Below are 288,358 nucleotides of genomic sequence, written 5' to 3'. Positions count from 1 at the left end.
CCATTCCAATCCTGCTACCCTTCCTATAGCATGAGATTTGATATCTCAATGCTTCTAATACCAAACCTGAGATCCTTCCGATAGCATGAGATGTGATATCTGAATGCTTCTAATACCAAACCTGAGATCATTCCTATAACACGAGATGTAATATCCAAATCCTTCCCCTTCCAAACCTGAGACCCACCCTTTAGCATGAGATGTGATATCCAACTACTTCCCATTCCAATCCTGAGACCCTTCCTATAGCATGAGATGTGATGTCTCAATGCTTCTAATACCAAACCTGAGATCCTTCCTATAACATGAGATGTGATATCCAACTCCTTCCCATTCCAATCCTGAGACACTTCCTATAGCATGAGAAGTGATATCTCCATGCCTATACCAAACCTGAGACCATTCCTATAGCATGAGATGTGATATCCAAATCCTTCCCATTCCAATCCTGAGACCCTTCCTATAGCATGAGATGTGATATCTCAATGCTTATACCAAACCTGAGAGCCTACCTATAGCATGAGATGTGATATCCAACTCCTTCCCGTTCCAAACCTGAGACCCTTCCTATAGCATATGTGATATCCAACTCCTTCCCATTCCAAACATGAGACCCTTCCTATAGCAAGAATGTAATATCCAACTCCTACCCATTCCAATCCTGAGACCATTCCTATAGCATGAGATGTGATATCTCAATGCTTCTAATACCAAACCTGAGATACTTCCTATGACATGAGATGTGATATCCAATTCCTTCCCATTCCAAACCTGAGATCCTTCCTACAGCATGCAATGTGATATCTCAATGCTTCTAATACCAAACCTGAGACCCGTCCTATAACATGAGATGGGATATCCAACTCCTTCCCGTTCCAAACCTGATACCCTTCCTATAGCATGAGATGTGATATCCAACTCCTTCCCATCCCAATCCTGAGACACCTCCAATAGCAGAGATGTGATATCTCAATGCTTATACCAAACCTGAGACTCTTCCTATAACATGAGATATGATATCCAACTCCTTCCCGTTCCAAACCTGAGACCCTTCCTATAGCATGAGATGTGATATCCAACTCCTTCCCATTCCAATCCTGAGACCCTTCTGATAGCATGAGATGTGATATCTCAATGCTTCTAATATCAAACTTGAGACCCTCCCTATAGCATGAGATGTGATATCCAAGTCCTTCCCATTCCAATCCTGAGACACTTCCTATAGCATGATATGTGATATCCAATGCTTCTAATACCAAACCTGAGACTCTTCCTATAACATGAGATGGGATATCCAACTCCTTCCCATTCCAATCCTGAGACCCTTCCGATAGCAGAGATGTGATATCTCAATGCTTATACGAAACCTGAGACCCTTCCTACGGCATGAGATGTCATATACAACTCCTTCCCATTCCAATCCTGAGACCCTTCCTATAGCATGAGATGTGATATCTCAATGCTTATACCAAACCTGAGACCCTTCCTATAACATGAGATGTGATATCCAACTCCTTCCATTCCAATCCTGAGACCCTTCCTATAGCATGAGATGTTATATCTCAATACTTATACCAATCCTGTAGACCCTTCCTATAGCGTGAGATGTGATACCCAACTCCTTCCCATTCCAATCCTGAGACGCTTCCTATAGCATGAGATGTGATATCTCAATGCCTCTAATACCAAACCTGAGATCCTTCCTCTAACATGAAATGTGATAACCAACTCCTTCCCTTTCCAAATCTGAGAGCCTATCTATAGCATGAGATGTGATATCCAAGTCCTTCCCATTCCAATCCTTAGACCCTTCCTGCAGCGTGCAATATGATATCTCAATGATTCTAATAACAAACCTGAGACCCGTCCTATAACATGAGATGGGATATCCAACTCCTTCCCATTCCAATCCTGAGACACTTCTGATAGCAGAGATGTGATATCTCAATGCTTACACCAAACCTGAGACCCTTCCTATAACATGAGATCGGATATCCAACTCCTTCCCGTTCCAAACCTGAGACCCTTCCTATAGCATATGTGATATCCAACTCCTTCCCATTCCAAACATGAGACCCTTCCTATAGCAAGAATGTAATATCCAACTCCTTCCCATTCCAACCCGGAGACCATTCCTATAGCATGAGATGTGATATCTCAATGCTTCTAATACCAAACCTGAGATCCTTCCTATGACATGAGATGTGATATCCAATTCCTCCCCATTCCAAACCTGAGATCCTTCCTACAGCATGCAATGTGATATCTCAATGCTTCTAATACCAAACCTGAGACCAGTCCTATAACATGAGATTGGATATCCAACTCCTTCCCCTTCCAAACCTGAGACCCTTCCTATAGCATGAGATGTGATATCCAACTTCTTCCCATTCCAACCCTGAGACCCTTCCTATAACATGAGATGTGATGTCTCAATGCTTCTAATACCAAACCTGAGATCTTTCCTATAACATGAGATGTGATATCCAACTCCTTCCCATTCCAATCCTGAGACCCTTCCTATAGCATGAGATGTGATGTCTCAATGCTTCCAATACCAAACCTGAGATCCTTCCTATAACATGAGATTTGATATCCAACTCCTTCCCATTCCAATCCTGAGACCCTTATGATAGCATGAGATGTGATATCTCAATGCCTCTTATACCAAACCTGAGATCCTTCCGATAGCATGAGATGTGATATCTCAATGCTTCTAATACCAAACCTGAGATCCTTCCTATAATATGAGATGTGATTTCCAAATCCTTCCCCTTCCAAACCTGAGACCCTCCCTTTAGCATGAGATGTGATATCCAACTCCTTCCCATTCCAATCCTGAGACCCTTCTGATAGCATGAGATGTGATATCTCAATGCCTCTAATACCAAACCTGAGATCCTACCTCTAACATGAAATGTGATATCCATCTCCTTCAATTTCCAAACCTGAGACCCTGCCTATAGCATGATATGTGATATCCAAGTCCTTCCCATTCCAATCCTGAGACCCTTCCTATAGCATGTGATGTGATATCTTAATGCTTATACCAAACCTGAGACCCTTCCTATGGCATGAGATGGCATATACAACTCCTTCCCATTCCAATCCTGAGACCCTTCCTATAGCATGAGATGTGATATCTCAATGCTTATACCAAACCTGAGACCCTTCCTATAGCATGAGATGTGATATCCAACTTCTTCCCATTCCAATCCTGAGACCCTTCCTATAGCATGAGATGTGATATCTCAATGCTTATACCAAACCTGAGACCCTTCCTATAGCTTGAGATGTGATATCCAACTCCTTCCCATTCCAATCCTGAGACCCTTTCTATAGCATGAGATGTGATATCTCAAGGCCTCTACTACCAAACCTGAGATCCTTCCTCTAACATGAAATGTGATATCCAACTCCTTCCCCTTCCAAACCTGAGAGCCTTCCTATAGCATGAGATATGATATCCAAGTCCTTCCCATTCCAATCCTGAGACCCTTCCTATAACATGAAATGTGATATCCAACTCCTTCCCATTCCAACCTGAGACCCTTCCTATAGCATGAGATGGGATATCCAACTCCTTCCAAATCCAATACTGATACCCTCCGATAGCATGAGATGTGATATCCCAATGCTTCTACCAAACCTGAGACCCATACTATGGCATGAGATGTGATATCAAACTCCTTCCCATTCCAATCCTGAGACCCTTCTTATACCATGAGACTTGATATCTCAATGCTTCTAATACCAAACCTGAGACCCGTCCTATAACATGAGATGTGATATCCAAATCCTTCCCCTTCCAAACCTTAGACCCTTCCTTTATCATGAGATGTGTAATCCAACTCCTTCCCATTCCAATCCTGAGACCCTTCCGATATCATGAGATGTGATATCTCAATGCTTATACCAAATCGGAGACCCTTCCTATGGCCTGAGATGTCATATACAACTCCTTCCTATTCCAATCCTGAGACCCTTCCTATAGCATGATATGTGATATCTCAATGCTTATACCAAATCTGAGACCCTTCCTATAGCATGAGATGTGATATCCAACTCCTTCCCATTCCAATCCTGAGACCCTTCCTATAGCATGAGAAGTGATATCTCCATGCTTATACCAAACCTGAGACCCTTCCTATAGCATAAAATGTGATATCCAAATCCTTCCCATTCCAATCCTGAGACCCTTCCTATAGCATGAGATGTGATATCTCAATGCTTATACCAAACCTGAGACCCTTCCTATAGCATGAGATGTGATATCCAACTCCTTCCCATTCCAATCCTGAGACCCTTCCTATAGCAAGAGATGTGATGTCTCAATGCTTCTAATACCAAACCTGAGATCCTTCCTATAACATGAGATGTGATATCCAACTCCTTCCCATTCCAATCCTGAGACCCTTATGATAGCATGAGATGTGATATCTCAATGCCTCTTATACCAAACCTGAGATCCTTCCGATAGCATGAGATGTGATATCTCAATGCTTCTAATACCAAACCTGAGATCCTTCCTATAATATGAGATGTGATTTCCAAATCCTTCCCCTTCCAAACCTGAGACCCTCCCTTTAGCATGAAATGTGATATCCAACTGTTAAGACGGATTTCTGAACTCTGTCCTGGTGGCGCAGAAGTTCAGAAGGCCAACCTAATTACTTGGAACAGGGTAACCTCTGGACAAGCCAGACCAATCAAGGTAGCGATCGCGGCGGTCAAGACTAGGTCTCAAGAGGGGTGAGGGTGACTGAAAGCCCGCAATGAGCACACAAAGCAAGAGCGCTTACAAACTACTCCAAACAGTTGTTATATCAAAAATAGATACACATTTATTTTAAGGCCTTTAAAATAATGACCGTAGCGAGAAAATCACAATATCACAATACTAAACCAACACATACCATATCAACACAATATATATACAAATGCGACAGTCTTAAGCATTAGAGGCACGAAATGTGTAGTCCACCTGCCAGGGAAGGAAAACAGGCAGTGCGATAACGCTTTAGTCTCAGTTCGCCTTCAGAGGCACCTAACTAGATGGAAGTCCGAGCCCTGCGAAGAGTGGAGCCTTGTGCTCAAAGTACCTGCCACGCCGGTGCCAACAGGCAAAAGGAGAAGCTCTTCGGAGGAAGTCAGGCAGTTCGGGTTAGTGCACAGCAGAAGGAGAACAGGTTCCGCAACTCAAGCGCAGCCTCCACAGCGAGCAGAAGCAGAGCGCGAGTACGGCAAAAGGGTGCTGTTTTTACACAGCAGGGAAAAGCAATGGGATACTGCAGGAGGGCGACCAGATCCTAGCTATACTACTCACCGGTCCCCGAAGCAAGCAGACCCAGGCTTCTCCACGTTAGTTTCAGCAGCTGGCAGGCTCAGAAGAGCAGGGAACGCCTCGTAGTCGTGTAGAGCAAAAAGACGTCCCAATCGACGAAACCGGCACAGTTTGTTGCCGCAGCAGGACAACGGAGCGGCCGTGTGTATTCGAGCCAAATGTACACTCCTCCCTTCAGACTTGGGAACGCCAAGTGTACGAAGCGTGGGAGAGTGACAAGGACTCGAAATACAACACAACCTGGCGGCGGTTACAGAGCAGGACTCCCTTGTAAACTGGTCAGTCAACTGGATGGCCCAGAGACACTTCCGAAGGCTTACTTGGCAGGAGATGATGAAGTCGCCGGGAATAGCTGTTCCTGCTATTCCAAAGGTCGAAGCACCAGTACAGGCCTTCTGGTTCGATCAAAGGAGGAAAGGGTTTCACAGGACGACAGCAGTGCAAAGGAGGATTCCTTCAGCGGGTCACCAGCGATTCCTCGGTCCAGCCTCTTGGTTGCAGGATACTTGGCTCCTGTATTCCTTCGTTCGTGAGAACTCAGGAGATCGACATGGTAGTGGTGTTTCCAACCCCCTCTTATCCACGGTTCCCTTCGCGCCAAAACGGAGGGGAGCCAATGGGAGATCCGCTCATCAACACACATACCATACGTGGACCAATCACGGACCACAGTGGTCCCAGGCATTTACACCACCCTAGACTCTCTGGCACCCAGGATGTGTATTGGGACCAGACATCCCAGCCCACACCCTGGAGGCACACAAAAGACATGTAGAAGCCCGCGAAAGCAACCACGTTTCGCGGGAAAGTACATGCCCAAATAAGGAAGGCCCCGGGTCGCTCGACCTGGGGAAGGTGAAGGGAGCAAGACGGTCATTGGACAGGACAAAAGAGCATCGTGGTCTGGCCATTTTGGGAGCCAGGCCACCATTTTGGGTTCAGTGCGAAAAATGCGCTCAGAACGCCAAAAGGAGCTCAAAATAAACAAAACGATCGCTGCCACCATTCCAGTCCCTGAATGACTTGCACCGATCAAAATACCATCCTAAAAGAGTATCTAGGGCCTGTAGAAGGCTAGAGACCCAAGAGAGCTGTAACTTAGCTTACAGTGCCCTCTTGTGTCATGTTGCACTAAAGCTGCAACATGATAAAAGAAACTACGGGAAACAGCGTTCCCCGGTACTGACTGTCTTAAGGGCATGTCAGTTTCCCCGCAAGAAAGGAGCGAAAGCCCAGAGGAGTGCGGCAGAAGGCTGCACTTCTCTGGCAAAGTCAAGAACAAGGTGAAAAACAACAGCAAAAAGTTTAGGGGTTGCCACATGGAAGGAAAATTACCTAGTATTACGAAATCTTTCCTAACACCAACTCCTTCCCATTCCAATCCTGAGACCCTTCTGATAGCATGAGATGTGATATCTCAATGCCTCTAATACCAAACCTGAGATCCTACCTCTAACATGAAATGTGATATCCATCTCCTTCCCTTTCCAAACCTGAGACCCTGCCTATAGCATGAGATGTGATATCCAAGTCCTTCCCATTCCAATCCTGAGACCCTTCCTACAGCATGTGATGTGATATCTCAATGCTTATACCAAACCTGAGACCCTTCCTATGGCATGAGATGTCATATACAACTCCTTCCCATTCCAACCCTGAGACCCTTCCTATAGCATGAGATGTGATATCTCAATGCTTATACCAAACCTGAGACCCTTCCTATAGCATGAGATGTGATATCCAACTTCTTCCCATTCCAATCCTGAGACCCTTCCTATAGCATGAGATGTGATATCTCAATGCTTATACCAAACCTGAGACCCTTCCTATAGCATAAGATGTGATATCCAAATCCTTCCCATTCCAATCCTGAGACCCTTCCTATAGCATGAGATGTGATATCTCAATGCTTATAGCAAACCTGAGACCCTTCCTATAGCATGAGATGTGATATCCAACTCCTTCCCATTCCAATCCTGAGACCCTTCCTATAGCATGAGATGTGATGTCTCAATGCTTCTAATACCAAACCTGAGATCCTTCATATAACATGAGATGTGATATCCAACTCCTTCCCATTCCAATCCTGAGACCCTTATGATAGCTTGAGATGTGATATCTCAATGCCTCTTATACCAAACCTGAGATCCTTCCGATAGCATGAGATGTGATATCTCAATGCTTCTAATACCAAACCTGAGATCCTTCCTATAATATGAGATGTGATTTCCAAATCCTTCCCCTTCCAAACCTGAGACCCTCCCTTTAGCATGAAATGTGATATCCAACTCCTTCCCATTCCAATCCTGAGACCCTTCTGATAGCATGAGATGTGATATCTCAATGCCTCTAATACCAAACCTGAGATCCTACCTCTAACATGAAATGTGATATCCATCTCCTTCCCTTTCCAAACCTGAGACCCTGCCTATAGCATGAGATGTGATATCCAAGTCCTTCCCATTCCAATCCTGAGACCCTTCCTATAGCATGTGATGTGATATCTCAATGCTTATACCAAACCTGAGACCCTTCCTATGGCATGAGATGTCATATACAACTCCTTCCCAATCCAACCCTGAGACCCTTCCTATAGCATGAGATGTGATATCTCAATGCTTATACCAAACCTGAGACCCTTCCTATAGCATGAGATGTGATATCCAACTTCTTCCCATTCCAATCCTGAGACCCTTCCTATAGCATGAGATGTGATATCTCAATGCTTATACCAAACCTGAGACCCTTCCTATAGCTTGAGATGTGATATCCAACTCCTTCCCATTCCAATCCTGAGACCCTTCCTATAGCATGAGATGTGATATCTCAAGGCCTCTAATACCAAACCTGAGATCCTTCCTCTAACATGAAATGTGATATCCAACTCCTTCCCCTTCCAAACCTGAGAGCCTTCCTATAGCATGAGATATGATATCCAAGTCCTTCCCATTCCAATCCTGAGACCCTTCCTATAACATGAAATGTGATATCCAACTCCTTCCCATTCTAACCTGAGACCCTTCCTATAGCATGAGATGGGATATCCAACTCCTTCCAAATCCAATACTGATACCCTTCCGATAGCATGAGATGTGATATCCCAATGCTTCTACCAAACCTGAGACCCATATATGGCATGAGATGTGATATCAAACTCCTTCCCATTCCAATCCTGAGACGCTTCCTATAGCTTGAGATGTGATATCCAACTCCTTCCCATTCCAATTCTGAGACCCTTCTTATACCATGACACTTGATATCTCAATGCTTCTAATACCAAACCTGAGACCCGTCCTATAACATGAGATGTGATATCCAAATCCTTCCCCTTCCAAACCTTAGACCCTTCCTTTATAATGAGATGTGATATCCAACTCCTTTCCATTCCAATCCTGAGACCTTTCCGATATCATGAGATTTGTTATCTCAATGCTTCTAATATCAAACTTGAGACCCTCCCTATAGCATGAGATGTGACATCCAAGTCCTTCCCATTCCAATCCTGAGACCCTTCCTATAGCATGAGATGTGATATCTCAATGCTTCTAATACCAAACCTGAGACCCTTCCTATAACATGAGATGGGATATCCAACTCCTTCCCATTCCAATCCTGAGACCCTTCCGATAGCAGAGATGTGATATCTCAATGCTTATACCAAACCTGAGACCCTTCTTAAGGCTTGAGATGTCATATACATCTCCTTCCCATTGCAATCCTGAGACCCTTCCTATAGCATGAGATGTGATATCTCAATGCTTATACCAAATCTGAGACCCTTCCTATAGCATGAGATGTGATATCCAACACCTTCCCATTCCAATCCTGAGACCCTTCCTATAGCATGAGAAGTGATATCTCCATGCTTATACCAAACCTGAGACCCTTCCTATAGCATGAGATGTGATATCCAAATCCTTCCCATTCCAATCATGAGACCCTTCCTATAGCATGAGATGTGATATCTCAATGCTTATACCAAACCTGAGAGCCTACCTATAGCATGAGATGTGATATCCAAGTCCATCCCATTCCAATCCTTAGACCCTTCCTACAGCATGCGATTGTTAAGACGGATTTCTGAACTCTGTCCTGGTGGCGCAGAAGTTCAGAAGGCCAACCTTATTACTTGGAACAGGGTAACCTCTGGACAAGCCAGACCAATCAAGGTAGCGATCGCGGCGGTCAAGACTAGGTCTCAAGAGGGGTGAGGGTGACTGAAAGCCCGCAATGAGCACACAAAGCAAGAGCGCTTACAAACTACTCCAAACAGTTGTTATATCAAAAATAGATACACATTTATTTTAAGGCCTTTAAAATAATGACCGTAGCGAGAAAATCATAATATCACAATATTAAACCAACACATACCATATCAACACAATATATATACAAATACACAGTCGCAAGCGTTTAAATCACGAAATATGTAGTCCACCTGCCAGGGAAGGAAAACAGGCAGTGCGATACCGCTTTAGACTCAGTTCGCCTTCAGAGGCACCTACTAGATGGAAGTCCGAGCCCTGCGAAGAGTGGAGCCTTGTGCTCAAAGTACCTGCCACGCCGGTGCCAACGGGCAAAAGGGGAAGCTCTTCGGAGGAAGTCAGGCAGTTCACGTTAGTGCACAGCAGAAGGAGAACAGGTTCCGTAACTCAAGCGCAGCCTCCACAGCGGGCAGAAGCAGAGCGCGAGTACGGCCAAAAGGGTGCTGTTTTTACACAGCAGGGAAAAGCAATGGGATACTGCAGGAGGGCGACCAGATCCTAGCTAAACTACTCACCGGTCCCCGAAGCAAGCAGACCCAGGCTTCTCCACGTTCGTTTCAGCAGCTGGCAGGTTCAGAAGAGCAGGGAACGCCTCGTAGTCGTGTAGAGCAAAAAGACGTCCCAATCGACGAAACCAGCACAGTTTGTTGCCGCAGCAGGACAACGGAGCGGCCGTGTGTATTCGAGCCAAATGTACACTCCTCCCTTCAGACTTGGGAACGCCAAGTGTACGAAGCGTGGGAGAGTGACAAGGACTCGGAATACAACGCAACCTGGCGGCGGTTACAGAGCAGGACTCCCTTGTAAGCTGGTCAGTCAACTGGATGGCCCAGAGACACTTCCGAAGGCTTACTTGGCAGGAGAGGATGAAGTCGCCGGGAATAGCTGTTCCTGCTATTCCAAAGGTCGAAGCACCAGTACAGGCCTTCTGGTTCGATCCAAGGAGGAAAGGGTTTCACAGGACGACAGCAGTGCAAAGGAGGATTCCTTCAGCGGATCACCAGCGATTCCTCGGTCCAGCCTCTTGGTTGCAGGATGCTTGGCTCCTGTATTCCTTCGTTCGTGAGAACTCAGGAGATCGACCTGGTAGTGGTGTTTCCAGCTCCCTCTTATCCACGGTTCCCTTCGCGCCAAAACGGAGGGGAGCCAATGGGAGATCCGCTCATCAACACACATACCATACGCGGACCAATCACGGACCACGGTGGTCCCAGGCATTCACACCACCCTAGACTCTCTGGCACCCAGGATGTGTATTGGGACCAGACATCCCAGCCCCCACCCTGGAGGCACACAAACGACATGTAGAAGCCCGCGAAAGCAACCACGTTTCGCGGGAAAGTACATGCCCAAATAAGGAAGGCCCCGGGTCGCCCGACCTGGGGAAGGTGAAGGGAGCAAGACGGTCAGTGGACAGGACAAAGGAGCCTCGTGGTCTGGCCATTTTGGGAGCCAGGCCACCATTTTGGGTTCAGTGCGAAAAACGTGCTCAGAACGCCAAAAGGAGCTCAAAATAAACAAAACAATCGCTGCCACCATTCCAGTCCCTGAATGACTTGCACCGATCAAATACCATCCTAAAAGAGTATCTAGGGCCTGTAGAAGGCTAGAGACCCAAGAGAGCTGTAACTTAGCTTACAGTGCCCTCTTGTGTCATGTTGCACTAAAGCCGCAACATGATAAAAGAAACTACGGGAAACAGCGTTCCCCGGTACTGACTGTCTTAAGGGCATGTCAGTTTCCCCGTAAGAAAGGAGCGAAAGCCCAGAGAAGTGCGGCAGAAGGCTGTACTTCTCTGGCAAAGTCAAGAACAAGGTTAAAAACAATAGCAAAAAGTTTAGGGGTTGCCACATGGAAGGAAAATTCCCTACAATTACGAAATCTTTTCTAACAGCGATGTGATATCTCAATGATTCTAATACCAAACCAGAGACCCGTCCGTTAACATGAGATGGGATATCCAACTCCTTCCCATTCCAATCCTGAGCCACTCCTGATAGCAGAGATGTGATATCTCAATGCTTATACCAAACCTGAAACCCTTCCTATAACATGTGATGTGATATCCAACTCCTTCCCGTTCCAAACCTAAGACACTTCCTATAGCATATGTGATATCCAACTCCTTCCCATTCCAAACATGAGACCCTTCCTATAGCAAGAATGTAATATCCAACTCCTACCCATTCCAATCCTGAGACCATTCCTATAGCATGAGATGTGATGTCTCAATGCTTCCAATACCAAACCTGAGATCCTTCCTATAACATGAGATGTGATATCCAACTCCTTCCCATTCCAATCCTGAGACCCTTATGATAGCATGAGATGTGATATCTCAATGCCTATTATACCAAACCTGAGATCCTTCCGATAGCATGAGATGTGATATCTCAATGCTTCTAATACCAAACCTGAGATCCTTCCTATAATATGAGATGTGATTTCCAAATCCTTCCCCTTCCAAACCTGAGACCCTCCCTTTAGCATGAGATGTGATATCCAACTCCTTCCCATTCCAATCCTGAGACCCTTCTGATAGCATGATATGTGATTTCTCAATGCCTCTAATACCAAACCTGAGATCCTACCTCTAACATGAAATGTGATATCCATCTCCTTCCCTTTCCAAACCTGAGACCCTGCCTATAGCATGATATGTGATATCCAAGTCCTTCCCATTCCAATCCTGAGACCCTTCCTATAGCATGTGATGTGATATCTCAATGCTTATACCAAACCTGAGACCCTTCCTATGGCATGAGATGGCATATACAACTCCTTCCCATTCCAATCCTGAGACCCTTCCTATAGCATGAGATGTGATATCTCAATGCTTATACCAAACCTGAGACCCTTCCTATAGCATGAGATGTGATATCCAACTTCTTCCCATTCCAATCCTGAGACCCTTCCTATAGCATGAGATGTGATATCTCAATGCTTATACCAAACCTGAGACCCTTCCTATAGCTTGAGATGTGATATCCAACTCCTTCCCATTCCAATCCTGAGATCCTTCCTACAGCATGAGATGTGATATCTCAAGGCCTCTAATACCAAACCTGAGATCCTTCCTCTAACATGAAATGTGAGATCCAACTCCTTCCCCTTCCAAACCTGAGAGCCTTCCTATAGCATGAGATATGATATCCAAGTCCTTCCCATTCCAATCCTGAGACCCTTCCTATAACATGAAATGTGATATCCAACTCCTTCCAATTCCAACCTGAGACCCTTCCTATAGCATGAGATGGGATATCCAACTCCTTCCAAATCCAATACTGATACCCTTCCGATAGCATGAGATGTGATATCCCAATGCTTCTACCAAACCTGAGACCCATACTATGGCATGAGATGTGATATCAAACTCCTTCCCATTCCAATCCTGAGACCCTTCTTATACCATGAGACTTGATATCTCAATGCTTCTAATACCAAACCTGAGACCCGTCCTATAACATGAGATGTGATATCCAAATCCTTCCCCTTCCAAACCTTAGACCCTTCCTTTATCATGAAATGTGATATCCAACTCCTTCCCATTCCAATCCTGAGACCCTTCCGATATCATGAGATGTGATATCTCAATGCTTATACCAAATCTGAGACCCTTCCTATGGCCTGAGATGTCATATACAACTCCTTCCCATTCCAATCCTGAGACCCTTCCTATAGCATGAGATGTGATATCTTAATGCTTATACCAAATCTGAGACCCTTCCTATAGCATGAGATGTGATATCCAACTCCTTCCCATTCCCATCCTGAGACCCTTCCTATAGCATGAGAAGTGATATCTCCATGCTTATACCAAACCTGAGACCCTTCCTATAGCATAAGATGTGATATCCAAATCCTTCCCATTCCAATCCTGAGACCCTTCCTATAGCATGAGATGTGATATCTCAATGCTTATACCAAACCTGAGACCCTTCCTATAGCATGAGATGTGATATCCAACTCCTTCCCATTCCAATCCTGAGACCCTTCCTATAGCATGAGATGTGATGTCTCAATGCTTCTAATACCAAACCTGAGATCCTTCCTATAACATGAGATGTGATATCCAACTCCTTCCCATTCCAATCCTGAGACCGTTATGATAGCATGAGATGTGATATCTCAATGCCTCTTATACCAAACCTGAGATCCTTCCGATAGCATGAGATGTGATATCTCAATGCTTCTAATACCAAACCTGAGATCCTTCCTATAATATGAGATGTGATTTCCAAATCCTTCCCCTTCCAAACCTGAGACCCTCCCTTTAGCATGAAATGTGATATCCAACTCCTTCCCATTCCAATCCTGAGACCCTTCTGATAGCATGAGATGTGATATCTCAATGCCTCTAATACCAAACCTGAGATCCTACCTCTAACATGAAATGTGATATCCATCTCCTTCCCTTTCCAAACCTGAGACCCTGCCTATAGCATGAGAAGTGATATCCAAGTCCTTCGCATTCCAATCCTGAGACCCTTCCTATAGCATGTGATGTGATATCTCAATGCTTATACCAAACCTGAGACCCTTCCTATGGCATGAGATGTCATATACAACTCCTTCCCATTCCAACCCTAAGACCCTTCCTATAGCATGAGATGTGATATCTCAATGCTTACACAAACCTGAGACCCTTCCTATAGCATGAGATGTGATATCCAACTTCTTCCCATTCCAATCCTGAGACCCTTCCTATAGCATGAGATGTGATATCTCAATGCTTATACCAAACCTGAGACCCTTCCTATAGCATAAGATGTGATATCCAAATCCTTCCCATTCCAATCCTGAGACCCTTCCTATAGCATGAGATGTGATATCTCAATGCTTATACCAAACGTGAGACCCTTCCTATAGCATGAGATGTGATATCCAACTCCTTCCCATTCCAATCCTGAGACCCTTCCTATAGCATGAGATGTGATGTCTCAATGCTTCTAATACCAAACCTGAGATCCTTCCTATAACATGAGATGTGATATCCAACTCCTTCCCATTCCAATCCTGAGACCCTTATGATAGCATGAGATGTGATATCTCAATGCCTCTTATACCAAACCTGAGATCCTTCCGATAGCATGAGATGTGATATCTCAATGCTTCTAATACCAAACCTGAGATCCTTCCTATAATATGAGATGTGATTTCCAAATCCTTCCCCTTCCAAACCTGAGACCCTCCCTTTAGCATGAGATGTGATATACAACTCCATCCCATTCCAATCCTGAGACCCTTCTGATAGCATGAGATGTGATATCTCAATGCCTCTAATACCAAACCTGAGATCCTACCTCTAACATGAAATGTGATATCCATCTCCTTCCCTTTCCAAACCTGAGACCCTGCCTATAGCATGAGATGTGATATCCAAGTCCTTCCCATTCCAATCCTGAGACCCTTCCTATAGCATGTGATGTGATATCCAAGTCCTTCCCATTCCAATCCTGAGACCCTTCCTATAGCATGTAATGTGAAATCTCAATGCTTATACCAAACCTGAGACCCTTCCTATGGCATGAGATGTCATATACAACTCCTTCCCATTCCAACCCTGAGACCCTTCCTATAGCATGAGATGTGATATCTCAATGCTTATACCAAACCTGAGACCCTTCCTATAGCTTGAGATGTGATATCCAACTTCTTCCCATTCCAATCCTGAGACCCTTCCTATAGCATGAGATGTGATATCCCAATGCTTCTACCAAACCTGAGACCCATACTATGGCATAAGATGTGATATCAAACTCCTTCCCATTCCAATCCTGAGACGCTTCCTATAGCTTGAGATGTGATATCCATCTCCTTCCCATTCCAATTCTGAGACCCTTCTTATACCATGAGACTTGATATCTCAATGCTTCTAATACCAAACCTGAGACCCCTCCTATAACATGAGATGTGATATCCAAATCCTTCCCCTTCCAAACCTTAGACCCTTCCTTTATAATGAGATGTGATATCCAACTCCTTCCCATTCCAATCCTGAGACCCTTCCGATATCATGAGATTTGTTATCTCAATGCTTCTAATATCAAATTTGAGACCCTCCCTATAGCATGAGATGTGACATCCAAGTCCTTCCCATTCCAATCCTGAGACCCTTCCTATAGCATGAGATGTGATATCTCAATGCTTCTAATACCAAACCTGAGACCCTTCCTATAACATGAGATGTGATATCCAAGTCCTTCCCATTCCAATCCTGAGACCCTTCCTATAACATGAGATGTGATATCCAACTCCTTCTATTCCAACCTGAGACCCTTCCTATAGCATGAGATGGGATATCCAACTCCTTCCAAATCCAATCCTGATACCCTTCCGATAGCATGAGATGTGATATACCAATGCTTCTACAAAACCTGAGACCCATACCATGGCATGAGATGTGATATCAAACTCCCGTCCTATACCATGAGACTTGATATCTCAATGCTTCTAATACCAAACCTGAGACCGGTCCAATAACATGAGATGTGATATCCAAATCCTTACCCTTCCAAACCTTAGACCCTTCCTTTATCATGAGATGTGATATCCAAGTCCTTCCCATTCCATTCCTGAGACCCTTCCTATAGCATGAGATGTGATATCTCAATGCTTCTAATACCAAACCTGAGACCCTTCCTATAACATGAGATGTGATATCCAAGTCCTTCCCATTCCAATCCTGAGACCCTTCCTATAGCATGAGATGTGATATCTCAATGCTTCTAATACCAAACCTGAGACCCTTCCTATAACATGAATTATGATATCCAAATCCTTCCCATTCCAATCCTGAGACCCTTCCGATAGCAGAGATGTGATATCTCAATGCTTATACCAAACCTAAGACCCTTCCGATAGCATGAGATGTGATATCTCAATGCTTCTAATACCAAACCTGAGATCCTTCCAATAACATGAGATGTGATATCCAACTCCTTCCCATTCCAATCCCGAGACCCTTCCTATAGCATGAGATGTGATATCTCAATGCTTCTAACACCAAACCTAAGGTCCTTCCTATAACATGAGATGTGATATCCAAATCCTTCCCATTCCAAACCTGAGACCCTCCCTTTAGCATGAGATGTGATATCCAACTCCTTCACTTCCAAACCTGAGACCCTTCCTTTAGCATGAGATGTGATATCCAGCTCCTCCCATTCCAATCCTGAGACCCTTCCGATAGCAGAGATGTGATATTTCAATGCTTATACCAAACCTGAGACCCTTCCCATAGCATGAGATGTGATATCCAGCTCCTCCCATTCCAATCCTGAGACCCTTCCGATAGCAGAGATGTGATATTTCAATGCTTATACCAAACCTGAGACCCTTCCCATAGCATGAGATGTGATATCCAACTCCTTCCCATTCCAATCCTGAGACCCTTCCTATAGCATGAGATGTGATATCTCAATGCTTCTAATACCAAACCTGAGATCCTTCCTATAACATGAGATGTGATATCCAACTCCTTCCCATTCCAATCCCGAGACCCTTCCTATAGCATGAGATGTGATATCTCAATGCTTCTAATACCAAACCTAGGTCCTTCCTATAACATGAGATGTGATATCCAAATCCTTCCCATTCCAAACCTGAGACCCTCCCTTTAGCATGAGATGTGATATCCAACTCCTTCCCATTCCAATCCTGATACCCTTCTGATAGCATGAGATGTGATATCTCAATGCCTCTAATACCAAACCTGAGATCCTACCTCTAACATGAAATGTGATATCCAACTCCTTCCTTTTCCAAACCTGAGACCCTTCCTACAGCATGAGATGTGATATCCAAGTCCTTCCCATTCCAATCCTGAGACCCTTCCTATAACATGAGATGTGATATCCAACTCCTTCTATTCCAACCTGAGACCCTTCCTATAGCATGAGATGGGATATCCAACTCCTTCCAAATCCAATCCTGATACCCTTCCGATAGCATGAGATGTGATATCCCAATGCTTCTACAAAACCTGAGACCCATACCATGGCATGAGATGTGATATCAAACTCCCGTCCTATACCATGAGACTTGATATCTCAATGCTTCTAATACCAAACCTGAGACCGGTCCAATAACATGAGATGTGATATCCAAATCCTTCCCCTTCCAAACCTTAGACCCTTCCTTTATCATGAGATGTGATATCCAAGCCCTTCCCATTCCATTCCTGAGACCCTTCCTATAGCATGAGATGTGATATCTCAATGCTTCTAATACCAAACCTGAGACCCTTCCTATAACATGAGATGTGATATCCAAGTCCTTCCCATTCCAATCCTGAGACCCTTCCTATAGCATGAGATGTGATATCTCAATGCATCTAATACCAAACCTGAGACCCTTCCTATAACATGAATTGTGATATCCAAATCCTTCCCATTCCAATCCTGAGACCCTTCCGATAGCAGAGATGTGATATCTCAATGCTTATACCAAACCTAAGACCCTTCCGATAGCATGAGATGTGATATCTCAATGCTTCTAATACCAAACCTGAGATCCTTCCAATAACATGAGATATGATGTCCAAATCCCTCCCCTTCCAAACCTTAGACCATCCCTTTAGCATGAGATTTGATATCCAACTCCTTCCCATTCCAATCCTGAGACCCTTCTGATGGCATGAGATGTGATATCTCAATGCCTCTAAAACCAAACCTGAGATCCTACCTCTAACATGAAATGTGATATCCAACTCCTTCCCCTTCCAACCCTGAGAGCCTTCCTATAGAATGAGATGTGATATCCAAGTCCTTCCCATTCCAATCCTGAGACCCTTCCTATAACATGAGATGTGATATCCAACTCCTTCCCATTCCAATCCTGAGACCCTTCCTATAGCTTGAGATGTGATATCCAACTCCTTCTCATTCCAATTCTGAGACCCGTCCTATACCATGAGACTTGATATCTCAATGCTTCAAATACCAAACCTGAGACCGGTCCTATAACATGAGATGTGATACCCAAATCCGTCCCCTTCCAAACCTTAGACCCTTCCTATAGCATGAGATGTGATATCTCATTGCTTCTAATACCAAACCTGAGACCCTTCCTATAACGAGATGGGATATCCAACTCCTTCCCATTCCAATCCTGAGTCCCTTCAGATAGCAGAGATGTGATATCCAACTCCTTCCCATTCCAAACCTGAGACCCTTCCTATAGCATGAGATGTTATAATTTAATGCTTCTAAAACCAAACCTGAGAACCATCCTATAACATGTGAAATCCAAATCCTTCCCTTTCCAAACCTGAGACCCTTCCGATAGCATGAGATGTGATATCTCAATGCTTCTAAAACCAAACATGAGAACCATCCTATAACATGAGATGTGAAATCCAAATCCTTCCCTTTCCAAACCTGAGACCCTTCCTATAGCTTGAGATGAAATATCAAACTCCTTCCCATTCCAATCCTGAGATAGCTTGAGATGTGATATCCAACTCCATCCCATTCCAATCCTGAGACCCTTCCGATAGCATGAGATGTGATAGCTCAATGCTTCTAATATCAAAACTGAGACCCTCCCTATAGTATGAGATGTGAATTCTAAGTCCTTACCATTCCTATCCTGAGACCCTTCCGATAGCAGAGATGTGATATCTCAATGCTTATACCAAACCTGATGACCCTTCCTATGGCATTAGATGTGATATCCAACTCCTTCCCATTCCAATCCTGAGTTCCTTCCTATAGCATGAGATGTGGTATCTCAATGCTTCTATCAAACCTGATACCCTTCCTTTAGCATGAGAGGTGATATTCAACTCCTGCCCATTCCAATCCTGAGACCCTTCCTATATCATGAGACGTGATATCCAACTCCTTCCCATTCCAATCCTGAGACTCCTCCTATAGCATGAGATGTGATATTTCAATGCTTCTAATACCAGACCTGGGGCCGGTCCTATAACATGAGATATGATATCCAAATCCTTCCCCTTCCAAACCTGAGACCCTTCCTATAGCAAGAGATGTGATATCCAATTCCTTCCCATTCCAATCCTGAGACCCTTCCTATAACGAGATGTGATATCCAACTCCTTCCCATTCCAACCTGAGACCCTTCCTGTAGCATGAGAAGGGAGATCCAACTCCTTCCCATTCCAATCCTGAGACCCTTCCTATACCATGAGATGTGATATCTCAATGCTTCTAATACCAAACCTGGGACCCGTCCTATAACATGAGATATGTCCTATAACATGAGATATGATATCCAAATCCTTCCCCTTCCAAACCTGAGACCCTTCCTTTAGCATGAGATGTGATATCCAAATCCTTCCCATTCCAATACTGAAACCCTTCCTATAGCATGAGATGTCATATCTCAATGTTTCTAATAGAAAACCTGAGACCCTTCCTATAGCAAGAGATGTGATATCCAAATCCTTCCCATTTCAATCTTGAGACCCTTCCTATAACATGAGATGTGATATCCAACTCCTACCCATTCCAACCTGAGACCCTTCCTATAGCATGAGAAGGGATATCCAATTCCTTCCCAATCCAATCCTTAGACCCTTCTGATAGCAGAGATGTGATATCTCAATGCTTATACCAAACCTGAGACCCTTCCTTTAGCATGAGATGTGATATCCAAATGCTTCACATTCCAATCCTGAGACCCTTCCTATAGCATGAGATGTGATATCTCAATGATTCTAATACAAAACCTGAGATCCTTCCTATAACATGAGATGTGATATCCAAGTCCTTCCCATTCCAATCCTGAGACCCTTCCTATAACATGAGATGTGATATCCAACTCCTTCTACTCCAACCTGAGACCCTTCCTATAGCATGAGATGGGATATCCAACTCCTTCCAAATCCAATCCTGATACCCTTCCAATAGCATGAGATGTGATATCCCAATGCTTCTACAAAACCTGAGACCCATACCATGGCATGAGATGTGATATCAAACTCCCGTCCTATACCATGAGACTTGATATCTCAATGCTTCTAATACCAAACCTGAGACCGGTCCAATAACATGAGATGTGATATCCAAATCCTTCCCCTTCCAAACCTTAGACCCTTCCTTTATCATGAGATGTGATATCCAAGTCATTCCCATTCCATTCCTGAGACCCTTAATATAGCAAGAGATGTGATATCTCAATGCTTCTAATACCAAACCTGAGACCCTTCCTATAACATGAGATGTGATATCCAAATCCTTCCCATTCCAATCCTGAGACCCTTCCGATAGCAGAGATGTGATATCTCAATGCTTATACCAAACCTGAGACCCTTCCGATAGCATGAGATGTGATATCTCAATGCTTCTAATACCAAACCTCAGATCCTTCCAATAACATGAGATGTGATGTCCAAATCCTTCCCCTTCCAAACCTTAGACCCTCCCTTTAGCATGAGATGTGATATCCAACTCCTTCCCATTCCAATCCTGAGACCCTTCTGATGGCATGAGATGTCATATCTCAATGCCTCTAATACCAAACCTGAGATCCTACCTCTAACATGAGATGTGATATCAAACTCCTTCCCATTCCAAACCTGAGACCCTTCAGATAGCATGAGATGTGATATTTCAATGCTTCTAAAACCAAACATGAGAACCATCCTATAACATGAGATGTGAAATCCAAATCATTCCCATTCCAAACATGAGGCCCTTCCTATAGCTTGAGATGTGATATCAAACTCCTTCCGATTCAATGTGATATCCAACTCCTTCCCATTCCAATCCTGGGACCCTTCCTATACCATGAGATGTGATAGTTCAATGCTTCTAATACCAAACCTGAGACCCGTCCTAAAACATGAGATGTGAGATCCAAATCCTTCCCCTTCCAGACCTGAGACCTTTTCTTTAGCATGAGATGTGATAACCAACTCCTTCCCATTCCAAACCTGAGACCCTTCCCATAGCATGAGATGTGATATCTCAATGCTTCTAAAACCAAACATGAGAACCATCCTATAACATGAGATGTGAAATCCAAATCCTTCCCTTTCCAAACCTGAGACCCTTCCTATAGCTTGAGATGAAATATCAAACTCCTTCCCATTCCAATCCTGAGATAGCTTGAGATGTGAGATCCAAATCCTTCCCCTTCCAAACCTGAGACCCTTCCTATAGCTTGATATGTGATATCAAACTCCTTCCCATTACAATCCTGAGATAGCTTGAGATGTGATATCCAACTCCATCCCATTCCAATCCTGAGACCCTTCCGATAGCATGAGATGTGATAGCTCAATGCTTCTAATATCAAAACTGAGACCCTCCCTATAGTATGAGATGTGAAATCTACGTCCTTCCCATTACTATCCTGAGACCCTTCCGATAGCAGAGATGTGATATCTCAATGCTTATACCGAACCTGATGACCCTTCCTTTAGCATGAGATGTAATATTCAACTCCTTCCCATTCCAAACCTGAGACCTTTCCTTTAGCATGTGTGATATCCAACTCCTTCCAATTCCAATACTGAGACCCTTCCAATAGCATATGTGATATCTCAATGCTTCTAATATCAAAACTGAGACCCTCCCTATAACATGAGATGTGATATCCAACTCCTTCCCATTCCAATACTGAGACCCTTCCAATAGCATATGTGATATCTCAATGCTTCTAATATGAAAACTGAGACCCTCCCTATAACATGAATTGTGATATCCAAATCCTTCCCATTCCAATCCTGAGACCCTTCCGATAGCAGAGATGTGATATCTCAATGCTTATACCAAACCTAAGACCCTTCCGATAGCATGAGATGTGATATCTCAATGCTTCTAATACCAAACCTGAGATCCTTCCAATAACATGAGATATGATGTCTAAATCCCTCCCCTTCCAAACCTTAGACCATCCCTTTAGCATGAGATTTGATATCCAACTCCTTCCCATTCCAATCCTGAGACCCTTCTGATAGCATGAGATGTGAGATCTCAATGCCTCTAATACCAAACCTGAGATCCTACCTCTAACATGAAATGTGATATCCATCTCCTTCCCTTTCCAAACCTGAGACCCTGCCTATAGCATGAGATGTGATATCCAAGTCCTTCCCATTCCAATCCTGAGACCCTTCCTATAGCATGTGATGTGATATCTCAATGCTTATACCAAACCTGAGACCCTTCCTATGGCATGAGATGTCATATACAACTCCTTCCCATTCCAACCCTGAGACCCTTCCTATAGCATGAGATGTGATATCTCAATGCTTATACCAAACCTGAGACCCTTCCTATAGCATGAGATGTGATATCCAACTTCTTCCCATTCCAATCCTGAGACCCTTCCTATAGCATGAGATGTGATATCTCAATGCTTATACCAAACCTGAGACCCTTCCTATAGCTTGAGATGTGATATCCAACTCCTTCCCATTCCAATCCTGAGACCCTTCCTATAGCATGAGATGTGATATCTCAAGGCCTCTAATACCAAACCTGAGATCCTTCCTCTAACATGAAATGTGATATCCAACTCCTTCCCCTTCCAAACCTGAGAGCCTTCCTATAGCATGAGATATGATATCCAAGTCCTTCCCATTCCAATCCTGAGACCCTTCCTATAACATGAAATGTGATATCCAACTCCTTACCATTCTAACCTGAGACCCTTCCTATAGCATGAGATGGGATATCCAACTCCTTCCAAATCCAATACTGATACCCTTCCGATAGCATGAGATGTGATATCCCAATGCTTCTACCAAACCTGAGACCCATACTATGGCATGAGATGTGATATCAAACTCCTTCCCATTCCAATCCTGAGACGCTTCCTATAGCTTGAGATGTGATATCCAACTCCTTCCCATTCCAATTCTGAGACCCTTCTTATACCATGACACTTGATATCTCAATGCTTCTAATACCAAACCTGAGACCCGTCCTATAACATGAGATGTGATATCCAAATCCATCCCCTTCCAAACCTTAGACCCTTCCTTTATAATGAGATGTGATATCCAACTCCTTCCCATTCCAATCCTGAGACCCTTCCGATATCATGAGATTTGTTATCTCAATGCTTCAAATATCAAACTTGAGACCCTCCCTATAGCATGAGATGTGACATCCAAGTCCTTCCCATTCCAATCCTGAGACCCTTCCTATAGCATGAGATGTGATATCTCAATGCTTCTAATACCAAACCTGAGACCCTTCCTATAACATGAGATGGGATATCCAACTCCTTCCCATTCCAATCCTGAGACCCTTCCGATAGCAGAGATGTGATATCTCAATGCTTATACCAAACCTGAGACCCTTCCTAAGGCCTGAGATGTCATATACAACTCCTTCCCATTGCAATCCTGAGACCCTTCCTAGAGCATGAGATGTGATATCTCAATGCTTATACCAAATCTGAGACCCTTCCTATAGCATGAGATGTGATATCCAACACCTTCCCATTCCAATCCTGAGACCCTTCCTATAGCATGAGAAGTGATATCTCCATGCTTATACCAAACCTGAGACCCTTCCTATAGCATGAGATGTGATATCCAAATCCTTCCCATTCCAATCCTGAGACCCTTCCTATAGCATGAGATGTGATATCTCAATGCTTATACCAAACCTGAGTGCCTACCTATAGCATGAGATGTGATGTCCAAGTCCATCCCATTCCAATCCTTAGACCCTTCCTACAGCATGCGATGTGATATCTCAATGATTCTAATACCAAACCAGAGACCCGTCCTTTAACATGAGATGGGATATCCAACTCCTTCCCATTCCAATCCTGAGCCACTCCTGATAGCAGAGATGTGATATCTCAATGCTTATACCAAACCTGAGACCCTTCCTATAACATGAGATGTGATATCCAACTCCTTCCCGTTCCAAACCAAAGACACTTCCTATAGCATATGTGATATCCAACTCCTACCCATTCTAATCCTGAGACCATTCCTATAGCATGAGATGTGATGTCTCAATGCTTCCAATACCAAACCTGAGATCCTTCCTATAACATGAGATGTGATATCCAACTCATTCCCATTCCAATCCTGAGACCCTTATGATAGCATGAGATGTGATATCTCAATGCCTCTTATACCAAACCTGAGATCCTTCCGATAGCATGAGATGTGATATCTCAATGCTTCTAATACCAAACCTGAGATCCTTCCTATAATATGAGATGTGATTTCCAAATCCTTCCCCTTCCAAACCTGAGACCCTCCCTTTAGCATGAGATGTGATATCCAACTCCTTCCCATTCCAATCCTGAGACCCTTCTGATAGCATGAGATGTGATTTCTCAATGCCTCTAATACCAAACCTGAGATCCTACCTCTAACATGAAATGTGATATCCATCTCCTTCCCTTTCCAAACCTGAGACCCTGCCTATAGCATGATATGTGATATCCAAGTCCTTCCCATTCCAATCCTGAGACCCTTCCTATAGCATGTGATGTGATATCTCAATGCTTATACCAAACCTGAGACCCTTCCTATGGCATGAGATGGCATATACAACTCCTTCCCATTCCAATCCTGAGACCCTTCCTATAGCATGAGATGTGATATCTCAATGCTTATACCAAACCTGAGACCCTTCCTATAGCATGAGATGTGATATCCAACTTCTTCCCATTCCAATCAGGAGACCCTTCATATAGCATGAGATGTGATATCTCAATGTTTATACCAAACCTGAGACCCTTCCTATAGCTTGAGATGTGATATCCAACTCCTTCCCATTCCAATCCTGAGAGCCTTCCTATAGCATGAGATGTGATATCTCAAGGCCTCTAATACCAAACCTGAGATCCTTCCTCTAACATGAAATGTGATATCCAACTCCTTCCCCTTCCAAACCTGAGAGCCTTCCTATAGCATGAGATATGATATCCAAGTCCTTCCCATTCCAATCCTGAGACCCTTCCTATAACATGAAATGTGATATCCAACTCCTTCCCATTCCAACCTGAGACCCTTCCTATAGCATGAGATGGGATATCCAACTCCTTCCAAATCCAATACTGATACCCTTCCGATAGCATGAGATGTGATATCCCAATGCTTCTACCAAACCTGAGACCCATACTATGGCATAAGATGTGATATCAAACTCCTTCCCATTCCAATCCTGAGACCCTTCTTATACCATGAGACTTGATATCTCAATGCTTCTAATACCAAACCTGAGACCCGTCCTATAACATGAGATGTGATATCCAAATCCTTCCCCTTCCAAACCTTAGACCCTTCCTTTATCATGAAATGTGATATCCAACTCCTTCCCATTCCAATCCTGAGACCCTTCCGATATCATGAGATGTGATATCTCAATGCTTATACCAAATCTGAGACCCTTCCTATGGCCTGAGATGTCATATACAACTCCTTCCCATTCCAATCCTGAGACCCTTCCTATAGCATGAGATGTGATATCTCAATGCTTATACCAAATCTGAGACCCTTCCTATAGCATGAGATGTGATATCCAACTCCTTCCCATTCCAATCCTGAGACCCTTCCTATAGCATGAGAAGTGATATCTCCATGCTTATACCAAACCTGAGACCCTTCCTATAGCATAAGATGTGATATCCAAATCCTTCCCTTTCCAATCCTGAGACCCTTCCTATAGCATGAGATGTGATATCTCAATGCTTATACCAAACCTGAGACCCTTCCTATAGCATGAGATGTGATATTCAACTCCTTCCCATTCCAATCCTGAGACCCTTCCTATAGCATGAGATGTGATGTCTCAATGCTTCTAATACCAAACCTGAGATCCTTCCTATAACATGAGATGTGATATCCAACTCCTTCCCATTCCAATCCTGAGACCCTTATGATAGCATGAGATGTGATATCTCAATGCCTCTTATACCAAACCTGAGATCCTTCCGATAGCATGAGATGTGATATCTCAATGCTTCTAATACCAAACCTGAGATCCTTCCTATAATATGAGATGTGATTTCCAAATCCTTCCCCTTCCAAACCTGAGACCCTCCCTTTAGCATGAAATGTGATATCCAACTCCTTCCCATTCCAATCCTGAGACCCTTCTGATAGCATGAGATGTAATATCTCAATGCCTCTAATACCAAACCTGAGATCCTACCTCTAACATGAAATGTGATATCCATCTCCTTCCCTTTCCAAACCTGAGACCCTGCCTATAGCATGAGATGTGATATCCAAGTCCTTCCCATTCCAATCGTGAGACCCTTCCTATAGCATGTGATGTGATATCTCAATGCTTATACCAAACCTGAGACCCTTCCTATGGCATGAGATGTCATATACAACTCCTTCCAATTCCAACCCTGAGACCCTTCCTATAGCATGAGATGTGATATCTCAATGCTTATACCAAACCTGAGACCCTTCCGATAGCATGAGATGTGATATCCAACTTCTTCCCATTCCAATCCTGAGACCCTTCCTATAGCATGAGATGTGATATCTCAGTGCTTATACCAAACCTGAGACCCTTCCTATAGCATAAGATGTGATATCCAAATCCTTCCCATTCCAATCCTGAGACCCTTCCTATAGCATGAGATGTGATATCTCAATGCTTATACCAAACCTGAGACCCTTCCTATAGCATGAGATGTGATATCCAACTCCTTCCCATTCCAATCCTGAGACCCTTCCTATAGCATGATATGTGATGTCTCAATGCTTCTAATACCAAACCTGAGATCTTTCCTATAACATGAGATGTGATATCCAACTCCTTCCCATTCCAATCCTGAGACCCTTATGATAGCATGAGATGTGATATCTCAATGCCTCTTATACCAAACCTGAGATCCTTCCGATAGCATGAGATGTGATATCTCAATGCTTCTAATACCAAACCTGAGATCCTTCCTATAATATGAGATGTGATTTCCAAATCCTTCCCCTTCCAAACCTGAGACCCTCCCTTTAGCATGAAATGTGATATCCAACTCCTTCCCATTCCAATCCTGAGACCCTTCTGATAGCATGAGATGTGATATCTCATTGCCTCTAATACCAAACCTGAGATCCTACCTCTAACATGAAATGTGATATCCATCTCCTTCCCTTTCCAAACCTGAGACCCTGCCTATAGCATGAGATGTGATATCCAAGTCCTTCCCATTCCAATCCTGAGACCCTTCTTATAGCATGTGATGTGATATCCAAGTCCTTCCCATTCCAATCCTGAGACCCTTCCTATAGCATGTGATGTGATATCTCAATGCTTATACCAAACCTGAGACCCTTCCTATGGCATGAGATGTCATATACAACTCCTTCCCATTCCAACCCTGAGACCCTTCCTATAGCATGAGATGTGATATCTCAATGCTTATACCAAACCTGAGACCCTTCCTATAGCTTGAGATGTGATATCCAACTTCTTCCCATTCCAATCCTGAGACCCTTCCTATAGCATGAGATGCGATATCCCAATGCTTCTACCAAACCTGAGACCCATACTATGGCATGAGATGTGATATCAAACTCCTTCCCATTCCAATCCTGAGACGCTTCCTATAGCTTGAGATGTGATATCCAACTCCTTCCCATTCCAATTCTGAGACCCTTCTTATACCATGAGACTTGATATCTCAATGCTTCTAATACCAAACCTGAGACCCGTCCTATAACATGAGATGTGATATCCAAATCCTTCCCCTTCCAAACCTTAGACCCTTCCTTTATAATGAGATGTGATATCCAACTCCTTCCCATTCCAATCCTGAGACCCTTCCGATATCATGAGATTTGTTATCTCAATGCTTCTAATATCAAACTTGAGACCCTCCCTATAGCATGAGATGTGACATCCAAGTCCTTCCCATTCCAATCCTGAGACCCTTCCTATAGCATGAGATGTGATATCTCAATGCTTCTAATACCAAACCTGAGACCCTTCCTATAACATGAGATGGGATATCCAACTCCTTCCCATTCCAATCCTGAGACCCTTCCGATAGCAGAGATGTGATATCTCAATGCTTATACCAAACCTTTGACCCTTCCTAAGGCTTGAGATGTCATATACAACTCCTTCCCATTCCAATCCCGAGACCCTTCCTATAGCATGAGATGTGATATCTCAATGCTTATACCAAATCTGAGACCCTTCCTATAGCATGAGATGTGATATCCAAATCCTTCCCATTCCAATCCTGAGACCCTTCCTATAGCATGAGATGTGATATCTCAATGCTTATACCAAACCTGAGAGCCTACCTATAGCATGAGATGTGATATCCAAGTCCATCCCATTCCAATCCTTAGACCCTTCCTACAGCATGCGATGTGATATCTCAATGATTCTAATACCAAACCAGAGACCCGTCCTTTAACATGAGATGGGATATCCAACTCCTTCCCATTCCAATCCTGAGCCACTCCTGATAGCAGAGATGTGATATCTCAATGCTTATACCAAACCTGAGACCCTTCCTATAACATGAGATGTGATATCCAACTCCTTCCCGTTCCAAACCTGAGACACTTCCTATAGCATATGTGATATCCAACTCCTTCCCATTCCAAACATGAGACCCTTACTATAGCAAGAATGTAATATCCAACTCCTACACATTCCAATCCTGAGACCATTCCTGTAGCATGAGATGTGATATATCAATGCTTCTAATACCAAACCTGAGATCCTTCCTATGACATGAGATGTGATATCCAAATCCTTCCCATTCCAATCCTGAGACCCTTCCTATAGCAAGAGATGTGATATCCAAATCCTTCCCATTCCAATCCTGAGACCCTTCCTATAACATGAGATGTGATATTCAACTCCTTCCCATTCCAACCTGAGACACTTCCTATAGCATGGGAAGGGATATCCAACTCCTTCCCAATCCAATCCTGAGAACCTTCCGATAGCAGAGATGTGATATCTCAATGCTTATACCAAACCTGAGACGCTTCCTATGGCATGAGATGTGATATCCAACTCCTTGCCATTCAAATCCTGAGACCCTTCCTATAGCATGAGATGTGATATCTCAATGCTTCTACCAAACCTGAGACCCTTCCTTTAGCATGAGATGTGATATCCAAATCCTTCACATTCCAATCCTGAGACCCTTCCTATAGCATGAGATGTGATATCTCAATGCTTCTAATACCAAACCTGAGATCCTTCCTATAACATGAGATGTGATATCCAATTCCTTCCCATTCCAAACCTGAGACCCTTCCTATTGGATGAGATGTGATATCCAACTCCTTCCCATTCCAACCCTGAGACCCTTCCTATACCATGAGATGTGATATCTCAATGCTTCTAATACCAAACCTGGGAACCGTCCTATAACATGAGATGCGATATCTCAATGTTTCTAATAAAAAACCTGGGACCCTTCCTATAACATGAGATGTGATATCCAATTCCTTCCCATTCCAAACCTGAGACCCTTCCTATTGGATGAGATGTGATATCCAAATCCTTCCCCTTCCAAACCTGAGACCCTTCCTTTAGCATGAGATGTGATATCCAAATACTTCCCATTCCAATCCTAAAACCCTTCCTATAGCATGAGATGTGATATCTCAATGTTTCTAATAAAAAACCTGAGACCCTTCCTATAGCAAGAGATGTGATATCCAAATCCTTCCCATTCCAATCCTGAGACCCTTCCTGTATATAACATGAGATGTGATATCCAACTCCTTCCCATTCCAACCTGAGAGCCTTCCTATAGCATTAGATGTGATATCCAACTCCTTACCATTCAAATCCTGAGACCCATCCCTATAACAAGAGATGTCATATCCAACTCCTTCCCATTCCAAACCTGAGTCCCTTCCTATAACATGAGATCTGATATCCAACTCCTTCCCATTCCAATCCTGAGACCCTTCCTATAGCATGAGATGTGATATCTCAATGCTTATACCAAACCTGAGACCCTTCCTATAGCTTGAGATGTGATATCCAACTCCTTCCCATTCCAATCCTGAGACCCTTTCTATAGCATGAGATGTGATATCTCAAGGCCTCTACTACCAAACCTGAGATCCTTCCTCTAACATGAAATGTGATATCCAACTCCTTCCCCTTCCAAACCTGAGAGCCTTCCTATAGCATGAGATATGATATCCAAGTCCTTCCCATTCCAATCCTGAGACCCTTCCTATAACATGAAATGTGATATCCAACTCCTTCCCATTCCAACCTGAGACCCTTCCTATAGCATGAGATGGGATATCCAACTCCTTCCAAATCCAATACTGATACCCTCCGATAGCATGAGATGTGATATCCCAATGCTTCTACCAAACCTGAGACCCATACTATGGCATGAGATGTGATATCAAACTCCTTCCCATTCCAATCCTGAGACCCTTCTTATACCATGAGACTTGATATCTCAATGCTTCTAATACCAAACCTGAGACCCGTCCTATAACATGAGATGTGATATCCAAATCCTTCCCCTTCCAAACCTTAGACCCTTCCTTTATCATGAGATGTGTAATCCAACTCCTTCCCATTCCAATCCTGAGACCCTTCCGATATCATGAGATGTGATATCTCAATGCTTATACCAAATCGGAGACCCTTCCTATGGCCTGAGATGTCATATACAACTCCTTCCTATTCCAATCCTGAGACCCTTCCTATAGCATGATATGTGATATCTCAATGCTTATACCAAATCTGAGACCCTTCCTATAGCATGAGATGTGATATCCAACTCCTTCCTATTCCAATCCTGAGACCCTTCCTATAGCATGAGAAGTGATATCTCCATGCTTATACCAAACCTGAGACCCTTCCTATAGCATAAAATGTGATATCCAAATCCTTCCCATTCCAATCCTGAGACCCTTCCTATAGCATGAGATGTGATATCTCAATGCTTATACCAAACCTGAGACCCTTCCTATAGCATGAGATGTGATATCCAACTCCTTCCCATTCCAATCCTGAGACCCTTCCTATAGCAAGAGATGTGATGTCTCAATGCTTCTAATACCAAACCTGAGATCCTTCCTATAACATGAGATGTGATATCCAACTCCTTCCCATTCCAATCCTGAGACCCTTATGATAGCATGAGATGTGATATCTCAATGCCTCTTATACCAAACCTGAGATCCTTCCGATAGCATGAGATGTGATATCTCAATGCTTCTAATACCAAACCTGAGATCCTTCCTATAATATGAGATGTGATTTCCAAATCCTTCCCCTTCCAAACCTGAGACCCTCCCTTTAGCATGAAATGTGATATCCAACTGTTAAGACGGATTTCTGAACTCTGTCCTGGTGGCGCAGAAGTTCAGAAGGCCAACCTAATTACTTGGAACAGGGTAACCTCTGGACAAGCCAGACCAATCAAGGTAGCGATCGCGGCGGTCAAGACTAGGTCTCAAGAGGGGTGAGGGTGACTGAAAGCCCGCAATGAGCACACAAAGCAAGAGCGCTTACAAACTACTCCAAACAGTTGTTATATCAAAAATAGATACACATTTATTTTAAGGCCTTTAAAATAATGACCGTAGCGAGAAAATCACAATATCACAATACTAAACCAACACATACCATATCAACACAATATATATACAAATGCGACAGTCTTAAGCATTAGAGGCACGAAATGTGTAGTCCACCTGCCAGGGAAGGAAAACAGGCAGTGCGATAACGCTTTAGTCTCAGTTCGCCTTCAGAGGCACCTAACTAGATGGAAGTCCGAGCCCTGCGAAGAGTGGAGCCTTGTGCTCAAAGTACCTGCCACGCCGGTGCCAACAGGCAAAAGGAGAAGCTCTTCGGAGGAAGTCAGGCAGTTCGGGTTAGTGCACAGCAGAAGGAGAACAGGTTCCGCAACTCAAGCGCAGCCTCCACAGCGAGCAGAAGCAGAGCGCGAGTACGGCAAAAGGGTGCTGTTTTTACACAGCAGGGAAAAGCAATGGGATACTGCAGGAGGGCGACCAGATCCTAGCTATACTACTCACCGGTCCCCGAAGCAAGCAGACCCAGGCTTCTCCACGTTAGTTTCAGCAGCTGGCAGGCTCAGAAGAGCAGGGAACGCCTCGTAGTCGTGTAGAGCAAAAAGACGTCCCAATCGACGAAACCGGCACAGTTTGTTGCCGCAGCAGGACAACGGAGCGGCCGTGTGTATTCGAGCCAAATGTACACTCCTCCCTTCAGACTTGGGAACGCCAAGTGTACGAAGCGTGGGAGAGTGACAAGGACTCGAAATACAACACAACCTGGCGGCGGTTACAGAGCAGGACTCCCTTGTAAACTGGTCAGTCAACTGGATGGCCCAGAGACACTTCCGAAGGCTTACTTGGCAGGAGATGATGAAGTCGCCGGGAATAGCTGTTCCTGCTATTCCAAAGGTCGAAGCACCAGTACAGGCCTTCTGGTTCGATCAAAGGAGGAAAGGGTTTCACAGGACGACAGCAGTGCAAAGGAGGATTCCTTCAGCGGGTCACCAGCGATTCCTCGGTCCAGCCTCTTGGTTGCAGGATACTTGGCTCCTGTATTCCTTCGTTCGTGAGAACTCAGGAGATCGACATGGTAGTGGTGTTTCCAACCCCCTCTTATCCACGGTTCCCTTCGCGCCAAAACGGAGGGGAGCCAATGGGAGATCCGCTCATCAACACACATACCATACGTGGACCAATCACGGACCACAGTGGTCCCAGGCATTTACACCACCCTAGACTCTCTGGCACCCAGGATGTGTATTGGGACCAGACATCCCAGCCCACACCCTGGAGGCACACAAAAGACATGTAGAAGCCCGCGAAAGCAACCACGTTTCGCGGGAAAGTACATGCCCAAATAAGGAAGGCCCCGGGTCGCTCGACCTGGGGAAGGTGAAGGGAGCAAGACGGTCATTGGACAGGACAAAAGAGCATCGTGGTCTGGCCATTTTGGGAGCCAGGCCACCATTTTGGGTTCAGTGCGAAAAACGCGCTCAGAACGCCAAAAGGAGCTCAAAATAAACAAAACGATCGCTGCCACCATTCCAGTCCCTGAATGACTTGCACCGATCAAAATACCATCCTAAAAGAGTATCTAGGGCCTGTAGAAGGCTAGAGACCCAAGAGAGCTGTAACTTAGCTTACAGTGCCCTCTTGTGTCATGTTGCACTAAAGCTGCAACATGATAAAAGAAACTACGGGAAACAGCGTTCCCCGGTACTGACTGTCTTAAGGGCATGTCAGTTTCCCCGCAAGAAAGGAGCGAAAGCCCAGAGGAGTGCGGCAGAAGGCTGCACTTCTCTGGCAAAGTCAAGAACAAGGTGAAAAACAACAGCAAAAAGTTTAGGGGTTGCCACATGGAAGGAAAATTACCTAGTATTACGAAATCTTTCCTAACACCAACTCCTTCCCATTCCAATCCTGAGACCCTTCTGATAGCATGAGATGTGATATCTCAATGCCTCTAATACCAAACCTGAGATCCTACCTCTAACATGAAATGTGATATCCATCTCCTTCCCTTTCCAAACCTGAGACCCTGCCTATAGCATGAGATGTGATATCCAAGTCCTTCCCATTCCAATCCTGAGACCCTTCCTATAGCATGTGATGTGATATCTCAATGCTTATACCAAACCTGAGACCCTTCCTATGGCATGAGATGTCATATACAACTCCTTCCCATTCCAACCCTGAGACCCTTCCTATAGCATGAGATGTGATATCTCAATGCTTATACCAAACCTGAGACCCTTCCTATAGCATGAGATGTGATATCCAACTTCTTCCCATTCCAATCCTGAGTCCCTTCCTATAGCATGAGATGTGATATCTCAATGCTTATACCAAACCTGAGACCCTTCCTATAGCATAAGATGTGATATCCAAATCCTTCCCATTCCAATCCTGAGACCCTTCCTATAGCATGAGATGTGATATCTCAATGCTTATAGCAAACCTGAGACCCTTCCTATAGCATGAGATGTGATATCCAACTTCTTCCCATTCCAATCCTGAGACCCTTCCTATAGCATGAGATGTGATGTCTCAATGCTTCTAATACCAAACCTGAGATCCTTCATATAACATGAGATGTGATATCCAACTCCTTCCCATTCCAATCCTGAGACCCTTATGATAGCTTGAGATGTGATATCTCAATGCCTCTTATACCAAACCTGAGATCCTTCCGATAGCATGAGATGTGATATCTCAATGCTTCTAATACCAAACCTGAGATCCTTCCTATAATATGAGATGTGATTTCCAAATCCTTCCCCTTCCAAACCTGAGACCCTCCCTTTAGCATGAAATGTGATATCCAACTCCTTCCCATTCCAATCCTGAGACCCTTCTGATAGCATGAGATGTGATATCTCAATGCCTCTAATACCAAACCTGAGATCCTACCTCTAACATGAAATGTGATATCCATCTCCTTCCCTTTCCAAACCTGAGACCCTGCCTATAGCATGAGATGTGATATCCAAGTCCTTCCCATTCCAATCCTGAGACCCTTCCTATAGCATGTGATGTGATATCTCAATGCTTATACCAAACCTGAGACCCTTCCTATGGCATGAGATGTCATATACAACTCCTTCCCAATCCAACCCTGAGACCCTTCCTATAGCATGAGATGTGATATCTCAATGCTTATACCAAACCTGAGACCCTTCCTATAGCATGAGATGTGATATCCAACTTCTTCCCATTCCAATCCTGAGACCCTTCCTATAGCATGAGATGTGATATCTCAATGCTTATACCAAACCTGAGACCCTTCCTATAGCTTGAGATGTGATATCCAACTCCTTCCCATTCCAATCCTGAGACCCTTCCTATAGCATGAGATGTGATATCTCAAGGCCTCTAATACCAAACCTGAGATCCTTCCTCTAACATGAAATGTGATATCCAACTCCTTCCCCTTCCAAACCTGAGAGCCTTCCTATAGCATGAGATATGATATCCAAGTCCTTCCCATTCCAATCCTGAGACCCTTCCTATAACATGAAATGTGATATCCAACTCCTTCCCATTCTAACCTGAGACCCTTCCTATAGCATGAGATGGGATATCCAACTCCTTCCAAATCCAATACTGATACCCTTCCGATAGCATGAGATGTGATATCCCAATGCTTCTACCAAACCTGAGACCCATATATGGCATGAGATGTGATATCAAACTCCTTCCCATTCCAATCCTGAGACGCTTCCTATAGCTTGAGATGTGATATCCAACTCCTTCCCATTCCAATTCTGAGACCCTTCTTATACCATGACACTTGATATCTCAATGCTTCTAATACCAAACCTGAGACCCGTCCTATAACATGAGATGTGATATCCAAATCCTTCCCCTTCCAAACCTTAGACCCTTCCTTTATAATGAGATGTGATATCCAACTCCTTTCCATTCCAATCCTGAGACCTTTCCGACATCATGAGATTTGTTATCTCAATGCTTCTAATATCAAACTTGAGACCCTCCCTATAGCATGAGATGTGACATCCAAGTCCTTCCCATTCCAATCCTGAGACCCTTCCTATAGCATGAGATGTGATATCTCAATGCTTCTAATACCAAACCTGAGACCCTTCCTATAACATGAGATGGGATATCCAACTCCTTCCCATTCCAATCCTGAGACCCTTCCGATAGCAGAGATGTGATATCTCAATGCTTATACCAAACCTGAGACCCTTCTTAAGGCTTGAGATGTCATATACATCTCCTTCCCATTGCAATCCTGAGACCCTTCCTATAGCATGAGATGTGATATCTCAATGCTTATACCAAATCTGAGACCCTTCCTATAGCATGAGATGTGATATCCAACACCTTCCCATTCCAATCCTGAGACCCTTCCTATAGCATGAGAAGTGATATCTCCATGCTTATACCAAACCTGAGACCCTTCCTATAGCATGAGATGTGATATCCAAATCCTTCCCATTCCAATCATGAGACCCTTCCTATAGCATGAGATGTGATATCTCAATGCTTATACCAAACCTGAGAGCCTACCTATAGCATGAGATGTGATATCCAAGTCCATCCCATTCCAATCCTTAGACCCTTCCTACAGCATGCGATTGTTAAGACGGATTTCTGAACTCTGTCCTGGTGGCGCAGAAGTTCAGAAGGCCAACCTTATTACTTGGAACAGGGTAACCTCTGGACAAGCCAGACCAATCAAGGTAGCGATCGCGGCGGTCAAGACTAGGTCTCAAGAGGGGTGAGGGTGACTGAAAGCCCGCAATGAGCACACAAAGCAAGAGCGCTTACAAACTACTCCAAACAGTTGTTATATCAAAAATAGATACACATTTATTTTAAGGCCTTTAAAATAATGACCGTAGCGAGAAAATCATAATATCACAATATTAAACCAACACATACCATATCAACACAATATATATACAAATACACAGTCGCAAGCGTTTAAATCACGAAATATGTAGTCCACCTGCCAGGGAAGGAAAACAGGCAGTGCGATACCGCTTTAGACTCAGTTCGCCTTCAGAGGCACCTACTAGATGGAAGTCCGAGCCCTGCGAAGAGTGGAGCCTTGTGCTCAAAGTACCTGCCACGCCGGTGCCAACGGGCAAAAGGGGAAGCTCTTCGGAGGAAGTCAGGCAGTTCACGTTAGTGCACAGCAGAAGGAGAACAGGTTCCGTAACTCAAGCGCAGCCTCCACAGCGGGCAGAAGCAGAGCGCGAGTACGGCCAAAAGGGTGCTGTTTTTACACAGCAGGGAAAAGCAATGGGATACTGCAGGAGGGCGACCAGATCCTAGCTAAACTACTCACCGGTCCCCGAAGCAAGCAGACCCAGGCTTCTCCACGTTCGTTTCAGCAGCTGGCAGGTTCAGAAGAGCAGGGAACGCCTCGTAGTCGTGTAGAGCAAAAAGACGTCCCAATCGACGAAACCAGCACAGTTTGTTGCCGCAGCAGGACAACGGAGCGGCCGTGTGTATTCGAGCCAAATGTACACTCCTCCCTTCAGACTTGGGAACGCCAAGTGTACGAAGCGTGGGAGAGTGACAAGGACTCGGAATACAACGCAACCTGGCGGCGGTTACAGAGCAGGACTCCCTTGTAAGCTGGTCAGTCAACTGGATGGCCCAGAGACACTTCCGAAGGCTTACTTGGCAGGAGAGGATGAAGTCGCCGGGAATAGCTGTTCCTGCTATTCCAAAGGTCGAAGCACCAGTACAGGCCTTCTGGTTCGATCCAAGGAGGAAAGGGTTTCACAGGACGACAGCAGTGCAAAGGAGGATTCCTTCAGCGGATCACCAGCGATTCCTCGGTCCAGCCTCTTGGTTGCAGGATGCTTGGCTCCTGTATTCCTTCGTTCGTGAGAACTCAGGAGATCGACCTGGTAGTGGTGTTTCCAGCTCCCTCTTATCCACGGTTCCCTTCGCGCCAAAACGGAGGGGAGCCAATGGGAGATCCGCTCATCAACACACATACCATACGTGGACCAATCACGGACCACGGTGGTCCCAGGCATTCACACCACCCTAGACTCTCTGGCACCCAGGATGTGTATTGGGACCAGACATCCCAGCCCCCACCCTGGAGGCACACAAACGACATGTAGAAGCCCGCGAAAGCAACCACGTTTCGCGGGAAAGTACATGCCCAAATAAGGAAGGCCCCGGGTCGCCCGACCTGGGGAAGGTGAAGGGAGCAAGACGGTCAGTGGACAGGACAAAGGAGCCTCGTGGTCTGGCCATTTTGGGAGCCAGGCCACCATTTTGGGTTCAGTGCGAAAAACGTGCTCAGAACGCCAAAAGGAGCTCAAAATAAACAAAACAATCGCTGCCACCATTCCAGTCCCTGAATGACTTGCACCGATCAAATACCATCCTAAAAGAGTATCTAGGGCCTGTAGAAGGCTAGAGACCCAAGAGAGCTGTAACTTAGCTTACAGTGCCCTCTTGTGTCATGTTGCACTAAAGCCGCAACATGATAAAAGAAACTACGGGAAACAGCGTTCCCCGGTACTGACTGTCTTAAGGGCATGTCAGTTTCCCCGTAAGAAAGGAGCGAAAGCCCAGAGAAGTGCGGCAGAAGGCTGTACTTCTCTGGCAAAGTCAAGAACAAGGTTAAAAACAATAGCAAAAAGTTTAGGGGTTGCCACATGGAAGGAAAATTCCCTACAATTACGAAATCTTTTCTAACAGCGATGTGATATCTCAATGATTCTAATACCAAACCAGAGACCCGTCCGTTAACATGAGATGGGATATCCAACTCCTTCCCATTCCAATCCTGAGCCACTCCTGATAGCAGAGATGTGATATCTCAATGCTTATACCAAACCTGAAACCCTTCCTATAACATGTGATGTGATATCCAACTCCTTCCCGTTCCAAACCTAAGACACTTCCTATAGCATATGTGATATCCAACTCCTTCCCATTCCAAACATGAGACCCTTCCTATAGCAAGAATGTAATATCCAACTCCTACCCATTCCAATCCTGAGACCATTCCTATAGCATGAGATGTGATGTCTCAATGCTTCCAATACCAAACCTGAGATCCTTCCTATAACATGAGATGTGATATCCAACTCCTTCCCATTCCAATCCTGAGACCCTTATGATAGCATGAGATGTGATATCTCAATGCCTATTATACCAAACCTGAGATCCTTCCGATAGCATGAGATGTGATATCTCAATGCTTCTAATACCAAACCTGAGATCCTTCCTATAATATGAGATGTGATTTCCAAATCCTTCCCCTTCCAAACCTGAGACCCTCCCTTTAGCATGAGATGTGATATCCAACTCCTTCCCATTCCAATCCTGAGACCCTTCTGATAGCATGATATGTGATTTCTCAATGCCTCTAATACCAAACCTGAGATCCTACCTCTAACATGAAATGTGATATCCATCTCCTTCCCTTTCCAAACCTGAGACCCTGCCTATAGCATGATATGTGATATCCAAGTCCTTCCCATTCCAATCCTGAGACCCTTCCTATAGCATGTGATGTGATATCTCAATGCTTATACCAAACCTGAGACCCTTCCTATGGCATGAGATGGCATATACAACTCCTTCCCATTCCAATCCTGAGACCCTTCCTATAGCATGAGATGTGATATCTCAATGCTTATACCAAACCTGAGACCCTTCCTATAGCATGAGATGTGATATCCAACTTCTTCCCATTCCAATCCTGAGACCCTTCCTATAGCATGAGATGTGATATCTCAATGCTTATACCAAACCTGAGACCCTTCCTATAGCTTGAGATGTGATATCCAACTCCTTCCCATTCCAATCCTGAGATCCTTCCTACAGCATGAGATGTGATATCTCAAGGCCTCTAATACCAAACCTGAGATCCTTCCTCTAACATGAAATGTGAGATCCAACTCCTTCCCCTTCCAAACCTGAGAGCCTTCCTATAGCATGAGATATGATATCCAAGTCCTTCCCATTCCAATCCTGAGACCCTTCCTATAACATGAAATGTGATATCCAACTCCTTCCAATTCCAACCTGAGACCCTTCCTATAGCATGAGATGGGATATCCAACTCCTTCCAAATCCAATACTGATACCCTTCCGATAGCATGAGATGTGATATCCCAATGCTTCTACCAAACCTGAGACCCATACTATGGCATGAGATGTGATATCAAACTCCTTCCCATTCCAATCCTGAGACCCTTCTTATACCATGAGACTTGATATCTCAATGCTTCTAATACCAAACCTGAGACCCGTCCTATAACATGAGATGTGATATCCAAATCCTTCCCCTTCCAAACCTTAGACCCTTCCTTTATCATGAAATGTGATATCCAACTCCTTCCCATTCCAATCCTGAGACCCTTCCGATATCATGAGATGCGATATCTCAATGCTTATACCAAATCTGAGACCCTTCCTATGGCCTGAGATGTCATATACAACTCCTTCCCATTCCAATCCTGAGACCCTTCCTATAGCATGAGATGTGATATCTTAATGCTTATACCAAATCTGAGACCCTTCCTATAGCATGAGATGTGATATCCAACTCCTTCCCATTCCCATCCTGAGACCCTTCCTATAGCATGAGAAGTGATATCTCCATGCTTATACCAAACCTGAGACCCTTCCTATAGCATAAGATGTGATATCCAAATCCTTCCCATTCCAATCCTGAGACCCTTCCTATAGCATGAGATGTGATATCTCAATGCTTATACCAAACCTGAGACCCTTCCTATAGCATGAGATGTGATATCCAACTCCTTCCCATTCCAATCCTGAGACCCTTCCTATAGCATGAGATGTGATGTCTCAATGCTTCTAATACCAAACCTGAGATCCTTCCTATAACATGAGATGTGATATCCAACTCCTTCCCATTCCAATCCTGAGACCCTTATGATAGCATGAGATGTGATATCTCAATGCCTCTTATACCAAACCTGAGATCCTTCCGATAGCATGAGATGTGATATCTCAATGCTTCTAATACCAAACCTGAGATCCTTCCTATAATATGAGATGTGATTTCCAAATCCTTCCCCTTCCAAACCTGAGACCCTCCCTTTAGCATGAAATGTGATATCCAACTCCTTCCCATTCCAATCCTGAGACCCTTCTGATAGCATGAGATGTGATATCTCAATGCCTCTAATACCAAACCTGAGATCCTACCTCTAACATGAAATGTGATATCCATCTCCTTCCCTTTCCAAACCTGAGACCCTGCCTATAGCATGAGAAGTGATATCCAAGTCCTTCGCATTCCAATCCTGAGACCCTTCCTATAGCATGTGATGTGATATCTCAATGCTTATACCAAACCTGAGACCCTTCCTATGGCATGAGATGTCATATACAACTCCTTCCCATTCCAACCCTGAGACCCTTCCTATAGCATGAGATGTGATATCTCAATGCTTATACCAAACCTGAGACCCTTCCTATAGCTTGAGATGTGATATCCAACTTCTTCCCATTCCAATCCTGAGACCCTTCCTATAGCATGAGATGTGATATCCCAATGCTTCTACCAAACCTGAGACCCATACTATGGCATAAGATGTGATATCAAACTCCTTCCCATTCCAATCCTGAGACGCTTCCTATAGCTTGAGATGTGATATCCATCTCCTTCCCATTCCAATTCTGAGACCCTTCTTATACCATGAGACTTGATATCTCAATGCTTCTAATACCAAACCTGAGACCCCTCCTATAACATGAGATGTGATATCCAAATCCTTCCCCTTCCAAACCTTAGACCCTTCCTTTATAATGAGATGTGATATCCAACTCCTTCCCATTCCAATCCTGAGACCCTTCCGATATCATGAGATTTGTTATCTCAATGCTTCTAATATCAAATTTGAGACCCTCCCTATAGCATGAGATGTGACATCCAAGTCCTTCCCATTCCAATCCTGAGACCCTTCCTATAGCATGAGATGTGATATCTCAATGCTTCTAATACCAAACCTGAGACCCTTCCTATAACATGAGATGTGATATCCAAGTCCTTCCCATTCCAATCCTGAGACCCTTCCTATAACATGAGATGTGATATCCAACTCCTTCTATTCCAACCTGAGACCCTTCCTATAGCATGAGATGGGATATCCAACTCCTTCCAAATCCAATCCTGATACCCTTCCGATAGCATGAGATGTGATATACCAATGCTTCTACAAAACCTGAGACCCATACCATGGCATGAGATGTGATATCAAACTCCCGTCCTATACCATGAGACTTGATATCTCAATGCTTCTAATACCAAACCTGAGACCGGTCCAATAACATGAGATGTGATATCCAAATCCTTCCCCTTCCAAACCTTAGACCCTTCCTTTATCATGAGATGTGATATCCAAGTCCTTCCCATTCCATTCCTGAGACCCTTCCTATAGCATGAGATGTGATATCTCAATGCTTCTAATACCAAACCTGAGACCCTTCCTATAACATGAGATGTGATATCCAAGTCCTTCCCATTCCAATCCTGAGACCCTTCCTATAGCATGAGATGTGATATCTCAATGCTTCTAATACCAAACCTGAGACCCTTCCTATAACATGAATTATGATATCCAAATCCTTCCCATTCCAATCCTGAGACCCTTCCGATAGCAGAGATGTGATATCTCAATGCTTATACCAAACCTAAGACCCTTCCGATAGCATGAGATGTGATATCTCAATGCTTCTAATACCAAACCTGAGATCCTTCCAATAACATGAGATGTGATATCCAACTCCTTCCCATTCCAATCCCGAGACCCTTCCTATAGCATGAGATGTGATATCTCAATGCTTCTAACACCAAACCTAAGGTCCTTCCTATAACATGAGATGTGATATCCAAATCCTTCCCATTCCAAACCTGAGACCCTCCCTTTAGCATGAGATGTGATATCCAACTCCTTCACTTCCAAACCTGAGACCCTTCCTTTAGCATGAGATGTGATATCCAGCTCCTCCCATTCCAATCCTGAGACCCTTCCGATAGCAGAGATGTGATATTTCAATGCTTATACCAAACCTGAGACCCTTCCCATAGCATGAGATGTGATATCCAGCTCCTCCCATTCCAATCCTGAGACCCTTCCGATAGCAGAGATGTGATATTTCAATGCTTATACCAAACCTGAGACCCTTCCCATAGCATGAGATGTGATATCCAACTCCTTCCCATTCCAATCCTGAGACCCTTCCTATAGCATGAGATGTGATATCTCAATGCTTCTAATACCAAACCTGAGATCCTTCCTATAACATGAGATGTGATATCCAACTCCTTCCCATTCCAATCCCGAGACCCTTCCTATAGCATGAGATGTGATATCTCAATGCTTCTAATACCAAACCTAGGTCCTTCCTATAACATGAGATGTGATATCCAAATCCTTCCCATTCCAAACCTGAGACCCTCCCTTTAGCATGAGATGTGATATCCAACTCCTTCCCATTCCAATCCTGATACCCTTCTGATAGCATGAGATGTGATATCTCAATGCCTCTAATACCAAACCTGAGATCCTACCTCTAACATGAAATGTGATATCCAACTCCTTCCTTTTCCAAACCTGAGACCCTTCCTACAGCATGAGATGTGATATCCAAGTCCTTCCCATTCCAATCCTGAGACCCTTCCTATAACATGAGATGTGATATCCAACTCCTTCTATTCCAACCTGAGACCCTTCCTATAGCATGAGATGGGATATCCAACTCCTTCCAAATCCAATCCTGATACCCTTCCGATAGCATGAGATGTGATATCCCAATGCTTCTACAAAACCTGAGACCCATACCATGGCATGAGATGTGATATCAAACTCCCGTCCTATACCATGAGACTTGATATCTCAATGCTTCTAATACCAAACCTGAGACCGGTCCAATAACATGAGATGTGATATCCAAATCCTTCCCCTTCCAAACCTTAGACCCTTCCTTTATCATGAGATGTGATATCCAAGCCCTTCCCATTCCATTCCTGAGACCCTTCCTATAGCATGAGATGTGATATCTCAATGCTTCTAATACCAAACCTGAGACCCTTCCTATAACATGAGATGTGATATCCAAGTCCTTCCCATTCCAATCCTGAGACCCTTCCTATAGCATGAGATGTGATATCTCAATGCATCTAATACCAAACCTGAGACCCTTCCTATAACATGAATTGTGATATCCAAATCCTTCCCATTCCAATCCTGAGACCCTTCCGATAGCAGAGATGTGATATCTCAATGCTTATACCAAACCTAAGACCCTTCCGATAGCATGAGATGTGATATCTCAATGCTTCTAATACCAAACCTGAGATCCTTCCAATAACATGAGATATGATGTCCAAATCCCTCCCCTTCCAAACCTTAGACCATCCCTTTAGCATGAGATTTGATATCCAACTCCTTCCCATTCCAATCCTGAGACCCTTCTGATGGCATGAGATGTGATATCTCAATGCCTCTAAAACCAAACCTGAGATCCTACCTCTAACATGAAATGTGATATCCAACTCCTTCCCCTTCCAACCCTGAGAGCCTTCCTATAGAATGAGATGTGATATCCAAGTCCTTCCCATTCCAATCCTGAGACCCTTCCTATAACATGAGATGTGATATCCAACTCCTTCCCATTCCAATCCTGAGACCCTTCCTATAGCTTGAGATGTGATATCCAACTCCTTCTCATTCCAATTCTGAGACCCGTCCTATACCATGAGACTTGATATCTCAATGCTTCAAATACCAAACCTGAGACCGGTCCTATAACATGAGATGTGATACCCAAATCCGTCCCCTTCCAAACCTTAGACCCTTCCTATAGCATGAGATGTGATATCTCATTGCTTCTAATACCAAACCTGAGACCCTTCCTATAACGAGATGGGATATCCAACTCCTTCCCATTCCAATCCTGAGTCCCTTCAGATAGCAGAGATGTGATATCCAACTCCTTCCCATTCCAAACCTGAGACCCTTCCTATAGCATGAGATGTTATAATTTAATGCTTCTAAAACCAAACCTGAGAACCATCCTATAACATGTGAAATCCAAATCCTTCCCTTTCCAAACCTGAGACCCTTCCGATAGCATGAGATGTGATATCTCAATGCTTCTAAAACCAAACATGAGAACCATCCTATAACATGAGATGTGAAATCCAAATCCTTCCCTTTCCAAACCTGAGACCCTTCCTATAGCTTGAGATGAAATATCAAACTCCTTCCCATTCCAATCCTGAGATAGCTTGAGATGTGATATCCAACTCCATCCCATTCCAATCCTGAGACCCTTCCGATAGCATGAGATGTGATAGCTCAATGCTTCTAATATCAAAACTGAGACCCTCCCTATAGTATGAGATGTGAATTCTAAGTCCTTACCATTCCTATCCTGAGACCCTTCCGATAGCAGAGATGTGATATCTCAATGCTTATACCAAACCTGATGACCCTTCCTATGGCATTAGATGTGATATCCAACTCCTTCCCATTCCAATCCTGAGTTCCTTCCTATAGCATGAGATGTGGTATCTCAATGCTTCTATCAAACCTGATACCCTTCCTTTAGCATGAGAGGTGATATTCAACTCCTGCCCATTCCAATCCTGAGACCCTTCCTATATCATGAGACGTGATATCCAACTCCTTCCCATTCCAATCCTGAGACTCCTCCTATAGCATGAGATGTGATATTTCAATGCTTCTAATACCAGACCTGGGGCCGGTCCTATAACATGAGATATGATATCCAAATCCTTCCCCTTCCAAACCTGAGACCCTTCCTATAGCAAGAGATGTGATATCCAATTCCTTCCCATTCCAATCCTGAGACCCTTCCTATAACGAGATGTGATATCCAACTCCTTCCCATTCCAACCTGAGACCCTTCCTGTAGCATGAGAAGGGAGATCCAACTCCTTCCCATTCCAATCCTGAGACCCTTCCTATACCATGAGATGTGATATCTCAATGCTTCTAATACCAAACCTGGGACCCGTCCTATAACATGAGATATGTCCTATAACATGAGATATGATATCCAAATCCTTCCCCTTCCAAACCTGAGACCCTTCCTTTAGCATGAGATGTGATATCCAAATCCTTCCCATTCCAATACTGAAACCCTTCCTATAGCATGAGATGTCATATCTCAATGTTTCTAATAGAAAACCTGAGACCCTTCCTATAGCAAGAGATGTGATATCCAAATCCTTCCCATTTCAATCTTGAGACCCTTCCTATAACATGAGATGTGATATCCAACTCCTACCCATTCCAACCTGAGACCCTTCCTATAGCATGAGAAGGGATATCCAATTCCTTCCCAATCCAATCCTTAGACCCTTCTGATAGCAGAGATGTGATATCTCAATGCTTATACCAAACCTGAGACCCTTCCTTTAGCATGAGATGTGATATCCAAATGCTTCACATTCCAATCCTGAGACCCTTCCTATAGCATGAGATGTGATATCTCAATGATTCTAATACAAAACCTGAGATCCTTCCTATAACATGAGATGTGATATCCAAGTCCTTCCCATTCCAATCCTGAGACCCTTCCTATAACATGAGATGTGATATCCAACTCCTTCTACTCCAACCTGAGACCCTTCCTATAGCATGAGATGGGATATCCAACTCCTTCCAAATCCAATCCTGATACCCTTGCAATAGCATGAGATGTGATATCCCAATGCTTCTACAAAACCTGAGACCCATACCATGGCATGAGATGTGATATCAAACTCCCGTCCTATACCATGAGACTTGATATCTCAATGCTTCTAATACCAAACCTGAGACCGGTCCAATAACATGAGATGTGATATCCAAATCCTTCCCCTTCCAAACCTTAGACCCTTCCTTTATCATGAGATGTGATATCCAAGTCATTCCCATTCCATTCCTGAGACCCTTAATATAGCAAGAGATGTGATATCTCAATGCTTCTAATACCAAACCTGAGACCCTTCCTATAACATGAGATGTGATATCCAAATCCTTCCCATTCCAATCCTGAGACCCTTCCGATAGCAGAGATGTGATATCTCAATGCTTATACCAAACCTGAGACCCTTCCGATAGCATGAGATGTGATATCTCAATGCTTCTAATACCAAACCTCAGATCCTTCCAATAACATGAGATGTGATGTCCAAATCCTTCCCCTTCCAAACCTTAGACCCTCCCTTTAGCATGAGATGTGATATCCAACTCCTTCCCATTCCAATCCTGAGACCCTTCTGATGGCATGAGATGTCATATCTCAATGCCTCTAATACCAAACCTGAGATCCTACCTCTAACATGAGATGTGATATCAAACTCCTTCCCATTCCAAACCTGAGACCCTTCAGATAGCATGAGATGTGATATTTCAATGCTTCTAAAACCAAACATGAGAACCATCCTATAACATGAGATGTGAAATCCAAATCATTCCCATTCCAAACATGAGGCCCTTCCTATAGCTTGAGATGTGATATCAAACTCCTTCCGATTCAATGTGATATCCAACTCCTTCCCATTCCAATCCTGGGACCCTTCCTATACCATGAGATGTGATAGTTCAATGCTTCTAATACCAAACCTGAGACCCGTCCTAAAACATGAGATGTGAGATCCAAATCCTTCCCCTTCCAGACCTGAGACCTTTCCTTTAGCATGAGATGTGATAACCAACTCCTTCCCATTCCAAACCTGAGACCCTTCCCATAGCATGAGATGTGATATCTCAATGCTTCTAAAACCAAACATGAGAACCATCCTATAACATGAGATGTGAAATCCAAATCCTTCCCTTTCCAAACCTGAGACCCTTCCTATAGCTTGAGATGAAATATCAAACTCCTTCCCATTCCAATCCTGAGATAGCTTGAGATGTGAGATCCAAATCCTTCCCCTTCCAAACCTGAGACCCTTCCTATAGCTTGATATGTGATATCAAACTCCTTCCCATTACAATCCTGAGATAGCTTGAGATGTGATATCCAACTCCATCCCATTCCAATCCTGAGACCCTTCCGATAGCATGAGATGTGATAGCTCAATGCTTCTAATATCAAAACTGAGACCCTCCCTATAGTATGAGATGTGAAATCTACGTCCTTCCCATTACTATCCTGAGACCCTTCCGATAGCAGAGATGTGATATCTCAATGCTTATACCGAACCTGATGACCCTTCCTTTAGCATGAGATGTAATATTCAACTCCTTCCCATTCCAAACCTGAGACCTTTCCTTTAGCATGTGTGATATCCAACTCCTTCCAATTCCAATACTGAGACCCTTCCAATAGCATATGTGATATCTCAATGCTTCTAATATCAAAACTGAGACCCTCCCTATAACATGAGATGTGATATCCAACTCCTTCCCATTCCAATACTGAGACCCTTCCAATAGCATATGTGATATCTCAATGCTTCTAATATGAAAACTGAGACCCTCCCTATAACATGAATTGTGATATCCAAATCCTTCCCATTCCAATCCTGAGACCCTTCCGATAGCAGAGATGTGATATCTCAATGCTTATACCAAACCTAAGACCCTTCCGATAGCATGAGATGTGATATCTCAATGCTTCTAATACCAAACCTGAGATCCTTCCAATAACATGAGATATGATGTCCAAATCCCTCCCCTTCCAAACCTTAGACCATCCCTTTAGCATGAGATTTGATATCCAACTCCTTCCCATTCCAATCCTGAGACCCTTCTGATAGCATGAGATGTGAGATCTCAATGCCTCTAATACCAAACCTGAGATCCTACCTCTAACATGAAATGTGATATCCATCTCCTTCCCTTTCCAAACCTGAGACCCTGCCTATAGCATGAGATGTGATATCCAAGTCCTTCCCATTCCAATCCTGAGACCCTTCCTATAGCATGTGATGTGATATCTCAATGCTTATACCAAACCTGAGACCCTTCCTATGGCATGAGATGTCATATACAACTCCTTCCCATTCCAACCCTGAGACCCTTCCTATAGCATGAGATGTGATATCTCAATGCTTATACCAAACCTGAGACCCTTCCTATAGCATGAGATGTGATATCCAACTTCTTCCCATTCCAATCCTGAGACCCTTCCTATAGCATGAGATGTGATATCTCAATGCTTATACCAAACCTGAGACCCTTCCTATAGCTTGAGATGTGATATCCAACTCCTTCCCATTCCAATCCTGAGACCCTTCCTATAGCATGAGATGTGATATCTCAAGGCCTCTAATACCAAACCTGAGATCCTTCCTCTAACATGAAATGTGATATCCAACTCCTTCCCCTTCCAAACCTGAGAGCCTTCCTATAGCATGAGATATGATATCCAAGTCCTTCCCATTCCAATCCTGAGACCCTTCCTATAACATGAAATGTGATATCCAACTCCTTACCATTCTAACCTGAGACCCTTCCTATAGCATGAGATGGGATATCCAACTCCTTCCAAATCCAATACTGATACCCTTCCGATAGCATGAGATGTGATATCCCAATGCTTCTACCAAACCTGAGACCCATACTATGGCATGAGATGTGATATCAAACTCCTTCCCATTCCAATCCTGAGACGCTTCCTATAGCTTGAGATGTGATATCCAACTCCTTCCCATTCCAATTCTGAGACCCTTCTTATACCATGACACTTGATATCTCAATGCTTCTAATACCAAACCTGAGACCCGTCCTATAACATGAGATGTGATATCCAAATCCATCCCCTTCCAAACCTTAGACCCTTCCTTTATAATGAGATGTGATATCCAACTCCTTCCCATTCCAATCCTGAGACCCTTCCGATATCATGAGATTTGTTATCTCAATGCTTCAAATATCAAACTTGAGACCCTCCCTATAGCATGAGATGTGACATCCAAGTCCTTCCCATTCCAATCCTGAGACCCTTCCTATAGCATGAGATGTGATATCTCAATGCTTCTAATACCAAACCTGAGACCCTTCCTATAACATGAGATGGGATATCCAACTCCTTCCCATTCCAATCCTGAGACCCTTCCGATAGCAGAGATGTGATATCTCAATGCTTATACCAAACCTGAGACCCTTCCTAAGGCCTGAGATGTCATATACAACTCCTTCCCATTGCAATCCTGAGACCCTTCCTAGAGCATGAGATGTGATATCTCAATGCTTATACCAAATCTGAGACCCTTCCTATAGCATGAGATGTGATATCCAACACCTTCCCATTCCAATCCTGAGACCCTTCCTATAGCATGAGAAGTGATATCTCCATGCTTATACCAAACCTGAGACCCTTCCTATAGCATGAGATGTGATATCCAAATCCTTCCCATTCCAATCCTGAGACCCTTCCTATAGCATGAGATGTGATATCTCAATGCTTATACCAAACCTGAGTGCCTACCTATAGCATGAGATGTGATGTCCAAGTCCATCCCATTCCAATCCTTAGACCCTTCCTACAGCATGCGATGTGATATCTCAATGATTCTAATACCAAACCAGAGACCCGTCCTTTAACATGAGATGGGATATCCAACTCCTTCCCATTCCAATCCTGAGCCACTCCTGATAGCAGAGATGTGATATCTCAATGCTTATACCAAACCTGAGACCCTTCCTATAACATGAGATGTGATATCCAACTCCTTCCCGTTCCAAACCAAAGACACTTCCTATAGCATATGTGATATCCAACTCCTACCCATTCTAATCCTGAGACCATTCCTATAGCATGAGATGTGATGTCTCAATGCTTCCAATACCAAACCTGAGATCCTTCCTATAACATGAGATGTGATATCCAACTCCTTCCCATTCCAATCCTGAGACCCTTATGATAGCATGAGATGTGATATCTCAATGCCTCTTATACCAAACCTGAGATCCTTCCGATAGCATGAGATGTGATATCTCAATGCTTCTAATACCAAACCTGAGATCCTTCCTATAATATGAGATGTGATTTCCAAATCCTTCCCCTTCCAAACCTGAGACCCTCCCTTTAGCATGAGATGTGATATCCAACTCCTTCCCATTCCAATCCTGAGACCCTTCTGATAGCATGAGATGTGATTTCTCAATGCCTCTAATACCAAACCTGAGATCCTACCTCTAACATGAAATGTGATATCCATCTCCTTCCCTTTCCAAACCTGAGACCCTGCCTATAGCATGATATGTGATATCCAAGTCCTTCCCATTCCAATCCTGAGACCCTTCCTATAGCATGTGATGTGATATCTCAATGCTTATACCAAACCTGAGACCCTTCCTATGGCATGAGATGGCATATACAACTCCTTCCCATTCCAATCCTGAGACCCTTCCTATAGCATGAGATGTGATATCTCAATGCTTATACCAAACCTGAGACCCTTCCTATAGCATGAGATGTGATATCCAACTTCTTCCCATTCCAATCAGGAGACCCTTCATATAGCATGAGATGTGATATCTCAATGTTTATACCAAACCTGAGACCCTTCCTATAGCTTGAGATGTGATATCCAACTCCTTCCCATTCCAATCCTGAGACCCTTCCTATAGCATGAGATGTGATATCTCAAGGCCTCTAATACCAAACCTGAGATCCTTCCTCTAACATGAAATGTGATATCCAACTCCTTCCCCTTCCAAACCTGAGAGCCTTCCTATAGCATGAGATATGATATCCAAGTCCTTCCCATTCCAATCCTGAGACCCTTCCTATAACATGAAATGTGATATCCAACTCCTTCCCATTCCAACCTGAGACCCTTCCTATAGCATGAGATGGGATATCCAACTCCTTCCAAATCCAATACTGATACCCTTCCGATAGCATGAGATGTGATATCCCAATGCTTCTACCAAACCTGAGACCCATACTATGGCATAAGATGTGATATCAAACTCCTTCCCATTCCAATCCTGAGACCCTTCTTATACCATGAGACTTGATATCTCAATGCTTCTAATACCAAACCTGAGACCCGTCCTATAACATGAGATGTGATATCCAAATCCTTCCCCTTCCAAACCTTAGACCCTTCCTTTATCATGAAATGTGATATCCAACTCCTTCCCATTCCAATCCTGAGACCCTTCCGATATCATGAGATGTGATATCTCAATGCTTATACCAAATCTGAGACCCTTCCTATGGCCTGAGATGTCATATACAACTCCTTCCCATTCCAATCCTGAGACCCTTCCTATAGCATGAGATGTGATATCTCAATGCTTATACCAAATCTGAGACCCTTCCTATAGCATGAGATGTGATATCCAACTCCTTCCCATTCCAATCCTGAGACCCTTCCTATAGCATGAGAAGTGATATCTCCATGCTTATACCAAACCTGAGACCCTTCCTATAGCATAAGATGTGATATCCAAATCCTTCCCTTTCCAATCCTGAGACCCTTCCTATAGCATGAGATGTGATATCTCAATGCTTATACCAAACCTGAGACCCTTCCTATAGCATGAGATGTGATATTCAACTCCTTCCCATTCCAATCCTGAGACCCTTCCTATAGCATGAGATGTGATGTCTCAATGCTTCTAATACCAAACCTGAGATCCTTCCTATAACATGAGATGTGATATCCAACTCCTTCCCATTCCAATCCTGAGACCCTTATGATAGCATGAGATGTGATATCTCAATGCCTCTTATACCAAACCTGAGATCCTTCCGATAGCATGAGATGTGATATCTCAATGCTTCTAATACCAAACCTGAGATCCTTCCTATAATATGAGATGTGATTTCCAAATCCTTCCCCTTCCAAACCTGAGACCCTCCCTTTAGCATGAAATGTGATATCCAACTCCTTCCCATTCCAATCCTGAGACCCTTCTGATAGCATGAGATGTAATATCTCAATGCCTCTAATACCAAACCTGAGATCCTACCTCTAACATGAAATGTGATATCCATCTCCTTCCCTTTCCAAACCTGAGACCCTGCCTATAGCATGAGATGTGATATCCAAGTCCTTCCCATTCCAATCGTGAGACCCTTCCTATAGCATGTGATGTGATATCTCAATGCTTATACCAAACCTGAGACCCTTCCTATGGCATGAGATGTCATATACAACTCCTTCCAATTCCAACCCTGAGACCCTTCCTATAGCATGAGATGTGATATCTCAATGCTTATACCAAACCTGAGACCCTTCCGATAGCATGAGATGTGATATCCAACTTCTTCCCATTCCAATCCTGAGACCCTTCCTATAGCATGAGATGTGATATCTCAGTGCTTATACCAAACCTGAGACCCTTCCTATAGCATAAGATGTGATATCCAAATCCTTCCCATTCCAATCCTGAGACCCTTCCTATAGCATGAGATGTGATATCTCAATGCTTATACCAAACCTGAGACCCTTCCTATAGCATGAGATGTGATATCCAACTCCTTCCCATTCCAATCCTGAGACCCTTCCTATAGCATGATATGTGATGTCTCAATGCTTCTAATACCAAACCTGAGATCTTTCCTATAACATGAGATGTGATATCCAACTCCTTCCCATTCCAATCCTGAGACCCTTATGATAGCATGAGATGTGATATCTCAATGCCTCTTATACCAAACCTGAGATCCTTCCGATAGCATGAGATGTGATATCTCAATGCTTCTAATACCAAACCTGAGATCCTTCCTATAATATGAGATGTGATTTCCAAATCCTTCCCCTTCCAAACCTGAGACCCTCCCTTTAGCATGAAATGTGATATCCAACTCCTTCCCATTCCAATCCTGAGACCCTTCTGATAGCATGAGATGTGATATCTCATTGCCTCTAATACCAAACCTGAGATCCTACCTCTAACATGAAATGTGATATCCATCTCCTTCCCTTTCCAAACCTGAGACCCTGCCTATAGCATGAGATGTGATATCCAAGTCCTTCCCATTCCAATCCTGAGACCCTTCTTATAGCATGTGATGTGATATCCAAGTCCTTCCCATTCCAATCCTGAGACCCTTCCTATAGCATGTGATGTGATATCTCAATGCTTATACCAAACCTGAGACCCTTCCTATGGCATGAGATGTCATATACAACTCCTTCCCATTCCAACCCTGAGACCCTTCCTATAGCATGAGATGTGATATCTCAATGCTTATACCAAACCTGAGACCCTTCCTATAGCTTGAGATGTGATATCCAACTTCTTCCCATTCCAATCCTGAGACCCTTCCTATAGCATGAGATGCGATATCCCAATGCTTCTACCAAACCTGAGACCCATACTATGGCATGAGATGTGATATCAAACTCCTTCCCATTCCAATCCTGAGACGCTTCCTATAGCTTGAGATGTGATATCCAACTCCTTCCCATTCCAATTCTGAGACCCTTCTTATACCATGAGACTTGATATCTCAATGCTTCTAATACCAAACCTGAGACCCGTCCTATAACATGAGATGTGATATCCAAATCCTTCCCCTTCCAAACCTTAGACCCTTCCTTTATAATGAGATGTGATATCCAACTCCTTCCCATTCCAATCCTGAGACCCTTCCGATATCATGAGATTTGTTATCTCAATGCTTCTAATATCAAACTTGAGACCCTCCCTATAGCATGAGATGTGACATCCAAGTCCTTCCCATTCCAATCCTGAGACCCTTCCTATAGCATGAGATGTGATATCTCAATGCTTCTAATACCAAACCTGAGACCCTTCCTATAACATGAGATGGGATATCCAACTCCTTCCCATTCCAATCCTGAGACCCTTCCGATAGCAGAGATGTGATATCTCAATGCTTATACCAAACCTTTGACCCTTCCTAAGGCTTGAGATGTCATATACAACTCCTTCCCATTCCAATCCCGAGACCCTTCCTATAGCATGAGATGTGATATCTCAATGCTTATACCAAATCTGAGACCCTTCCTATAGCATGAGATGTGATATCCAAATCCTTCCCATTCCAATCCTGAGACCCTTCCTATAGCATGAGATGTGATATCTCAATGCTTATACCAAACCTGAGAGCCTACCTATAGCATGAGATGTGATATCCAAGTCCATCCCATTCCAATCCTTAGACCCTTCCTACAGCATGCGATGTGATATCTCAATGATTCTAATACCAAACCAGAGACCCGTCCTTTAACATGAGATGGGATATCCAACTCCTTCCCATTCCAATCCTGAGCCACTCCTGATAGCAGAGATGTGATATCTCAATGCTTATACCAAACCTGAGACCCTTCCTATAACATGAGATGTGATATCCAACTCCTTCCCGTTCCAAACCTGAGACACTTCCTATAGCATATGTGATATCCAACTCCTTCCCATTCCAAACATGAGACCCTTACTATAGCAAGAATGTAATATCCAACTCCTACACATTCCAATCCTGAGACCATTCCTGTAGCATGAGATGTGATATATCAATGCTTCTAATACCAAACCTGAGATCCTTCCTATGACATGAGATGTGATATCCAAATCCTTCCCATTCCAATCCTGAGACCCTTCCTATAGCAAGAGATGTGATATCCAAATCCTTCCCATTCCAATCCTGAGACCCTTCCTATAACATGAGATGTGATATTCAACTCCTTCCCATTCCAACCTGAGACACTTCCTATAGCATGGGAAGGGATATCCAACTCCTTCCCAATCCAATCCTGAGAACCTTCCGATAGCAGAGATGTGATATCTCAATGCTTATACCAAACCTGAGACGCTTCCTATGGCATGAGATGTGATATCCAACTCCTTGCCATTCAAATCCTGAGACCCTTCCTATAGCATGAGATGTGATATCTCAATGCTTCTACCAAACCTGAGACCCTTCCTTTAGCATGAGATGTGATATCCAAATCCTTCACATTCCAATCCTGAGACCCTTCCTATAGCATGAGATGTGATATCTCAATGCTTCTAATACCAAACCTGAGATCCTTCCTATAACATGAGATGTGATATCCAATTCCTTCCCATTCCAAACCTGAGACCCTTCCTATTGGATGAGATGTGATATCCAACTCCTTCCCATTCCAACCCTGAGACCCTTCCTATACCATGAGATGTGATATCTCAATGCTTCTAATACCAAACCTGGGAACCGTCCTATAACATGAGATGCGATATCTCAATGTTTCTAATAAAAAACCTGAGACCCTTCCTATAACATGAGATGTGATATCCAATTCCTTCCCATTCCAAACCTGAGACCCTTCCTATTGGATGAGATGTGATATCCAAATCCTTCCCCTTCCAAACCTGAGACCCTTCCTTTAGCATGAGATGTGATATCCAAATACTTCCCATTCCAATCCTAAAACCCTTCCTATAGCATGAGATGTGATATCTCAATGTTTCTAATAAAAAACCTGAGACCCTTCCTATAGCAAGAGATGTGATATCCAAATCCTTCCCATTCCAATCCTGAGACCCTTCCTGTATATAACATGAGATGTGATATCCAACTCCTTCCCATTCCAACCTGAGAGCCTTCCTATAGCATTAGATGTGATATCCAACTCCTTACCATTCAAATCCTGAGACCCATCCCTATAACAAGAGATGTCATATCCAACTCCTTCCCATTCCAAACCTGAGTCCCTTCCTATAACATGAGATCTGATATCCAACTCCTTCCCATTCCAAACCTGAGACCCTTCCGATAGCATGAGATGTGATATCTCAATGCTTCAAAAACCAAACATGAGAACCATCCTATAACATGAGATGTGAAATCCAAATCCTTCCCTTCCCAAACCTGAGACTCTTCCTATAGCATGAGATGTGATATCTCAATGCTTCTACCAAACCTGAAACCCTTCCTATAGCATGAGATGTGATATCCAACTCCTTCCCATTCCAATCCTGAGACACATCCTATAGCATGAGATGTGATATCACAATGCTTCTAATACCAAACCTGAGACCCGTCCTATAACATGAGATGTGATATCCAAATCCTTCCCCTTTCAAACCTGAGACCCTTCCTTTAGCATGAGATGTGATATATAGCTCCTCCCATTCCAATCCTGAGACCCTTCCGATAGCAGAGATGTGATATTTCAATGCTTATACCAAACCTGAGACCCTTCCCATAGCATGAGATGTGATATCCAACTCCTTCCCATTCCAATCCTGAGACCCTTCCTATAGCAGGAGATGTGATATCTCAATGCTTCTAATACCAAACCTGAGATCCTTCCTATAACATGAGATGTGATATCCAACTCCTTCCCATTCCAATCCCGAGACCCTTCCTATAGCATGAGATGTGATATCTCAATGCTTCTAATACCAAACCTAAGGTCCTTCCTATAACATGAGATGTGATATCCAAATCCTTCCCATTCCAAACCTGAGACCCTCCCTTTAGCATGAGATGTGATATCCAACTCCTTCCCATTCCAATCCTGATACCCTTCTGATAGCATGAGATCTGATATCTCAATGCCTCTAATACCAAACCTGAGATCCTACCTCTAACATGAAATGTGATATCCAACTCCTTCCTTTTCCAAACCTGAGACCCTTCCTACAGCATGAGATGTGATATCCAAGTCCTTCCCATTCCAATCCTGAGACCCTTCCTATAACATGAGATGTGATATCCAACTCCTTCTATTCCAACCTGAGACCCTTCCTATAGCATGAGATGGGATATCCAACTCCTTCCAAATCCAATCCTGATACCCTTCCGATAGCATGAGATGTGATATACCAATGCTTCTACAAAACCTGAGACCCATACCATGGCATGAGATGTGATATCAAACTCACGTCCTATACCATGAGACTTGATATCTCAATGCTTCTAATACCAAACCTGAGACCGGTCCAATAACATGAGATGTGATATCCAAATCCTTCCCCTTCCAAACCTTAGACCCTTCCTTTATCATGAGATGTGATATCCAAGTCCTTCCCATTCCATTCCTGAGACCCTTCCTATAGCATGAGATGTGATATCTCAATGCTTCTAATACCAAACCTGAGACCCTTCCTATAACATGAGATGTGATATCCAAGTCCTTCCCATTCCAATCCTGAGACCCTTCCTGTAGCATGAGATTTGATTTCTCAATGCTTCAAATACAAAACCTGAGACCCTTCCTATAACATGAATTATGATATCCAAATCCTTCCCATTCCAATCCTGAGACCCTTCCGATAGCAGAGATGTGATATCTCAATGCTTATACCAAACCTAAGACCCTTCCGATAGCATGAGATGTGATATCTCAATGCTTCTAATACCAAACCTGAGATCCTTCCAATAACATGAGATGTGATATCCAACTCCTTCCCATTCCAATCCCGAGACCCTTCCTATAGCATGAGATGTGATATCTCAATGCTTCTAATACCAAACCTAAGGTCCTTCCTATAACATGAGATGTGATATCCAAATCCTTCCCATTCCAAACCTGAGACCCTCCCTTTAGCATGAGATGTGATATCCAACTCCTTCCCCTTCCAAACCTGAGACCCTTCCTTTAGCATGAGATGTGATATCCAGCTCCTCCCATTCCAATCCTGAGACCCTTCCGATAGCAGAGATGTGATATTTCAATGCTTATACCAAACCTGAGACCCTTCCCATAGCATGAGATGTGATATTCAGCTCCTCCCATTCCAATCCTGAGACCCTTCCGATAGCAGAGATGTGATATTTCAATGCTTATACCAAACCTGGGACCCTTCCCATAGCATGAGATGTGATATCCAACTCCTTCCCATTCCAATCCTGAGACCCTTCCTATAGCATGAGATGTGATATCTCAATGCTTCTAATACCAAACCTGAGATCCTTCCTATAACATGAGATGTGATATCCAACTCCTTCCCATTCCAATCCCGAGACCCTTCCTATAGCATGAGATGTGATATCTCAATGCTTCTAATACCAAACCTAAGGTCCTTCCTATAACATGAGATGTGATATCCAAATCCTTCCCATTCCAAACCTGAGACCCTCCCTTTAGCATGAGATGTGATATCCAACTCCTTCCCATTCCAATCCTGATACCCTTCTGATAGCATGAGATGTGATATCTCAATGCCTCTAATACTAAACCTGAGATCCTACCTCTAACATGAAATGTGATATCCAACTCCTTCCTTTTCCAAACCTGAGACCCTTCCTACAGCATGAGATGTGATATCCAAGTCCTTCCCATTCCAATCCTGAGACCCTTCCTATAACATGAGATGTGATATCCAACTCCTTCTATTCCAACCTGAGACCCTTCCTATAGCATGAGATGGGATATCCAACTCCTTCCAAATCCAATCCTGATACCCTTCCGATAGCATGAGATGTGATATCCAAATGCTTCTACAAAACCTGAGACCCATACCATGGCATGAGATGTGATATCAAACTCCCGTCCTATACCATGAGACTTGATATCTCAATGCTTCTAATACCAAACCTGAGACCGGTCCAATTACATGAGATGTGATATCCAAATCCTTCCCCTTCCAAACCTTAGACCCTTCCTTTATCATGAGATGTGATATCCAAGTCCTTCCCATTCCATTCCTGAGACCCTTCCTATAGCATGAGATGTGATATCTCAATGCTTCTAATACCAAACCTGAGACCCTTCCTATAACATGAGATGTGATATCCAAGTCCTTCCCATTCCAATCCTGAGACCCTTCCTATAGCATGAGATGTGATATCTCAATGCTTCTAATACCAAACCTGAGACCCTTCCTATAACATGAATTGTGATATCCAAATCCTTCCCATTCCAATCCTGAGACCCTTCCGATAGCAGAGATGTGATATCTCAATGCTTATACCAAACCTAAGACCCTTCCGATAGCATGAGATGTGATATCTCAATGCTTCTAATACCAAACCTGAGATCCTTCCAATAACATGAGATATGATGTCCAAATCCCTCCCCTTCCAAACCTTAGACCATCCCTTTAGCATGAGATTTGATATCCAACTCCTTCCCATTCCAATCCTGAGACCCTTCTGATGGCATGAGATGTGATATCTCAATGCCTCTAAAACCAAACCTGAGATCCTACCTCTAACATGAAATGTGATATCCAACTCCTTCCCCTTCCAACCCTGAGAGCCTTCCTATAGAATGAGATGTGATATCCAAGTCCTTCCCATTCCAATCCTGAGACCCTTCCTATAACATGAGATGTGATATCCAACTCCTTCCCATTCCAATCATGAGACCCTTCCTATAGCTTGAGATGTGATATCCAACTCCTTCTCATTCCAATTCTGAGACCCGTCCTATACCATGAGACTTGATATCTCAATGCTTCAAATACCAAACCTGAGACCGGTCCTATAACATGAGATGTGATACCCAAATCCGTCCCCTTCCAAACCTTAGACCCTTCCTATAGCATGAGATTTGATATCTCAATGCTTCTAAAACCAAACATGAGAACCATCCTATAACATGAGATGTGAAATCCAAATCCTTCCCTTTCCAAACCTGAGACCCTTCCTATAGCTTGAGATGAAATATCAAACTCCTTCCCATTCCAATCCTGAGATAGCTTGAGATGTGATATCCAACTCCATCCCATTCCAATCCTGAGACCCTTCCGATAGCATGAGATGTGATAGCTCAATGCTTCTAATATCAAAACTGAGACCCTCCCTATAGTATGAGATGTGAATTCTAAGTCCTTCCCATTCCTATCCTGAGACCCTTCCGATAGCAGAGATGTGATATCTCAATGCTTATACCGAACCTGATGACCCTTCCTTTAGCATGAGATGTGATATTCAACTCCTTCCCATTCCAAACCTGAGACCCTTCCTATAACATGAGACGTGATATCCAACTCCTTCCCATTCCAAACCTGAGACCTTTCCTTTAGCATATGTGATATCCAACTCCTTCCAATTCCAATACTGAGACCCTTCCAATAGCATATGTGATATCTCAATGCTTCTAATATCAAAACTGAGACCCTCCCTCTAACATGAGATGTGATATCCAACTCCTTCCCATTCCAATACTGAGACCCTTCCAATAGCATATGTGATATCTCAATGCTTCTAATATCAAAACTGAGACCCTCCCTATAACATGAGATGTGATATCCAACTCCTTCCCATTCCAATCGAGACCCTTCCTATAACATGAGATGTGATATCTCTATGCTTCTAATACCAAACCTGAGGCCCTTCCCGTAGTATATGTGAAATCCAACTCCTTCCCATTCCAAACTTGTGACCCTTCCTGTAGCATGAAATGTGATTTTTCACCCCTTCCAATACCATACCCTAGCCTAGACCATTCCCACAGCCTGAGATTTGAAATCTCATTTCTTCCAATACCAAACCCGAGACCCTTCCGATAGGATGTGATTTGATATCTCAGTGCTTCTAATACCAAACCTGAGATCCTCCCTATAACAAGAGATATCATATCCAACTCCTTCCCATTCCAATCCTGAGACTCTTCCTATAGCATGACATGTGATATCGAACTTCCCATTCAAATCCTGAGACTCAGACCTCCCCGTCTAACCTCACCACTCCTAGCTCCCGGATTGATAATGCACTCCTGCTGTGTCTTCTCTCCCTTCTTCTGCTTCCTTTCCTCTCTCCTTCCTCATGTGCCCTAGGTCAGGCTCCTTCTACACCTCCGCAAGGATTACTGATTTGTATCCCTCCCCACTCTCAACTCTCACTCAGTTAACACTCATCTGACATCTGCCATTTCTTGGAAGAACCCGACCTTGATGTCCTTGGTCTAACCGAGACATGGATGACGGCCAGCGCTGTCTCGAGCTCTGACACTTTCCTCCCTGATGACAAGTTCCTCTCCATGCCCAGATCCAACCATTCTTGAGGGGGAGTATCCTTGATTCCTGTAGTAAATTGCTTTCCTTTGCAGGCCGACTCCTCTCACGAATGCCTTGTCTGCATGCATTCTCTCTTTCCTGGCCATTCTCTCACCGTGGCTATTTGCCTACCCCCTTCCTCTCTCAGTGGATGGACTTCTCCATCCTAGCCTCCTACCACTCAACTCCGCCTACTTGGAGAATTCAAAATGAACCTGTATGCTTCCTGACCTGGACTTTTACGAGATCTGCAACTCTTCCTGTCTCTGGCCCTACACACTGCAGGGAATACTCAGGATTTTCTGATCTCAGACATCCCCCTATGTAACCCTCTCAACAATCCTCTCCCGTGGTGATCAAGTTCTCATCTCCAAAGAAGGCTAACTACCAGCTGTTCCTCCTCAGTGGAGTTCTCCCTTTCTCCCTTTCTGTCCCTGCTCTCTGCACCGTTTCGCGTTGCAAACACTCGCTTCCCTGCTCTCTGGTTTAGACGCTTTTCCTTCTTCCTTTCTGTGCTTGTTCTCTGCATCGTTTCGCGTTGCAGAGAACAACTCGCTTCCCAGCTCTCTGGTTTAGACGGGTGTTCCCGGCCTTCTCTCTTCCCGCTGCCTTCAAATCAACAAATGAGCTTCAAAAGATACACAGTGCTCAGAATGCTTTATAACACCCATTATTCAAGATATAGCTGTAACCCGCTAGACGTATTGAAAAGTGCAAAAAACTAGCAAAAATAGCTAGAAAATGTTCTTTCCTCGCGTTTTGGTAAATACGAATTCTGGTGGATTCCCATTTTGTACTCTGTTCGTGCATTTGTTCAGTCGAATCCTGATGTTTTTAACCACTCGTCACCCATGCAAGGGGGGGATCAAAATCTACTGTTCACAGGCTGAATGTATACTGCTGAAATCGTCAATGCATTATCGGGTAAACCGACTGTTTTGGAAAGTGTATTTGCCATCTGTTATTCCAGTCAGCATGTTTTCATCGTCCCTTCTTGTTTCAAGGCTGCACTCCCGTGGTGATCACATTCTCCTCTCCAGAGCAGGCTAACTACCAGCTGCTCCTCCTCAGAGGCGTTCCACCTTTCTCCCTTTCTGTCCCTGCTCTCTGCACCGTTTCGCGTTGCATGTACTCGCTTCCCAGCTCTCTGGTTTAGAAGCGTGTTCCCTGCCTTCTCTCCTCTTGCTACAGCCTTCCAATTTGCTCCACAAGATAGTGTTCAGAATGCTTTATAACCCCATTATTCAACATATAGCTGTAACCCGCTAGACGTATTGAAACGTGCTAAAAACTAGCAAAAACAGCTAGAAAATGTACTTCCCTCGCGTTTTGGTAAATGCAGGGTACACGCGTCTAAACCAGAGAGCAGGCAAGCGAGCATTTCAGCAGTATAAATTCAGCCTGTGAACAACACATTTTGACCCTCCCTTGTATGGGAGAAGAGTGGTTCAAAAGACCAGGATTCGACTGAACAAACGCACGAACAGAGTACAAAATGGGAATCCACCAGAATTCGCATTTACCAAAACGCGAGGAAAGTACATTTTCTAGCTGTTTCTGCTCGTTTTTAGCACGTTTCAATACGTCTAGCGGGTTACAGCTATATGTTGAATAATGGGTGTTATAAAGCATTCTGAACACTGTATCTTGTGGAGCTCATTGGAAGGCTGTAGGAAGAGGAGAGAAGGCCGGGAACACGCATCTAAACCAGAGAGCTGGGAAGCGAGTACATGCAACGCGAAACGGTGCAGGGAGCAGGGACAGAAAGGATGAACGCCTATGAGGAGGAGCAGCTGGTAGTCAGCCTGCTCTGGAGAGGAGAATGTGATCACCAGGGGAGTGCAGCCTGTAAAGTAGAAGGGACGATGAACACAGGACGGCTGCATTAACAGATGGCAAATACATGTTCCAAAACAGTCAGGAAAGCTGATAATGCCTTGAAGATTTCAACCGTATACATTCAGCCTGTGAACAGCAGTAGACGTTGACCCCCCCCTTGTATGGGAGAACAGTGGTTAAAAACTTCAGGATTCGACAACAAACGCACGGACAGTACATACATGGGAACCCATCAGAATTAGCATTTACAAAAAAGCGAGGAAAGTACATTTTCTAGCTGTTTTTGCTAGTTTACAGCACGTTTCAATACGTCTAGCGGGTTACGGCTATATGTTGAATAATGGGTGTTATAGAGCATTCTGAGCACTGTGTATCTTTTGGAGCTCATTTTTTGATTTGAAGGCAGCGGGAAGAGGAGAGAAGGCAGGGAACACGCGTCTAAACCAGAGAGCTGGGAAGCGAGTACTTGCAACGCGAAAAGGGCAGAAAGGAAGAAGGCCTCTGAGAAGGAAAAGCGTCTAAACCAGAGAGCAGGGAAGCGAGTGTTTGCAACGCGCAGGGAGCAGGGACAGAAAGGGAGAACTCCTCTGAGGAGGAACAGCTGGCAGTTAGCCTTCTTTGGAGATGAGAACTTGATCACCACGGGAGAGGATTGTTGAGAGGGTTACAGAGGGGGAGGTCTGAGATCAGAAAATCCAGAGTATTCCCTGCAGTGTGTAGGGCCAGCGACATGAAGAGTTGCAGATCTCGTAAAAGTCCAGGTCAGGAAGCATACAGGTTCATGTTGAATACTCCAAGTAGGCGGAGTTGAGTGGTAGGAGGCTAGGATGGAGAAGTCCATCCACTGAGAGAGGAAGGGGGTAGGCAAATAGCCACGGTGAGAGAATGGCCAGGAGAGAATGCATGCAGACAAGGCATTCGTGAGAGGAGTCGGCCTGCAAAGGAAAGCAATTTACTACAGGAATCAAGGATAAGCATTGAGATATCACATCTCATGCTATAGGAAGGGTCTCAGGATTGGAATGGGAAGGACTTAGATATCACATATGCTATAGGGAGGGTCTCAGTTTTGATATTAGTAGCATTGAGATATCACATCTCATGCTATCGGAAGTGTCTCAGGATTGGAATGGGAAGGAGCTGCATATCACATCTCATGCTAAAGGAAGGGTCTCAGGTTTGGAACGGGAAGGAGTTGGATATCACATCTCATGCTATAGGAAGGGTCTCAGGATTGGAATGGGAAGGACTTAGATATCACATATGCTATAGGGAGGGTCTCAGTTTTGATATTAGAAGCATTGAGATATCACATCTCATGCTATCGGAAGTGTCTCAGGATTGGAATGGGAAGGAGCTGGATATCACATCTCATGCTAAAGGAAGGGTCTCAGGTTTGGAACGGGAAGGAGTTGGATATCACATCTCATGTTATAGGAAGGGTCTCAGGTTTCGTATAAACATTGAGGTATCACATCTCTGCTATCGGAAGTGTCTCAGGATTGGAATGGGAAGGAGTTGGATATCCCATCTCATGTTATAGGACGGGTCTCAGGTTTGTTATTAAAATCATTGAGATATTATATTGCATGCTGTAGGAAGGGTCTAAGGATTGGAATGGGAAGGACTTGGATATCACATCTCATGCTATAGATAGGCTCTCAGGTTTGGAAAGTGAAGGAGTTGGATATCACATTTCATGTTAGAGGAAGGATCTCAGGTTTGGTATTAGAGGCATTCAGATATCACATCTCAGGCTATAGGAAGGGTCTCAGGATTGGAATGGGAAGGAGTTGGATATCACATCTCATGCTATAGGAAGGGTCTTGAGATATCACATCTCATGCTATAGGAAGGGTCTCAGGATTGGAATGGAAGGAGTTGGATATCACATCTCATGTTATAGGAAGGATCTCAGGTTTGGTATTAGAAGCATTGAGACATCACATCTCATGCTATAGGAAGGGTCTCAGGATTGGAATGGGAAGGAGTTGGATATCACATCTCATGCTATAGGAAGGGTCTCAGGATTGGAATGGGAAGGAGTTGTATATGACATCTCATGCCGTAGGGAGGGTCTCAGGTTTGGTATAAACATTGAGATATCACATCTCTGCTATCGAAAGGGTCTCAGGATTGGAATGGAAAGGAGTTGGATATCCCATCTCATGTTATAGGAAGAGTCTCAGGTTTGGTATTAGAAGCATTGAGATATCACATCTCATGCTATAGGAAGTGTCTCAGGATTGGAATGGGAAGGACTTGGGTATCACATCTCATGCTATAGGGAGGGTCTCAAGTTTGATATTAGAAGCATTGAGATATCACATCTCATGCTATAGGAAGGGTCTCAGGATTGGAATGGGAAGGAGTTGATTATCACATCTCATGCTATAGGAAGGGTCTCAGGTTTGGTATAAGCAGTGAGATATCACATCTCATGCTATAGGAAGTGTCTCAGGATTGGAATGGGAAGGATTTGGATATCACATCTCATGTTATAGGACGGGTCTCAGGTTTGGTATTAGAAGCATTGCGATATCAAGTCTCATGGTATAGGAAGGGTCTCAGAATTGGAATGGGGAGGAGTTGGATATCACATCTCAAGCTATAGGAAGGGTCTCAGGATTAGAATGGGAAGGAGTTTGATATCACATCTCATGCCATAGTATGGGTCTCAGGTTTGGTAGAAGCATTAGGATATCAGATCTCATGCTATCGGAAGGGTATCGGGATTGGATTTGGAAGGAGTTGGATATCCCATCTCATGCTATAGGAAGGGTCTCAGGTTGGAATGGGAAGGAGTTGGATATCACATCTCATGTTATACGAAGGGTCTCAGGATTGGAATGGGAAGGACTTGGATATCACATCTCATGCTATAGGAAGGCTCTCAGGTTTGCAAGGGGAAAGAGTTGGATATCACATTTCATGTTAGAGGTAGGATCTCAGGTTTGGTATTAGAAGTATTGAGATATCACATCTCATGCTATCAGAAGGATCTCAGGTTTGGTATAGAAGCATTGAGATATCATATCTTATGCTATCAGAAGAGTCTCAGGATTGGAATGGGAAGGAGTTGGATATCACATCCATGCTAAAGGGAGGGTCTCAGGTTTGGAAGATAAGGATTTGGATATCACATCTCATGTTATAGGAAGGATCTCAGGTTTGGTATTAGAAGTATTGAGATATCACATCTCATGCTATCGGAAGGATCTCAGGTTTGGTATAGAAGCATTGAGATATCATATCTTATGCTATCAGAAGGGTCTCAGGATTGGAATGGGAAGGATTTGGATATCACATCTCATGCTAAAGGGAGGGTCTCAGGTTTGGAAGGGGAAGGAGTTGGATATCACATCTCATGTTATAGGAAGGGTCTCAGGTTTCGTATAAACATTGAGATATCACATCTCTGCTATCGGAAGTGTCTCAGGATTGGAATGGGAAGGAGTTGGATATCCCATCTCATGTTCTAGGACGGGTCTCAGGTTTTTTATTAAAATCATTGAGATATTATATTGCATGCTGTAGGAAGCGTCTAAGGATTGGAATGGGAAGGACTTGGATATCACATCTCATGCTATAGATAGGCTCTCAGGTTTGGAAAGTGAAGGAGTTGGATATCACATTTCATGTTAGAGGAAGGATCTCAGGTTTGGTATTAGAGGCATTCAGATATCACATCTCAGGCTATAGGAAGGGTCTCAGGATTGGAATGGGAAGGAGTTGGATATCACATCTCATGCTATAGGAAGGATCTCAGGTTTGGTTTTAGAAGCATTGAGACATCACATCTCAAGCTATAGGAAGGGTCTCAGGATTGGAATGGGAAGGAGTTGGATATCACATCTCATGCTATAGGAAGGGTCTCAGGATTGGAATGGGAAGGAGTTGTATATGACATCTCATGCCGTAGGGAGGGTCTCAGGTTTGGTATAAACATTGAGATATCACATCTCTGCTATCGAAAGGGTCTCAGGATTGGAATGGAAAGGAGTTGGATATCCCATCTCATGTTATAGGAAGAGTCTCAGGTTTGGTATTAGAAGCATTGAGATATCACATCTCATGCTATAGGAAGTGTCTCAGGATTGGAATGGGAAGGACTTGGGTATCACATCTCATGCTATAGGGAGGGTCTCAAGTTTGATATTAGAAGCATTGAGATATCACATCTCATGCTATAGGAAGGGTCTCAGGATTGGAATGGGAAGGAGTTGGATATCACATCTCATGCTATAGGAAGGGTCTCAGGTTTGGTATAAGCAGTGAGATATCACATCTCATGCTATAGGAAGTGTCTCAGGATTGGAATGGGAAGGAGTTGGATATCACATCTCATGTTATAGGAAGGATCTCAGGTTTGGTATAAGCATTGAGATATCACATCTCTGCTATCGGAAGGGTCTAAGGTTTGGAAGGGGAAGGATTTGGATATCACATCTCATGTTATAGGACGGGTCTCAGGTTTGGTATTAGAAGCATTCAGATATCAAGTCTCATGGTATAGGAAGGGTCTCAGAATTGGAATGGGAAGGAGTTGGATATCACATCTCAAGCTATAGGAAGGGTCTCAGGATTAGAATGGGAAGGAGTTTGATATCACATCTCATGCCATAGTATGGGTCTCAGGTTTGGTAGAAGCATTGGGATATCAGATCTCATGCTATCGGAAGGGTATCGGGATTGGATTTGGAAGGAGTTGGATATCCCATCTCATGCTATAGGAAGGGTCTCAGGTTGGAATGGGAAGGAGTTGGATATCACATCTCATGTTATAGGAAGGGTCTCAGGATTGGAATGGGAAGGACTTGGATATCACATCTCATGCTATAGGAAGGCTCTCAGGTTTGCAAGGGGAAAGAGTTGGATATCACATTTCATGTTAGAGGTAGGATCTCAGGTTTGGTATTAGAAGTATTGAGATATCACATCTCAGGCTATCAGAAGGATCTCAGGTTTGGTATAGAAGCATTGAGATATCATATCTTATGCTATCAGAAGAGTCTCAGGATTGGAATGGGAAGGAGTTGGATATCACATCTCATGCTAAAGGGAGGGTCTCAGGTTTGGAAGGGGAAGGATTTGGATATCACATCTCATGTTATAGGATGGATCTCAGGTTTGGTATTAGAAGTATTGAGATATCACATCTCATGCTATCGGAAGGATCTCAGGTTTGGTATAGAAGCATTGAGATATCATATCTTATGCTATCAGAAGGGTCTCAGGATTGGAATGGGAAGGATTTGGATATCACATCTCATGCTAAAGGGAGGGTCTCAGGTTTGGAAGGGGAAGGATTTGGATATCACATCTCATGTTATAGGATGGATCTCAGGTTTGGTATTAGAAGTATTGAGATATCACATCTCATGTTATCGGAAGGATCTCAGGTTTGGTATTAGAAGTATTGAGATATCACCTCTCATGCTATAGGAAGGGTCTCAGGATTGGAATGGGAAGGAGTTGGATATCACATCTCATGCTAAAGGAAGGGTCTCAGGTTTGGTAGAAGCATTGAGATATCACATCTCATGCTATAGGAAGGGTCTCAGGATTGGAATGGGAAGGACTTAGATATCACATATCATGCTATAGGGAGGGTCTCAGTTTTGATATTAGAAGCATTGAGATATCACATCTCATGCTATCGGAAGTGTCTCAGGATTGGAATGGGAAGGAGCTGGATATCACATCTCATGCTAAAGGAAGGGTCTCAGGTTTGGAACGGGAAGGAGTTGGATATCACATCTCATGTTATAGGAAGGGTCTCAGGTTTTTTATTAGAATCATTGAGATATCATATTGCATGCTGTAGGAAGGGTCTAAGGATTGGAATGGGAAGGAGTTGGATATCACATCTCAAGCTATAGGAAGGGTCTCAGGATTAGAATGGGAAGGAGTTTGATATCACATCTCATGCCATAGTATGGGTCTCAGGTTTGGTAGAAGCATTGGGATATCAGATCTCATGCTATCGGAAGGGTATCGGGATTGGATTTGGAAGGAGTTGGATATCCCATCTCATGCTATAGGAAGGGTCTCAGGTTGGAATGGGAAGGAGTTGGATATCACATCTCATGTTATAGGAAGGGTCTCAGGATTGGAATGGGAAGGACTTGGATATCACATCTCATGCTATAGGAAGGCTCTCAGGTTTGCAAGGGGAAAGAGTTGGATATCACATTTCATGTTAGAGGTAGGATCTCAGGTTTGGTATTAGAAGTATTGAGATATCACATCTCATGCTATCAGAAGGATCTCAGGTTTGGTATAGAAGCATTGAGATATCATATCTTATGCTATCAGAAGAGTCTCAGGATTGGAATGGGAAGGAGTTGGATATCACATCTCATGCTAAAGGGAGGGTCTCAGGTTTGGAAGATAAGGATTTGGATATCACATCTCATGTTATAGGAAGGATCTCAGGTTTGGTATTAGAAGTATTGAGATATCACATCTCATGCTATCGGAAGGATCTCAGGTTTGGTATAGAAGCATTGAGATATCATATCTTATGCTATCAGAAGGGTCTCAGGATTGGAATGGGAAGGATTTGGATATCACATCTCATGCTAAAGGGAGGGTCTCAGGTTTGGAAGGGGAAGGATTTGGATATCACATCTCATGTTATAGGATGGATCTCAGGTTTGGTATTAGAAGTATTGAGATATCACATCTCATGTTATCGGAAGGATCTCAGGTTTGGTATTAGAAGTATTGAGATATCACCTCTCATGCTATAGGAAGGGTCTCAGGATTGGAATGGGAAGGAGTTGGATATCACATCTCATGCTAAAGGAAGGGTCTCAGGTTTGGTAGAAGCATTGAGATATCACATCTCATGCTATAGGAAGGGTCTCAGGATTGGAATGGGAAGGACTTAGATATCACATATCATGCTATAGGGAGGGTCTCAGTTTTGATATTAGAAGCATTGAGATATCACATCTCATGCTATCGGAAGTGTCTCAGGATTGGAATGGGAAGGAGCTGGATATCACATCTCATGCTAAAGGAAGGGTCTCAGGTTTGGAACGGGAAGGAGTTGGATATCACATCTCATGTTATAGGAAGGGTCTCAGGTTTGGTATAAACATTGAGATATCACATCTCTGCTATCGGAAGTGTCTCAGGATTGGAATGGGAAGGAGTTGGATATCCCATCTCATGTTATAGGACGGGTCTCAGGTTTTTTATTAGAATCATTGAGATATCATATTGCATGCTGTAGGAAGGGTCTAAGGATTGGAATGGGAGGGACTTGGATATCACATCTCATGCTATAGATAGGCTCTCAGGTTTGGAAAGTGAAGGAGTTGGATATCACATTTCATGTTAGAGGAAGGATCTCAGGTTTGGTATTAGAGGCATTCAGATATCACATCTCAGGCTATAGGAAGGGTCTCAGGATTGGAATGGGAAGGAGTTGGATATCACATCTCATGCTATAGGAAGGGTCTCAGGTTTGGTATAAGCATTGAGATATCACATCTCATGCTATAGGAAGGGTCCAGGATTGGAATGGAAGGAGTTGGATATCACATCTCATGTTATAGGAAGGATCTCAGGTTTGGTATTAGAAGCATTGAGACATCACATCTCATGCTATAGGAAGGGTCTCAGGATTGGAATGGGAAGGAGTTGGATATCACATCTCATGCTATAGGAAGGGTCTCAGGATTGGAATGGGAAGGAGTTGAATATGACATCTCATGCCGTAGGAAGGGTCTCAGGTTTAGTATAAACATTGAGATATCACATCTCTGCTATCAAAAGGGTCTCAGGATTGGAATGGGAAGGAGTTGGATATCCCATCTCATGTTATAGGAAGAGTCTCAGGTTTGGTATTAGAAGCATTGAGATATCACATCTCATGCTATAGGAAGTGTCTCAGGATTGGAATGGGAAGGACTTGGATATCACATCTCATGCTATAGGTAGGGTCTCAAGTTTGATAATAGAAGCATTGAGATATCACATCTCATGCTATAGGAAGAGTCTGAGGATTGGAATGGGAAGGAGTTGGATATCACATCTCATGCTATGGGAAGGGTCTCAGGTTTGGTATAAGCAGTGAGATATCACATCTCATGCTATAGGAAGTGTCTCAGGATTGGAATGGGAAGGAGTTGGATATCACATCTCATGTAATAGGAAGGATCTCAGGTTTGGTATAAGTATTAAGATATCATATCTCTGCTATCGGAAGGGTCTCAGGATTGGAATGGGAAGGAGTTGGATATTCCCATCTCATGTTATAAGAAGGGTCTCAGGTTTGGTATTAGAAGCATTGAGATATCACATCTCATGCTATAGGAAGGGTCTCAGGATTGGAATGGGAAGGACTTGGATATCACATCTCATGCTATAGGGAGGGTCTCAAGTTTGATATTAGAAGCTTTGAGATATCACATCTCATGATATCGGAAGGGTCTCAGGATTGGAATGGGAAGGAGTTGTATATCACATCTCATGATAAAGGAAGGGTCTAAGGTTTGGAAGGGGAAGGATTTGGATATCACATCTCATGTTATATTACGGGTCTCAGGTTTGGTATTAGAAGCATTGAGATATCAAGTCTCATAGTATAGGAAGGGTCTCAGAATTGGAATGGGAAGGAGTTGGATATCACATCTCAAGCTATAGGAAGGGTCTCAGGATTGGAATGGGAAGGACTTGGATATCACATCTCATGCTATAGGAAGGCTCTCAGGTTTGGAAGGGGAAAGAGTTGGATATCACATTTCATGTTAGAGGTAGGATCTCAGGTTTGGTATTAGAGGCATTGAGATATCACATCTCATGCTATCAGAAGGGTCTCAGGAATGGAATGGGAAGGAGTTGGATATCACATCTCATGCTAAAGGGAGGGTCTCAGGTTTGGAAGGGGAAGGATTTGGATATCACATCTCATGTTATAGGAAGGATCTCAGGTTTGGTATTAGAAGCATTGAGATATCACATCTCATGCTATCGGAAGGATCTCAGGTTTGGTATTAGAAGCATTGAGATATCACATCTCATGCTATCAGAAGAGTCTCAGGATTGGAATAGGAAGGAGTTGGATATCACATCTCATGCTAAAGGGAGGGTCTCAGGTTTGGAAGGGGAAGGATTTGGATATCACATCTCATGTTATCGGAAGGATCTCACGTTTGGTATTAGAAGTATTGAGATATCATATCTCATGCTATAGGAAGGGTCTCAGGATTGGAATGGGAAGGAGTTGGATATCACATCTCATGCTATAGGGAGGGTCTCAGGATTGGAATGGGAAGGACTTAGATATCACATATCATGCTATAGGGAGGGTCTCAGTTTTGATATTAGAAGCATTGAGATATCACATCTCATGCTATTGGAAGTGTCTCAGGATTGGAATGGGAAGGAGCTGGATATCACATCTCATGCTAAAGGAAGGGTCTCAGGTTTGGAACGGGAAGGATTTGGATATCACATCTCATGTTATAGGAAGGGTCTCAGGTTTGGTATAAGCATTGAGATATCACATCTCTGCTATCGGAAGAGTCTCAGGATTGGAATGGGAAGGAGTTGAATATCCCATCTCATGTTATAGGACGGGTCTCAGGTTTGTTATTAGAATCATTGAGATATCATATTGCATTCTGTAGGAAGGGTCTAAGGGTTGGAATGTGAAGGACTTGGATATCACATTTCATGCTATAGATAGGCTCTTAGGTTTGGAAAGGGAAGGAGTTGGATATCACATTTCATGTTAGAGGGAGGATCTCAGGTTTGGTATTAGAAGCATAGAGATATCACATCTCATGCTATAGGTAGGGTCTCAGGATTGGAATGGGAAGCAGTTGGATATCACATCTCATGCTATAGGAAGTGTCTCAGGATTGGAATGGGAAGGACTTGGGTATCACATCTCATGCTATAGGAAGGGTCTCAGGTTTGGTATAAGCAGTGAGATATCACATCTCATGCTATAGGAAGTGTCTCAGGATTGGAATGGGAAGGAGTTGGATATCACATCTCATGTTATAGGAAGGATCTCAGGTTTGGTATAAGCATTGAGATATCACATCTCTGCTATCGGAAGGGTCTCAGGATTGGAATGGGAAGGAGTTGGATATTCCCATCTCATGTTATAGGGAGGGTCTCAAGTTTGATATTAGAAGCATTGAGATATCACATTTCATGATATCGGAAGGGTCTCAAGATTGGAATGGGAAGGAGTTGGCTATCACATCTCATGATAAAGGAAGGGTCTAAGGTTTGGAAGGGGAAGGATTTGGATATCACATCTCATGTTATAGGACGGGTCTCAGGTTTGGTATTAGAAGCATTGAGATATCAAGTCTCATGGTATAGGAAGGGTCTCAGAATTGGAATGGGAAGGAGTTGGATATCACATCTCAAGCTATAGGAAGGGTCTCAGGATTAGAATGGGAAGGAGTTTGATATCACATCTCATGCCATAGTATGGGTCTCAGGTTTGGTAGAAGCATTGGGATATCAGATCTCATGCTATCGGAAGGGTATCGGGATTGGATTTGGAAGGAGTTGGATATCCCATCTCATGCTATAGGAAGGGTCTCAGGTTGGAATGGGAAGGAGTTGGATATCACATCTCATGTTATAGGAAGGGTCTCAGGATTGGAATGGGAAGGACTTGGATATCACATCTCATGCTATAGGAAGGCTCTCAGGTTTGCAAGGGGAAATAGTTGGATATCACATTTCATGTTAGAGGTAGGATCTCAGGTTTGGTATTAGAAGTATTGAGATATCACATCTCATGCTATCAGAAGGATCTCAGGTTTGGTATCGAAGCATTGAGATATCATATCTTATGCTATCAGAAGAGTCTCAGGATTGGAATGGGAAGGAGTTGGATATCACATCTCATGCTAAAGGGAGGGTCTCAGGTTTGGAAGATAAGGATTTGGATATCACATCTCATGTTATAGGAAGGATCTCAGGTTTGGTATTAGAAGTATTGAGATATCACATCTCATGCTATCGGAAGGATCATAGGTTTGGTATAGAAGCATTGAGATATCATATCTTATGCTATCAGAAGGGTCTCAGGATTGGAATGGGAAGGAGTTGGATATCACATCTCATGCTAAAGGGAGGGTCTCAGGTTTGGAAGGGGAAGGATTTGGATATCACATCTCATGTTATAGGATGGATCTCAGGCTTGGTATTAGAAGTATTGAGATATCACATCTCATGTTATCGGAAGGATCTCAGGTTTGGTATTAGAAGTATTGAGATATCACCTCTCATGCTATAGGAAGGGTCTCAGGATTGGAATGGGAAGGAGTTGGATATCACATCTCATGCTAAAGGAAGGGTCTCAGGTTTGGTAGAAGCATTGAGATATCACATCTCATGCTATAGGAAGGGTCTCAGGATTGGAATGGGAAGGACTTAGATATCACATATCATGCTATAGGGAGGGTCTCAGTTTTGATATTAGAAGCATTGAGATATCACATCTCATGCTATCGGAAGTGTCTCAGGATTGGAATGGGAAGGAGCTGGATATCACATCTCATGCTAAAGGAAGGGTCTCAGGTTTGGTACGGGAAGGAGTTGGATATCACATCTCATGTTATAGGAAGGGTCTCAGGTTTGGTATAAACATTGAGATATCACATCTCTGCTATCGGAAGTGTCTCAGAATTGGAATGGGAAGGAGTTGGATATCCCATCTCATGTTATAGGACGGGTCTCAGGTTTTTTATTAGAATCATTGAGATATCATATTGCATGCTGTAGGAAGGGTCTAAGGATTGGAATGGGAAGGACTTGGATATCACATCTCATGCTATAGATAGGCTCTCAGGTTTGGAAAGTGAAGGAGTTGGATATCACATTTCATGTTAGAGGAAATATCTCAGGTTTGGTATTAGAGGCATTGAGATATCACATCTCAGGCTATAGGAAGGGTCTCAGGATTGGAATGGGAAGGAGTTGGATATCACATCTCATGCTATAGGAAGGGTCTCAGGTTTGGTATAAGCATTGAGATATCACATCTCATGGTGTAGGAAGGGTCCAGGATTGGAATGGAAGGAGTTGGATATCACATCTCATGTTATAGGAAGGATCTCAGGTTTGGTATTAGAAGCATTGAGACATCACATCTCATGCTATAGGAAGGGTCTCAGGATTGGAATGGGAAGGAGTTGGATATCACATCTCATGCTATAGGAAGGGTCTCAGGATTGGAATGGGAAGGAGTTGAATATGACATCTCATGCCGTAGGAAGGGTCTCAGGTTTGGTATAAACATTGAGATATCACATCTCTGCTATCGAAAGGGTCTCAGGATTGGAATGGAAAGGAGTTGGATATCCCATCTCATGTTATAGGAAGAGTCTCAGGTTTGGTATTAGAAGCATTGAAATATCACATCTCATGCTATAGGAAGTGTCTCAGGATTGGAATGGGAAGGACTTGGGTATCACATCTCATGCTATAGGGAGGGTCTCAAGTTTGATATTAGAAGCATTGAGATATCACATCTCATGCTATAGGAAGGGTCTCAGGATTGGAATGGGAAGGAGTTGGATATCACATCTCATGCTATAGGAAGGGTCTCAGGTTTGGTATAAGCAGTGAGATATCACATCTCATGCTATAGGAAGTGTCTCAGGATTGGAATGGGAAGGAGTTGGATATCACATCTCATGTTATAGGAAGGATCTCAGGTTTGGTATAAGCATTGAGATATCACATCTCTGCTATCGGAAGGGTCTAAGGTTTGGAAGGGGAAGGATTTGGATATCACATCTCATGTTATAGGACGGGTCTCAGGTTTGGTATTAGAAGCATTGAGATATCAAGTCTCATGGTATAGGAAGGGTCTCAGAATTGGAATGGGAAGGAGTTGGATATCACATCTCAAGCTATAGGAAGGGTCTCAGGATTAGAATGGGAAGGAGTTTGATATCACATCTCATGCCATAGTATGGGTCTCAGGTTTGGTAGAAGCATTGGGATATCAGATCTCATGCTATCGGAAGGGTATCGGGATTGGATTTGGAAGGAGTTGGATATCCCATCTCATGCTATAGGAAGGGTCTCAGGTTGGAATGGGAAGGAGTTGGATATCACATCTCATGTTATAGGAAGGGTCTCAGGATTGGAATGGGAAGGACTTGGATATCACATCTCATGCTATAGGAAGGCTCTCAGGTTTGCAAGGGGAAGAGTTTGGATATCACATTTCATGATAGAGGTAGGATCTCAGGTTTGGTATTAGAAGTATTGAGATATCACATCTCATGCTATCAGAAGGATCTCAGGTTTGGTATAGAAGCATTGAGATATCATATCTTATGCTATCAGAAGAGTCTCAGGATTGGAATAGGAAGGAGTTGGATATCACATCTCATGCTAAAGGGAGGGTCTCAGGTTTGGAAGATAAGGATTTGGATATCACATCTCATGTTATAGGAAGGATCTCAGGTTTGGTATTAGAAGTATTGAGATATCACATCTCATGCTATCGGAAGGATCTCAGGTTTGGTATAGAAGCATTGAGATATCATATCTTATGCTATCAGAAGGGTCTCAGGATTGGAATGGGAAGGATTTGGATATCACATCTCATGCTAAAGGGAGGGTCTCAGGTTTGGAAGGGGAAGGATTTGGATATCACATCTCATGTTATAGGATGGATCTCAGGTTTGGTATTAGAAGTATTGAGATATCACATCTCATGTTATCTGAAGGATCTCAGGTTTGGTATTAGAAGTATTGAGATATCACCTCTCATGCTATAGGAAGGGTCTCAGGATTGGAATGGGAAGGAGTTGGATATCACATCTCATGCTAAAGGAAGGGTCTCAGGTTTGGTAGAAGCATTGAGATATCACATCTCATGCTATAGGAAGGGTCTCAGGATTGGAATGGGAAGGACTTAGATATCACATATCATGCTATAGGGAGGGTCTCAGTTTTGATATTAGAAGCATTGAGATATCACATCTCATGCTATCGGAAGTGTCTCAGGATTGGAATGGGAAGGAGCTGGATATCACATCTCATGCTAAAGGAAGGGTCTCAGGTTTGGAACGGGAAGGAGTTGGATATCACATCTCATGTTATAGGAAGGGTCTCAGGTTTGGTATAAACATTGAGATATCACATCTCTGCTATCGGAAGTGTCTCAGAATTGGAATGGGAAGGAGTTGGATATCCCATCTCATGTTATAGGACGGGTCTCAGGTTTTTTATTAGAATCATTGAGATATCATATTGCATGCTGTAGGAAGGGTCTAAGGATTGGAATGGGAAGGACTTGGATATCACATCTCATGCTATAGATAGGCTCTCAGGTTTGGAAAGTGAAGGAGTTGGATATCACATTTCATGTTAGAGGAAATATCTCAGGTTTGGTATTAGAGGCATTGAGATATCACATCTCAGGCTATAGGAAGGGTCTCAGGATTGGAATGGGAAGGAGTTGGATATCACATCTCATGCTATAGGAAGGGTCTCAGGTTTGGTATAAGCATTGAGATATCACATCTCATGCTATAGGAAGGGTCCAGGATTGGAATGGAAGGAGTTGGATATCACATCTCATGTTATAGGAAGGATCTCAGGTTTGGTATTAGAAGCAATGAGACATCACATCTCATGCTATAGGAAGGGTCTCAGGATTGGATTGGGAAGGAGTTGGATATCACATCTCATGCTATAGGAAGGGTCTCAGGATTGGAATGGGAAGGAGTTGAATATGACATCTCATGCCGTAGGAAGGGTCTCAGGTTTGGTATAAACATTGAGATATCACATCTCTGCTATCGAAAGGGTCTCAGGATTGGAATGGAAAGGAGTTGGATATCCCATCTCATGTTATAGGAAGAGTCTCAGGTTTGGTATTAGAAGCATTGAGATATCACATGTCATGCTATAGGAAGTGTCTCAGGATTGGAATGGGAAGGACTTGGGTATCACATCTCATGCTATAGGGAGGGTCTCAAGTTTGATATTAGAAGCATTGAGATATCACATCTCATGCTATAGGAAGGGTCTCAGGATTGGAATGGGAAGGAGTTGGATATCACATCTCATGCTATAGGAAGGGTCTCAAGTTTGATATTAGAAGCATTGAGATATCACATCTCATGCTATAGGAAGGGTCTCAGGATTGGAATGGGAAGGAGTTGGATATCACATCTCATGCTATAGGAAGGGTCTCAGGTTTGGTATAAGCAGTGAGATATCACATCTCATGCTATAGGAAGTGTCTCAGGATTGGAATGGGAAGGAGTTGGATATCACATCTCATGTTATAGGAAGGATCTCAGGTTTGGTATAAGCATTGAGATATCACATCTCTGCTATCGGAAGGGTCTAAGGTTTGGAAGGGGAAGGATTTGGATATCACATCTCATGTTATAGGACGGGTCTCAGGTTTGGTATTAGAAGCATTGAGATATCAAGTCTCATGGTATAGGAAGGGTCTCAGAATTGGAATGGGAAGGAGTTGGATATCACATCTCAAGCTATAGGAAGGGTCTCAGGATTGGAATGGGAAGGAGTTGGATATCACATCTCATGCTATAGGAAGGGTCTCAGGTTTGGTATAAGCATTGAGATATCACATCTCATGCTATAGGAAGGGTCCAGGATTGGAATGGAAGGAGTTGGATATCACATCTCATGTTATAGGAAGGATCTCAGGTTTGGTATTAGAAGCAATGAGACATCACATCTCATGCTATAGGAAGGGTCTCAGGATTGGATTGGGAAGGAGTTGGATATCACATCTCATGCTATAGGAAGGGTCTCAGGATTGGAATGGGAAGGAGTTGAATATGACATCTCATGCCGTAGGAAGGGTCTCAGGTTTGGTATAAACATTGAGATATCACATCTCTGCTATCGAAAGGGTCTCAGGATTGGAATGGAAAGGAGTTGGATATCCCATCTCATGTTATAGGAAGAGTCTCAGGTTTGGTATTAGAAGCATTGAGATATCACATGTCATGCTATAGGAAGTGTCTCAGGATTGGAATGGGAAGGACTTGGGTATCACATCTCATGCTATAGGGAGGGTCTCAAGTTTGATATTAGAAGCATTGAGATATCACATCTCATGCTATAGGAAGGGTCTCAGGATTGGAATGGGAAGGAGTTGGATATCACATCTCATGCTATAGGAAGGGTCTCAGGTTTGGTATAAGCAGTGAGATATCACATCTCATGCTATAGGAAGTGTCTCAGGATTGGAATGGGAAGGAGTTGGATATCACATCTCATGTTATAGGAAGGATCTCAGGTTTGGTATAAGCATTGAGATATCACATCTCTGCTATCGGAAGGGTCTAAGGTTTGGAAGGGGAAGGATTTGGATATCACATCTCATGTTATAGGACGAGTCTCAGGTTTGGTATTAGAAGCATTGAGATATCAAGTCTCATGGTATAGGAAGGGTCTCAGAATTGGAATGGGAAGGAGTTGGATATCACATCTCAAGCTATAGGAAGGGTCTCAGGATTAGAATGGGAAGGAGTTTGATATCACATCTCATGCCATAGTATGGGTCTCAGGTTTGGTAGAAGCATTGGGTTATCAGATCTCATGCTATCGGAAGGGTATCGGGATTGGATTTGGAAGGAGTTGGATATCCCATCTCATGCTATAGGAAGGGTCTCAGGTTGGAATGGGAAGGAGTTGGATATCACATCTCATGTTATAGGAAGGGTCTCAGGATTGGAATGGGAAGGACTTGGATATCACATCTCATGCTATAGGAAGGCTCTCAGGTTTGCAAGGGGAAGAGTTGGATATCACATTTCATGTTAGAGGTAGGATCTCAGGTTTGGTATTAGAAGTATTGAGATATCACATCTCATGCTATCAGAAGGATCTCAGGTTTGGTATAGAAGCATTGAGATATCATATCTTATGCTATCAGAAGAGTCTCAGGATTGGAATGGGAAGGAGTTGGATATCACATCTCATGCTAAAGGGAGGGTCTCAGGTTTGGAAGATAAGGATTTGGATATCACATCTCATGTTATAGGAAGGATCTCAGGTTTGGTATTAGAAGTATTGAGATATCACATCTCATGCTATCGGAAGGATCTCAGGTTTGGTATAGAAGCATTGAGATATCATATCTTATGCTATCAGAAGGGTCTCAGGATTGGAATGGGAAGGATTTGGATATCACATCTCATGCTAAAGGGAGGGTCTCAGGTTTGGAACGGGAAGGATTTGGATATCACATCTCATGTTATAGGATGGGTCTCAGGTTTGGTATTAGAAGTATTGAGATATCACATCTCATGTTATCGGAAGGATCTCAGGTTTGGTATTAGAAGTATTGAGATATCACCTCTCATGCTATAGGAAGGGTCTCAGGATTGGAATGGGAAGGAGTTGGATATCACATCTCATGCTAAAGGAAGGGTCTCAGGTTTGGTAGAAGCATTGAGATATCACATCTCATGCTATAGGAAGGGTCTCAGGATTGGAATGGGAAGGACTTAGATATCACATATCATGCTATAGGGAGGGTCTCAGTTTTGATATTAGAAGCATTGAGATATCACATCTCATGCTATCGGAAGTTTCTCAGGATTGGAATGGGAAGGAGCTGGATATCACATCTCATGCTAAAGGAAGGGTCTCAGGTTTGGTATTAGAAGCATTGAGATATCACATCTCATGCTATCGGAAGGATCTCAGGTTTGGTATTAGAAGCATTGAGATATCACATCTCATGCTATAGGAAGGCTCTCAGGTTTGGAAGGGGAAAGAGTTGGATATCACATTTCATGTTAGAGGTAGGATCTCAGGTTTGGTACTAGAGGCATTGAGATATCACATCTCATGCTATCAGAAGGGTCTCAGGAATGGAATGGGAAGGAGTTGGATATCACATCTCATGCTAAAGGGAGGGTCTCAGGTTTGGAAGGGGAAGGATTTGGATATCACATCTCATGTTATAGGAAGGATCTCAGGTTTGGTATTAGAAGCATTGAGATATCACATCTCATGCTATCGGAAGGATCTCAGGTTTGGTATTAGAAGCATTGAGATATCACATCTCATGCTATCAGAAGAGTCTCAGGATTGGAATAGGAAGGAGTTGGATATCACATCTCATGCTAAAGGGAGGGTCTCAGGTTTGGAAGGGGAAGGATTTGGATATCACATCTCATGTTATCGGAAGGATCTCACGTTTGGTATTAGAAGTATTGAGATATCATATCTCATGCTATAGGAAGGGTCTCAGGATTGGAATGGGAAGGAGTTGGATATCACATCTCATGCTATAGGGAGGGTCTCAGGATTGGAATGGGAAGGACTTAGATATCACATATCATGCTATAGGGAGGGTCTCAGTTTTGATATTAGAAGCATTGAGATATCACATCTCATGCTATTGGAAGTGTCTCAGGATTGGAATGGGAAGGAGCTGGATATCACATCTCATGCTAAAGGAAGGGTCTCGGGTTTGGAACGGGAAGGATTTGGATATCACATCTCATGTTATAGGACGGGTCTCAGGTTTGGTATTAGAAGCATTGAGATATCAAGTCTCATGGTATAGGAAGGGTCTCAGAATTGGAATGGGAAGGAGTTGGATATCACATCTCAAGCTATAGGAAGGGTCTCAGGATTAGAATGGGAAGGAGTTTGATATCACATCTCATGCCATAGTATGGGTCTCAGGTTTGGTAGAAGCATTGGGATATCAGATCTCATGCTATCAGAAGGGTATCGGGATTGGATTTGGAAGGAGTTGGATATCCCATCTCATGCTATAGGAAGGGTCTCAGGTTGGAATGGGAAGGAGTTGGATATCACATCTCATGTTATAGGAAGGGTCTCAGGATTGGAATGGGAAGGACTTGGATATCACATCTCATGCTATAGGAAGGCTCTCAGGTTTGCAAGGGGAAGAGTTTGGATATCACATTTCATGATAGAGGTAGGATCTCAGGTTTGGTATTAGAAGTATTGAGATATCACATCTCATGCTATCAGAAGGATCTCAGGTTTGGTATAGAAGCATTGAGATATCATATCTTATGCTATCAGAAGAGTCTCAGGATTGGAATAGGAAGGAGTTGGATATCACATCTCATGCTAAAGGGAGGGTCTCAGGTTTGGAAGATAAGGATTTGGATATCACATCTCATGTTATAGGAAGGATCTCAGGTTTGGTATTAGAAGTATTGAGATATCACATCTCATGCTATCGGAAGGATCTCAGGTTTGGTATAGAAGCATTGAGATATCATATCTTATGCTATCAGAAGGGTCTCAGGATTGGAATGGGAAGGATTTGGATATCACATCTCATGCTAAAGGGAGGGTCTCAGGTTTGGAAGGGGAAGGATTTGGATATCACATCTCATGTTATAGGATGGATCTCAGGTTTGGTATTAGAAGTATTGAGATATCACATCTCATGTTATCTGAAGGATCTCAGGTTTGGTATTAGAAGTATTGAGATATCACCTCTCATGCTATAGGAAGGGTCTCAGGATTGGAATGGGAAGGAGTTGGATATCACATCTCATGCTAAAGGAAGGGTCTCAGGTTTGGTAGAAGCATTGAGATATCACATCTCATGCTATCGGAAGTGTCTCAGGATTGGAATGGGAAGGAGCTGGATATCACATCTCATGCTAAAGGAAGGGTCTCAGGTTTGGAACGGGAAGGAGTTGGATATCACATCTCATGTTATAGGAAGGGTCTCAGGTTTGGTATAAACATTGAGATATCACATCTCTGCTATCGGAAGTGTCTCAGAATTGGAATGGGAAGGAGTTGGATATCCCATCTCATGTTATAGGATGGGTCTCAGGTTTTTTATTAGAATCATTGAGATATCATATTGCATGCTGTAGGAAGGGTCTAAGGATTGGAATGGGAAGGACTTGGATATCACATCTCATGCTATATATAGGCTCTCAGGTTTGGAAAGTGAAGGAGTTGGATATCACATTTCATGTTAGAGGAAATATCTCAGGTTTGGTATTAGAGGCATTGAGATATCACATCTCAGGCTATAGGAAGGGTCTCAGGATTGGAATGGGAAGGAGTTGGATATCACATCTCATGCTATAGGAAGGGTCTCAGGTTTGGTATAAGCATTGAGATATCACATCTCATGCTATAGGAAGGGTCCAGGATTGGAATGGAAGGAGTTGGATATCACATCTCATGTTATAGGAAGGATCTCAGGTTTGGTATTAGAAGCAATGAGACATCACATCTCATGCTATAGGAAGGGTCTCAGGATTGGATTGGGAAGGAGTTGGATATCACATCTCATGCTATAGGAAGGGTCTCAGGATTGGAATGGGAAGGAGTTGAATACGACATCTCATGCCGTAGGAAGGGTCTCAGGTTTGGTATAAACATTGAGATATCACATCTCTGCTATCGAAAGGGTCTCAGGATTGGAATGGAAAGGAGTTGGATATCCCATCTCATGTTATAGGAAGAGTCTCAGGTTTGGTATTAGAAGCATTGAGATATCACATGTCATGCTATAGGAAGTGTCTCAGGATTGGAATGGGAAGGACTTGGGTATCACATCTCATGCTATAGGGAGGGTCTCAAGTTTGATATTAGAAGCATTGAGATATCACATCTCATGCTATAGGAAGGGTCTCAGGATTGGAATGGGAAGGAGTTGGATATCACATCTCATGCTATAGGAAGGGTCTCAGGTTTGGTATAAGCAGTGAGATATCACATCTCATGCTATAGGAAGTGTCTCAGGATTGGAATGGGAAGGAGTTGGATATCACATCTCATGTTATAGGAAGGATCTCAGGTTTGGTATAAGCATTGAGATATCACATCTCTGCTATCGGAAGGGTCTAAGGTTTGGAAGGGGAAGGATTTGGATATCACATCTCATGTTATAGGACGGGTCTCAGGTTTGGTATTAGAAGCATTGAGATATCAAGTCTCATGGTATAGGAAGGGTCTCAGAATTGGAATGGGAAGGAGTTGGATATCACATCTCAAGCTATAGGAAGGGTCTCAGGATTAGAATGGGAAGGAGTTTGATATCACATCTCATGCCATAGTATGGGTCTCAGGTTTGGTAGAAGCATTGGGTTATCAGATCTCATGCTATCGGAAGGGTATCGGGATTGGATTTGGAAGGAGTTGGATATCCCATCTCATGCTATAGGAAGGGTCTCAGGTTGGAATGGGAAGGAGTTGGATATCACATCTCATGTTATAGGAAGGGTCTCAGGATTGGAATGGGAAGGACTTGGATATCACATCTCATGCTATAGGAAGGCTCTCAGGTTTGCAAGGGGAAGAGTTGGATATCACATTTCATGTTAGAGGTAGGATCTCAGGTTTGGTATTAGAAGTATTGAGATATCACATCTCATGCTATCAGAAGGATCTCAGGTTTGGTATAGAAGCATTGAGATATCATATCTTATGCTATCAGAAGAGTCTCAGGATTGGAATGGGAAGGAGTTGGATATCACATCTCATGCTAAAGGGAGGGTCTCAGGTTTGGAAGATAAGGATTTGGATATCACATCTCATGTTATAGGAAGGATCTCAGGTTTGGTATTAGAAGTATTGAGATATCACATCTCATGCTATCGGAAGGATCTCAGGTTTGGTATAGAAGCATTGAGATATCATATCTTATGCTATCAGAAGGGTCTCAGGATTGGAATGGGAAGGATTTGGATATCACATCTCATGCTAAAGGGAGGGTCTCAGGTTTGGAACGGGAAGGATTTGGATATCACATCTCATGTTATAGGATGGGTCTCAGGTTTGGTATTAGAAGTATTGAGATATCACATCTCATGTTATCGGAAGGATCTCAGGTTTGGTATTAGAAGTATTGAGATATCACCTCTCATGCTATAGGAAGGGTCTCAGGATTGGAATGGGAAGGAGTTGGATATCACATCTCATGCTAAAGGAAGGGTCTCAGGTTTGGTAGAAGCATTGAGATATCACATCTCATGCTATAGGAAGGGTCTCAGGATTGGAATGGGAAGGACTTAGATATCACATATCATGCTATAGGGAGGGTCTCAGTTTTGATATTAGAAGCATTGAGATATCACATCTCATGCTATCGGAAGTTTCTCAGGATTGGAATGGGAAGGAGCTGGATATCACATCTCATGCTAAAGGAAGGGTCTCAGGTTTGGTATTAGAAGCATTGAGATATCACATCTCATGCTATCGGAAGGATCTCAGGTTTGGTATTAGAAGCATTGAGATATCACATCTCATGCTATAGGAAGGCTCTCAGGTTTGGAAGGGGAAAGAGTTGGATATCACATTTCATGTTAGAGGTAGGATCTCAGGTTTGGTATTAGAGGCATTGAGATATCACATCTCATGCTATCAGAAGGGTCTCAGGAATGGAATGGGAAGGAGTTGGATATCACATCTCATGCTAAAGGGAGGGTCTCAGGTTTGGAAGGGGAAGGATTTGGATATCACATCTCATGTTATAGGAAGGATCTCAGGTTTGGTATTAGAAGCATTGAGATATCACATCTCATGCTATCGGAAGGATCTCAGGTTTGGTATTAGAAGCATTGAGATATCACATCTCATGCTATCAGAAGAGTCTCAGGATTGGAATAGGAAGGAGTTGGATATCACATCTCATGCTAAAGGGAGGGTCTCAGGTTTGGAAGGGGAAGGATTTGGATATCACATCTCATGTTATCGGAAGGATCTCACGTTTGGTATTAGAAGTATTGAGATATCATATCTCATGCTATAGGAAGGGTCTCAGGATTGGAATGGGAAGGAGTTGGATATCACATCTCATGCTATAGGGAGGGTCTCAGGATTGGAATGGGAAGGACTTAGATATCACATATCATGCTATAGGGAGGGTCTCAGTTTTGATATTAGAAGCATTGAGATATCACATCTCATGCTATTGGAAGTGTCTCAGGATTGGAATGGGAAGGAGCTGGATATCACATCTCATGCTAAAGGAAGGGTCTCAGGTTTGGAACGGGAAGGATTTGGATATCACATCTCATGTTATAGGACGGGTCTCAGGTTTGGTATTAGAAGCATTGAGATATCAAGTCTCATGGTATAGGAAGGGTCTCAGAATTGGAATGGGAAGGAGTTGGATATCACATCTCAAGCTATAGGAAGGGTCTCAGGATTAGAATGGGAAGGAGTTTGATATCACATCTCATGCCATAGTATGGGTCTCAGGTTTGGTAGAAGCATTGGGATATCAGATCTCATGCTATCGGAAGGGTATCGGGATTGGATTTGGAAGGAGTTGGATATCCCATCTCATGCTATAGGAAGGGTCTCAGGTTGGAATGGGAAGGAGTTGGATATCACATCTCATGTTATAGGAAGGGTCTCAGGATTGGAATGGGAAGGACTTGGATATCACATCTCATGCTATAGGAAGGCTCTCAGGTTTGCAAGGGGAAGAGTTTGGATATCACATTTCATGATAGAGGTAGGATCTCAGGTTTGGTATTAGAAGTATTGAGATATCACATCTCATGCTATCAGAAGGATCTCAGGTTTGGTATAGAAGCATTGAGATATCATATCTTATGCTATCAGAAGAGTCTCAGGATTGGAATAGGAAGGAGTTGGATATCACATCTCATGCTAAAGGGAGGGTCTCAGGTTTGGAAGATAAGGATTTGGATATCACATCTCATGTTATAGGAAGGATCTCAGGTTTGGTATTAGAAGTATTGAGATATCACATCTCATGCTATCGGAAGGATCTCAGGTTTGGTATAGAAGCATTGAGATATCATATCTTATGCTATCAGAAGGGTCTCAGGATTGGAATGGGAAGGATTTGGATATCACATCTCATGCTAAAGGGAGGGTCTCAGGTTTGGAAGGGGAAGGATTTGGATATCACATCTCATGTTATAGGATGGATCTCAGGTTTGGTATTAGAAGTATTGAGATATCACATCTCATGTTATCTGAAGGATCTCAGGTTTGGTATTAGAGGTATTGAGATATCACCTCTCATGCTATAGGAAGGGTCTCAGGATTGGAATGGGAAGGAGTTGGATATCACATCTCATGCTAAAGGAAGGGTCTCAGGTTTGGTAGAAGCATTGAGATATCACATCTCATGCTATCGGAAGTGTCTCAGGATTGGAATGGGAAGGAGCTGGATATCACATCTCATGCTAAAGGAAGGGTCTCAGGTTTGGAACGGGAAGGAGTTGGATATCACATCTCATGTTATAGGAAGGGTCTCAGGTTTGGTATAAACATTGAGATATCACATCTCTGCTATCGGAAGTGTCTCAGAATTGGAATGGGAAGGAGTTGGATATCCCATCTCATGTTATAGGATGGGTCTCAGGTTTTTTATTAGAATCATTGAGATATCATATTGCATGCTGTAGGAAGGGTCTAAGGATTGGAATGGGAAGGACTTGGATATCACATCTCATGCTATATATAGGCTCTCAGGTTTGGAAAGTGAAGGAGTTGGATATCACATTTCATGTTAGAGGAAATATCTCAGGTTTGGTATTAGAGGCATTGAGATATCACATCTCAGGCTATAGGAAGGGTCTCAGGATTGGAATGGGAAGGAGTTGGATATCACATCTCATGCTATAGGAAGGGTCTCAGGTTTGGTATAAGCATTGAGATATCACATCTCATGCTATAGGAAGGGTCCAGGATTGGAATGGAAGGAGTTGGATATCACATCTCATGTTATAGGAAGGATCTCAGGTTTGGTATTAGAAGCAATGAGACATCACATCTCATGCTATAGGAAGGGTCTCAGGATTGGATTGGGAAGGAGTTGGATATCACATCTCATGCTATAGGAAGGGTCTCAGGATTGGAATGGGAAGGAGTTGAATATGACATCTCATGCCGTAGGAAGGGTCTCAGGTTTGGTATAAACATTGAGATATCACATCTCTGCTATCGAAAGGGTCTCAGGATTGGAATGGAAAGGAGTTGGATATCCCATCTCATGTTATAGGAAGAGTCTCAGGTTTGGTATTAGAAGCATTGAGATATCACATGTCATGCTATAGGAAGTGTCTCAGGATTGGAATGGGAAGGACTTGGGTATCACATCTCATGCTATAGGGAGGGTCTCAAGTTTGATATTAGAAGCATTGAGATATCACATCTCATGCTATAGGAAGGGTCTCAGGATTGGAATGGGAAGGAGTTGGATATCACATCTCATGCTATAGGAAGGGTCTCAGGTTTGGTATAAGCAGTGAGATATCACATCTCATGCTATAGGAAGTGTCTCAGGATTGGAATGGGAAGGAGTTGGATATCACATCTCATGTTATAGGAAGGATCTCAGGTTTGGTATAAGCATTGAGATATCACATCTCTGCTATCGGAAGGGTCTAAGGTTTGGAAGGGGAAGGATTTGGATATCACATCTCATGTTATAGGACGGGTCTCAGGTTTGGTATTAGAAGCATTGAGATATCAAGTCTCATGGTATAGGAAGGGTCTCAGAATTGGAATGGGAAGGAGTTGGATATCACATCTCAAGCTATAGGAAGGGTCTCAGGATTAGAATGGGAAGGAGTTTGATATCACATCTCATGCCATAGTATGGGTCTCAGGTTTGGTAGAAGCATTGGGATATCAGATCTCATGCTATCGGAAGGGTATCGGGATTGGATTTGGAAGGAGTTGGATATCCCATCTCATGCTATAGGAAGGGTCTCAGGTTGGAATGGGAAGGAGTTGGATATCACATCTCATGTTATAGGAAGGGTCTCAGGATTGGAATGGGAAGGACTTGGATATCACATCTCATGCTATAGGAAGGCTCTCAGGTTTGCAAGGGGAAGAGTTGGATATCACATTTCATGTTAGAGGTAGGATCTCAGGTTTGGTATTAGAAGTATTGAGATATCACATCTCATGCTATCAGAAGGATCTCAGGTTTGGTATAGAAGCATTGAGATATCATATCTTATGCTATCAGAAGAGTCTCAGGATTGGAATGGGAAGGAGTTGGATATCACATCTCATGCTAAAGGGAGGGTCTCAGGTTTGGAAGATAAGGATTTGGATATCACATCTCATGTTATAGGAAGGATCTCAGGTTTGGTATTAGAAGTATTGAGATATCACATCTCATGCTATCGGAAGGATCTCAGGTTTGGTATAGAAGCATTGAGATATCATATCTTATGCTATCAGAAGGGTCTCAGGATTGGAATGGGAAGGATTTGGATATCACATCTCATGCTAAAGGGAGGGTCTCAGGTTTGGAACGGGAAGGATTTGGATATCACATCTCATGTTATAGGATGGGTCTCAGGTTTGGTATTAGAAGTATTGAGATATCACATCTCATGTTATCGGAAGGATCTCAGGTTTGGTATTAGAAGTATTGAGATATCACCTCTCATGCTATAGGAAGGGTCTCAGGATTGGAATGGGAAGGAGTTGGATATCACATCTCATGCTAAAGGAAGGGTCTCAGGTTTGGTAGAAGCATTGAGATATCACATCTCATGCTATAGGAAGGGTCTCAGGATTGGAATGGGAAGGACTTAGATATCACATATCATGCTATAGGGAGGGTCTCAGTTTTGATATTAGAAGCATTGAGATATCACATCTCATGCTATCGGAAGTTTCTCAGGATTGGAATGGGAAGGAGCTGGATATCACATCTCATGCTAAAGGAAGGGTCTCAGGTTTGGTATTAGAAGCATTGAGATATCACATCTCATGCTATCGGAAGGATCTCAGGTTTGGTATTAGAAGCATTGAGATATCACATCTCATGCTATAGGAAGGCTCTCAGGTTTGGAAGGGGAAAGAGTTGGATATCACATTTCATGTTAGAGGTAGGATCTCAGGTTTGGTATTAGAGGCATTGAGATATCACATCTCATGCTATCAGAAGGGTCTCAGGAATGGAATGGGAAGGAGTTGGATATCACATCTCATGCTAAAGGGAGGGTCTCAGGTTTGGAAGGGGAAGGATTTGGATATCACATCTCATGTTATAGGAAGGATCTCAGGTTTGGTATTAGAAGCATTGAGATATCACATCTCATGCTATCGGAAGGATCTCAGGTTTGGTATTAGAAGCATTGAGATATCACATCTCATGCTATCAGAAGAGTCTCAGGATTGGAATAGGAAGGAGTTGGATATCACATCTCATGCTAAAGGGAGGGTCTCAGGTTTGGAAGGGGAAGGATTTGGATATCACATCTCATGTTATCGGAAGGATCTCACGTTTGGTATTAGAAGTATTGAGATATCATATCTCATGCTATAGGAAGGGTCTCAGGATTGGAATGGGAAGGAGTTGGATATCACATCTCATGCTATAGGGAGGGTCTCAGGATTGGAATGGGAAGGACTTAGATATCACATATCATGCTATAGGGAGGGTCTCAGTTTTGATATTAGAAGCATTGAGATATCACATCTCATGCTATTGGAAGTGTCTCAGGATTGGAATGGGAAGGAGCTGGATATCACATCTCATGCTAAAGGAAGGGTCTCAGGTTTGGAACGGGAAGGATTTGGATATCACATCTCATGTTATAGGAAGGGTCTCAGGTTTGGTATAAGCATTGAGATATCACATCTCTGCTATCGGAAGAGTCTCAGGATTGGAATGGAAAGGAGTTGAATATCCCATCTCATGTTATAGGACGGGTCTCAGGTTTGTTATTAGAATCATTGAGATATCATATTGCATGCTGTAGGAAGGGTCTAAGGGTTGGTATGTGAAGGACTTGGATATCACATCTCATGCTATAGATAGGCTCTTAGGTTTGGAAAGGGAAGGAGTGGATATCACATTTCATGTTAGAGGAAGGATCTCAGGTTTGGTATTAGAAGCATAGAGATATCACATCTCATGCTATAGGAAGGGTCTCAGGATTGGAATGGGAAGCAGTTGGATATCACATCTCATGCTATAGGAAGTGTCTCAGGATTGGAATGGGAAGGACTTGGGTATCACATCTCATGCTATAGGGAGGGTCTCAAGTTTGATATTAGAAGCATTGAGATATCACATCTCATGCTATAGGAAGGGTCTCAGGATTGGAATGGGAAGGAGTTGGATATCACATCTCATGCTATAGGAAGGGTATCAGGTTTGGTATAAGCAGTGAGATATCACATCTCATGCTATAGTAAGTGTCTCAGGATTGGAATGGGAAGGAGTTGGATATCACATCTCATGTTATAGGAAGGATCTCAGGTTTGGTATAAGCATTGAGATATCACATCTCTGCTATCGGAAGGGTCTCAGGATTGGAATGGGAAGGAGTTCGATATTCCCATCTCATGTTATAGGGAGGGTCTCAAGTTTGATATTAGAAGCATTGAGATATCACATTTCATGATATCGGAAGGGTCTCAAGATTGGAATGGGAAGGAGTTGGCTATCACATCTCATGATAAAGGAAGGGTCTAAGGTTTGGAAGGGGAAGGATTTGGATATCACATCTCATGTTATAGGACGGGTCTCAGGTTTGGTATTAGAAGCATTGAGATATCAAGTCTCATGGTATAGGAAGGGTCTCAGAATTGGAATGGGAAGGAGTTGGATATCACATCTCAAGCTATAGGAAGGGTCTCAGGATTAGAATGGGAAGGAGTTTGATATCACATCTCATGCCATAGTATGGGTCTCAGGTTTGGTAGAAGCATTGGGATATCAGATCTCATGCTATCGGAAGGGTATCGGGATTGGATTTGGAAGGAGTTGGATATCCCATCTCATGCTATAGGAAGGGTCTCAGGTTGGAATGGGAAGGAGTTGGATATCACATCTCATGTTATAGGAAGGGTCTCAGGATTGGAATGGGAAGGACTTGGATATCACATCTCATGCTATAGGAAGGCTCTCAGGTTTGCAAGGGGAAAGAGTTGGATATCACATTTCATGTTAGAGGTAGGATCTCAGGTTTGGTATTAGAAGTATTGAGATATCACATCTCATGCTATCAGAAGGATCTCAGGTTTGGTATAGAAGCATTGAGATATCATATCTTATGCTATCAGAAGAGTCTCAGGATTGGAATGGGAAGGAGTTGGATATCACATCTCATGCTAAAGGGAGGGTCTCAGGTTTGGAAGATAAGGATTTGGATATCACATCTCATGTTATAGGAAGGATCTCAGGTTTGGTATTAGAAGTATTGAGATATCACATCTCATGCTATCAGAAGGATCTCAGGTTTGGTATAGAAGCATTGAGATATCATATCTTATGCTATCAGAAGGGTCTCAGGATTGGAATGGGAAGGAGTTGGATATCACATCTCATGCTAAAGGGAGGGTCTCAGGTTTGGAAGGGGAAGGATTTGGATATCACATCTCATGTTATAGGATGGATCTCAGGTTTGGTATTAGAAGTATTGAGATATCACATCTCATGTTATCGGAAGGATCTCAGGTTTGGTATTAGAAGTATTGAGATATCACCTCTCATGCTATAGGAAGGGTCTCAGGATTGGAATGGGAAGGAGTTGGATATCACATCTCATGCTAAAGGAAGGGTCTCAGGTTTGGTAGAAGCATTGAGATATCACATCTCATGCTATAGGAAGGGTCTCAGGATTGGAATGGGAAGGACTTAGATATCACATATCATGCTATAGGGAGGGTCTCAGTTTTGATATTAGAAGCATTGAGATATCACATCTCATGCTATCGGAAGTGTCTCAGGATTGGAATGGGAAGGAGCTGGATATCACATCTCATGCTAAAGGAAGGGTCTCAGGTTTGGAACGGGAAGGAGTTGGATATCACATCTCATGTTATAGGAAGGGTCTCAGGTTTGGTATAAACATTGAGATATCACATCTCTGCTATCGGAAGTGTCTCAGAATTGGAATGGGAAGGAGTTGGATATCCCATCTCATGTTATAGGACGGGTCTCAGGTTTTTTATTAGAATCATTGAGATATCATATTGCATGCTGTAGGAAGGGTCTAAGGATTGGAATGGGAAGGACTTGGATATCACATCTCATGCTATAGATAGGCTCTCAGGTTTGGAAAGTGAAGGAGTTGGATATCACATTTCATGTTAGAGGAAATATCTCAGGTTTGGTATTAGAGGCATTGAGATATCACATCTCAGGCTATAGGAAGGGTCTCAGGATTGGAATGGGAAGGAGTTGGATATCACATCTCATGCTATAGGAAGGGTCTCAGGTTTGGTATAAGCATTGAGATATCACATCTCATGCTATAGGAAGGGTCCAGGATTGGAATGGAAGGAGTTGGATATCACATCTCATGTTATAGGAAGGATCTCAAGTTTGGTATTAGAAGCATTGAGACATCACATCTCATGCTATAGGAAGGGTCTCAGGATTGGAATGGGAAGGAGTTGGATATCACATCTCATGCTATAGGAAGGGTCTCAGGATTGGAATGGGAAGGAATTGAATATGACATCTCATGCCGTAGGAAGGGTCTCAGGTTTGGTATAAACATTGAGATATCACATCTCTGCTATCGAAAGGGTCTCAGGATTGGAATGGAAAGGAGTTGGATATCCCATCTCATGTTATAGGAAGAGTCTCAGGTTTGGTATTAGAAGCATTGAGATATCACATCTCATGCTATAGGAAGTGTCTCAGGATTGGAATGGGAAGGACTTGGGTATCACATCTCATGCTATAGGGAGGGTCTCAAGTTTGATATTAGAAGCATTGAGATATCACATCTCATGCTATAGGAAGGGTCTCAGGATTGGAATGGGAAGGAGTTGGATATCACATCTCATGCTATAGGAAGGGTCTCAGGTTTGGTATAAGCAGTGAGATATCACATCTCATGCTATAGGAAGTGTCTCAGGATTGGAATGGGAAGGAGTTGGATATCACATCTCATGTTATAGGAAGGATCTCAGGTTTGGTATAAGCATTGAGATATCACATCTCTGCTATCGGAAGGGTCTAAGGTTTGGAAGGGGAAGGATTTGGATATCACATCTCATGTTATAGGACGGGTCTCAGGTTTGGTATTAGAAGCATTGAGATATCAAGTCTCATGGTATAGGAAGGGTCTCAGAATTGGAATGGGAAGGAGTTGGATATCACATCTCAAGCTATAGGAAGTGTCTCAGGATTAGAATGGGAAGGAGTTTGATATCACATCTCATGCCATAGTATGGGTCTCAGGTTTGGTGGAAGCATTGGGATATCAGATCTCATGCTATCGGAGGGGTATCGGGATTGGATTTGGAAGGAGTTGGATATCCCATCTCATGCTATAGGAAGGGTCTCAGGTTGGAATGGGAAGGAGTTGGATATCCCATCTCATGCTATAGGAAGGGTCTCAGGTTGGAATGGGAAGGAGTTGGATATCACATCTCATGCTATAGGAAGGCTCTCAGGTTTGCAAGGGGAAGAGTTGTATATCACATTTCATGTTAGAGGTAGGATCTCAGGTTTGGTATTAGACGTATTGAGATATCACATCTCATGCTATCAGAAGGATCTCAGGTTTGGTATAGAAGCATTGAGATATCATATCTTATGCTATCAGAAGAGTCTCAGGATTGGAATGGGAAGGAGTTGGATATCACATCTCATGCTAAAGGGAGGGTCTCAGGTTTGGAAGATAAGGATTTGGATATCACATCTCATGTTATAGGAAGGATCTCAGGTTTGGTATTAGAAGTATTGAGATTTCACATCTCATGCTATCGGAAGGATCTCAGGTTTGGTATAGAAGCATTGAGATATCATATCTTATGCTATCAGAAGGGTCTCAGGATTGGAATGGGAAGGATTTGGATATCACATCTCATGCTAAAGGGAGGGTCTCAGGTTTGGAAGGGGAAGGATTTGGATATCACATCTCATGTTATAGGATGGATCTCAGGTTTGGTATTAGAAGTATTGAGATATCACATCTCATGTTATCGGAAGGATCTCAGGTTTGGTATTAGAAGTATTGAGATATCACCTCTCATGCTATAGGAAGGGTCTCAGGATTGGAATGGGAAGGAGTTGGATATCACATCTCATGCTAAAGGAAGGGTCTCAGGTTTGGTAGAAGCATTGAGATATCACATCTCATGCTATAGGAAGGGTCTCAGGATTGGAATGGGAAGGACTTAGATATCACATATCATGCTATAGGGAGGGTCTCAGTTTTGATATTAGAAGCATTGAGATATCACATCTCATGCTATCGGAAGTTTCTCAGGATTGGAATGGGAAGGAGCTGGATATCACATCTCATGCTAAAGGAAGGGTCTCAGGTTTGGAACGGGAAGGAGTTGGATATCACATCTCATGTTATAGGAAGGGTCTCAGGTTTGGTATAAACATTGAGATATCACATCTCTGCTATCGGAAGTGTCTCAGGATTGGAATGGGAAGGAGTTGGATATCCCATCTCATGTTATAGGACGGGTCTCAGGTTTTTTATTAGAATCATTGAGATATCATATTGCATGCTGTAGGAAGGGTCTAAGGATTGGAATGGGAAGGACTTGGATATCACATCTCATGCTATAGATAGGCTCTCAGGTTTGGAAAGTGAAGGAGTTGGATATCACATTTCATGTTAGAGGAAGGATCTCAGGTTTGGTATTAGAAGCATAGAGATATCACATCTCATGCTATAGGAAGGGTCTCAGGATTGGAATGGGAAGCAGTTGGATATCACATCTCATGCTATAGGAAGTGTCTCAGGATTGGAATGGGAAGGACTTGGGTATCACATCTCATGCTATAGGGAGGGTCTCAAGTTTGATATTAGAAGCATTGAGATATCACATCTCATGCTATAGGAAGGGTCTCAGGATTGGAATGGGAAGGAGTTGGATATCACATCTCATGCTATAGGAAGGGTCTCAGGTTTGGTATAAGCAGTGAGATATCACATCTCATGCTATAGGAAGTGTCTCAGGATTGGAATGGGAAGGAGTTGGATATCACATCTCATGTTATAGGAAGGATCTCAGGTTTGGTATAAGCATTGAGATATCACATCTCTGCTATCGGAAGGGTCTCAGGATTGGAATGGGAAGGAGTTGGATATTCCCATCTCATGTTATAGGGAGGGTCTCAAGTTTGATATTAGAAGCATTGAGATATCACATTTCATGATATCGGAAGGGTCTCAAGATTGGAATGGGAAGGAGTTGGCTATCACATCTCATGATAAAGGAAGGGTCTAAGGTTTGGAAGGGGAAGGAGTTGGATATCACATCTCATGTTATAGGACGGGTCTCAGGTTTGGTATTAGAAGCATTGAGATATCAAGTCTCATGGTATAGGAAGGGTCTCAGAATTGGAATGGGAAGGAGTTGGATATCACATCTCAAGCTATAGGAAGGGTCTCAGGATTAGAATGGGAAGGAGTTTGATATCACATCTCATGCCATAGTATGGGTCTCAGGTTTGGTAGAAGCATTGGGATATCAGATCTCATGCTATCAGAAGGGTATCGGGATTGGATTTGGAAGGAGTTGGATATCCCATCTCATGCTATAGGAAGGGTCTCAGGTTGGAATGGGAAGGAGTTGGATATCACATCTCATGTTATAGGAAGGGTCTCAGGATTGGAATGGGAAGGACTTGGATATCACATCTCATGCTATAGGAAGGCTCTCAGGTTTGCAAGGGGAAAGAGTTGGATATCACATTTCATGTTAGAGGTAGGATCTCAGGTTTGGTATTAGAAGTATTGAGATATCACATCTCATGCTATAGGAAGGCTCTCAGGTTTGCAAGGGGAAGAGTTGGATATCACATTTCATGTTAGAGGTAGGATCTCAGGTTTGGTATTAGACGTATTGAGATATCACATCTCATGCTATCAGAAGGATCTCAGGTTTGGTATAGAAGCATTGAGATATCATATCTTATGCTATCAGAAGAGTCTCAGGATTGGAATGGGAAGGAGTTGGATATCACATCTCATGCTAAAGGGAGGGTCTCAGGTTTGGAAGATAAGGATTTGGATATCACATCTCATGTTATAGGAAGGATCTCAGGTTTGGTATTAGAAGTATTGAGATTTCACATCTCATGCTATCGGAAGGATCTCAGGTTTGGTATAGAAGCATTGAGATATCATATCTTATGCTATCAGAAGGGTCTCAGGATTGGAATGGGAAGGATTTGGATATCACATCTCATGCTAAAGGGAGGGTCTCAGGTTTGGAAGGGGAAGGATTTGGATATCACATCTCATGTTATAGGATGGATCTCAGGTTTGGTATTAGAAGTATTGAGATATCACATCTCATGTTATCGGAAGGATCTCAGGTTTGGTATTAGAAGTATTGAGATATCACCTCTCATGCTATAGGAAGGGTCTCAGGATTGGAATGGGAAGGAGTTGGATATCACATCTCATGCTAAAGGAAGGGTCTCAGGTTTGGTAGAAGCATTGAGATATCACATCTCATGCTATAGGAAGGGTCTCAGGATTGGAATGGGAAGGACTTAGATATCACATATCATGCTATAGGGAGGGTCTCAGTTTTGATATTAGAAGCATTGAGATATCACATCTCATGCTATCGGAAGTTTCTCAGGATTGGAATGGGAAGGAGCTGGATATCACATCTCATGCTAAAGGAAGGGTCTCAGGTTTGGAACGGGAAGGAGTTGGATATCACATCTCATGTTATAGGAAGGGTCTCAGGTTTGGTATAAACATTGAGATATCACATCTCTGCTATCGGAAGTGTCTCAGGATTGGAATGGGAAGGAGTTGGATATCCCATCTCATGTTATAGGACGGGTCTCAGGTTTTTTATTAGAATCATTGAGATATCATATTGCATGCTGTAGGAAGGGTCTAAGGATTGGAATGGGAAGGACTTGGATATCACATCTCATGCTATAGATAGGCTCTCAGGTTTGGAAAGTGAAGGAGTTGGATATCACATTTCATGTTAGAGGAAGGATCTCAGGTTTGGTATTAGAAGCATAGAGATATCACATCTCATGCTATAGGAAGGGTCTCAGGATTGGAATGGGAAGCAGTTGGATATCACATCTCATGCTATAGGAAGTGTCTCAGGATTGGAATGGGAAGGACTTGGGTATCACATCTCATGCTATAGGGAGGGTCTCAAGTTTGATATTAGAAGCATTGAGATATCACATCTCATGCTATAGGAAGGGTCTCAGGATTGGAATGGGAAGGAGTTGGATATCACATCTCATGCTATAGGAAGGGTCTCAGGTTTGGTATAAGCAGTGAGATATCACATCTCATGCTATAGGAAGTGTCTCAGGATTGGAATGGGAAGGAGTTGGATATCACATCTCATGTTATAGGAAGGATCTCAGGTTTGGTATAAGCATTGAGATATCACATCTCTGCTATCGGAAGGGTCTCAGGATTGGAATGGGAAGGAGTTGGATATTCCCATCTCATGTTATAGGGAGGGTCTCAAGTTTGATATTAGAAGCATTGAGATATCACATTTCATGATATCGGAAGGGTCTCAAGATTGGAATGGGAAGGAGTTGGCTATCACATCTCATGATAAAGGAAGGGTCTAAGGTTTGGAAGGGGAAGGAGTTGGATATCACATCTCATGTTATAGGACGGGTCTCAGGTTTGGTATTAGAAGCATTGAGATATCAAGTCTCATGGTATAGGAAGGGTCTCAGAATTGGAATGGGAAGGAGTTGGATATCACATCTCAAGCTATAGGAAGGGTCTCAGGATTAGAATGGGAAGGAGTTTGATATCACATCTCATGCCATAGTATGGGTCTCAGGTTTGGTAGAAGCATTGGGATATCAGATCTCATGCTATCGGAAGGGTATCGGGATTGGATTTGGAAGGAGTTGGATATCCCATCTCATGCTATAGGAAGGGTCTCAGGTTGGAATGGGAAGGAGTTGGATATCACATCTCATGTTATAGGAAGGGTCTCAGGATTGGAATGGGAAGGACTTGGATATCACATCTCATGCTATAGGAAGGCTCTCAGGTTTGCAAGGGGAAAGAGTTGGATATCACATTTCATGTTAGAGGTAGGATCTCAGGTTTGGTATTAGAAGTATTGAGATATCACATCTCATGCTATAGGAAGGCTCTCAGGTTTGCAAGGGGAAGAGTTGGATATCACATTTCATGTTAGAGGTAGGATCTCAGGTTTGGTATTAGACGTATTGAGATATCACATCTCATGCTATCAGAAGGATCTCAGGTTTGGTATAGAAGCATTGAGATATCATATCTTATGCTATCAGAAGAGTCTCAGGATTGGAATGGGAAGGAGTTGGATATCACATCTCATGCTAAAGGGAGGGTCTCAGGTTTGGAAGATAAGGATTTGGATATCACATCTCATGTTATAGGAAGGATCTCAGGTTTGGTATTAGAAGTATTGAGATATCACATCTCATGCTATCGGAAGGATCTCAGGTTTGGTATAGAAGCATTGAGATATCATATCTTCTGCTATCAGAAGGGTCTCAGGATTGGAATGGGAAGGATTTGGATATCACATCTCATGCTAAAGGGAGGGTCTCAGGTTTGGAAGGGGAAGGATTTGGATATCACATCTCATGTTATAGGATGGATCTCAGGTTTGGTATTAGAAGTATTGAGATATCACATCTCATGTTATCGGAAGGATCTCAGGTTTGGTATTAGAAGTATTGAGATATCACCTCTCATGCTATAGGAAGGGTCTCAGGATTGGAATGGGAAGGAGTTGGATATCACATCTCATGCTAAAGGAAGGGTCTCAGGTTTGGTAGAAGCATTGAGATATCACATCTCATGCTATAGGAAGGGTCTCAGGATTGGAATGGGAAGGACTTAGATATCACATATCATGCTATAGGGAGGGTCTCAGTTTTGATATTAGAAGCATTGAGATATCACATCTCATGCTATCGGAAGTTTCTCAGGATTGGAATGGGAAGGAGCTGGATATCACATCTCATGCTAAAGGAAGGGTCTCAGGTTTGGAACGGGAAGGAGTTGGATATCACATCTCATGTTATAGGAAGGGTCTCAGGTTTTTTATTAGAATCATTGAGATATCATATTGCATGCTGTAGGAAGGGTCTAAGGATTGGAATGGGAAGGATTTGGATATCACATCTCATGCTATAGATAGGCTCTCAGGTTTGGAAAGTGAAGGAGTTGGATATCACATTTCATGTTAGAGGAAGGATCTCAGGTTTGGTATTAGAAGCATAGAGATATCACATCTCATGCTATAGGAAGGGTCTCAGGATTGGAATGGGAAGCAGTTGGATATCACATCTCATGCTATAGGAAGTGTCTCAGGATTGGAATGGGAAGGACTTGGGTATCACATCTCATGCTATAGGGAGGGTCTCAAGTTTGATATTAGAAGCATTGAGATATCACATCTCATGCTATAGGAAGGGTCTCAGGATTGGAATGGGAAGGAGTTGGATATCACATCTCATGCTATAGGAAGGGTCTCAGGTTTGGTATAAGCAGTGAGATATCACATCTCATGCTATATGAAGTGTCTCAGGATTGGAATGGGAAGGAGTTGGATATCACATCTCATGTTATAGGAAGGATCTCAGGTTTGGTATAAGCATTGAGATATCACATCTCTGCTATCGGAAGGGTCTCAGGATTGGAATGGGAAGGAGTTGGATATTCCCATCTCATGTTATAGGGAGGGTCTCAAGTTTGATATTAGAAGCATTGAGATATCACATTTCATGATATCGGAAGGGTCTCAAGATTGGAATGGGAAGGAGTTGGCTATCACATCTCATGATAAAGGAAGGGTCTAAGGTTTGGAAGGGGAAGGATTTGGATATCACATCTCATGTTATAGGACGGGTCTCAGGTTTGGTATTAGAAGCATTGAGATATCAAGTCTCATGGTATAGGAAGGGTCTCAGAATTGGAATGGGAAGGAGTTGGATATCACATCTCAAGCTATAGGAAGGGTCTCAGGATTAGAATGGGAAGGAGTTTGATATCACATCTCATGCCATAGTATGGGTCTCAGGTTTGGTAGAAGCATTGGGATATCAGATCTCATGCTATCGGAAGGGTATCGGGATTGGATTTGGAAGGAGTTGGATATCCCATCTCATGCTATAGGAAGGGTCTCAGGTTGGAATGGGAAGGAGTTGGATATCACATCTCATGTTATAGGAAGGGTCTCAGGATTGGAATGGGAAGGACTTGGATATCACATCTCATGCTATAGGAAGGCTCTCAGGTTTGCAAGGGGAAAGAGTTGGATATCACATTTCATGTTAGAGGTAGGATCTCAGGTTTGGTATTAGAAGTATTGAGATATCACATCTCATGCTATAGGAAGGCTCTCAGGTTTGCAAGGGGAAGAGTTGGATATCACATTTCATGTTAGAGGTAGGATCTCAGGTTTGGTATTAGACGTATTGAGATATCACATCTCATGCAATCAGAAGGATCTCAGGTTTGGTATAGAAGCATTGAGATATCATATCTTATGCTATCAGAAGAGTCTCAGGATTGGAATGGGAAGGAGTTGGATATCACATCTCATGCTAAAGGGAGGGTCTCAGGTTTGGAAGATAAGGATTTGGATATCACATCTCATGTTATAGGAAGGATCTCAGGTTTGGTATTAGAAGTATTGAGATATCACATCTCATGCTATCGGAAGGATCTCAGGTTTGGTATAGAAGCATTGAGATATCATATCTTATGCTATCAGAAGGGTCTCAGGATTGGAATGGGAAGGATTTGGATATCATATCTCATGCTAAAGGGAGGGTCTCAGGTTTGGAAGGGGAAGGATTTGGATATCACATCTCATGTTATAGGATGGATCTCAGGTTTGGTATTAGAAGTATTGAGATATCACATCTCATGTTATCGGAAGGATCTCAGGTTTGGTATTAGAAGTATTGAGATATCACCTCTCATGCTATAGGAACGGTCTCAGGATTGGAATGGGAAGGAGTTGGATATCACATCTCATGCTAAAGGAAGGGTCTCAGGTTTGGTAGAAGCATTGAGATATCACATCTCATGCTATAGGAAGGGTCTCAGGATTGGAATGGGAAGGACTTAGATATCACATATCATGCTATAGGGAGGGTCTCAGTTTTGATATTAGAAGCATTGAGATATCACATCTCATGCTATCGGAAGTTTCTCAGGATTGGAATGGGAAGGAGCTGGATATCACATCTCATGCTAAAGGAAGGGTCTCAGGTTTGGAACGGGAAGGAGTTGGATATCACATCTCATGTTATAGGAAGGGTCTCAGGTTTGGTATAAACATTGAGATATCACATCTCTGCTATCGGAAGTGTCTCAGGATTGGAATGGGAAGGAGTTGGATATCCCATCTCATGTTATAGGACGGGTCTCAGGTTTTTTATTAGAATCATTGAGATATCATATTGCATGCTGTAGGAAGGGTCTAAGGATTGGAATGGGAAGGACTTGGATTTCACATCTCATGCTATAGATAGGCTCTCAGGTTTGGAAAGTGAAGGAGTTGGATATCACATTTCATGTTAGAGGAAGGATCTCAGGTTTGGTATTAGAAGCATAGAGATATCACATCTCATGCTATAGGAAGGGTCTCAGGATTGGAATGGGAAGCAGTTGGATATCACATCTCATGCTATAGGAAGTGTCTCAGGATTGGAATGGGAAGGACTTGGGTATCACATCTCATGCTATAGGGAGGGTCTCAAGTTTGATATTAGAAGCATTGAGATATCACATCTCATGCTATAGGAAGGGTCTCAGGATTGGAATGGGAAGGAGTTGGATATCACATCTCATGCTATAGGAAGGGTCTCAGGTTTGGTATAAGCAGTGAGATATCACATCTCATGCTATAGGAAGTGTCTCAGGATTGGAATGGGAAGGAGTTGGATATCACATCTCATGTTATAGGAAGGATCTCAGGTTTGGTATAAGCATTGAGATATCACATCTCTGCTATCGGAAGGGTCTCAGGATTGGAATGGGAAGGAGTTGGATATTCCCATCTCATGTTATAGGGAGGGTCTCAAGTTTGATATTAGAAGCATTGAGATATCACATTTCATGATATCGGAAGGGTCTCAAGATTGGAATGGGAAGGAGTTGGCTATCACATCTCATGATAAAGGAAGGGTCTAAGGTTTGGAAGGGGAAGGATTTGGATATCACATCTCATGTTATAGGACGGGTCTCAGGTTTGGTATTAGAAGCATTGAGATATCAAGTCTCATGGTATAGGAAGGGTCTCAGAATTGGAATGGGAAGGAGTTGGATATCACATCTCAAGCTATAGGAAGGGTCTCAGGATTAGAATGGGAAGGAGTTTGATATCACATCTCATGCCATAGTATGGGTCTCAGGTTTGGTAGAAGCATTGGGATATCAGATCTCATGCTATCGGAAGGGTATCGGGATTGGATTTGGAAGGAGTTGGATATCCCATCTCATGCTATAGGAAGGGTCTCAGGTTGGAATGGGAAGGAGTTGGATATCACATCTCATGTTATAGGAAGGGTCTCAGGATTGGAATGGGAAGGACTTGGATATCACATCTCATGCTATAGGAAGGCTCTCAGGTATGCAAGGGGAAAGAGTTGGATATCACATTTCATGTTAGAGGTAGGATCTCAGGTTTGGTATTAGAAGTATTGAGATATCACATCTCATGCTATCAGAAGGATCTCAGGTTTGGTATAGAAGCATTGAGATATCATATCTTATGCTATCAGAAGAGTCTCAGGATTGGAATGAGAAGGAGTTGGATATCACATCTCATGCTAAAGGGAGGGTCTCAGGTTTGGAAGATAAGGATTTGGAAATCACATCTCATGTTATAGGAAGGATCTCAGGTTTGGTATTAGAAGTATTGAGATATCACATCTCATGCTATCAGAAGGATCTCAGGTTTGGTATAGAAGCATTGAGATATCATATCTTATGCTATCAGAAGGGTCTCAGGATTGGAATGGGAAGGAGTTGGATATCACATCTCATGCTAAAGGGAGGGTCTCAGGTTTGGAAGGGGAAGGATTTGGATATCACATCTCATGTTATAGGATGGATCTCAGGTTTGGTATTAGAAGTATTGAGATATCACATCTCATGTTATCGGAAGGATCTCAGGTTTGGTATTAGAAGTATTGAGATATCACCTCTCATGCTATAGGAAGGGTCTCAGGATTGGAATGGGAAGGAGTTGGATATCACATCTCATGCTAAAGGAAGGGTCTCAGGTTTGGTAGAAGCATTGAGATATCACATCTCATGCTATAGGAAGGGTCTCAGGATTGGAATGGGAAGGACTTAGATATCACATATCATGCTATAGGGAGGGTCTCAGTTTTGATATTAGAAGCATTGAGATATCACATCTCATGCTATCGGAAGTGTCTCAGGATTGGAATGGGAAGGAGCTGGATATCACATCTCATGCTAAAGGAAGGGTCTCAGGTTTGGAACTGGAAGGAGTTGGATATCACATCTCATGTTATAGGAAGGGTCTCAGGTTTGGTATAAACATTGAGATATCACATCTCTGCTATCGGAAGTGTCTCAGAATTGGAACTGGAAGGAGTTGGATATCCCATCTCATGTTATAGGAAGGGTCTCAGGTTTGGTATAAACATTGAGATATCACATCTCTGCTATCGGAAGTGTCTCAGAATTGGAATGGGAAGGAGTTGGATATCACATCTCATGTTATGCGATGGATCTCAGGTTTGGTATTAGAAGTATTGAGATATCACATCTCATGTTATCGGAAGGATCTCAGGTTTGGTATTAGAAGTATTGAGATATCACCTCTCATGCTATAGGAAGGGTCTCAGGATTGGAAGGGGAAGGAGTTGGATATCACATCTCATGCTAAAGGAAGGGTCTCAGGTTTGGTAGAAGCATTGAGATATCACATCTCATGCTATAGGAAGGGTCTCAGGATTGGAATGGGAAGGACTTAGATATCACATATCATGCTATAGGGAGGGTCTCAGTTTTGATATTAGAAGCATTGAGATATCACATCTCATGCTATCGGAAGTGTCTCAGGATTGGAATGGGAAGGAGCTGGATATCACATCTCATGCTAAAGGAAGGGTCTCAGGTTTGGAACTGGAAGGAGTTGGATATCACATCTCATGTTGTAGGAAGGGTCTCAGGTTTGGTATAAACATTGAGATATCACATCTCTGCTATCGGAAGTGTCTCAGAATTGGAATGGGAAGGAGTTGGATATCCCATCTCATGTTATAGGACGGGTCTCAGGTTTTTTATTAGAATCATTGAGATATCATATTGCATGCTGTAGGAAGGGTCTAAGGATTGGAATGGGAAGGACTTGGATATCACATCTCATGCTATAGATAGGCTCTCAGGTTTGGAAAGTGAAGGAGTTGGATATCACATTTCATGTTAGATGAAATATCTCAGGTTTGGTATTAGAGGCATTGAGATATCACATCTCAGGCTATAGGAAGGGTCTCAGGATTGGAATGGGAAGGAGTTGGATATCACATCTCATGCTATAGGAAGGGTCTCAGGTTTGGTATAAGCATTGAGATATCACATCTCATGCTATAGGAAGGGTCCAGGATTGGAATGGAAGGAGTTGGATATCACATCTCATGTTATAGGAAGGATCTCAGGTTTGGTATTAGAAGCATTGAGACATCACATCTCATGCTATAGATAGGGTCTCAGGATTGGAATGGGAAGGAGTTGGATATCACATCTCATGCTATAGGAAGGGTCTCAGGATTGGAATGGGAAGGAATTGAATATGACATCTCATGCCGTAGGAAGGGTCTCAGGTTTGGTATAAACATTGAGATATCACATCTCTGCTATCGAAAGGGTCTCAGGATTGGAATGGAAAGGAGTTGGATATCCCATCTCATGTTATAGGAAGAGTCTCAGGTTTGGTATTAGAAGCATTGAGATATCACATCTCATGCTATAGGAAGTGTCTCAGGATTGGAATGGGAAGGACTTGGGTATCACATCTCATGCTATAGGGAGGGTCTCAAGTTTGATATTAGAAGCATTGAGATATCACATCTCATGCTATAGGAAGGGTCTCAGGATTGGAATGGGAAGGAGTTGGATATCACATCTCATGCTATAGGAAGGGTCTCAGGTTTGGTATAAGCAGTGAGATATCACATCTCATGCTATAGGAAGTGTCTCAGGATTGGAATGGGAAGGAGTTGGATATCACATCTCATGTTATAGGAAGGATCTCAGGTTTGGTATAAGCATTGAGATATCACATCTCTGCTATCGGAAGGGTCTAAGGTTTGGAAGGGGAAGGATTTGGATATCACATCTCATGTTATAGGACGGGTCTCAGGTTTGGTATTAGAAGCATTGAGATATCAAGTCTCATGGTATAGGAAGGGTCTCAGAATTGGAATGGGAAGGAGTTGGATATCACATCTCAAGCTATAGGAAGGGTCTCAGGATTAGAATGGGAAGGAGTTTGATATCACATCTCATGCCATAGTATGGGTCTCAGGTTTGGTAGAAGCATTGGGATATCAGATCTCATGCTATCGGAAGAGTATCGGGATTGGATTTGGAAGGAGTTGGATATCCCATCTCATGCTATAGGAAGGGTCTCAGGTTGGAATGGGAAGGAGTTGGATATCACATCTCATGCTATAGGAAGGGTCTCAGGATTGGAATGGGAAGGACTTGGATATCACATCTCATGCTATAGGAAGGCTCTCAGGTTTGCAAGGGGAAGAGTTGGATATCACATTTCATGTTAGAGGTAGGATCTCAGGTTTGGTATTAGACGTATTGAGATATCACATCTCATGCTATCAGAAGGATCTCAGGTTTGGTATAGAAGCATTGAGATATCATATCTTATGCTATCAGAAGAGTCTCAGGATTGGAATGGGAAGGAGTTGGATATCACATCTCATGCTAAAGGGAGGGTCTCAGGTTTGGAAGATAAGGATTTGGATATCACATCTCATGTTATAGGAAGGATCTCAGGTTTGGTATTAGAAGTATTGAGATATCACATCTCATGCTATCGGAAGGATCTCAGGTTTGGTATAGAAGCATTGAGATATCATATCTTATGCTATCAGAAGGGTCTCAGGATTGGAATGGGAAGGATTTGGATATCACATCTCATGCTAAAGGGAGGGTCTCAGGTTTGGAAGGGGAAGGATTTGGATATCACATCTCATGTTATAGGATGGATCTCAGGTTTGGTATTAGAAGTATTGAGATATCACATCTCATGTTATCGGAAGGATCTCAGGTTTGGTATTAGAAGTATTGAGATATCACCTCTCATGCTATAGGAAGGGTCTCAGGATTGGAATGGGAAGGAGTTGGATATCACATCTCATGCTAAAGGAAGGGTCTCAGGTTTGGTAGAAGCATTGAGATATCACATCTCATGCTATAGGAAGGGTCTCAGGATTGGAATGGGAAGGACTTAGATATCACATATCATGCTATAGGGAGGGTCTCAGTTTTGATATTAGAAGCATTGAGATATCACATCTCATGCTATCGGAAGTTTCTCAGGATTGGAATGGGAAGGAGCTGGATATCACATCTCATGCTAAAGGAAGGGTCTCAGGTTTGGAACGGGAAGGAGTTGGATATCACATCTCATGTTATAGGAAGGGTCTCAGGTTTGGTATAAACATTGAGATATCACATCTCTGCTATCAGAAGTGTCTCAGGATTGGAATGGGAAGGAGTTGGATATCCCATCTCATGTTATAGGACGGGTCTCAGGTTTTTTATTAGAATCATTGAGATATCATATTGCATGCTGTAGGAAGGGTCTAAGGATTGGAATGGGAAGGACTTGGATATCACATCTCATGCTATGGATAGGCTCTCAGGTTTGGAAAGTGAAGGAGTTGGATATCACATTTCATGTTAGAGGAAGGATCTCAGGTTTGGTATTAGAAGCATAGAGATATCACATCTCATGCTATAGGAAGGGTCTCAGGATTGGAATGAGAAGCAGTTGGATATCACATCTCATGCTATAGGAAGTGTCTCAGGATTGGAATGGGAAGGACTTGGGTATCACATCTCATGCTATAGGGAGGGTCTCAAGTTTGATATTAGAAGCATTGAGATATCACATCTCATGCTATAGGAAGGGTCTCAGGATTGGAATGGGAAGGAGTTGGATATCACATCTCATGCTATAGGAAGGGTCTCAGGTTTGGTATAAGCAGTGAGATATCACATCTCATGCTATAGGAAGTGTCTCAGGATTGGAATGGGAAGGAGTTGGATATCACATCTCATGTTATAGGAAGGATCTCAGGTTTGGTATAAGCATTGAGATATCACATCTCTGCTATCGGAAGGGTCTCAGGATTGGAATGGGAAGGAGTTGGATATTCCCATCTCATGTTATAGGGAGGGTCTCAAGTTTGATATTAGAAGCATTGAGATATCACATTTCATGATATCGGAAGGGTCTCAAGATTGGAATGGGAAGGAGTTGGCTATCACATCTCATGATAAAGGAAGGGTCTAAGGTTTGGAAGGGGAAGGATTTGGATATCACATCTCATGTTATAGGACGGGTCTCAGGTTTGGTATTAGAAGCATTGAGATATCAAGTCTCATGGTATAGGAAGGGTCTCAGAATTGGAATGGGAAGGAGTTGGATATCACATCTCAAGCTATAGGAAGGGTCTCAGGATTAGAATGGGAAGGAGTTTGATATCACATCTCATGCCATAGTATGGGTCTCAGGTTTGGTAGAAGCATTGGGATATCAGATCTCATGCTATCGGAAGGGTATCGGGATTGGATTTGGAAGGAGTTGGATATCCCATCTCATGCTATAGGAAGGGTCTCAGGTTGGAATGGGAAGGAGTTGGATATCACATCTCATGTTATAGGAAGGGTCTCAGGATTGGAATGGGAAGGACTTGGATATCACATCTCATGCTATAGGAAGGCTCTCAGGTTTGCAAGGGGAAAGAGTTGGATATCACATTTCATGTTAGAGGTAGGATCTCAGGTTTGGTATTAGAAGTATTGAGATATCACATCTCATGCTATAGGAAGGCTCTCAGGTTTGCAAGGGGAAGAGTTGGATATCACATTTCATGTTAGAGGTAGGATCTCAGGTTTGGTATTAGACGTATTGAGATATCACATCTCATGCTATCAGAAGGATCTCAGGTTTGGTATAGAAGCATTGAGATATCATATCTTATGCTATCAGAAGAGTCTCAGGATTGGAATGGGAAGGAGTTGGATATCACATCTCATGTTATAGGAAGGATCTCAGGTTTGGTATTAGAAGTATTGAGATATCACATCTCATGCTATCGGAAGGATCTCAGGTTTGGTATAGAAGCATTGAGATATCATATCTTATGCTATCAGAAGGGTCTCAGGATTGGAATGGGAAGGATTTGGATATCACATCTCATGCTAAAGGGAGGGTCTCAGGTTTGGAAGGGGAAGGATTTGGATATCACATCTCATGTTATAGGATGGATCTCAGGTTTGGTATTAGAAGTATTGAGATATCACATCTCATGTTATCGGAAGGATCTCAGGTTTGGTATTAGAAGTATTGAGATATCACCTCTCATGCTATAGGAAGGGTCTCAGGATTGGAATGGGAAGGAGTTGGATATCACATCTCATGCTAAAGGAAGGGTCTCAGGTTTGGTAGAAGCATTGAGATATCACATCTCATGCTATAGGAAGGGTCTCAGGATTGGAATGGGAAGGACTTAGATATCACATATCATGCTATAGGGAGGGTCTCAGTTTTGATATTAGAAGCATTGAGATATCACATCTCATGCTATCGGAAGTTTCTCAGGATTGGAATGGGAAGGAGCTGGATATCACATCTCATGCTAAAGGAAGGGTCTCAGGTTTGGAACGGGAAGGAGTTGGATATCACATCTCATGTTATAGGAAGGGTCTCAGGTTTGGTATAAACATTGAGATATCACATCTCCGCTATCGGAAGTGTCTCAGGATTGGAATGGGAAGGAGTTGGATATCCCATCTCATGTTATAGGACGGGTCTCAGGTTTTTTATTAGAATCATTGAGATATCATATTGCATGCTGTAGGAAGGGTCTAAGGATTGGAATGGGAAGGACTTGGATATCACATCTCATGCTATAGATAGGCTCTCAGGTTTGGAAAGTGAAGGAGTTGGATATCACATTTCATGTTAGAGGAAGGATCTCAGGTTTGGTATTAGAAGCATAGAGATATCACATCTCATGCTATAGGAAGGGTCTCAGGATTGGAATGGGAAGCAGTTGGATATCACATCTCATGCTATAGGAAGTGTCTCAGGATTGGAATGGGAAGGACTTGGGTATCACATCTCATGCTATAGGGAGGGTCTCAAGTTTGATATTAGAAGCATTGAGATATCACATCTCATGCTATAGGAAGGGTCCTAGGATTGGAATGGGAAGGAGTTGGATATCACATCTCATGCTATAGGAAGGGTCTCAGGTTTGGTATAAGCAGTGAGATATCACATCTCATGCTATATGAAGTGTCTCAGGATTGGAATGGGAAGGAGTTGGATATCACATCTCATGTTATAGGAAGGATCTCAGGTTTGGTATAAGCATTGAGATATCACATCTCTGCTATCGGAAGGGTCTCAGGATTGGAATGGGAAGGAGTTGGATATTCCCATCTCATGTTATAGGGAGGGTCTCAAGTTTGATATTAGAAGCATTGAGATATCACATTTCATGATATCGGAAGGGTCTCAAGATTGGAATGGGAAGGAGTTGGCTATCACATCTCATGATAAAGGAAGGGTCTAAGGTTTGGAAGGGGAAGGAGTTGGATATCCCATCTCATGCTATAGGAAGGGTCTCAGGTTGGAATGGGAAGGAGTTGGATATCACATCTCATGTTATAGGAAGGGTCTCAGGATTGGAATGGGAAGGACTTGGATATCACATCTCATGCTATAGGAAGGCTCTCAGGTTTGCAAGGGGAAAGAGTTGGATATCACATTTCATGTTAGAGGTAGGATCTCAGGTTTGGTATTAGAAGTATTGAGATATCACATCTCATGCTATAGGAAGGCTCTCAGGTTTGCAAGGGGAAGAGTTGGATATCACATTTCATGTTAGAGGTAGGATCTCAGGTTTGGTATTAGACGTATTGAGATATCACATCTCATGCTATCAGAAGGATCTCAGGTTTGGTATAGAAGCATTGAGATATCATATCTTATGCTATCAGAAGAGTCTCAGGATTGGAATGGGAAGGAGTTGGATATCACATCTCATGCTAAAGGGAGGGTCTCAGGTTTGGAAGATAAGGATTTGGATATCACATCTCATGTTATAGGAAGGATCTCAGGTTTGGTATTAGAAGTATTGAGATATCACATCTCATGCTATCGGAAGGATCTCAGGTTTGGTATAGAAGCATTGAGATATCATATCTTATGCTATCAGAAGGGTCTCAGGATTGGAATGGGGAGGATTTGGATATCACATCTCATGCTAAAGGGAGGGTCTCAGGTTTGGAAGGGGAAGGATTTGGATATCACATCTCATGTTATAGGATGGATCTCAGGTTTGGTATTAGAAGTATTGAGATATCACATCTCATGTTATCGGAAGGATCTCAGGTTTGGTATTAGAAGTATTGAGATATCACCTCTCATGCTATAGGAAGGGTCTCAGGATTGGAATGGGAAGGAGTTGGATATCACATCTCATGCTAAAGGAAGGGTCTCAGGTTTGGTAGAAGCATTGAGATATCACATCTCATGCTATAGGAAGGGTCTCAGGATTGGAATGGGAAGGACTTAGATATCACATATCATGCTATAGGGAGGGTCTCAGTTTTGATATTAGAAGCATTGAGATATCACATCTCATGCTATCGGAAGTTTCTCCGGATTGGAATGGGAAGGAGCTGGATATCACATCTCATGCTAAAGGAAGGGTCTCAGGTTTGGAACGGGAAGGAGTTGGATATCACATCTCATGTTATAGGAAGGGTCTCAGGTTTGGTATAAACATTGAGATATCACATCTCTGCTATCGGAAGTGTCTCAGGATTGGAATGGGAAGGAGTTGGATATTCCATCTCATGTTATAGGACGGGTCTCAGGTTTTTTATTAGAATCATTGAGATATCATATTGCATGCTGTAGGAAGGGTCTAAGGATTGGAATGGGAAGGACTTGGATATCACATCTCATGCTATAGATAGGCTCTCAGGTTTGGAAAGTGAAGGAGTTGGATATCACATTTCATGTTAGAGGAAGGATCTCAGGTTTGGTATTAGAAGCATAGAGATATCACATCTCATGCTATAGGAAGGGTCTCAGGATTGGAATGGGAAGCAGTTGGATATCACATCTCATGCTATAGGAAGTGTCTCAGGATTGGAATGGGAAGGACTTGGGTATCACATCTCATGCTATAGGGAGGGTCTCAAGTTTGATATTAGAAGCATTGAGATATCACATCTCATGCTATAGGAAGGGTCTCAGGATTGGAATGGGAAGGAGTTGGATATCACATCTCATGCTATAGGAAGGGTCTCAGGTTTGGTATAAGCAGTGAGATATCACATCTCATGCTATAGGAAGTGTCTCAGGATTGGAATGGGAAGGAGTTGGATATCACATCTCATGTTATAGGAAGGATCTCAGGTTTGGTATAAGCATTGAGATATCACATCTCTGCTATCGGAAGGGTCTCAGGATTGGAATGGGAAGGAGTTGGATATTCCCATCTCATGTTATAGGGAGGGTCTCAAGTTTGATATTAGAAGCATTGAGATATCACATTTCATGATATCGGAAGGGTCTCAAGATTGGAATGGGAAGGAGTTGGCTATCACATCTCATGATAAAGGAAGGGTCTAAGGTTTGGAAGGGGAAGGATTTGGATATCACATCTCATGTTATAGGACGGGTCTCAGGTTTGGTATTAGAAGCATTGAGATATCAAGTCTCATGGTATAGGAAGGGTCTCAGAATTGGAATGGGAAGGAGTTGGATATCACATCTCAAGCTATAGGAAGGGTCTCAGGATTAGAATGGGAAGGAGTTTGATATCACATCTCATGCCATAGTATGGGTCTCAGGTTTGGTAGAAGCATTGGGATATCAGATCTCATGCTATCGGAAGGGTATCGGGATTGGATTTGGAAGGAGTTGGATATCCCATCTCATGCTATAGGAAGGGTCTCAGGTTGGAATGGGAAGGAGTTGGATATCACATCTCATGTTATAGGAAGGGTCTCAGGATTGGAATGGGAAGGACTTGGATATCACATCTCATGCTATAGGAAGGCTCTCAGGTTTGCAAGGGGAAAGAGTTGGATATCACATTTCATGTTAGAGGTAGGATCTCAGGTTTGGTATTAGAAGTATTGAGATATCACATCTCATGCTATCAGAAGGATCTCAGGTTTGGTATAGAAGCATTGAGATATCATATCTTATGCTATCAGAAGAGTCTCAGGATTGGAATGGGAAGGAGTTGGATATCACATCTCATGCTAAAGGGAGGGTCTCAGGTTTGGAAGATAAGGATTTGGATATCACATCTCATGTTATAGGAAGGATCTCAGGTTTGGTATTAGAAGTATTGAGATATCACATCTCATGCTATCAGAAGGATCTCAGGTTTGGTATAGAAGCATTGAGATATCATATCTTATGCTATCAGAAGGGTCTCAGGATTGGAATGGGAAGGAGTTGGATATCACATCTCATGCTAAAGGGAGGGTCTCAGGTTTGGAAGGGGAAGGATTTGGATATCACATCTCATGTTATAGGATGGATCTCAGGTTTGGTATTAGAAGTATTGAGATATCACATCTCATGTTATCGGAAGGATCTCAGGTTTGGTATTAGAAGTATTGAGATATCACCTCTCATGCTATAGGAAGGGTCTCAGGATTGGAATGGGAAGGAGTTGGATATCACATCTCATGCTAAAGGAAGGGTCTCAGGTTTGGTAGAAGCATTGAGATATCACATCTCATGCTATAGGAAGGGTCTCAGGATTGGAATGGGAAGGACTTAGATATCACATATCATGCTATAGGGAGGGTCTCAGTTTTGATATTAGAAGCATTGAGATATCACATCTCATGCTATCGGAAGTGTCTCAGGATTGGAATGGGAAGGAGCTGGATATCACATCTCATGCTAAAGGAAGGGTCTCAGGTTTGGAACGGGAAGGAGTTGGATATCACATCTCATGTTATAGGAAGGGTCTCAGGTTTGGTATAAACATTGAGATATCACATCTCTGCTATCGGAAGTGTCTCAGAATTGGAATGGGAAGGAGTTGGATATCCCATTTCATGTTATAGGACGGGTCTCAGGTTTTTTATTAGAATCATTGAGATATCATATTGCATGCTGTAGGAAGGGTCTAAGGATTGGAATGGGAAGGACTTGGATATCACATCTCATGCTATAGATAGGCTCTCAGGTTTGGAAAGTGAAGGAGTTGGATATCACATTTCATGTTAGAGGAAATATCTCAGGTTTGGTATTAGAGGCATTGAGATATCACATCTCAGGCTATAGGAAGGGTCTCAGGATTGGAATGGGAAGGAGTTGGATATCACATCTCATGCTATAGGAAGGGTCTCAGGTTTGGTATAAGCATTGAGATATCACATCTCATGCTATAGGAAGGGTCCAGGATTGGAATGGAAGGAGTTGGATATCACATCTCATGTTATAGGAAGGATCTCAGGTTTGGTATTAGAAGCATTGAGACATCACATCTCATGCTATAGGAAGGGTCTCAGGATTGGAATGGGAAGGAGTTGGATATCACATCTCATGCTATAGGAAGGGTCTCAGGATTGGAATGGGAAGGAGTTGGATATCACATCTCATGTTATAGGAAGGGTCTCAGGTTTGGTATAAACATTGAGATATCACATCTCTGCTATCGGAAGTGTCTCAGGATTGGAATGGGAAGGAGTTGTATATCCCATCTCATGTTATAGGACGGGTCTCAGGTTTTTTATTAAAATCATTGAGATATTATATTGCATGCTGTAGGAAGGGTCTAAGGATTGGAATGGGAAGGACTTGGATATCACATCTCATGCTATAGATAGGCTCTCAGGTTTGGAAAGTGAAGGAGTTGGATATCACATTTCATGTTAGAGGAAGGATCTCAGGTTTGGTATTAGAGGCATTCAGATATCACATCTCAGGCTATAGGAAGGGTCTCAGGATTGGAATGGGAAGGAGTTGGATATCACATCTCATGCTATAGGAAGGGTCTTGAGATATCACATCTCATGCTATAGGAAGGGTCTCAGGATTGGAATGGAAGGAGTTGGATATCACATCTCATGTTATAGGAAGGATCTCAGGTTTGGTATTAGAAGCATTGAGACATCACATCTCAAGCTATAGGAAGGGTCTCAGGATTGGAATGGGAAGGAGTTGGATATCACATCTCATGCTATAGGAAGGGTCTCAGGATTGGAATGGGAAGGAGTTGTATATGACATCTCATGCCGTAGGGAGGGTCTCAGGTTTGGTATAAACATTGATATATCACATCTCTGCTATCGAAAGGGTCTCAGGATTGGAATGGAAAGGAGTTGGATATCCCATCTCATGTTATAGGAAGAGTCTCAGGTTTGGTATTAGAAGCATTGAGATATCACATCTCATGCTATAGGAAGTGTCTCAGGATTGGAATGGGAAGGACTTGGGTATCACATCTCATGCTATAGGGAGGGTCTCAAGTTTGATATTAGAAGCATTGAGATATCACATCTCATGCTATAGGAAGGGTCTCAGGATTGGAATGGGAAGGAGTTGGATATCACATCTCATGCTATAGGAAGGGTCTCAGGTTTGGTATAAGCAGTGAGATATCACATCTCATGCTATAGGAAGTGTCTCAGGATTGGAATGGGAAGGAGTTGGATATCACATCTCATGTTATAGGAAGGATCTCAGGTTTGGTATAAGCATTGAGATATCACATCTCTGCTATCGGAAGGGTCTAAGGTTTGGAAGGGGAAGGATTTGGATATCACATCTCATGTTATAGGACGGGTCTCAGGTTTGGTATTAGAAGCATTCAGATATCAAGTCTCATGGTATAGGAAGGGTCTCAGAATTGGAATGGGAAGGAGTTGGATATCACATCTCAAGCTATAGGAAGGGTCTCAGGATTAGAATGGGAAGGAGTTTGATATCACATCTCATGCCATAGTATGGGTCTCAGGTTTGGTAGAAGCATTGGGATATCAGATCTCATGCTATCGGAAGGGTATCGGGATTGGATTTGGAAGGAGTTGGATATCCCATCTCATGCTATAGGAAGGGTCTCAGGTTGGAATGGGAAGGAGTTGGATATCACATCTCATGTTATAGGAAGGGTCTCAGGATTGGAATGGGAAGGACTTGGATATCACATCTCATGCTATAGGAAGGCTCTCAGGTTTGCAAGGGGAAAGAGTTGGATATCACATTTCATGTTAGAGGTAGGATCTCAGGTTTGGTATTAGAAGTATTGAGATATCACATCTCATGCTATCAGAAGGATCTCAGGTTTGGTATAGAAGCATTGAGATATCATATCTTATGCTATCAGAAGAGTCTCAGGATTGGAATGGGAAGGAGTTGGATATCACATCTCATGCTAAAGGGAGAGTCTCAGGTTTGGAAGATAAGGATTTGGATATCACATCTCATGTTATAGGAAGGATCTCAGGTTTGGTATTAGAAGTATTGAGATATCACATCTCATGCTATCGGAAGGATCTCAGGTTTGGTATAGAAGCATTGAGATATCATATCTTATGCTATCAGAAGGGTCTCAGGATTGGAATGGGAAGGATTTGGATATCACATCTCATGCTAAAGGGAGGGTCTCAGGTTTGGAAGGGGAAGGATTTGGATATCACATCTCATGTTATAGGATGGATCTCAGGTTTGGTATTAGAAGTATTGAGATATCACATCTCATGTTATCGGAAGGATCTCAGGTTTGGTATTAGAAGTATTGCGATATCACCTCTCATGCTATAGGAAGGGTCTCAGGATTGGAATGGGAAGGATTTGGATATCACATCTCATGCTAAAGGGAGGGTCTCAGGTTTGGAAGGGGAAGGATTTGGATATCACATCTCATGTTATAGGATGGATCTCAGGTTTGGTATTAGAAGTATTGAGATATCACATCTCATGTTATCGGAAGGATCTCAGGTTTGGTATTAGAAGTATTGAGATATCACCTCTCATGCTATAGGAAGGGTCTCAGGATTGGAATGGGAAGGAGTTGGATATCCCATCTCATGCTAAAGGAAGGGTCTCAGGTTTGGTAGAAGCATTGAGATATCACATCTCATGCTATAGGAAGGGTCTCAGGATTGGAATGGGAAGGACTTAGATATCACATATCATGCTATAGGGAGGGTCTCAGTTTTGATATTAGAAGCATTGAGATATCACATCTCATGCTATCGGAAGTGTCTCAGGATTGGAATGGGAAGGAGCTGGATATCACATCTCATGCTAAAGGAAGGGTCTCAGGTTTGGAACGGGAAGGAGTTGGATATCACATCTCATGTTATAGGAAGGGTCTCAGGTTTGGTATAAACATTGAGATATCACACCTCTGCTATCGGAAGTGTCTCAGGATTGGAATGGGAAGGAGTTGGATATCCCATCTCATGTTATAGGACGGGTCTCAGGTTTTTTATTAGAATCATTGAGATATCATATTGCATGCTGTAGGAAGGGTCTAAGGATTGGAATGGGAAGGAGTTGGATATCACATCTCAAGCTATAGGAAGGGTCTCAGGATTAGAATGGGAAGGAGTTTGATATCACATCTCATGCCATAGTATGGGTCTCAGGTTTGGTAGAAGCATTGGGATATCAGATCTCATGCTATCGGAAGGGTATCGGGATTGGATTTGGAAGGAGTTGGATATCCCATCTCATGCTATAGGAAGGGTCTCAGGTTGGAATGGGAAGGAGTTGGATATCACATCTCATGTTATAGGAAGGGTCTCAGGATTGGAATGGGAAGGACTTGGATATCACATCTCATGCTATAGGAAGGCTCTCAGGTTTGCAAGGGGAATGAGTTGGATATCACATTTCATGTTAGAGGTAGGATCTCAGGTTTGGTATTAGAAGTATTGAGATATCACATCTCATGCTATCAGAAGGATCTCAGGTTTGGTATAGAAGCATTGAGATATCATATCTTATGCTATCAGAAGAGTCTCAGGATTGGAATGGGAAGGAGTTGGATATCACATCTCATGCTAAAGGGAGGGTCTCAGGTTTGGAAGATAAGGATTTGGATATCACATCTCATGTTATAGGAAGGATCTCAGGTTTGGTATTATAAGTATTGAGATATCACATCTCATGCTATCGGAAGGATCTCAGGTTTGGTATAGAAGCATTGAGATATCATATCTTATGCTATCAGAAGGGTCTCAGGATTGGAATGGGAAGGATTTGGATATCACATCTCATGCTAAAGGGAGGGTCTCAGGTTTGGAAGGGGAAGGATTTGGATATCACATCTCATGTTATAGGATGGATCTCAGGTTTGGTATTAGAAGTATTGAGATATCACATCTCATGTTATCGGAAGGATCTCAGGTTTGGTATTAGAAGTATTGAGATATCACCTCTCATGCTATAGGAAGGGTCTCAGGATTGGAATGGGAAGGAGTTGGATATCACATCTCATGCTAAAGGAAGGGTCTCAGGTTTGGTAGAAGCATTGAGATATCACATCTCATGCTATAGGAAGGGTCTCAGGATTGGAATGGGAAGGACTTAGATATCACATATCATACTATAGGGAGGGTCTCAGTTTTGATATTAGAAGCATTGAGATATCACATCTCATGCTATCGGAAGTGTCTCAGGATTGGAATGGGAAGGAGCTGGATATCACATCTCATGCTAAAGGAAGGGTCTCAGGTTTGGAACGGGAAGGAGTTGGATATCACATCTCATGTTATAGGAAGGGTCTCAGGTTTGGTATAAACATTGAGATATCACACCTCTGCTATCGGAAGTGTCTCAGGATTGGAATGGGAAGGAGTTGGATATCCCATCTCATGTTATAGGACGGGTCTCAGGTTTTTTATTAGAATCATTGAGATATCATATTGCATGCTGTAGGAAGGGTCTAAGGATTGGTATGGGAAGGAGTTGGATATCACATCTCAAGCTATAGGAAGGGTCTCAGGATTAGAATGGGAAGGAGTTTGATATCACATCTCATGCCATAGTATGGGTCTCAGGTTTGGTAGAAGCATTGGGATATCAGATCTCATGCTATCGGAAGGGTATCGGGATTGGATTTGGAAGGAGTTGGATATCCCATCTCATGCTATAGGAAGGGTCTCAGGTTGGAATGGGAAGGAGTTGGATATCACATCTCATGTTATAGGAAGGGTCTCAGGATTGGAATGGGAAGGACTTGGATATCACATCTCATGCTATAGGAAGGCTCTCAGGTTTGCAAGGGGAAAGAGTTGGATATCACATTTCATGTTAGAGGTAGGATCTCAGGTTTGGTATTAGAAGTATTGAGATATCACATCTCATGCTATCAGAAGGATCTCAGGTTTGGTATAGAAGCATTGAGATATCATATCTTATGCTATCAGAAGAGTCTCAGGATTGGAATGGGAAGGAGTTGGATATCACATCTCATGCTAAAGGGAGGGTCTCAGGTTTGGAAGATAAGGATTTGGATATCACATCTCATGTTATAGGAAGGATCTCAGGTTTGGTATTAGAAGTATTGAGATATCACATCTCATGCTATCGGAAGGATCTCAGGTTTGGTATAGAAGCATTGAGATATCATATCTTATGCTATCAGAAGGGTCTCAGGATTGGAATGGGAAGGATTTGGATATCACATCTCATGCTAAAGGGAGGGTCTCAGGTTTGGAAGGGGAAGGATTTGGATATCACATCTCATGTTATAGGATGGATCTCAGGTTTGGTATTAGAAGTATTGAGATATCACATCTCATGTTATCGGAAGGATCTCAGGTTTGGTATTAGAAGTATTGAGATATCACCTCTCATGCTATAGGAAGGGTCTCAGGATTGGAATGGGAAGGAGTTGGATATCACATCTCATGCTAAAGGAAGGGTCTCAGGTTTGGTAGAAGCATTTAGATATCACATCTCATGCTATAGGAAGGGTCTCAGGATTGGAATGGGAAGGACTTAGATATCACATATCATGCTATAGGGAGGGTCTCAGTTTTGATATTAGAAGCATTGAGATATCACATCTCATGCTATCGGAAGTGTCTCAGGATTGGAATGGGAAGGAGCTGGATATCACATCTCATGCTAAAGGAAGGGTCTCAGGTTTGGAACGGGAAGGAGTTGGATATCACATCTCATGTTATAGGAAGGGTCTCAGGTTTGGTATAAACATTGAGATATCACATCTCTGCTATCGGAAGTGTCTCAGGATTGGAATGGGAAGGAGTTGGATATCCCATCTCATGTTATAGGACGGGTCTCAGGTTTTTTATTAGAATCATTGAGATATCATATTGCATGCTGTAGGAAGGGTCTAAGGATTGGAATGGGAAGGACTTGGATATCACATCTCATGCTATAGATAGGCTCTCAGGTTTGGAAAGTGAAGGAGTTGGATATCACATTTCATGTTAGAGGAAGGATCTCAGGTTTGGCATTAGAGGCATTCAGATATCACATCTCAGGCTATAGGAAGGGTCTCAGGATTGGAATGGGAAGGAGTTGGATATCACATCTCATGCTATAGGAAGGGTCTCAGGTTTGGTATAAGCATTGAGATATCACATCTCATGCTATAGGAAGGGTCCAGGATTGGAATGGAAGGAGTTGGATATCACATCTCATGTTATAGGAAGGATCTCAGGTTTGGTATTAGAAGCATTGAGACATCACATCTCATGCTATAGGAAGGGTCTCAGGATTGGAATGGGAAGGAGTTGGATATCACATCTCATGCTATAGGAAGGGTCTCAGGATTGGAATGGGAAGGAGTTGAATATGACATCTCATGCCGTAGGAAGGGTCTCAGGTTTAGTATAAACATTGAGATATCACATCTCTGCTATCAAAAGGGTCTCAGGATTGGAATGGGAAGGAGTTGGATATCCCATCTCATGTTATAGGAAGAGTCTCAGGTTTGGTATTAGAAGCATTGAGATATCACATCTCATGCTATAGGAAGTGTCTCAGGATTGGAATGGGAAGGAGTTGGATATCACATCTCATGCTATAGGTAGGGTCTCAAGTTTGATATTAGAAGCATTGAGATATCACATCTCATGCTATAGGAAGGGTCTGAGGATTGGAATGGGAAGGAGTTGGATATCACATCTCATGCTATGGGAAGGGTCTCAGGTTTGGTATAAGCAGTGAGATATCACATCTCATGCTATAGGAAGTGTCTCAGGATTGGAATGGGAAGGAGTTGGATATCACATCTCATGTTATAGGAAGGATCTCAGGTTTGGTATAAGTATTGAGATATCACATCTCTGCTATCGGAAGGGTCTCAGGATTGGAATGGGAAGGAGTTGGATATTCCCATCTCATGTTATAAGAAGGGTCTCAGGTTTGGTATTAGAAGCATTGAGATATCACATCTCATGCTATAGGAAGGGTCTCAGGATTGGAATGGGAAGGACTTGGATATCACATCTCATGCTATAGGGAGGGTCTCAAGTTTGATATTAGAAGCTTTGAGATATCACATCTCATGATATCGGAAGGGTCTCAGGATTGGAATGGGAAGGAGTTGGATATCACATCTCATGATAAAGGAAGGGTCTAAGGTTTGGAAGGGGAAGGATTTGGATATCACATCTCATGTTATATTACGGGTCTCAGGTTTGGTATTAGAAGCATTGAGATATCAAGTCTCATAGTATAGGAAGGGTCTCAGAATTGGAATGGGAAGGAGTTGGATATCACATCTCAAGCTATAGGAAGGGTCTCAGGATTGGAATGGGAAGGACTTGGATATCACATCTCATGCTATAGGAAGGCTCTCAGGTTTGGAAGGGGAAAGAGTTGGATATCACATTTCATGTTAGAGGTAGGATCTCAGGTTTGGTATTAGAGGCATTGAGATATCACATCTCATGCTATCAGAAGGGTCTCAGGAATGGAATGGGAAGGAGTTGGATATCACATCTCATGCTAAAGGGAGGGTCTCAGGTTTGGAAGGGGAAGGATTTGGATATCACATCTCATGTTATAGGAAGGATCTCAGGTTTGGTATTAGAAGCATTGAGATATCACATCTCATGCTATCGGAAGGATCTCAGGTTTGGTATTAGAAGCATTGAGATATCACATCTCATGCTATCAGAAGAGTCTCAGGATTGGAATAGGAAGGAGTTGGATATCACATCTCATGCTAAAGGGAGGGTCTCAGGTTTGGAAGGGGAAGGATTTGGATATCACATCTCATGTTATCGGAAGGATCTCACGTTTGGTATTAGAAGTATTGAGATATCATATCTCATGCTATAGGAAGGGTCTCAGGATTGGAATGGGAAGGAGTTGGATATCACATCTCATGCTATAAGGAGGGTCTCAGGATTGGAATGGGAAGGACTTAGATATCACATATCATGCTATAGGGAGGGTCTCAGTTTTGATATTAGAAGCATTGAGATATCACATTTCATGCTATTGGAAGTGTCTCAGGATTGGAATGGGAAGGAGCTGGATATCACATCTCATGCTAAAGGAAGGGTCTCAGGTTTGGAACGGGAAGGATTTGGATATCACATCTCATGTTATAGGAAGGGTCTCAGGTTTGGTATAAGCATTGAGATATCACATCTCTGCTATCGGAAGAGTCTCAGGATTGGAATGGGAAGGAGTTGAATATCCCATCTCATGTTATAGGACGGGTCTCAGGTTTGTTATTAGAATCATTGAGATATCATATTGCATGCTGTAGGAAGGGTCTAAGGGTTGGAATGTGAAGGACTTGGATATCACATCTCATGCTATAGATAGGCTCTTAGGTTTGGAAAGGGAAGGAGTTGGATATCACATTTCATGTTAGAGGAAGGATCTCAGGTTTGGTATTAGAAGCATAGAGATATCACATCTCATGCTATAGGTAGGGTCTCAGGATTGGAATGGGAAGCAGTTGGATATCACATCTCATGCTATAGGAAGTGTCTCAGGATTGGAATGGGAAGGACTTGGGTATCACATCTCATGCTATAGGAAGGGTCTCAGGTTTGGTATAAGCAGTGAGATATCACATCTCATGCTATAGGAAGTGTCTCAGGATTGGAATGGGAAGGAGTTGGATATCACATCTCATGTTAAAGGAAGGATCTCAGGTTTGGTATAAGCATTGAGATATCACATCTCTGCTATCGGAAGGGTCTCAGGATTGGAATGGGAAGGAGTTGGATATTCCCATCTCATGTTATAGGGAGGGTCTCAAGTTTGATATTAGAAGCATTGAGATATCACATTTCATGATATCGGAAGGGTCTCAAGATTGGAATGGGAAGGAGTTGGCTATCACATCTCATGATAAAGGAAGGGTCTAAGGTTTGGAAGGGGAAGGATTTGGATATCACATCTCATGTTATAGGACGGGTCTCAGGTTTGGTATTAGAAGCATTGAGATATCAAGTCTCATGGTATAGGAAGGGTCTCAGAATTGGAATGGGAAGGAGTTGGATATCACATCTCAAGCTATAGGAAGGGTCTCAGGATTAGAATGGGAAGGAGTTTGATATCACATCTCATGCTATAGGAAGGGTCTCAGGTTTGGTATAAGCAGTGAGATATCACATCTCATGCTATAGGAAGTGTCTCAGGATTGGAATGGGAAGGAGTTGGATATCACATCTCATGTTATAGGAAGGATCTCAGGTTTGGTATAAACATTGAGATATCACACCTCTGCTATCGGAAGTGTCTCAGGATTGGAATGGGAAGGAGTTGGATATCCCATCTCATGTTATAGGACGGGTCTCAGGTTTTTTATTAGAATCATTGAGATATCATATTGCATGCTGTAGGAAGGGTCTAAGGATTGGAATGGGAAGGAGTTGGATATCACATCTCAAGCTATAGGAAGGGTCTCAGGATTAGAATGGGAAGGAGTTTGATATCACATCTCATGCCATAGTATGGGTCTCAGGTTTGGTAGAAGCATTGGGATATCAGATCTCATGCTATCGGAAGGGTATCGGGATTGGATTTGGAAGGAGTTGGATATCCCATCTCATGCTATAGGAAGGGTCTCAGGTTGGAATGGGAAGGAGTTGGATATCACATCTCATGTTATAGGAAGGGTCTCAGGATTGGAATGGGAAGGACTTGGATATCACATCTCATGCTATAGGAAGGCTCTCAGGTTTGCAAGGGGAATGAGTTGGATATCACATTTCATGTTAGAGGTAGGATCTCAGGTTTGGTATTAGAAGTATTGAGATATCACATCTCATGCTATCAGAAGGATCTCAGGTTTGGTATAGAAGCATTGAGATATCATATCTTATGCTATCAGAAGAGTCTCAGGATTGGAATGGGAAGGAGTTGGATATCACATCTCATGCTAAAGGGAGGGTCTCAGGTTTGGAAGATAAGGATTTGGATATCACATCTCATGTTATAGGAAGGATCTCAGGTTTGGTATTATAAGTATTGAGATATCACATCTCATGCTATCGGAAGGATCTCAGGTTTGGTATAGAAGCATTGAGATATCATATCTTATGCTATCAGAAGGGTCTCAGGATTGGAATGGGAAGGATTTGGATATCACATCTCATGCTAAAGGGAGGGTCTCAGGTTTGGAAGGGGAAGGATTTGGATATCACATCTCATGTTATAGGATGGATCTCAGGTTTGGTATTAGAAGTATTGAGATATCACATCTCATGTTATCGGAAGGATCTCAGGTTTGGTATTAGAAGTATTGAGATATCACCTCTCATGCTATAGGAAGGGTCTCAGGATTGGAATGGGAAGGAGTTGGATATCACATCTCATGCTAAAGGAAGGGTCTCAGGTTTGGTAGAAGCATTGAGATATCACATCTCATGCTATAGGAAGGGTCTCAGGATTGGAATGGGAAGGACTTAGATATCACATATCATACTATAGGGAGGGTCTCAGTTTTGATATTAGAAGCATTGAGATATCACATCTCATGCTATCGGAAGTGTCTCAGGATTGGAATGGGAAGGAGCTGGATATCACATCTCATGCTAAAGGAAGGGTCTCAGGTTTGGAACGGGAAGGAGTTGGATATCACATCTCATGTTATAGGAAGGGTCTCAGGTTTGGTATAAACATTGAGATATCACACCTCTGCTATCGGAAGTGTCTCAGGATTGGAATGGGAAGGAGTTGGATATCCCATCTCATGTTATAGGACGGGTCTCAGGTTTTTTATTAGAATCATTGAGATATCATATTGCATGCTGTAGGAAGGGTCTAAGGATTGGTATGGGAAGGAGTTGGATATCACATCTCAAGCTATAGGAAGGGTCTCAGGATTAGAATGGGAAGGAGTTTGATATCACATCTCATGCCATAGTATGGGTCTCAGGTTTGGTAGAAGCATTGGGATATCAGATCTCATGCTATCGGAAGGGTATCGGGATTGGATTTGGAAGGAGTTGGATATCCCATCTCATGCTATAGGAAGGGTCTCAGGTTGGAATGGGAAGGAGTTGGATATCACATCTCATGTTATAGGAAGGGTCTCAGGATTGGAATGGGAAGGACTTGGATATCACATCTCATGCTATAGGAAGGCTCTCAGGTTTGCAAGGGGAAAGAGTTGGATATCACATTTCATGTTAGAGGTAGGATCTCAGGTTTGGTATTAGAAGTATTGAGATATCACATCTCATGCTATCAGAAGGATCTCAGGTTTGGTATAGAAGCATTGAGATATCATATCTTATGCTATCAGAAGAGTCTCAGGATTGGAATGGGAAGGAGTTGGATATCACATCTCATGCTAAAGGGAGGGTCTCAGGTTTGGAAGATAAGGATTTGGATATCACATCTCATGTTATAGGAAGGATCTCAGGTTTGGTATTAGAAGTATTGAGATATCACATCTCATGCTATCGGAAGGATCTCAGGTTTGGTATAGAAGCATTGAGATATCATATCTTATGCTATCAGAAGGGTCTCAGGATTGGAATGGGAAGGATTTGGATATCACATCTCATGCTAAAGGGAGGGTCTCAGGTTTGGAAGGGGAAGGATTTGGATATCACATCTCATGTTATAGGATGGATCTCAGGTTTGGTATTAGAAGTATTGAGATATCACATCTCATGTTATCGGAAGGATCTCAGGTTTGGTATTAGAAGTATTGAGATATCACCTCTCATGCTATAGGAAGGGTCTCAGGATTGGAATGGGAAGGAGTTGGATATCACATCTCATGCTAAAGGAAGGGTCTCAGGTTTGGTAGAAGCATTTAGATATCACATCTCATGCTATAGGAAGGGTCTCAGGATTGGAATGGGAAGGACTTAGATATCACATATCATGCTATAGGGAGGGTCTCAGTTTTGATATTAGAAGCATTGAGATATCACATCTCATGCTATCGGAAGTGTCTCAGGATTGGAATGGGAAGGAGCTGGATATCACATCTCATGCTAAAGGAAGGGTCTCAGGTTTGGAACGGGAAGGAGTTGGATATCACATCTCATGTTATAGGAAGGGTCTCAGGTTTGGTATAAACATTGAGATATCACATCTCTGCTATCGGAAGTGTCTCAGGATTGGAATGGGAAGGAGTTGGATATCCCATCTCATGTTATAGGACGGGTCTCAGGTTTTTTATTAGAATCATTGAGATATCATATTGCATGCTGTAGGAAGGGTCTAAGGATTGGAATGGGAAGGACTTGGATATCACATCTCATGCTATAGATAGGCTCTCAGGTTTGGAAAGTGAAGGAGTTGGATATCACATTTCATGTTAGAGGAAGGATCTCAGGTTTGGCATTAGAGGCATTCAGATATCACATCTCAGGCTATAGGAAGGGTCTCAGGATTGGAATGGGAAGGAGTTGGATATCACATCTCATGCTATAGGAAGGGTCTCAGGTTTGGTATAAGCATTGAGATATCACATCTCATGCTATAGGAAGGGTCCAGGATTGGAATGGAAGGAGTTGGATATCACATCTCATGTTATAGGAAGGATCTCAGGTTTGGTATTAGAAGCATTGAGACATCACATCTCATGCTATAGGAAGGGTCTCAGGATTGGAATGGGAAGGAGTTGGATATCACATCTCATGCTATAGGAAGGGTCTCAGGATTGGAATGGGAAGGAGTTGAATATGACATCTCATGCCGTAGGAAGGGTCTCAGGTTTAGTATAAACATTGAGATATCACATCTCTGCTATCAAAAGGGTCTCAGGATTGGAATGGGAAGGAGTTGGATATCCCATCTCATGTTATAGGAAGAGTCTCAGGTTTGGTATTAGAAGCATTGAGATATCACATCTCATGCTATAGGAAGTGTCTCAGGATTGGAATGGGAAGGAGTTGGATATCACATCTCATGCTATAGGTAGGGTCTCAAGTTTGATATTAGAAGCATTGAGATATCACATCTCATGCTATAGGAAGGGTCTGAGGATTGGAATGGGAAGGAGTTGGATATCACATCTCATGCTATGGGAAGGGTCTCAGGTTTGGTATAAGCAGTGAGATATCACATCTCATGCTATAGGAAGTGTCTCAGGATTGGAATGGGAAGGAGTTGGATATCACATCTCATGTTATAGGAAGGATCTCAGGTTTGGTATAAGTATTGAGATATCACATCTCTGCTATCGGAAGGGTCTCAGGATTGGAATGGGAAGGAGTTGGATATTCCCATCTCATGTTATAAGAAGGGTCTCAGGTTTGGTATTAGAAGCATTGAGATATCACATCTCATGCTATAGGAAGGGTCTCAGGATTGGAATGGGAAGGACTTGGATATCACATCTCATGCTATAGGGAGGGTCTCAAGTTTGATATTAGAAGCTTTGAGATATCACATCTCATGATATCGGAAGGGTCTCAGGATTGGAATGGGAAGGAGTTGGATATCACATCTCATGATAAAGGAAGGGTCTAAGGTTTGGAAGGGGAAGGATTTGGATATCACATCTCATGTTATATTACGGGTCTCAGGTTTGGTATTAGAAGCATTGAGATATCAAGTCTCATAGTATAGGAAGGGTCTCAGAATTGGAATGGGAAGGAGTTGGATATCACATCTCAAGCTATAGGAAGGGTCTCAGGATTGGAATGGGAAGGACTTGGATATCACATCTCATGCTATAGGAAGGCTCTCAGGTTTGGAAGGGGAAAGAGTTGGATATCACATTTCATGTTAGAGGTAGGATCTCAGGTTTGGTATTAGAGGCATTGAGATATCACATCTCATGCTATCAGAAGGGTCTCAGGAATGGAATGGGAAGGAGTTGGATATCACATCTCATGCTAAAGGGAGGGTCTCAGGTTTGGAAGGGGAAGGATTTGGATATCACATCTCATGTTATAGGAAGGATCTCAGGTTTGGTATTAGAAGCATTGAGATATCACATCTCATGCTATCGGAAGGATCTCAGGTTTGGTATTAGAAGCATTGAGATATCACATCTCATGCTATCAGAAGAGTCTCAGGATTGGAATAGGAAGGAGTTGGATATCACATCTCATGCTAAAGGGAGGGTCTCAGGTTTGGAAGGGGAAGGATTTGGATATCACATCTCATGTTATCGGAAGGATCTCACGTTTGGTATTAGAAGTATTGAGATATCATATCTCATGCTATAGGAAGGGTCTCAGGATTGGAATGGGAAGGAGTTGGATATCACATCTCATGCTATAAGGAGGGTCTCAGGATTGGAATGGGAAGGACTTAGATATCACATATCATGCTATAGGGAGGGTCTCAGTTTTGATATTAGAAGCATTGAGATATCACATTTCATGCTATTGGAAGTGTCTCAGGATTGGAATGGGAAGGAGCTGGATATCACATCTCATGCTAAAGGAAGGGTCTCAGGTTTGGAACGGGAAGGATTTGGATATCACATCTCATGTTATAGGAAGGGTCTCAGGTTTGGTATAAGCATTGAGATATCACATCTCTGCTATCGGAAGAGTCTCAGGATTGGAATGGGAAGGAGTTGAATATCCCATCTCATGTTATAGGACGGGTCTCAGGTTTGTTATTAGAATCATTGAGATATCATATTGCATGCTGTAGGAAGGGTCTAAGGGTTGGAATGTGAAGGACTTGGATATCACATCTCATGCTATAGATAGGCTCTTAGGTTTGGAAAGGGAAGGAGTTGGATATCACATTTCATGTTAGAGGAAGGATCTCAGGTTTGGTATTAGAAGCATAGAGATATCACATCTCATGCTATAGGTAGGGTCTCAGGATTGGAATGGGAAGCAGTTGGATATCACATCTCATGCTATAGGAAGTGTCTCAGGATTGGAATGGGAAGGACTTGGGTATCACATCTCATGCTATAGGAAGGGTCTCAGGTTTGGTATAAGCAGTGAGATATCACATCTCATGCTATAGGAAGTGTCTCAGGATTGGAATGGGAAGGAGTTGGATATCACATCTCATGTTAAAGGAAGGATCTCAGGTTTGGTATAAGCATTGAGATATCACATCTCTGCTATCGGAAGGGTCTCAGGATTGGAATGGGAAGGAGTTGGATATTCCCATCTCATGTTATAGGGAGGGTCTCAAGTTTGATATTAGAAGCATTGAGATATCACATTTCATGATATCGGAAGGGTCTCAAGATTGGAATGGGAAGGAGTTGGCTATCACATCTCATGATAAAGGAAGGGTCTAAGGTTTGGAAGGGGAAGGATTTGGATATCACATCTCATGTTATAGGACGGGTCTCAGGTTTGGTATTAGAAGCATTGAGATATCAAGTCTCATGGTATAGGAAGGGTCTCAGAATTGGAATGGGAAGGAGTTGGATATCACATCTCAAGCTATAGGAAGGGTCTCAGGATTAGAATGGGAAGGAGTTTGATATCACATCTCATGCCATAGTATGGGTCTCAGGTTTGGTAGAAGCATTGGGATATCAGATCTCATGCTATCGGAAGGGTATCGGGATTGGATTTGGAAGGAGTTGGATATCCCATCTCATGCTATAGGAAGGGTCTCAGGTTGGAATGGGAAGGAGTTGGATATCACATCTCATGTTATAGGAAGAGTCTCAGGATTGGAATGGGAAGGACTTGGATATCACATCTCATGCTATAGGAAGGCTCTCAGGTTTGCAAGGGGAAAGAGTTGGATATCACATTTCATGTTAGAGGTAGGATCTCAGGTTTGGTATTAGAAGTATTGAGATATCACATCTCATGCTATCAGAAGGATCTCAGGTTTGGTATAGAAGCATTGAGATATCATATCTTATGCTATCAGAAGAGTCTCAGGATTGGAATGGGAAGGAGTTGGATATCACATCTCATGCTAAAGGGAGGGTCTCAGGTTTGGAAGATAAGGATTTGGATATCACATCTCATGTTATAGGAAGGATCTCAGGTTTGGTATTAGAAGTATTGAGATATCACATCTCATGCTATCGGAAGGATCTCAGGTTTGGTATAGAAGCATTGAGATATCATATCTTATGCTATCAGAAGGGTCTCAGGATTGGAATGGGAAGGAGTTGGATATCACATCTCATGCTAAAGGGAGGGTCTCAGGTTTGGAAGGGGAAGGATTTGGATATCACATCTCATGTTATAGGATGGATCTCAGGTTTGGTATTAGAAGTATTGAGATATCACATCTCATGTTATCGGAAGGATCTCAGGTTTGGTATTAGAAGTATTGAGATATCACCTCTCATGCTATAGGAAGGGTCTCAGGATTGGAATGGGAAGGAGTTGGATATCACATCTCATGCTAAAGGAAGGGTCTCAGGTTTGGTAGAAGCATTGAGATATCACATCTCATGCTATAGGAAGGGTCTCAGGATTGGAATGGGAAGGACTTAGATATCACATATCATGCTATAGGGAGGGTCTCAGTTTTGATATTAGAAGCATTGAGATATCACATCTCATGCTATCGGAAGTGTCTCAGGATTGGAATGGGAAGGAGCTGGATATCACATCTCATGCTAAAGGAAGGGTCTCAGGTTTGGTACGGGAAGGAGTTGGATATCACATCTCATGTTATAGGAAGGGTCTCAGGTTTGGTATAAACATTGAGATATCACATCTCTGCTATCGGAAGTGTCTCAGAATTGGAATGGGAAGGAGTTGGATATCCCATCTCATGTTATAGGACGGGTCTCAGGTTTTTTATTAGAATCATTGAGATATCATATTGCATGCTGTAGGAAGGGTCTAAGGATTGGAATGGGAAGGACTTGGATATCACATCTCATGCTATAGATAGGCTCTCAGGTTTGGAAAGTGAAGGAGTTGGATATCACATTTCATGTTAGAGGAAATATCTCAGGTTTGGTATTAGAGGCATTGAGATATCACATCTCAGGCTATAGGAAGGGTCTCAGGATTGGAATGGGAAGGAGTTGGATATCACATCTCATGGAAGGGACTCAGGTTTGGTATAAGCATTGAGATATCACATCTCATGCTATAGGAAGGGTCCAGGATTGGAATGGAAGGAGTTGGATATCACATCTCATGTTATAGGAAGGATCTCAGGTTTGGTATTAGAAGCATTGAGACATCACATCTCATGCTATAGGAAGGGTCTCAGGATTGGAATGGGAAGGAGTTGGATATCACATCTCATGCTATAGGAAGGGTCTCAGGATTGGAATGGGAAGGAGTTGAATATGACATCTCATGCCGTAGGAAGGGTCTCAGGTTTGGTATAAACATTGAGATATCACATCTCTGCTATCGAAAGGGTCTCAGGATTGGAATGGAAAGGAGTTGGATATCCCATCTCATGTTATAGGAAGAGTCTCAGGTTTGGTATTAGAAGCATTGAAATATCACATCTCATGCTATAGGAAGTGTCTCAGGATTGGAATGGGAAGGACTTGGGTATCACATCTCATGCTATAGGGAGGGTCTCAAGTTTGATATTAGAAGCATTGAGATATCACATCTCATGCTATAGGAAGGGTCTCAGGATTGGAATGGGAAGGAGTTGGATATCACATCTCATGCTATAGGAAGGGTCTCAGGTTTGGTATAAGCAGTGAGATATCACATCTCATGCTATAGGAAGTGTCTCAGGATTGGAATGGGAAGGAGTTGGATATCACATCTCATGTTATAGGAAGGATCTCAGGTTTGGTATAAGCATTGAGATATCACATCTCTGCTATCGGAAGGGTCTAAGGTTTGGAAGGGGAAGGATTTGGATATCACATCTCATGTTATAGGACGGGTCTCAGGTTTGGTATTAGAAGCATTGAGATATCAAGTCTCATGGTATAGGAAGGGTCTCAGAATTGGAATGGGAAGGACTTGGATATCACATCTCAAGCTATAGGAAGGGTCTCAGGATTAGAATGGGAAGGAGTTTGATATCACATCTCATGCCATAGTATGGGTCTCAGGTTTGGTAGAAGCATTGGGATATCAGATCTCATGCTATCGGAAGGGTATCGGGATTGGATTTGGAAGGAGTTGGATATCCCATCTCATGCTATAGGAAGGGTCTCAGGTTGGAATGGGAAGGAGTTGGATATCACATCTCATGTTATAGGAAGGGTCTCAGGATTGGAATGGGAAGGACTTGGATATCACATCTCATGCTATAGGAAGGCTCTCAGGTTTGCAAGGGGAAGAGTTGGATATCACATTTCATGATAGAGGTAGGATCTCAGGTTTGGTATTAGAAGTATTGAGATATCACATCTCATGCTATCAGAAGGATCTCAGGTTTGGTATAGAAGCATTGAGATATCATATCTTATGCTATCAGAAGAGTCTCAGGATTGGAATAGGAAGGAGTTGGATATCACATCTCATGCTAAAGGGAGGGTCTCAGGTTTGGAAGATAAGGATTTGGATATCACATCTCATGTTATAGGAAGGATCTCAGGTTTGGTATTAGAAGTATTGAGATATCACATCTCATGCTATCGGAAGGATCTCAGGTTTGGTATAGAAGCATTGAGATATCATATCTTATGCTATCAGAAGGGTCTCAGGATTGGAATGGGAAGGATTTGGATATCACATCTCATGCTAAAGGGAGGGTCTCAGGTTTGGAAGGGGAAGGATTTGGATATCACATCTCATGTTATAGGATGGATCTCAGGTTTGGTATTAGAAGTATTGAGATATCACATCTCATGTTATCTGAAGGATCTCAGGTTTGGTATTAGAAGTATTGAGATATCACCTCTCATGCTATAGGAAGGGTCTCAGGATTGGAATGGGAAGGAGTTGGATATCACATCTCATGCTAAAGGAAGGGTCTCAGGTTTGGTAGAAGCATTGAGATATCACATCTCATGCTATAGGAAGGGTCTCAGGATTGGAATGGGAAGGACTTAGATATCACATATCATGCTATAGGGAGGGTCTCAGTTTTGATATTAGAAGCATTGAGATATCACATCTCATGCTATCGGAAGTGTCTCAGGATTGGAATGGGAAGGAGCTGGATATCACATCTCATGCTAAAGGAAGGGTCTCAGGTTTGGAACGGGAAGGAGTTGGATATCACATCTCATGTTATAGGAAGGGTCTCAGGTTTGGTATAAACATTGAGATATCACATCTCTGCTATCAGAAGTGTCTCAGAATTGGAATGGGAAGGAGTTGGATATCCCATCTCATGTTATAGGACGGGTCTCAGGTTTTTTATTAGAATCATTGAGATATCATATTGCATGCTGTAGGAAGGGTCTAAGTATTGGAATGGGAAGGACTTGGATATCACATCTCATGCTATAGATAGGCTCTCAGGTTTGGAAAGTGAAGGAGTTGGATATCACATTTCATGTTAGAGGAAATATCTCAGGTTTGGTATTAGAGGCATTGAGATATCACATCTCAGGCTATAGGAAGGGTCTCAGGATTGGAATGGGAAGGAGTTGGATATCACATCTCATGCTATAGGAAGGGTCTCAGGTTTGGTATAAGCATTGAGATATCACATCTCATGCTATAGGAAGGGTCCAGGATTGGAATGGAAGGAGTTGGATATCACATCTCATGTTATAGGAAGGATCTCAGGTTTGGTATTAGAAGCAATGAGACATCACATCTCATGCTATAGGAAGGGTCTCAGGATTGGAATGGGAAGGAGTTGGATATCACATCTCATGCTATAGGAAAGGTCTCAGGATTGGAATGGGAAGGAGTTGAATATGACATCTCATGCCGTAGGAAGGGTCTCAGGTTTGGTATAAACATTGAGATATCACATCTCTGCTATCGAAAGGGTCTCAGGATTGGAATGGAAAGGAGTTGGATATCCCATCTCATGTTATAGGAAGAGTCTCAGGTTTGGTATTAGAAGCATTGAGATATCACATCTCATGCTATAGGAAGTGTCTCAGGATTGGAATGGGAAGGACTTGGGTATCACATCTCATGCTATAGGGAGGGTCTCAAGTTTGATATTAGAAGCATTGAGATATCACATCTCATGCTATAGGAAGGGTCTCAGGATTGGAATGGGAAGGAGTTGGATATCACATCTCATGCTATAGGAAGGGTCTCAGGTTTGGTATAAGCAGTGAGATATCACATCTCATGCTATAGGAAGTGTCTCAGGATTGGAATGGGAAGGAGTTGGATATCACATCTCATGTTATAGGAAGGATCTCAGGTTTGGTATAAGCATTGAGATATCACATCTCTGCTATCGGAAGGGTCTAAGGTTTGGAAGGGGAAGGATTTGGATATCACATCTCATGTTATAGGACGGGTCTCAGGTTTGGTATTAGAAGCATTGAGATATCAAGTCTCATGGTATAGGAAGGGTCTCAGAATTGGAATGGGAAGGAGTTGGATATCACATCTCAAGCTATAGGAAGGGTCTCAGGATTAGAATGGGAAGGAGTTTGATATCACATCTCATGCCATAGTATGGGTCTCAGGTTTGGTAGAAGCATTGGGATATCAGATCTCATGCTATCGGAAGGGTATCGGGATTGGATTTGGAAGGAGTTGGATATACCATCTCATGCTATAGGAAGGGTCTCAGGTTGGAATGGGAAGGAGTTGGATATCACATCTCATGTTATAGGAAGGGTCTCAGGATTGGAATGGGAAGGACTTGGATATCACATCTCATGCTATAGGAAGGCTCTCAGGTTTGCAAGGGGAAGAGTTGGATATCACATTTCATGTTAGAGGTAGGATCTCAGGTTTGGTATTAGAAGTATTGAGATATCACATCTCATGCTATCAGAAGGATCTCAGGTTTGGTATAGAAGCATTGAGATATCATATCTTATGCTATCAGAAGAGTCTCAGGATTGGAATGGGAAGGAGTTGGATATCACATCTCATGCTAAAGGGAGGGTCTCAGGTTTGGAAGATAAGGATTTGGACATCACATCTCATGTTATAGGAAGGATCTCAGGTTTGGTATTAGAAGTATTGAGATATCACATCTCATGCTATCGGAAGGATCTCAGGTTTGGTATAGAAGCATTGAGATATCATATCTTATGCTATCAGAAGGGTCTCAGGATTGGAATGGGAAGGATTTGGATATCACATCTCATGCTAAAGGGAGGGTCTCAGGTTTGGAAGGGGAAGGATTTGGATATCACATCTCATGTTATAGGATGGGTCTCAGGTTTGGTATTAGAAGTATTGAGATATCACATCTCATGTTATCGGAAGGATCTCAGGTTTGGTATTAGAAGTATTGAGATATCACCTCTCATGCTATAGGAAGGGTCTCAGGATTGGAATGGGAAGGAGTTGGATATCACATCTCATGCTAAAGGAAGGGTCTCAGGTTTGGTAGAAGCATTGAGATATCACATCTCATGCTATAGGAAGGGTCTCAGGATTGGAATGGGAAGGACTTAGATATCACATATCATGCTATAGGGAGGGTCTCAGTTTTGATATTAGAAGCATTGAGATATCACATCTCATGCTATCGGAAGTTTCTCAGGATTGGAATGGGAAGGAGCTGGATATCACATCTCATGCTAAAGGAAGGGTCTCAGGTTTGGTATTAGAAGCATTGAGATATCACATCTCATGCTATCGGAAGGATCTCAGGTTTGGTATTAGAAGCATTGAGATATCACATCTCATGCTATAGGAAGGCTCTCAGGTTTGGAAGGGGAAAGAGTTGGATATCACATTTCATGTTAGAGGTAGGATCTCAGGTTTGGTATTAGAGGCATTGAGATATCACATCTCATGCTATCAGAAGGGTCTCAGGAATGGAATGGGAAGGAGTTGGATATCACATCTCATGCTAAAGGGAGGGTCTCAGGTTTGGAAGGGGAAGGATTTGGATATCACATCTCATGTTATAGGAAGGATCTCAGGTTTGGTATTAGAAGCATTGAGATATCACATCTCATGCTATCGGAAGGATCTCAGGTTTGGTATTAGAAGCATTGAGATATCACATCTCATGCGATCAGAAGAGTCTCAGGATTGGAATAGGAAGGAGTTGGATATCACATCTCATGCTAAAGGGAAGGTCTCAGGTTTGGAAGGGGAAGGATTTGGATATCACATCTCATGTTATCGGAAGGATCTCACGTTTGGTATTAGAAGTATTGAGATATCATATCTCATGCTATAGGAAGGGTCTCAGGATTGGAATGGGAAGGAGTTGGATATCACATCTCATGCTATAGGGAGGGTCTCAGGATTGGAATGGGAAGGACTTAGATATCACATATCATGCTATAGGGAGGGTCTCAGTTTTGATATTAGAAGCATTGAGATATCACATCTCATGCTATTGGAAGTGTCTCAGGATTGGAATGGGAAGGAGCTGGATATCACATCTCATGCTAAAGGAAGGGTCTCAGGTTTGGAACGGGAAGGATTTGGATATCACATCTCATGTTATAGGAAGGGTCTCAGGTTTGGTATAAGCATTGAGATATCACATCTCTGCTATCGGAAGAGTCTCAGGATTGGAATGGGAAGGAGTTGAATATCCCATCTCATGTTATAGGACGGGTCTCAGGTTTGTTATTAGAATCATTGAGATATCATATTGCATGCTGTAGGAAGGGTCTAAGGGTTGGTATGTGAAGGACTTGGATATCACATCTCATGCTATAGATAGGCTCTTAGGTTTGGAAAGGGAAGGAGTGGATATCACATTTCATGTTAGAGGAAGGATCTCAGGTTTGGTATTAGAAGCATAGAGATATCACATCTCATGCTATAGGAAGGGTCTCAGGATTGGAATGGGAAGGAGTTGGATATCACATCTCATGCTATAGGAAGGGTCTCAGGTTTGGTATAAGCAGTGAGATATCACATCTCATGCTATAGGAAGTGTCTCAGGATTGGAATGGGAAGGAGTTGGATATCACATCTCATGTTATAGGAAGGATCTCAGGTTTGGTATAAGCATTGAGATATCACATCTCTGCTATCGGAAGGGTCTCAGGATTGGAATGGGAAGGAGTTGGATATTCCCATCTCATGTTATAGGGAGGGTCTCAAGTTTGATATTAGAAGCATTGAGATATCACATTTCATGATATCGGAAGGGTCTCAAGATTGGAATGGGAAGGAGTTGGCTATCACATCTCATGATAAAGGAAGGGTCTAAGGTTTGGAAGGGGAAGGATTTGGATATCACATCTCATGTTATAGGACGGGTCTCAGGTTTGGTATTAGAAGCATTGAGATATCAAGTCTCATGGTATAGGAAGGGTCTCAGAATTGGAATGGGAAGGAGTTGGATATCACATCTCAAGCTATAGGAAGGGTCTCAGGATTAGAATGGGAAGGAGTTTGATATCACATCTCATGCCATAGTATGGGTCTCAGGTTTGGTAGAAGCATTGGGATATCAGATCTCATGCTATCGGAAGGGTATCGGGATTGGATTTGGAAGGAGTTGGATATCCCATCTCATGCTATAGGAAGGGTCTCAGGTTGGAATGGGAAGGAGTTGGATATCACATCTCATGTTATAGGAAGGGTCTCAGGATTGGAATGGGAAGGACTTGGATATCACATCTCATGCTATAGGAAGGCTCTCAGGTTTGCAAGGGGAAAGAGTTGGATATCACATTTCATGTTAGAGGTAGGATCTCAGGTTTGGTATTAGAAGTATTGAGATATCACATCTCATGCTATCAGAAGGATCTCAGGTTTGGTATAGAAGCATTGAGATATCATATCTTATGCTATCAGAAGAGTCTCAGGATTGGAATGGGAAGGAGTTGGATATCACATCTCATGCTAAAGGGAGGGTCTCAGGTTTGGAAGATAAGGATTTGGATATCACATCTCATGTTATAGGAAGGATCTCAGGTTTGGTATTAGAAGTATTGAGATATCACATCTCATGCTATCAGAAGGATCTCAGGTTTGGTATAGAAGCATTGAGATATCATATCTTATGCTATCAGAAGGGTCTCAGGATTGGAATGGGAAGGAGTTGGATATCACATCTCATGCTAAAGGGAGGGTCTCAGGTTTGGAAGGGGAAGGATTTGGATATCACATCTCATGTTATAGGATGGATCTCAGGTTTGGTATTAGAAGTATTGAGATATCACATCTCATGTTATCGGAAGGATCTCAGGTTTGGTATTAGAAGTATTGAGATATCACCTCTCATGCTATAGGAAGGGTCTCAGGATTGGAATGGGAAGGAGTTGGATATCACATCTCATGCTAAAGGAAGGGTCTCAGGTTTGGTAGAAGCATTGAGATATCACATCTCATGCTATAGGAAGGGTCTCAGGATTGGAATGGGAAGGACTTAGATATCACATATCATGCTATAGGGAGGGTCTCAGTTTTGATATTAGAAGCATTGAGATATCACATCTCATGCTATCGGAAGTGTCTCAGGATTGGAATGGGAAGGAGCTGGATATCACATATCATGCTAAAGGAAGGGTCTCAGGTTTGGAACGGGAAGGAGTTGGATATCACATCTCATGTTATAGGAAGGGTCTCAGGTTTGGTATAAACATTGAGATATCACATCTCTGCTATCGGAAGTGTCTCAGAATTGGAATGGGAAGGAGTTGGATATCCCATCTCATGTTATAGGACGGGTCTCAGGTTTTTTATTAGAATCATTGAGATATCATATTGCATGCTGTAGGAAGGGTCTAAGGATTGGAATGGGAAGGACTTGGATATCACATCTCATGCTATAGATAGGCTCTCAGGTTTGGAAAGTGAAGGAGTTGGATATCACATTTCATGTTAGAGGAAATATCTCAGGTTTGGTATTAGAGGCATTGAGATATCACATCTCAGGCTATAGGAAGGGTCTCAGGATTGGAATGGGAAGGAGTTGGATATCACATCTCATGCTATAGGAAGGGTCTCAGGTTTGGTATAAGCATTGAGATATCACATCTCATGCTATAGGAAGGGTCCAGGATTGGAATGGAAGGAGTTGGATATCACATCTCATGTTATAGGAAGGATCTCAAGTTTGGTATTAGAAGCATTGAGACATCACATCTCGTGCTATAGGAAGGGTCTCAGGATTGGAATGGGAAGGAGTTGGATATCACATCTCATGCTATAGGAAGGGTCTCAGGATTGGAATGGGAAGGAATTGAATATGACATCTCATGCCGTAGGAAGGGTCTCAGGTTTGGTATAAACATTGAGATATCACATCTCTGCTATCGAAAGGGTCTCAGGATTGGAATGGAAAGGAGTTGGATATCCCATCTCATGTTATAGGAAGAGTCTCAGGTTTGGTATTAGAAGCATTGAGATATCACATCTCATGCTATAGGAAGTGTCTCAGGATTGGAATGGGAAGGACTTGGGTATCACATCTCATGCTATAGGGAGGGTCTCAAGTTTGATATTAGAAGCATTGAGATATCACATCTCATGCTATAGGAAGGGTCTCAGGATTGGAATGGGAAGGAGTTGGATATCACATCTCATGCTATAGGAAGGGTCTCAGGTTTGGTATAAGCAGTGAGATATCACATCTCATGCTATAGGAAGTGTCTCAGGATTGGAATGGGAAGGAGTTGGATATCACATCTCATGTTATAGGAAGGATCTCAGGTTTGGTATAAGCATTGAGATATCACATCTCTGCTATCGGAAGGGTCTAAGGTTTGGAAGGGAAAGGATTTGGATATCACATCTCATGTTATAGGACGGGTCTCAGGTTTGGTATTAGAAGCATTGAGATATCAAGTCTCATGGTATAGGAAGGGTCTCAGAATTGGAATGGGAAGGAGTTCGATATCACATCTCAAGCTATAGGAAGTGTCTCAGGATTAGAATGGGAAGGAGTTTGATATCACATCTCATGCCATAGTATGGGTCTCAGGTTTGGTAGAAGCATTGGGATATCAGATCTCATGCTATCGGAGGGGTATCGGGATTGGATTTGGAAGGAGTTGGATATCCCATCTCATGCTATAGGAAGGGTCTCAGGTTGGAATGGGAAGGAGTTGGATATCCCATCTCATGCTATAGGAAGGGTCTCAGGTTGGAATGGGAAGGAGTTGGATATCACATCTCATGCTATAGGAAGGCTCTCAGGTTTGCAAGGGGAAGAGTTGGATATCACATTTCATGTTAGAGGTAGGATCTCAGGTTTGGTATTAGACGTATTGAGATATCACATCTCATGCTATCAGAAGGATCTCAGGTTTGGTATAGAAGCATTGAGATATCATATCTTATGCTATCAGAAGAGTCTCAGGATTGGAATGGGAAGGAGTTGGATATCACATCTCATGCTAAAGGGAGGGTCTCAGGTTTGGAAGATAAGGATTTGGATATCACATCTCATGTTATAGGAAGGATCTCAGGTTTGGTATTAGAAGTATTGAGATATCACATCTCATGCTATCGGAAGGATCTCAGGTTTGGTATAGAAGCATTGAGATATCATATCTTATGCTATCAGAAGGGTCTCAGGATTGGAATGGGAAGGATTTGGATATCACATCTCATGCTAAAGGGAGGGTCTCAGGTTTGGAAGGGGAACGATTTGGATATCACAATTCATGTTATAGGATGGATCTCAGGTTTGGTATTAGAAGTATTGAGATATCACATCTCATGTTATCGGAAGGATCTCAGGTTTGGTTTTAGAAGTATTGAGATATCACCTCTCATGCTATAGGAAGGGTCTCAGGATTGGAATGGGAAGGAGTTGGATATCACATCTCATGCTAAAGGAAGGGTCTCAGGTTTGGTAGAAGCATTGAGATATCACATCTCATGCTATAGGAAGGGTCTCAGGATTGGAATGGGAAGGACTTAGATATCACATATCATGCTATAGGGAGGGTCTCAGTTTTGATATTAGAAGCATTGAGATATCACATCTCATGCTATCGGAAGTTTCTCAGGATTGGAATGGGAAGGAGCTGGATATCACATCTCATGCTAAAGGAAGGGTCTCAGGTTTGGAACGGGAAGGAGTTGGATATCACATCTCATGTTATAGGAAGGGTCTCAGGTTTGGTATAAACATTGAGATATCACATCTCTGCTATCGGAAGTGTCTCAGGATTGGAATGGGAAGGAGTTGGATATCCCATCTCATGTTATAGGACGGGTCTCAGGTTTTTTATTAGAATCATTGAGATATCATATTGCATGCTGTAGGAAGGGTCTAAGGATTGGAATGGGAAGGACTTGGATATCACATCTCATGCTATAGATAGGCTCTCAGGTTTGGAAAGCGAAGGAGTTGGATATCACATTTCATGTTAGAGGAAGGATCTCAGGTTTGGTATTAGAAGCATAGAGATATCACATCTCATGCTATAGGAAGGGTCTCAGGATTGGAATGGGAAGCAGTTGGATATCACAACTCATGCTATAGGAAGTGTCTCAGGATTGGAATGGGAAGGACTTGGGTATCACATCGCATGCTATAGGGAGGGTCTCAAGTTTGATATTAGAAGCATTGAGATATCACATCTCATGCTATAGGAAGGGTCTCAGGATTGAAATGGGAAGGAGTTGGATATCACATCTCATGCTATAGGAAGGGTCTCAGGTTTGGTATAAGCAGTGAGATATCACATCTCATGCTATATGAAGTGTCTCAGGATTGGAATGGGAAGGAGTTGGATATCACATCTCATGTTATAGGAAGGATCTCAGGTTTGGTATAAGCATTGAGATATCACATCTCTGCTATCGGAAGGGTCTCAGGATTGGAATGGGAAGGAGTTGGATATTCCCATCTCATGTTATAGGGAGGGTCTCAAGTTTGATATTAGAAGCATTGAGATATCACATTTCATGATATCGGAAGGGTCTCAAGATTGGAATGGGAAGGAGTTGGCTATCACATCTCATGATAAAGGAAGGGTCTAAGGTTTGGAAGGGGAAGGATTTGGATATCACATCTCATGTTATAGGACGGGTCTCAGGTTTGGTATTAGAAGCATTGAGATATCAAGTCTCATGGTATAGGAAGGGTCTCAGAATTGGAATGGGAAGGAGTTGGATATCACATCTCAAGCTATAGGAAGGGTCTCAGGATTAGAATGGGAAGGAGTTTGATATCACATCTCATGCCATAGTATGGGTCTCAGGTTTGGTAGAAGCATTGGGATATCAGATCTCATGCTATCGGAAGGGTATCGGGATTGGATTTGGAAGGAGTTGGATATCCCATCTCATGCTATAGGAAGGGTCTCAGGTTGGAATGGGAAGGAGTTGGATATCACATCTCATGTTATAGGAAGGGTCTCAGGATTGGAATGGGAAGGACTTGGATATCACATCTCATGCTATAGGAAGGCTCTCAGGTTTGCAAGGGGAAAGAGTTGGATATCACATTTCATGTTAGAGGTAGGATCTCAGGTTTGGTATTAGAAGTATTGAGATATCACATCTCATGCTATAGGAAGGCTCTCAGGTTTGCAAGGGGAAGAGTTGGATATCACATTTCATGTTAGAGGTAGGATCTCAGGTTTGGTATTAGACGTATTGAGATATCACATCTCATGCTATCGGAAGGATCTCAGGTTTGGTATAGAAGCATTGAGATATCATATCTTATGCTATCAGAAGGGTCTCAGGATTGGAATGGGAAGGATTTGGATATCACATCTCATGCTAAAGGGAGGGTCTCAGGTTTGGAAGGGGAAGGATTTGGATATCACATCTCATGTTATAGGATGGATCTCAGGTTTGGTATTAGAAGTATTGAGATATCACATCTCATGTTATCGGAAGGATCTCAGGTTTGGTATTAGAAGTATTGAGATATCACCTCTCATGCTATAGGAAGGGTCTCAGGATTGGAATGGGAAGGAGTTGGATATCACATCTCATGCTAAAGGAAGGGTCTCAGGTTTGGTAGAAGCATTGAGATATCACATCTCATGCTATCGGAAGTTTCTCAGGATTGGAATGGGAAGGAGCTGGATATCACATCTCATGCTAAAGGAAGGGTCTCAGGTTTGGAACGGGAAGGAGTTGGATATCACATCTCATGTTATAGGAAGGGTCTCAGGTTTGGTATAAACATTGAGATATCACATCTCTGCTATCGGAAGTGTCTCAGGATTGGAATGGGAAGGAGTTGGATATCCCATCTCATGTTATAGGACGGGTCTCAGGTTTTTTATTAGAATCATTGAGATATCATATTGCATGCTGTAGGAAGGGTCTAAGGATTGGAATGGGAAGGACTTGGATATCACATCTCATGCTATAGATAGGCTCTCAGGTTTGGAAAGTGAAGGAGTTGGATATCACATTTCATGTTAGAGGAAGGATCTCAGGTTTGGTATTAGAAGCATAGAGATATCACATCTCATGCTATAGGAAGGGTCTCAGGATTGGAATGGGAAGCAGTTGGATATCACATCTCATGCTATAGGAAGTGTCTCAGGATTGGAATGGGAAGGACTTGGGTATCACATCTCATGCTATAGGGAGGGTCTCAAGTTTGATATTAGAAGCATTGAGATATCACATCTCATGCTATAGGAAGGGTCTCAGGATTGGAATGGGAAGGAGTTGGATATCACATCTCATGCTATAGGAAGGGACTCAGGTTTGGTATAAGCAGTGAGATATCACATCTCATGCTATAGGAAGTGTCTCAGGATTGGAATGGGAAGGAGTTGGATATCACATCTCATGTTATAGGAAGGATCTCAGGATTGGTATAAGCATTGAGATATCACATCTCTGCTATCGGAAGGGTCTCAGGATTGGAATGGGAAGGAGTTGGATATTCCCATCTCATGTTATAGGGAGGGTCTCAAGTTTGATATTAGAAGCATTGAGATATCACATTTCATGATATCGGAAGGGTCTCAAGATTGGAATGGGAAGGAGTTGGCTATCACATCTCATGATAAAGGAAGGGTCTAAGGTTTGGAAGGGGAAGGATTTGGATATCACATCTCATGTTATAGGACGGGTCTCAGGTTTGGTATTAGAAGCATTGAGATATCAAGTCTCATGGTATAGGAAGGGTCTCAGAATTGGAATGGGAAGGAGTTGGATATCACATCTCAAGCTATAGGAAGGGTCTCAGGATTAGAATGGGAAGGAGTTTGATATCACATCTCATGCCATAGTATGGGTCTCAGGTTTGGTAGAAGCATTGGGATATCAGATCTCATGCTATCGGAAGGGTATCGGGATTGGATTTGGAAGGAGTTGGATATCCCATCTCATGCTATAGGAAGGGTCTCAGGTTGGAATGGGAAGGAGTTGGATATCACATCTCATGTTATAGGAAGGGTCTCAGGATTGGAATGGGAAGGACTTGGATATCACATCTCATGCTATAGGAAGGCTCTCAGGTTTGCAAGGGGAATGAGTTGGATATCACATTTCATGTTAGAGGTAGGATCTCAGGTTTGGTATTAGAAGTATTGAGATATCACATCTCATGCTATCAGAAGGATCTCAGGTTTGGTATAGAAGCATTGAGATATCATATCTTATGCTATCAGAAGGGTCTCAGGATTGGAATGGGAAGGAGTTGGATATCACATCTCATGCTAAAGGGAGGGTCTCAGGTTTGGAAGGGGAAGGATTTGGATATCACATCTCATGTTATAGGATGGATCTCAGGTTTGGTATTAGAAGTATTGAGATATCACATCTCATGTTATCGGAAGGATCTCAGGTTTGGTATTAGAAGTATTGAGATATCACCTCTCATGCTATAGGAAGGGTCTCAGGATTGGAATGGGAAGGAGTTGGATATCACATCTCATGCTAAAGGAAGGGTCTCAGGTTTGGTAGAAGCATTGAGATATCACATCTCATGCTATAGGAAGGGTCTCAGGATTGGAATGGGAAGGACTTAGATATCACATATCATGCTATAGGGAGGGTCTCAGTTTTGATATTAGAAGCATTGAGATATCACATCTCATGCTATCGGAAGTGTCTCAGGATTGGAATGGGAAGGAGCTGGATATCACATCTCATGCTAAAGGAAGGGTCTCAGGTTTGGAACTGGAAGGAGTTGGATATCACATCTCATGTTATAGGAAGGGTCTCAGGTTTGGTATAAACATTGAGATATCACATCTCTGCTATCGGAAGTGTCTCAGAATTGGAATGGGAAGGAGTTGGATATCCCATCTCATGTTATAGGACGGGTCTCAGGTTTTTTATTAGAATCATTGAGATATCATATTGCATGCTGTAGGAAGGGTCTAAGGATTGGAATGGGAAGGACTTGGATATCACATCTCATGCTATAGATAGGCTCTCAGGTTTGGAAAGTGAAGGAGTTGGATATCACATTTCATGTTAGAGGAAATATCTCAGGTTTGGTATTAGAGGCATTGAGATATCACATCTCAGGCTATAGGAAGGGTCTCAGGATTGGAATGGGAAGGAGTTGGATATCACATCTCATGCTATAGGAAGGGTCTCATGTTTGGTATAAGCATTGAGATATCACATCTCATGCTATAGGAAGGGTCCAGGATTGGAATGGAAGGAGTTGGATATCACATCTCATGTTATAGGAAGGATCTCAGGTTTGGTATTAGAAGCATTGAGACATCACATCTCATGCTATAGGAAGGGTCTCAGGATTGGAATGGGAAGGAGTTGGATATCACATCTCATGCTATAGGAAGGGTCTCAGGATTGGAATGGGAAGGAATTGAATATGACATCTCATGCCGTAGGAAGGGTCTCAGGTTTGGTATAAACATTGAGATATCACATCTCTGCTATCGAAAGGGTCTCAGGATTGGAATGGAAAGGAGTTGGATATCCCATCTCATGTTATAGGAAGAGTCTCAGGTTTGGTATTAGAAGCATTGAGATATCACATCTCATGCTATAGGAAGTGTCTCAGGATTGGAATGGGAAGGACTTGGGTATCACATCTCATGCTATAGGGAGGGTCTCAAGTTTGATATTAGAAGCATTGAGATATCACATCTCATGCTATAGGAAGGGTCTCAGGATTGGAATGGGAAGGAGTTGGATATCACATCTCATGCTATAGGAACGGTCTCAGGTTTGGTATAAGCAGTGAGATATCACATCTCATGCTATAGGAAGTGTCTCAGGATTGGAATGGGAAGGAGTTGGATATCACATCTCATGTTATAGGAAGGATCTCAGGTTTGGTATAAGCATTGAGATATCACATCTCTGCTATCGGAAGGGTCTAAGGTTTGGAAGGGGAAGGATTTGGATATCACATCTCATGTTATAGGACGGGTCTCAGGTTTGGTATTAGAAGCATTGAGATATCAAGTCTCATGGTATAGGAAGGGTCTCAGAATTGGAATGGGAAGGAGTTGGATATCACATCTCAAGCTATAGGAAGGGTCTCAGGATTAGAATGGGAAGGAGTTTGATATCACATCTCATGCCATAGTATGGGTCTCAGGTTTGGTAGAAGCATTGGGATATCAGATCTCATGCTATCGGAAGGGTATCGGGATTGGATTTGGAAGGAGTTGGATATCCCATCTCATGCTATAGGAAGGGTCTCAGGTTGGAATGGGAAGGAATTGGATATCACATCTCATGCTATAGGAAGGGTCTCAGGATTGGAATGGGAAGGACTTGGATATCACATCTCATGCTATAGGAAGGCTCTCAGGTTTGCAAGGGGAAGAGTTGGATATCACATTTCATGTTAGAGGTAGGATCTCAGGTTTGGTATTAGACGTATTGAGATATCACATCTCATGCTATCAGAAGGATCTCAGGTTTGGTATAGAAGCATTGAGATATCATATCTTATGCTATCAGAAGAGTCTCAGGATTGGAATGGGAAGGAGTTGGATATCACATCTCATGCTAAAGGGAGGGTCTCAGGTTTGGAAGATAAGGATTTGGATATCACATCTCATGTTATAGGAAGGATCTCAGGTTTGGTATTAGAAGTATTGAGATATCACATCTCATGCTATCGGAAGGATCTCAGGTTTGGTATAGAAGCATTGAGATATCATATCTTATGCTATCAGAAGGGTCTCAGGATTGGAATGGGAAGGATTTGGATATCACATCTCATGCTAAAGGGAGGGTCTCAGGTTTGGAAGGGGAAGGATTTGGATATCACATCTCATGTTATAGGATGGATCTCAGGTTTGGTATTAGAAGTATTGAGATATCACATCTCATGTTATCGGAAGGATCTCAGGTTTGGTATTAGAAGTATTGAGATATCACCTCTCATGCTATAGGAAGGGTCTCAGGATTGGAATGGGAAGGAGTTGGATATCACATCTCATGCTAAAGGAAGGGTCTCAGGTTTGGTAGAAGCATTGAGATATCACATCTCATGCTATAGGAAGGGTCTCAGGATTGGAATGGGAAGGACTTAGATATCACATATCATGCTATAGGGAGGGTCTCAGTTTTGATATTAGAAGCATTGAGATATCACATCTCATGCTATCGGAAGTTTCTCAGGATTGGAATGGGAAGGAGCTGGATATCACATCTCATGCTAAAGGAAGGGTCTCAGGTTTGGAACGGGAAGGAGTTGGATATCACATCTCATGTTATAGGAAGGGTCTCAGGTTTGGTATAAACATTGAGATATCACATCTCTGCTATCGGAAGTGTCTCAGGATTGGAATGGGAAGGAGTTGGATATCCCATCTCATGTTATAGGACGGGTCTCTGTTTTTTTATTAGAATCATTGAGCTATCATATTGCATGCTGTAGGAAGGGTCTAAGGATTGGAATGGGAAGGACTTGGATATCACATCTCATGCTATAGATAGGCTCTCAGGTTTGGAAAGTGAAGGAGTTGGATATCACATTTCATGTTAGAGGAAGGATCTCAGGTTTGATATTAGAAGCATAGAGATATCACATCTCATGCTATAGGAAGGGTCTCAGGATTGGAATGGGAAGCAGTTGGATATCACATCTCATGCTATAGGAAGTGTCTCAGGATTGGAATGGGAAGGACTTGGGTATCACATCTCATGCTATAGGGAGGGTCTCAAGTTTGATATTAGAAGCATTGAGATATCACATCTCATGCTATAGGAAGGGTCTCAGGATTGGAATGGGAAGGAGTTGGATATCACATCTCATGCTATAGGAAGGGTCTCAGGTTTGGTATATGCAGTGAGATATCACATCTCATGCTATAGGAAGTGTCTCAGGATTGGAATGGGAAGGAGTTGGATATCACATCTCATGTTATAGGAAGGATCTCAGGTTTGGTATAAGCATTGAGATATCACATCTCTGCTATCGGAAGGGTCTCAGGATTGGAATGGGAAGGAGTTGGATATTCCCATCTCATGTTATAGGGAGGGTCTCAAGTTTGATATATTTGGATATCCCATCTCATGTTATAGGACGGGTCTCAGGTTTTTTATTAGAATCATTGAGATATCATATTGCATGCTGTAGGAAGGGTCTAAGGATTGGAATGGGAAGGACTTGGATATCACATCTCATGCTATAGATAGGCTCTCAGGTTTGGAAAGTGAAGGAGTTGGATATCACATTTCATGTTAGAGGAAGGATCTCAGGTTTGGTATTAGAGGCATTCAGATATCACATCTCAGGCTATAGGAAGGGTCTCAGGATTGGAATGGGAAGGAGTTGGATATCACATCTCATGCTATAGGAAGGGTCTCAGGTTTGGTATAAGCATTGAGATATCACATCTCATGCCATAGGAAGGGTCCAGGATTGGAATGGAAGGAGTTGGATATCACATCTCATGTTATAGGAAGGATCTCAGGTTTGGTATTAGAAGCATTGAGACATCACATCTCATGCTATAGGAAGGGTCTCAGAATTGGAATGGGAAGGAGTTGGATATCACATCTCATGCTATAGGAAGGGTCTCAGGATTGGAATGGGAAGGAGTTGAATATGACATCTCATGCCGTAGGAAGGGTCTCAGGTTTGGTATAAACATTGAGATATCACATCTCTGCTATCAAAAGGGTCTCAGGATTGGAATGGGAAGGAGTTGGATATCCCATCTCATGTTATAGGAAGAGTCTCAGGATTGGAATGGGAAGGACTTGGATATCACATCTCATGCTATAGGTAGGGTCTCAAGTTTGATATTAGAAGCATTGAGATATCACATCTCATGCTATAGGCAAGTGTCTCAGGATTGGAATGGGAAGGACTTGGATATCACATCTCATGCTATAGGTAGGGTCTCAAGTTTGATATTAGAAGCATTGAGATATCACATCTCATGCTATAGGAAGGGTCTGAGGATTGGAATGGGAAGGAGTTGGATATCACATCTCATGCTATGGGAAGGGTCTCAGGTTTGGTATAAGCAGTGAGATATCACATCTCATGCTATAGGAAGTGTCTCAGGATTGGAATGGGAAGGAGTTGGATATCACATCTCATGTTATAGGAAGGATCTCAGGTTTGGTATAAGCATTGAGATATCACATCTCTGCTATCGGAAGGGTCTCAGGATTGGAATGGGAAGGAGTTGGATATTCCCATCTCATGTTATAAGAAGGGTCTCAGGTTTGGTATTAGAAGCATTGAGATATCACATCTCATGCTATAGGAAGGGTCTCAGGATTGGAATGGGAAGGACTTGGATATCACATCTCATGCTATAGGGAGGGTCTCAAGTTTGATATTAGAAGCTTTGAGATATCACATCTCATGATATCGGAAGGGTCTCAGGATTGGAATGGGAAGGAGTTGGATATCACATCTCATGATAAAGGAAGGGTCTAAGGTTTGGAAGGGGAAGGATTTGGATATCACATCTCATGTTATATTACGGGTCTCAGGTTTGGTATTAGAAGCATTGAGATATCAAGTCTCATAGTATAGGAAGGGTCTCAGAATTGGAATGGGAAGGAGTTGGATATCACATCTCAAGCTATAGGAAGGGTCTCAGGATTGGAATGGGAAGGACTTGGATATCACATCTCATGCTATAGGAAGGCTCTCAGGTTTGGAAGGGGAAAGAGTTGGATATCACATTTCATGTTAGAGGTAGGATCTCAGGTTTGGTATTAGAGGCATTGAGATATCACATCTCATGCTATCAGAAGGGTCTCAGGAATGGAATGGGAAGGAGTTGGATATCACATCTCATGCTAAAGGGAGGGTCTCAGGTTTGGAAGGGGAAGGATTTGTATATCACATCTCATGTTATAGGAAGGATCTCAGGTTTGGTATTAGAAGCATTGAGATATCACATCTCATGCTATCGGAAGGATCTCAGGTTTGGTATTAGAAGCATTGAGATATCACATCTCATGCTATCAGAAGAGTCTCAGGATTGGAATAGGAAGGAGTTGGATATCACATCTCATGCTAAAGGGAGGGTCTCAGGTTTGGAAGGGGAAGGATTTGGATATCACATCTCATGTTATCGGAAGGATCTCACGTTTGGTATTAGAAGTATTGAGATATCATATCTCATGCTATAGGAAGGGTCTCAGGATTGGAATGGGAAGGAGTTGGATATCACATCTCATGCTATAGGGAGGGTCTCAGGATTGGAATGGGAAGGACTTAGATATCACATATCATGCTATAGGGAGGGTCTCAGTTTTGATATTAGAAGCATTGAGATATCACATCTCTGCTATCGGAAGAGTCTCAGGATTGGAATGGGAAGGAGTTGAATATCCCATCTCATGTTATAGGACGGGTCTCAGGTTTGTTATTAGAATCATTGAGATATCATATTGCATGCTGTAGGAAGGGTCTAAGGGTTGGAATGTGAAGGACTTGGATATCACATCTCATGCTATAGATAGGCTCTTAGGTTTGGAAAGGGAAGGAGTTGGATATCACATTTCATGTTAGAGGAAGGATCTCAGGTTTGGTATTAGAAGCATAGAGATATCACATCTCATGCTATAGGAAGGGTCTCAGGATTGGAATGGGAAGCAGTTGGATATCACATCTCATGCTATAGGAAGGGTCTCAGGATTGGAATGGGAAGGACTTGGGTATCACATCTCATGCTATAGGGAGGGTCTCAAGTTTGATATTAGAAGCATTGAGATATCACATCTCATGCTATAGGAAGGGTCTCAGGATTGGAATGGGAAGGAGTTGGATATCACATCTCATGCTATAGGAAGGGTCTCAGGTTTGGTATAAGCAGTGAGATATCACATCTCATGCTATAGGAAGTGTCTCAGGATTGGAATGGGAAGGAGTTGGATATCACATCTCATGTTATAGGAAGGATCTCAGGTTTGGTATAAGCATTGAGATATCACATCTCTGCTATCGGAAGGGTCTCAGGATTGGAATGGGAAGGAGTTGGATATTCCCATCTCATGTTATAGGGAGGGTCTCAAGTTTGATATTAGAAGCATTGAGATATCACATTTCATGATATCGGAAGGGTCTCAAGATTGGAATGGGAAGGAGTTGGCTATCACATCTCATGATAAAGGAAGGGTCTAAGGTTTGGAAGGGGAAGGATTTGGATATCACATCTCATGTTATAGGACAGGTCTCAGGTTTGGTATTAGAAGCATTGAGATATCAAGTCTCATGGTATAGGAAGGGTCTCAGAATTGGAATGGGAAGGAGTTGGATATCACATCTCAAGCTATAGGAAGGGTCTCAGGATTAGAATGGGAAGGAGTTTGATATCACATCTCATGCCATAGTATGGGTCTCAGGTTTGGTAGAAGCATTGGGATATCAGATCTCATGCTATCGGAAGGGTATCGGGATTGGATTTGGAAGGAGTTGGATATCCCATCTCATGCTATAGGAAGGGTCTCAGGTTGGAATGGGAAGGAGTTGGATATCACATCTCATGTTATAGGAAGGGTCTCAGGATTGGAATGGGAAGGACTTGGATATCACATCTCATGCTATAGGAAGGCTCTCTGGTTTGCAAGTGTAAAGAGTTGGATATCACATTTCATGTTAGAGGTAGGATCTCAGGTTTGGTATTAGAAGTATTGAGATATCACATCTAATGCTATCAGAAGGATCTCAGGTTTGGTATAGAAGCATTGAGATATCATATCTTATGCTATCAGAAGAGTCTCAGGATTGGAATGGGAAGGAGTTGGATATCACATCTCATGCTAAAGGGAGGGTCTCAGGTTTGGAAGATAAGGATTTGGATATCACATCTCATGTTATAGGAAGGATCTCAGGTTTGGTATTAGAAGTATTGAGATATCACATCTCATGCTATCGGAAGGATCTCAGGTTTGGTATAGAAGCATTGAGATATCATATCTTATGCTATCAGAAGGGTCTCAGGATTGGAATGGGAAGGAGTTGGATATCACATCTCATGCTAAAGGAAGGGTCTCAGGTTTGGTAGAAGCATTGAGATATCACATCTCATGCTATAGGAAGGGTCTCAGGATTGGAATGTGAAGGACTTAGATATCACATATCATGCTATAGGGAGGGTCTCAGTTTTGATATTAGAAGCATTGAGATATCACATCTCATGCTATCGGAAGTGTCTCAGGATTGGAATGGGAAGGAGCTGGATATCACATCTCATGCTAAAGGAAGGGTCTCAGGTTTGGAACGGGAAGGAGTTGGATATCACATCTCATGTTATAGGAAGGGTCTCAGGTTTGGTGTAAACATTGAGATATCACATCTCTGCTATCGGAAGTGTCTCAGGATTGGAATGGGAAGGAGTTGGATATCCCATCTCATGTTATAGGACGGGTCTCAGGTTTTTTATTAGAATCATTGAGATATCATATTGCATGCTGTAGGAAGGGTCTAAGGATTGGAATGGGAAGGACTTGGATATCACATCTCATGCTATAGATAGGCTCTCAGGTTTGGAAAGTGAAGGAGTTGGATATCACATTTCATGTTAGAGGAAGGATCTCAGGTTTGGTATTAGAGGCATTGAGATATCACATCTCAGGCTATAGGAAGGGTCTCAGGATTGGAATGGGAAGGAGTTGGATATCACATCTCATGCTATAGGAAGGGTCTCAGGTTTGGTATAAGCATTGAGATATCACATCTCATGCTATAGGAAGGGTCCAGGATTGGAATGGAAGGAGTTGGATATCACATCTCATGTTATAGGAAGGATCTCAGGTTTGGTATTAGAAGCATTGCGACATCACACCTCATGCTATAGGAAGGGTCTCAGGATTGGAATGGGAAGGAGTTGGATATCACATCTCATGCTATAGGAAGGGTCTAAGGATTGGAATGGGAAGGAGTTGAATATGACATCTCATGCCGTAGGAAGGGTCTCAGGTTTGGTATAAACATTGAGATATCACATCTCTGCTATCAAAAGGGTCTCAGGATTGGAATGGGAAGGAGTTGGATATCCCATCTCATGTTATAGGAAGAGTCTCAGGTTTGGTATTAGAAGCATTGAGATATCACATCTCTGCTATCGGAAGGGTCTCAGGATTGGAATGGGAAGGAGTTGGATATCACATCTCATGCTATGGGAAGGGTCTCAGGTTTGGTATAAGCAGTGAGATATCACATCTCTGCTATAGGAAGGGTCTCAGGATTGGAATGGGAAGGACTTGGATATCACATCTCATGCTATAGGGAGGGTCTCAAGTTTGATATTAGAAGCTTTGAGATATCACATCTCATGATATCGGAAGGGTCTCAGGATTGGAATGGGAAGGAGTTGGATATCACATCTCATGATAAAGGAAGGGTCTAAGGTTTGGAAGGGGAAGGATTTGGATATCACATCTCATGTTATATTACGGGTCTCAGGTTTGGTATTAGAAGCATTGAGATATCAAGTCTCATAGTATAGGAAGGGTCTCAGAATTGGAATGGGAAGGAGTTGGATATCACATCTCAAGCTATAGGAAGGGTCTCAGGATTGGAATGGGAAGGACTTGGATATCACATCTCATGCTATAGGAAGGCTCTCAGGTTTGGAAGGGGAAAGAGTTGGATATCACATTTCATGTTAGAGGTAGGATCTCAGGTTTGGTATTAGAGTCATTGAGATATCACATCTCATGCTATCAGAAGGGTCTCAGGAATGGAATGGGAAGGAGTTGGATATCACATCTCATGCTAAAGGGAGGGTCTCAGGTTTGGAAGGGGAAGGATTTGGATATCACATCTCATGTTATAGGAAGGATCTCAGGTTTGGTATTAGAAGCATTGAGATATCACATCTCATGCTATCGGAAGGATCTCAGGTTTGGTATTAGAAGCATTGAGATATCACATCTCATGCTATCAGAAGAGTCTCAGGATTGGAATAGGAAGGAGTTGGATATCACATCTCATGCTAAAGGGAGGGTCTTAGGTTTGGAAGGGGAAGGATTTGGATATCACATCTCATGTTATCGGAAGGATCTCACGTTTGGTATTAGAAGTATTGAGATATCATATCTCATGCTATAGGAAGGGTCTCAGGATTGGAATGGGAAGGAGTTGGATATCACATCTCATGCTATAGGGAGGGTCTCAGGATTGGAATGGGAAGGACTCAGATATCACATATCATGCTATAGGGAGGGTCTCAGTTTTGATATTAGAAGCATTGAGATATCACATCTCATGCTATCGGAAGTGTCTCAGGATTGGAATGGGAAGGAGCTGGATATCACATCTCATGCTAAAGGAAGGGTCTCAGGTTTGGAACGGGAAGGATTTGGATATCACATCTCATGTTATAGGAAGGGTCTCAGGTTTGGTATAAGCATTGAGATATCACATCTCTGCTATCGGAAGAGTCTCAGGATTGGAATGGGAAGGAGTTGGATATCCCATCTCATGTTATAGGACGGGTCTCAGGTTTGTTATTAGAATCATTGAGATATCATATTGCATGCTGTAGGAAGGGTCTAAGGGTTGGAATGTGAAGGACTTGGATATCACATCTCATGCTATAGATAGGCTCTTAGGTTTGGAAAGGGAAGGAGTTGGATATCACATTTCATGTTAGAGGAAGGATCTCAGGTTTGGTATTAGAAGCATAGAGATATCACATCTCATGCTATAGGAAGGGTCTCAGGATTGGAATGGGAAGCAGTTGGATATCACATCTCATGCTATAGGAAGGGTCTCAGGTTTGGTATAAGCATTGAGATATCACATCTCATGCTATAGGAAGGGTCTCAGGATTGGAATGGGAAGGACTTGGATATCACATCTCATGCTATAGGGAGGGTCTCAAGTTTGATATTAGAAGCTTTGAGATATCACATCTCATGATATCGGAAGGGTCTCAGGATTGGAATGGGAAGGAGTTGGATATCACATCTCATGATAAAGGAAGGGTCTAAGGTTTGGAAGGGGAAGGATTTGGATATCACATCTCATGTTATATTACGGGTCTCAGGTTTGGTATTAGAAGCATTGAGATATCAAGTCTCATAGTATAGGAAGGGTCTCAGAATTGGAATGGAAAGGAGTTGGATATCACATCTCAAGCTATAGGAAGGGTCTCAGGATTGGAATGGGAAGGACTTGGATATCACATCTCATGCTATAGGAAGGCTCTCAGGTTTGGAAGGGGAAAGAGTTGGATATCACATTTCATGTTAGAGGTAGGATCTCAGGTTTGGTATTAGAGGCATTGAGATATCACATCTCATGCTATCAGAAGGGTCTCAGGAATGGAATGTGAAGGAGTTGGATATCACATCTCATGCTAAAGGGAGGGTCTCAGGTTTGGAAGGGGAAGGATTTGGATATCACATCTCATGTTATAGGAAGGATCTCAGGTTTGGTATTAGAAGCATTGAGATATCACATCTCATGCTATCGGAAGGATCTCAGGTTTGGTATTAGAAGCATTGAGATATCACATCTCATGCTATCAGAAGAGTCTCAGGATTGGAATAGGAAGGAGTTGGATATCACATCTCATGCTAAAGGGAGGGTCTCAGGTTTGGAAGGGGAAGGATTTGGATATCACATCTCATGTTATCGGAAGGATCTCACGTTTGGTATTAGAAGTATTGAGATATCATATCTCATGCTATAGGAAGGGTCTCAGGATTGGAATGGGAAGGAGTTGGATATCACATCTCATGCTATAGGGAGGGTCTCAGGATTGGAATGGGAAGGACTTAGATACCACATATCATGCTATAGGGAGGGTCTCAGTTTTGATATTAGAAGCATTGAGATATCACATCTCATGCTATCGGAAGTGTCTCAGGATTGGAATGGGAAGGAGCTGGATATCACATCTCATGCTAAAGGAAGGGTCTCAGGTTTGGAACGGGAAGGATTTGGATATCACATCTCATGTTATAGGAATGGTCTCAGGTTTGGTATAAGCATTGAGATATCACATCTCTGCTATCGGAAGAGTCTCAGGATTGGAATGGGAAGGAGTTGAATATCCCATCTCATGTTATAGGACGGGTCTCAGGTTTGTTATTAGAATCATTGAGATATCATATTGCATGCTGTAGGAAGGGTCTAAGGGTTGGAATGTGAAGGACTTGGATATCACATCTCATGCTATAGATAGGCTCTTAGGTTTGGTATAAGCAGTGAGATATCACATCTCAGGCTATAGGAAGGGTCTCAGGATTGTAATGGGAAGGAGTAGGATATCACATCTCATGCTATAGGAAGGGTCTCAGGTTTGGTGTAAGCATTGAGATATCACATCTCATGCTATAGGAAGGGTCCAGGATTGGAATGGAAGGAGTTGGATATCACATCTCATGTTATAGGAAGGATCTCAGGTTTGGTATTAGAAGCATTGAGACATCACATCTCATGCTATAGGAAGGGTCTCAGGATTGGAATGGGAAGGAGTTGGATATCACATCTCATGCTATAGGAAGGGTCTCAGGATTGGAATGGGAAGGAGTTGAATATGACATCTCATGCCGTAGGAAGGGTCTCAGGTTTGGTATAAACATTGAGATATCACATCTCTGCTATCAAAAGGGTCTCAGGATTGGAATGGGAAGGAGTTGGATATCCCATCTCATGTTATAGGAAGAGTCTCAGGTTTGGTATTAGAAGCATTGAGATATCACATCTCTGCTATCGGAAGGGTCTCAGGATTGGAATGGGAAGGAGTTGGATATCACATCTCATGCTATGGGAAGGGTCTCAGGTTTGGTATAAGCAGTGAGATATCACATCTCATGCTATAGGAAGTGTCTCAGGATTGGAATGGGAAGGAGTTGGATATCACATCTCATGTTATAGGAAGGATCTCAGGTTTGGTATAAGCATTGAGATATCACATCTCTGCTATCGGAAGGGTCTCAGGATTGGAATGGGAAGGAGTTGGATATTCCCATCTCATGTTATAGGAAGGGTCTCAGGTTTGGTATTAGAAGCATTGAGATATCACATCTCATGCTATAGGAAGGGTCTCAGGATTGGAATGGGAAGGACTTGGATATCACATCTCATGCTATAGGGAGGGTCTCAAGTTTGATATTAGAAGCTTTGAGATATCACATCTCATGATATCGGAAGGGTCTCAGGATTGGAATGGGAAGGAGTTGGATATCACATCTCATGATAAAGGAAGGGTCTAAGGTTTGGAAGGGGAAGGATTTGGATATCACATCTCATGTTATATTACGGGTCTCAGGTTTGGTATTAGAAGCATTGAGATATCAAGTCTCATAGTATAGGAAGGGTCTCAGAATTGGAATGGGAAGGAGTTGGATATCACATCTCAAGCTATAGGAAGGGTCTCAGGATTGGAATGGGAAGGACTTGGATATCACATCTCATGCTATAGGAAGGCTCTCAGGTTTGGAAGGGGAAAGAGTTGGATATCACATTTCATGTTAGAGGTAGGATCTCAGGTTTGGTATTAGAGGCATTGAGATATCACATCTCATGCTATCAGAAGGGTCTCAGGAATGGAATGGGAAGGAGTTGGATATCACATCTCATGCTAAAGGGAGGGTCTCAGGTTTGGAAGGGGAAGGATTTGGATATCACATCTCATGTTATAGGAAGGATCTCAGGTTTGGTATTAGAAGCATTGAGATATCACATCTCATGCTATCGGAAGGATCTCAGGTTTGGTATTAGAAGCATTGAGATATCACATCTCATGCTATCAGAAGAGTCTCAGGATTGGAATAGGAAGGAGTTGGATATCACATCTCATGCTAAAGGGAGGGTCTTAGGTTTGGAAGGGGAAGGATTTGGATATCACATCTCATGTTATCGGAAGGATCTCACGTTTGGTATTAGAAGTATTGAGATATCATATCTCATGCTATAGGAAGGGTCTCAGGATTGGAATGGGAAGGAGTTGGATATCACATCTCATGCTATAGGGAGGGTCTCAGGATTGGAATGGGAAGGACTTAGATATCACATATCATGCTATAGGGAGGGTCTCAGTTTTGATATTAGAAGCATTGAGATATCACATCTCATGCTATCGGAAGTGTCTCAGCATTGGAATGGGAAGGAGCTGGATATCACATCTCATGCTAAAGGAAGGGTCTCAGTTTTGGAACGGGAAGGATTTGGATATCACATCTCATGTTATAGGAAGGGTCTCAGGTTTGGTATAAGCATTGAGATATCACATCTCTGCTATCGGAAGAGTCTCAGGATTGGAATGGGAAGGAGTTGGATATCCCATCTCATGTTATAGGACGGGTCTCAGGTTTGTTATTAGAATCATTGAGATATCATATTGCATGCTGTAGGAGGGGTCTAAGGGTTGGAATGTGAAGGACTTGGATATCACATCTCATGCTATAGATAGGCTCTTAGGTTTGGAAAGGGAAGGAGTTGGATATCACATTTCATGTTAGAGGAAGGATCTCAGGTTTGGTATTAGAAGCATAGAGATATTACATCTCATGCTATAGGAAGGGTCTCAGGATTGGAATGGGAAGCAGTTGGATATCACATCTCATGCTATAGGAAGGGTCTCAGGTTTGGTATAAGCATTGAGATATCACATCTCATGCTATAGGAAGGGTCTCAGGATTGGAATGGGAAGGACTTGGATATCACATCTCATGCTATAGGGAGGGTCTCAAGTTTGATATTAGAAGCTTTGAGATATCACATCTCATGATATCGGAAGGGTCTCAGGATTGGAATGGGAAGGAGTTGGATATCACATCTCATGATAAAGGAAGGGTCTAAGGTTTGGAAGGGGAAGGATTTGGATATCACATCTCATGTTATATTACGGGTCTCAGGTTTGGTATTAGAAGCATTGAGATATCAAGTCTCATAGTATAGGAAGGGTCTCAGAATTGGAATGGAAAGGAGTTGGATATCACATCTCAAGCTATAGGAAGGGTCTCAGGATTGGAATGGGAAGGACTTGGATATCACATCTCATGCTATAGGAAGGCTCTCAGGTTTGGAAGGGGAAAGAGTTGGATATCACATTTCATGTTAGAGGTAGGATCTCAGGTTTGGTATTAGAGGCATTGAGATATCACATCTCATGCTATCAGAAGGGTCTCAGGAATGGAATGTGAAGGAGTTGGATATCACATCTCATGCTAAAGGGAGGGTCTCAGGTTTGGAAGGGGAAGGATTTGGATATCACATCTCATGTTATAGGAAGGATCTCAGGTTTGGTATTAGAAGCATTGAGATATCACATCTCATGCTATCGGAAGGATCTCAGGTTTGGTATTAGAAGCATTGAGATATCACATCTCATGCTATCAGAAGAGTCTCAGGATTGGAATAGGAAGGAGTTGGATATCACATCTCATGCTAAAGGGAGGGTCTCAGGTTTGGAAGGGGAAGGATTTGGATATCACATCTCATGTTATCGGAAGGATCTCACGTTTGGTATTAGAAGTATTGAGATGTCATATCTCATGCTATAGGAAGGGTCTCAGGATTGGAATGGGAAGGAGTTGGATATCACATCTCATGCTATAGGGAGGGTCTCAGGATTGGAATGGGAAGGACTTAGATACCACATATCATGCTATAGGGAGGGTCTCAGTTTTGATATTAGAAGCATTGAGATATCACATCTCATGCTATCGGAAGTGTCTCAGGATTGGAATGGGAAGGAGCTGGATATCACATCTCATGCTAAAGGAAGGGTCTCAGGTTTGGAACGGGAAGGATTTGGATATCACATCTCATGTTATAGGAATGGTCTCAGGTTTGGTATAAGCATTGAGATATCACATCTCTGCTATCGGAAGAGTCTCAGGATTGGAATGGGAAGGAGTTGAATATCCTATCTCATGTTATAGGACGGGTCTCAGGTTTGTTATTAGAATCATTGAGATATTATATTGCATGCTGTAGGAAGGGTCTAAGGGTTGGAATGTGAAGGACTTGGATATCACATCCCATGCTATAGATAGGCTCTTAGGTTTGGAAAGGGAAGGAGTTGGATATCACATTTCATGTTAGAGGAAGGATCTCAGGTTTGGTATTAGAAGCATAGAGATATCGAATGGGAAGCAGTTGGATATCACATCTCATGCTATAGGAAGTGTCTCAGGATTGGAATGGGAAGGATTTGGGTATCACATCTCATGCTATAGGGAGGGTCTCAAGTTTGATATTAGAAGCATTGAGATATCACATCTCATGCTATAGGAAGGGTCTCAGGATTGGAATGGGAAGGAGTTGGATATCACATCTCATGCTATAGGAAGGGTCTCAGGTTTGGTATAAGCAGTGAGATATCACATCTCATGCTATAGGAAGTGTCTCAGGATTGGAATGGGAAGGAGTTGGATATCACATCTCATGTTATAGGAAGGATCTCAGGTTTGGTATAAGCATTGAGATATCACAACTCTGCTATCGGAAGGGTCTCAGGATTGGAATGGGAAGGAGTTGGATATTCCCATCTCATGTTATAGGGAGGGTCTCAAGTTTGATATTAGAAGCATTGAGATATCACATTTCATGATATCGGAAGGGTCTCAAGATTGGAATGGGAAGGAGTTGGCTATCACATCTCATGATAAAGGAAGGGTCTAAGGTTTGGAAGGGGAAGCATTTGGATATCACATCTCATGTTATAGGACGGGTCTCAGGTTTGGTATTAGAAGCATTGAGATATCAAGTCTCATGGTATAGGAAGGGTCTCAGAATTGGAATGGGAAGGAGTTGGGTATCACATCTCAAGCTATAGGAAGGGTCTCAGGATTAGAATGGGAAGGAGTTTGATATCACATCTCATGCCATAGTATGGGTCTCAGGTTTGGTAGAAGCATTGGGATATCAGATCTCATGCTATCGGAAGGGTATCGGGATTGGATTTGGAAGGAGTTGGATATCCCATCTCATGCTATAGGAAGGGTCTCAGGTTGGAATGGGAAGGATTTGGGTATCACATCTCATGTTATAGGAAGGCTCTCAGGATTGGAATGGGAAGGACTTGGATATCACATCTCATGCTATAGGAAGGCTCTCAGGTTTGCAAGGGGAAAGAGTTGGATATCACATTTCATGTTAGAGGTAGGATCTCAGGTTTGGTATTAGAATTATTGAGATATCACATCTCATGCTATCAGAAGGATCTCAGGTTTGGTATAGAAGCATTGAGATATCATATCTTATGCTATCAGAAGAGTCTCAGGATTGGAATGGGAAGGAGTTGGATATCACATCTCATGCTAAAGGGAGGGTCTCAGGTTTGGAAGATAAGGATTTGGATATCACATCTCATGTTATAGGAAGGATCTCAGGTTTGGTATTAGAAGTATTGAGATATCACATCTCATGCTATCGGAAGGATCTCAGGTTTGGTATAGAAGCATTGAGATATCATATCTTATGCTATCAGAAGGGTCTCAGGATTGGAATGGGAAGGAGTTGGATATCACATCTCATGCTAAAGGAAGGGTCTCAGGTTTGGTAGAAGCATTGAGATATCACATCTCATGCTATAGGAAGGGTCTCAGGATTGGAATGGGAAGGACTTAGATATCACATATCATGCTATAGGGAGGGTCTCAGTTTTGATATTAGAAGCATTGAGATATCACATCTCATGCTATCGGAAGTGTCTCAGGATTGGAATGGGAAGGAGCTGGATATCACATCTCATGCTAAAGGAAGGGTCTCAGGTTTGGAACGGGAAGGAGTTGGATATCACATCTCATGTTATAGGAAGGGTCTCAGGTTTGGTATAAACATTGAGATATCACATCTCTGCTATCGGAAGTGTCTCAGGATTGGAATGGGAAGGAGTTGGATATCCCATCTCATGTTATAGGACGGGTCTCAGGTTTTTTATTAGAATCATTGAGATATCATATTGCATGCTGTAGGAAGGGTCTAAGGATTGGAATGGGAAGGACTTGGATATCACATCTCATGCTATAGATAGGCTCTCAGGTTTGGAAAGTGAAGGAGTTGGATATCACATTTCATGTTAGAGGAAGGATCTCAGGTTTGGTATTAGAGGCATTGAGATATCACATCTCAGGCTATAGGAAGGGTCTCAGGATTGGAATGGGAAGGAGTTGGATATCACATCTCATGCTATAGGAAGGGTCTCAGGTTTGGTATAAGCATTGAGATATCACATCTCATGCTATAGGAAGGGTCCAGGATTGGAATGGAAGGAGTTGGATATCACATCTCATGTTATAGGAAGGATCTCAGGTTTGGTATTAGAAGCATTGAGACATCACATCTCATGCTATAGGAAGGGTCTCAGGATTGGAATGGGAAGGAGTTGGATATCACATCTCATGCTATAGGAAGGGTCTCAGGTTTGGTATAAGCAGTGAGATATCACATCTCATGCTATAGGAAGTGTCTCAGGATTGGAATGGGAAGGAGTTGGATATCACATCTCATGTTATAGGAAGGATCTCAGGTTTGGTATAAGCATTGAGATATCACAACTCTGCTATCGGAAGGGTCTCAGGATTGGAATGGGAAGGATTTGGGTATCACATCTCATGCTATAGGGAGGGTCTCAAGTTTGATATTAGAAGCATTGAGATATCACATCTCATGCTATAGGAAGGGTCTCAGGATTGGAATGGGAAGGAGTTGGATATCACATCTCATGCTATAGGAAGGGTCTCAGGTTTGGTATAAGCAGTGAGATATCACATCTCATGCTATAGGAAGTGTCTCAGGATTGGAATGGGAAGGAGTTGGATATCACATCTCATGTTATAGGAAGGATCTCAGGTTTGGTATAAGCATTGAGATATCACAACTCTGCTATCGGAAGGGTCTCAGGATTGGAATGGGAAGGAGTTGGATATTCCCATCTCATGTTATAGGGAGGGTCTCAAGTTTGATATTAGAAGCATTGAGATATCACATTTCATGATATCGGAAGGGTCTCAAGATTGGAATGGGAAGGAGTTGGCTATCACATCTCATGATAAAGGAAGGGTCTAAGGTTTGGAAGGGGAAGCATTTGGATATCACATCTCATGTTATAGGACGGGTCTCAGGTTTGGTATTAGAAGCATTGAGATATCAAGTCTCATGGTATAGGAAGGGTCTCAGAATTGGAATGGGAAGGAGTTGGATATCACATCTCAAGCTATAGGAAGGGTCTCAGGATTAGAATGGGAAGGAGTTTGATATCACATCTCATGCCATAGTATGGGTCTCAGGTTTGGTAGAAGCATTGGGATATCAGATCTCATGCTATCGGAAGGGTATCGGGATTGGATTTGGAAGGAGTTGGATATCCCATCTCATGCTATAGGAAGGGTCTCAGGTTGGAATGGGAAGGATTTGGGTATCACATCTCATGTTATAGGAAGGGTCTCAGGATTGGAATGGGAAGGACTTGGATATCACATCTCATGCTATAGGAAGGCTCTCAGGTTTGCAAGGGGAAAGAGTTGGATATCACATTTCATGTTAGAGGTAGGATCTCAGGTTTGGTATTAGAATTATTGAGATATCACATCTCATGCTATCAGAAGGATCTCAGGTTTGGTATAGAAGCATTGAGATATCATATCTTATGCTATCAGAAGAGTCTCAGGATTGGAATGGGAAGGAGTTGGATATCACATCTCATGCTAAAGGGAGGGTCTCAGGTTTGGAAGATAAGGATTTGGATATCACATCTCATGTTATAGGAAGGATCTCAGGTTTGGTATTAGAAGTATTGAGATATCACATCTCATGCTATCGGAAGGATCTCAGGTTTGGTATAGAAGCATTGAGATATCATATCTTATGCTATCAGAAGGGTCTCAGGATTGGAATGGGAAGGAGTTGGATATCACATCTCATGCTAAAGGAAGGGTCTCAGGTTTGGTAGAAGCATTGAGATATCACATCTCATGCTATAGGAAGGGTCTCAGGATTGGAATGGGAAGGACTTAGATATCACATATCATGCTATAGGGAGGGTCTCAGTTTTGATATTAGAAGCATTGAGATATCACATCTCATGCTATCGGAAGTGTCTCAGGATTGGAATGGGAAGGAGCTGGATATCACATCTCATGCTAAAGGAAGGGTCTCAGGTTTGGAACGGGAAGGAGTTGGATATCACATCTCATGTTATAGGAAGGGTCTCAGGTTTGGTATAAACATTGAGATATCACATCTCTGCTATCGGAAGTGTCTCAGGATTGGAATGGGAAGGAGTTGGATATCCCATCTCATGTTATAGGACGGGTCTCAGGTTTTTTATTAGAATCATTGAGATATCATATTGCATGCTGTAGGAAGGGTCTAAGGATTGGAATGGGAAGGACTTGGATATCACATCTCATGCTATAGATAGGCTCTCAGGTTTGGAAAGTGAAGGAGTTGGATATCACATTTCATGTTAGAGGAAGGATCTCAGGTTTGGTATTAGAGGCATTGAGATATCACATCTCAGGCTATAGGAAGGGTCTCAGGATTGGAATGGGAAGGAGTTGGATATCACATCTCATGCTATAGGAAGGGTCTCAGGTTTGGTATAAGCATTGAGATATCACATCTCATGCTATAGGAAGGGTCCAGGATTGGAATGGAAGGAGTTGGATATCACATCTCATGTTATAGGAAGGATCTCAGGTTTGGTATTAGAAGCATTGAGACATCACATCTCATGCTATAGGAAGGGTCTCAGGATTGGAATGGGAAGGAGTTGGATATCACATCTCATGCTATAGGAAGGGTCTCAGGATTGGAATGGGAAGGAGTTGAATATGACATCTCATGCCGTAGGAAGGGTCTCAGGTTTGGTATAAACATTGAGATATCACATCTCTGCTATCAAAAGGGTCTCAGGATTGGAATGGGAAGGAGTTGGATATCCCATCTCATGTTATAGGAAGAGTCTCAGGTTTGGTATTAGAAGCATTGAGATATCACATCTCATGCTATAGGAAGTGTCTAAGGATTGAAATGGGAAGGAGTTGGATATCACATCTCATGCTATGGGAAGGGTCTCAGGTTTGGTATAAGCAGTGAGATATCACATCTCATGCTATAGGAAGTGTCTCAGGATTGGAATGGGAAGGAGTTGGATATCACATCTCATGTTATAGGAAGGATCTCAGGTTTGGTATAAGCATTGAGATATCACATCTCTGCTATCGGAAGGGTCTCAGGATTGGAATGGGAAGGAGTTGGATATTCCCATCTCATGTTATGGGAAGGGTCTCAGGTTTGGTATTAGAAGCATTGAGATATCACATCTCATGCTATAGGAAGGGTCTCAGGATTGGAATGGGAAGGACTTGGATATCACATCTCATGCTATAGGGAGGGTCTCAAGTTTGATATTAGAAGCTTTGAGATATCACATCTCATGATATCGGAAGGGTCTCAGGATTGGAATGGGAAGGAGTTGGATATCACATCTCATGATAAAGGAAGGGTCTAAGGTTTGGAAGGGGAAGGATTTGGATATCACATCTCATGTTATATTACGGGTCTCAGGTTTGGTATTAGAAGCATTGAGATGTCAAGTCTCATAGTATAGGAAGGGTCTCAGAATTGGAATGGGAAGAAGTTGGATATCACATCTCAAGCTATAGGAAGGGTCTCAGGATTGGAATGGGAAGGACTTGGATATCACATCTCATGCTATAGGAAGGCTCTCAGGTTTGGAAGGGGAAAGAGTTGGATATCACATTTCATGTTAGAGGTAGGATCTCAGGTTTGGTATTAGAGGCATTGAGATATCACATCTCATGCTATCAGAAGGGTCTCAGGAATGGAATGGGAAGGAGTTGGATATCACATCTCATGCTAAAGGGAGGGTCTCAGGTTTGGAAGGGGAAGGATTTGGATATCACATCTCATGTTATAGGAAGGATCTCAGGTTTGGTATTAGAAGCATTGAGATATCACATCTCATGCTATCGGAAGGATCTCAAGTTTGGTATTAGAAGCATTGAGATATCACATCTCATGCTATCAGAAGAGTCTCAGGATTGGAATAGGAAGGAGTTGGATATCACATCTCATGCTAAAGGGAGGGTCTCAGGTTTGGAAGGGGAAGGATTTGGATATCACATCTCATGTTATCGGAAGGATCTCACGTTTGGTATTAGAAGTATTGAGATATCATATCTCATGCTATAGGAAGGGTCTCAGGATTGGAATGGGAAGGAGTTGGATATCACATCTCATGCTATAGGGAGGGTCTCAGGATTGGAATGGGAAGGACTTAGATATCACATATCATGCTATAGGGAGGGTCTCAGTTTTGATATTAGAAGCATTGAGATATCACATCTCATGCTATCGGAAGTGTCTCAGGATTGGAATGGGAAGGAGCTGGATATCACATCTCATGCTAAAGGAAGGGTCTCAGGTTTGGAACGGGAAGGATTTGGATATCACATCTCATGTTATAGGAAGGGTCTCAGGTTTGGTATAAGCATTGAGATATCACATCTCTGCTATCGGAAGAGTCTCAGGATTGGAATGGGAAGGAGTTGGATATCCCATCTCATGTTATAGGACGGGTCTCAGGTTTGTTATTAGAATCATTGAGATATCATAATGCATGCTGTAGGAAGGGTCTAAGGGTTGGAATGTGAAGGACTTGGATATCACATCTCATGCTATAGATAGGCTCTTAGGTTTGGAAAGGGAAGGAGTTGGATATCACATTTCATGTTAGAGGAAGGATCTCAGGTTTGGTATTAGAAGCATAGAGATATCACATCTCATGCTATAGGAAGGGTCTCAGGATTGGAATGGGAAGTAGTTGGATATCACATCTCATGCTATAGGAAGGGTCTCAGGTTTGGTATAAGCATTGAGATATCACATCTCATGCTATAGGAAGGGTCTCAGGATTGGAATGGGAAGGACTTGGATATCACATCTCATGCTATAGGGAGGGTCTCAAGTTTGATATTAGAAGCTTTGAGATATCACATCTCATGATATCGGAAGGGTCTCAGGATTGGAATGGGAAGGAGTTGGATATCACATCTCATGATAAAGGAAGGGTCTAAGGTTTGGAAGGGGAAGGATTTGGATATCACATCTCATGTTATATTACGGGTCTCAGGTTTGGTATTAGAAGCATTGAGATATCAAGTCTCATAGTATAGGAAGGGTCTCAGAATTGGAATGGAAAGGAGTTGGATATCACATCTCAAGCTATAGGAAGGGTCTCAGGATTGGAATGGGAAGGACTTGGATATCACATCTCATGCTATAGGAAGGCTCTCAGGTTTGGAAGGGGAAAGAGTTGGATATCACATTTCATGTTAGAGGTAGGATCTCAGGTTTGGTATTAGAGGCATTGAGATATCACATCTCATGCTATCAGAAGGGTCTCAGGAATGGAATGTGAAGGAGTTGGATGTCACATCTCATGCTAAAGGGAGGGTCTCAGGTTTGGAAGGGGAAGGATTTGGATATCACATCTCATGTTATAGGAAGGATCTCAGGTTTGGTATTAGAAGCATTGAGATATCACATCTCATGCTATCGGAAGGATCTCAGGTTTGGTATTAGAAGCATTGAGATATCACATCTCATGCTATCAGAAGAGTCTCAGGATTGGAATAGGAAGGAGTTGGATATCACATCTCATGCTAAAGGGAGGGTCTCAGGTTTGGAAGGGGAAGGATTTGGATATCACATCTCATGTTATCGGAAGGATCTCACGTTTGGTATTAGAAGTATTGAGATATCATATCTCATGCTATAGGAAGGGTCTCAGGATTGGAATGGGAAGGAGTTGGATATCACATCTCATGCTATAGGGAGGGTCTCAGGATTGGAATGGGAAGGACTTAGATATCACATATCATGCTATAGGGAGGGTCTCAGTTTTGATATTAGAAGCATTGAGATATCACATCTCATGCTATCGGAAGTGTCTCAGGATTGGAATGGGAAGGAGCTGGATATCACATCTCATGCTAAAGGAAGGGTCTCAGGTTTGGAACGGGAAGGATTTGGATATCACATCTCATGTTATAGGAAGGGTCTCAGGTTTGGTATAAGCATTGAGATATCACATCTCTGCTATCGGAAGAGTCTCAGGATTGGAATGGGAAGGAGTTGAATATCCCATCTCATGTTATAGGACGGGTCTCAGGTTTGTTATTAGAATCATTGAGATATCATATTGCATGCTGTAGGAAGGGTCTAAGGGTTGGAATGTGAAGGACTTGGATATCACATCTCATGCTATAGATAGGCTCTTAGGTTTGGAAAGGGAAGGAGTTGGATATTACATTTCATGTTAGAGGAAGGATCTCAGGTTTGGTATTAGAAGCATAGAGATATCACATCTCATGCTATAGGAATGGTCTCAGGATTGGAATGGGAAGCAGTTGGATATCACATCTCATGCTATAGGAAGTGTCTCAGGATTGGAATGGGAAGGACTTGGGTATCACATCTCATGCTATAGGGAGGGTCTCAAGTTTGATATTAGAAGCATTGAGATATCACATCTCATGCTATAGGAAGGGTCTCAGGATTGGAATGGGAAGGAGTTGGATATCACATCTCATGTTATAGGAAGGATCTCAGGTTTGGTATAAGCATTGAGATATCACATCTCTGCTATCGGAAGGGTCTCAGGATTGGAATGGGAAGGAGTTGGGAGGGTCTCAAGTTTGATATTAGAAGCATTGAGATATCACATTTCATGATATCGGAAGGGTCTCAAGATTGGAATGGGAAGGAGTTGGCTATCACATCTCATGATAAAGGAAGGGTCTTAGGTTTGGAAGGGGAAGCATTTGGATATCACATCTCATGTTATAGGACGGGTCTCAGGTTTGGTATTAGAAGCATTGAGATATCAAGTCTCATGGTATAGGAAGGGTCTCAGAATTGGAATGGGAAGGAGTTGGATATCACATCTCAAGCTATAGGAAGGGTCTCAGGATTAGAATGGGAAGGAGTTTGATATCACATCTCATGCCATAGTATGGGTCTCAGGTTTGGTAGAAGCATTGGGATATCAGATCTCATGCTATCGGAAGGGTATCGGGATTGGATTTGGAAGGAGTTGGATATCCCATCTCATGCTATAGGAAGGGTCTCAGGTTGGAATGGGAAGGAGTTGGGTATCACATCTCATGTTATAGGAAGGGTCTCAGGATTGGAATGGGAAGGACTTGGATATCACATCTCATGCTATAGGAAGGCTCTCAGGTTTGCAAGGGGAAAGAGTTGGATATCACATTTCATGTTAGAGGTAGGATCTCAGGTTTGGTATTAGAAGTATTGAGATATCACATCTCATGCTATCAGAAGGATCTCAGGTTTGGTATAGAAGCATTGAGATATCATATCTTATGCTATCAGAAGAGTCTCAGGATTGGAATGGGAAGGAGTTGGATATCACATCTCATGCTAAAGGGAGGGTCTCAGGTTTGGAAGATAAGGATTTGGATATCACATCTCATGTTATAGGAAGGATCTCAGGTTTGGTATTAGATGTATTGAGATATCACATCTCATGCTATCGGAAGGATTTCAGGTTTCGTATAGAAGCATTGAGATATCATATCTTATGCTATCAGAAGGGTCTCAGGATTGGAATGGGAAGGAGTTGGATATCACATCTCATGCTAAAGGGCGGGTCTCAGGTTTGGAAGGGGAAGGATTTGGATATCACATCTCATGTTATAGGACGGATCTCAGGTTTGGTATTAGAAGTATTGAGATATCACATCTCATGTTATCGGAAGGATCTCAGGTTTGGTATTAGAAGTATTGAGATATCACCTCTCATGCTATAGGAAGGGTCTCAGGATTGGAATGGGAAGGAGTTGGATATCACATCTCATGCTAAAGGAAGGGTCTCAGGTTTGGTAGAAGCATTGAGATATCACATCTCATGCTATAGGAAGGGTCTCAGGATTGGAATGGGAAGGACTTAGATATCACATATCATGCTATAGGGAGGGTCTCAGGATTGGAATGGGAAGGAGTTGAATATGACATCTCATGCCGTAGGAAGGGTCTCAGGTTTGGTATAAACATTGAGATATCACATCTCTGCTATCAAAAGGGTCTCAGGATTGGAATGGGAAGGAGTTGGATATCCCATCTCATGTTATAGGAAGAGTCTCAGGTTTGGTATTAGAAGCATTGAGATATCACATCTCATGCTATAGGAAGTGTCTCAGGATTGAAATGGGAAGGAGTTGGATATCACATCTCATGCTATGGGAAGGATCTCAGGTTTGGTATTAGAAGCATTGAGACATCACATCTCATGCTATAGGAAGGGTCTCAGGATTGGAATGGGAAGGAGTTGGATATCACATCTCATGCTATAGGAAGGGTCTCAGGATTGGAATGGGAAGGAGTTGAATATGACATCTCATGCCGTAGGAAGGGTCTCAGGTTTGGTATAAAAATTGAGATATCACATCTCTGCTATCAAAAGGGTCTCAGGATTGGAATGGGAAGGAGTTGGATATCCCATCTCATGTTATAGGAAGAGTCTCAGGTTTGGTATTAGAAGCATTGAGATATCACATCTCATGCTATAGGAAGTGTCTCAGGATTGAAATGGGAAGGAGTTGGATATCACATCTCATGCTATGGGAAGGGTCTCAGGTTTGGTATAAGCAGTGAGATATCACATCTCATGCTATAGGAAGTGTCTCAGGATTGGAATGGGAAGGAGTTGGATATCACATCTCATGTTATAGGAAGGATCTCAGGTTTGGTATAAGCATTGAGATATCACATCTCTGCTATCGAAAGGGTCTCAGGATTGGAATGGGAAGGAGTTGGATATTCCCATCTCATGTTATGGGAAGGGTCTCAGGTTTGGTATTAGAAGCATTGAGATATCACATCTCATGCTATAGGAAGGGTCTCAGGATTGGAATGGGAAGGACTTGGATATCACATCTCATGCTATAGGGAGGGTCTCAAGTTTGATATTAGAAGCTTTGAGATATCACATCTCATGATATCGGAAGGGTCTCAGGATTGGAATGGGAAGGAGTTGGATATCACATCTCATGATAAAGGAAGGGTCTAAGGTTTGGAAGGGGAAGGATTTGGATATCACATCTCATGTTATATTACGGGTCTCAGGTTTGGTATTAGAAGCATTGAGATATCAAGTCTCAATAGTATAGGAAGGGTCTCAGAATTGGAATGGGAAGAAGTTGGATATCACATCTCAAGCTATAGGAAGGGTCTCAGGATTGGAATGGGAAGGACTTGGATATCACATCTCATGCTATAGGAAGGCTCTCAGGTTTGGAAGGGGAAAGAGTTGGATATCACATTTCATGTTAGAGGTAGGATCTCAGGTTTGGTATTAGAGGCATTGAGATATCACATCTCATGCTATCAGAAGGGTCTCAGGAATGGAATGGGAAGGAGTTGGATATCACATCTCATGCTAAAGGGAGGGTCTCAGGTTTGGAAGGGGAAGGATTTGGATATCACATCTCATGTTATAGGAAGGATCTCAGGTTTGGTATTAGAAGCATTGAGATATCACATCTCATGCTATCGGAAGGATCTCAGGTTTGGTATTAGAAGCATTGAGATATCACATCTCATGCTATCAGAAGAGTCTCAGGATTGGAATAGGAAGGAGTTGGATATCACATCTCATGCTAAGGGGAGGGTCTCAGGTTTGGAAGGGGAAGGATTTGGATATCACATCTCATGTTATCGGAAGGATCTCACGTTTGGTATTAGAAGTATTGAGATATCATATCTCATGCTATAGGAAGGGTCTCAGGATTGGAATGGGAAGGAGTTGGATATCACATCTCATGCTATAGGGAGGGTCTCAGGATTGGAATGGGAAGGACTTAGATATCACATATCATGCTATAGGGAGGGTCTCAGTTTTGATATTAGAAGCATTGAGATATCACATCTCATGCTATCGGAAGTGTCTCAGGATTGGAATGGGAAGGAGCTGGATATCACATCTCATGCTAAAGGAAGGGTCTCAGGTTTGGAACGGGAAGGATTTGGATATCACATCTCATGTTATAGGAAGGGTCTCAGGTTTGGTATAAGCATTGAGATATCACATCTCTGCTATCGGAAGAGTCTCAGGATTGGAATGGGAAGGAGTTGGATATCCCATCTCATGTTATAGGACGGGTCTCAGGTTTGTTATTAGAATCATTTAGATATCATATTGCATGCTGTAGGAAGGGTCTAAGGGTTGGAATGTGAAGGACTTGGATATCACATCTCATGCTATAGATAGGCTCTTAGGTTTGGAAAGGGAAGGAGTTGGATATCACATTTCATGTTAGAGGAAGGATCTCAGGTTTGGTATTAGAAGCATAGAGATATCACATCTCATGCTATAGGAAGGGTCTCAGGATTGGAATGGGAAGCAGTTGGATATCACATCTCATGCTATAGGAAGGGTCTCAGGTTTGGTATAAGCATTGAGATATCACATCTCATGCTATAGGAAGGGTCTCAGGATTGGAATGGGAAGGACTTGGATATCACATCTCATGCTATAGGGAGGGTCTCAAGTTTGATATTAGAAGCTTTGAGATATCACATCTCATGATATCGGAAGGGTCTCAGGATTGGAATGGGAAGGAGTTGGATATCACATCTCATGATAAAGGAAGGGTCTAAGGTTTGGAAGGGGAAGGATTTGGATATCACATCTCATGTTATATTACGGGTCTCAGGTTTGGTATTAGAAGCATTGAGATATCAAGTCTCATAGTATAGGAAGGGTCTCAGAATTGGAATGGAAAGGAGTTGGATATCACATCTCAAGCTATAGGAAGGGTCTCAGGATTGGAATGGGAAGGACTTGGATATCACATCTCATGCTATAGGAAGGCTCTCAGGTTTGGAAGGGGAAAGAGTTGGATATCACATTTCATGTTAGAGGTAGGATCTCAGGTTTGGTATTAGAGGCATTGAGATATCACATCTCATGCTATCAGAAGGGTCTCAGGAATGGAATGTGAAGGAGTTGGATATCACATCTCATGCTAAAGGGAGGGTCTCAGGTTTGGAAGGGGAAGGATTTGGATATCACATCTCATGTTATAGGAAGGATCTCAGGTTTGGTATTAGAAGCATTGAGATATCACATCTCATGCTATCGGAAGGATCTCAGGTTTGGTATTAGAAGCATTGAGATATCACATCTCATGCTATCAGAAGAGTCTCAGGATTGGAATAGGAAGGAGTTGGATATCACATCTCATGCTAAAGGGAGGGTCTCAGGTTTGGAAGGGGAAGGATTTGGATATCACATCTCATGTTATCGGAAGGATCTCACGTTTGGTATTAGAAGTATTGAGATATCATATCTCATGCTATAGGAAGGGTCTCAGGATTGGAATGGGAAGGAGTTGGATATCACATCTCATGCTATAGGGAGGGTCTCAGGATTGGAATGGGAAGGACTTAGATATCACATATCATGCTATAGGGAGGGTCTCAGTTTTGATATTAGAAGCATTGAGATATCACATCTCATGCTATCGGAAGTGTCTCAGGATTGGAATGGAAAGGAGCTGGATATCACATCTCATGCTAAAGGAAGGGTCTCAGGTTTGGAACGGGAAGGATTTGGATATCACATCTCATGTTATAGGAAGGGTCTCAGGTTTGGTATAAGCATTGAGATATCACATCTCTGCTATCGGAAGAGTCTCAGGATTGGAATGGGAAGGAGTTGAATATCCCATCTCATGTTATAGGACGGGTCTCAGGTTTGTTATTAGAATCATTGAGATATCATATTGCATGCTGTAGGAAGGGTCTAAGGGTTGGAATGTGAAGGACTTGGATATCACATCTCATGCTATAGATAGGCTCTTAGGTTTGGAAAGGGAAGGAGTTGGATATCCCATTTCATGTTAGAGGAAGGATCTCAGGTTTGGTATTAGAAGCATAGAGATATCACATCTCATGCTATAGGAATGGTCTCAGGATTGGAATGGGAAGCAGTTGGATATCACATCTCATGCTATAGGAAGTGTCTCAGGATTGGAATGGGAAGGACTTGGGTATCACATCTCATGCTATAGGGAGGGTCTCAAGTTTGATATTAGAAGCATTGAGATATCACATCTCATGCTATAGGAAGGGTCTCAGGATTGGAATGGGAAGGAGTTGGATATCACATCTCATGTTATAGGAAGGATCTCAGGTTTGGTATAAGCATTGAGATATCACATCTCTGCTATCGGAAGGGTCTCAGGATTGGAATGGGAAGGAGTTGGATATTCCCATCTCATGTTATAGGGAGGGTCTCAAGTTTGATATTAGAAGCATTGAGATATCACATTTCATGATATCGGAAGGGTCTCAAGATTGGAATGGGAAGGAGTTGGCTATCACATCTCATGATAAAGGAAGGGTCTTAGGTTTGGAAGGGGAAGCATTTGGATATCACATCTCATGTTATAGGACGGGTCTCAGGTTTGGTATTAGAAGCATTGAGATATCAAGTCTCATGGTATAGGAAGGGTCTCAGAATTGGAATGGGAAGGAGTTGGATATCACATCTCAAGCTATAGGAAGGGTCTCAGGATTAGAATGGGAAGGAGTTTGATATCACATCTCATGCCATAGTATGGGTCTCAGGTTTGGTAGAAGCATTGGGATATCAGATCTCATGCTATCGGAAGGGTATCGGGATTGGATTTGGAAGGAGTTGGATATCCCATCTCATGCTATAGGAAGGGTCTCAGGTTGGAATGGGAAGGAGTTGGGTATCACATCTCATGTTATAGGAAGGGTCTCAGGATTGGAATGGGAAGGACTTGGATATCACATCTCATGCTATAGGAAGGCTCTCAGGTTTGCAAGGGGAAAGAGTTGGATATCACATTTCATGTTAGAGGTAGGATCTCAGGTTTGGTATTAGAAGTATTGAGATATCACATCTCATGCTATCAGAAGGATCTCAGGTTTGGTATAGAAGCATTGAGATATCATATCTTATGCTATCAGAAGAGTCTCAGGATTGGAATGTGAAGGAGTTGGATATCACATCTCATGCTAAAGGGAGGGTCTCAGGTTTGGAAGATAAGGATTTGGATATCACATCTCATGTTATAGGAAGGATCTCAGGTTTGGTATTAGAAGTATTGAGATATCACATCTCATGCTATCGGAAGGATTTCAGGTTTTGTATAGAAGCATTGAGATATCATATCTTATGCTATCAGAAGGGTCTCAGGATTGGAATGGGAAGGAGTTGGATATCACATCTCATGCTAAAGGGCGGGTCTCAGGTTTGGAAGGGGAAGGATTTGGATATCACATCTCATGTTATAGGACGGATCTCAGGTTTGGTATTAGAAGTATTGAGATATCACATCTCATGTTATCGGAAGGATCTCAGGTTTGGTATTAGAAGTATTGAGATATCACCTCTCATGCTATAGGAAGGGTCTCAGGATTGGAATGGGAAGGAGTTGGATATCACATCTCATGCTAAAGGAAGGGTCTCAGGTTTGGTAGAAGCATTGAGATATCACATCTCATGCTATAGGAAGGGTCTCAGGATTGGAATGGGAAGGACTTAGATATCACATATCATGCTATAGGGAGGGTCTCAGTTTTGATATTAGAAGCATTGAGATATCACATCTCATGCTATCGGAAGTGTCTCAGGATTGGAATGGGAAGGAGCTGGATATCACATCTCATGCTAAAGGAAGGGTCTCAGGTTTGGAACGGGAAGGAGTTGGATATCACATCTCATGTTATAGGAAGGGTCTCAGGTTTGGTATAAACATTGAGATATCACATCTCTGCTATCGGAAGTGTCTCAGGATTGGAATGGGAAGGAGTTGGATATCCCATCTCATGTTATAGGACGGGTCTCAGGTTTTTTATTAGAATCATTGAGATATCATATTGCATGCTGTAGGAAGGGTCTAAGGATTGGAATGGGAAGGACTTGGATATCACATCTCATGCTATAGATAGGCTCTCAGGTTTGGAAAGTGAAGGAGTTGGATATCACATTTCATGTTAGAGGAAGGATCTCAGGTTTGGTATTAGAGGCATTGAGATATCACATCTCAGGCTATAGGAAGGGTCTCAGGATTGGAATGGGAAGGAGTTGGATATCACATCTCATGCTATAGGAAGGGTCTCAGGTTTGGTATAAGCATTGAGATATCACATCTCATGCTATAGGAAGGGTCCAGGATTGGAATGGAAGGAGTTGGATATCACATCTCATGTTATAGGAAGGATCTCAGGTTTGGTATTAGAAGCATTGAGACATCACATCTCATGCTATAGGAAGGGTCTCAGGATTGGAATGGGAAGGAGTTGGATATCACATCTCATGCTATAGGAAGGGTCTCAGGATTGGAATGGGAAGGAGTTGAATATGACATCTCATGCCTTAGGAAGGGTCTCAGGTTTGGTATAAACATTGAGATATCACATCTCTGCTATCAAAAGGGTCTCAGGATTGGAATGGGAAGGAGTTGGATATCCCATCTCATGTTATAGGAAGAGTCTCAGGTTTGGTATTAGAAGCATTGAGATATCACATCTCATGCTATAGGAAGTGTCTCAGGATTGGAATGGGAAGGACTTGGATATCACATCTCATGCTATAGGTAGGGTCTCAAGTTTGATATTAGAAGCATTGAGATATCACATCTCATGCTATAGGAAGGGTCTGAGGATTGGAATGGGAAGGAGTTGGATATCACATCTCATGCTATGGGAAGGGTCTCAGGTTTGGTATAAGCAGTGAGATATCACATCTCATGCTATAGGAAGTGTCTCAGGATTGGAATGGGAAGGAGTTGGATATCACATCTCATGTTATAGGAAGGATCTCAGGTTTGGTATAAGCATTGAGATATCACATCTCTGCTATCGGAAGGGTCTCAGGATTGGAATGGGAAGGAGTTGGATATTCCCATCTCATGTTATAGGAAGGGTCTCAGGTTTGGTATTAGAAGCATTGAGATATCACATCTCATGCTATAGGAAGGGTCTCAGGATTGGAATGGGAAGGACTTGGATATCACATCTCATGCTATAGGGAGGCTCTCAAGTTTGATATTAGAAGCTTTGAGATATCACATCTCATGATATCGGAAGGGTCTCAGGATTGGAATGGGAAGGAGTTGGATATCACATCTCATGATAAAGGAAGGGTCTAAGGTTTGGAAGGGGAAGGATTTGGATATCACATCTCATGTTATATTACGGGTCTCAGGTTTGGTATTAGAAGCATTGAGATATCAAGTCTCATAGTATAAGAAGGGTCTCAGAATTGGAATGGGAAGGAGTTGGATATCACATCTCAAGCTATAGGAAGGGTCTCAGGATTGGAATGGGAAGGACTTGGATATCACATCTCATGCTATAGGAAGGCTCTCAGGTTTGGAAGGGGAAAGAGTTGGATATCACATTTCATGTTAGAGGTAGGATCTCAGGTTTGGTATTAGAGGCATTGAGATATCACATCTCATGCTATCAGAAGGGTCTCAGGAATGGAATGGGAAGGAGTTGGATATCACATCTCATGCTAAAGGGAGGGTCTCAGGTTTGGAAGGGGAAGGATTTGGATATCACATCTCATGTTATAGGAAGGATCTCAGGTTTGGTATTAGAAGCATTGAGATATCACATCTCATGCTATCGGAAGGATCTCAGGTTTGGTATTAGAAGCATTGAGATATCACATCTCATGCTATCAGAAGAGTCTCAGGATTGGAATAGGAAGGAGTTGGATATCACATCTCATGCTAAAGGGAGGGTCTCAGGTTTGGAAGGGGAAGGATTTGGATATCACATCTCATGTTATCGGAAGGATCTCACGTTTGGTATTAGAAGTATTGAGATATCATATCTCATGCTATAGGAAGGGTCTCAGGATTGGAATGGGAAGGAGTTGGATATCACATCTCATGCTATAGGGAGGGTCTCAGGATTGGAATGGGAAGGACTTAGATATCACATATCATGCTATAGGGAGGGTCTCAGTTTTGATATTAGAAGCATTGAGATATCACATCTCATGCTATCGGAAGTGTCTCAGGATTGGAATGGGAAGGAGCTGGATATCACATCTCATGCCAAAGGAAGGGTCTCAGGTTTGGAATGGGAAGGATTTGGATATCACATCTCATGTTATAGGAAGGGTCTCAGGTTTGGTATAAGCATTGAGATATCACATCTCTGCTATCGGAAGAGTCTCAGGATTGGAATGGGAAGGAGTTGGATATCCCATCTCATGTTATAGGACGGGTCTCAGGTTTGTTATTAGAATCATTGAGATATCATATTGCATGCTGTAGGAAGGGTCTAAGGGTTGGAATGTGAAGGACTTGGATATCACATCTCATGCTATAGATAGGCTCTTAGGTTTGGAAAGGGAAGGACTTGGATATCACATTTCATGTTAGAGGAAGGATCTCAGGTTTGGTATTAGAAGCATAGAGATATCACATCTCATGCTCTAGGAAGGGTCTCAGGATTGGAATGGGAAGCAGTTGGATATCACATCTCATGCTATAGGAAGGGTCTCAGGTTTGGTATAAGCATTGAGATATCACATCTCATGCTATAGGAAGGGTCTCAGGATTGGAATGGGAAGGACTTGGATATCACATCTCATGCTATAGGGAGGGTCTCAAGTTTGATATTAGAAGCTTTGAGATATCACATCTCATGATATCGGAAGGGTCTCAGGATTGGAATGGGAAGGAGTTGGATATCACATCTCATGATAAAGGAAGGGTCTAAGGTTTGGAAGGGGAAGGATTTGGATATCACATCTCATGTTATATTACGGGTCTCAGGTTTGGTATTAGAAGCATTGAGATATCAAGTCTCATAGTATAGGAAGGGTCTCAGAATTGGAATGGGAAGGAGTTGGATATCACATCTCAAGCTATAGGAAGGGTCTCAGGATTGGAATGGGAAGGACTTGGATATCACATCTCATGCTATAGGAAGGCTCTCAGGTTTGGAAGGGGAAAGAGTTGGATATCACATTTCATGTTAGAGGTAGGATCTCAGGTTTGGTATTAGAGGCATTGAGATATCACATCTCATGCTATCAGAAGGGTCTCAGGAATGGAATGGGAAGGAGTTGGATATCACATCTCATGCTAAAGGGAGGGTCTCAGGTTTGGAAGGAGAAGGATTTGGATATCACATCTCATGTTATAGGAAGGATCTCAGGTTTGGTATTAGAAGCATTGAGATATCACATCTCATGCTATAGGAAGGGTCTCAGGATTGGAATGGGAAGCAGTTGGATATCACATCTCATGCTATAGGAAGGGTCTCAGGTTTGGTATAAGCATTGAGATATCACATCTCATGCTATAGGACGGGTCTCAGGATTGGAATGGAAGGAGTTGGATATCACATCTCATGTTATAGGAAGGATCTCAGGTTTGGTATTAGAAGCATTGAGACATCACATCTCATGCTATAGGAAGGGTCTCAGGGTTGGAATGGGAAGGAGTTGGATATCACATCTCATCCAATAGGAAGGGTCTCAGGTTTGGAATAGGAAGGAATTGGATATCACATCTCATGTTATAGGAAGGATCTCAGGTTTGGTATTAGAAGCATTGAGATATCACATCTCATGCTATAGGAAGGGTCTCAGGATTGGAATGTGAAGGATTTGGATATCACATCTCATGCTAAAGGAAGGGTCTCAGGTTTGGTAGAAGCATTGAGATATCACGTCTCTGCTATCGGAAGGGTCTCAGGATTGGATTGGGAAGGAGTTGGATATCCCTTCTCATGCTATAGGAAGGGTCTCAGGATTTGAATGGCAAGGAGTTGGATATCACATCTCATGCCATAGGAAGGGTCTCAGGTTTGGTATAAGCATTGAGATATCACATCTCTGCTATCGGAAGGGTCTCAGGATTGGATTGGGAAGGAGTTGGATATCCCTTCTCATGCTATAGGAAGTGTCTCAGGTTGGAATGGGAAGGAGTTGGATATCACATCTCATGTTATAGGAAGGGTCTCAGGATTGGAATGGGAAGGATTTGGATATCACATCTCTTGCTATAGGAAGGGTCTCAGGATTGGAATGGGTAGGAGTTGGATATTACTTTCTTGCTATAGGAAGGGTCTCATGTTTGGAATGGGAAGGAGTTGGATATCACATATGCTACAGTTAGTGTCTCAGGTTTGGAACGGGAAGGAGTTGGATATCACATCTCATGTTATAGGAAGGATCTCAGGTTTGGTATTAGAAGCATTGAGATATCACATCTCATGCTATAGGAAGGGTCTCAGGATTGGAATGGAAGGAGTTGGATATCACATCTCATGCTATAGGAAGGATCTCAGGTTTGGTATTAGAAGCATTGAGACATCACATCTCATGCTATAGGAAGGGTCTCAGGGTTGGAATGGGAAGGAGTTGGATATCACATCTCATCCAATAGGAAGGGTCTCAGGTTTGGAATAGGAAGGAATTGGATATCACATCTCATGTTATAGGAAGGATCTCAGGTTTGGTATTAGAAGCATTGAGATATCACATCTCATGCTAGAGGAAGGGTCTCAGGATTGGAATGTGAAGGATTTGGATATCACATCTCATGCTAAAGGAAGGGTCTCAGGTTTGGTAGAAGCATTGAGATATCACGTCTCTGCTATCGGAAGGGTCTCAGGATTGGATTGGGAAGGAGTTGGATATCCCTTCTCATGCTATAGGAAGGGTCTCAGGATTTGAATGGCAAGGAGTTGGATATCACATCTCATGCCAAAGGAAGGGTCTCAGGTTTGGTATAAGCATTGAGATATCACATCTCTGCTATCGGAAGGGTCTCAGGATTGGATTGGGAAGGAGTTGGATATCCCTTCTCATGCTATAGGAAGTGTCTCAGGTTGGAATGGGAAGGAGTTGGATATCACATCTCATGTTATAGGAAGGGTCTCAGGATTGGAATGGGAAGGATTTGGATATCACATCTCTTGCTATAGGAAGGGTCTCAGGATTGGAATGGGTAGGAGTTGGATATCCCTTCTCATGCTATAGGAAGTGTCTCAGGTTGGAATGGGAAGGAGTTGGATATCACATCTCATGTTATAGGAAGGGTCTCAGGATTGGAATGGGAAGGATTTGGATATCACATCTCTTGCTATAGGAAGGGTCTCAGGATTGGAATGGGAAGGAGTTGGATATCACATATGCTATAGTTAGTGTCTCAGGTTTGGAACGGGAAGGAGTTGGATATCACATCTCATGTTATAGGAAGGGTCTCAGGTTTGGTATAAGCATTGAGATATCACATCTCTGCTATCGGAAGCGGCTCAGGATTGGAATGGGAAGGAGTTGGATATCCCATCTCATGTTATAGGAAGAGTCTCTGGTTTGGTATTAGAATCATTGAGATATCACATCGCATGCTGTAGGAAGGGTCTAAGGATTGGAATGGGATGGACTTGGATATCACATCTCATGCTATAGGTAGGCTCTCAAGTTTGGTATAAGCATTGAGATATCACATCTCATGCTATAGGAAGGGTCTCAGGATTGGAATGGGAAGGAATTGGATATCACATGTCATGCTATAGGAAGGGTCTCAGATTTGGTATAAGCATTGAGATATCACATCTCATGCTGTAGGAAGGGTCTAAGGGTTGGAATGTGAAGGACTTGGATATCACATCTCATGCTATAGATAGGCTCTTAGGTTTGGAAAGGGAAGGAGTTGGATATCACATTTCATGTTAGAGGAAGGATCTCAGGTTTGGTATTAGAAGCATAGAGATATCACATCTCATGCTATAGGAAGGGTCTCAGGTTTGGAATGGGAAGCAGTTGGATATCTCATCTCATGCTATAGGAAGGGTCTCAGGTTTGGTATAAGCATTGAGATATCACATCTCATGCTATAGGAAGGGTCTCAGGATTGGAATGGGAAGGACTTGGATATCACATCTCATGCTATAGGGAGGGTCTCAAGTTTGATATTAGAAGCTTTGAGATATCACATCTCATGATATCGGAAGGGTCTCAGGATTGGAATGGGAAGGAGTTGGATATCACATCTCATGATAAAGGAAGGGTCTAAGGTTTGGAAGGGGAAGGATTTGGATATCACATCTCATGTTATATTACGGGTCTCAGGTTTGGTATTAGAAGCATTGAGATATCAAGTCTCATAGTATAGGAAGGGTCTCAGAATTGGAATGGGAAGGAGTTGGATATCACATCTCAAGCTATAGGAAGGGTCTCAGGATTGGAATGGGAAGGACTTGGATATCACATCTCATGCTATAGGAAGGCTCTCAGGTTTGGAACGGGAAAGAGTTGGATATCACATTTCATGTTAGAGGTAGGATCTCAGGTTTGGTATTAGAGGCATTGAGATATCACATCTCATGCTATCAGAAGGGTCTCAGGAATGGAATGGGAAGGAGTTGGATATCACATCTCATGCTAAAGGGAGGGTCTCAGGTTTGGAAGGGGAAGGATTTGGATATCACATCTCATGTTATAGGAAGGATCTCAGGTTTGGTATTAGAAGCATTGAGATATCACATCTCATGCTATAGGAAGGGTCTCAGGATTGGAATGGGAAGGACTTGGATATCACATCTCATGCTATAGGGAGGGTCTCAAGTTTGATATTAGAAGCTTTGAGATATCACATCTCATGATATCGGAAGGGTCTCAGGATTGGAATGGGAAGGAGTTGGATATCACATCTCATGATAAAGGAAGGGTCTAAGGTTTGGAAGGGGAAGGATTTGGATATCACATCTCATGTTATATTACGGGTCTCAGGTTTGGTATTAGAAGCATTGAGATATCAAGTCTCATAGTATAGGAAGGGTCTCAGAATTGGAATGGGAAGGAGTTGGATATCACATCTCATGCTATAGGAAGGGTCTCAGGTTTGGTATAAGCATTGAGATATCACATCTCATGCTATAGGAAGGGTCCAGGATTGGAATGGAAGGAGTTGGATATCACATCTCATGTTATAGGAAGGATCTCAGGTTTGGTATTAGAAGCATTGAGACATCACATCTCATGCTATAGGAAGGGTCTCAGGATTGGAATGGGAAGGAGTTGGATATCACATCTCATGCTATAGGAAGGGTCTCAGGATTGGAATGGGAAGGAGTTGAATATGACATCTCATGCCGTAGGAAGGGTCTCAGGTTTGGTATAAACATTGAGATATCACATCTCTGCTATCAAAAGGGTCTCAGGATTGGAATGGGAAGGAGTTGGATATCCCATCTCATGTTATAGGAAGAGTCTCAGGTTTGGTATTAGAAGCATTGAGATATCACATCTCTGCTATCGGAAGGGTCTCAGGATTGGAATGGGAAGGAGTTGGATATCACATCTCATGCTATGGGAAGGGTCTCAGGTTTGGTATAAGCAGTGAGATATCACATCTCATGCTATAGAAAGTGTCTCAGGATTGGAATGGGAAGGAGTTGGATATCACATCTCATGTTATAGGAAGGATCTCAGGTTTGGTATAAGCTTTGAGATATCACATCTCTGCTATCGGAAGGGTCTCAGGATTGGAATGGGAAGGAGTTGGATATCACATCTCATGCTATGGGAAGGGTCTCAGGTTTGGTATAAGCAGTGAGATATCACATCTCATGCTATAGGAAGTGTCTCAGGATTGGAATGGGAAGGAGTTGGATATCACATCTCATGTTATAGGAAGGATCTCAGGTTTGGTATAAGCATTGAGATATCACATCTCTGCTATCGGAAGGGTCTCAGGATTGGAATGGGAAGGAGTTGGATATTCCCATCTCATGTTATAGGAAGGGTCTCAGGTTTGGTATTAGAAGCATTGAGATATCACATCTCATGCTATAGGAAGGGTCTCAGGATTGGAATGGGAAGGACTTGGATATCACATCTCATGCTATAGGGAGGGTCTCAAGTTTGATATTAGAAGCTTTGAGATATCACATCTCATGATATCGGAAGGGTCTCAGGATTGGAATGGGAAGGAGTTGGATATCACATCTCATGATAAAGGAAGGGTCTAAGGTTTGGAAGGGGAAGGATTTGGATATCACATCTCATGTTATATTACGGGTCTCAGGTTTGGTATTAGAAGCATTGAGATATCAAGTCTCATAGTATAGGAAGGGTCTCAGAATTGGAATGGGAAGGAGTTGGATATCACATCTCAAGCTATAGGAAGGGTCTCAGGATTGGAATGGGAAGGACTTGGATATCACATCTCATGCTATAGGAAGGCTCTCAGGTTTGGAAGGGGAAAGAGTTGGATATCACATTTCATGTTAGAGGTAGGATCTCAGGTTTGGTATTAGAGGCATTGAGATATCACATCTCATGCTATCAGAAGGGTCTCAGGAATGGAATGGGAAGGAGTTGGATATCACATCTCATGCTAAAGGGAGGGTCTCAGGTTTGGAAGGGGAAGGATTTGGATATCACATCTCATGTTATAGGAAGGATCTCAGGTTTGGTATTAGAAGCATTGAGATATCACATCTCATGCTATCGGAAGGATCTCAGGTTTGGTATTAGAAGCATTGAGATATCACATCTCATGCTATCAGAAGAGTCTCAGGATTGGAATAGGAAGGAGTTGGATATCACATCTCATGCTAAAGGGAGGGTCTTAGGTTTGGAAGGGGAAGGATTGGGATATCACATCTCATGTTATCGGAAGGATCTCACGTTTGGTATTAGAAGTATTGAGATATCATATCTCATGCTATAGGAAGGGTCTCAGGATTGGAATGGGAAGGAGTTGGATATCACATCTCATGCTATAGGGAGGGTCTCAGGATTGGAATGGGAAGGACTTAGATATCACATATCATGCTATAGGGAGGGTCTCAGTTTTGATATTAGAAGCATTGAGATATCACATCTCATGCTATCGGAAGTGTCTCAGGATTGGAATGGGAAGGAGCTGGATATCACATCTCATGCTAAAGGAAGGGTCTCTGGTTTGGAACGGGAAGGATTTGGATATCACATCTCATGTTATAGGAAGGGTCTCAGGTTTGGTATAAGCATTGAGATATCACATCTCTGCTATCGGAAGAGTCTCAGGATTGGAATGGGAAGGAGTTGGATATCCCATCTCATGTTATAGGACGGGTCTCAGGTTTGTTATTAGAATCATTGAGATATCATATTGCATGCTGTAGGAAGGGTCTAAGGGTTGGAATGTGAAGGACTTGGATATCACATCTCATGCTATAGATAGGCTCTTAGGTTTGGAAAGGGAAGGAGTTGGATATCACATTTCATGTTAGAGGAAGGATCTCAGGTTTGGTATTAGAAGCATAGAGATATCACATCTCATGCTATAGGAAGGGTCTCAGGATTGGAATGGGAAGCAGTTGGATATCACATCTCATGCTATAGGAAGGGTCTCAGGTTTGGTATAAGCATTGAGATATCACATCTCATGCTATAGGAAGGGTCTCAGGATTGGAATGGGAAGGACTTGGATATCACATCTCATGCTATAGGGAGGGTCTCAAGTTTGATATTAGAAGCTTTGAGATATCACATCTCATGATATCGGAAGGGTCTCAGGATTGGAATGGGAAGGAGTTGGATATCACATCTCATGATAAAGGAAGGGTCTAAGGTTTGGAAGGGGAAGGATTTGGATATCACATCTCATGTTATATTACGGGTCTCAGGTTTGGTATTAGAAGCATTGAGATATCAAGTCTCTTAGTATAGGAAGGGTCTCAGAATTGGAATGGAAAGGAGTTGGATATCACATCTCAGGCTATAGGAAGGGTCTCAGGATTGGAATGGGAAGGACTTGGATATCACATCTCATGCTATAGGAAGGCTCTCAGGTTTGGAAGGGGAAAGAGTTGGATATCACATTTCATGTTAGAGGTAGGATCTCAGGTTTGGTATTAGAGGCATTGAGAAATCACATCTCATGCTATCAGAAGGGTCTCAGGTTTGGTATAAGCATTGAGATATCACATCTCATGCTATAGGAAGGGTCTCAGGATTGGAATGGGAAGGACTTGGATATCACATCTCATGCTATAGGGAGGGTCTCAAGTTTGATATTAGAAGCTTTGAGATATCACATCTCATGATATCGGAAGGGTCTCAGGATTGGAATGGGAAGGAGTTGGATATCACATCTCATGATAAAGGAAGGGTCTAAGGTTTGGAAGGGGAAGGATTTGGATATCACATCTCATGTTATATTACGGGTCTCAGGTTTGGTATTAGAAGCATTGAGATATCAAGTCTCTTAGTATAGGAAGGGTCTCAGAATTGGAATGGAAAGGAGTTGGATATCACATCTCAAGCTATAGGAAGGGTCTCAGGATTGGAATGGGAAGGACTTGGATATCACATCTCATGCTATAGGAAGGCTCTCAGGTTTGGAAGGGGAAAGAGTTGGATATCACATTTCATGTTAGAGGTAGGATCTCAGGTTTGGTATTAGAGGCATTGAGAAATCACATCTCATGCTATCAGAAGGGTCTCAGGAATGGAATGTGAAGGAGTTGGATATCACATCTCATGCTAAAGGGAGGGTCTCAGGTTTGGAAGGGGAAGGATTTGGATATCACATCTCATGTTATAGGAAGGATCTCAGGTTTGGTATTAGAAGCATTGAGATATCACATCTCATGCTATCGGAAGGATCTCAGGTTTGGTATTAGAAGCATTGAGATATCACATCTCATGCTATCAGAAGAGTCTCAGGATTGGAATAGGAAGGAGTTGGATATCACATCTCATGCTAAAGGGAGGGTCTCAGGTTTGGAAGGGGAAGGATTTGGATATCACATCTCATGTTATCGGAAGGATCTCACGTTTGGTATTAGAAGTATTGAGATATCATATCTCATGCTATAGGAAGGGTCTCAGGATTGGAATGGGAAGGAGTTGGATATCACATCTCATGCTATAGGGAGGGTCTCAGGATTGGAATGGGAAGGACTTAGATACCACATGTCATGCTATAGGGAGGGTCTCAGTTTTGATATTAGAAGCATTGAGATATCACATCTCATGCTATCGGAAGTGTCTCAGGATTGGAATGGGAAGGAGCTGGATATCACATCTCATGCTAAAGGAAGGGTCTCAGGTTTGGAACGGGAAGGATTTGGATATCACATCTCATGTTATAGGAATGGTCTCAGGTTTGGTATAAGCATTGAGATATCACATCTCTGCTATCGGAAGAGTCTCAGGATTGGAATGGGAAGGAGTTGAATATCCCATCTCATGCTATAGGAAGTGTCTCAGGATTGGAATGGGAAGGACTTGGGTATCACATCTTATGCTATAGGGAGGGTCTCTAGTTTGATATTAGAAGCATTGAGATATCACATCTCATGCTATAGGAAGGGTCTCAGGATTGGAATGGGAAGCAGTTGGATATCACATCTCATGCTATAGGAAGTGTCTCAGGATTGGAATGGGAAGGACTTGGGTATCACATCTTATGCTATAGGGAGGGTCTCTAGTTTGATATTAGAAGCATTGAGATATCACATCTCATGCTATAGGAAGGGTCTCAGGATTGGAATGGGAAGGAGTTGGATATCACATCTCATGCTATAGGAAGGGTCTCAGGTTTGGTATAAGCAGTGAGATATCACATCTCATGCTATAGGAAGTGTCTCAGGATTGGAATGGGAAGGAGTTGGATATCACATCTCATGTTATAGGAAGGATCTCAGGTTTGGTATAAGCATTGAGATATCACAACTCTGCTATCGGAAGGGTCTCAGGATTGGAATGGGAAGGAGTTGGATATTCCCATCTCATGTTATAGGGAGGGTCTCAAGTTTGATATTAGAAGCATTGAGATATCACATTTCATGATATCGGAAGGGTCTCAAGATTGGAATGGGAAGGAGTTGGCTATCACATCTCATGATAAAGGAAGGGTCTAAGGTTTGGAAGGGGAAGCATTTGGATATCACATCTCATGTTATAGGACGGGTCTCAGGTTTGGTATTAGAAGCATTGAGATATCAAGTCTCATGGTATAGGAAGGGTCTCAGAATTGGAATGGGAAGGAGTTGGATATCACATCTCAAGCTATAGGAAGGGTCTCAGGATTAGAATGGGAAGGAGTTTGATATCACATCTCATGCCATAGTATGGGTCTCAGGTTTGGTAGAAGCATTGGGATATCAGATCTCATGCTATCGGAAGGGTATCGGGATTGGATTTGGAAGGAGTTGGATATCCCATCTCATGCTATAGGAAGGGTCTCAGGTTGGAATGGGAAGGATTTGGGTATCACATCTCATGTTATAGGAAGGGTCTCAGGATTGGAATGGGAAGGACTTGGATATCACATCTCATGCTATAGGAAGGCTCTCAGGTTTGCAAGGGGAAAGAGTTGGATATCACATTTCATGTTAGAGGTAGGATCTCAGGTTTGGTATTAGAAGTATTGAGATATCACATCTCATGCTATCAGAAGGATCTCAGGTTTGGTATAGAAGCATTGAGATATCATATCTTATGCTATCAGAAGAGTCTCAGGATTGGAATGGGAAGGAGTTGGATATCACATCTCATGCTAAAGGGAGGGTCTCAGGTTTGGAAGATAAGGATTTGGATATCACATCTCATGTTATAGGAAGGATCTCAGGTTTGGTATTAGAAGTATTGAGATATCACATCTCATGCTATCGGAAGGATCTCAGGTTTGGTATAGAAGCATTGAGATATCATATCTTATGCTATCAGAAGGGTCTCAGGATTGGAATGGGAAGGAGTTGGATATCACATCTCATGCTAAAGGAAGGGTCTCAGGTTTGGTAGAAGCATTGAGATATCACATCTCATGCTATAGGAAGGGTCTCAGGATTGGAATGGGAAGGACTTAGATATCACATATCATGCTATAGGGAGGGTCTCAGTTTTGATATTAGAAGCATTGAGATATCACATCTCATGCTATCGGAAGTGTCTCAGGATTGGAATGGGAAGGAGCTGGATATCACATCTCATGCTAAAGGAAGGGTCTCAGGTTTGGAACGGGAAGGAGTTGGATATCACATCTCATGTTATAGGAAGGGTCTCAGGTTTGGTATAAACATTGAGATATCACATCTCTGCTATCGGAAGTGTCTCAGGATTGGAATGGGAAGGAGTTGGATATCCCATCTCATGTTATAGGACGGGTCTCAGGTTTTTTATTAGAATCATTGAGATATCATATTGCATGCTGTAGGAAGGGTCTAAGGATTGGAATGGGAAGGACTTGGATATCACATCTCATGCTATAGATAGGCTCTCAGGTTTGGAAAGTGAAGGAGTTGGATATCACATTTCATGTTAGAGGAAGGATCTCAGGTTTGGTATTAGAGGCATTGAGATATCACATCTCAGGCTATAGGAAGGGTCTCAGGATTGGAATGGGAAGGAGTTGGATATCACATCTCATGCTATAGGAAGGGTCTCAGGTTTGGTATAAGCATTGAGATATCACATCTCATGCTATAGGAAGGGTCCAGGATTGGAATGGAAGGAGTTGGATATCACATCTCATGTTATAGGAAGGATCTCAGGTTTGGTATTAGAAGCATTGAGACATCACATCTCATGCTATAGGAAGGGTCTCAGGATTGGAATGGGAAGGAGTTGGATATCACATCTCATGCTATAGGAAGGGTCTCAGGATTGGAATGGGAAGGAGTTGAATATGACATCTCATGCCGTAGGAAGGGTCTCAGGTTTGGTATAAACATTGAGATATCACATCTCTGCTATCAAAAGGGTCTCAGGATTGGAATGGGAAGGAGTTGGATATCCCATCTCATGTTATAGGAAGAGTCTCAGGTTTGGTATTAGAAGCATTGAGATATCACATCTCATGCTATAGGAAGTGTCTCAGGATTGAAATGGGAAGGAGTTGGATATCACATCTCATGTTATAGGAAGGATCTCAGGTTTGGTATAAGCATTGAGATATCACATCTCTGCTATCGGAAGGGTCTCAGGATTGGAATGGGAAGGAGTTGGATATTCCCATCTCATGTTATGGGAAGGGTCTCAGGTTTGGTATTAGAAGCATTGAGATATCACATCTCATGCTATAGGAAGGGTCTCAGGATTGGAATGGGAAGGACTTGGATATCACATCTCATGCTATAGGGAGGGTCTCAAGTTTGATATTAGAAGCTTTGAGATATCACATCTCATGATATCGGAAGGGTCTCAGGATTGGAATGGGAAGGAGTTGGATATCACATCTCATGATAAAGGAAGGGTCTAAGGTTTGGAAGGGGAAGGATTTGGATATCACATCTCATGTTATATTACGGGTCTCAGGTTTGGTATTAGAAGCATTGAGATATCAAGTCTCATAGTATAGGAAGGGTCTCAGAATTGGAATGGGAAGAAGTTGGATATCACATCTCAAGCTATAGGAAGGGTCTCAGGATTGGAATGGGAAGGACTTGGATATCACATCTCATGCTATAGGAAGGCTCTCAGGTTTGGAAGGGGAAAGAGTTGGATATCACATTTCATGTTAGAGGTAGGATCTCAGGTTTGGTATTAGAGGCATTGAGATATCACATCTCATGCTATCAGAAGGGTCTCAGGAATGGAATGGGAAGGAGTTGGATATCACATCTCATGCTAAAGGGAGGGTCTCAGGTTTGGAAGGGGAAGGATTTGGATATCACATCTCATGTTATAGGAAGGATCTCAGGTTTGGTATTAGAAGCATTGAGATATCACATCTCATGCTATCGGAAGGATCTCAGGTTTGGTATTAGAAGCATTGAGATATCACATCTCATGCTATCAGAAGAGTCTCAGGATTGGAATAGGAAGGAGTTGGATATCACATCTCATGCTAAAGGGAGGGTCTCAGGTTTGGAAGGGGAAGGATTTGGATATCACATCTCATGTTATCGGAAGGATCTCACGTTTGGTATTAGAAGTATTGAGATATCATATCTCATGCTATAGGAAGGGTCTCAGGATTGGAATGGGAAGGAGTTGGATATCACATCTCATGCTATAGGGAGGGTCTCAGGATTTGAATGGGAAGGACTTAGATATCACATATCATGCTATAGGGAGGGTCTCAGTTTTGATATTAGAAGCATTGAGATATCACATCTCATGCTATCGGAAGTGTCTCAGGATTGGAATGGGAAGGAGCTGGATATCACATCTCATGCTAAAGGAAGGGTCTCAGGTTTGGAACGGGAAGGATTTGGATATCACATCTCATGTTATAGGAAGGGTCTCAGGTTTGGTATAAGCATTGAGATATCACATCTCTGCTATCGGAAGAGTCTCAGGATTGGAATGGGAAGGAGTTGGATATCCCATCTCATGTTATAGGACGGGTCTCAGGTTTGTTATTAGAATCATTGAGATATCATATTGCATGCTGTAGGAAGGGTCTAAGGGTTGGAATGTGAAGGACTTGGATATCACATCTCATGCTATAGATAGGCTCTTAGGTTTGGAAAGGGAAGGAGTTGGATATCACATTTCATGTTAGAGGAAGGATCTCAGGTTTGGTATTAGAAGCATAGAGATATCACATCTCATGCTATAGGAAGGGTCTCAGGATTGGAATGGGAAGCAGTTGGATATCACATCTCATGCTATAGGAAGGGTCTCAGGTTTGGTATAAGCATTGAGATATCACATCTCATGCTATAGGAAGGGTCTCAGGATTGGAATGGGAAGGACTTGGATATCACATCTCATGCTATAGGGAGGGTCTCAAGTTTGATATTAGAAGCTTTGAGATATCACATCTCATGATATCGGAAGGGTCTCAGGATTGGAATGGGAAGGAGTTGGATATCACATCTCATGATAAAGGAAGGGTCTAAGGTTTGGAAGGGGAAGGATTTGGATATCACATCTCATGTTATATTACGGGTCTCAGGTTTGGTATTAGAAGCATTGAGATATCAAGTCTCATAGTATAGGAAGGGTCTCAGAATTGGAATGGAAAGGAGTTGGATATCACATCTCAAGCTATAGGAAGGGTCTCAGGATTGGAATGGGAAGGACTTGGATATCACATCTCATGCTATAGGAAGGCTCTCAGGTTTGGAAGGGGAAAGAGTTGGATATCACATTTCATGTTAGAGGTAGGATCTCAGGTTTGGTATTAGAGGCATTGAGATATCACATCTCATGCTATCAGAAGGGTCTCAGGAATGGAATGGGAAGGAGTTGGATATCACATCTCATGCTAAAGGGAGGGTCTCAGGTTTGGAAGGGGAAGGATTTGGATATCACATCTCATGTTATAGGAAGGATCTCAGGTTTGGTATTAGAAGCATTGAGATATCACATCTCATGCTATCGGAAGGATCTCAGGTTTGGTATTAGAAGCATTGAGATATCACATCTCATGCTATCAGAAGAGTCTCAGGATTGGAATAGGAAGGAGTTGGATATCACATCTCATGCTAAAGGGAGGGTCTCAGGTTTGGAAGGGGAAGGATTTGGATATCACATCTCATGTTATCGGAAGGATCTCACGTTTGGTATTAGAAGTATTGAGATATCATATCTCATGCTATAGGAAGGGTCTCAGGATTGGAATGGGAAGGAGTTGGATATCACATCTCATGCTATAGGGAGGGTCTCAGCATTGGAATGGGAAGGACTTAGATATCACATATCATGCTATAGGGAGGGTCTCAGTTTTGATATTAGAAGCATTGAGATATCACATCTCATGCTATCGGAAGTGTCTCAGGATTGGAATGGGAAGGAGCTGGATATCACATCTCATGCTAAAGGAAGGGTCTCAGGTTTGGAACGGGAAGGATTTGGATATCACATCTCATGTTATAGGAAGGGTCTCAGGTTTGGTATAAGCATTGAGATATCACATCTCTGCTATCGGAAGAGTCTCAGGATTGGAATGGGAAGGAGTTGGATATCCCATCTCATGTTATAGGACGGGTCTCAGGTTTGTTATTAGAATCATTGAGATATCATATTGCATGCTGTAGGAAGGGTCTAAGGGTTGGAATGTGAAGGACTTGGATATCACATCTCATGCTATAGATAGGCTCTTAGGTTTGGAAAGGGAAGGAGTTGGATATCACATTTCATGTTAGAGGAAGGATCTCAGGTTTGGTATTAGAAGCATAGAGATATCACATCTCATGCTATAGGAATGGTCTCAGGATTGGAATGGGAAGCAGTTGGATATCACATCTCATGCTATAGGAAGTGTCTCAGGATTGGAATGGGAAGGACTTGGGTATCACATCTCATGCTATAGGGAGGGTCTCAAGTTTGATATTAGAAGCATTGAGATATCACATCTCATGCTATAGGAAGGGTCTCAGGATTGGAATGGGAAGGAGTTGGATATCACATCTCATGTTATAGGAAGGATCTCAGGTTTGGTATAAGCATTGAGATATCACATCTCTGCTATCGGAAGGGTCTCAGGATTGGAATGGGAAGGAGTTGGATATTCCCATCTCATGTTATAGGGAGGGTCTCAAGTTTGATATTAGAAGCATTGAGATATCACATTTCATGATATCGGAAGGGTCTCAAGATTGGAATGGGAAGGAGTTGGCTATCACATCTCATGATAAAGGAAGGGTCTTAGGTTTGGAAGGGGAAGCATTTGGATATCACATCTCATGTTATAGGACGGGTCTCAGGTTTGATATTAGAAGCATTGAGATATCAAGTCTCATGGTATAGGAAGGGTCTCAGAATTGGAATGGGAAGGAGTTGGATATCACATCTCAAGCTATAGGAAGGGTCTCAGGATTAGAATGGGAAGGAGTTTGATATCACATCTCATGCCATAGTATGGGTCTCAGGTTTGGTAGAAGCATTGGGATATCAGATCTCATGCTATCGGAAGGGTATCGGGATTGGATTTGGAAGGAGTTGGATATCCCATCTCATGCTATAGGAAGGGTCTCAGGTTGGAATGGGAAGGAGTTGGGTATCACATCTCATGTTATAGGAAGGGTCTCAGGATTGGAATGGGAAGGACTTGGATATCACATCTCATGCTATAGGAAGGCTCTCAGGTTTGCAAGGGGAAAGAGTTGGATATCACATTTCATGTTAGAGGTAGGATCTCAGGTTTGGTATTAGAAGTATTGAGATATCACATCTCATGCTATCAGAAGGATCTCAGGTTTGGTATAGAAGCATTGAGATATCATATCTTATGCTATCAGAAGAGTCTCAGGATTGGAATGGGAAGGAGTTGGATATCACATCTCATGCTAAAGGGAGGGTCTCAGGTTTGGAAGATAAGGATTTGGATATCACATCTCATGGTATAGGAAGGATCTCAGGTTTGGTATTAGAAGTATTGAGATATCACATCTCATGCTATCGGAAGGATTTCAGGTTTCGTATAGAAGCATTGAGATATCATATCTTATGCTATCAGAAGGGTCTCAGGATTGGAATGGGAAGGAGTTGGATATCACATCTCATGCTAAAGGGCGGGTCTCAGGTTTGGAAGGGGAAGGATTTGGATATCACATCTCATGTTATAGGACAGATCTCAGGTTTGGTATTAGAAGTATTGAGATATCACATCTCATGTTATCGGAAGGATCTCAGGTTTGGTATTAGAAGTATTGAGATATCACCTCTCATGCTATAGGAAGGGTCTCAGGATTGGAATGGGAAGGAGTTGGATATCACATCTCATGCTAAAGGAAGGGTCTCAGGTTTGGTAGAAGCATTGAGATATCACATCTCATGCTATAGGAAGGGTCTCAGGATTGGAATGGGAAGGACTTAGATATCACATATCATGCTATAGGGAGGGTCTCAGTTTTGATATTAGAAGCATTGAGATATCACATCTCATGCTATCGGAAGTGTCTCAGGATTGGAATGGGAAGGAGCTGGATATCACATCTCATGCTAAAGGAAGGGTCTCAGGTTTGGAACGGGAAGGAGTTGGATATCACATCTCATGTTATAGGAAGGGTCTCAGGTTTGGTATAAACATTGAGATATCACATCTCTGCTATCGGAAGTGTCTCAGGATTGGAATGGGAAGGAGTTGGATATCCCATCTCATGTTATAGGACGGGTCTCAGGTTTTTTATTAGAATCATTGAGATATCATACTGCATGCTGTAGGAAGGGTCTAAGGATTGGAATGGGAAGGACTTGGATATCACATCTCATGCTATAGATAGGCTCTCAGGTTTGGAAAGTGAAGGAGTTGGATATCACATTTCATGTTAGAGGAAGGATCTCAGGTTTGGTATTAGAGGCATTGAGATATCACATCTCAGGCTATAGGAAGGGTCTCAGGATTGGAATGGGAAGGAGTTGGATATCACATCTCATGCTATAGGAAGGGTCTCAGGTTTGGTATAAGCATTGAGATATCACATCTCATGCTATAGGAAGGGTCCAGGATTGGAATGGAAGGAGTTGGATATCACATCTCATGTTATAGGAAGGATCTCAGGTTTGGTATTAGAAGCATTGAGACATCACATCTCATGCTATAGGAAGGGTCTCAGGATTGGAATGGGAAGGAGTTGGATATCACATCTCATGCTATAGGAAGGGTCTCAGGATTGGAATGGGAAGGAGTTGAATATGACATCTCATGCCTTAGGAAGGGTCTCAGATTTGGTATAAACATTGAGATATCACATCTCTGCTATCAAAAGGGTCTCAGGATTGGAATGGGAAGGAGTTGGATATCCCATCTCATGTTATAGGAAGAGTCTCAGGTTTGGTATTAGAAGCATTGAGATATCACATCTCATGCTATAGGAAGTGTCTCAGGATTGGAATGGGAAGGACTTGGATATCACATCTCATGCTATAGGTAGGGTCTCAAGTTTGATATTAGAAGCATTGAGATATCACATCTCATGCTATAGGAAGGGTCTGAGGATTGGAATGGGAAGGAGTTGGATATCACATCTCATGCTATGGGAAGGGTCTCAGGTTTGGTATAAGCAGTGAGATATCACATCTCATGCTATAGGAAGTGTCTCAGGATTGGAATGGGAAGGGGTTGGATATCACATCTCATGTTATAGGAAGGATCTCAGGTTTGGTATAAGCATTGAGATATCACATCTCTGCTATCGGAAGGGTCTCAGGATTGGAATGGGAAGGAGTTGGATATTCCCATCTCATGTTATAGGAAGGGTCTCAGGTTTGGTATTAGAAGCATTGAGATATCACATCTCATGCTATAGGAAGGGTCTCAGGATTGGAATGGGAAGGACTTGGATATCACATCTCATGCTATAGGGAGGGTCTCAAGTTTGATATTAGAAGCTTTGAGATATCACATCTCATGATATCGGAAGGGTCTCAGGATTGGAATGGGAAGGAGTTGGATATCACATCTCATGATAAAGGAAGGGTCTAAGGTTTGGAAGGGGAAGGATTTGGATATCACATCTCATGTTATATTACGGGTCTCAGGTTTGGTATTAGAAGCATTGAGATATCAAGTCTCTTAGTATAGGAAGGGTCTCAGAATTGGAATGGAAAGGAGTTGGATATCACATCTCAAGCTATAGGAAGGGTCTCAGGATTGGAATGGGAAGGACTTGGATATCACATCTCATGCTATAGGAAGGCTCTCAGGTTTGGAAGGGGAAAGAGTTGGATATCACATTTCATGTTAGAGGTAGGATCTCAGGTTTGGTATTAGAGGCATTGAGAAATCACATCTCATGCTATCAGAAGGGTCTCAGGAATGGAATGTGAAGGAGTTGGATATCACATCTCATGCTAAAGGGAGGGTCTCAGGTTTGGAAGGGGAAGGATTTGGATATCACATCTCATGTTATAGGAAGGATCTCAGGTTTGGTATTAGAAGCATTGAGATATCACATCTCATGCTATCGGAAGGATCTCAGGTTTGGTATTAGAAGCATTGAGATATCACATCTCATGCTATCAGAAGAGTCTCAGGATTGGAATAGGAAGGAGTTGGATATCACATCTCATGCTAAAGGGAGGGTCTCAGGTTTGGAAGGGGAAGGATTTGGATATCACATCTCATGTTATCGGAAGGATCTCACGTTTGGTATTAGAAGTATTGAGATATCATATCTCATGCTATAGGAAGGGTCTCAGGATTGGAATGGGAAGGAGTTGGATATCACATCTCATGCTATAGGGAGGGTCTCAGGATTGGAATGGGAAGGACTTAGATACCACATGTCATGCTATAGGGAGGGTCTCAGTTTTGATATTAGAAGCATTGAGATATCACATCTCATGCTATCGGAAGTGTCTCAGGATTGGAATGGGAAGGAGCTGGATATCACATCTCATGCTAAAGGAAGGGTCTCAGGTTTGGAACGGGAAGGATTTGGATATCACATCTCATGTTATAGGAATGGTCTCAGGTTTGGTATAAGCATTGAGATATCACATCTCTGCTATCGGAAGAGTCTCAGGATTGGAATGGGAAGGAGTTGAATATCCCATCTCATGCTATAGGAAGTGTCTCAGGATTGGAATGGGAAGGACTTGGGTATCACATCTTATGCTATAGGGAGGGTCTCTAGTTTGATATTAGAAGCATTGAGATATCACATCTCATGCTATAGGAAGGGTCTCAGGATTGGAATGGGAAGCAGTTGGATATCACATCTCATGCTATAGGAAGTGTCTCAGGATTGGAATGGGAAGGACTTGGGTATCACATCTTATGCTATAGGGAGGGTCTCTAGTTTGATATTAGAAGCATTGAGATATCACATCTCATGCTATAGGAAGGGTCTCAGGATTGGAATGGGAAGGAGTTGGATATCACATCTCATGCTATAGGAAGGGTCTCAGGTTTGGTATAAGCAGTGAGATATCACATCTCATGCTATAGGAAGTGTCTCAGGATTGGAATGGGAAGGAGTTGGATATCACATCTCATGTTATAGGAAGGATCTCAGGTTTGGTATAAGCATTGAGATATCACAACTCTGCTATCGGAAGGGTCTCAGGATTGGAATGGGAAGGAGTTGGATATTCCCATCTCATGTTATAGGGAGGGTCTCAAGTTTGATATTAGAAGCATTGAGATATCACATTTCATGATATCGGAAGGGTCTCAAGATTGGAATGGGAAGGAGTTGGCTATCACATCTCATGATAAAGGAAGGGTCTAAGGTTTGGAAGGGGAAGCATTTGGATATCACATCTCATGTTATAGGACGGGTCTCAGGTTTGGTATTAGAAGCATTGAGATATCAAGTCTCATGGTATAGGAAGGGTCTCAGAATTGGAATGGGAAGGAGTTGGATATCACATCTCAAGCTATAGGAAGGGTCTCAGGATTAGAATGGGAAGGAGTTTGATATCACATCTCATGCCATAGTATGGGTCTCAGGTTTGGTAGAAGCATTGGGATATCAGATCTCATGCTATCGGAAGGGTATCGGGATTGGATTTGGAAGGAGTTGGATATCCCATCTCATGCTATAGGAAGGGTCTCAGGTTGGAATGGGAAGGATTTGGGTATCACATCTCATGTTATAGGAAGGGTCTCAGGATTGGAATGGGAAGGACTTGGATATCACATCTCATGCTATAGGAAGGCTCTCAGGTTTGCAAGGGGAAAGAGTTGGATATCACATTTCATGTTAGAGGTAGGATCTCAGGTTTGGTATTAGAAGTATTGAGATATCACATCTCATGCTATCAGAAGGATCTCAGGTTTGGTATAGAAGCATTGAGATATCATATCTTATGCTATCAGAAGAGTCTCAGGATTGGAATGGGAAGGAGTTGGATATCACATCTCATGCTAAAGGGAGGGTCTCAGGTTTGGAAGATAAGGATTTGGATATCACATCTCATGTTATAGGAAGGATCTCAGGTTTGGTATTAGAAGTATTGAGATATCACATCTCATGCTATCGGAAGGATCTCAGGTTTGGTATAGAAGCATTGAGATATCATATCTTATGCTATCAGAAGGGTCTCAGGATTGGAATGGGAATGAGTTGGATATCACATCTCATGCTAAAGGAAGGGTCTCAGGTTTGGTAGAAGCATTGAGATATCACATCTCATGCTATAGGAAGGGTCTCAGGATTGGAATGGGAAGGACTTAGATATCACATATCATGCTATAGGGAGGGTCTCAGTTTTGATATTAGAAGCATTGAGATATCACATCTCATGCTATCGGAAGTGTCTCAGGATTGGAATGGGAAGGAGCTGGATATCACATCTCATGCTAAAGGAAGGGTCTCAGGTTTGGAACGGGAAGGAGTTGGATATCACATCTCATGTTATAGGAAGGGTCTCAGGTTTGGTATAAACATTGAGATATCACATCTCTGCTATCGGAAGTGTCTCAGGATTGGAATGGGAAGGAGTTGGATATCCCATCTCATGTTATAGGACGGGTCTCAGGTTTTTTATTAGAATCATTGAGATATCATATTGCATGCTGTAGGAAGGGTCTAAGGATTGGAATGGGAAGGACTTGGATATCACATCTCATGCTATAGATAGGCTCTCAGGTTTGGAAAGTGAAGGAGTTGGATATCACATTTCATGTTAGAGGAAGGATCTCAGGTTTGGTATTAGAGGCATTGAGATATCACATCTCAGGCTATAGGAAGGGTCTCAGGATTGGAATGGGAAGGAGTTGGATATCACATCTCATGCTATAGGAAGGGTCTCAGGTTTGGTATAAGCATTGAGATATCACATCTCATGCTATAGGAAGGGTCCAGGATTGGAATGGAAGGAGTTGGATATCACATCTCATGTTATAGGAAGGATCTCAGGTTTGGTATTAGAAGCATTGAGACATCACATCTCATGCTATAGGAAGGGTCTCAGGATTGGAATGGGAAGGAGTTGGATATCACATCTCATGCTATAGGAAGGGTCTCAGGATTGGAATGGGAAGGAGTTGAATATGACATCTCATGCCGTAGGAAGGGTCTCAGGTTTGGTATAAACATTGAGATATCACATCTCTGCTATCAAAAGGGTCTCAGGATTGGAATGGGAAGGAGTTGGATATCCCATCTCATGTTATAGGAAGAGTCTCAGGTTTGGTATTAGAAGCATTGAGATATCACATCTCATGCTATAGGAAGTGTCTCAGGATTGAAATGGGAAGGAGTTGGATATCACATCTCATGTTATAGGAAGGATCTCAGGTTTGGTATAAGCATTGAGATATCACATCTCTGCTATCGGAAGGGTCTCAGGATTGGAATGGGAAGGAGTTGGATATTCCCATCTCATGTTATGGGAAGGGTCTCAGGTTTGGTATTAGAAGCATTGAGATATCACATCTCATGCTATAGGAAGGGTCTCAGGATTGGAATGGGAAGGACTTGGATATCACATCTCATGCTATAGGGAGGGTCTCAAGTTTGATATTAGAAGCTTTGAGATATCACATCTCATGATATCGGAAGGGTCTCAGGATTGGAATGGGAAGGAGTTGGATATCACATCTCATGATAAAGGAAGGGTCTAAGGTTTGGAAGGGGAAGGATTTGGATATCACATCTCATGTTATATTACGGGTCTCAGGTTTGGTATTAGAAGCATTGAGATATCAAGTCTCATAGTATAGGAAGGGTCTCAGAATTGGAATGGGAAGAAGTTGGATATCACATCTCAAGCTATAGGAAGGGTCTCAGGATTGGAATGGGAAGGACTTGGATATCACATCTCATGCTATAGGAAGGCTCTCAGGTTTGGAAGGGGAAAGAGTTGGATATCACATTTCATGTTAGAGGTAGGATCTCAGGTTTGGTATTAGAGGCATTGAGATATCACATCTCATGCTATCAGAAGGGTCTCAGGAATGGAATGGGAAGGAGTTGGATATCACATCTCATGCTAAAGGGAGGGTCTCAGGTTTGGAAGGGGAAGGATTTGGATATCACATCTCATGTTATAGGAAGGATCTCAGGTTTGGTATTAGAAGCATTGAGATATCACATCTCATGCTATCGGAAGGATCTCAGGTTTGGTATTAGAAGCATTGAGATATCACATCTCATGCTATCAGAAGAGTCTCAGGATTGGAATAGGAAGGAGTTGGATATCACATCTCATGCTAAAGGGAGGGTCTCAGGTTTGGAAGGGGAAGGATTTGGATATCACATCTCATGTTATCGGAAGGATCTCACGTTTGGTATTAGAAGTATTGAGATATCATATCTCATGCTATAGGAAGGGTCTCAGGATTGGAATGGGAAGGAGTTGGATATCACATCTCATGCTATAGGGAGGGTCTCAGGATTTGAATGGGAAGGACTTAGATATCACATATCATGCTATAGGGAGGGTCTCAGTTTTGATATTAGAAGCATTGAGATATCACATCTCATGCTATCGGAAGTGTCTCAGGATTGGAATGGGAAGGAGCTGGATATCACATCTCATGCTAAAGGAAGGGTCTCAGGTTTGGAACGGGAAGGATTTGGATATCACATCTCATGTTATAGGAAGGGTCTCAGGTTTGGTATAAGCATTGAGATATCACATCTCTGCTATCGGAAGAGTCTCAGGATTGGAATGGGAAGGAGTTGGATATCCCATCTCATGTTATAGGACGGGTCTCAGGTTTGTTATTAGAATCATTGAGATATCATATTGCATGCTGTAGGAAGGGTCTAAGGGTTGGAATGTGAAGGACTTGGATATCACATCTCATGCTATAGATAGGCTCTTAGGTTTGGAAAGGGAAGGAGTTGGATATCACATTTCATGTTAGAGGAAGGATCTCAGGTTTGGTATTAGAAGCATAGAGATATCACATCTCATGCTATAGGAAGGGTCTCAGGATTGGAATGGGAAGCAGTTGGATATCACATCTCATGCTATAGGAAGGGTCTCAGGTTTGGTATAAGCATTGAGATATCACATCTCATGCTATAGGAAGGGTCTCAGGATTGGAATGGGAAGGACTTGGATATCACATCTCATGCTATAGGGAGGGTCTCAAGTTTGATATTAGAAGCTTTGAGATATCACATCTCATGATATCGGAAGGGTCTCAGGATTGGAATGGGAAGGAGTTGGATATCACATCTCATGATAAAGGAAGGGTCTAAGGTTTGGAAGGGGAAGGATTTGGATATCACATCTCATGTTATATTACGGGTCTCAGGTTTGGTATTAGAAGCATTGAGATATCAAGTCTCATAGTATAGGAAGGGTCTCAGAATTGGAATGGAAAGGAGTTGGATATCACATCTCAAGCTATAGGAAGGGTCTCAGGATTGGAATGGGAAGGACTTGGATATCACATCTCATGCTATAGGAAGGCTCTCAGGTTTGGAAGGGGAAAGAGTTGGATATCACATTTCATGTTAGAGGTAGGATCTCAGGTTTGGTATTAGAGGCATTGAGATATCACATCTCATGCTATCAGAAGGGTCTCAGGAATGGAATGGGAAGGAGTTGGATATCACATCTCATGCTAAAGGGAGGGTCTCAGGTTTGGAAGGGGAAGGATTTGGATATCACATCTCATGTTATAGGAAGGATCTCAGGTTTGGTATTAGAAGCATTGAGATATCACATCTCATGCTATCGGAAGGATCTCAGGTTTGGTATTAGAAGCATTGAGATATCACATCTCATGCTATCAGAAGAGTCTCAGGATTGGAATAGGAAGGAGTTGGATATCACATCTCATGCTAAAGGGAGGGTCTCAGGTTTGGAAGGGGAAGGATTTGGATATCACATCTCATGTTATCGGAAGGATCTCACGTTTGGTATTAGAAGTATTGAGATATCATATCTCATGCTATAGGAAGGGTCTCAGGATTGGAATGGGAAGGAGTTGGATATCACATCTCATGCTATAGGGAGGGTCTCAGGATTGGAATGGGAAGGACTTAGATATCACATATCATGCTATAGGGAGGGTCTCAGTTTTGATATTAGAAGCATTGAGATATCACATCTCATGCTATCGGAAGTGTCTCAGGATTGGAATGGGAAGGAGCTGGATATCACATCTCATGCTAAAGGAAGGGTCTCAGGTTTGGAACGGGAAGGATTTGGATATCACATCTCATGTTATAGGAAGGGTCTCAGGTTTGGTATAAGCATTGAGATATCACATCTCTGCTATCGGAAGAGTCTCAGGATTGGAATGGGAAGGAGTTGGATATCCCATCTCATGTTATAGGACGGGTCTCAGGTTTGTTATTAGAATCATTGAGATATCATATTGCATGCTGTAGGAAGGGTCTAAGGGTTGGAATGTGAAGGACTTGGATATCACATCTCATGCTATAGATAGGCTCTTAGGTTTGGAAAGGGAAGGAGTTGGATATCACATTTCATGTTAGAGGAAGGATCTCAGGTTTGGTATTAGAAGCATAGAGATATCACATCTCATGCTATAGGAATGGTCTCAGGATTGGAATGGGAAGCAGTTGGATATCACATCTCATGCTATAGGAAGTGTCTCAGGATTGGAATGGGAAGGACTTGGGTATCACATCTCATGCTATAGGGAGGGTCTCAAGTTTGATATTAGAAGCATTGAGATATCACATCTCATGCTATAGGAAGGGTCTCAGGATTGGAATGGGAAGGAGTTGGATATCACATCTCATGTTATAGGAAGGATCTCAGGTTTGGTATAAGCATTGAGATATCACATCTCTGCTATCGGAAGGGTCTCAGGATTGGAATGGGAAGGAGTTGGATATTCCCATCTCATGTTATAGGGAGGGTCTCAAGTTTGATATTAGAAGCATTGAGATATCACATTTCATGATATCGGAAGGGTCTCAAGATTGGAATGGGAAGGAGTTGGCTATCACATCTCATGATAAAGGAAGGGTCTTAGGTTTGGAAGGGGAAGCATTTGGATATCACATCTCATGTTATAGGACGGGTCTCAGGTTTGATATTAGAAGCATTGAGATATCAAGTCTCATGGTATAGGAAGGGTCTCAGAATTGGAATGGGAAGGAGTTGGATATCACATCTCAAGCTATAGGAAGGGTCTCAGGATTAGAATGGGAAGGAGTTTGATATCACATCTCATGCCATAGTATGGGTCTCAGGTTTGGTAGAAGCATTGGGATATCAGATCTCATGCTATCGGAAGGGTATCGGGATTGGATTTGGAAGGAGTTGGATATCCCATCTCATGCTATAGGAAGGGTCTCAGGTTGGAATGGGAAGGAGTTGGGTATCACATCTCATGTTATAGGAAGGGTCTCAGGATTGGAATGGGAAGGACTTGGATATCACATCTCATGCTATAGGAAGGCTCTCAGGTTTGCAAGGGGAAAGAGTTGGATATCACATTTCATGTTAGAGGTAGGATCTCAGGTTTGGTATTAGAAGTATTGAGATATCACATCTCATGCTATCAGAAGGATCTCAGGTTTGGTATAGAAGCATTGAGATATCATATCTTATGCTATCAGAAGAGTCTCAGGATTGGAATGGGAAGGAGTTGGATATCACATCTCATGCTAAAGGGAGGGTCTCAGGTTTGGAAGATAAGGATTTGGATATCACATCTCATGGTATAGGAAGGATCTCAGGTTTGGTATTAGAAGTATTGAGATATCACATCTCATGCTATCGGAAGGATTTCAGGTTTCGTATAGAAGCATTGAGATATCATATCTTATGCTATCAGAAGGGTCTCAGGATTGGAATGGGAAGGAGTTGGATATCACATCTCATGCTAAAGGGCGGGTCTCAGGTTTGGAAGGGGAAGGATTTGGATATCACATCTCATGTTATAGGACAGATCTCAGGTTTGGTATTAGAAGTATTGAGATATCACATCTCATGTTATCGGAAGGATCTCAGGTTTGGTATTAGAAGTATTGAGATATCACCTCTCATGCTATAGGAAGGGTCTCAGGATTGGAATGGGAAGGAGTTGGATATCACATCTCATGCTAAAGGAAGGGTCTCAGGTTTGGTAGAAGCATTGAGATATCACATCTCATGCTATAGGAAGGGTCTCAGGATTGGAATGGGAAGGACTTAGATATCACATATCATGCTATAGGGAGGGTCTCAGTTTTGATATTAGAAGCATTGAGATATCACATCTCATGCTATCGGAAGTGTCTCAGGATTGGAATGGGAAGGAGCTGGATATCACATCTCATGCTAAAGGAAGGGTCTCAGGTTTGGAACGGGAAGGAGTTGGATATCACATCTCATGTTATAGGAAGGGTCTCAGGTTTGGTATAAACATTGAGATATCACATCTCTGCTATCGGAAGTGTCTCAGGATTGGAATGGGAAGGAGTTGGATATCCCATCTCATGTTATAGGACGGGTCTCAGGTTTTTTATTAGAATCATTGAGATATCATACTGCATGCTGTAGGAAGGGTCTAAGGATTGGAATGGGAAGGACTTGGATATCACATCTCATGCTATAGATAGGCTCTCAGGTTTGGAAAGTGAAGGAGTTGGATATCACATTTCATGTTAGAGGAAGGATCTCAGGTTTGGTATTAGAGGCATTGAGATATCACATCTCAGGCTATAGGAAGGGTCTCAGGATTGGAATGGGAAGGAGTTGGATATCACATCTCATGCTATAGGAAGGGTCTCAGGTTTGGTATAAGCATTGAGATATCACATCTCATGCTATAGGAAGGGTCCAGGATTGGAATGGAAGGAGTTGGATATCACATCTCATGTTATAGGAAGGATCTCAGGTTTGGTATTAGAAGCATTGAGACATCACATCTCATGCTATAGGAAGGGTCTCAGGATTGGAATGGGAAGGAGTTGGATATCACATCTCATGCTATAGGAAGGGTCTCAGGATTGGAATGGGAAGGAGTTGAATATGACATCTCATGCCTTAGGAAGGGTCTCAGATTTGGTATAAACATTGAGATATCACATCTCTGCTATCAAAAGGGTCTCAGGATTGGAATGGGAAGGAGTTGGATATCCCATCTCATGTTATAGGAAGAGTCTCAGGTTTGGTATTAGAAGCATTGAGATATCACATCTCATGCTATAGGAAGTGTCTCAGGATTGGAATGGGAAGGACTTGGATATCACATCTCATGCTATAGGTAGGGTCTCAAGTTTGATATTAGAAGCATTGAGATATCACATCTCATGCTATAGGAAGGGTCTGAGGATTGGAATGGGAAGGAGTTGGATATCACATCTCATGCTATGGGAAGGGTCTCAGGTTTGGTATAAGCAGTGAGATATCACATCTCATGCTATAGGAAGTGTCTCAGGATTGGAATGGGAAGGGGTTGGATATCACATCTCATGTTATAGGAAGGATCTCAGGTTTGGTATAAGCATTGAGATATCACATCTCTGCTATCGGAAGGGTCTCAGGATTGGAATGGGAAGGAGTTGGATATTCCCATCTCATGTTATAGGAAGGGTCTCAGGTTTGGTATTAGAAGCATTGAGATATCACATCTCATGCTATAGGAAGGGTCTCAGGATTGGAATGGGAAGGACTTGGATATCACATCTCATGCTATAGGGAGGGTCTCAAGTTTGATATTAGAAGCTTTGAGATATCACATCTCATGATATCGGAAGGGTCTCAGGATTGGAATGGGAAGGAGTTGGATATCACATCTCATGATAAAGGAAGGGTCTAAGTTTTGGAAGGGGAAGGATTTGGATATCACATCTCATGTTATATTACGGGTCTCAGGTTTGGTATTAGAAGCATTGAGATATCAAGTCTCATAGTATAGGAAGGGTCTCAGAATTGGAATGGGAAGGAGTTGGATATCACATCTCAAGCTATAGGAAGGGTCTCAGGATTGGAATGGGAAGGACTTGGATATCACATCTCATGCTATAGGAAGGCTCTCAGGTTTGGAAGGGGAAAGAGTTGGATATCACATTTCATGTTAGAGGTAGGATCTCAGGTTTGGTATTAGAGGCATTGAGATATCACATCTCATGCTATCAGAAGGGTCTCAGGAATGGAATGGGAAGGAGTTGGATATCACATCTCATGCTAAAGGGAGGGTCTCAGGTTTGGAAGGGGAAGGATTTGGATATCACATCTCATGTTATAGGAAGGATCTCAGGTTTGGTATTAGAAGCATTGAGATATCACGTCTCATGCTATCGGAAGGATCTCAGGTTTGGTATTAGAAGCATTGAGATATCACATCTCATGCTATCAGAAGAGTCTCAGGATTGGAATAGGAAGGAGTTGGATATCACATCTCATGCTAAAGGGAGGGTCTCAGGTTTGGAAGGGGAAGGATTTGGATATCACATCTCATGTTATCGGAAGGATCTCACGTTTGGTATTAGAAGTATTGAGATATCATATCTCATGCTATAGGAAGGGTCTCAGGATTGGAATGGGAAGGAGTTGGATATCACATCTCATGCTATAGGGAGGGTCTCAGGATTGGAATGGGAAGGACTTAGATATCACATATCATGCTATAGGGAGGGTCTCAGTTTTGATATTAGAAGCATTGAGATATCACATCTCATGCTATCGGAAGTGTCTCAGGATTGGAATGGGAAGGAGCTGGATATCACATCTCATGCCAAAGGAAGGGTCTCAGGTTTGGAACGGGAAGGATTTGGATATCACATCTCATGTTATAGGAAGGGTCTCAGGTTTGGTATAAGCATTGAGATATCACATCTCTGCTATCGGAAGAGTCTCAGGATTGGAATGGGAAGGAGTTGGATATCCCATCTCATGTTATAGGACGGGTCTCAGGTTTGTTATTAGAATCATTGAGATATCATATTGCATGCTGTAGGAAGGGTCTAAGGGTTGGAATGTGAAGGACTTGGATATCACATCTCATGCTATAGATAGGCTCTTAGGTTTGGAAAGGGAAGGAGTTCGATATCACATTTCATGTTAGAGGAAGGATCTCAGGTTTGGTATTAGAAGCATAGAGATATCACATCTCATGCTCTAGGAAGGGTCTCAGGATTGGAATGGGAAGCAGTTGGATATCACATCTCAGGCTATAGGAAGGGTCTCAGGATTGGAATGGGAAGGAGTTGGATATCACATCTCATGCTATAGGAAGGGTCTCAGGTTTGGTATAAGCATTGAGATATCACATCTCATGCTATAGGAAGGGTCCAGGATTGGAATGGAAGGAGTTGGATATCACATCTCATGTTATAGGAAGGATCTCAGGTTTGGTATTAGAAGCATTGAGACATCACATCTCATGCTATAGGAAGGGTCTCAGGATTGGAATGGGAAGGAGTTGGATATCACATCTCATGCTATAGGAAGGGTCTCAGGATTGGAATGGGAAGGAGTTGAATATGACATCTCATGCCTTAGGAAGGGTCTCAGATTTGGTATAAACATTGAGATATCACATCTCTGCTATCAAAAGGGTCTCAGGATTGGAATGGGAAGGAGTTGGATATCCCATCTCATGTTATAGGAAGAGTCTCAGGTTTGGTATTAGAAGCATTGAGATATCACATCTCATGCTATAGGAAGTGTCTCAGGATTGGAATGGGAAGGACTTGGATATCACATCTCATGCTATAGGTAGGGTCTCAAGTTTGATATTAGAAGCATTGAGATATCACATCTCATGCTATAGGAAGGGTCTGAGGATTGGAATGGGAAGGAGTTGGATATCACATCTCATGCTATGGGAAGGGTCTCAGGTTTGGTATAAGCAGTGAGATATCACATCTCATGCTATAGGAAGTGTCTCAGGATTGGAATGGGAAGGGGTTGGATATCACATCTCATGTTATAGGAAGGATCTCAGGTTTGGTATAAGCATTGAGATATCACATCTCTGCTATCGGAAGGGTCTCAGGATTGGAATGGGAAGGAGTTGGATATTCCCATCTCATGTTATAGGAAGGGTCTCAGGTTTGGTATTAGAAGCATTGAGATATCACATCTCATGCTATAGGAAGGGTCTCAGGATTGGAATGGGAAGGACTTGGATATCACATCTCATGCTATAGGGAGGGTCTCAAGTTTGATATTAGAAGCTTTGAGATATCACATCTCATGATATCGGAAGGGTCTCAGGATTGGAATGGGAAGGAGTTGGATATCACATCTCATGATAAAGGAAGGGTCTAAGGTTTGGAAGGGGAAGGATTTGGATATCACATCTCATGTTATATTACGGGTCTCAGGTTTGGTATTAGAAGCATTGAGATATCAAGTCTCATAGTATAGGAAGGGTCTCAGAATTGGAATGGGAAGGAGTTGGATATCACATCTCAAGCTATAGGAAGGGTCTCAGGATTGGAATGGGAAGGACTTGGATATCACATCTCATGCTATAGGAAGGCTCTCAGGTTTGGAAGGGGAAAGAGTTGGATATCACATTTCATGTTAGAGGTAGGATCTCAGGTTTGGTATTAGAGGCATTGAGATATCACATCTCATGCTATCAGAAGGGTCTCAGGAATGGAATGGGAAGGAGTTGGATATCACATCTCATGCTAAAGGGAGGGTCTCAGGTTTGGAAGGGGAAGGATTTGGATATCACATCTCATGTTATAGGAAGGATCTCAGGTTTGGTATTAGAAGCATTGAGATATCACGTCTCATGCTATCGGAAGGATCTCAGGTTTGGTATTAGAAGCATTGAGATATCACATCTCATGCTATCAGAAGAGTCTCAGGATTGGAATAGGAAGGAGTTGGATATCACATCTCATGCTAAAGGGAGGGTCTCAGGTTTGGAAGGGGAAGGATTTGGATATCACATCTCATGTTATCGGAAGGATCTCACGTTTGGTATTAGAAGTATTGAGATATCATATCTCATGCTATAGGAAGGGTCTCAGGATTGGAATGGGAAGGAGTTGGATATCACATCTCATGCTATAGGGAGGGTCTCAGGATTGGAATGGGAAGGACTTAGATATCACATATCATGCTATAGGGAGGGTCTCAGTTTTGATATTAGAAGCATTGAGATATCACATCTCATGCTATCGGAAGTGTCTCAGGATTGGAATGGGAAGGAGCTGGATATCACATCTCATGCCAAAGGAAGGGTCTCAGGTTTGGAACGGGAAGGATTTGGATATCACATCTCATGTTATAGGAAGGGTCTCAGGTTTGGTATAAGCATTGAGATATCACATCTCTGCTATCGGAAGAGTCTCAGGATTGGAATGGGAAGGAGTTGGATATCCCATCTCATGTTATAGGACGGGTCTCAGGTTTGTTATTAGAATCATTGAGATATCATATTGCATGCTGTAGGAAGGGTCTAAGGGTTGGAATGTGAAGGACTTGGATATCACATCTCATGCTATAGATAGGCTCTTAGGTTTGGAAAGGGAAGGAGTTGGATATCACATTTCATGTTAGAGGAAGGATCTCAGGTTTGGTATTAGAAGCATAGAGATATCACATCTCATGCTCTAGGAAGGGTCTCAGGATTGGAATGGGAAGCAGTTGGATATCACATCTCATGCTATAGGAAGGGTCTCAGGTTTGGTATAAGCATTGAGATATCACATCTCATGCTATAGGAAGGGTTTCAGGATTGGAATGGGAAGGACTTGGATATCACATCTCATGCTATAGGGAGGGTCTCAAGTTTGATATTAGAAGCTTTGAGATATCACATCTCATGATATCGGAAGGGTCTCAGGATTGGAATGGGAAGGAGTTGGATATCACATCTCATGATAAAGGAAGGGTCTAAGGTTTGGAAGGGGAAGGATTTGGATATCACATCTCATGTTATATTACGGGTCTCAGGTTTGGTATTAGAAGCATTGAGATATCAAGTCTCATAGTATAGGAAGGGTCTCAGAATTGGAATGGGAAGGAGTTGGATATCACATCTCAAGCTATAGGAAGGGTCTCAGGATTGGAATGGGAAGGACTTGGATATCACATCTCATGCTATAGGAAGGCTCTCAGGTTTGGAAGGGGAAAGAGTTGGATATCACATTTCATGTTAGAGGTAGGATCTCAGGTTTGGTATTAGAGGCATTGAGATATCACATCTCATGCTATCAGAAGGGTCTCAGGAATGGAATGGGAAGGAGTTGGATATCACATCTCATGCTAAAGGGAGGGTCTCAGGTTTGGAAGGGGAAGGATTTGGATATCACATCTCATGTTATAGGAAGGATCTCAGGTTTGGTATTAGAAGCATTGAGATATCACATCTCATGCTATAGGAAGGGTCTCAGGATTGGAATGGGAAGCAGTTGGATATCACATCTCATGCTATAGGAAGGGTCTCAGGTTTGGTATAAGCATTGAGATATCACATCTCATGCTATAGGACGGGTCTCAGGATTGGAATGGAAGGAGTTGGATATCACATCTCATGTTATAGGAAGGATCTCAGGTTTGGTATTAGAAGCATTGAGACATCACATCTCATGCTATAGGAAGGGTCTCAGGGTTGGAATGGGAAGGAGTTGGATATCACATCTCATCCAATAGGAAGGGTCTCAGGTTTGGAATAGGAAGGAATTGGATATCACATCTCATGTTATAGGAAGGATCTCAGGTTTGGTATTAGAAGCATTGAGATATCACATCTCATGCTATAGGAAGGGTCTCAGGATTGGAATGTGAAGGATTTGGATATCACATCTCATGCTAAAGTAAGGGTCTCAGGTTTGGTAGAAGCATTGAGATATCACGTCTCTGCTATCGGAAGGGTCTCAGGATTGGATTGGGAAGGAGTTGGATATCCCTTCTCATGCTATAGGAAGGGTCTCAGGATTTGAATGGCAAGGAGTTGGATATCACATCTCATGCCATAGGAAGGGTCTCAGGTTTGGTATAAGCATTGAGATATCACATCTCTGCTATCGGAAGGGTCTCAGGATTGGATTGGGAAGGAGTTGGATATCCCTTCTCATGCTATAGGAAGTGTCTCAGGTTGGAATGGGAAGGAGTTGGATATCACATCTCATGTTATAGGAAGGGTCTCAGGATTGGAATGGGAAGGATTTGGATATCACATCTCTTGCTATAGGAAGGGTCTCAGGATTGGAATGGGTAGGAGTTGGATATTACTTTCTTGCTATAGGAAGGGTCTCATGTTTGGAATGGGAAGGAGTTGGATATCACATATGCTATAGTTAGTGTCTCAGGTTTGGAACGGGAAGGAGTTGGATATCACATCTCATGTTATAGGAAGGATCTCAGGTTTGGTATTAGAAGCATTGAGATATCACATCTCATGCTATAGGAAGGGTCTCAGGATTGGAATGGAAGGAGTTGGATATCACATCTCATGCTATAGGAAGGATCTCAGGTTTGGTATTAGAAGCATTGAGACATCACATCTCATGCTATAGGAAGGGTCTCAGGGTTGGAATGGAAAGGAGTTGGATATCACATCTCATCCAATAGGAAGGGTCTCAGGTTTGGAATAGGAAGGAATTGGATATCACATCTCATGTTATAGGAAGGATCTCAGGTTTGGTATTAGAAGCATTGAGATATCACATCTCATGCTAGAGGAAGGGTCTCAGGATTGGAATGTGAAGGATTTGGATATCACATCTCATGCTAAAGGAAGGGTCTCAGGTTTGGTAGAAGCATTGAGATATCACGTCTCTGCTATCGGAAGGGTCTCAGGATTGGATTGGGAAGGAGTTGGATATCCCTTCTCATGCTATAGGAAGGGTCTCAGGATTTGAATGGCAAGGAGTTGGATATCACATCTCATGCCAAAGGAAGGGTCTCAGGTTTGGTATAAGCATTGAGATATCACATCTCTGCTATCGGAAGGGTCTCAGGATTGGATTGGGAAGGAGCTGGATATCCCTTCTCATGCTATAGGAAGTGTCTCAGGTTGGAATGGGAAGGAGTTGGATATCACATCTCATGTTATAGGAAGGGTCTCAGGATTGGAATGGGAAGGATTTGGATATCACATCTCTTGCTATAGGAAGGGTCTCAGGATTGGAATGGGTAGGAGTTGGATATCCCTTCTCATGCTATAGGAAGTGTCTCAGGTTGGAATGGGAAGGAGTTGGATATCACATCTCATGTTATAGGAAGGGTCTCAGGATTGGAATGGGAAGGATTTGGATATCACATCTCTTGCTATAGGAAGGGTCTCAGGATTGGAATGGGAAGGAGTTGGATATCACATATGCTATAGTTAGTGTCTCAGGTTTGGAACGGGAAGGAGTTGGATATCACATCTCATGTTATAGGAAGGGTCTCTGGTTTGGTATTAGAATCATTGAGATATCACATCGCATGCTGTAGGAAGGGTCTAAGGATTGGAATGGGATGGACTTGGATATCACATCTCATGCTATAGGTAGGCTCTCAAGTTTGGTATAAGCATTGAGATATCACATCTCATGCTATAGGAAGGGTCTCAGGATTGGAATGGGAAGGAATTGGATATCACATCTCATGCTATAGGAAGGGTCTCAGATTTGGTATAAGCATTGAGATATCACATCTCATGCTGTAGGAAGGGTCTAAGGGTTGGAATGTGAAGGACTTGGATATCACATCTCATGCTATAGATAGGCTCTTAGGTTTGGAAAGGGAAGGAGTTGGATATCACATTTCATGTTAGAGGAAGGATCTCAGGTTTGGTATTAGAAGCATAGAGATATCACATCTCATGCTATAGGAAGGGTCTCAGGTTTGGAATGGGAAGCAATTGGATATCACATCTCATGCTATAGGAAGGGTCTCAGGTTTGGTATAAGCATTGAGATATCACATCTCATGCTATAGGAAGGGTCTCAGGATTGGAATGGGAAGGACTTGGATATCACATCTCATGCTATAGGGAGGTTCTCAAGTTTGATATTAGAAGCTTTGAGATATCACATCTCATGATATCGGAAGGGTCTCAGGATTGGAATGGGAAGGAGTTGGATATCACATCTCATGATAAAGGAAGGGTCTAAGGTTTGGAAGGGGAAGGATTTGGATATCACATCTCATGTTATATTACGGGTCTCAGGTTTGGTATTAGAAGCATTGAGATATCAAGTCTCATAGTATAGGAAGGGTCTCAGAATTGGAATGGGAAGGAGTTGGATATCACATCTCAAGCTATAGGAAGGGTCTCAGGATTGGAATGGGAAGGACTTGGATATCACATCTCATGCTATAGGAAGGCTCTCAGGTTTGGAAGGGGAAAGAGTTGGATATCACATTTCATGTTAGAGGTAGGATCTCAGGTTTGGTATTAGAGGCATTGAGATATCACATCTCATGCTATCAGAAGGGTATCAGGAATGGAATGGGAAGGAGTTGGATATCACATCTCATGCTAAAGGGAGGGTCTCAGGTTTGGAAGGGGAAGGATTTGGATATCACATCTCATGTTATAGGAAGGATCTCAGGTTTGGTATTAGAAGCATTGAGATATCACATCTCATGCTATAGGAAGGGTCTCAGGATTGGAATGGGAAGCAGTTGGATATCACATCTCATGCTATAGGAAGGGTCTCAGGTTTGGTATAAGCATTGAGATATCACATCTCATGCTATAGGACGGGTCTCAGGATTGGAATGGAAGGAGTTGGATATCACATCTCATGTTATAGGAAGGATCTCAGGTTTGGTATTAGAAGCATTGAGACATCACATCTCATGCTATAGGAAGGGTCTCAGGGTTGGAATGGGAAGGAGTTGGATATCACATCTCATCCAATAGGAAGGGTCTCAGGTTTGGAATAGGAAGGAATTGGATATCAAATCTCATGTTATAGGAAGGATCTCAGGTTTGGTATTAGAAGCATTGAGATATCACATCTCATGCTATAGGAAGGGTCTCAGGATTGGAATGTGAAGGATTTGGATATCACATCTCATGCTAAAGGAAGGGTCTCAGGTTTGGTAGAAGCATTGAGATATCACGTCTCTGCTATCGGAAGGGTCTCAGGATTGGATTGGGAAGGAGTTCGATATCCCTTCTCATGCTATAGGAAGGGTCTCAGGATTTGAATGGCAAGGAGTTGGATATCACATCTCATGCCATAGGAAGGGTCTCAGGTTTGGTATAAGCATTGAGATATCACATCTCTGCTATCGGAAGGGTCTCAGGATTGGATTGGGAAGGAGTTGGATATCCCTTCTCATGCTATAGGAAGTGTCTCAGGTTGGAATGGGAAGGAGTTGGATATCACATCTCATGTTATAGGAAGGGTCTCAGGATTGGAATGGGAAGGATTTGGATATCACATCTCTTGCTATAGGAAGGGTCTCAGGATTGGAATGGGTAGGAGTTGGATATTACTTTCTTGCTATAGGAAGGGTCTCATGTTTGGAATGGGAAGGAGTTGGATATCACATATGCTATAGTTAGTGTCTCAGGTTTGGAACGGGAAGGAGTTGGATATCACATCTCATGTTATAGGAAGGATCTCAGGTTTGGTATTAGAAGCATTGAGATATCACATCTCATGCTATAGGAAGGGTCTCAGGATTGGAATGGAAGGAGTTGGATATCACATCTCATGCTATAGGAAGGATCTCAGGTTTGGTATTAGAAGCATTGAGACATCACATCTCATGCTATAGGAAGGGTCTCAGGGTTGGAATGGGAAGGAGTTGGATATCACATCTCATCCAATAGGAAGGGTCTCAGGTTTGGAATAGGAAGGAATTGGATATCACATCTCATGTTATAGGAAGGATCTCAGGTTTGGTATTAGAAGCATTGAGATATCACATCTCATGCTATAGGAAGGGTCTCAGGATTGGAATGTGAAGGATTTGGATATCACATCTCATGCTAAAGGAAGGGTCTCAGGTTTGGTAGAAGCATTGAGATATCACGTCTCTGCTATCGGAAGGGTCTCAGGATTGGATTGGGAAGGAGTTGGATATCCCTTCTCATGCTATAGGAAGGGTCTCAGGATTTGAATGGCAAGGAGTTGGATATCACATCTCATGCCAAAGGAAGGGTCTCAGGTTTGGTATAAGCATTGAGATATCACATCTCTGCTATCGGAAGGGTCTCAGGATTGGATTGGGAAGGAGTTGGATATCCCTTCTCATGCTATAGGAAGTGTCTCAGGTTGGAATGGGAAGAAGTTGGATATCACATCTCATGTTATAGGAAGGGTCTCAGGATTGGAATGGGAAGGATTTGGATATCACATCTCTTGCTATAGGAAGGGTCTCAGGATTGGAATGGGTAGGAGTTGGATATCCCTTCTCATGCTATAGGAAGTGTCTCAGGTTGGAATGGGAAGGAGTTGGATATCACATCTCATGTTACAGGAAGGGTCTCAGGATTGGAATGGGAAGGATTTGGATATCACATCTCTTGCTATAGGAAGGGTCTCAGGATTGGAATGGGAAGGAGTTGGATATCACATATGCTATAGTTAGTGTCTCAGGTTTGGAACGGGAAGGAGTTGGATATCACATCTCATGTTATAGGAAGGGTCTCAGGTTTGGTATAAGCATTGAGATATCACATCTCTGCTATCGGAAGCGGCTCAGGATTGGAATGGGAAGGAGTTGGATATCCCATCTCATGTTATAGGAAGAGTCTCTGGTTTGGTATTAGAATCATTGAGATATCACATCGCATGCTGTAGGAAGGGTCTAAGGATTGGAATGGGATGGACTTGGATATCACATCTCATGCTATAGGTAGGCTCTCAAGTTTGGTATAAGCATTGAGATATCACATCTCATGCTATAGGAAGGGTCTCAGGATTGGAATGGGAAGGAATTGGATATCACATCTCATGCTATAGGAAGGGTCTCAGATTTGGTATAAGCATTGAGATATCACATCTCATGCTAAAGGAAGGGTCTCAGGATTGGAATGGGAAGGAGTTGTATATCACATCTCAGGCCATAGGAAGGTTCTCAGGTTTGGTATAAGCATTGAGATATCACATCTCTGCTATCGGAAAGGTCTCAGGATTGGAATGGGAAGGAGTTGGATATCCCATCTCATGTTATAGGAAGGGACTCAGGTTTGGAATGTGAAGGATTTGGATATCACATCTCATGCTAAAGGAAGGGTCTCAGGTTTGGTAGAAGCATTGAGATATCACGTCTCTGCTATCGGAAGGGTCTCAGGATTGGATTGGGAAGGAGTTGGATATCCCTTCTCATGCTATAGGAAGGGTCTCAGGATTTGAATGGCAAGGAGTTGGATATCACATCTCATGCCATAGGAAGGGTCTCAGGTTTGGTATAAGCATTGAGATATCACATCTCTGCTATCGGAAGGGTCTCAGGATTGGAATGGGAAGGAGTTGGATATTCCCATCTCATGTTATAGGAAGGGTCTCAGGTTTGGTATTAGAAGCATTGAGATATCACATCTCATGCTATAGGAAGGGTCTCAGGATTGGAATGGGAAGGACTTGGATATCACATCTCATGCTATAGGGAGGGTCTCAAGTTTGATATTAGAAGCTTTGAGATATCACATCTCATGATATCGGAAGGGTCTCAGGATTGGAATGGGAAGGAGTTGGATATCACATCTCATGATAAAGGAAGGGTCTAAGTTTTGGAAGGGGAAGGATTTGGATATCACATCTCATGTTATATTACGGGTCTCAGGTTTGGTATTAGAAGCATTGAGATATCAAGTCTCAGAGTATAGGAAGGGTCTCAGAATTGGAATGGGAAGGAGTTGGATATCACATCTCAAGCTATAGGAAGGGTCTCAGGATTGGAATGGGAAGGACTTGGATATCACATCTCATGCTATAGGAAGGCTCTCAGGTTTGGAAGGGGAAAGAGTTGGATATCACATTTCATGTTAGAGGTAGGATCTCAGGTTTGGCATTAGAGGCATTGAGATATCACATCTCATGCTATCAGAAGGGTCTCAGGAATGGAATGGGAAGGAGTTGGATATCACATCTCATGCTAAAGAGAGGGTCTCAGGTTTGGTTGGATATCACATCTCATGTTATAGGAAGGATCTCAGGTTTGGTATTAGAAGCATTGAGATATCACATCTCATGCTATCGGAAGGATCTCAGGTTTGGTATTAGAAGCATTGAGATATCACATCTCATGCTATCAGAAGGGTCTCAGGATTGGAATGGGAAGGATTTGGATATCACATCTCATGTTATCGGAAGGATCTCACGTTTGGTATTAGAAGTATTGAGATATCATATCTCATGCTATAGGAAGGGTCTCAGGATTGGAATGGGAAGGAGTTGGATATTCCCATCTCATGTTATAGGGAGGGTCTCAAGTTTGATATTAGAAGCATTGAGATATCACATTTCATGATATCGGAAGGGTCTCAAGATTGGAATGGGAAGGAGTTGGCTATCACATCTCATGATAAAGGAAGGGTCTAAGGTTTGGAAGGGGAAGGATTTGGATATCACATCTCATGTTATAGGACGGGTCTCAGGTTTGGTATTAGAAGCATTGAGATATCAAGTCTCATGGTATAGGAAGGGTCTCAGAATTGGAATGGGAAGGAGTTGGATATCACATCTCAAGCTATAGGAAGGGTCTCAGGATTAGAATGTGAAGGAGTTTGATATCACATCTCATGCCATAGTATGGGTCTCAGGTTTGGTAGACGCATTGGGATATCAGATCTCATGCTATCGGAAGGGTATCGGGATTGGATTTGGAAGGAGTTGGATATCCCATCTCATGCTATAGGAAGGGTCTCAGGTTGGAATTGGAAGGAGTTGGATATCACATCTCATGTTATAGGAAGGGTCTCAGGATTGGAATGGGAAGGAGTTGGATATCACATCTCATGCTATAGGAAGGCTCTCAGGTTTGCAAGGGGAAAGAGTTGGATATCACATTTCATGTTAGAGGTAGGATCTCAGGTTTGGTATTAGAAGTATTGAGATATCACATCTCATGCTATCAGAAGGATCTCAGGTTTGGTATAGAAGCATTGAGATATCATATCTTATGCTATCAGAAGAGTCTCAGGATTGGAATGGGAAGGAGTTGGATATCACATCTCATGCTAAAGGGAGGGTCTCAGGTTTGGAAGATAAGGATTTGGATATCACATCTCATGTTATAGGAAGGATCTCAGGTTTGGTATTAGAAGTATTGAGATATCACATCTCATGCTATCGGAAGGATCTCAGGTTTGGTATAGAAGCATTGAGATATCATATCTTATGCTATCAGAAGGGTCTCAGGATTGGAATGGGAAGGAGTTGGATATCACATCTCATGCTAAAGGGAGACTCTCAGGTTTGGAAGGGGAAGGATTTGGATATCACATCTCATGTTATAGGATGGATCTCAGGTTTGGTATTAGAAGTATTGAGATATCACATCTCATGTTATCGGAAGGATCTCAGGTTTGGTATTAGAAGTATTGAGATATCACCTCTCATGCTATAGGAAGGGTCTCAGGATTGGAATGGGAAGGAGTTGGATATCACATCCCATGCTAAAGGAAGGGTCTCAGGTTTGGTAGAAGCATTGAGATATCACATCTCATGCTATAGGAAGGGTCTCAGGATTGGAATGGGAAGGACTTAGATATCACATATCATGCTATAGAGAGGGTCTCAGTTTTGATATTAGAAGCATTGAGATATCACATCTCATGCTATCGGAAGTGTCTCAGGATTGGAATGGGAAGGAGCTGGATATCACATCTCATGCTAAAGGAAGGGTCTCAGGTTTCGAACGGGAAGGAGTTGGATATCACATCTCATGTTATAGGAAGGGTCTCAGGTTTGGTATAAACATTGAGATATCACATCTCTGCTATCGGAAGTGTCTCAGGATTGGAATGGGAAGGAGTTGGATATCCCATCTCATGTTATAGGACGGGTCTCAGGTTTTTTATTAGAATCATTGAGATATCATATTGCATGCTGTAGGAAGGGTCTAAGGATTGGAATGGGAAGGACTTGGATATCACATCTCATGCTATAGATAGGCTCTCAGGTTTGGAAAGTGAAGGAGTTGGATATCACATTTCATGTTAGAGGAAGGATCTCAGGTTTGGTATTAGAGGCATTGAGATATCACATCTCAGGCTATAGGTAGGGTCTCAGGATTGGAATGGGAAGGAGTTGGATATCACATCTCATGCTATAGGAAGGGTCTCAGGTTTGGTATAAGCATTGAGATATCACATCTCATGCTATAGGAAGGGTCCAGGATTGGAATGGAAGGAGTTGGATATCACATCTCATGTTATAGGAAGGATCTCAGGGTTGGTATTAGAAGCATTGAGACATCACATCTCATGCTATAGGAAGGGTCTCAGGATTGGAATGGGAAGGAGTTGGATATCACATCTCATGTTATAGGAAGAGTCTCAGGTTTGGTATTAGAAGCATTGAGATATCACATCTCATGCTATAGGAAGTGTCTCAGGATTGGAATGGGAAGGACTTGGATATCACATCTCATGCTATAGGTAGGGTCTCAAGTTTGATATTAGAAGCATTGAGATATCACATCTCATGCTATAGGAAGGGTCTGAGGATTGGAATGGGAAGGAGTTGGATATCACATCTCATGCTATGGGAAGGGTCTCAGGTTTGGTATAAGCAGTGAGATATCACATCTCATGCTATAGGAAGTGTCTCAGGATTGGAATGGGAAGGAGTTGGATATCACATCTCATGTTATAGGAAGGATCTCAGGTTTGGTATAAGCATTGAGATATCACATCTCTGCTATCGGAAGGGTCTCAGGATTGGAATGGGAAGGAGTTGGATATTCACATCTCATGTTATAGGAAGGGTCTCAGGTTTGGTATTAGAAGCATTGAGATATCACATCTCATGCTATAGGAAGGGTCTCAGGATTGGAATGGGAAGGACTTGGATATCACATCTCATGCTATAGGGAGGGTCTCAAGTTTGATATTAGAAGCTTTGAGATATCACATCTCATGATATCGGAAGGGTCTCAGGATTGGAATGGGAAGGAGTTGGATATCACATCTCATGATAAAGGAAGGGTCTAAGGTTTGGAAGGGGAAGGATTTGGATATCACATCTCATGTTATATTACGGGTCTCAGGTTTGGTATTAGAAGCATTGAGATATCAAGTCTCATAGTATAGGAAAGGTCTCAGAATTGGAATGGGAAGGAGTTGGATATCACATCTCAAGCTATAGGAAGGTTCTCAGGATTGGAATGGGAAGGACTTGGATATCACATCTCATGTTATATTACGGGTCTCAGGTTTGGTATTAGAAGCATTGAGATATCAAGTCTCATAGTATAGGAAAGGTCTCAGAATTGGAATGGGAAGGAGTTGGATATCACATCTCAAGCTATAGGAAGGCTCTCAGGTTTGGAATCGGAAAGAGTTGGATATCACATTTCATGTTAGAGGTAGGATCTCACGTTTGGTATTAGAGGCATTGAGATATCACATCTCATGCTATCAGAAGGGTCTCAGGAATGGAATGGGAAGGAGTTGGATATCACATCTCATGCTAAAGGGAGGGTCTCAGGTTTGGAAGGGGAAGGATTTGGATATCACATCTCATGTTATAGGAAGGATCTCAGGTTTGGTATTAGAAGCATTGAGATATCACATCTCATGCTATCGGAAGGATCTCAGGTTTGGTATTAGAAGCATTGAGATATCACATCTCATGCTATCAGAAGAGTCTCAGGATTGGAATAGGAAGGAGTTGGATATCACATCTCATGCTAAAGGGAGGGTCTCAGGTTTGGAAGGGGAAGGATTTGGATATCACATCTCATGTTATCGGAAGGATCTCACGTTTGGTATTAGAAGTATTGAGATATCATATCTCATGCTATAGGAAGGGTCTCAGGATTGGAATGGGAAGGAGTTGGATATCACATCTCATGCTATAGGGAGGGTCTCAGGATTGGAATGGGAAGGACTTAGATATCACATATCATGCTATAGGGAGGGTCTCAGTTTTGATATTAGAAGCATTGAGATATCACATCTCATGCTATCGGAAGTGTCTCAGGATTGGAATGGGAAGGAGCTGGATATCACATCTCAAGCTAAAGGAAGGGTCTCAGGTTTGGAACGGGAAGGATTTGGATATCACATCTCATGTTATAGGAAGGGTCTCAGGTTTGGTATAAGCATTGAGATATCACATCTCTGCTATCGGAAGAGTCTCAGGATTGGAATGGGAAGGAGTTGGATATCCCATCTCATGTTATAGGACGGGTCTCAGGTTTGTTATTAGAATCATTGAGATATCATATTGCATGCTGTAGGAAGGGTCTAAGGGTTGGAATGTGAAGGACTTGGATATCACATCTCATGCTATAGATAGGCTCTTAGGTTTGGAAAGGGAAGGAGTTGGATATCACATTTCATGTTAGAGGAAGGATCTCAGGTTTGGTATTAGAAGCATAGAGATATCACATCTCATGCTATAGGAAGGGTCTCAGGATTGGAATGGGAAGCAGTTGGATATCACATCTCATGCTATAGGAAGGGTCTCAGGTTTGGTATAAGCATTGAGATATCACATCTCATGCTATAGGAAGGGTCTCAGGATTGGAATGGGAAGGACTTGGATATCACATCTCATGCTATGGGGAGGGTCTCAAGTTTGATATTAGAAGCTTTGAGATATCACATCTCATGATATCGGAAGGGTCTCAGGATTGGAATGGGAAGGAGTTGGATATCACATCTCATGATAAAGGAAGGGTCTAAGGTTTGGAAGGGGAAGGATTTGGATATCACATCTCATGTTATATTACGGGTCTCAGGTTTGGTATTAGAAGCATTGAGATATCAAGTCTCATAGTATAGGAAGGGTCTCAGGATTGGAATGGGAAGGACTTGGATATCACATCTCATGCTATAGGAAGTGTCTCAGGATTGGAATGGGAAGGACTTGGGTATCACATCTCATGCTATAGGGAGGGTCTCAAGTTTGATATTAGAAGCATTGAGATATCACATCTCATGCTATAGGAAGGGTCTCAGGATTGGAATGGGAAGGAGTTGGATATCACATCTCATGCTATAGGAAGGGTCTCAGGTTTGGTATAAGCAGTGAGATATCACATCTCATGCTATAGGAAGTGTCTCAGGATTGGAATGGGAAGGAGTTGGATATCACATCTCATGTTATAGGAAGGATCTCAGGTTTGGTATAAGCATTGAGATATCACATCTGTGCTATCGGAAGGGTCTCAGGATTGGAATATGAAGGAGTTGGATATTCCCATCTCATGTTATAGGGAGGGTCTCAAGTTTGATATTAGAAGCATTGAGATATCACATTTCATGATATCGGAAGGGTCTCAAGATTGGAATGGGAAGGAGTTGGCTATCACATCTCATGATAAAGGAAGGGTCTAAGGTTTGGAAGGGGAAGCATTTGGATATCACATCTCATGTTATAGGACGGGTCTCAGGTTTGGTATTAGAAGCATTGAGATATCAAGTCTCATGGTATAGGAAGGGTCTCAGAATTGGAATGGGAAGGAGTTGGATATCACATCTCAAGCTATAGGAAGGGTCTCAGGATTAGAATGGGAAGGAGTTTGATATCACATCTCATGCCATAGTATGGGTCTCAGGTTTGGTAGAAGCATTGGGATATCAGATCTCATGCTATCGGAAGGGTATCGGGATTGGATTTGGAAGGAGTTGGATATCCCATCTCATGCTATAGGAAGGGTCTCAGGTTGGAATGGGAAGGAGTTGGGTATCACATCTCATGTTATAGGAAGGGTCTCAGGATTGGAATGGGAAGGACTTGGATATCACATCTCATGCTATAGGAAGGCTCTCAGGTTTGCAAGGGGAAAGAGTTGAATATCACATTTCATGTTAGAGGTAGGATCTCAGGTTTGGTATTAGAAGTATTGAGATATCACATCTCATGCTATCAGAAGGATCTCAGGTTTGGTATAGAAGCATTGAGATATCATATCTTATGCTATCAGAAGAGTCTCAGGATTGGAATGGGAAGGAGTTGGATATCACATCTCATGCTAAAGGGAGGGTCTCAGGTTTGGAAGATAAGGATTTGGATATCACATCTCATGTTATAGGAAGGATCTCAGGTTTGGTATTAGAAGTATTGAGATATCACATCTCATGCTATCGGAAGGATCTCAGGTTTGGTATAGAAGCATTGAGATATCATATCTTATGCTATCAGAAGGGTCTCAGGATTGGAATGGGAAGGAGTTGGATATCACATCTCATGCTAAAGGGCGGGTCTCAGGTTTGGAAGGGGAAGGATTTGGATATCACATCTCATGTTATAGGATGGATCTCAGGTTTGGTATTAGAAGTATTGAGATATCAAATCTCATGTTATCGGAAGGATCTCAGGTTTGGTATTAGAAGTATTGAGATATCACCTCTCATGCTATAGGAAGGGTCTCAGGATTGGAATGGGAAGGAGTTGGATATCACATCTCATGCTAAAGGAAGGGTCTCAGGTTTGGTAGAAGCATTGAGATATCACATCTCATGCTATAGGAAGGGTCTCGGGATTGGAATGGGAAGGAGCTGGATATCACATCTCATGCTATAGGGAGGGTCTCAGTTTTGATATTAGAAGCATTGAGATATCACATCTCATGCTATCGGAAGTGTCTCAGTATTGGAATGGGAAGGAGCTGGATATCACATCTCATGCTAAAGGAAGGGTCTCAGGTTTGCAACGGGAAGGAGTTGGATATCACATCTCATGTTATAGGAAGGGTCTCAGGTTTGGTATAAACATTGAGATATCACATCTCTGCTATCGGAAGTGTCTCAGGATTGGAATGGGAAGGAGTTGGATATCCCATCTCATGTTATAGGACGGGTCTCAGGTTTTTTATTAGAATCATTGAGATATCATATTGCATGCTGTAGGAAGGGTCTAAGGATTGGAATGGGAAGGACTTGGATATCACATCTCATGCTATAGATAGGCTCTCAGGTTTGGAAGGTGAAGGAGTTGGATATCACATTTCATGTTAGAGGAAGGATCTCAGGTTTGGTATTAGAGGCATTGAGATATCACATCTCAGGCTATAGGAAGGGTCTCAGGATTGGAATGGGAAGGAGTTGGATATCACATCTCATGCTATAGGAAGGGTCTCAGGTTTGGTATAAGCATTGAGATATCACATCTCATGCTATAGGAAGGGTCCAGGATTGGAATGGAAGGAGTTGGATATCACATCTCATGTTATAGGAAGGATCTCAGGTTTGGTATTAGAAGCATTGAGACATCACATCTCATGCTATAGGAAGGGTCTCAGGATTGGAATGGGAAGGAGTTGGATATCACATCTCATGCTATAGGAAGGGTCTCAGGATTGGAATGGGAAGGAGTTGAATATGACATCTCATGCCGTAGGAAGGGTCTCAGGTTTGGTATAAACATTGAGATATCACATCTCTGCTATCAAAAGGGTCTCAGTATTGGAATGGGAAGGAGTTGGATATCCCATCTCATGTTATAGGAAGAGTCTCAGGTTTGGTATTAGAAGCACTGAGATATCACATCTCATGCTATAGGAAGTGTCTCAGGATTGGAATGGGAAGGACTTGGATATCACATCTCATGCTATAGGTAGGGTCTCAAGTTTGATATTAGAAGCATTGAGATATCACATCTCATGCTATAGGAAGGGTCTGAGGATTGGAATGGGAAGGAGTTGGATATAACATCTCATGCTATGGGAAGGGTCTCAGGTTTGGTATAAGCAGTGAGATATCACATCTCATGCTATAGGAAGTGTCTCAGGATTGGAATGGGAAGGAGTTGGATATCACATCTCATGTTATAGGAAGGATCTCGGGTTTGGTATAAGCATTGAGATATCACATCTCTGCTATCGGAAGGGTCTCAGGATTGGAATGGGAAGGAGTTGGATATTCCCATCTCATGTTATAGGAAGGGTCTCAGGTTTGGTATTAGAAGCATTGAGATATCACATCTCATGCTATAGGAAGGGTCTCAGGATTGGAATGGGAAGGACTTGGATATCACATCTCATGCTATAGGGAGGGTCTCAAGTTTGATATTAGAAGCTTTGAGATATCACATCTCATGATATCGGAAGGGTCTCAGGATTGGAATGGGAAGGAGTTGGATATCACATCTCATGATAAAGGAAGGGTCTAAGGTTTGGAAGGGGAAGGATTTGGATATCACATCTCATGTTATATTACGGGTCCCAGGTTTGGTATTAGAAGCATTGAGATATCAAGTCTCATAGTATAGGAAGGGTCTCAGAATTGGAATGGGAAGGAGTTGGATATCACATCTCAAGCTATAGGAAGGGTCTCAGGATTGGAATGGGAAGGACTTGGATATCACATCTCATGCTATAGGAAGGCTCTCAGGTTTGGAAGGGGAAAGAGTTGGATATCACATTTCATGTTAGAGGTAGGATCTCAGGTTTGGTATTAGAGGCATTGAGATATCACAACTCATGCTATCAGAAGGGTCTCAGGAATGGAATGGGAAGGAGTTGGATATCACATCTCATGCTAAAGGGAGGGTCAATGGTTTGGAAGGGGAAGGATTTGGATATCACATCTCATGTTATAGGAAGGATCTCAGGTTTGGTATTAGAAGCATTGAGATATCACATCTCATGCTATCGGAAGGATCTCAGGTTTGGTATTAGAAGCATTGAGATATCACATCTCATGCTATCAGAAGAGTCTCAGGATTGGAATAGGAAGGAGTTGGATATCACATCTCATGCTAAAGGGAGGGTCTCAGGTTTGGAAGGGGAAGGATTTGGATATCACATCTCATGTTATCGGAAGGATCTCACGTTTGGTATTAGAAGTATTGAGATATCATATCTCATGCTATAGGAAGGGTCTCAGGATTGGAATGGGAAGGAGTTGGATATCACATCTCATGCTATAGGGAGGGTCTCAGGATTGGAATGGGAAGGACTTAGATATCACATATCATGCTATAGGGAGGGTCTCAGTTTTGATATTAGAAGCATTGAGATATCACATCTCATGCTATCGGAAGTGTCTCAGGATTGGAATGGGAAGGAGCTGGATATCACATCTCATGCTAAAGGAAGGGTCTCAGGTTTGGAACGGGAAGGATTTGGATATCACATCTCATGTTATAGGAAGGGTCTCAGGTTTGGTATAAGCATTGAGATATCACATCTCTGCTATCGGAAGAGTCTCAGGATTGGAATGGGAAGGAGTTGGATATCCCATCTCATGTTATAGGAGGGGTCTCAGGTTTGTTATTAGAATCATTGAGATATCATATTGCATGCTGTAGGAAGGGTCTAAGGGTTGGAATGTGAAGGACTTGGATATCACATCTCATGCTATAGATAGGCTCTTAGGTTTGGAAAGGGAAGGAGTTGGATATCACATTTCATGTTAGAGGAAGGATCTCAGGTTTGGTATTAGAAGCATAGAGATATCACATCTCATGCTATAGGAAGGGTCTCAGGATTGGAATGGGAAGCAGTTGGATATCACATCTCATGCTATAGGAAGGGTCTCAGGATTGGAATGGGAAGGACTTGGATATCACATCTCATGCTATAGGGAGGGTCTCAAGTTTGATATTAGAAGCTTTGAGATATCACATCTCATGATATCGGAAGGGTCTCAGGATTGGAATGGGAAGGAGTTGGATATCACATCTCATGATAAAGGAAGGGTCTAAGGTTTGGAAGGGGAAGGATTTGGATATCACATCTCATGTTATATTACGGGTCTCAGGTTTGGTATTAGAAGCATTGAGATATCAAGTCTCATAGTATAGGAAGGGTCTCAGAATTGGAATGGGAAGGAGTTGGATATCACATCTCAAGCTATAGGAAGGGTCTCAGGAATGGAATGGGAAGGAGTTGGATATCACATCTCATGCTAAAGGGAGGGTCTCAGGTTTGGAAGGGGAAGGATTTGGATATCACATCTCATGTTATAGGAAGGATCTCAGGTTTGGTATTAGAAGCATTGAGATATCACATCTCATGCTATCGGAAGGATCTCAAGTTTGGTAATAGAAGCATTGAGATATCACATCTCATGCTATCAGAAGAGTCTCAGGATTGGAATAGGAAGGAGTTGGATATCACATCTCATGCTAAACGGAGGGTCTCAGGTTTGGAAGGGGAAGGATTTGGATATCACATCTCATGTTATCGGAAGGATCTCACGTTTGGTATTAGAAGTATTGAGATATCATATCTCATGCTATAGGAAGGGTCTCAGGATTGGAATGAGAAGGAGTTGGATATCACATCTCATGCTATAGGGAGGGTCTCAGGATTGGAATGGGAAGGACTTAGATATCACATATCATGCTATAGGGAGGGTCTCAGTTTTGATATTAGAAGCATTGAGATATCACATCTCATGCTATCGGAAGTGTCTCAGGATTGGAATGGGAAGGAGCTGGATATCACATCTCATGCTAAAGGAAGGGTCTCAGGTTTGGAACGGGAAGGATTTGGATATCACATCTCATGTTATAGGAAGGGTCTCAGGTTTGGTATAAGCATTGAGATATCACATCTCTGCTATCGGAAGTGTCTCAGGATTGGAATGGGAAGGAGTTGGATATCCCATCTCATGTTATAGGACGGGTCTCAGGTTTGTTATTAGAATCATTGAGATATCATATTGCATGCTGTAGGAAGGGTCTAAGGGTTGGAATGTGAAGGACTTGGATATCACATCTCATGCTATAGATAGGCTCTTAGGTTTGGAAAGGGAAGGAGTTGGATATCACATTTCATGTTAGAGGAAGGATCTCAGGTTTGGTATTAGAAGCATTGAGATATCACATCTCATGCTATAGGAAGGGTCTCAGGATTGGAATGGGAAGCAGTTGGATATCACATCTCATGCTATAGGAAGGGTCTCAGGTTTGGTATAAGCATTGAGATATCACATCTCATGCTATAGGACGGGTCTCAGGATTGGAATGGAAGGAGTTGGATATCACATCTCATGTTATAGGAAGGATCTCAGGTTTGGTATTAGAAGCATTGAGACATCACATCTCATGCTATAGGAAGGGTCTCAGGGTTGGAATGGGAAGGAGTTGGATATCACATCTCATCCAATAGGAAGGGTCTCAGGTTTGGAATAGGAAGGAATTGGATGAGGGCGCTAGAGAGCCATCCAAGATGGCCGCCTCCTAGAGAGCTCCGTGTGGCTCTCCATTAATCCTGCGACATCCTCGCCTCTGCGGCATCCAATTCACCCAAATCTGCTACCAGGTGCGCTAGGAAGGCGCCTCTGATCACCCCGAGACCTTTTTCCTCCCCAACGGCGAAGCACCGGCCGAGATCCTGCTCGAGCGCCAAGGCCCGCGGACCACACCAGCAACAGGCCAAGAGGGGAGGAGCAACCCGGGCCCGAAAGCGCTGAAGTAGCGGCGAGCCACCCGGCGCCCAGAACTGGCAGCGACCCGCTGGGTCAGAGACCGAGGGCACACCAGAGAACGGGTTGACGTGCGCACGACAGCGCCCAGAGACACACGGTCTCCGTCCCCGCAGCGACCAGGCAGAAAATCCAGCGGAGATCGCCAGACACGAAGGTAGGATCCCCATCCAGCGCGAAAGGTCGGCTTTCCCGACCCACCAGGCTGCTCAAACCCCTTTCGCCAGACACCGTGTAAACTCAGGAGGCGCAACGACAAGCCCCACACAGACTGCCTGCCTTGGCGCCCACCCGAATAACGGCCACAGAACATTCCCGCTGCCCCTTCATCCCGACGCCGCACAAGCCCCATTACCCGGCAACGACTCCCCACTCCAAGGCCTGACCAAGTCCCAACAGACGGCAACCGGAGCGCCCGCCAAAAGCGACGAAGATTACCCCCGCTGCCAGGCGCCACGAATCCCCCCTTCAAAATCGGGTGCTCCAAGCACGCACATCACCTGCCCCATAATCCGAGCGAACCAGGCCCCACACTCAGCTGCTTCCAGCTCGACAAAGGTGGACATTGTTGGCCTCTCTCACAAAACAGCGCAATACCCGCCAAGACCGGAAGACACCCTAAATCTCTCTCACTCAGCGGAGAGCACGAACGCGCTCCGGCACGGTGAACACTCGCCATCCTCACCAGGTCGAAAGCATCGGACTCGCTATAAACACCAGTGGGGGGTGGTCAAGCATTCAACGCAGAAACAAGAGCGTAATGGGGAAAACAGACAAAACCCAAAAGAAATTGAACTTCGACGCAAGCCATACCAGCAAACCCCCCAACGAAGGGAGCAGAACAGCGTCCCCAACACCCGCTACTTCCATGTCGGACGAGCAGATACCAAGCTTCGACATTAGGGAAATCCTGATGGACCTCAAGGCGGGGATTGGTGACCTAGGCAGCAAACTAGACAATCTCTCGTCTAAAGTAGACCAACTCCAACACAGGCTCGACAAGCACGCCGATAGGCTCGACACGGTGGAACAACGGGTCTCCGACCTAGACGACGGCACGTCGGCACTGACCACGCGGATCTCCACCCTTGAAACCCAAATGAAGGCAGTCTGTGCCAAAAATGAAGACTTAGAAGGGCGCTCAAGAAGAAACAACATCAGAATATTAGGAATCAGGGAAAAACAACTTCAAGGCAAAATGGAAGACCATGTTGAACAGATCTGCACAGCGCTCTTCGGGAATGAACTTTCCCAGCTATTCGTAGTCGAGCGCGCCCACAGAATTCCAAATTCAAGACCAATCCCAGGCGCAAACCCACGGCCAATTATTGCAAAACTGTTAAATTACAAAGATCGCGATGCGATACTCAAAGCAGCCAGGGAAAAAGGGAACCTCCAGTACGATGGAGATCCAATTCAGTTCTTCCCAGACTTCTCCCCCAGCGTACAGACTCAGAGACGCTCCTTCACCACCGTAAAGAGGAGACTGCAAGACAACCAAATACTCTACTCAATGCTATACCCGGCAAAGCTTCGCGTTCAACATGATGGGAAAGCGTTCTTCTTCCACACACCTGATGAAGCCAACGACTACCTGGACCGAGCTAGCTGCAGGCCTGCCCCAAACAACCCCAGGCCGCAGCGCGAAAACCAAAGGCGCAGAGAACCACCATAATAATCGTCCCGGGCAGCCGAGGGAGACGACCTCCTGCCTCCAGCGCATCCACGCAAACCCATGCCGCAGAAAGTGACACTTCTAGTTCGTAGGAGAGCCACCCTTGACTCCCGGGAGGCACCTAGTGCCCCACGCACAGCAACCCTTACTGTTTGTTGATGAAAAGGGAACATCGCGGGTCTGTTGGGGTTTGCCCGCGCGTGGGAGGGAAGTTAAGTGTACCACACCACCTCCAGTTGAGGTGGGTATCCTCACAATGGTTCAACAGTGAGGAGCATCCAGGTTCCGCGCCATCTCCCCCACACCCCCCCGCTTCACTAACGCAAACACAAAGCCCAACCTCCGAACCTCCCGACTCCATTCTATCCGCCAGATCACTCCCAACTACAATACCAACAATCTTGAGAAACAGACGACGAATCAACATAGACCCTAATTTACTCCATTCAAAGTCATAACCTGGAACATAAGAGGAGGCAATGTCCCATCGAAAACCAGGAAAATCCTCCAATACCTAAGGAGACATGAAGTGGACATAGCCATGATTCAAGAAACACACTTGCTCCCAGGGAAGGACCATCAGTGGGCCAAGAGTTGGGGATGCCACAGGTACTTCTCCTCTTACTCGACATATTCTAGAGGAGTAGCGATCCTTATACATAAGAGGATTGGCTTCCGCCTTGTCCACACATCCAAAGACATCGAAGGGAGGACAGTCCTCGTAAGTGGCATCATAGATGGCCAAAAAATCACCCTTGTCAACTCCTACGCACCAAACGTAGACGGCCCTGACAACTTCAGCTGGGTGCTATCCCATCTCTCGTCTCGAGACCCCGCAACCATAATCTGGGGTGGGGACATGAACACAGTGCTGAACCCGGTGAAAGACAGATCCCACGCTACCCCACACCCTCCGTCCAGAGCCTGCCTCCAAATAAAAGAAATATGCAAAGCATTCGACCTGAAAGACTCATGGAGAGCATCAAACGGAGAGCGGCGAGAATACACATTCCACTCCGCACCACACAACTCTAGCTCTAGAATCGACTACCTTCTGACCTCAAGGAACGGCCCATGGACCAGCGGCTCATGCGACATCCAACCAAGAACTCTCTCAGACCACTCCCCAGTAACTCTCGTCCTCATCCCGGCTAATCCCAAACCTCCCCTAACGAGGTGGCGCTTCAAAACAGGCTCCATGCGAGACGAGGTCTTCGCGACGGAACTGAAGAAGGAGATCTCGATGTTCCTTGAAGCCAACACAGGGTCAGTCTCCTCAGCCAGCACGCTCTGGGAAACTCTGAAGTGCTACATCAGAGGGGTCTGCCACGCCAAAGAAAATGGCATCCTGAAACTCATAAGGCGGGAGCTGGCAACCAGCGAAGAGAAGCTAAAACAGCTAGAACTTCAAGGCACCGACACAAACAACCCAACAAGATCAGTCGCCCTGAGAGAAGAGCTACAAAGATTCAGGAACGCCGCCGATCGCGAAGTGAAATTCCTAAACCGCGACAGATTGGTCAGGCAATACGGCGAGGGGCAAAAACCGGGCGCTCTTCTGGCAAACTTGGTCAGAGCCGACAATAAACTGCCCCCGATAGAAGGGATCAGGAACAAACAGGGACAAATGGCCCACACCGACGAAGACATGGCAGAAGAATTCAGGCTGTTTTATCAAGAACTCTACAGTACTAGACACAACGGAGACCCAACCGCCGCAAGGGAGTACCTAGAGGATACTGAACTGTACTGGGTCGAACAACCCCTGCGAGAACCGCTGAATGAGCTAATCACTCAAGAGGAGATTATTGATGCCATAAAATCCCTCCCGAACTCCAAAGCTCCCGGCCCAGACGGCTTAACCGGGGAGTTTTACAAAGCCTTCGCACACACCATCGCTCCCCTTCTGACGGCAGTTTATGAGGAGTCGTTGGAGAAGGGATCCCTCCCCCACTCTACCCGAGAAGCCAACATCATCCTTCTGCACAAACCAGGCAAACCATCGGAGGACTGTGCATCATACAGACCCATCTCCCTCCTCAATCTCGACAACAAGATACTCGCGAAGGTACTTACCAACAGACTACTACCACTGATGCCCACCTTGGTACTAGCAGATCAGGCAGGCTTCATACCGGGCCGCAATACAACCTTTGGCATCAGGAGGCTGTTCAGCGTCATCGAAGCTCTCGATCCCTCAGCTCAAGCAATCGCAGTCCTCCTCGACGCCGAGAAGGCATTCGATTCAGTGGAATGGCCGTTCATGTTCTCCGTACTCACCAGAATGGGGCTGGGTGCGCGCTTCATCAAACTTGTTTCTCTATTGTACAACAAGCCACGCTCCAACATCATCGTAGGCACGGCAAAATCCGCTCCCATAGAGCTCCAACGGGGCACCAGACAGGGCTGCCCGCTCTCAGCACTCATCTTCGCCCTGATAATGGAACCGTTGGCCTCCAACCTAAGAGAGCATAGACAACAAAGAGGGCTCGTAATCGGACCGCACAAGCTCATTACGTCCCTCTACGCAGACGATGTGGCATTGCTCATTCGGGATCCCGAAGAAAATCTAAACCCGGTCATGAGGGAGGTAATCAAGTTTGGAACAGCCTCCGGCCTGAAGGTCAATCCAGCGAAGTCCATCATATTCCCGCTGACCCCTACTACCAAACCATTCGCGGATGACTTCCAGTTCACATGGAAAACGTCCAAAGTCCGGTACCTGGGGGTCCATATGTCCCTGAGTTACCACGAGGTGTTCCGCGACAACTACGAAGAGGTAGTCAAGTCCCTCCAGGAAAAAGTGACGCGGTGGAAGTCCTTACCGCTAACGCTCTGGGGGAGAGCTTCCCTGGTCAAGATGGTGATTCTTCCAAAACTGTTGTACCTATTCACCAATATCCCTATACTGCTACCCCAAACCTTCCTGAAAAGACTAAAGAGTATGGTCCTTGAGCTGCTCTGGGCAGGCAAACCAGCCAGAGTGGCGCACGCAACGTTGACACTCCCGGTGATGAGCGGGGGCCTCGCCCTCCCAGACCTGGAGAAGTACTTCTGGGCAGCCCAGGCGCAATTCCTCAGCCATTGGTACGCCACCCATACAATCAGACCTCACGTGCAGGTGGAGCGAGCCCTGGCTACCCCAAACTTGTTAACAGCAGTCGTCTTCAGCCAAATTCCCGTCCCCAACTGCACCATGAACGCAATGCTTTCAACGTACAAGGTCTGGAAGAGACTGGCTCAAATATACGGGGTACAACCTCGATACTCTCCGTTATTGCCTGTAAAGTTCATCCCAGGAGTTCCACTGACATCTGAGAAAGTATTCCACCAGTGGGTTGACAAATTACAAATAAAGACCCTGGGAGACTTCTTCACGGAGGACGGCTTTATAACACCACAACAAGCAAAATCGAAAGGCGGCAACACCGCACTTGACACATTCCTATATTTCAGGACCAGGTACACTCTACAAGCTCTCTTGCCAGACTTCCCCCAACAACCCCCAACCTGGCAACTACTCCACAATGCCATACAGGCGCAAGGCGAGGGCAAGCTGGTGTCGCAAATCTACAAATCCATCATCACAGACACGACACCCAAACTTACTCAGGCAAAGACCAGATGGGAGAGGTCCCTACACATGACCATTCCAGAGGAAGATTGGACCTACATCCTGAAACAGACACAAAAAATAGCTCTCAACTCTCGCCTTAAACTAATTCATTTCAACTTCCTCCACCAGACCTATTACACACCAGCAAAAGCTAACAGACACCACCCGGAGGCGGATGCGAACTGCGAGAGATGTGGGATGCAACCAGCAGACTTCGTCCACCTCGCATGGGAGTGCCCTGAAATAACACCCTTCTGGAGCCGAGTCTTGGAGACGACAGCAGCAATAGTGGGTGAGGAGATACAACCGAGCCAAACGGCAGCCTTACTCGGCATGACAAAATCACTTTCCGCCCCGTCAAGGACATTGGCAGGACTCCTGTTGACACTTGCCCGCAGGAGAGTGGCTATGGCCTGGGGTCGAGGCCCCCCTCCAACAATCCCTGCCTGGCGCAGGGACATTCTTTACTGTCAGGATGTGGAAACGGACTTTATTAAGTCACTACCCTTACATGCCCGCCCACCTGACATCTGGGGCCCGTTAGTACAATTCCTGTTAAACGAAGCTGAGGAGACACCTGACATTCGGCCAGGCACCCCTGGCACAGGAACAAGCCAGCTGTGATGACACAGAGCTAACAACACCGGCCACATGTCTCAAGTAACCGGAAAAAGACTGCACACCCATAGGAGTCACAGGACTGAGCGGGGGGGCAGGGGGGAGGAGAGGGCGGGAGGGAGGTAGGACATGGCGCAGAGTTAAAACCACCCTAATGTGGGTGCGTAGTTGTTTAATGTTTTAAAAATCAAAAATAAAGGTTTTAAAAAAAAAGGAAGGAATTGGATATCACATCTCATGTTATAGGAAGGATCTCAGGTTTGGTATTAGAAGCATTGAGATATCACATCTCATGCTATAGGAAGGGTCTCAGGATTGGAATGTGAAGGATTTGGATATCACATCTCATGCTAAAGGAAGGGTCTCAGGTTTGGTAGAAGCATTAAGATATCACGTCTCTGCTATCGGAAGGGTCTCAGGATTGGATTGGGAAGGAGTTGGATATCCCTTCTCATGCTATAGGAAGGGTCTCAGGATTTGAATGGCAAGGAGTTGGATATCACATCTCATGCCATAGGAAGGGTCTCAGGTTTGGTATAAGCATTGAGATATCACATCTCTGCTATCGGAAGGGTCTCAGGATTGGATTGGGAAGGAGTTGGATATCCCTTCTCATGCTATAGGAAGTGTCTCAGGTTGGAATGGGAAGGAGTTGGATATCACATCTCATGTTATAGGAAGGGTCTCAGGATTGGAATGGGTAGGAGTTGGATATTACTTTCTTGCTATAGGAAGGGTCTCATGTTTGGAATGGGAAGGAGTTGGATATCACATATGCTATAGTTAGTGTCTCAGGTTTGGAACGGGAAGGAGTTGGATATCACATCTCATGTTATAGGAAGGGTCTCAGGTTTGGTATAAGCATTGAGATATCACATCTCTGCTATCGGAAGCGGCTCAGGATTGGAATGGGAAGGAGTTGGATATCCCATCTCATGTTATAGGAAGAGTCTCTGGTTTGGTATTAGAATCATTGAGATATCACATCGCATGCTGTAGGAAGGGTCTAAGGATTGGAATGGGATGGACTTGGATATCACATCTCATGCTATAGGTAGGCTCTCAGGTTTGGTATAAGCATTGAGATATCACATCTCATGCTATAGGAAGGGTCTCAGGATTGGAATGGGAAGGAATTGGATATCACATCTCATGCTATAGGAAGGGTCTCAGATTTGGTATAAGCATTGAGATATCACATCTCATGCTAAAGGAAGGGTCTCAGGATTGGAATGGGAAGGAGTTGTATATCACATCTCAGGCCATAGGAAGGTTCTCAGGTTTGGTATAAGCATTGAGATATCACATCTCTGCTATCGGAAAGGTCTCAGGATTGGAATGGGAAGGAGTTGGATATCCCATCTCATGTTATAGGAAGGGTCTCAGGTTTGGTATTAGAAGCATAGAGATATCACATCTCATGCTATAGGAAGGGTCTCAGGCTTGGAATGGGAAGGACTTGGATGTCACATCTCATGCTATAGGGAGGGTCTCAAGTTTGATATTAGAAGCATTGAGATAACAAATCTCATGATATCGGAAGGGTCTCAGGATTGGAATGGGAAGGAGTTGGATATCACATCTCATGATAAAGGAAGGGTCTAAGGTTTGGAAGGGGAAGGATTTGGATATCACATCTCATGTTATAGGACGGGTCTCAGGTTTGGTATTAGAAGCATTGAGATATCAAGTCTCATGGTATAAGAAGGGTCTCAGAATTGGAATGGGAAGGAGTTGGATATCACACCTCAAGCTATAGGAAGGGTCTCAGGATTGGAATGGGAAGGAGTTTGATATCACATCTCATGCCATAGTATGGGTCTCAGGTTTGGTAGAAGCATTGGGATATCACATCTCATGCTATCGGAAGGGTATCAGTATTGGATTTGGAAGAAGTTGGATACCCCATCTCATGCTATAGGAAGGGTCTCAGGTTGGAATGGGAAGGAGTTGGATATCACATTTCATGTTATAGGAAGGGTCTCAGGATTGGAATGGGAAGGACTTGGATATCATATCTCATGCTATAGGACGGGTCTCAGGTTTGTTATTAGAATCATTGAGATATCATATTGCATGCTGTAGGAAGGGTCTAAGGATTGGAATAGGAAGGACCTGGATATCACATCTCATGCTATAGATAGGCTCTTAGGTTTGGAAAGGGAAGGAGTTGGATATCACATTTCATGTTAGAGGAAGGATCTCAGGTTTGGTATTAGAAGCATTGAGATATCACATCTCATGCTATAGGAAGGGTCTCAGGATTGGAATGGGAAGTAGTTGGATATAACATCTCATGCTATAGGAAGGGTCTCAGGTTTGGTATAAGCATTGAGATATCACATCTCATGCTATAGGACGGGTCTCAGGATTGGAATGGAAGGAGTTGGATATCACATCTCATGTTATAGGAAGGATCTCAGGTTTGGTATTAGAAGCATTGAGACATCACATCTCATGCTATAGGAAGGGTCTCAGGGTTGGAATGGGAAGGAGTTGGATATCACAACTCATCCAATAGGAAGGGTCTCAGGTTTGGAATGGGAAGGAATTGGATATCACATCTCATGTTATAGGAAGGATCTCAGGTTTGGTATTAGAAGCATTGAGATATCACATCTCATGCTATAGGAAGGGTCTCAGGATTGGAATGTGAAGGATTTGGATATCACATCTCATGCTAAAGGAAGGGTCTCAGGTTTGGTAGAAGCATTGAGATATCACGTCTCTGCTATCGGAAGGGTCTCAGGATTGGATTGGGAAGGAGTTGGATATCCCTTCTCATGCTATAGGAAGGGTCTCAGGATTTGAATGGCAAGGAGTTGGATATCACATCTCATGCCATAGGAAGGGTCTCAGGTTTGGTATAAGCATTGAGATATCACATCTCTGCTATCGGAAGGGTCTCAGGATTGGAATGGGAAGGAGTTGGATATTCCCATCTCATGTTATAGGAAGGGTCTCAGGTTTGGTATTAGAAGCATTGAGATATCACATCCCATGCTATAGGAAGGGTCTCAGGATTGGAATGGGAAGGACTTGGATATCACATCTCATGCTATAGGGAGGGTCTCAAGTTTGATATTAGAAGCTTTGAGATATCACATCTCATGATATCGGAAGGGTCTCAGGATTGGAATGGGAAGGAGTTGGATATCACATCTCATGATAAAGGAAGGGTCTAAGTTTTGGAAGGGGAAGGATTTGGATATCACATCTCATGTTATATTACGGGTCTCAGGTTTGGTATTAGAAGTATTGAGATATCAAGTCTCAGAGTATAGGAAGGGTCTCAGAATTGGAATGGGAAGGAGTTGGATATCACATCTCAAGCTATAGGAAGGGTCTCAGGATTGGAATGGGAAGGACTTGGATATCACATCTCATGCTATAGGAAGGCTCTCAGGTTTGGAAGGGGAAAGAGTTGGATATCACATTTCATGTTAGAGGTAGGATCTCAGGTTTGGTATTAGAGGCATTGAAATATCACATCTCATGCTATCAGAAGGGTCTCAGGAATGGAATGGGAAGGAGTTGGATATCACATCTCATGCTAAAGAGAGGGTCTCAGGTTTGGAAGGGGAAGGATTTGGATATCACATCTCATGTTATAGGAAGGATCTCAGGTTTGGTATTAGAAGCATTGAGATATCACATCTCATGCTATCGGAAGGATCTCAGGTTTGGTATTAGAAGCATTGAGATATCACATCTCATGCTATCAGAAGGGTCTCAGGATTGGAATGGGAAGGATTTGGATATCACATCTCATGTTATCGGAAGGATCTCACATTTGGTATTAGAAGTATTGAGATATCATATCTCATGCTATAGGAAGGGTCTCAGGATTGGAATGGGAAGGAGTTGGATATCACATCTCATGCTATAGGAAGTGTCTCAGGATTGGAATGGGAAGGACTTGGATATCACATCTCATGCTATAGGTAGGGTCTCAAGTTTGATATTAGAAGCATTGAGATATCACATCTCATGCTATAGGAAGGGTCTGAGGATTGGAATGGGAAGGAGTTGGATATCACATCTCATGCTATGGGAAGGGTCTCAGGTTTGGTATAAGCAGTGAGATATCACATCTCATGCTATAGGAAGTGTCTCAGGATTGGAATGGGAAGGAGTTGGATATCACATCTCATGTTATAGGAAGGATCTCAGGTTTGGTATACGCATTGAGATATCACATCTCATGCTATAGGAAGGGTCTCAGGTTGGAATGGGAAGGAGTTGGATATCACATTTCATGTTATAGGAAGGGTCTCAGGATTGGAATGGGAAGGAGTTGGATATCACATCTCATGCTATAGGAAGTGTCTCAGGATTGGAATGGGAAGGACTTGGATATCACATCTCATGCTATAGGTAGGGTCTCAAGTTTGATATTAGAAGCATTGAGATATCACATCTCATGCTATAGGAAGGGTCTGAGTATTGGAATGGGAAGGAGTTGGATATCACATCTCATGCTATGGGAAGGGTCTCAGGTTTGGTATAAGCAGTGAGATATCACATCTCATGCTATAGGAAGTGTCTCAGGATTGGAATGGGAAGGAGTTGGATATCACATCTCATGTTATAGGAAGGATCTCAGGTTTGGTATAAGCATTGAGATATCACATCTCATGCTATAGGAAGGGTCTCAGGTTGGAATGGGAAGGAGTTGGATATCACATTTCATGTTATAGGAAGGGTCTCAGGATTGGAATGGGAAGGACTTGGATATCATATCTCATGCTATAGGACGGGTCTCAGGTTTGTTATTAGAATCATTGAGATATCATATTGCATGCTGTAGGAAGGGTCTAAGGATTGGAATGGGAAGGACCTGGATATCACATCTCATGCTATAGATAGGCTCTTAGGTTTGGAAAGGGAAGGAGTTGGATATCACATTTCATGTTAGAGGAAGGATCTCAGGTTTGGTATTAGAGGCATTCAGATATCACATCTCAGGCTATAGGAAGGGTCTCAGGATTGGAATGGGAAGGAGTTGGATATCACATCTCATGCTATAGGAAGGGTCTTGAGATATCACATCTCATGCTATAGGAAGGGTCTCAGGATTGGAATGGAAGGAGTTGGATATCACATCTCATGTTATAGGAAGGATCTCAGGTTTGGTATTAGAAGCATTGAGACATCACATCTCATGCTATAGGAAGGGTCTCAGGATTGGAATCGGAAGGAGTTGGATATCACATCTCATGCTATAGGAAGGGTCTCAGGATTGGAATGGGAAGGAGTTGTATATGACATCTCATGCCGTAGGGAGGGTCTCAGGTTTGGTATAAACATTGAGATATCACATCTCTGCTATCGAAAGGGTCTCAGGATTGGAATGGAAAGGAGTTGGATATCCCATCTCAGGTTATAGGAAGAGTCTCAGGTTTGGTATTAGAAGCATTGAGATATCACATCTCATGCTATAGGAAGTGTCTCAGGATTGGAATGGGAAGGACTTGGGTATCACATCTCATGCTATAGGGAGGGTCTCAAGTTTTATATTAGAAGCATTGAGATATCACATCTCATGCTATAGGAAGGGTCTCAGGATTGGAATGGGAAGGAGTTGGATATCACATCTCATGCTATAGGAAGGGTCTCAGGTTTGGTATAAGCAGTGAGATATCACATCTCATGCTATAGGAAGTGTCTCAGGATTGGAATGGGAAGGAGTTGGATATCACATCTCATGTTATAGGAAGGATCTCAGGTTTGGTATAAGCATTGAGATATCACATCTCTGCTATCGGAAGGGTCTCAGGATTGGAATGGGAAGGAGTTGGATATTCCAATCTCATGTTATAGGGAGGGTCTCAAGTTTGATATTAGAAGCATTGAGATATCACATTTCATGATATCGGAAGGGTCTCAAGATTGGAATGGGAAGGAGTTGGCTATCACATCTCATGATAAAGGAAGGGTCTAAGGTTTGGAAGGGGAAGGATTTGGATATCACATCTCATGTTATAGGACGGGTCTCAGGTTTGGTATTAGAAGCATTGAGATATCAAGTCTCATGGTATAGGAAGGGTCTCAGAATAGGAATGGGAAGGAGTTGGATATCACATCTCCAGCTATAGGAAGGGTCTCAGGATTAGAATGGGAAGGAGTTTGATATCACATCTCATGCCATAGTATGGGTCTCAGGTTTGGTAGAAGCATTGGGATATCAGATCTCATGCTATCGGAAGGGTATCGGGATTGGATTTGGAAGGAGTTGGATATCCCATCTCATGCTATAGGAAGGGTCTCAGGTTGGAATGGGAAGGAGTTGGATATCACATCTCATGTTATAGGAAGGGTCTCAGGATTGGAATGGGAAGGACTTGGATATCACATCTCATGCTATAGGAAGGCTCTCAGGTTTGCAAGGGGAAAGAGTTGGATATCACATTTCATGTTAGAGGTAGGATCTCAGGTTTGGTATTAGAAGTATTGAGATATCACATCTCATGCTGTCAGAAGGATCTCAGGTTTGGTATAGAAGCATTGAGATATCATATCTTATGCTATCAGAAGAGTCTCAGGATTGGAATGGGAAGGAGTTGGATATCACATCTCATGCTAAAGGGAGGGTCTCAGGTTTGGAAGATAAGGATTTGGATATCACATCTCATGTTATAGGAAGGATCTCAGGTTTAGTATTAGAAGTATTGAGATATCACATCTCATGCTATCGGAAGGATCTCAGGTTTGGTATAGAAGCATTGAGATATCATATCTTATGCTATCAGAAGGGTCTCAGGATTGGAATGGGAAGGAGTTGGATATCACATCTCATGCTAAAGGGAGGGTCTCAGGTTTGGAAGGGGAAGGATTTGGATATCACATCTCATGTTATAGGATGGATCTCAGGTTTGGTATTAGAAGTATTGAGATATCACATCTTATGTTATCGGAAGGATCTCAGGTTTGGTATTAGAAGTATTGAGATATCACCTCTCATGCTATAGGAAGGGTCTTAGGATTGGAATGGGAAGGAGTTGGATATCACATCTCATGCTAAAGGAAGGGTCTCAGGTTTGGTAGAAGCATTGAGATATCACATCTCATGCTATAGGAAGGGTCTCAGGATTGGAATGGGAAGGACTTAGATATCACATATCATGCTATAGGGAGGGTCTCAGTTTTGATATTAGAAGCATTGAGATATCACATCTCATGCTATCGGAAGTGTCTCAGGATTGGAATGGGAAGGAGCTGGATATCACATCTCATGCTAAAGGAAGGGTCTCAGGTTTGGAACGGGAAGGAGTTGGATATCACATCTCATGTTATAGGAAGGGTCTCAGGTTTGGTATAAACATTGAGATATCACATCTCTGCTATCGGAAGTGTCTCAGGATTGGAATGGGAAGGAGTTGGATATCCCATCTCATGTTATAGGACGGGTCTCAGGTTTTTTATTAGCATCATTGAGATATCATATTGCATGCTGTAGGAAGGGTCTAAGGATTGGAATGGGAAGGACTTGGATATCACATCTCATGCTATAGATAGGCTCTCAGGTTTGGAAAGTGAAGGAGTTGGATATCACATTTCATGTTAGAGGAAGGATCTCAGGTTTGGTATTAGAGGCATTGAGATATCACATCTCAGGCTATAGGAAGGGTCTCAGGATTGGAATGGGAAGGAGTTGGATATCACATCTCATGCTATAGGAAGGGTCTCAGGTTTGGTATAAGCATTGAGATATCACATCTCATGCTATAGGAAGGGTCCAGGATTGGAATGGAAGGAGTTGGATGTCACATCTCATGTTATAGGAAGGATCTCAGGTTTGGTATTAGAAGCATTGAGACATCACATCTCATGCTATAGGAAGGGTCTCAGGATTGGAATGGGAAGGAGTTGGATATCACATCTCATGCTATAGGAAGGGTCTCAGGATTGGAATGGGAAGGAGTTGAATATGACATCTCATGCCGTAGGAAGGGTCTCAGGTTTGGTATAAACATTGAGATATCACATCTCTGCTATCTAAAGGGTCTCAGGATTGGAATGGGAAGGAGTTGGATATCCCATATCATGTTATAGGAAGAGTCTCAGGTTTGGTATTAGAAGCATTGAGATATCACATCTCATGCTATAGGAAGTGTCTCAGGATTGGAATGGGAAGGACTTGGATATCACATCTCATGCTATAGGTAGGGTCTCAAGTTTGATATTAGAAGCATTGAGATATCACATCTCATGCTATAGGAAGGGTCTGAGGATTGGAATGGGAAGGAGTTGGATATCACATCTCATGCTATGGGAAGGGTCTCAGGTTTGGTATAAGCAGTGAGATATCACATCTCATGCTATAGGAAGTGTCTCAGGATTGGAATGGGAAGGAGTAGGATATCACATCTCATGTTATAGGAAGGATCTCAGGTTTGGTATAAGCATTGAGATATCACATCTCTGCTATCGGAAGGGTCTCAGGATTGGAATGGGAAGGAGTTGGATATTCCCATCTCATGTTATAGGAAGGGTCTCAGGTTTGGTATTAGAAGCATTGAGATATCACATCTCATGCTATAGGAAGGGTCTCAGGATTGGAATGGGAAGGACTTGGATATCACATCTCATGCTATAGGGAGGGTCTCAAGTTTGATATTAGAAGCTTTGAGATATCACATCTCATGATATCGGAAGGGTCTCAGGTTTGGAATGCGAAGGAGTTTTATATCACATCTCATGATAAAGGAAGGGTCTAAGGTTTGGAAGGGGAAGGATTTGGATATCACATCTCATGTTATATTACGGGTCTCAGGTTTGGTATTAGAAGCATTGAGATATCAAGTCTCATAGTATAGGAAGGGTCTCAGAATTGGAATGGGAAGGAGTTGGATATCACATCTCAAGCTATAGGAAGGGTCTCAGGATTGGAATGGGAAGGACTTGGATATCACATCTCATGCTATAGGAAGGCTCTCAGGTTTCGAAGGGGAAAGAGTTGGATATCACATTTCATGTTAGAGGTAGGATCTCAGGTTTGGTATTAGAGGCATTGAGATATCACATCTCATGCTATCAGAAGGGTCTCAGGAATGGAATGGGAAGGAGTTGGATATCACATCTCATGCTAAAGGGAGGGTCTCAGGTTTGGAAGGGGAAGGATTTGGATATCACATCTCATGTTATCGGAAGGATCTCACGTTTGGTATTAGAAGTATTGAGATATCATATCTCATGCTATAGGAAGGGTCTCAGGATTGGAATGGGAAGGAGTTGGATATCACATCTCATGCTATAGGGAGGGTCTCAGGATTGGAATGGGAAGGACTTAGATATCACATATCATGCTATAGGGAGGGTCTCAGTTTTGATATTAGAAGCATTGAGATATCACATCTCATGCTATCGGAAGTGTCTCAGGATTGGAATGGGAAGGAGCTGGATATCACATCTCATGCTAAAGGAAGGGTCTCAGGTTTGGAACGGGAAGGATTTGGATATCACATCTCATGTTATAGGAAGGGTCTCAGGTTTGGTATAAGCATTGAGATATCACATCTCTGCTATCGGAAGAGTCTCAGGATTGGAATGGGAAGGAGTTGGATATCCCATCTCATGTTATAGGACGGTTCTCAGGTTTGTTATTAGAATCATTGAGATATCATATTGCATGCTGTAGGAAGGGTCTAAGGGTTGGAATGTGAAGGACCTGGATATCACATCTCATGCTATAGATAGGCTCTTAGGTTTGGAAAGGGAAGGAGTTGGATATCACATTTCATGTTAGAGGAAGGATCTCAGGTTTGGTATTAGAAGCATAGAGATATCACACCTCATGCTATAGGAAGGGTCTCAGGATTGGAATGGGAAGCAGTTGGATATCACATCTCATGCTATAGGAAGGGTCTCAGGTTTGGTATAAGCATTGAGATATCACATCTCATGCTATAGGAAGGGTCTCAGGATTGGAATGGGAAGGACTTGGATATCACATCTCATGCTATAGGGAGGGTCTCAAGTTTGATATTAGAAGCTTTGAGATATCACATCTCATGATATCGGAAGGGTCTCAGGATTGGAATGGGAAGGAGTTGGATATCACATCTCATGATAAAGGAAGGGTCTAAGGTTTGGAAGGGGAAGGATTTGGATATCACATCTCATGTTATATTACGGGTCTCAGGTTTGGTATTAGAAGCATTGAGATATCAAGTCTCATAGTATAGGAAGGGTCTCAGAATTGGAATGGGAAGGAGTTGGATATCACATCTCAAGCTATAGGAAGGGTCTCACGATTGGAATGGGAAGGACTTGGATATCACATCTCATGCTATAGGAAGGCTCTCAGGTTTGGAAGGGGAAAGAGTTGGATATCACATTTCATGTTAGAGGTAGGATCTCAGGTTTGGTATTAGAGGCATTGAGATATCACATCTCATGCTATCAGAAGGGTCTCAGGAATGGAATGGGAAGGAGTTGGATATCACATCTCATGCTAAAGGGAGGGTCTCAGGTTTGGAAGGGGAAGGATTTGGATATCACATCTCATGTTATAGGAAGGATCTCAGGTTTGGTATTAGAAGCATTGAGATATCACATCTCATGCTATCGGAAGGATCTCAGGTTTGGTATTAGAAGCATTGAGATATCACATCTCATGCTATCAGAAGAGTCTCAGGATTGGAATAGGAAGGAGTTGGATATGACATCTCATGCTAAAGGGAGGGTCTCAGGTTTGGAAGGGGAAGGATTTGGATATCACATCTCATGTTATCGGAAGGATCTCACGTTTGGTATTAGAAGTATTGAGATATCATATCTCATGCTATAGGAAGGGTCTCAGGATTGGAATGGGAAGGAGTTGGATATCACATCTCATGCTATAGGGAGGGTCTCAGGATTGGAATGGGAAGGACTTAGATATCACATATCATGCTATAGGGAGGGTCTCAGTTTTGATATTAGAAGCATTGAGATATCACATCTCATGCTATCGGAAGTGTCTCAGGATTGGAATGGGAAGGAGCTGGATATCACATCTCATGCTAAAGGAAGGGTCTCAGGTTTGGAACGGGAAGGATTTGGATATCACATCTCATGTTATAGGAAGGGTCTCAGGTTTGGTATAAGCATTGAGATATCACATCTCTGCTATCGGAAGAGTCTCAGGATTGGAATGGGAAGGAGTTGAATATCCCATCTCATGTTATAGGACGGGTCTCAGGTTTGTTATTAGAATCATTGAGATATCATATTGCATGCTGTAGGAAGGGTCTAAGGGTTGGAATGTGAAGGACTTGGATATCACATCTCATGCTATAGATAGGCTCTTAGGTTTGGAAAGGGAAGGAGTTGGATATCACATTTCATGTTAGAGGAAGGATCTCAGGTTTGGTATTAGAAGCATAGAGATATCACATCTCATGCTATAGGAAGGGTCTCAGGATTGGAATGGGAAGCAGTTGGATATCACATCTCATGCTATAGGAAGTGTCTCAGGATTGGAATGGGAAGGACTTGGGTATCACATCTCATGCTATAGGGAGGGTCTCAAGTTTGATATTAGAAGCATTGAGATATCACATCTCATGCTATAGGAAGGGTCTCAGGATTGGAATGGGAAGGAGTTGGATATCACATCTCATGCTATAGGAAGGGTCTCAGGTTTGGTATAAGCAGTGAGATATCACATCTCATGCTATAGGAAGTGTCTCAGGATTGGAATGGGAAGGAGTTGGATATCACATCTCATGTTATAGGAAGGATCTCAGGTTTGGTATAAGCATTGAGATATCACATCTCTGCTATCGGAAGGGTCTCAGGATTGGAATGGGAAGGAGTTGGATATTCCCATCTCATGTTATAGGGAGGGTCTCAAGTTTGATATTAGAAGCATTGAGATATCACATTTCATGATATCCGAAGGGTCTCAAGATTGGAATGGGAAGGAGTTGGCTATCACATCTCATGATAAAGGAAGGGTCTAAGGTTTGGAAGGGGAAGGATTTGGATATCACATCTCATGTTATAGGACGGGTCTCAGGTTTGGTATTAGAAGCATTGAGATATCAAGTCTCATGGTATAGGAAGGGTCTCAGAATTGGAATGGGAAGGAGTTGGATATCACATCTCAAGCTATAGGAAGGGTCTCAGGATTAGAATGGGAAGGAGTTTGATATCACATCTCATGCCATAGTATGGGTCTCAGGTTTGGTAGAAGCATTGGGATATCAGATCTCATGCTATCGGAAGGGTATCGGGATTGGATTTGGAAGGAGTTGGATATCCCATCTCATGCTATAGGAAGGGTCTCAGGTTGGAATGGGAAGGAGTTGGATATCACATCTCATGTTATAGGAAGGGTCTCAGGATTGGAATGGGAAGGACTTGGATATCACATCTCATGCTATAGGAAGGCTCTCAGGTTTGCAAGGGGAAAGAGTTGGATATCACATTTCATGTTAGAGGTAGGATCTCAGGTTTGGTATTAGAAGTATTGAGATATCACATCTCATGCTATCAGAAGGATCTCAGGTTTGGTATAGAAGCATTGAGATATCATATCTTATGCTATCAGAAGGGTCTCAGGATTGGAATGGGAAGGAGTTGGATATCACATCTCATGCTAAAGGGAGGGTCTCAGGTTTGGAAGGGGAAGGATTTGGATATCACATCTCATGTTATAGGATGGATCTCAGGTTTGGTATTAGAAGTATTGAGATATCACATCTCATGTTATCGGAAGGATCTCAGGTTTGGTATTAGAAGTATTGAGATATCACCTCTCATGCTATAGGAAGGGTCTCAGGATTGGAATGGGAAGGAGTTGGATATCACATCTCATGCTAAAGGAAGGGTCTCAGGTTTGGTAGAAGCATTGAGATATCACATCTCATGCTATAGGAAGGGTCTCAGGATTGGAATGGGAAGGACTTAGATATCACATATCATGCTATAGGGAGGGTCTCAGTTTTGATATTAGAAGCATTGAGATATCACATCTCATGCTATCGGAAGTGTCTCAGGATTGGAATGGGAAGAAGCTGGATATCACATCTCATGCTAAAGGAAGGGTCTCAGGTTTGGAACGGGAAGGAGTTGGATATCACATCTCATGTTATAGGAAGGGTCTCAGATTTGGTATAAACATTGAAATATCACATCTCTGCTATCGGAAGTGTCTCAGGATTGGAATGGGAAGGAGTTGGATATCCCATCTCATGTTATAGGACGGGTCTCAGGTTTTTTATTAGAATCATTGAGATATCATATTGCATGCTGTAGGAAGGGTCTAAGGATTGGAATGGGAAGGACTTGGATATCACATCTCATGCTATAGATAGGCTCTCAGGTTTGGAAAGTGAAGGAGTTGGATATCACATTTCATGTTAGAGGAAGGATCTCAGGTTTGGTATTAGAGGCATTGAGATATCACATCTCAGGCTATAGGAAGGGTCTCAGGATTGGAATGGGAAGGAGTTGGATATCACATCTCATGCTATAGGAAGGGTCTCAGGTTTGGTATAAGCATTGAGATATCTCATGCTAAAGGAAGGGTCTCAGGTTTGGAAGGGGAAGGAGTTGGATATCACATCTCATGCTAAAGGGAGGGTCTCAGGTTTGGAATGGGAAGGATTTGGATATCACATCTCATGTTATAGGAAGGACCTTAGGTTTGGTATTAGAAGCATTGAGATATCACATCTCATGCTATAGGAAGGGTCTCGGGATTGGAATGGGAAGGAGTTGGATATCACATCTCATGTTATTGGAAGGATCTCAGGTTTGGTATTAGAAGCATTGAGATATCACATCTCATGCTATCGGAAGGGTCTTAGGTTTGGTATAAGCATTGAGATATCACATCTCTGCTATCGGAAGGGTCTCAGGATTGGAATGGGAAGGATTTGGATATCATAATTCATGTTATAGGAAGGGTCTCAGGTTTGGTATTAGAAGCATTGAGATATCACATCTCATGCTATAGGAAGGGTCTCAGGAATGGAATGGGAAGGACTTGGATATCACATCTCATGATAAAGGAAGGGTCTAAGGTTTGGAAGGGGAAGGATTTGGATATCACATCTCATGTTATTGGACCGGTCTCAGGTTTGGTATTAGAAGCATTGAGATATCAAGTCTCATGGTATAGGACGGGAGTTTGATATCACATCTCATGCCATGGTATGGGTCTCAGGTTTTGTAGAAGCATTGGTATATCACATCTCATGCTATCAGAAGGGTATCAGGATTGGATTTGGAAGGAGTTGGATATCCCATCTCATGCTATAGGAAGGGTCTCAGGTTGGAATAGAAGGAGTTGGATATCACATCTCATGTTATAGGAAGGGTCTCAGGATTGGAATGGGAAGGACTTGGATATCACATCTCATGCTGTAGGCAGGGTCTCAGGTTTGGAAAGGGAAGGAGATGGATATCACATTTCATGTTAGAGGTAGGATCTCAGGTTTGGTATTAGAGGCATTGAGATATTACATCTCATGCTATCAGAAGGGTCTCAGGATTGGAATGGGAAGGAGTTGGATATCACATTTCATGCTAAAGGGAGGGTCTCAGGTTTGGAAGGGGAAGGATTTGGAAATCACATCTCATATTATAGGAAGGATCTCAGGTTTGGTATTAGAAGCATTGAGATATCACATCTCATGCTATCGGAAGGATCTCAGGTTTGGTATAAGAGGCATTGAGATATCACATCTCATGCTATCATAAGGGTCTCAGGATTGGAATGGGAAGGAGTTGGATATCACATCTCATGTTATAGGAAGGATCTCAGGTTTGGTATTAGAAGCATTGAGACATCACATCTCATGCTATAGGAAGGGTCTCAGGGTTGGAATGGGAAGGAGTTGGATATCACATCTCATGCTATAGGAAGGGTCTCAGGTTTGGTATAAGCATTGAGATATCACATCTCATGCTATAGGAAGGGTCTCAGGATTGGAAAGGGAAGGATTTGGATATCACATCTTATGCTATAGGAAGGGTCTCAGGTTTGGTATAAGCATGGAGATATCACTTCTCATGCTATAGGAAGGGTCTCAGGATTGGAATGGGAAGGAGTTGGATATCACATCTCATGCTATAGGAAGGGGCTCAGATTTGGTATAAGCATTGAGATATCACATCTCATGCTATAGGAAGGGTCTCAGGATTGGAATGGGAAGGAGTTGTATATGACATCTCAGGCCATAGGAAGGGTCTCAGATTTGGTATAAGCATTGAGATATCACATCTCATGATATCGGAAGGGTCTCAGGATTGGAATGGGAAGGAGTTGGATATCACATTTCATGATAAAGGAAGGGTCTAAGGTTTGGAAGGGGAAGGATTTGGATATCACATCTCATGTTATAGGACGGGTCTCAGGTTTGGTATTAGAAGCATTGAGATATCAAGTCTCATGGTATAAGAAGGGTCTCAGGATTGGAATGGGAAGGAGTTTGATATCACATCTTATGCCATAGTATGGGTCTCAGGTTTGGTAGAAGCATTGGGATATCACATCTCATGCTATCGGAAGGGTATCAGTATTGGATTTGGAAGGAGTTGGATATCCCATTTCATGCTATAGGAAGGGTCTCAGGATTGGAATGGGAAGGAGTTGGATATCACATCTCAAGCTATAGGAAGGGTCTCAGGTTTGGTATAAACATTGAGATAGCACATCTCATGCTATAGGAAGGGTCTCCTGATTGGAATGGGAAGAAGTTGGATATCACATCTCATGCTATAGGAAGGGTCTCAGGTTTGGTATAAGCATTGAGATATCACATCTCATGCTATAGGAAGGGTCTCAGGATTGGAATGGGAAGGAGTTGTATATGCCATCTCATGCCATAGGAAGGGTCTCAGGTTTGGTATAAGCATTGAGATATCACATCACATGCTATAGGAAGGGTCTCAGGATTGGAATGGGAAGGACTTGGATATCACATATCATGCTATAGGCAGGGTCTCAGGTTTGGAAAGGGAAGGAGATGGATATCACATTTCATGTTAGAGGTAGGATCTCAGGTTTGGTATTAGAGGCATTGAGAAATCACATCTCATGCTATCAGAAGGGTCTCAGGATTGGAATGGGAAGGAGTTGGATATCACATCTCATGCTAAAGGGAGGGTCTCAGGTTTGGAAGGGGAAGGATTTGGAAATCACATCTCATATTATAGGAAGGATCTCAGGTTTGGTATTAGAAGCATTGAGATATCACATCTCATGCTATCGGAAGGATCTCAGGTTTGGTATAAGAGGCATTGAGATATCACATCTCATGCTATCATAAGGGTCTCAGGATTGGAATGGGAAGGAGTTGGATATCACATCTCATGTTATAGGAAGGATCTCAGGTTTGGTATTGGAAGCATTGAGACATCACATCTCATGCTATAGGAATGGTCTCAGGATTAGAATGGGTAGGAGTTGGATATCACATATGCTATAGGAAGTGTCTTTGGTTTGGAACGGGAAGGAGTTGGATATCACATCTCATGTTATAGGAAGGGTCTCAGGTTTGGTATAAGCATTGAGATATCACATCTCTGCTATCAGGAGTGGCTCAGGATTGGAATGGGAAGGAGTTGGATATCCCATCTCATGTTAAAGGACGGGTCTCTGGTTTGGTATTAGAATCATTGAGATATCACATCGCATGCTGTAGGAAGGGTCTAAGGATTGGAATGGGATGGACTTGGATATCACATCTCATGCTATAGGTAGGCTCTCAGGTTTGGTATAAGCATTGAGATATCACATCTCATGCTATAGGAAGGGTCTCAGGATTGGAATGGGAAGGATTTGGATATCACATCTCATGCTATAGGAAGGGTCTCAGGTTTGGTATAAGCATGGAGATATCACTTCTCATGCTATAGGAAGGGTCTCAGGATTGGAATGGGAAGGTGTTGGATATCACATCTCATGCTATAGGAAGGGTCTCAGATTTGGTATAAGCATTGAGATATCACATCTCATGCTCTAGGAAGGGTCTCAGGATTGCAATGGGAAGGAGTTGTATATGACATCTCAGGCCTTAGGAAGGGTCTCAGGTTTGGTATAAGCATTGAGATATCACATCTCTGCTATCGGAAGGGTCTCAGGATTGGAATGGGAGGAGTTGGATATCCCATCTCATGTTATAGGAAGGGTCTCAGGTTTGGTATTAGAAGCATTGAGATATCACATCTCATGCTATAGGAAGGGTCTCAGGATTGGAATGGGAAGGACTTGGATGTCACATCTCATGCTATAGGGAGGGTCTCAAGTTTGATATTAGAAGCATTGAGATAACAAATCTCATGATATCGGAAGGGTCTCAGGATTGGAATGGGAAGGAGTTGGATATCACATCTCATTATAAAGGAAGGGTCTAAGGTTTGGAATGGGATGGATTTGGATATCACATCTCATGTTATAGGACGGGTCTCAGGTTTGGTATTAGAAACATTGAGATATCAAGTGTCATGGTATAAGAAGGGTCTCAGAATTGGAATGGGAAGGAGTTGGATATCACATCTCAAGCTATAGGAAGCGTCTGAGGATTGGAATGGGAAGGAGTTTGATATCACATCTCATGCCATAGTATGGGTCTCAGGTTTGGTAGAAGCATTGGGATATCACATCTCATGCTATCGGAAGGGTATCAGTATTGGATTTGGAAGGAGTTGGATATCCCATCTCATGCTATAGGAAGGGTCTCAGGTTAGAATGGTAAGGAGTTGGATATCACATTTCATGTTATAGGAAGGGTCTCAGGATTGGAATGGGAAGGACTTGGATATCATATCTCATGCTATAGGAAGGCTCTCAGGTTTGGAAGGGGAAGGAGTTGGATATCACATCTCAAGCTATAGGAAGGGTCTCAGGTTTGGTATAAGCATTGAGATATCACATCTCATGCTATAGGAAGGGTCTCAGGATTGGAATGGGAAGAAGTTGGATATCACATCTCATGCTATAGGAAGGGTCTCAGGTTTGGTATAAGCATTGAGATATCACATCTCATGCTATAGGAAGGGTCTCAGGATTGGAATGGGAAGAAGTTGGATATCACATCTCATGCTATAGGAAGGGTCTCAGGTTTGGTATAAGCATTGAGATATCACATCTCATGCTATAGGAAGGGTCTCAGGGTTGGAATGGGAAGGAGTTGTATATGACATCTCATGCCATAGGAAGGGTCTCAGGTTTGGTATAAGCATTGAGATATCACATCACATGCTATAGGAAGGGTCTCAGGATTGGAATGGGAAGGACTTGGATATCACATCTCATGCTATAGGCAGGGTCTCAGGTTTGGAAAGGGAAGGAGATGGATATCACATTTCATGTTAGAGGTAGGATCTCAGGTTTGGTATTAGAGGCATTGAGATCTCACATCTCATGCTATCAGAAGGGTCTCAGGATTGGAATGGGAAGGAGTTGGATATCAAATCTCATGCTAAAGGGATGGTCTAAGGTTTGGAAGGGGAGGGATTTGGACATCATATCTCATGTTATTGGAAGGATCACAGGTTTGGTATTAGAAGCATTGAGATATCACATCTCATGCTATCGGAAGGGTCTTAGGTTTGGTATAAGCATTGAGATATCACATCTCTGCTATCGGAAGGGTCTCAGGATTGGAATGGGAAGGATTTGGATATCACAATTCATGTTATAGGAAGGGTCTCAGGTTTGGTATTAGATGCATTGAGATATCACATCTCATGCTATAGGAAGGGTCTCAGGATTGGAATGGGAAGGACTTGGATATCACATCTCATGTTATAGGAAGGGTCTCAGGTTTGGTATTAGAAGCATTGAGATATCACATCTCATGCTATAGGAAGGGTCTCAGGAATGGAATGGGAAGGACTTGGATATCACATCTCATGATAAAGGAAGGGTCTAAGGTTTGGAAGGGGAAGGATTTGGATATCACATCTCATGTTATTGGACCGGTCTCAGGTTTGGTATTAGAAGCATTGAGATATCAAGTCTCATGGTATAGGACGGGAGTTTGATATCACATCTCATGCCATGGTATGGGTCTCAGGTTTTGTAGAAGCATTGGGATATCACATCTCATGCTATCGGAAGGGTATCAGGATTGGATTTGGAAGGAGTTGGATATCCCATCTCATGCTATAGGAAGGGTCTCAGGTTGGAATAGAAGGAGTTGGATATCACATCTCATGTTATAGGAAGGGTCTCAGGATTGGAATGGGAAGGACTTGGATATCACATCTCATGCTGTAGGAAGGGTCTCAGGTTTGGAAAAGGAAGGAGTTGGATATCACATTTCATGTTAGAGGTAGGATCTCAGGTTTGGTATTAGAGGCATTGAGATATCACATCTCATGCTATCAGAAGGGTATCAGGATTGGAATGGGAAGGAGTTGGATATCACATCTCATGCTAAAGGGAGGGTCTCAGGTTTGGAATGGGAAGGATTTGGATATCACATCTCATGTTATAGGAAGGACCTAGGTTTGGTATTAGAAGCATTGAGATATCACATCTCATGCTATAGGAAGGGTCTCGGGATTGGAATGGGAAGGAGTTGGATATCACATCTCATGTTATAGGAAGGATCTCAGGTTTGGTATTAGAAGCATTGAGATATCACATCTCATGCTATAGGAAGGGTCTCAGGATTGGAATGGGAAGGAGTTGGATATCACATCTCATGCTATGGGAAGGGTCTCAGGTTTGGTATAAGCATTGAAATATCACATCTCTGCTATCGGAAGGGTCTCAGGATTGGAATGGGAGGAGCTGGATATCACATCTCATGCTATGGGAAGGGTCTCAGGTTTGGTATAAGCATTGAAATATCACATCTCTGCTATCGGAAGGGTCGCAGGATTGGAATGGGAGGAGCTGGATATCACATCTCATGCTAAAGGAAGGGTCTCAGGTTTGGAAGGGGAAGGAGTTGGATATCACATCTCATGCTAAAGGGAGGGTCTCAGGTTTGGAATGGGAAGGATTTGGATATCACATCTCATGTTATAGGAAGGACCTTAGGTTTGGTGTTAGAAGCATTGAGATATCACATCTCATGCTATAGGAAGGGTCTCGGGATTGGAATGGGAAGGAGTTGGATATCACATCTCATGTTATTGGAAGGATCTCAGGTTTGGTATTAGAAGCATTGAGATATCACATCTCATGCTATCGGAAGGGTCTTAGGTTTGGTATAAGCATTGAGATATCACATCTCTGCTATCGGAAGGGTCTCAGGATTGGAATGGGAAGGATTTGGATATCATAATTCATGTTATAGGAAGGGTCTCAGGTTTGGTATTAGAAGCATTGAGATATCACATCTCATGCTATAGGAAGGGTCTCAGGATTGGAATGGGAAGGACTTGGATATCACATCTCATGTTATAGGAAGGGTCTCAGGTTTGGTATTAGAAGCATTGAGATATCACATCTCATGCTATAGGAAGGGTCTCAGGAATGGAATGGGAAGGACTTGGATATCACATCTCATGATAAAGGAAGGGTCTAAGGTTTGGAAGGGGAAGGATTTGGATATCACATCTCATGTTATTGGACCGGTCTCAGGTTTGGTATTAGAAGCATTGAGATATCAAGTCTCATGGTATAGGACGGGAGTTTGATATCACATCTCATGCCATGGTATGGGTCTCAGGTTTTGTAGAAGCATTGGTATATCACATCTCATGCTATCGGAAGGGTATCAGGATTGGATTTGGAAGGAGTTGGATATCCCATCTCATGCTATAGGAAGGGTCTCAGGTTGGAATAGAAGGAGTTGGATATCACATCTCATGTTATAGGAAGGGTCTCAGGATTGGAATGGGAAGGACTTGGATATCACATCTCATGTTATAGGAAGGGTCTCAGGTTTGGTATTAGAAGCATTGAGATATCACATCTCATGCTATAGGAAGGGTCTCAGGATTGGAATGGGAAGGACTTGGATGTCACATCTCATGCTATAGGGAGGGTCTCAAATTTGATATTAGAAGCATTGAGATAACAAATCTCATGATATCGGAAGGGTCTCAGGATTGGAATGGGAAGGAGTTGGATATCACATCTCATTATAAAGGAAGGGTCTAAGGTTTGGAAGGGGAAGGATTTGGATATCACATCTCATGTTATAGGACGGGTCTCAGGTTTGGTATTAGAAGCATTGAGATATCAAGTCTCATGGTATAAGAAGGGTCTCAGAATTGGAATGGGAAGGAGTTGGATATCACATCTCAAGCTATAGGAAGCGTCTCAGGATTGGAATGGGAAGGAGTTTGATATCACATCTTATGCCATAGTATGGGTCTCAGGTTTGGTAGAAGCATTGGGATATCACATCTCATGCTATAGGAAAGGTCTCAGGATTGGAATGGGAAGAAGTTGGATATCACATCTCAAGCTATAGGAAGGGTCTCAGGTTTGGTATAAGCATTGAGATATCACATCTCATGCTATAGGAAGGGTCTCAGGGTTGGAATGGGAAGGAGTTGTATATGACATCTCATGCCATAGGAAGGGTCTCAGGTTTGGTATAAGCATTGAGATTTCACATTACATGCTATAGGAAGGGTCTCAGGATTGGAATGGGAAGGACTTGGATATCACATCACATGCTATAGGAAGGGTCTCAGGATTGGAATGGGAAGGACTTGGATATCACATCTCATGCTATAGGCAGGGTCTCAGGTTTGGAAAGGGAAGGAGATGGATATCACATTTCATGTTAGAGGTAGGATCTCAGGTTTGGTATTAGAGGCAATGAGATATCACATCTCATGCTATCAGAAGGGTCTCAGGATTGGAATGGGAAGGAGTTGGATATCACATTTCATGCTAAAGGGAGGGTCTCAGGTTTGGAAGGGGAAGGATTTGGAAATCACATCTCATATTATAGGAAGGATCTCAGGTTTGGTATTAGAAGCATTGAGATATCACATCTCATGCTATCGGAAGGATCTCAGGTTTGGTATAAGAGGCATTGAGATATCACATCTCATGCTATCATAAGGGTCTCAGGATTGGAATGGGAAGGAGTTGGATATCACATCTCATGTTATAGGAAGGATCTCAGGTTTGGTATTAGAAGCATTGAGACATCACATCTCATGCTATAGGAAGGGTCTCAGGATTGGAATGGGAAGGAGTTGGATATCACATCTCATGCTATAGGAAGGGTCTCACGTTTGGTATAAGCATTGAGATATCACATCTCATGCTATAGGAAGTGTCTCAGGATTGGAATGGGAAGGATTTGGATATCACATCTTATGCTATAGGAAGGGTCTCAGGTTTGGTATAAGCATTGAGATATCACATCTCATGCTATAGGAAGGGTCTCAGGATTGGAATGGGAAGAAGTTGGATATCACATCTCATGCTATAGGAAGGGTCTCAGGTTTGGTATAAGCATTGAGATATCACATCTCATGCTATAGGAAGGGTCTTAGGGTTGGAATGGGAAGGAGTTGTATATGACATCTCATGCCATAGGAAGGGTCTCAGGTTTGGTATAAGCATTGAGATATCACATCACATGCTATAGGAAGGGTCTCAGGATTGGAATGCGAAGGACTTGGATATCACTTCTCATGCTATAGGCAGGGTCTCAGGTTTGGAAAGGGAAGGAGATGGATATCACATTTCATGTTAGAGGTAGGATCTCAGGTTTGGTATTAGAGGCATTGAGATATCACATCTCATGCTATCAGAAGGGTCTCAGGATTGGAATGGGAAGGAGTTGGATATCACATTTCATGCTAAAGGGAGGGTCTCAGGTTTGGAAGGGGAAGGATTTGGAAATCACATCTCATATTATAGGAAGGATCTCAGGTTTGGTATTAGAAGCATTGAGATATCACATCTCATGCTATCGGAAGGATCTCAGGTTTGGTATAAGAGGCATTGAGATATCACATCTCATGCTATCATAAGGGTCTCAGGATTGGAATGGGAAGGAGTTGGATATCACATCTCATGTTATAGGAAGGATCTCAGGTTTGGTATTAGAAGCATTGAGACATCACATCTCATGCTATAGGAAGGGTCTCAGGATTGGAATGGGAAGGAGTTGGATATCACATCTCATGCTATAGGAAGGGTCTCAGGTTTGGTATAAGCATTGAGATATCACATCTCATGCTATAGGAAGGGTCTCAGGATTGGAATGGGAAGGATTTGGATATCACATCTTATGCTATAGGAAGGGTCTCAGGTTTGGTATAAGCATGGAGATATCACTTCTCATGCTATAGGAAGGGTCTCAGGATGGGAATGGGAAGGAGTTGGATATCACATCTCATGCTATAGGAAGGGTCTCAGATTTGGTATAAGCATTAAGATATCACATCTCATGCTATAGGAAGGGTCTCAGGATTGGAATGGGAATGAGTTGTATATGACATCTCAGGCCATAGGAAGGGTCTCAGATTTGGTATAAGCATTGAGATATCACATCTCATGATATCGGAAGGGTCTCAGGATTGGAATGGGAAGGAGTTGGATATCACATTTCATGATAAAGGAAGGGTCTAAGGTTTGGAAGGGGAAGGATTTGGATATCACATCTCATGTTATAGGACGGGTCTCAGGTTTGGTATTAGAAGCATTGAGATATCAAGTCTCATGGTATAAGAAGGGTCTCAGGATTGGAATGGGAAGGAGTTTGATATCACATCTCATGCCATAGTATGGGTCTCAGGTTTGGTAGAAGCATTGGGATATCACATCTCATGCTATCGGAAGGGTATCAGTATTGGATTTCGAAGGAGTTGGATATCCCATCTCATGCTATAGGAAGGGTCTCAGGTTGGAATTGGAAGGAGTTGGATATCACATTTCATTTTATAGGAAGGGTCTCAGGATTGGAATGGGAAGGACTTGGATATCATATCTCATGCTATAGGAAGGCTCTCAGGTTTGGAAGGGGAAGGAGTTGGATCTCACATTTCATGTTAGAGGAAGGATCTCAGGTTTGGTATTAGAGGCCTTGAGATATCACATCTCATGCTGTAGGAAGGATCTCAGGATTGGAATGGGAAGGAGTTGGATATCACATCTCAAGCTATAGGAAGGGTCTCAGGTTTGGTATAAGCATTGAGATATCACATCTCATGCTATAGGAAGGGTCTCAGGATTGGAATGGGAAGAAGTTGGATATCACATCTCATGCTATAGGAAGGGTCTCAGGTTTGGTATAAGCATTGAGATATCACATCTCATGCTATAGGAAGGGTCTCAGGATTGGAATGGGAAGGAGTTGTATATGCCATCTCATGCCATAGGAAGGGTCTCAGGTTTGGTATAAGCATTGAGATATCACATCACATGCTATAGGAAGGGTCTCAGGATTGGAATGGGAAGGACTTGGATATCACATATCATGCTATAGGCAGGGTCTCAGGTTTGGAAAGGGAAGGAGATGGATATCACATTTCATGTTAGAGGTAGGATCTCAGGTTTGGTATTAGAGGCATTGAGAAATCACATCTCATGCTATCAGAAGGGTCTCAGGATTGGAATGGGAAGGAGTTGGATATCACATCTCATGCTAAAGGGAGGGTCTCAGGTTTGGAAGGGGAAGGATTTGGAAATCACATCTCATATTATAGGAAGGATCTCAGGTTTGGTATTAGAAGCATTGAGATATCACATCTCATGCTATCGGAAGGATCTCAGGTTTGGTATAATAGGCATTGAGATATCACATCTCATGCTATCATAAGGGTCTCAGGATTGGAATGGGAAGGAGTTGGATATCACATCTCATGTTATAGGAAGGATCTCAGGTTTGGTATTGGAAGCATTGAGACATCACATCTCATGCTATAGGAATGGTCTCAGGATTGGAATGGGTAGGAGTTGGATATTACATTCTTGCTATAGGAAGGGTCTCATGTTTGGAATGGGAAGGAGTTGGATATCACATATGCTATAGGAAGTGTCTTAGGTTTGGAACGGGAAGGAGTTGGATATCACATCACATGTTATAGGAAGGGTTTCAGGTTTGGTATAAGCATTGAGATATCACATCTCTGCTATCAGGAGTGGCTCAGGATTGGAATGGGAAGGAGTTGGATATCCCATCTCATGTTAACGGACGGGTCTCTGGTTTGGTATTAGAATCATTGAGATATCACATCGCTGTTAGGAAAGATTTCGTAATTGTAGGGAATTTTCCTTCCATGTGGCAACCCCTAAACTTTTTGCTATTGTTTTTAACCTTGTTCTTGACTTTGCCAGAGAAGTACAGCCTTCTGCCGCACTTCTCTGGGCTTTCGCTCCTTTCTTACGGGGAAACTGACATGCCCTTAAGACAGTCAGTACCGGGGAACGCTGTTTCCCGTAGTTTCTTTTATCATGTTGCGGCTTTAGTGCAACATGACACAAGAGGGCACTGTAAGCTAAGTTACAGCTCTCTTGGGTCTCTAGCCTTCTACAGGCCCTAGATACTCTTTTAGGATGGTATTTGATCGGTGCAAGTCATTCAGGGACTGGAATGGTGGCAGCGATTGTTTTGTTTATTTTGAGCTCCTTTTGGCGTTCTGAGCACGTTTTTCGCACTGAACCCAAAATGGTGGCCTGGCTCCCAAAATGGCCAGACCACGAGGCTCCTTTGTCCTGTCCACTGACCGTCTTGCTCCCTTCACCTTCCCCAGGTCGGGCGACCCGGGGCCTTCCTTATTTGGGCATGTACTTTCCCGCGAAACGTGGTTGCTTTCGCGGGCTTCTACATGTCGTTTGTGTGCCTCCAGGGTGGGGGCTGGGATGTCTGGTCCCAATACACATCCTGGGTGCCAGAGAGTCTAGGGTGGTGTGAATGCCTGGGACCACCGTGGTCCGTGATTGGTCCACGTATGGTATGTGTGTTGATGAGCGGATCTCCCATTGGCTCCCCTCCGTTTTGGCGCAAAGGGAACCGTGGATAAGAGGGAGCTGGAAACACCACTACCAGGTCGATCTCCTGAGTTCTCACGAACGAAGGAATACAGGAGCCAAGTATCCTGCAACCAAGAGGCTGGACCGAGGAATCGCTGGTGATCCGCTGAAGGAATCCTCCTTTGCACTGCTGTCGTCCTGTGAAACCCTTTCCTCCTTGGATCGAACCAGAAGGCCTGTACTGGTGCTTCGACCTTTGGAATAGCAGGAACAGCTATTCCCGGCGACTTCATCCTCTCCTGCCAAGTAAGCCTTCGGAAGTGTCTCTGGGCCATCCAGTTGACTGACCAGCTTACAAGGGAGTCCTGCTCTGTAACCGCCGCCAGGTTGCGTTGTATTCCGAGTCCTTGTCACTCTCCCACGCTTCGTACACTTGGCGTTCCCAAGTCTGAAGGGAGGAGTGTACATTTGGCTCGAATACACACGGCTGCTCCGTTGTCCTGCTGCGGCAACAAACTGTGCTGGTTTCGTCGATTGGGACGTCTTTTTGCTCTACACGACTACGAGGCGTTCCCTGCTCTTCTGAACCTGCCAGCTGCTGAAACGAACGTGGAGAAGCCTGGGTCTGCTTGCTTCGGGGACCGGTGAGTAGTTTAGCTAGGATCTGGTCGCCCTCCTGCAGTATCCCATTGCTTTTCCCTGCTGTGTAAAAACAGCACCCTTTTGGCCGTACTCGCGCTCTGCTTCTGCCCGCTGTGGAGGCTGCGCTTGAGTTACGGAACCTGTTCTCCTTCTGCTGTGCACTAACGTGAACTGCCTGACTTCCTCCGAAGAGCTTCCCCTTTTGCCCGTTGGCACCGGCGTGGCAGGTACTTTGAGCACAAGGCTCCACTCTTCGCAGGGCTCGGACTTCCATCTAGTAGGTGCCTCTGAAGGCGAACTGAGTCTAAAGCGGTATCGCACTGCCTGTTTTCCTTCCCTGGCAGGTGGACTACATATTTCGTGATTTAAACGCTTGCGACTGTGTATTTGTATATATATTGTGTTGATATGGTATGTGTTGGTTTAATATTGTGATATTGTGATTTTCTCGCTACGGTCATTATTTTAAAGGCCTTAAAATAAATGTGTATCTATTTTTGATATAACAACTGTTTGGAGTAGTTTGTAAGCGCTCTTGCTTTGTGTGCTCATTGCGGGCTTTCAGTCACCCTCACCCCTCTTGAGACCTAGTCTTGACCGCCGCGATCGCTACCTTGATTGGTCTGGCTTGTCCAGAGGTTACCCTGTTCCAAGTAATTAGGTTGGCCTTCTGAACTTCTGCGCCACCAGGACAGAGTTCAGAAATCCGTCTTAACAATTGCATGCTGTAGGAAGGGTCTAAGGATTGGAATGGGATGGACTTGGATATCACATCTCATGCTATAGGTAGGCTCTCAGGTTTGGTATAAGCATTGAGATATCACATCTCATGCTATAGGAAGGGTCTCATGATTGGAATGGGAAGGATTTGGATATCACATCTCATGCTATAGGAAGGGTCTCAGGTTTGGTATAAGCATGGAGATATCACTTCTCATGCTATAGGAAGGGTCTCAGGATTGGAATGGGAAGGTGTTGGATATCACATCTCATGCTATAGGAAGGGTCTCAGATTTGGTATAAGCATTGAGATATCACATCTCATGCTATAGGAAGGGTCTCAGGATTGCAATGGGAAGGAGATGTATATGACATCTCAGGCCTTAAGAAGGGTCTCAGGTTTGGTATAAGCATTGAGATATCACATCTCTGCTATCGGAAGGGTCTCAGGATTGGAATGGGAAGGAGTTGGATATCCCATCTCATGTTATAGGAAGGGTCTCAGGTTTGGTATTAGAAGCATTGAGATATCACATCTCATGCTATAGGAAGGGTCTCAGGATTGGAATGGGAAGGACTTGGATGTCACATCTCATGCTATAGGGAGGGTCTCAAGTTTGATATTAGAAGCATTGAGATAACAAATCTCATGATATCGGAAAGGTCTCAGGATTGGAATGGAAAGGAGTTGGATATCACATCTCATTATAAAGGAAGGGTCTAAGGTTTGGAAGGGGAAGGACTTGGATGTCACATCTCATGTTATAGGACGGGTCTCAGGTTTGGTATTAGAAGCATTGAGATATCAAGTGTCATGGTATAAGAAGGGTCTCAGAATTGGAATGGGAAGGAGTTGGATATCACATCTCAAGCTATAGGAAGCGTCTCAGGATTGGAATGGGAAGGAGTTTGATATCACATCTCATGCCATAGTATGGGTCTCAGGTTTGGTAGAAGCATTGGGATATCACATCTCATGCTATCGGAAGGGTATCAGTATTGGATTTGGAAGGAGTTGGATATCCCATCTCATGCTATAGGAAGGGTCTCAGGTTAGAATGGGAAGGAGTTGGATATCACATTTCATGTTATAGGAAGGGTCTCAGGATTGGAATGGGAAGGACTTGGATATCATATCTCATGCTATAGGAAGGCTCTCAGGTTTGGAAGGGGAAGGAGTTGGATATCACATTTCATGTTAGAGGAAGGATCTCAGGTTTGGTATTAGAGGCCTTGAGATATCCCATCTCATGCTATAGGAAGGGTCTCAGGTTAGAATGGGAAGGAGTTGGATATCACATTTCATGTTATAGGAAGGGTCTCAGGATTGGAATGGGAAGGAGTTGGATATCACATCTCAAGCTATAGGAAGGGTCTCAGGTTTGGTATAAGCATTGAGATATCACATCTCATGCTATAGGAAGGGTCTCAGGATTGGAATGGGAAGAAGTTGGATATCACATCTCATGCTATAGGAAGGGTCTCAGGTTTGGTATAAGCATTGAGATATCACATCTCATGCTATAGGAAGGGTCTCAGGGTTGGATTGGGAAGGAGTTGTATATGACATCTCATGCCATAGGAAGGGTCTCAGGTTTGGTATAAGCATTGAGATATCACATCACATGCTATAGGAAGGGTCTCAGGATTGGAATGGGAAGGACTTGGATATCACATCTCATGCTATAGGCAGGGTCTCAGGTTTGGAAAGGGAAGGAGATGGATATCACATTTCATGTTAGAGGTAGGATCTCAGGTTTGGTATTAGAGGCATTGAGATATCACATCTCATGCTATCAGAAGGGTCTCAGGATTGGAATGGGAAGGAGTTGGATATCACATTTCATGCTAAAGGGAGGGTCTCAGGTTTGGAAGGGGAAGGATTTGGAAATCACATCTCATATTATAGGAAGGATCTCAGGTTTGGTATTAGAAGCATTGAGATATCACATCTCATGCTATCGGAAGGATCTCAGGTTTGGTATAAGAGGCATTGAGATATCACATCTCATGCTATCATAAGGGTCTCAGGATTGGAATGGGAAGGAGTTGGATATCACATCTCATGTTATATGAAGGATCTCAGGTTTGGTATTAGAAGCATTGAGACATCACATCTCATGCTATAGGAAGGGTCTCAGGATTGGAATGGGAAGGAGTTGGATATCACATCTCATGCTATAGGAAGGGTCTCAGGTTTGCTATAAGCATTGAGATATCACATCTCATGCTATAGGAAGGGTCTCAGGATTGGAATGGGAAGGATTTGGATATCACATCTTATGCTATAGGAAGGGTCTCAGGTTTGGTATAAGCATTGAGATATCACATCTCATGCTATAGGAAGGGTCTCAGGATTGGAATGGGAAGAAGTTGGATATCACATCTCATGCTATAGGAAGGGTCTCAGGTTTGGTATAAGCATTGAGATATCACATCTCATGCTATAGGAAGGGTCTCAGGGTTGGAATGGGAAGGAGTTGTATATGACATCTCATGCCATAGGAAGGGTCTCAGGTTTGGTATAAGCATTGAGATATCACATCACATGCTATAGGAAGGGTCTCAGGATTGGAATGGGAAGGACTTGGATATCACATCTCATGCTATAGGCAGGGTCTCAGGTTTGGAAAGGGAAGGAGATGGATATCACATTTCATGTTAGAGGTAGGATCTCAGGTTTGGTATTAGAGGCATTGAGATATCACATCTCATGCTATCAGAAGGGTCTCAGGATTGGAATGGGAAGGAGTTGGTGTTAGGAAAGATTTCGTAATACTAGGTAATTTTCCTTCCATGTGGCAACCCCTAAACTTTTTGCTGTTGTTTTTCACCTTGTTCTTGACTTTGCCAGAGAAGTGCAGCCTTCTGCCGCACTCCTCTGGGCTTTCGCTCCTTTCTTACGGGGAAACTGACATGCCCTTAAGACAGTCAGTACCGGGGAACGCTGTTTCCCGTAGTTTCTTTTATCATGTTGCAGCTTTAGTGCAACATGACACAAGAGGGCACTGTAAGCTAAGTTACAGCTCTCTTGGGTCTCTAGCCTTCTACAGGCCCTAGATACTCTTTTAGGATGGTATTTTGATCGGTGCAAGTCATTCAGGGACTGGAATGGTGGCAGCGATCGTTTTGTTTATTTTGAGCTCCTTTTGGCGTTCTGAGCGCGTTTTTCGCACTGAACCCAAAATGGTGGCCTGGCTCCCAAAATGGCCAGACCACGATGCTCTTTTGTCCTGTCCAATGACCGTCTTGCTCCCTTCACCTTCCCCAGGTCGAGCGACCCGGGGCCTTCCTTATTTGGGCATGTACTTTCCCGCGAAACGTGGTTGCTTTCGCGGGCTTCTACATGTCTTTTGTGTGCCTCCAGGGTGTGGGCTGGGATGTCTGGTCCCAATACACATCCTGGGTGCCAGAGAGTCTAGGGTGGTGTAAATGCCTGGGACCACTGTGGTCCGTGATTGGTCCACGTATGGTATTTGTGTTGATGAGTGGATCTCCCATTGGCTCCCCTCCGTTTTGGCGCGAAGGGAACCGTGGATAAGAGGGGGTTGGAAACACCACTACCATGTCGATCTCCTGAGTTCTCACGAACAAAGGAATACAGGAGCCAAGTATCCTGCAACCAAGAGGCTGGACCGAGGAATCGCTGGTGACCCGCTGAAGGAATCCTCCTTTGCACTGCTGTCGTCCTGTGAAACCCTTTCCTCCTTTGATCGAACCAGAAGGCCTGTACTGGTGCTTCGACCTTTGGAATAGCAGGAACAGCTATTCCCGGCGACTTCATCATCTCCTGCCAAGTAAGCCTTCGGAAGTGTCTCTGGGCCATCCAGTTGACTGACCAGTTTACAAGGGAGTCCTGCTCTGTAACCGCCGCCAGGTTGTGTTGTATTTCGAGTCCTTGTCACTCTCCCACGCTTCGTACACTTGGCGTTCCCAAGTCTGAAGGGAGGAGTGTACATTTGGCTCGAATACACACGACCGCTCCGTTGTCCTGCTGCGGCAACAAACTGTGCCGGTTTCGTCGATTGGGACGTCTTTTTGCTCTACACGACTACGAGGCGTTCCCTGCTCTTCTGAGCCTGCCAGCTGCTGAAACTAACGTGGAGAAGCCTGGGTCTGCTTGCTTCGGGGACCGGTGAGTAGTATAGCTAGGATCTGGTCGCCCTCCTGCAGTATCCCATTGCTTTTCCCTGCTGTGTAAAAACAGCACCCTTTTGCCGTACTCGCGCTCTGCTTCTGCTCGCTGTGGAGGCTGCGCTTGAGTTGCGGAACCTGTTCTCCTTCTGCTGTGCACTAACCCGAACTGCCTGACTTCCTCCGAAGAGCTTCTCCTTTTGCCTGTTGGCACCGGCGTGGCAGGTACTTTGAGCACAAGGCTCCACTCTTCGCAGGGCTCGGACTTCCATCTAGTTAGGTGCCTCTGAAGGCGAACTGAGTCTAAAGCGTTATCGCACTGCCTGTTTTCCTTCCCTGGCAGGTGGACTACACATTTCGTGCCTCTAATGCTTAAGACTGTCGTATTTGTATATATATTGTGTTGATATGGTATGTGTTGGTTTAGTATTGTGATATTGTGATTTTCTCGCTACGGTCATTATTTTAAAGGCCTTAAAATAAATGTGTATCTATTTTTGATATAACAACTGTTTGGAGTAGTTTGTAAGCGCTCTTGCTTTGTGTGCTCATTGCGGGCTTTCAGTCACCCTCACCCCTCTTGAGACCTAGTCTTGACCGCCGCGATCGCTACCTTGATTGGTCTGGCTTGTCCAGAGGTTACCCTGTTCCAAGTAATTAGGTTGGCCTTCTGAACTTCTGCGCCACCAGGACAGAGTTCAGAAATCCGTCTTAACAGTTGGATATCACATTTCATGCTAAAGGGAGGGTCTCAGGTTTGGAAGGGGAAGGATTTGGAAATCACATCTCATATTATAGGAAGGATCTCAGGTTTGGTATTAGAAGCATTGAGATATCACATCTCATGCTATCGGAAGGATCTCAGGTTTGGTATAAGAGGCATTGAGATATCACATCTCATGCTATCATAAGGGTCTCAGGATTGGAATGGGAAGGAGTTGGATATCACATCTCATGTTATAGGAAGGATCTCAGGTTTGGTATTAGAAGCATTGAGACATCACATCTCTTGCTATAGGAAGGGTCTCAGGATTGGAATGGGAAGGAGTTGGATATCACATCTCATGCTATAGGAAGGGTCTCAGGTTTGGTATAAGCATTGAGATATCACATCTCATGCTATAGGAAGGGTCTCAGGATTGGAATGGGAAGGATTTGGATATCACATTTTATGCTATAGGAAGGGTCTCAGGTTTGGTATAAGCATGGAGATATCACTTCTCATGCTATAGGAAGGGTCTCAGGATTGGAATGGGAAGGAGTTGGATATCACATCTCATGCTATAGGAAGGGTCTCAGATTTGGTATAAGCATTGAGATATCACATATCATGCTATAGGAAGGGTCTCAGGATTAGAATGGGAAGGAGTTGTATATGACATCTCAGGCCATAGGAAGGGTCTCCGATTTGGCATAAGCATTGAGATATCACATCTCATGATATCGGAAGGGTCTCAGGATTGGAATGGGAAGGAGTTGGATTACACATCTCATGATAAAGGAAGGGTCTAAGGTTTGGAAGGGGAAGGATTTGGATATCACATCTCATGTTATAGGACGGGTCTCAGGTTTGGTATTAGAAGCATTGAGATATCAAGTCTCATGGTATAAGAAGGGTCTCAGGATTGGAATGGGAAGGAGTTTGATATCACATCTCATGCCATAGTATGGGTCTCAGGTTTGGTAGAAGCATTGGGATATCACATCTCATGCTATCGGAGGGTATCAGTATTGGATTTGGAAGGAGTTGGATATCCCATCTCATGCTATAGGAAGGGTCTCAGGTTGGAATGGGAAGGAGTTGGATATCACATTTCATGTTATAGGAAGGGTCTCAGGATTGGAATGGGAAGGACTTGGATATCATATCTCATGCTATAGGAAGGCTCTCAGGTTTGGAAGGGGAAGGAGTTGGATATCACATTTCATGTTAGAGGAAGGATCTCAGGTTTGGTAGTAGAGGCCTTGAGATATCACATCTCATGCTATAGAAAGGGTCTCAGGATTGGAATGGGAAGGAGTTCGATATCACATCTCAAGCTATAGGAAGGGTCTCAGGTTTGGTATAAGCATTGAGATATCACATCTCATGCTATAGGAAGGGTCTCAGGATTGGAATGGGAAGAAGTTGGATATCACATCTCATGCTATAGGAAGGGTCTCAGGTTTGGTATAAGCATTGAGATATCACATCTCATGCTATAGGAAGGGTCTCAGGATTGGAATGGGAAGGAGTTGTATATGCCATCTCATGCCATAGGAAGGGTCTCAGGTTTGGTATAAGCATTAAGATATCACAGCACATGCTATAGGAAGGGTCTCAGGATTGGAATGGGAAGGACTTGGATATCACATATCATGCTATAGGCAGGGTCTCAGGTTTGGAAATTGAAGGAGATGGATATCACATTTCATGTTAGAGGTAGGATCTCAGGTTTGGTATTAGAGGCATTGAGATATCACATCTCATGCTATCAGAAGGGTCTCAGGATTGGAATGGGAAGGAGTTGGATATCACATCTCATGCTAAAGGGAGGGTCTCAGGTTTGGAAGGGGAAGGATTTGGAAATCACATCTCATATTATAGGAAGGATCTCAGGTTTGGTATTAGAAGCATTGAGATATCACATCTCATGCTATCGGAAGGATCTCAGGTTTGGTATAAGAGGCATTGAGATATCACATCTCATGCTATCATAAGGGTCTCAGGATTGGAATGGGAAGGAGTTGGATATCAAATCTCATGTTATAGGAAGGATCTCAGGTTTGGTATTGGAAGCATTGAGACATCACATCTCATGCTATAGGAAGGGTCTCAGGATTGGAATGGGAAGGAGTTGGATATCACATCTCATGTTATAGGAAAGATCTCAGGTTTGGTATTAGAAGCATTGAGACATCACATCTCATGTTATAGGAAGGGTCTCAGGGTTGGAATGGGAAGAAGTTGGATATCACATCTCATGCTATAGGAAGGGTCTCAGGTTTGGAAGGGGAAGGAGTTGGATATCCAATCTCATGTTATAGGACTGGTCTCAGGTTTGGTATTAGAAGCATTGAGATATCACATTGCATGCTGTAGGAAGGATCTCAGGTTTGGAGGGTCTCAGGTTTGGTATAAGCATTGAGATATCACATCTCTGCTATCAGAAGTGTCTCAGGATTGGAATGGGAAGGAGTTGGATATCCCATCTCATGTTATAGGACGGGTCTCAGGTTTGTTATTAGAATCATTGAGATATCATATTGCACGCTGCAGGAAGGGTCTAAGGATTGGAATGGGAAGGACTTGGATATCACATCTCATGCTATAGATAGGCTCTCAGATTTGGAAAGGGAAGGAGTTGGATATCACATTTCATGTTAGAGGAAGGATCTCAGGTTTGGTATTAGAGGCATTGAGATATCACATCTCATGCTATAGGAAGCGTCTCAGGATTGGAATGGGAAGGAGTTGGGTATCACATCTCATGCTATAGGAAGGGTCTCAGGATTGGTATAAGTATTGAGATATAACATCTCATGCTTTAGGAAGGGTCTCAGGTTTGGTATAAGCATTGAGATATCACATCTCATGCTATAGGAAGGGTCTCAGGATTGGAATGGGAAGGAGTTGTATATGACATCTCATGCCGTAGGAAGGGTCTCAGGTTTCGTATAAGCATTGAGATATCACATCTCTGCTATCGGAAGGGTCTCAGGATTGGAATGGGAAGGAGTTGGATATCCCATCTCATGTTATAGGAAGAGTCTCAGGTTTGGTATTAGAAGCATTGGATATCACATATCATGCTATAGGAAGTGTCTCAGGATTGGAATGGGAAGGACTTGGATATCACATCTCATGCTATAGGGAGGGTCTCAAGTTTGATATTAGAAGCATTGAGATATCACATCTCATGCTATAGGAAGGGTCTCAGGATTGGAATGGGAAGGAGTTGGATATCACATCTCATGCTATAGGAAGGGTCTCAGGTTTGGTATAAGCAGTGAGATATCACATCTCATGCTATAGGAAGGGTCTCAGGATTGGAATGGGAAGGAGTTGGATATCACATCTCATGTTATAGGAAGGATCTCAGGTTCGGTATAAGCATTGAGATATCACATCTCTGCTATTGGAAGGGTCTCAGGATTGGAATGGGAAGGAGTTGGATATTCCCATCTCATGTTATAGGAAGGGTCTCAGGTTTGGTATTAGAAGCATTGAGATATCACATCTCATGCTGTAGGAAGGGTCTCAGGATTGGAATTGGAAGGAGTTGGATATCACATCTCATGCTATAGGAAGGATCACAGGTTTGGTATTAGAAGCATTGAGATATCACATCTCATGCTATCAGAAGGGTCTCAGGATTGGAATGGGAAGGAGTTGGATATCACATCTCATGCTATAGGAAGGGTCTCAGGTTTGGAACGGGAAGGAGTTGGATATCATATCTCATGTTATAGGAAGAGTCTCAGGTTTGGTATAAGCATTGAGATATCACATCTCTGCTATTGGAGGTGTCTCAGGATTGGGATGGGAAGGAGTTGGATATCACATCTCATGCTATAGGAAGGGTATCAGGTTTGGAACGGGAAGGAGTTGGATATCCCATCTCATGTTATAGGACGGGTCTCAGGTTTGTTATTAGAAGCATTGAGATATCACATCGCATGCTGTAGGAAGGATCTCAGGTTTGGAATGGGAAGGAATTGGATATCACATCTCATGTCATAGGAAGTATCTCAGGTTTGGTATTAGAAGCATTGAGATATCACATCTCATGCTATAGGAATGGTCTCAGGATTGGAATGGGTAGGAGTTGGATATTACATTCTTGCTATAGGAAGGGTCTCATGTTTGGAATGGGAAGGAGTTGGATATCACATATGCTATAGGAAGGGTCTCAGGTTTGGAACGGGAAGGAGTTGGATATCACATCTCATGCTATAGGTAGGCTCTCAGGTTTGGTATAAGCATTGAGATATCACATCTTATGCTATAGGAAGGGTCTCAGGATTGGAATGGGAAGGATTTGGATATCACATCTCATGCTATAGGAATGGTCTCAGGTTTGGTATAGGCATGGAGATATCACTTCTCATGCTATAGGAAGTGTCTCAGGATTGGAATGGGAAGGAGTTGGATATCACATCTCATGTTATAGGAAGGATCTCAGGTTTGGTATTAGAAGCATTGAGACATCACATCTCATGCTATAGGAAGGGTCTCAGGATTGGAATGGGAAGTAGTTGGATATCACATCTCATGCTAAAGGGTGGGTCTCAGGTTTGGAAGGGGAAGGATTTGGATATTACATCTCGTGTTATAGGAATGATCTCAGGTTTGGTATTAGAAGCATTCAGATATCACATCTCATGCTATCGGAAGGATCTCAGGTTTGGTATTAGAAGCATTGAGATATCAAATCTCATGCTATAGGAAGGGTCGCAGGATTGGAATGGGAAGGAGTTCGATATCACATCTCATGCTATGGGAAGGGTCTCAGGATTGGAATGGGAAGGAGTTTTATATGACATCTCATGCCATAGGAAGGATCTCAGGTTTGGTATTAGAAGCATTGAGACATAACATCTCATGTTATAGGAAGGGTCTCAGGATTGGAATGGGAAGGAGTTGGATATCACATCTCATGCTATAGGAAGGGTCTCAGGTTTGGTATAAGTATTGAGATATCACATCTCATGCTATAGGAAGGGTCTCAGGATTGGAATGGGGAGGAGTTGTATATGACATCTCATGCCACAGGAAGGGTCTCAGGTTTGGTATAAGCATTGAGATATCACATCTCTGCTATCGGAAGGGTCTCAGGATTGGAATGGGAAGGAGTTGGATATCCCATCTTACGTTATAGGAAGGGTCTCAGGTTTGGTATTAGAAGCATTGAGATATCACATCTCATGCTATAGGAAGGGTCTCAGGATTGGAATGGGAAGGACTTGGATATCACATCTCATTCTATAGGGAGGGTCTCACGTTTGAAAAGGGAAGGAGTTGGATATCACATATCATGTTAGATGTAGGATCTCAGGTTTGGTATTAGAGGCATTGAGATATCACATCTCATGCTATCAGAAGGGTCTCAGGAGTGGAATGGGAAGGAATTGGATATCACATCTCATCCTAAAGGGAGGGTCTCAGGAATGGAAGGGGAAGGATTTGGATATCACATCTCATGTTATAGGAAGGATCTCAGGTTTGGTATTAGAGGCATTGAGATATCACATCTCATGCTAAAGGGAGGGTCTCAGATTTCGAAGGGGAAGGATTTGGATATCACATCTCTTGTTATAGGAAGGATCACAGGTTTGGTATTAGAAGCATTGAGATATCACATCTCATGCTATGGGAAGGGTCTCAGGATTGGAATGGGAAGGAGTTGGATATCGCATCTCATGCTATAGGAAGGGTCTCAGGTTTGGAACGATAAGGAGTTAGATATCACATCTCATGTTATAGTAAGAGTCTCAGGTTTGGTATAAGCATTGAGATTTCACATCTCTGCTATCGGAGGTGTCTCAGGATTGGGATGGGAAGGAATTGGATATCACATCTCATGCTATAGGAAGGGTATCAGGTTTGGAACGGGAAGGAGTTGGATATCCCATCTCATGTTATAGGACGGGTTTCAGTTTTGATATTAGAAGCATTGAGATATCACATCACATGCTGTAGGAAGGGTCTCAGGTTTGGAATGAGAAGGATTTAGATATCACATCTCATGTCATAGGAAGGATCTCAGGTTTGGTATAAGCATTGAGATATCACATCTCTGCTATTGGAAAGGTCTCAAGATTGGAATGGGAAGGACTTGGATATCACAATTCATGTTATAGGAAGGGTCTCAGGTTTGGTATTAGAAGCATTGAGATATGACATCTCATGCTATAGGAAGGGTCTCAGGATTGGAATGGGAAGGACTTGGATATCACATCTCATGTTATAGGAAGGGTCTCAGGTTTGGTATTAGAAGCATTGAGATATAACATCTCATGCTATAGGAAGGGTCTCAGGAGTGGAATGGGAAGGAGTTGGATATCACATCTCATGATAAAGGAAGGGTCTAAGGTTTGGAAGGGGAAGGATTTGGATATCACATCTCATGTTATTGGACTGGTCTCAGGTTTGGTATTAGAAGCATTGAGATATCAAGTGTCATGGTATAGGACGGGAGTTTGATATCACATCTCATGCCATGGTATGGGTCTCAGGTTTTGTAGAAGCATTGGGATATCACATCTCATGCTATTGGAAGGATATCAGGATTAGATTTGGAAGGAGTTGGATATCCCATCTCATGCTATAGGAAGGGTCTCAGGTTGGAATGGGAAGGAGTTGGATATCACATCTCATGTTATAGGAAGGGTCTCAGGATTGGACTTGGAAGGACTTGGATATCACATCTCATGCTGTAGGAAGGCTCTCAGGTTTGGAATGGGAAGGAATTGGATATCACATCGCATGCTAAAGGGAGGGTCTCAGGTTTGGTATTAGAAGCATTGAGATATCACATCTCATGCTATCGGAAGGATCTCAGGTTTGGTATTAGAAGCATTGAGATATCACATCTCATGCTATAGGAAGGGTCTCAGGATTGGAATGGGAAGGAGTTGGATATCACATCTCATGTTATAGGAAGGATCTCAGGTTTGGTATTAGAAGCATTGAGATATCACATCTCATGCTATAGGAAGGGTCTCAGGATTGGAATGGGAAGGAGTTAGATATCACATCTCATGCTAAAGGAAGGGTCTCAGTTTTGGTAGAAGCATTGAGATATCACATCTCATGCTATAGGAAGGGTCTCAGGATTGGAATGGGAAGGAGTTGGATATCACATCTCGTGCTATAGGAAGGGTCTCAGGTTTGGTATAAGCATTGAGATATCACATCTCTGCTATCGGAAGGGTCTCAGGATTGGAATGGGAAGGACTTAGATATCACATCTAATGCTATAGGGAGGGTCTCAGTATTGATATTAGAAGCATTGAGATATCACATCTCATGCTATCGGAAGGGTCTCAGGATTGGAATGGAAGGAGCTGGATATCACATCTCATGCTAAGACCTGATATACCCTTCCTATAAAATGAGATGGGAATATCCAACTCCTTCCCATTCCAATCCTAAGACCCTTCCGATAGCAGAGATGTGATATCTCAATGCTTATACCAAACCTGAGATCCTTCCTATAACATGAGGTGTGATATCCAACTCCTTCCCATTCCAATCCTGAGACACTTCCTATAGCATGAGATGTGATATCTCACTGCTTATACCAAACCTGATACCCTTCCTATAGCATGAGATGTGATATCCAACTCCTTCACATTCCAATCCTGAGACACTTCCTATAGCATGAGATGTGATATCTCAATGCTTCTAATACCAAACCTGAGACTCTTCCTATAACATGAGATGGGATATCCAACTCCTTCCCATTCCAATCCTGAGACCCTTCCAAAAGCAGAGATGTGATATCTCAATGCTTATACCAAACCTGAGACCCTTCCTATGGCATGAGATGTCATATACATATCCTTCCCATTCCAATCCTGAGACCCTTCCTATAGCATGAGATGTGATATCTCAATGCTTATACCAAACCTGAGACCCTTCCTATAGCATGAGATGTGATATCCAACTCCTTCCCATTCCAATCCTGAGACCCTTCCTATAGCCTGAGATGTGATATCTCAATGCCTCTAATACCAAACCGGAGATCCTTCCTCTAACATGAAATGTGATATCCAACACCTTCCCTTTCCAAACCTGAGAGCCTACCTATAGCTTGAGATGTGATATCCAAGTCCTTCCCATTCCAATCCTTAGACCCTTCCTACAGCATGCAATATGATATATCAATGATTCTAATAACAAACCTGAGACCCGTCCTATAACATGAGATGGGATATCCAACTCCTTCCCATTCCAATCCTGAGACACTTCCGATAGCAGAGATGTGATATCTCACTGCTTATACCAAACCTGATACCCTTCCTATAGCATGAGATGTGATATCCAACTCCTTCACATTCCAATCCTGAGACACTTCCTATAGCATGAGATGTGATATCTCAATGCTTCTAATACCAAACCTGAGACTCTTCCTATAACATGAGATGGGATATCCAACTCCTTCCCATTCCAATCCTGAGACCCTTCCAAAAGCAGAGATGTGATATCTCAATGCTTATACCAAACCTGAGACCCTTCCTATGGCATGAGATGTCATATACATATCCTTCCCATTCCAATCCTGAGACCCTTCCTATAGCATGAGATGTGATATCTCAATGCTTATACCAAACCTGAGACCCTTCCTATAGCATGAGATGTGATATCCAACTCCTTCCCATTCCAATCCTGAGACCCTTCCTATAGCCTGAGATGTGATATCTCAATGCCTCTAATACCAAACCGGAGATCCTTCCTCTAACATGAAATGTGATATCCAACACCTTCCCTTTCCAAACCTGAGAGCCTACCTATAGCTTGAGATGTGATATCCAAGTCCTTCCCATTCCAATCCTTAGACCCTTCCTACAGCATGCAATATGATATCTCAATGATTCTAATAACAAACCTGAGACCCGTCATATAACATGAGATGGGATATCCAACTCCTTCCCATTCCAATCCTGAGACACTTCCGATAGCAGAGATGTGATATCTCAATGCTTATACCAAACCTGAGACCCTTCCTATAACATGAGATGTGATATCCAACTCCTTCCAAATCCAATCCTGATACCCTTCCGATAGCATGAGATGTGATATCCCAATGCTTCTACCAAACCTGAGACCCATACTATGGCATGAGATGTGATATCAAACTCCTTCCCATTCCAATCCTGAGACCCTTCCTATAGCTTGAGATGTGATATCCAACTCCTTCCCATTCCAATTCTGAGACCCTTCCTATACCATGAGACTTGATATCTCAATGCTACTAATACCAAACCTGAGACCCGTCCTATAACATGAGATGTGATATCCAAATCCTTCCCCTTCCAAACCTTAGACCCTTCCTTTATCATGAGATGTGATATCCAACTCCTTCCCATTCCAATCCTGAGACCCTTCCGATATCATGAGATGTGATATCTCAATGCTTCTAATATCAAACTTGAGACCCTCCCTATAGCATGAGATGTGATATCCAAGTCCTTCCCATTCCAATCCTGAGACCCTTCCTATAACATGAGATGGGAATATCCAACTCCTTCCCATTCCAATCCTGAGACCCTTCCGATAACAGAGATGTGATATCTCAATGCTTATACCAAACCTGAGATCCTTCCTATAACATGACATGTAATATCCAACTTCTTCCCATTCCAATCCTGAGACACTTCCTATAGCATGAGATGTGATATCTCACTGCTTATACCAAACCTGAGACCCTTCCTATAGCATGAGATGTGATATCCAACTCCTTCCCATTCCAATCCTGAGACCCTTCCTATAGCATGAGATGAGATATCTCAATGCTTCTAATACCAAACCTGAGACTCTTCCTATAACATGAGATGGGGTATCCAACTCCTTCCCATTCCAATCCTGAGACCCTTCCGATAGTAGAGATGTGATATCTCACTGCTTATACCAAACCTGAGACCCTTCCTATAGCATGAGATATGATATCCAACTCCTTCCCGTTCCAATCCTGAGACCCTTCCTATAGCATGAGATGTGATATCTCAATGCTTATACCAAACCTGAGACCCTTCATATAGCATGAGATGTGAAATCCAACTCCTTCCCATTACAATCCTGAGACCCTTCCTATAGCATGAGATGTGATGTCTCAATGCTTCTAATACCAAACCTGAGATCCTTCCTATAACATGAGATGTGATATCCAACTCCTTCCATTCCAATCCTGAGACCCTTCCTATAGCATGAGATGTGATATCTCAATGCTTCTAATATCAAACTTGAGACCCTCCCTATAGCATGAGATGTGATATCCAAGTCCTTCCCATTCCAATCCTGAGACACTTCCTATAGCATGAGATGTGATATCTCAATGCTTCTAATACCAAACCTGAGACTCTTCCTATAACATGAGATGGGATATCCAACTCCTTCCCATTCCAATCCTGAGACCCTTCCAAAAGCAGAGATGTGATATCTCAATGCTTATACCAAACCTGAGACCCTTCCTATGGCATGAGATGTCATATACATATCCTTCCCATTCCAATCCTGAGACCCTTCCCATAGCATGAGATGTGATATCTCAATGCTTATACCAAACCTGAGACCCTTCCTATAGCATGAGATGTGATATCCAAGTCCTTCCCATTCCAATCCTTAGACCCTTCCTATAGCATGCAATATGATATCTCAATGAATCTAATACCAAACCTGAGACTCTTCCTATAACATGAGATGGGATATCCAACTCCTTCCCATTCCAATCCTGAGACCCTTCCAAAAGCAGAGATGTGATATCTCAATGCTTATACCAAACCTGAGACCCTTCCTATGGCATGAGATGTCATATACATATCCTTCCCATTCCAATCCTGAGACCCTTCCTATAGCATGAGATGTGATATCTCAATGCTTATACCAGACCTGAGACCCTTCCTATAGCATGAGATGTGATATCCAAGTCCTTCCCATTCCAATCCTTAGACCCTTCCTATAGCATGCAATATGATATCTCAATGATTCTAATAACAAACCTGAGACCCGTCCTATAACATGAGATGGGATATCCAACTCCTTCCCATTCCAATCCTGAGACCCTTCCGATAGCAGAGATGTGATATCTCAATGCTTATACCAAACCTGAGACCCTTCTTATGTCATGAGATGTCATATACATATCCTTCCCATTCCAATCCTGGAACCCTTCCCATAGCATGAGATGTGATATCTCAATGCTTATACCAAACCTGAGACCCTTCCTATAGCATGAGATGTGATATCCAACTCCTTCCCATTCCAATCCTGAGACCCTTCCTATAGCATGAGATGTGATATCTCAATGTCTCTAATACCAAACCTGAGATCCTTCCTCTAACATGAAATGTGATATCCAACTGCTTCCCTTTCCAAACCTGAGAGCCTACCTATAGCATGAGTTGTGATATCCAAGTCCTTCCCATTCCAATCCTTAGACCCTTCCTATAGCATGCAATATGATATCTCAATGATTCTAATAACAAACCTGAGACCCGTCCTATAACATGAGATGGGATATCCAACTCCTTCCCATTCCAATCCTGAGACACTTCCGATAGCAGAGATGTGATATCTCAATGCTTATACCAAACCTGAGACCCTTCCTATAACATGAGATTTGATATCCAACTCCTTCCCATTCCAAACCTGAGACCCTTCCTATAGCATATGTGATATCCAACTCCTTCCAATTCCAAACATGAGACCCTTCCCATAGCAAGAATGTAATATCCAACTCCTTCCCATTCCAATCCTGAGACCATTCCTATAGCATGAGATGTGATATCTCAATGCTTCTAATACCAAACCTGAGATCCTTCCTATGACATGAGATGTGATATCCAATTCCTTCCCATTCCAAACCTGAGACCCTTCCTACAGCATGCGATGTGATATCTCAATTCTTCTAATACCAAACCTGAGACCAGTCCTATAACATGAGATGGGATATCCAACTCCTTCCCGTTCCAATCCTGAGACACTTCCGATTGCAGAGATGTGATATCTCAATGCTTATACCAAACCTGAGACTCTTCCTATAACATGAGATGCGATATCCAACTCCTTCCCGTTCCAATCCTGAGACCCTTCCGATAGCATGAGATGTGATATCTCAATGCTTATACCAAACCTGAGACCCTTCCTATAGCATGAGATGTGATATCCAACTCCTTCCCATTCCAATCCTGAGACCCTTCCGATAGCATGAGATGTGATATCTCAATGCCTCTAATACCAAACCTGAGATCCTTCCTATAACATGTGATGTGATATTCAATTCCTTCCCCTTCCAAACCTGAGACCCTCCCTTTAGCATGAGATGTGATATCCAACTCCTTCCCATTCCAATCCTGAGACCCTTATGATAGTATGAGATGTGATATCTCAATGCCTCTAATACCAAACCTGAGATACTTCCTATAGCATGAGATGTGATATCTCAATGCTTCTAATACCAAACCTGAGATCCTTCCTATAACATGAGATGTGATATCCAACTCCTTCCCATTCCAATCCTGAGACCCTTCTGATAGCATGAGATGTGATATCTCAATGCCTCTAATACCAAACCTGAGATCCTACCTCTAGCATGAAATGTGATATCCAACTCCTTCCCTTTCCAAACCTGAGAGCCTACCTATAGCATGAGATGTGATATCCAAGTCCTTCCCATTCCAATCCTTAGACCCTTCCTATAGCATGCAATATGATATCTCAATGATTCTAATAACAAACCTGAGACCCGTCCTATAACATGAGATGGGATATCCAACTCCTTCCCATTCCAATCCTGAGACACTTCCGATAGCAGAGATGTGATATCTCAATGCTTATACCAAACCTGAGACCCTTCCTATAACATGAGATGTGATATCCAACTCCTTCCAATTCCAAACATGAGACCCTTCCCATAGCAAGAATGTAATATCCAACTCCTTCCCATTCCAATCCTGAGACCATTCCTATAGCATGAGATGTGGTATCTCAATGCTTCTAATACCAAACCTGAGATCCTTCCTATGACATGAGATGTGATATCCAATTCCTTCCCATTCCAAACCTGAGACCCTTCCTACAGCATGCGATGTGATATCTCAATGCTTCTAATACCAAACCTGAGACCAGTCCTATAACATGAGATGGGATATCCAACTCCTTCCCGTTCCAATACTGAGACACTTCCGATTGTAGAGATGTGATATCTCAATGCTTATACCAAACCTGAGACTCTTCCTATAACATGAGATGTGATATACAACTCCTTCCCGTTCCAAACCTGAGACCCTTCCTATAGCATGAGATGTGATATCCAACTCCTTCCCATTCCAATCCTGAGACCCTTCCGATAGCATGAGATGTGATATCTCAATGCCTCTAATACCAAACCTGAGATCCTTCCTATAACATGTGATGTGATATTCAATTCCTTCCCCTTCCAAACCTGAGACCCTCCCTTTAGCATGAGATGTGATATCCAACTCCTTCCCATTCCAATCCTGAGACCCTTATGATAGCATGAGATGTGATATCTCAATGCCTCTAATACCAAACCTGAGATACTTCCGATAGCATGAGATGTGATATCTCAATGCTTCTAATACCAAACCTGAGATCCTTCCTATAACATGAGATGTGATATCCAACTCCTTCCCATTCCAATCCTGAGACCCTTCTGATAGCATGAGATGTGATATCTCAATGCCTCTAATACCAAACCTGAGATCCTACCTCTAAAATGAAATGTGATATCCAACTCCTTCCCTTTCCAAACCTGAGACCCTGCCTATAGCATGAGATGTGATATCCAAGTCCTTCCCATTCCAATCCTGAGACCCTTCCTATAGCATGAGATGTGATATCTCAATGTCTCGTCGTCGTGTTGAGTCTGCAGCAGCAGAGTTGAGTAAAAGACGTCCCAAACGAAGGAACCCGCACAGTTTGTTACCACAGCAGGGCAACGGAGCGGCGGTGTGTATCTGAGCCAAATGTACACTACTCACTTCAGACCTGGGAACGCCAAGTGTACGAATCATGTGAGAGTGACAAGGACTCGATATACTACACAACCTGGCGGCGGTTACAGAGCAAGACTCCTGTGTAGGCTGGTCAGTCTGCTGGATGGCCCAGAGACGCTTCCGAAGGCTTACTAGCAGGAGATGGTGAAGATGCCGAGAATAGCTGTCCCCGCTATTCCAAGGGTTGAAGTACCAGTACAGGCCCTCTGGTTCGATCAAATGTGAAAAGGGTTTCACAAGGCGACAGCAGTGCAGAGGAGCAGTCCTTCAGCGGGTCACCAGCGATTCCTCGGTTCATCCTCTTGGTTGCAGGATACTTGGCTCCTGTATTCCTTCGTTCGTGAGAACTCAGGAGATCGACATGGTAGTGGTGTTTCCAGCCCCCTCTTATCCACGGTTCCCTTCGCGCCAAAACGGAGGGGACCCAATGGGAGATCCGCTCATCAACACTCACACCATTCGTGGACCTATCACGGACCACGGTGGTCCCAGGCATTCACACCACCCTAGACTCTCTGGCACCCAGGATGTGTATTGGGACCAGACATCCCAGCCCACATCCTGGAGGCACACACAAGACATGTAGAAGCCCGCGAAAGCATCTGTGTTTCGCGGGAAAGTACATGCCCAAATAAGGAAGGCCCCAGGTCGGCTCGACCTGGGGAAGGTGAAGGTAGCAAGATGGTCAGAGGACAGGACAAAGGAGCCTCGTGGTCTGGCCATTTTGGGCTCTAGGCCACCATTTTGGGTTAAGCGCGAGAAACGCGCTTAGAACGCCAAAAGGAGCTCAAAACACAATAAACGATCGCTGCCACCATTCCCGTCCGTGAATCACTTGCACCGATCAGTTACAATCCTGGAAGAGTATCTAGGGCCTGTAGAAGGCTAGAGACCCAAGAGAGCAGTAACTTATCTTACAGTGCCCTCTTGTGTCATGTTGCACGAAAGCCGCAACATGATAAAAGAAACTACGGAAACGAGCGTTTCCTGGTACTGACTGTCTTAAGGGCATGACAGTTTCCCCGTAAGAAAGGAGCGAAAGCCCAGAGGAGTGCGGCAGAAGGCTGCACTTCTCTGGCAAAGTCGAGAACAAGGTGAAAAACAACAGCAAAAAGTTTAGGGGTTGCCACATGGAAGGAAAATTACCTACAATTACGAAATCTTTCCTAACACTCGCCCCTCCCAGACTATGGACAGGGGGAACTAATCCACCCCTGGATGAGTCTCTTGTTCAGGTCAGTTAAACATTGTGCACAACCCATCAGCATTGCTATGTTGGACACCTGGCCTATGCTCAATAGTGAAGTCGAAGCCTTGTAGACTTATGGACCACCTAAGCAACTTTGGATTCTCCCCCTTCATGTTTATTAGCCACTTTAAGGGCTTATGGTCAGTTTGCACAGTGAAGTGGGTCCCATAGAGGTAGGGCCTCAGCTTCCTTAGGGCCCACACAACAGAGAAACATTCTTTCTCTACCGTGGACCATCTGAGCTCTCTGTCCTTAAACTGGCGACTAATAAAACCAATAGGGTGTTCCTTACCCTTCTCATCTACTTGCGATAGTACAGCTCCTATCCCAGTGTCAGAGGCGTCCGTCTGCACGATAAAAGGTCTTTGATAATCAGGGGCCCTGAGGACAGGGGCCTGGCACAAGGAGTCTTTTAAGCCATTGAAGGCCTTCTCACACTCGTCGGTCCAAGTTACCTTCTTGGGTTTCTTCAGAGTTGTGAGGGCAGTCAGAGGGGCAGCTATGGTGCCATAGTCTGCCACAAAATTGCGGTAATACCCCGTGAGTCCTAAGAAGGCTCTCACTTGGGTTTGTGTAGTGGGGGTAGGCCAGTCTTGTACTGCTTGTACTTTATTGGGTACAGGCTGTATCCTCCCTCCACCTACTTCATGTCCAAGGTAAAACACTGAGCCTTGTCCAATCTGGCATTTACTAGCCTTTATGGTCAAGTGTGCTTTCTGAAGAGCCTGGAGCACAATCCCGAGGTGTTTCACATGGTCTTCCCAGGTGGCACTGAAAACTGCTATATCGTCCAGATATGCAAGACAGAATTCGTCCAACCCATTCAAAACATGATGCACAAGCCTCTGGAAAGTGGCAGGTGCATTCTTCAACCCGAACGGCATTACCCGGAATTGGTAAAGGCCGTCTGGAGTAGAAAACGCTGTCTTCTCCTTGGCATGTTGTGCTAAAGCTATTTGCCAATAGCCAGCAGTGAGGTCAAACGTGCTGAGGTACTTGGAGGCACCCAAAGTATCCACCAGCTCATCTGTTCGAGGCAAGGGGTGTGCATCTGTCTTGGTGACAGCATTCAGAGCCCTGTAATCCACGCAGAACCTCAATTCAGAAGTGCCTGCCTTTGGAACGAAAACCACAGGGCTGGACCAAGGACTACTAGAGGGTTCAATCACCCCAAGGTCTAACATCTTGTTGACCTCGGTCTTAATATAAGACCGTACTTTGTCTGACATCCTGTATCCCCTACTTTTGGTAGGTACACTGTCTCCTGTGTCTATGTTATGTTTGCACCAAGGTGTCAAACCAGGCGACTGTGAAAACAGGGGGGAAAACTGCCTAAGCAAACTTTTCACCTCAGCCTGCTGATCAGAAGTCAGGTGAGGGGCCCCTCGGACACCCTCAAAGGAGCTATCTGAAGGACCGCTTTGGAACAGGTCGGGGAGAGGTTCAGACTCCTCTTCCTCAACATCTGAAGCCAGTAACAGTGCTGCGATTTTGACTCTTGGGACGAAAGCCTTCAGCCTATTCACGTGAAACACTTTTGGAGCCTGTCCAGGCCTTCCAAGGTCCACTAAATAGTTAACCTCACCCAGGGGCTCCACCACTGTGTAAGGGCCTGACCATTTGTCCTGTAAAGCTCAAGGCCTTATGGGATTCATGATCAGGACTTGCTGACCAGGTGTAAAGTTGATGAGGGAAGCTTTCTGGTCGTACCAATGTTTCACCAGTGCTTGTCCTGCCTTCAATTTATCACTAGCCAAGCCCATCAGAAGTACCATCCGTTTTCTGAGCCCTAGCACATAATCAACTACGTTGGTAGTAACAGGGGGAGTGGGCATCTCCCATCCCTCTTTGACTATGGCTAAGGGTCCCCGTACAGGATGACCAAACAGAAGTTTGAAGGGGCTGAAGCCAACACCCTCCTGTGGTACATCTCGGTAGGCAAACAGTAAGCATGGTAAAAGAAGATCCCATTGTCTTCTCTGAAGCTTCTCCAGAGCCCCAATCATGCTTTTTAACGTTCTGTTGAAACGTTCCACCAGACCATTGGTCTGGGGGTGGTATGCAGAAGAGAACTTGTAGGTGACCCCACATTCTTTCCACATAGCCTGCATATACTTCGACATAAAGTTGCTGCCACGATCTGACACAACTTCTTTAGGGAAGCCAACCCTAGTAGATATGCCAAGTAAAGCTTTTGCAACTGACTTGGCAGTTACAGTTTTCAATGGGATGGCCTCAGGATATCTGGTTGCATGGTCGACCAGCACCAGGATAAACCTATTGCCCGAGGATGTTTGCGGGTCAAGGGGACCAACGATGTCGATCCCTACCCTTTCAAATGGTACCCCCACAACTGGGAGCGGTACCAACGGAGCTTGGATTGTCGAGCCAACCTTACCAGATAACTGGCAGGAGGCACAACTCCTGCAGTGACTTTCTACTTGCAGCCCCATCTTGGGCCAGTAGAAGTGCATGGATAACCTTTGCTTGCTCCTCTTAATACCAAGGTGACCAGCAAGGAGCACTTCATGCGCCAACTGCAGGAGGAAGGGCCTAACAGCAAGGGGAACCACCAACCTCCTATGGTCTCCTTCTGTAGACTCTGTGGGCTCACTATACAGGAGTCCACCTTCCCAATACATCCTATGCGTCCCAGGAGGTTCACCCTCAAGCTGGGAGCAGGCCTGTCTCCTTAGGCCTTCCAGAGATGGGCACTCACGTTGGCCTTTACTGAATTGGTCCCTGTCAGGACCTCCTTCAACTTACAAGTCTTTTAGTTCAGGATGGTCGTTGGGGACAAATACTTCAGGCATCGCCACCTCCTCGTCAGGCCCGGGCGATTGACCAACTTCCTCCACCGCAGTGGTAGGCGAGCTCGGGGGAATATTCTCTTTCCCTCGTCTTGACTTGTTGACTCCTTTCGCCTTGGGTTTCCCCTTCGGCTGGGGCGGCGTATTGGTCTTGGCCAATGCTGCCCGTGCTTGAGACCGTGTGTAGGGTCTTTCGGCAGTGTCTCCTACGAGCCCTAAAGATCTGAGATCATTACCTAACAAGACCTTTCCCGGGACGTTTCTCTGAATGCTCACTGGAATCCTGACTGCTGTACCATTTAAAGTAAGATTTACAGGTATTACTGGGAACATACGGAGTGGGCCGTCAGCCAACTTAGTGGGCATCAGAGTAGCTCTGGCAACTTCCTCTGAGTCTACCAAGGTAGAATCCACTACAGTTCGACTGCACCCACTATCCCTAAGAGCTGGAGTATCTACTCCATTGATCAGCACACTGTCTTTAAAGTAGTGCTTGGTATTATCTGTAATCCTAGCATAAGCCTCTGCGACTTTAGGCTCCCAGGAATCCAGGGAAACTAAAACTACCTCAGCCTCTATCCCGCTGGGAAATGAGTCTGAGGAGAAGGATGCTCCTGTAATCTCTTCTTCCTCGTAGGAGGAGAAGGCCAGATTAGCGGAGTGGACCCCCAAAGGTCAAACCTTACACCGGGGATCCCCCTTCACGTGGTCAGTTGCTCCACAAGCAAAACAAGATCCATTGGGTCTGTTTACATAGGGAGGCTTATTGTAACCAGAGTTCTGTTTCGGAGGCTGACCTCCACTACCCTGTGAGTTCTCTTGTGTCTTACCCTTATTTTTCTTTTTGTGGCCCTTTTGAGAAGAAGATTTATCAGATTCTCCACCCTCCTTATCTTTGGACTTTTTCCCTTCCTCCTGCTTACCAGGATGAGTTTTGTCCTTATGGGACACTCGATGTGACACCCATAAGTCTGCTGCAATGGCCAGCTTCTTAGGATCTATCTCCTTCGAATCGGCCAAATGCTGCTTAAGCTCCGGGGAAGAAGATGCAAAAATGTGTTCCAGCATGACAAGATTTATCATGCCTTCGAAGGTAGAAACCTTATAACCTTCGACCCAGCCAGTTAAGTTTTTCAAGGATTCAGTGACATAAGATACCCAAGTACCACCTTCCTTTTTCTTATACTCTATGAATCGTTTCAAATATTGGGCCGGAGTCTCAGGATTTCAGGATTAGAATGGGAAGGAGTTTGATATCACATCTCATGTTATAGGATGGGTCTCAGGTTTGTTATTAGAATCATTGAGATATCATATTGCATGCTGTAGGAAGGGTCTAAGGGTTGGAATGGGAAGGACTTGGATATCACATCTCATGCTATAGATAGGCTCTTAGGTTTGGAAAGGGAAGGAGTTGGATATCACATTTAATGTTAGAGGAAGGATCTCAGGTTTGGTATTAGAAGCATTGAGATATCACATCTCATGCTATAGGAAGG

This window comes from Ambystoma mexicanum, chromosome 6p (assembly GCF_040938575.1).
Source record: "Ambystoma mexicanum isolate Mex_15411 chromosome 6p, UKY_AmexF1_1, whole genome shotgun sequence".
Taxonomy (NCBI): Eukaryota; Metazoa; Chordata; class Amphibia; order Caudata; family Ambystomatidae; genus Ambystoma; species Ambystoma mexicanum.
The sequence above is the reverse complement of the archived record's forward strand: the minus strand, read 5'-3'. Positions refer to the sequence as shown.